At 47.9% G+C, this 288,358-nt stretch overlaps 3 protein-coding genes and 3 long non-coding RNA genes across 17 annotated transcripts; 2 read left to right on the top strand and 4 right to left on the bottom strand.

Moving 5' to 3' along the window:
* Positions 1-54,187: 54,187 nt before the first annotated feature.
* Positions 54,188-202,055, bottom strand: ARHGEF10L (Rho guanine nucleotide exchange factor 10 like). 12 transcript variants are annotated; one of them, XM_077931078.1, is made up of 30 exons: positions 201,679-202,055; positions 184,052-184,175; positions 180,361-180,633; positions 179,211-179,238; positions 169,746-169,837; positions 167,674-167,754; positions 166,784-166,950; positions 164,232-164,342; positions 160,791-160,893; positions 155,014-155,115; positions 147,632-147,738; positions 146,009-146,086; positions 143,062-143,241; positions 141,085-141,201; positions 140,578-140,670; positions 137,513-137,686; positions 135,633-135,778; positions 132,963-132,977; positions 131,707-131,891; positions 129,305-129,420; positions 126,551-126,678; positions 121,165-121,265; positions 114,395-114,516; positions 103,126-103,212; positions 102,129-102,349; positions 99,901-100,055; positions 88,520-88,665; positions 72,316-72,490; positions 58,672-58,794; positions 54,188-55,974 (listed from the first exon to the last, which is right to left on the bottom strand). In XM_077931078.1, the coding sequence occupies exons 2-30, from the start codon at positions 184,086-184,088 to the stop codon at positions 55,448-55,450; spliced, it is 3,990 nt and encodes a 1,329-aa protein (XP_077787204.1). In that variant the 5' UTR covers positions 184,089-184,175; positions 201,679-202,055; the 3' UTR covers positions 54,188-55,447. The 12 variants fall into 12 exon arrangements, with proteins under 12 accessions (XP_077787204.1, XP_028597551.2, XP_077787205.1 ...); XM_028741718.2 differs by lacking the exon at positions 201,679-202,055 and adding an exon at positions 189,613-189,912; XM_077931079.1 differs by lacking the exon at positions 201,679-202,055 and adding an exon at positions 186,437-186,457.
* LOC144328355 (uncharacterized) lies at positions 152,376-155,007 on the bottom strand. Its single transcript, XR_013393539.1, has 2 exons — positions 154,659-155,007; positions 152,376-154,289 (listed from the first exon to the last, which is right to left on the bottom strand). It is a non-coding gene; the product is annotated as an uncharacterized LOC144328355 (long non-coding RNA).
* A 14,493-nt stretch (positions 202,056-216,548) lies between the features above and the next one.
* Positions 216,549-224,361, top strand: LOC114602856 (neuropeptide Y receptor type 1-like). Its single transcript, XM_028741565.2, has 2 exons — positions 216,549-216,899; positions 219,830-224,361. The coding sequence occupies exon 2, from the start codon at positions 219,962-219,964 to the stop codon at positions 221,066-221,068; it is 1,107 nt and encodes a 368-aa protein (XP_028597398.2). The 5' UTR covers positions 216,549-216,899; positions 219,830-219,961; the 3' UTR covers positions 221,069-224,361.
* Positions 224,362-247,710: 23,349 nt separating this feature from the next.
* Positions 247,711-255,686, bottom strand: LOC144328354 (uncharacterized). The gene is made up of 2 exons (XR_013393538.1): positions 251,790-255,686; positions 247,711-250,910 (listed from the first exon to the last, which is right to left on the bottom strand). It is a non-coding gene; the product is annotated as an uncharacterized LOC144328354 (long non-coding RNA).
* Positions 255,687-256,272: 586 nt separating this feature from the next.
* PURB (purine rich element binding protein B) lies at positions 256,273-266,577 on the top strand. Its single transcript, XM_028741563.2, has one exon. The coding sequence runs from the start codon at positions 256,349-256,351 to the stop codon at positions 257,387-257,389; it is 1,041 nt and encodes a 346-aa protein (XP_028597396.2). The 5' UTR covers positions 256,273-256,348; the 3' UTR covers positions 257,390-266,577.
* A 17,458-nt stretch (positions 266,578-284,035) lies between these two features.
* LOC114602854 (uncharacterized) lies at positions 284,036-288,293 on the bottom strand. The gene is made up of 2 exons (XR_003708004.2): positions 287,714-288,293; positions 284,036-285,110 (listed from the first exon to the last, which is right to left on the bottom strand). It is a non-coding gene; the product is annotated as an uncharacterized LOC114602854 (long non-coding RNA).
* Positions 288,294-288,358: the final 65 nt, after the last annotated feature.

The following is a 288,358-nucleotide window of genomic DNA, read 5'->3' as shown; positions in this document are numbered from 1 at the left end:
CAGCCGCATCACCTCCTGGCCAGCCAATTGGCTGGCTCTGGAGGCGTGGTCTGCCTTATTTAAACCAGGACACGGCTGGGCACCTCCCTCTTTGCCGCTTGCCAGCTGTTCCTGCTTTTCCCACCCTCCCACCCCATAAGGTTTTTGTTCTTGCTATGGACCTTGGTTGGTCGCCATTGAGGGGCCTGGTAGGAATTTTTCCACTTGGCAAATTGGTACCAGCCACTTGGTTTTTGCCTACCTCATAGCAAATTGCCCCAACTTTCTTGCCATTGGCGGTTAGGCATTGGTATTGCTCTGTAGATGGAAGAGGGGAGGTAACGCCATCACCTGCCCCACATATTGCAGGGTAGTCCGATAAAGGATTCCGGGGGGTGTAGCCCTGTCCGAAGCCTGGGGAGGTGAGGGCCTAAGGCACGCCCCCAATCGGTGGCCCTGTGGGACTTCCTAGTTGATGTGCATCAGCAGGACTCCCCCTACTGGTGGTTAACCCTTCCAGGACTTCAAGCAGATGGGCTGAAGTCGGATATAGTCAGTTAGGACCAATGCCTAAGCCATCCCACCTGTAACCAATAAAGTTGTGGCCTTATTTAGCCCATTAACCTTAATAATTGTGTCATGTGTCTTTATTTCCACTGGGGGCAGGGGCGGGAACTCGCCACGCAACACACCCAAGCTTTTTCATGTCCTTTTTCTATGCATGCGGAAAGCCTTCTGCATTACAATAACAATAACAATAATATTTATTACGGCCATAGGCCCATACAAGTAAAAACAACACATAAATAACAGCTTGTGTACGTGGGAAGAAAAAAAAAAAAACAGCCGCTAAAACACCACAATAACACTAAAATACTATAAAATAGAATGGCATACTACGCCTTAGTTAGCTTGTAGTGCTCCTTGGCGTCGCTTTTGGGTAAGGACAGCGACCAGGAACCTTGCCACTTTCAGGGTCGTATGAGTATCCTTATCCTGCAAGATTTGGGCAAGGTGGAATTTTGGTGGGGTACCCTCTAGTTTCTGTATGATTGATCCCAACAAATTTGCCCGTGGCACATTGAACAGGGGGCAAGTGAACATGATGTGCTGGAGCGACTCCGGCGTCTCCTTATCGCATTCGCACGTGGCGGGAGCTTGGCCCTTTGAGAATCTATGTCTCAGGACGTTGGAGGGAAAAACGTTGAACCTCGCTTTGGTGAAGGCCAGTCTATGGGCAACAGTCGAAAGGGAGGAGAGGTATGATGGAACGCAGTAAGTTAAAGTGATACCAATGTTCTGGGGCGAACAAACACCTCCCCCCAGCATATAGTTTCGCTGTAGATCGATGTCATCCAGTCTTTGGCGGATCAGTCTTTGAGCAGTAATTTGGTCTAGTTTTAGGGAATCTGAAGGAGAGATTCCGTAACTCAGGAGTTTGGCATGAATTCTACTAGTCCAAAGGCTAGAGAATTCATCTCGCCATAAGCATTGGACAAGGTAGTGGTTTGGTAATCTATGCCACAATGATAACCAATAATTGAAGACTTGCTTCCACAGGCAAGTTTCTAAGGATGCGATCTTCAGTTCTAGTCGCATGGCTGCGTTACTTACACACAGGGGGAGCATTAGGAGCCGACGCAGGAATTGATTTTGCAGTGTCTCAAGAGGAGCAAGGTCTGTCATCACGGCCCAAAGCGGGGCAGCATAGGCCAGCACGGCAACCACTTTTGCCTTGAACACCTTTAGGGCCGAGGGAACATGCAAAGCTCCATCCGAGAAAAAGAATCGGAGGAGCGCATATGACAGAGTTTTAGCCTTGTTAAGTAGGTGTTGAATTTGAGCTTTCCACCCCAAATTGTGTTGAAAAATAACTCCTAGGTATTGAAATTTTAGGACTTGCTCAATTTTTGCTCCGCCAAGCTTCCATTCGTATAATCTCCGGCTTCTGGAGAAGCCTTCTGCATTACCATGGTTCTTGAGTAGGACCCAGGAAACCAGGGTTCGTATGGGTGAAACTGGGCGAAACATCATTCACTCTCAGCCTCACCTCCCTCGTGGGGGGTGGGGGGGGGAGATTAATGTGTGCCACCTTGCTCTCCTTGGAAGAAAGAAGGTGAGATGTTGTTGTTGTTTAGTCGTTTGTGTCCGACTCTTCGTGGCCCCATGGGCCAGAGCACGCCAGGCACTCCTGTCTTCCACTGCGTCCCGCAGTTTGGTCAAACTCATGCTGGTAGCTTCGAGACCAATGTCCCACCATCTCGTCCTCTGTCGTCCCCTTCTCCTTGTGCCCTCCATCTTTCCCAACATCAGGGTCTTTTCCAGGGAGTCTTCTCTTCTCCTGAGGTGGCCAAAGTATTGGAGCCTCAGCTTCAGGATCTGTCCTTCCAGTGAGCACTCAGGGCTGATTTCCTTCAGAATGGATCGGTTTGATCTTCTTGCAGTCCATGGTGAGGTATAAATCAAATCAAATACTTTCCTTTGAGGATTCTTTAGCTGTGATTCCTGCATTTGCAGGACCCTTTGGGTCCCTTTCAACTTTCCTTTCCTCTTACTCTTTTATTCAAGTAGCCACAGGAGGTCCAGAAATGGCAGGGGGAGCTCCTTCCCTCCAGCTCCGTCGCCCAGCACAACCCCTGCGACCGCTCTGCCGTGTAGCACACGGAGGGTTAATCGCTCCCAACCATTAATCTCGCACATACACATGCCTGGCAATTCAAATCAACCTGCACATTGTTTTGGATTACCCTTTTTGCCATTCAATCAGGTTTAAATAAGCAAGGGAAACAACAGGTGAAGGACAAAAGCTCCTTGAATCAATTAGGAGACCGAGGGGAGGGAGGGGAGGATGAACAAAGGAAGTGAGAAGGGGGAGCACCTCACAGCCAAACAGGATAGGCTTCCTAGGAGCAAGTCAGATTATCGGTCCACCTAACTCAGTACTGTCCACACCAGCCGGCAGCAGCTCTCAGGCAAAGGATATATCCAGTCCTACAAGAATTTAACCTGGGACCATTGGTCCAGTTAGCTCAGTATTGTCGGCACTGGCCGGCAACAGCTGTCCGGAGTTTCAGGCAGGGCAGATACCCAAGCTTTCCTGGAGATGATGCTCTTGGAGATTGAACCGCAAGTGGTGTTGAGATCTTCCTCCAATAGCCACTGGCAGGAAAAATGGATCTTGGTCTGATCCGTTGACTTTGTGCTAAATGAAACCATGGCAGTCCAGCCAGGGCTTGTTTCGAGCCTGTGAATTTTCCAGTAATGAAAAGCACATGCCTCTGGTTTCCAGCAACTGGTATTTCTGCCTCCGACCATGAAGGCAGAGCATAGCCACTGGGAGTAGGAGCTACCAATATCTTCCTCCTCTATGAATTTGCCAGCCCTCTTTGGAAGCCCTCCAAGTTGGTCGCCATCCCTCCTTCCAGTGGGAAGCAGTTCCACAGTTCAATTCTGCACTGTGCGAAGAAAAAGTGGGAGTAGGAGGGAAAGACCACCATTTTCCTCTTCCTAAGAGTGCCAGCACGGGACACGGGTGGCGCTGTGGGTTAAACCACAGAGCCTAGGACTTGCCGATCAGAAGGTCAGTGGTTTGAATCCCTGTGACGGGGTGAGCTCCCGTTGCTCAGTCCCTGCTCCTGCCAACCTAGCAGTTCGAAAGCACGTCAAAGTGCAAGTAGATCAATAGGTACCACTCCAGCGGGAAGGTAAACGGCGTTTCCGTGCACTGCTCTGGTTTCGCCAAAAGCGGCTTAGTCATGCTGGCCACATGACCTGGAAGCTGTACGCCGGCTCCCTCGGCCAATAAAGCGAGATGAGCACTGCAATCCCAGAGTCGGCCACGACTGGACTTAATGGTCAGGGGTCCCTTTACCTTTACCTTTAAGAGTGCCAGCAATAAATATCCTGCCGGCTGTAGTGTGTGTGTGTGTGTGTGTGTGTGTGCATGCGTGTGTGTGTGTGTGTGTGTGAGGTTTGCACAACTTAATAAGGAAGTCCATAACCTTATTTAAAAGTCACTTTCTCTGCTGACTGGAGGCATCTCCTCTCCCTCGGCCCCATCATTCCGCCTTCTGTATGGCTCATTTTATGACTAGTAATAACTCTTGTAAATTCCTCAACAGATGGAAATTTTATTCCTCTAATCAGTGGCATTTGACGTACCAGGAGGAGGCAGGGAGGGGAAACCTGGGATGGAAATGTTTTAGCAGAGGTTGGCTTTGGGGTTGGAGGGAGGAGAGTGTGGGGAGGGGGGAATCGCAGAGAGAGAAGTGGAGGCTGATGCGCAGAGCCAGCTTGAAGGTCTTCTAATTAGGCAAGACACTTAAAAATTAATAAAATAAATATTCCATCCGTTGTGTGTCTTCGTCTGCACGGATGACGCCCAAGCCAATGTGAACACCCAACCGTGGGTCTGAGAGGAAGAGAATTCGGTATATCCTGCTCTCAGGGGTCAACCAAATGACACTGACAAGGTAGAGAAGATTTGGGAGAGAGGGGAAAAGGCATTGCCAACTTGTGGAACTCACAGTGGCAGGAAGGGGCGACGACAGCTGACTGTGAGCCAGGAAAAGATTTTCTCCATCTCTCGTACTGCTGAAAGTTGTAGACATTCAATGAAGGTGAGTGTTAGATCAAGGGAAGTAATAGTGCCACTGTATTCTGCTCTGGTCAGACCTCACCTGGAGTACTGTGTCCAGTTCTGGGCACCACAGTTCAAGAAGGACACTGACAAACTGGAACGTGTCCAGAGGAGGGCAACCAAAATGGTCAAAGGCCTGGAAACGATGCCTTATGAGGAACGGCTAAGGGAGCTGGGCATGTTTAGCCTGGAGAAGAGGAGGTTAAGGGGTGATATGACAGCCATGTTCAAATATATAAAAGGATGTCACATAGAGGAGGGAGAAAGGTTGTTTTCTGCTGCTCCAGAGAAGCGGACACGGAGCAATGGATCCAAACTACAAGAAAGAAGATTCCACCTAAACATTAGGAAGAACTTCCTGACAGTAAGAGCTGTTTGACAGTGGAATTTGCTGCCAAGGAGTGTGGTGGAGTCTCCTTCTTTGGAGGTCTTTAAGCAGAGGCTTGACAACCATATGTCAGGAGTGCTCTGATGGTGTTTCCTGCTTGGCAGGGGGTTGGACTCGATGGCCCTTGTGGTCTCTTCCAACTCTATGATTCTATGATTCTATGATCCGGGGCAGATGAAAGGAAGGACATCTTCAGACGGCACAGAAATAACCTATGGAACTCACTTCCACAAGAGGCAGGGGTAGACACCAACTTGAAGGGCTTTCAAAGAGAATTAGACAAATTCATGGAGAAGGAGGAGGCTATCAATGGCTGCTAGCTATGCTGTGTCCTCGCAGTTGTCATCCCTTTGCAGCTTATGGTGCTGGAGGAGACTCTTGAGAGTCCCAAGGACTGCAAGAAGATCAAACCTCTGTTCCCAGACAGGGAGAAGGATGTACAGCTGTCAGGGCACAAGGAGAGGGTTCTCTCTAGCAAGTTTACAGGGAAACTGTGAGCCACAGCCCCTTTGTGCATCTATAAGGCAAAACATGAATTGTTGGGTGCACTGCATTTGAAATATTCCCCCAGTTTCATTCTCACCAGGGACAGACTTTGGTAATCATTTGTAACGTGGCCCCCTGCAAGAGGCCAAAATTCGGTGCCCCAAAATGGATCAGAACAATTTTGCACCCCCTCACCTTGTACAGGGGAACCCCACACACTTCCCTAAATCTGGTGCTGATCCTCACAACAACCCTGGGAGGTAGGCTATGCCGAAAATTGCTGACTGGCCCCCAAGATCACCCCGTGAGCTTTACAGCTGAGCAGTGGCGGGGGTCTTGGGGTTTCAAATTTTAGGGGCACCTTGTGCAATGCAACAAATCAGAGCCCCTCTGTTTCTCATGCTCCATTCTATAAATATAATTTTTATTATTATTTTTTCCAATTTACGTTTCAAAATATTCACTTAAGCAACCTTAAAATGTCAATGACTTCCCTTTTTCTCTTTCCATGGTTCATTTTGCATACCACACATCCCTGCATATTTTACATGAACTAAACCATTCAATATTCCATTGTTGCATCCATTAAAACTTATTTGCACTGTTGAATTTATCTTAATGCTGCCAGCATTTTTAAATGTACACAATTTTCAGTGAACATTTTTCAGTCTTATTTAAACATATATTCTTCTTGTTCTCTTATTCTGTATGTTAAATCTGCACACTGCGCATATTCCATCAACTTAAGTTGCCACTCTTCTTTGGTTGGGACCCCACTCATTTTCCATTTTGGGGCTAGCAAAACACAGGCTGCAGCAGTGGCATACATAAATAACCTTTTTTGACATCTGGGAATTTCCCTCTGAATTATCCCCAACAGAAAGGACTCTGGGTTTTTTAGAAAGGTACTTTTAAACATTTCCCCCCAATTCATTATATAACATTTCCCTATACTCTTTTACCCTTTTACAGATCCACCACATATGTTAAAGTGTACCCTCAACCTCATTACATCTCCAGCACTTATCTGATTCAGACTGATACATTTTATGTCTCACACTCCATTCTAAATCGTAGTTTCAGCCTCCCCAGCAGCACCTCTGAGGCTCTGCATCCATCGCACTCCCCCTAAATCCTCCTTTGGGCTGAGTGGGAATTCAAACCCCAATTTCCCAGCTCCTAGTGGGTTGTGAGTCCATGAGTCATGTTACCCACCATGTATTTCTGATCAGGCATCACAAATAAACTGTAACCACTCTGCGGCGCTGCCCAATGGACCAACGCTCTCATTCAGTGCAAGGCATCTTCACACCAGCTAGCGGCACTTGTGCCAAGTTCATTTCAGCTAATCGGCTTTCCGTTCACCGCTTTGCATCCCAAATGACCATGAGGGACAAAGCAGGGATTTTAGTTGTGCTGTGAGGTTTCGGGTCTGCATCTATTTGTCCTCTCACTGTTCCCTGCTCGCCGGGGACTGAGGAGTCTTAGCAGAGCCACACACATACAGAGGTGACTTCAATGCAGGTGAGAAGTTCCGTTCATGTTTCGGCAGCCACACGGCTATTTCGTGGGGCTCCCCTCCCTCTTGATCTGGAAGCTGCAGTCGGGGCAGAATGCTGCAGCATAATTGCTGACGGAAAGGAGACCTTATGCTCAGAGGTCTGCACTGGCTGCCAATCTGCTACCGGCAGTGCTGGATTTACGTATAAGCTAAACAAGCTATAGCTTAGGGCCACACTCTCTTGGGGGGCCCCAAAAAAAATTAAGGGGGAAAAACTGGAGGTACATTTCCAAAATATAATTTAAAAAACAAATAAAATAAAACCTGCATACAGCAACAGTGTTTTGTGTTGTATAGGCTCCTATGATGTAAGTAATGGGCCCCGCCTGCTAGCCTGCTCCCTAAAATATCACTGGTTTGCTTATTTCTATATACAGGGTGCCTGCATTCTGCATGGACTGGTTGCATGGCAACATGCAGCATGCAGCTGCAGACTGCAGTGCAGCACAGTTGAATGTAGGTCAAGCTGTTGTACCTGTTATCTAATATTAAAGAGTGCTTGTAGACTGATGAGCAGGCATCATAGACTAAGCTGGGTATGAGTCTTATGCCTACTGATTGATTTCATGTAATACATAATTTATTTATTTTGATCCAACCATCTCGTCCTCTTCTCCTTGTGCCCTCCATCTTTCCCAACATCAGGGTCTTTTCCAGGGAGTCTTCTCTTCTCCTGAGGTGGCCAAAGCATTGGATCCTCAGCTTCAGAATCTGTCCTTCCAGTGAGCACTCAGGGCTGATTTCCTTCAGAATGGAGAGGTTTGATCTTCTTGCAGTCCATGGGACTTCTCCAGCACCATAATTCAAAAGCATCAATTTTTCGGCGATCAGCCTTCTTTATGGTCCAGCTCTCACTTCCATACATCGCTACTGGGAAAACCATAGCTTTAACTATACAGACCTTTGTTGGCAAGGTGATGTCTCTGCTTTTTAAGATGCTGTCTAGGTTTGTCATTGCTTTTCTCCTAAGAATTCTTATAGGAACCACAGCTAGTTCATCCCTGACAGGTGGGCCTTCTAAACCTCTGCTCAAAAGCCACCAAGGAAGGAGAGCCCACAACTTCCAGAGGGAGTCCGTTCCACAGTCGAATGGCTCTTACTGGGAGAAGCAGGAGATGGAAAATGACCCCCTCCTCTTTCTCCCTAAGCTCAGCTCAGGCCATGCTTGGCCAGACACCCTCCTTAGTCACCGGATCTAGATAATAAAAGGGGTGCTTTGCGCATGGCAGGGAAATGATTAAGGAGGGGCCTTCCCCTCTTGTCAAGCAGGGATTTCTTGTAATCTGTCTTTATGGAGAAAAATGGGCCGGTTTGGTGGGTTAGCAGCATCCAACAGACTGTCCATTGTGCTGTGAAATGACGTTTTTTTGGGGAAAAAATGGTCTTGCTTCATGCGGTAAATAACTCAAGCCTGCAGCCCATTTACAAGCAAATCCATGGCCCCCACAATGTCAGGAGCTTGCGAAGGGGATAGGCTACCAGGGTTTGCAAGGAAGAAGGGGGAGGATTAAAGGACTTAAAATTTAAAGGCCTGACATACACACAGAGACACGCACACACACACACCTCTCCTTGCTAATTCATCCGTACTGGGAAGAGTTGGAGGAGAGTTGCATGTCAGGGATTAGCCTGGGAGGCAGAAACGTTCCTGGAACTGTCCCCAATTTAAACTGTCAAGCTGGAGGAAGCCAAGGAATATCTCTGGACAAGTGTTGCTTTGAACAGGGGCCACTCCCCAAAATGGCAAGGCATTGAAATGGGGACATTGGCAGAAGTGAGAAAGGGCTGGCCTATTCTCCCACTACGGAAATGCCTGATTTTTAGAAGTCTGGACATTCCCCTGATGTTTTGAAATGTCACCATCGGAAACACCACTGAACCTCCCAGTGGGGTTTCTGGGTGGTGCTGTGGGTGGACGCGGGTGGTGCTGTGGGTAAAAGCCTCAGCGCCTAGGGCTTGCCGATCAAAAGGTCGGTGGTTCGAATCCCCGCAGCGGGGTGCGCTCCCGTTGCTCGGTCCCAGCGCCTGCCAACCTAGCAGTTCGAAAGCACCCCCGGGTGCAAGTAGATAAATAGGGACCGCTTACCAGCGGGAAGGTAAACGGCGTTTCCGTGTGCGGCTCTGGCTCGCCAGATGCAGCTTTGTCACGCTGGCCACGTGACCCGGAAGTGTCTGCGGACAGCGCTGGCCCCCGGCCTCTTGAGTGATATGGGCGCACAACCCTAGAGTCGGACACGACTGGCCCGTACGGGCAGGGGTACCTTTACCTTTTAAAGGGACCCCTGACCATTAGGTCCAGTCGTGGCCGACTCTGGGGTTGCGGCACTCATCTCGCTTTATTGGCTGAGGGAGCCGGCGTACAGCTTCCGGGTCATGTGGCCAGCATGACTAAGCTGCTTCTGGCGAACCAGAGCAGCGCACAGAAACACCGTTTACCTTCCCGCCAGAGCGGTGCCTATTTATCTACTTGCACTTTGATGTGCTTTCAAACTGCTAGGTTGGCAGGAGCAGGGACTGAGCAATGGGAACTCACCCCGTCGCGGGGGTTCGAACCGCCAACCTTCTGATCAGGAAGTCCTAGGCTCTGTGGTTTAACCCACAGCGCCACCCGCGTCCCTTCTTGGCCATTAAACTGTGTTTCCGCATAGCAGTGTGTTGGGCTGGATGACCCTGGGGAAAACATCCAACTTCTGCTTAAAAATGTTATAAGAATTTTAAGGTCTCAAATATAGAATAGATATTCATAAATGCACACTTATCTAAATATATGAACCATGTGTCTGAAATAGTATGGGAGAGCAATCCTGAAGCCATTTTGACTCTCTCAGTGATCTCAAATATTCCTCTGCAGTAAGGGAGGAAAATGGGAAAAGCCTCCCCATTGTCTTTTTGCTTGCAAATCCTGTCTTAAGGGCGTATTTGTGTATGAATAGGATGAGCCTCTGACCTGGAGTCAGGAACCCAAAGTATTAACCATCACAAAAGAATGGCCAGGCTGCCCAGGTAATGCAACCAGTGACTATTATTAGGTATTAGGTATCCTGGCAGTCAGGATATCTGCTGGAGACCGCCTCCTTCTGTGATGTATGTATGATGTTTTGGGGTGGTGGTCTTGGGCTACAGGGTGGGCAGTTTCAAACGTCTACATCCTTATCCATTCTTAAGGAAATCAGCCCTGAGTGCTCACTGGAAGGACAGATCCTGAAGCTGAGGCTCCAAGACTTTGGCCACCTCATGAGAAGAGAAGACTCCCTGGAAAAGACCCTGATGTCGGGAAAGATGGAGGGCACAAGGAGAAGGGGAGGACAGAGGACGAGATGGTTGGACAGTGTTCTCAAAGCTACAAACATGAGTCTGACCAAACTGCGGGAGGCAGTGGAAGACAGGAGTGCTTGGCGTGCTCTGGTCCATGGGGTCACAAAGAGTCGGACACGACTAAACAACAACATATAAGGGCTTACACACCATTGTTCGGGGTCTCTCTTCCCTCCTGTGTGGGGTGAGTGAGGACCCTGTTGCAACAGTTTAATAAAGATCAGGCTTACTAGCCACTTTGCTTCTCAATATACTCTGGTTGGCCTCTGTTCTTTTCTCCTACCGATAGGGAACCCACTTAAGGACTCTATATGAGCTCTTGGATATGCCATAAGGGAAAGGGAGCAGTTTTTTTCTAACACAAGTCTGGTTCCATGGTAAGGGCTAAACGCAGCAATGCTTAGGTCAACTGTTATGTGCTGAGTTGAATAGGATCCAAAAGGCAGCAGTCTGATTGGTCCCAGAACAATAGGATTCAGAATGCAGCAGTCTGATTGGTCCTAGAACAATAGGATTCAGAATGCAGCAGTCTGATTGGTCCACAGGAGCCACCCAATCCAGCTCCAGGTGGAAGTGAATCTGCAGCCTGATTGGCCTACAAGAGAATCCCGGAATTAGCCAATCACGTGCGGCCCATTATGTAAATAATGTATATAAAGCAGACATTCTGGGGGAACTTCTATTCCTCCTCACCACTATGAGCTGAATAAAGAGCATGAAATCCACTCTCGACTCCGAGTATATTTCATCAACACACACGCGCTCTGTGCTGATCAGCGCCTCTCCCTCAAGGCTGCCATTTCCCCCTGAAAACAGCATCAGATGAGGCAGGGAGAAGGAGGCGGCCTCTGCCGAAATATAGGAGGAGGCTTAATGGACGAAGTCGCAAAATCCCATTGACAAATCATTTATCATTTTAATGAAGGCCTAATAAGAGACAATTTCACATGCCACAGAAGTGAGGAGGATCAATTTTGGGATTGCAAATGAGGAGGAGAAAGAGGAGGAGGGCACAACATGACAAAGGAAGACCGATGAAGGATCTGTATGTGGTCATCTTAGGGGCACAGAAGCCCTTGCAGAGAACCTCCCATAAGAGTGACATTTGAAAGTGAGGGTGCTCTGAGACAGGCATTGGTTATGGGATGGGTGCTTCTCATGTATGCAAGTTTTTCACAGCATCCACATGCAGTTTTTGTGGGAATGTTGTGGATAGCAGGAGAGGATGTATTGATTAAATATTATCCTTCCTCACTCACGCTAGTGAGCTAGTAGCAGAGCACATTTCCTTGCACATTGCTAGAAGCAAGTTGATGGATTCGTTAGAATCATATAAGTTGAAGAATCCAGTCTGGCTTGTTCACAACAGTCTTCTTTTAAAAGTACAGTGATACCTCAGGTTAAGAACTTAATTCATTCTGGAGGTCCATTCTTAACCTGAAACTGCTCTTAACCTGAAGCACCACTTTAGCTAATGGGGCCTCCCGCTGCTGCCACGTCGCTGCTGTGTGATTTCTGTTCTCATCCTGAAGCAAAGTTCTTAATCCAAGGTACTATTTCTGGGTTAGCAGAGTCTGTAACCTGAAGCGTATGTAACCCGAGGTACCACTGTAATGATAAAGTTTACTTACATTCAGTTCACAGTATTGTCCTAAAGGCGGGCTTTATCTTATAGTTACAGGTACATGTGTAGAGAAAAGAAGCTCGAGCCAGGCCTCAGACTTTCTACCGTGTGGCTTTTAGAGGTCAATTGGAATATTAGAGGTCATTGGGAGAGTCAAAATGGCTTCAGGATTGCTCTCCCATACTATTTCAGACACATGGTTCATCTATTTAGATATGTGTGCATTTATGAATATTCATTCCGTATTTGAGACCTTAAAATTCTTATAACACCTGTGTGTTAATTTCACTTCCATGGAGGATATGCAACTTTGTACACCATAGTTGAAGGAGGAGGAGGAGGAAGCAAGGCTTCTGAATTCCAGCTGGTGGAAACCACAGGAAGAGAGAGGGGTCTTGTGGGCGAATCCTGCTTTTGAGCTTTCCAGTTGGGGCATTTGCTTGGTCAATGGGAGAAGAGGATGCTGGTCTTAGGTGGGCCGCAAACCTGGTCCATCACCCCCTCCGCATGTTCTTAACAGCTTTTCAGTGTTTGGAGATGTGCGGATTTCAAAAGGACTGCCATGTTTCATTTTGTGGCTGGTTTCAGAAAGTCAGAGCCTTTTGCCTTTAAATGCCAACCAAACCTTTCCACGACATCGCCCCCTCACTTTGCAATGCAATTCTGATTACAATTACCGTCCTGGCAAAGGTGGCCCCATCTGAAAATTAATAACCTTATCTCACCTTCCTGGATGCAGCACGCCTGGGAAAGTCTGCTGCCTGAAGCAGGTCCCAGGGAGAGGCTTTATCAGAAAAGCAGGCAGAGCTCCGTTGCAGGCAGGAGGAAGAAACCGGCGACAATCATTTCTCCTCCAGCGCTCCGGCTGGCATCGGTGTTGCAAAGCAGCACAAAGACTCGGGGATCAAAAGGAGAAGTGTTTCAGGCATCGGAATAGAGGCTTAGTGCAGAGGTGGCAGGTGCAGACCAAGGTCTCAGTTCAAATTGCAGGAAGGGGGGTTGGCTGTGGGTTTCTGGAATGCCACGGTGCACTGTTGTCTTACTGTAATCAGATGCAGGGCTGGGCTAAATTTGGAAATCCCTGTCTATTGCCTTCGCTGTGCTCTTTTCAGTGTCGGCTAAAGACACCCCTGCTTTGTCCAGCCCGTCCAGACTTAGAAAGTTTGGTCTTTTGATCATTTTGTATGTTTTAAAGCATACCCTCCGACATTTTTCCGGATAAAATAGTGATGTCCAATTTATCATCATCATCATCATCATCATCATCATCATCATCATCATAATTTTATACCCTGCCCAACAGACTGGGTTGCCCCAGCAACTCTGGGCAGCTTCCAACATATAAAAAACCACAATAAAACATTAAACATTTAAAAACTAACTTATACAGGGTTGCCTTCAGATATCTTCTAAAGGTTGTATAATTACTTATCTCCTTGGCTCATGTGTTGCATAGCACCATACCCTCCAACATTTCTCTGATGAAAATAGGGGTGTCTTATTCTATTATTGAAAGATGGAGGGCACAAGGAGAAGGGGAGGACAGAGGACGAGATGGTTGGACAGTGTTCTCGAAGCTACCAGCATGAGTTTGACCAAACTGCGGGAGGCAGTGGAAGACAGGAGGGCCTGGCATGCTCTGGTCCATGGGGTCACGAAGAGTCGGACACGACTAAACGACTAAACAACAACAACATTATATTACTATTACTATTACTATTATTACTATTACTATTACTATTACTATTATTACTATTACTATTACTATTACTATTACTATTACTATTACTATTTTATACCCTGCCCATCTGACTGGGTTGCCCCAGCCACTTTGAGCAGCTTCCAACATATATCAAAACACAATATAACATTAAACGTTTAAAAACTTCCTTATACAGGGCTGCTTTCAGATGTCTTCTAAAGGCTGTATAGGTACTTATCTCCTTGGTTTGGGGGTCGTATAACTCCATACCCTCCACCATTTCTCCAATGAAAATAGGGATGTCCTAAGGCAAAGTGGGACATTCCGGGATCAAATCAGAAACCGGGACGGCTTCTGTAAACCCAGGACTGTCCATGGAAAACAGGGACACTTGGAGGATCATTTTAAAGTATTGCTGTAAGTCTTCCTTGATCTTACTGCCTTATCTTTTTGTAAATGACTTTGATAGCCTGGTCCCCTCCTTTTTTTGAAGCGGTCCAAGTTGGTGGCCAACATTGCTTCCTGCAGGAGCGAGTTCCACAGTTTAAGTCTGAACTGCATGAAGAAGGATTTCTGTCCTTCATCTTCCAACAGTTCCTAACCTGGAGCTGCCCAGAGTGACTGGATGGGTGAGGTAATACAGTCATACCTCATGTTACGTTTGCTTCATGTTACGTTCTTTCAGGTTGCGTCCCGCGGCAACCCAGAAGTACTGGAAAGCTAAACCGCGCTTCGCACATGCACAGATATGTTGCTTCAGGTTGCGGGCTTTTCATGTTGTGAATGGGCCTCCAGAACGGATCCCGTTCGCAACCAGAGGTACCACTGTAATAATGATGATGATGATGATGATGATGATGATGACGATGACGATAACGATAACAACAAAACAACAAAACAAAACAAAACAAAACAAAACAAAAACCACCAACCCACCTGAACTTCCTTTTCCCCCCAGTTCCTAATTTTGCTACAACAAAGGGTTTTATGTTTGTAAAAGTATGTTGTGGTTTGTTTGTTTGTGGGGGGGGAGGGGGGAGAGGGAGAGACAGAATGTCTATGTGTCTGCGTGTGAGACAGAGACAGAGAGTAGAGCAATCCCACCCACACAATACTCCCCCTTATGGGGGGGAAACAAAACCAAAAAACCACCCGCCTTCTCTTTTAAGGGCTGGGAATCGATCATGTCACCAGCTAAGCATATCAATCTCCCAGCACATTAAATGCTGCAAGAGGATTGATTGAGAACTGCGGCTCACCTAATGAAGCATCGCCAGGAGCAGACGCCCCCCAGCTCCCAGCCTGCCCAGCCCTGGGACTCTGGGACCCTGGAAGTGGCAGCCTCAGCAGAAAGGTTAAAGAATGGACACACACACACACACACACACACACACACACACACACACACACGGTGTTATGTACTGAGCTGAATCCTAGAACAATAGGATCCAGAATGCAGCAGTCTGATTGGTCCGCAGGAGCCACCCAATCCAGCTCCAGATGGAAGTGAATCAGAGACCTGATTGGCCTGCAGGAGCAGCCAATCAAGCTCCTAAATGAAGTGAATCAGCAACCTTATTGGCCTGCAGGAACAGCCAATCAGGCTTCTGGAGGAGGTGAATCCACAACCTGATTGGCCGACAGGAGCAGCCTGGAATTAGCCAATCACGTGGGGCCCATTGTGTAAATAATGTATATATAGCTAGACGTTTTGGGGAAAGTTTCATTCATTGCTACTATGAGCTGAATAGAGAGCATGAAATTCACACTCGAGTATATTTCACATACCTCAAAGTCTCCAGAGTCTCTGCCACCTCCCTCCCAAAAATAGATGTCGGGGAGGTGACAAGGGGAGCATGAGGACCGACTTACAAGAGGCAAGCTGAACGTTGGACGGCTCAGGACAGGTGAAAGAAGGTCCTTCTTCACACAGGGCATGTGGAACTCCCTCCCACAGGAATGACCACCTGCTTGGATGGCTTGGAAGGAGGATTGTCCATATTCATGGACAAGGAGAAGGCTATCAATGGCAACTAGCCACAATGGCTATGCTTTGCTTTCACAGTCAGAAGCAGCGATGCTTCTGAATACCATTTGCTAGAAATGACCGGAAGGGAGAGCCCTCTTGTGTTCGAATCCTGCTTGCAGCTTTCCTACACACATCTGGTTGGCCACTGTGAGAACAGGAGGCTGGACTAGATGGGCTATTGGCCTGGTCTAGCAGACCCTCCAAATGTCCCTATTTTCCAGGGACAGTCCTGCACCTACAGGAGGCGTCCCGCATTCTGATTTGATCTTGGAATGTCACACTTTTCCTTAGGATGTCCCTGTTTTCAGCAGAGAAATGTTGGAGGGTATCATCTAGTAGGGTCTTCCTACATTCTAGGGATGCAGGTGGCACTGTGGTCTAAACCACTGAGCCTCTTGGGCTTGCCGATCAGAAGGTTGGCGGTTCAAATCCCCATGACAGGGTGAGCTCCTGTTGCTCTGTCCCAGCTCCTGCCAATCTAGCAGTTCGAAAGCATGCCAATGCAGTCATACCTCATGTTACGTCCGCTTCAGGTTGTGTGTTTTCATCTTGCGTCCCGCGTCAACCAGCAAGTACCGGAATGGGTTACTTCTGGGTTTCACGGCTTGCGCATGCACAGAAGCGCTAAATCATGCTTCGTGCATGCGCAGAAGCACCAAATTGCATTGTGCGCCTGTGCAGATGCGGCGCTTCAAGTTGCGGGCTTTTCACGTTACAGACAGGCCTCCGGAATGGATCCCGTCTGTAACACAAGGTACCACTGTAAATAAATAGGTACTGCTGTGGCAGGAAGGTAAACAGTGTTTCCGTGTGCTCTGGTTTTCATCACGGTGTCCCGTTGTGCCAGAAGCGGTTTAGTCCTGCTGGCCACATGACCCGGAAAGCTGTCTGTGGACAAACACCAACTCCCTCGGCCTGAAAGCAAGATGAGCGCCACAACCCCATAGTTGCCTTTGACTGGACTTAACTGTCCTTTACTTTTTACCTACCTACATTCTGAATCTGGAGCAAGGTGGTTCTTATCTCCTCCTGGAAACCCCATACAGATTGTCTGGGCAGGGCTGCTGCAGGCCTGGGACTCCTGAGATGAACATCAGGCACTTGGGTTTATAAGGAACATAAGGCACACATCCAGCTGTCCACAGCCTGTCCTTTCCTCCTTGCTCTGTACCACTTGAGTGCCAAAGCAATCGAGGATTCAGACCACGTTCGCCAACAAGGAAAGGCCACAGAATCACTCAGTGAGGGCCTTTTCCTCCTATGCACAGATGGAAGCAGTGGAATTGGCTGCCACAAAGAGTCAGTGGTGGTGATGCCCACTCTGACAATTTTAAAAGAGGTTTGGCCCAGTTCATGGAAGTAGCAAGAGGAGGCCATCAATGGCTACTAACCCTCCACTGTCAGACGCAGCTATGCTTCTGAATACCAGCTGCCGGGAAGCGCAAGTGGGGAGAGTTGCTCTTGCCTTTGGGTTGTGCTTGTGGGCTCCCCATTGGCACATCTGGTCAGCCCCTGTGAGAAGACAGTGCTGGACTAGGTCCATCAGGCTCTTCTTCCATTATTAAGTTTCTAGTCCTTGTGATTTCAAAGGTGATTTTGAACGTATATGCTCGACTCCCTACAATTTGAGTCTGGCTGATCCAGGTCAGCCCTACCCAACCCGATGAGTGTGTGGTGACCTTCCCATGTTTGGGACTACAGATTCCATCATCCCTACCTGACAGTTATGCTAAGCAGGGCTCATGGGTGATGTAGTCCAGCCACATCTTAAAAGCACCTGCTCAGGTTTATTATTTATTTATTAGATTTCCTACCCCACCTTTTTTCCTCCAAGGACATCAAGGTGGCAAATGTCATTTTCCTCCTTGTTTTATCCCCACAACCTGTCAGGGAGCTTAGGCTGAGAGGCAATGACACTCGCAAGGTCACCCACTGAGCGCTTCACGGCAGGGTAGGGATTTGAACCCTGGTCCCCCAAGTCCTGGTCCAACACTCTAACCACTATACCACACTGCCTCTTGGGGTTGAGGAAAGCTGGGGAAACATTGGTGGTCTGTGCCTTAAGAGAATCCCTGCCTCGGCTCTTCCCACCCAAAGAGAATTTGTGGCAACTTTTGAGCTACTATTTGTCGCCCCAGCTTCTTCGGATGAGGAAAAAAACTTTAAAATGATGCAGAGTTCCAAAAAATTGACCAGAGGCAATTGTACTTCATACAGCAGAACTTTACTGCTACTGAAGGCAAATGAGCATAATGGTCACAAGTCCAATACATTCAGGATTGGCACAGTCCATAAAAAATCCATTTGCAGCAGACTTAACTGAGACTTACAGTAACTTATAATAAGACTAAACCTTAACATGATAGTATACAGAACAGAACACTAGAGCAAAGAGATAGAAAGAGAAAGTAAGTGACCCAGGTTCCTCCTGGCCTGACTATAATAGTCAGCATGACCTTGACAGAAAGGATAACAGAACCAGTTCAAAGCAGCTGTACTCAGCTTCCCGGAAGGAATAACCCAAACATCAGTAACCTTCTGCCTGCTTCTTTCACATAGAAAGAAATCTTTTAGAACCCTCTTGAATTAAGTAGAATAGGAAAGATCTCTGCACATCAGATCAATACTTTCTGTACTAAAAAAAAAAATGCAAACTGACACTATTAAAAGGCACCATGCTATTGTCTCTCTCTTTTCAAAAACACAACCTTCCTTTCTTATGCTCACAGACGCATTCACGCGCATGACGCACTTCTAGGAAACCCCAAGTTGTATCATCCAGATTGCTTATGGGGTGTTTAACTTGTCAGACAGAGGATGTTATAGAGAAGACCAAAAAAAGGGGGGGGGGGGAATGAGTAGAGCCATTCTGTGGTTGCGCAAAAAAAAAATTAAAAAAAAAATCCCAGGCAGGTGTCAGCAAGCACATTTCGAACATCCCTAAATACTAGCTGAATTACTTTCCCCCGCCTGGCAACACACGCAGGAGCGCTCATTGCTGGAACATTAAGAGAGGAAGCCATCCATCTTCGCCCAGACTGGAGGAGCTGAGCAGATCTCAGCAACAATATCCAGATTAAGCTCACGCGGATGGAAGATGCAGGATATATGGGCAGGTGCTCTTCTTTTGAAAGGAGGAGGAGAAGGAGGAATCAAGATTGCTTGGGGGTTTTCTTTTGAACACACATGTTTGAAAGGAATAATAATAATAATACCCCACCCATCTGACTGGGTTGACCCAGCCACTGTTGGTGGCTTCCAGCATATAAAAACAGAATTAAACATTAAAAACTTCCCTGTACAGGATTTATTCTAAAGGTTGTATAGTTGCTTATCTCCTTGACATCTGATGGGGGGACGTTCCACAGGGCGGGTGCCACCATTGAGAAGGCCCTCCGCCTGGTTCCCTGTAGCTTCACTTCTCACAGTGAGGGAACCACCAGAAGGCCCTCGGAGCTGGACCTCAGTGTCCAAGCTGAATGATGGGGGTGGAGACGCTCCTTCAGGTATTCTGGGCTGAGGCCATTTAGGGCTTTAAAGGTCAGCACCAACACTTTGAATTGTGCTCAGAAATGTACCTGGAGCCAATGTAGATCCTTCAGGACTGATGTTATGTGGTCCCGGCAGTCGCTCCCAGTCACCAGTCTAGCTGCCACATTCTGGATTAGTTGTAGTTTCCGGGTCACCTTCAAAGGTAGCCCCATGTAGAGAATATAAATCCAATAAATTAAAATAATAAATAAATAGGAATCAAACATCCTTTCGCCTTCCTCGTGGAAACCTAACCTCATTGGTGCTTAGGAATCCCCCCTTCAGATGTGCTGGGGACATTTATTTCCTAACTCTTTGCTCCTTAGTGCCAATGCTGGCTTTCTGAGCTGTGTGCCTTTGTAGCTGTTTCTCTCCCCATCCCACCCCCACCGCCGAGAGCTCCAGGCAAAAAGTGTTTTATTTTCTTCAGTACTTGACTCCCTTTCTTCCCTGCTCCCGATTTCCAGTCAGATAGCTGTGACTTTCTCCCCTCTTTCCCTCCCCTCCCCTTGGCCCCTCCTGGGCACCACAAAGTCAAACATAGTCAGGAACATCACACCTTTCATCTCCAGGCAACTGAGCTGTCTCCCCTCCCACCTCGGTTTTGCATTTGCATCAGATTTGGACTATCTGAAAGCAAAGGGTCCCTTTCCTTCCTCCAGGCATCCTTGATTGCAGAAAAAATCAGCTTTGAAGATGAAAGTTCCTCACCCCCTTTTTTCTTCCAGAAGGGCGGACAAAGGTGACTTAGCTTGGCGGTGGCCAGGGGACACATACGACATTTTCAAGAAAGCCCTTTATGCCGGGACATGGCCTCTTTCCTCTCTCCACACCGTCCAGAGGAGCTGAGGAGCAGGGTCACGTCTGAATCAAAGTGGAAGCTGGAAGCCTCGGGGGTAGGACAGAACTTGGATGGCTTTAAAAGAGGATTGGACCAGTTCATGGTGACAAATTCATGTTGGATATACTCCGGATCCTCTTCAGATTGTATAAACCTTTCCACAAATTCACGTTGGACAAGAAAACTAGCCAGGATGCCTATGCCCTGTGTCCTGTCTTTAGGCGAACTAGTAGTGATGTATGGAAGTGAGAGCTGGACCATAAAGAAGGCTGATCACCGAAGAATTGATGCTTTTGAATTATGGTGCTGGAGGAGACTCTTGAGAGTCCCATGGACTGCAAGAAGATCAAACCTATCCATTCTGAAGGAAATCAGCCCTGAGTGCTCACTGGAAGGACAGATCCTGAAGATGAGGCTCCAATACTTTGGCCACCTCATGAGAAGAGAAGACTCCCTGGAGAAGACCCTGATGTTGGAAAAGATGGAGGGCACAAGGAGAAGGGGACGGCAGAGGACGAGATGGTTGGACAGTGTTCTCGAAGCTACCAGCATGAGTTTGACCAAACTGCGGGAGGCAGTGGAAGACAGGAGTGCCTGGCGTGCTCTGGTCCAGGGGGTCACGAAGAGTCGGACATGACTAAATGACTAAACAACAACAACAACAAAGAAGCAAAGATCACACGTGTCGAAGCAATCATTCTTCAATATCCACTTCGCTGGACTGGTCATGTTGTGCAGATGCCTGATTATCATCTTCCAAAGAAACTGCTCTATTCCAGACTTAAAAAGGGAAACCGTAATGCTGGCGGTTTGAAGACTCTCTCAAGGCAAATCTTTAAAAAATGTACTATAAACACCGACAACTGGGAAACACTGGCCTGCGAGCGCTCCAATTGGAGAACAGCCTTTACTGAAGGTGTCATGGGCTTTGAAGACGCTCAAACTCAGGACAAAAGGGAGAAATGTGAATCATAGAGTTGGAAGAGACCACAAGGGCTAAGAGGAAGCCATGCTTGGCAAACCCTGACAGACTCAGTGTCCCTGGAAAGCATTCCTGAACCCCGCTACCCCCAAGACCAGGTGAGCATTGAGGGTATTAGAACAGAGTTCAGAGACAGAAAGCTCAGATTAACCGACGCAGGAGTGACGTCGAATAAGGGGGACATGGGGGGTGAGACTTTACTTGGAGCAACACCATTATTAGGGAAGGCTACATTCCTTTGTCATTCTCTGTGAATCATTGAATCAATTGCTTGGGAAGAACTCTTATTGTTTCTCTGATTCTGGGCTGCTCCATGGGAGGCAGCTGGTCCCCAAAGGTGCCAACTCCCTGGGGCCCTGGGTATCTGAGCACCCACAAAATCCCCCATGAAGGGGCCAGGTACCCACAGATTTCGGTGCCAGGGCCATGCACACTGCATAGCACCCACGGCCTCGGGCACCCACGGTTGTAGGGCCAAGTTGGCACTCTTGACTGGGGCAGATGGGCCACTGGCCTGATCCAGCAATGCTCTTCTTATGTTCTCAGGAGAGCTGCAGACTGGTCCAGCGCCCAAGCAGCTCCACCAAGAGTCAGGGAGAACGGGAATTGGGCGTCAAACAACTTCCGGTGGCCGATAGGACCCTGGTCACCAGCGTGGCACGGTTTGCTCAAATGAAAGTCCACTCACGCAGAAGAGCTGAGAGAGAGAATCACATGGTTGGGTGGGGGAAGGAACAAAGAAGCAGCTCCCTGATAATTCAATTGCCCGAGGCAGCCTTGAAAGAGATCCCGGCATCTCCACGAATGGGAAGATGCAATTGGAAATTAACCTGATCAAGCACCCGCCCTTTTGTGTGGCAGCCAAATGCATACAGAAGCGCTGAGTGGCTGGGAAGGGAGAGAAGCAATCAGGGCGAGGAGGGGAATCCAATTCCTCTGAAACAAGGTTAAGATGCCTTTTTCCTTTTAAGAGGGCTGGTTATTAAGTTTTCGAGAGGCAGGCGGAGCCGCCGGCGCAGACGGCCGAGAGGGCTCCTAGAGGGAAATTATTCCATCAAACACAACAAGTGAATATTTTTGAAGCGGAGATGAGCCCAGCGCTGGAAATGGCTTCTCTGGTGGGATCAGTGGCGGTTGCATAATGCGGGAGCTTGAGAAAACAGCTCCCAATTTGCTGAGCATTTCTCTTCCGTCTCTCTCCTCTGTTTGTCATTTATTTTATCCATTGCATTCCTAGGCCACATTTTTGTCCACGGAGCTCAACGTGGCATTTGCGGCCCTCCCCCCTCCTGATTTAGTCCCTGCGACGACCCTGCGAGGTAGGCTAGGCTGGGGGCAGAAGCCACTGGTCCCCAAAGGTCACACCCAGGGAGTTTCATGGCTGAGTGGGGGATTTGAACCCTGCTCTCTCACAGGTCCTAGTCTGCCTCTAACCGCTACAGCGCACTGCTTGACTGGTGGAGCATGCGGGGATATAAGCGGGGGGGGGCTAAATAAGGCACCTTGAGCTCTTTGGAAGAAATGCAATTTAATAATAATAATAATAATAATAATAATAATAATAATAATAATAATAAATAGAAATAAATTGGAAAAGATGTGAAACAGAGAAAGGGAAAGAGATAGCTTTGTCTTTACCTACCGGTAAAGTGTGATGTTTCTGAGGGTGGCTGGCTTCCTGAAAGGTGGGCTGGGAATGGAATGGAGTTTTCTGAAAGAAGGCATGGCTGGCAGGAGCACCAAATCAGAACGTCCAATCTTGCAATGTGAGGTTGCAGGTCCTTGTTGGTCAATATTAATTATTGCGCATTGCATCTTGGTGTTTGAAGGATGGATGTTGGTGGACAAATTGAGGTTGAATCCTGACAAAACAGCAGTACTGTTTCTGGGGGACAGGGGATGGGCAGGTGTGGTCCTCCAGCTGTGATTGCACTTCTGATGGGAGTTGACCAGCCCCAGCCAGGGCCACCATCAGGGATGAAGATGACAATTGTAGCCCAGCAACAATTGAAGGGGGAAATCTGCTTTCCCCGAACCCAATTTAAACTTTAGTTTTTCCTAGCAAAGCAGTCTTTTTACTGGGCTGATGGTACAAGTTGAGGATTTAATTGGCAACATCACCTTCGCTCCTTTTTTGCATGTGTGGGTGTCCTCCCCTCCAGAGACTTGGCCTCTCTTAACCTCCGATGATGTCCCCGCAGGTACAGCCCCATTTCAGCCTCTTCCCAATCTCCCAATAATGAGGGATAAGGGATGAGATCATCGCTTAAGATGAGCTCAGAGAAGATCAGAGAATTCACCAGCCTAGCAGGAGGGGGGGGAGTAGAGAGAAGACAGTTGTTGGCATCTGTCTGGCTCAGATGGAAGAGTGTGTCTTTAGGGGTGAAGTCAAAGAGTTGGAGAGGTACAGCGCTTGCCGTGGCTGTAGACACCAATGTGGGAGAGATGTGTTTTGTTGCAGCTGGGGCAGATGAAGGCGTCCAGCTGTGCTGATGCAAGCGTACCGTGTACCCCCATCTTCCAACCCGGACACTGAGGTCCAGCTCTGAGGGCCTTCTGGCGGTTCCCTCCCTTTGAGAAGTGAGGTTACAGGGAACCAGGCAGAGGGCCTTCTCGGTAGTGGCGCCCGCCCTGTGGAACACCCTCCCGTCAGATGTCAAGGAAATAAACAACTATCTGACATTTAGAAGGCATCTGAAGGCAACCCTGTTTAGGGAAGTTTTTAATGTTTGATGTTTTATCATGTTTTTAATATTCTGTTGGGAGCCACCCAGAGTGGCTGGGGAAACCCAGTCAGATGGATGGGGTGTAAATTTCATTATTATTATTATTATTATTATTATTATTATTATTATTATTATGTGTCGGGGTCAACCTGGATGATCTCCTGGGTCCAGGCCTGCTTAGAATCTACTTGAAGGAGCTACTTAACCAAACCAATCAGTTCCTTCATTGTGGGAATGGCTTTGGATGGTTGGTTAAGTACCGCCATTTACATATCCAAAGAGGTTGACAAATAGGTGAGCTTTTCCCTCACCCCATATGGCTGCATGGAGGAGAAACAATAAGAATAAGAGAGCTATTTTTGTGAGTTGGGCTGATGCTGGTAGCCACAGATAGTTTTCTCCTCCTTTATGAATTTGCCCAGTCAGATGGATGTGGTATGTATGTATGTATGTATGTATGTATGTATGTATGTATGTATAAATATTATTTCATCATCTTTCTGTGCTCTTGTGCTGGTCCCGAGGGTTAAACATGCGGCGTGGTCCGAGTCCAGTCCGAGGTTGAGGGTGCAGTATGGAGGCTGTCCGTCAAAGCTGAAGCTGGGTCCAAGGCAGGGAGTTGGGCGAGGTCAGGAACTCTGGCAGAAGAGCAGGACAGGGTTCAGGCAGGAACAGGCTACCAACAACATTGCTCCTGCAACCTGGGGGTGGGGCTGGCTGGCTTTTATCTGCCCCGAGGCATAGGGCGGCCCCGATCCTCTGGTGACTCGCCTCTCCTGGCCTGGAGGCGAGCACTCCTCCTGCGGGAATGAAGTTCCCTCTGCCTCTCCGCCCTGAGCCTCTGCAGCTCAGGAGAGGCTGGAGGGTTACCGGACCCAGAGACAACCTCACCTTCCCCTGACGGGGCTGAGAGTGGAGCACCTGCAGGCAATGGGTCCTCCATCACCTCAGGAGCCAGAGCAGACTCAGCTGGTGCCTGCACCTGAGGATCCGGCACAGGTGAGGACCCCTCAGGCTCATGCCCCAGCCCTGGCTCAGCTGGTTCTGGAGGCAGGGACTCCTGTGCAGGCTGGGATTCCTCAGGTTCAGCCTCCGAGTCCGAATCCCAGGCCATCACAGCTCTTCCCAATGGTCATTCCAAATTGCTGCCTTCCCACATATGTCCAAGCAGAGCTTCCTTTCAGTTTATGTGCTGGTTTGAGAAATACGGAACCAGGTAGATTGAAATTAAAATGGGAACATAACCAAAATTCTTCCCTAACAATTTCATTTTGAAGGGTCTGCACCCAACTGAGTTCTACTCAAAGTAGATCATTTGAAATTAATGGTCCCAAATTAGCCATGATCCTTAATTTCAACGCATTTGCTCTGCATAAGACAAGCGCTAGAGGTGACCTAGGGCAGGCATAGGCAAACTCTGGCCCTCCAGATGTTTGGGACTACACTTCCCATCATCCCTGACCACTGGTCTATGCCTGACCTAGGGTATTGATGTCACCCTGCCACTGGGATCAGCACCTTGGACAGCAGCCTGAGACGGCAGGCAGGTCAACTGTGTTAGGGAGGCAGCTTTCATTTCTATTTGAATTCTACTCCTTTCCAAATTTGTATCAGTGCTAATTCATATGCAAATTCTGTGCAAATTTGGCTCCTCTTTCATCTTCCCTTCTTGGTGCCAGAGTGCCATCTATTTCTGGAGGGGCTCAGACATGTGGATATGTAGCCTGTGCAGAGTGTATTTCCTCGACTCCATTAATGGACCACAGCCTTACCAAAATGTATCTTGAGTCAGAATTGTAGAGCTGAGATGGACTCCAAGGGTCATCTAGTCCAACCCCCTACAATGCAGGAGTCACAACTAAAGCATCCATGGCAGATGGCCCTCCATCCCCTCCAATGAAGGAGAGCCAACCTCTTTCCGAGGGAGTCTTTTCCACTCTTGAACAGCTCTTACCACCACCAAGTGCTTCCTGATGTTTGTTTGGAATCTCCTTTTTGCAACTTGAATCCATTGGTTCAGGTCCTTGCCCCTGGGGCAGCAGAAAACAAGCTTGCTCCATCTTCCCTTCAGATATTTGTGTCATTGTTTTGAAATCATTTTTATTTGATTTTACAAATATAAATTTTTTAACATTCCAAATGCATATCCATATATAGAGGTTGCTCTGTGTTTGGATATTCCGTTCCACCTTAAGGAACAGGCATGATTGTTGTGTGTCACATGTCTGTTTACCCTCCAGCACAGTATGCTGGGAACTTCCATTTGTGTATAGCTTTTGCTTTAGCTGTCTTGCTTTGGACACGAAGGAGATCAGACATGTTTCCTTTTGTCCTGATGTACGCTGAATAAACTGCTTGTAAAGATGCTCACACAGCCTCTCCTGCCACTTCTGTTTGCGCAGCCTTTACTCTACTGAGTAGCATGCCCTAGCTTCTGAAACTCAGGTTGCAGACTGGCGTTCATCTGGCACACTGGCCGGTGGGCTGGAGCCAGCTGGGGGCCTGCCAATTGCCTCCATTTCCTTGCTTGCATGGCAACATTCTGAATCTTGAGACGTCCCCCCCATCCCCTCCATGGGTCCTATTGTCAACATTTGCAGCTGCATATTCCATATTCTATATTTTAAATCAATCCATATTATTTGTCACATTACAAGTGGGTTTCAAAGCCTGCTAATGTTTCCATCTGCTTACAATGGCCTCCTAGATAAAATATAAATTTTCCCCATTCTTTTTAAAAGTTTTTGTCCTCTTGGTTGCTGAGCTTTCCCTTCAGTTTTGTCATTTTGGCATAGTCCAACAGCTTGGTTTGCCCATTCCTCTCTTGTAGGGACTTTGTCTTCTTTCCATCTCTGGGCTAGTAGCATCCGAGCGGCTGTTGTCACTTACATAAAAAGTATTTTCTGCTCCTTTGGGATGTCGGTACCTACAAAACCTAATAAGAAAACTGCTGTTTTTTTAACAATGGTTATTTTAAACTTTTCCCCCATTTCATTATATATCATCTCCCAGAAACCTTTTATTTCTTTACACGTCCACCACATGTGATAAAAGGTACCTTCTTTTTCTTTGCATTTCCAGCAGGTACAGTGGTACCTCGGGTTAAGAACTTAATTCGTTCTGGAGGTCCGTTCTTAACCTCAAACTGTTCTTAACCTGAAGCACCACTTTCTGTTCTCTAATGGGGTCTCCCGCTGCTGCCACGCCGCTGCTGAGTGATTTCTGTTCTCATCCTGAAGCAAAGTTCTTAACCCGAGGTACTATTTCTGGGTTAGCGGAGTCTGTAACCTGAAGTGTCTGTAACCTGAAGCGTATGTAACCCGAGGTACCACTGTATTTGTACTTGTTCTATACATTTTTGCTAACAGCCCTTTAGATATTTGAAGATGGCTCTCACTTCTCAGTCTCCTCTTTTTCCCAAACTGAACATCACCAACTCCCTAAACTGTCCCTCATAAGACTTGGTTCCTAACCTCTTCATCATCTTGGTCCAGATAGTGGTGGTAAACTTTAATTTGTCTAGAGATTCATCAGGCATCAAGGATGCTTGGAAATCACATTGTCTATTCTCTCCATCCCAACCATGATAGACCAATAAAAGCCCCTTGTTCAGAGGCAGTCTATCTCTCAGTATCGGTGCCTGGAGAACACAGTTGCTGCTGCGCTTATGTTCCTCTCCCACTTGGACTACTGCAACGCGCTCTATGTGGGGCTACCTTTGAAGATGACCCGGAAACTGCAATTAATCCAGAATGCGGCAGCTAGACTGGTGACTGGGAGTGGCCGCCGGGACCACATAACACCGGTTCTGAGAGATCTGCATTGGCTCCCAGTACGTTTCCGAGCACAATTCAAAGTGTTGGTGCTGACCTTTAAAGCCCTAAACGGCCTCCGTCCTCTATACCTGAAGGAGCGTCTCCACCCCCATCGTTCAGCCCGGACACTGAGATCCAGCACCGAGGGCCTTTTGGCAATTCCCTCATTGCGAGAAGTGAGGTTACAGGGAACCAGGCAGAGGGCCTTCTCGGTGGTGGCGCCCGCCCTGTGGAACACCCTCCCTTCAGATGTGAAGGAAATAAGCAGCTATTCTATCTTTAAAAGACATCAGGGAAGTTTTTAATATTTAACGCTGTACTGTTTTAACACTTGATTGGGAGCCACCCAGAGCGGCTGGGGAAACTCAGCCAGATGGGCGGGGTATAAATAATAAATTATTATTATTATTATTATTATTATTATTATTATTATTATTATTATTATTATTATTCCTCTTATTGAGTGCTCCACTGGACCCACTTACTTTGGTCCCAAAAGGTTCACCATGAGGGGAAGCATTCCTTGGGAAGAAAAAGGAATTCCTCATCCCTGCTCTACAGTTTGAATAGAAACTCCAGAGTTTGCACTAGTTTCTTTTTGTTCTTTTTCTTTTTCAATGGTTTTTATTAAGCATCTCATCATAACAAATTATCAAAAACATATCATCTTGATTTCCCCCCCCCCCCATTTTTTCCCTTCCTCCCTCCCCCAAGACTTCCCTCAGCTCCTCTCTCTGATTTTTCAGCACCTATTTTTCTATGCATATTATATACTTGTAAAGAACCTTAATTTATCTGTCTATTACATTAACAATAATAAATTTGTGTATGTTTATTCAAAACCTGCCAAGGAATCCGGTTCTTTTTGTTGTTTCTTTAAATAATTTGTGAAAAGTTCCCATTCTTCTTTAAAGCCACAGTTGTCCTTGTCTCGCAGTTTGTATGTCAATTTCACCAGTTCCGCATAATCCATCATAGAATCATAGAGTTGGAAGAGACCACAAGGGCCATCGAGTCCAACCCCCTGCCAAGCAGGAAACACCATCAGAGCACTCCTGACATATGGTTGTCAAGCCTCTGCTTAAAGACCTCCAAAGAAGGAGACTCCACCACACTCCTTGGCAGCAAATTCCACTGTCAAACAGCTCTTACTGTCAGGAAGTTCTTCCTAATGTTTAGGTGGAATCTTCTTTCTTGTAGTTTGGATCCATTGCTCCATGTCCGCTTCCCTGGAGCAGCAGAAAACAACCTTTCTCCCTCCTCTATGTGACATCCTTTTATATATTTGAACATGGCTATCATATCACCCCTTAACCTCCTCTTCTCCAGGCTAAACATGCCCAGCTCCCTTAGCCGTTCCTCATAAGGCATCGTTTCCAGGCCTTTGACCATTTTGGTTGCCCTCCTCTGGACACGTTCCAGTTTGTCAGTGTCCTTCTTAAACTGTGGTGCCCAGAACTGGACACAGTACTCCAGGTGAGGTCTGACCAGAGCAGAATACAGTGGCACTATTACTTCCCTTGATCTAGATGCTATACTCCTATTGATGCAGCCCAGAATTGCATTGGCTTTTTTAGCTGCCGCGTCACATCAATTTCCCTTGCCACTGTTCTTTTGTCAGGATTTCCTCATTCTTCCATCCTTGTGCTATTAAGACTCTTGCCACCATTGTCGCATACATAAATAAGGTGTTTATTTTCCTTGGCAGGTCTTTCCCTACAATCCCTAACAAAAATGCTTCTGGTTTTTTTTTACAAATGTTAATTTAAAGAGTTTGCACTATGTTATGTATTGAGTTAAATAGGATCCAAAATGCAGCAATCTGATTGGTCCTAGAACAATAGGATTCAGAATGCAGCAGTCTGATTGGTCCTAGAACAATGGGATTCAGAATGCAGCAGTCTGATTGGTCCTAGAACAATAGGGTCCAGAATGCAGCAGTCTGATTGGTCCACAGGAGCCACCCAATCCAGCTCCAGGTGGAAATGAATCTGCAAGCTGATTGGCCTACAGGAGAATCCTGGAATTAGCCAATCACGTGGGGCCCATTGTGTAAATAATGTATAGTATATAAAGCAGACATTCTGGGGGAGCTTCCATGCCTCCTCACCACTATGAGCTGAATAAAGAGCATGAAATCCACTCTCGACTCCGAGTATATTTCACACTAGTTTCTTAATCCAGCTCTGCAGGGTTGGGAATGAGAGCTCTCGCTCCATGGGCTGGGAATGAGAGCTCTCGCTCCATGGGAGATGCTAGATTGGCAGCTGTGAGCTCCTCCCTACACCTCTCACCCTCCTAATAAGCAAGGGATCCACCACGGGTTCCTCTCGGAGCAAGGTGTTAATTACGTGGGTGCCCCTGCGTCTTCCGCTAGTCACTCGCCAGCTGCAGAGTGAATCACGGAAGCTGAGAACAAAGGTCTCGATTGTGCTGGAAAAGTCAGGGGGCTGTGCCAGCACCCTGAGGCGTCTCCCACATGCCCCATGTGGCAGGCTGCCTCGCATCCGATCGCACGGGAAATATAATTGATATCATCTGGAGGCCGCAACACTCCTAAATACCAGTTGCAGAGAATGGCAGAGTGGAGAGCTGGCTCTTGTGCTCAGATCTCGCTGGTGGATTTCCCAGTGGGGCATCTGGTTGGCCACTGTGCAAAGAGGATGCAAGACTACATGGCTTGGTCACTTCGGAGTGCAGCAGACTCATAAAGGTAAAGGTAGAGGGACTCCTGACCATTAGGTCCAGTCGTGGCCGACTCTGGGGTTGCGGCGCTCATCTCGCTTTATTGGCCAAGGGAGCTGGCATATATATATATATTATTAGTTTTTTAACATAACATTTTCAGCAATTATTAAACATGCTTTTATGTCTTATACTTTTTTTTTTACTTCCATCAATCACATCTGAAAATTTTCCAATCTTTTCACTCAATTTACATTTCTTACTTTCACTATTAAAGGTAAAGGTAAAGGTACCCCTGCCCGTACGGGCCAGTCTTGCCAGACTCTGGGGTTGTGCGCCCATCTCACTCAAGAGGCCGGGGGCCAGCGCTGTCCGGAGACACTTCCAGGTCACGTGGCCAGCGTGACATCACTGCTCACTATTACATTTAAATATAATAACTAATATCTCTCTTCTTTCCCTTCTTTGCAATATTTCATATATTTCTCCTTACAAAACTTCTTGTAGTCCTACCAGTGTAATTTGTTGATTACAGTTGCTCTTCAAATAGTTCGTATATTTCTTCCAATCGTCTGTAAATCTCTGGTTCTGCAGGTTTCGAATCCTTCCTGTCATTTTATCCAATTCTGCGTAGTCCATTAATTTTGTCTGACATTCTTCTTTTGTGATGCAGCAGACTCTTCTTAATGTCTCGTGGCCTTGCGACCACTGTGTCCGGAAGTCGACAAGCAGAACAAGTCATTCGCAGATCAGAGAAAGACAGTGAAACACCGGCTAACTTACAGTTTGTTTCTTTATTAAGGAAGCAGAGCAGAGAGCACACTGAGACTTCTAAGGGTTGCTCCTGGGCAGTTGCCCAGAATGGCTTGTAACCCCCCTCCACTCCTTATTCCAATGTGGTTCCCCCCCCCCCAATCTACTGCAAGCCAAGGGGGACTCTCTCTGTTTCTGCCTGGCTCTCTGCTCAGTAACATGCAATAAACACTTTGTTCAAGGGGGAAGAGGGGCTTGCAGGCTGTCAGCAGAAAAGCTTTCAGGGTGGCTGTTGTGGGAATGTTCAGGGATGCAGGAGAAGGTATATTGTTTGATTATAGCCTTTCCAACTTGTGTTAACAAGTTCACAATTTAGCACGGTAACATTCCCCCTTTTAAACTAACAGCAGATGCGTTTGCTCAGGCTCGCTAAAGCCTCTATAATAACTGTTCTGGTGACTCGGAAACTGCAATTAATCCAGAATGCGGCAGCTAGACTGATGACTGGGAGTGGCCGCTGGGACCATATAACACCAGTCCTGAGAGATCTGCAGTGGCTCCTAGTACGTTTCTGAGTACAATTCAAAGTGTTGGTGCTGACCTTTAAAGCCCTAAATGCCTCGGTCCTGTATACCTGAAGGAGCGTCTCCACCCCCATCGTTCAGCCCGGACACTGAGATCCAGCTCCGAGGGCCTTCTGGCGGTTCCCTCACTGCGAGAAGTCAAGTTACAGGGAACCAGGCAGGGGCCTTCTCGGTAGTGGTGCCCGCCTTGTGGAATGCCCTCCCATCAGATGTCAAGGAAATAAGCAGCTACAGTGGTACCTCGGGTTAAGAACTTAATTCATTCTGGAGGTCTGTTCTTAACCTGAAACTGTACTTAACCTGAAGCACCACTTTAGCTAATGGGGCCTCCTGCTGCTGCTGCGCCGCCAGAGCACAATTTCTGTTCTCATCCTGAAGCAAAGTTCTTAACCCAAGGTACTATTTCTGGGTTAGCGGAGTCTGTAACCTGAAGCATATGTAACCTGAAGTGTATGTAACCCAAGGTACCACTGTATCTTATTTTTAAAAGACATCTGAAGGCAGCCCTGTTTACAGAAGTTTTTAATATTTAATGCTGAATTGTTTTTAACACTCGATTGGGAGCCGCCCAGAGTGGCTGGGGAAACTCAGCCAGATGGGCAGGGTATAAATAATAAATTATTATTATTATTATTATTATTATTATTATTATTATTATTATTATTCTCTTGTGCTCAGGTGCTGCTAGAGGGTTTCTATTCTAGCCATTATGAGGAGGCTTGATCTGGCAGGCTCTTCCTAGGTTCTTAAAGGTAAAGGTAAAGGTACCCCTGCCCGTACGGGCCAGTCTTGACAGACTCTGGGGTTGTGCGCCCATCTCACTCAAGAGGCCGGGGGCCAGCGCTGTCCGGAGACACTTCCGGGTCACGTGGCCAGCGTGACAAAGCTGCATCTGGCGAGCCAGCGCAGCATACGGAACGCCGTTTACCTTCCCGCTGGTAAGTGGTCCCTATTTATCTACTTGCACCCGGGGGTGCTTTCGAACTGCTAGGTTGGCAGGCGCTGGGACCGAACAGCGGGAGCGCACCCCGCCGTGGGGATTCGAACCGCCGATCTTTCGATCAGCAAGCCCTAGGCGCTGAGGCTTTTACCCACAGCGCCACCCGCGTCCCTCCTAGGTTCTTAATCTCCATCAATTTACATCTCTCTTTCTGGAGTATCAAATTCCAAAAACAAGCTCTCTCGGCCTCTCTCTCTCTCTCTCTCTCTCTCTCTCTCTCTCTCTCTCTCACACACACACACACACACACAGTCTGTTTTCCCAAGGTGCTTACAATCTATATTTCAGCAGAATGGAAGACAACAGAAGAAAGAGATGGGAACTGAGCTAAGGATCAGCAGGAACAAATACAGTGATCGGTACTCATTTGTGCTTAAGAACATAATTTTAATGTTGGCATTTAATTTTAACTGGGTAATTTATCTTACATCTGTGGGTGTTTCCTTTGCCGCTTTTCTTCTGCATTCTAAAAACTCAATAGAAAGCTATGCAAAATATAAATCATCCTGTGGCAGGTAGTTCCGTAAGTTAACTAAGCGCCATGAATGCGATTTGCTTCCCGGAAGAATACAGCAGCAGCAGCATGACTGGAAGCAGAGGGGGAGAGCCTGCGTCAATGAGCAGTAACTGGGTCACGGCATGTTTTGCTCGCTTTCAAGGGTCTCCAGCCCACCAAGGAAGCTCACCTTCAGAAGCATGAGGCTGATCGGATGTGAAGGCCTTGCGACGTCAGATGCCTCTTGAAACTGCCGCCCGGAGGATAGGTGCGTGGACGTCAATGCCGTCGCGAGGAGGAGCGCATCGGCCCCCATCGCTGGAGGGAAGACAATCTCAGAGTCTCTGGAGTTATCGGTCTTGGCGGGGAGCAGCGCACATCAGCTGGTCCCCACCAGGTGACTCTTTTGCAGGGAAAACTTCAGTATGCGCTCCCAGCCAGACAAAGAAGAGGAACGCTAGCAAGGAGAGAAGCCGGCAAAGGGGACCTCACTGCAGCGCAATGGGGCAATTTTGACAGCAAGAGGAACCCAGGACAGGAGCTGAGAGATCTCGAAGAAAGGATGTCGAAACAGAGCCTCCTGCAGTTCAGTCCTTGCATCTAAAATACATCAAATAGGAGTTTGTCTCTGGAAATGTGTGCAGTGCCTCATCGCACCTCACAACTGAGAAGCAGTAACTGTGATGGCCTGGGATTCGGACTCGGAGGCCGAACCTGAGGAATCCCAGCCTGCACAGGAGTCCCCGCCTCCAGAACCAGCTGAGCTGGGGCTAGGGCTTGAGCCTGAAGGGTCCTCACCTGTGCTGGATCCTCAGGTGCAGGCACCAGCTGAGTCTGCTCTGGCTCCTGAGGTGATGAAGGACCCATTGCCTGCAGGTGCTCCACTCTTAGCCCTGTCAGGGGAAGAGGAGGTTGTCTCTGGGTCCGGTAACCCTCCAGCCTCTCCTGAGCTGCAGAGGCTCAGGGCAGAGAGGTGGAGGGAACTTCGTTCCTGCAGGAGGAGTGCACATCTCCAGGCCAGGAGAGGCGAGTCACCAGAGGATCGGGGCCGCCCTATGCCTCGGGGCAGATAAAAGCCAGCCAGCCCCAGTCCCAAGTTGTGGGAACAACATTGTTGGTAGCCTGTTCCTGCCTGCACCCTGTCCTGCTCTTCTGCCAGAGTTCCTGACCTCACCCGACTCCTTGCCTTGGACCCAGCTTTAGCTTTGATGGACAGCCTCCACACTGCACCCTCGACCTTGGACTGGACTCAGACCTCGCCGCACGGTTAACCCTCGGGACCAGCACAGTAACCCTTGTGTTCCCGGGATTCCGCCCGCACACAAGAGTTTTGGACTCGCAGTGATGGCCAAACTCAGCCCTCCAAATGTTTTTTGAGACTACAGTTCCCATCATCCCTGACCACTGGTCCTGTTAGCTAGGGATGATGGGAGTTGTAGTCCAAAAACAGCTGGTGGGCCAAGTTTGGCCATTACTGCATGTATACAGTCGTATCTTGGTTCTCATACGCCTTGGTACTTGTACATTGTGGCTCCTGAACGCCGCAAACCCGGAAGTAAATGTTCTGGTTTGCAAACTTTTTTGAAAGCTGGACGTCCAATGCAGCTTCCGATTGAAGCTCCTGCAGCCAATTGGAAGCCACGCCTTGGTTTTCGAACGTTTTCAGAACTCGAACCAACTTCCGGAACAGATTACGTTCGAGAACCAAGGCACGACTGTATATAAAAATGGACCAGTTATGATAGTTCTGTGCTGGAGGTGCGGCCACGACAATGCCTCCCTGAAACGTAGGCTTGTGGAACATCTGGTCTGTGAATGCATCCTGGATAATTATTGATAAGGTTAAGCAACCTTGTCCCTGAAGTTGCTGCAAAAGGATGGTAATTTTAAATTCTGCCAACTAGGTGTTAAACGCCCACAAGTGAGTGAGAGGAAGGATAGATAAGAAATAATATGCTCTCCTACCCTCCAAACACCTCGGAGGATTCTCTTTGCTTCCTCAATTTATCTGTGATGCATCCTGGCTAGGGTACACACAATTGTTTAAAAGGACTCCAAAGGAAGATCAACAGACGCGGTTTGAGCAGCCCTAGACAGTCCATTAATTTCCAGTGCTGGATCTCATGCATAAGCTAACGACCTTCTAAATGCAACTAAGGAGGAGAGCGAAGGCAAAGCAAGACTCACTCCCTCTCTCATTCTCCTGCCCCAACAGGTGGGGTATTTAGTGGGGCAGGGAAGAGGGATAGGGGAAGGGAGTCTAGCTCAGTGGGAGAAGGGGCTCTAGCTCAGTGGGAGAGCGCCTGCTCTGCTTGCAGAAGGCTCCAGATTCAGTCCCCAGCAGCAAGTTGAGCTGTTAATATCCCCTGCTTGAAACCTTGGAGAGCTGCTGCCAGTCAGAGTAAACAACACCAAGCTCAATGGACCAAGGGTCTAGACTCTGCATAAGCATATATGTAAACATCCCCAACTCCCTCAACCATTCCTCATAAGGCTTGGTTTCCAGACTCTTCATCACCCTGGGCAGAATCTACACCCATATAGAAACACTCTGTGAAAATGCTTTTTTGAAAAAAAAAGTTTTGAAAAACACATTGAATTTTGTGTAGCTCACACTCACCATCTAGTGTCACATTTGTATATTGCACTTTACAACACATTTAAAACGTTTTATTTGCAGAGACATCACCTTGCCAACAAAGGTCCATATAGTTAAAGCTGTGGTTTTCCCAGTAGTGATGTATGGAAGGGAGAGCTGGACCATAAAGAAGGCTGATTGCCAAAGAATCGATGCTTTGGAATTATGGTGCTGGAGGAGACTCTTGAGAGTCCCATGGACTGCAAGAAGATCAAACCGATCCACTCTGAAGGAAATCAGCCCTGGAAGGACAGATCCTGAAGCTGAGGCTCCAATACTTTGGCCACCTCATGAGAAGACTCCCTGGAAAAGACCCTGATGCTGGGAAAGATGGAGGGCACAAGGAGAAGGGGACGAGAGAGGACGAGATGGTGGGACAGTGTTCTTGAAGCTACCAGCATGAGTTTGACCAAACTGCAGGAGGCAGTGGAAGACAGGAGTGCCTGGCGTGCTCTGGTCCATGGGGTCACGAAGAGTCGGACACAACTAAATGACTAAACAACAACAACAGCTGAGTCCCTGGTTGCCCTCCTCTGCACACCTTCCAGCTTGTTGATATCCTTCTTAAATTTGGGCACCCAGAACTGGACACAGAATTCCAGGTGGGGTCTGACCGAGCCAGAATAGACACTAGACTTCTGTTGGTGCAGCCTAGAATAGTGTTCACCTGTTTTGCTGCTGCATCAGACTGTTGACTCATGTTCAGCTTGTGGTCCACCAAGACCCCTAGATCCTTTCCCCATGCACATGGGAAGCTGCCTTTTACCAAGTCAGAGTCTTGGGCCCATTTAATTCAGTATTGTCCACACTGACTGGCAGCAGCGGTTTCAGGCCAGGAGTCTCTCCCCAACACCAACTGGAGATGTTTGAGTGTGGGAATTCAAACTGGGACTTCCTGCATGCACTGCAGATTTCTATGTCATGGAGCCTGAAAACTTATGCTGCAGCAGCACAGACTCACAAACACCCATATTATTTAAACACCTAGCCTGGGTTGTTTTTTTTCCAGGGGGGGGGGTGAATTGGGTCTGATGAAAGAAAGGCAAGGCTTTTAAGGCTGCGAGATGCATAATTCATCTCCCGACCTTCAGCCAAAAGCAGCAATGGAGAAATAACTCCTGCAGTCTTTTTTAATCCGCCCCTCCCTCTCCACCCAAGGGATCGCAGCGAAGCCTTGGCCCCCAGCCAGGCCCAAGCTGGGAAAGGTTATTAAAACCACTACAGGGGCGGGTTAAGGATAATTGCTCTTAGGGTAAAGCAAGCAGGCGTTCAGAGTGCACTTAATATCTTTGGAAAGAGGAGGGAAAGCGGCAGAACTTAAGGGGCCACCGACCTGCTGAGAAAAAGAGGCCATCTGCAAGGGGGCTAGATTTCGACCCTGCGCTGGAGGCTTCCCACCCTATACAGTGGTACCTTGTTTCTCAAATGCCTTGGTACTCAAACAACTTGGAACCCAAACGCTGCAAACCCGGAAGTAAGGGTTCCAGTTGGCGAACTTTTTTTGGAAGCCGAACGTGCTCCGTTTTGAGTGTTACACTTCCGATTTGAGTGCCACCGTTCAGTTTTGAGTGTTGCGCTGACGATTTGAGTGCCACACCTTTGTTTTGAGTGTTACGCTGAAGTCTGTCTCTTTTTGCTATTTATTTTGTTTTTGTGGCTCTTTTTGTTTTGTTTTCGTGACTGTGTGGAACCCAGTTCAGCTACTGATGGATTGATTGTGTGACTGCAGTCCGCTGTCTATTGCTTTCTCCTTAGATAGTAAAATTCATGTTAAATGGCTGTTTTAGGGGTTGTTTTTAAAAGTCTGGAACGGATGAATCCATTTTGCATTATATTCTATGGGAAAGCTTGCCTTGGTTTTGGAACACTTTGGTTTTGGAACTGAAATAAAAAAATTAAGGTTTTTAATGAATATATATAATGTTCATAAATGTACCAAACAAGCGCATACATAGATGTGTGGACCACATGTCTGGAGCAGAACAGGAGGTCCACCCTGAAACCATTTTGACTCCCAAACTGACCAAATGTTTTCTCTGCAAGGAGGGAGGAGGTGGGGGAGCCTCTCCATTGTCTTTTCCTTCACAAATCCTGTCTTAAGGGTATGTCTGTGTATGAATAGGGTGAGCCTGTGACCTGGCTCAGGAACTAAGTATTTGTCATTACAAAAGACTGGCCAGGCTCCCCAGGGTATCCAATCAAGTAAGCATTAACAGGTAACTTGCCAGACAGTAGATAAACAATGCACTCAGATTTCTGTTGTAGACCGCCTTTTCTGTGATGTAGGTATGATGTATCTGGGGGGTGGTCTTGAGCTACACCCCTTCTGTGATGTATGTATGATGTTTCTGGGTGTGGTCTTGGACTCCAGGGCTGGCAATTTAAAATGTCTATATAAGGGCAGGCACACCTTGGTTCTGGGTCCTCCTCCTTCTCCTGCGTGTGAGAGGAGCACCCTGTTGCAACAGTTGAATAAAGATCAGGCTTACGAGCTGCTTTGCTTCTCAATATTCTCTGGTTGGCCTCTGTTATTTTCTCCGACTGATGGAGAACCTACAAAGGACTTTATAAGGGCTCTTGTGTCCCCCATAAGGGAATAAGGGCAGATTTTTGTTTATTACAGAACGGACTTCCGGAACGGATTATATTTGAGAACCAAGGTACCACTGTACCACACAGAATTTTAAGAGAGCATCCCAGTGTGCTTTACAAATATCCTTGCAGCCATCCGCACAACGCTCTAGGAAGGTAGGCCACTGCTGTGGTGCAGAGAGCAGGTGTGAGACCACTGCAAGTCCACAACAGGCCTGAGGTTAACCACCCGCTGACCTAGCACCATGCCATCATGTCCACAATGATCTCAGGGATGGGGCAAGTCTCCTGTGAACAAAGGCTTGCGGCATTTGGGGCTTTTTAGTTCAGAGAAAAAAAGGGTGTCAAAGGTGACCTGGTAGAATTTGACAAAATGATGCATGGCTTAGAGAAAATGGATAGGGAAAAGTCTTCAACATTTCTCAACAGGCCTCCCAGTTTCAGGTTATTTCTGTTTAAATTGGACCTGAATCTGACCATTGCTGCCAACTTTTCCCTTTTCTTGCGAGGAATCCTATTCAGAATAAGAGAATGGAAAAATGGAAAAGTTGACAGCTATGAATCTGACAACCCTCCATAATAACTTCAGGGGGACCAAGCCCATCTTGTCTAGCCTCCTGTTCTCAGAAGATGCCCCTGTGGAGGGGGGGGGACTCGCAAGCAGGGCCCGGGTGTGAGAGCAACTCTCCCTTCCTGGAGTTTCCAGGACCGGGTATTCAGAAGTGTCGCTGCCTCAAGCTATGGAGGCAGAAGCTAGCCATTGTGGCTAGTAGTCCTCTCTCCCATGAATCACATAGGACGATCCTCCGTTGCCCAGAAATGGAAGCAAGAAGAAATTCCGATGAAAGAAGAATGGCAAACAAAATTAATGGACTACGCAGAATTAGACAAAATGACAGGAAGGATTTACAGAAGGAATGTACAAATTATTTGAAGAGCAACTGTAATCAACAAATTACACCAGTAGGACTACAAGAAGTTTTGTAAGGAGAAATATATGAAATATTGCAAAGTAGAGAAAGAATAGAGGTATTAGTTATGAGATTTAAAGGTAATAGTGAAAGTAAGAAATGTATATTAAGTGAATGGATTGGAAATTTTTCAGAGGTGATAGATGGAAGTCAAAAAAATTGTATATGATGTAAAAGTATGTTTAACTATTGTTGAAAATTATATGTTTTAAAAAAACTAATAAAATGAGAGAGAGAGAGAGAGAGAGAGAGAGAGAGAGAGAGAGAGAGAGAGAGAGGACTATCCTCTGTCAAACAGAACAACCCCCATCCATTTTGTGTCTACAGTGCAGAACAAGAAAAGAGAGTGAGGTTTCAGGCTAAGTGTTTGACTGAAGGAAGAAGGGAGAGTTCAATCGCTGCTTGTTAGCAGGTATGACTGATGGCCCAGGCCCTCTCCTGACACCAATTTATGCCCTTCTATTAGATTTTTCTATCAACTGGAGCTGCCCTGGATAGTTCCATAAAGTTTTTCCTGACTCCCCAAGGACTCGGGGCACTCAACTCTCCCCGCGGCCCTACCAGGCCCTGTGGAAAAACACCAAACGTCACTGTGGTGGCTTGACCCCAATTCGAGATGGAGAGCAGGGGCTGCGTCTGAGAGGGTGCCGCAGCACACGACCCTCCATTTGGGGCTTGCTTGAGTCACCTGGAGTAATTTGTGCCGGATGGATTGAGGGCTGCTGGGTCGGGGGACAATGAGCGGCTGACACGCGGAGACATCCAGACTGCCAATTGCATCTTCTCTCTCGCACACAAACACAGACGTAAGAACGTAGAGAGAGTCTGCTGGATGGGCCAACGGCCCCTCTAGAACAGCATCCTGCCCTTGATGGGCCAACCAGATGGCCGGGGGAAACCCGCAAGCGGGATTCGAACGCAGCTCTCCCCTCCTGCGGTATTCAGAAGCATTGCTGCTTCCAGCCGTGGAGGCAGAGCAAAGCCATCACCATCATTTTTTATTTGTATGCCGCCTTTCCACAGTTAAAAAACCATGCTCAAGGTGGCTTACAGCATAACAAGATTTACATAATAACAAAAGTCATAAACAATAAATAAACCACATAAAAAATGCACAACCAAATGGGAAACAATTTCCATGTAAATCAAAATCTAAAACTAAGAATACAGCATTAATGACACAGTTTTAAATGACATAGGTAAAAAAATAACAGCAATTTAAACATCCTGGCTAGCAGCCCTTTAGCCCTCTCCTCCTACATGAATTTGTCTGATCCTCTTTCAAAGCCATCCAAGCTGGTGGCTGTCCTTGCCTCCTGTGGCAGAGAGTTCCACAGTTTCACAATGCATTGCATAAAGAAGTACCGTATTTTTCTGTGTATAAGACGCCCCCTATTTTGGGGGGACTCACAAATAATAAAATGGGGGGAGATTGCCCCCGTGTATAAGACTACCCAACCCCCTTTTAACATTATTTTTTAGTAAAAAAAAAAATCACCTAGTCTTATACACCGAAAAGTACGGTATTTCCTGTTATCCTTCCTGAATCTTCTCACGTGAGCCAGACAGGGTGGGTGGGTGGGTGGGTGCATTTGGCCAATGACGGGATTGAGGCTCCCCACCCCAGGTATAGCAAGTGGGCAAGACAGGAAGGGGCAGAAAAATGAATTATTCCTCCTCTCCCCACCACCAATCACGGATCCCTACGGCGGCCAACTTCCTGCTCACCTGCCTGCCTCAACCCCCCCCCCCCCAGCTGTCCTCATTTATAAAGGAGGCACGGCGGTGATGGGGAAGCTTTGACGGTTTCAGTCTGCGGCACAACATTATCCCCCCCCCCCCCGCCTGCCTGCCCGCTCTCTCCGTGGCACTGATACCAACCTTATTAGACAGCCGGCGGAAAACGAGGCGACAAGCGAATGTCTTCATTAGGCAGCTGTGCCTGCCGAAGTGCGCTAATTTGATCAAGAGATAATCAAGGTCGCCCAAGCACTACAGGAACGTGAGGAAATATCCAGCCCTAAACAGCTGAGCAAACCCCGCTCCACGCATCCCAACCGCAGCCTGAGCAGTTGGCTTATTTATTCTTAGGATGGGGGAACGGGAATCCTGATTCAACTGTCCAATGGGGGGGGGGGGAGGGAATCACTATCTAAGGACCAGTTCTACCATTAGGCAGGATAATTTGGCAGCTTCAGGCAGCAGGTGGAGTTGGGGGGCAGCGGTGTCGGTGATACGTCAGAGGACCAAACTATGGGTGCTATGGGGGGCTGGCCTGTGCTCCCCATAAGTGTCAACTCCTAGGGTCCGAGGTCCCTTTGGGTCCCCAATAAAATATTTGAGAGGGCCAGCCCCCCTCCAGTTGATGAGTATTGCCATTCAAATACAGTGGTACCTCGAGTTACATACACTTCAGGTTACATACGCTTCAGGTTACAGACTCCGCTAACCCAGAAATATTTTGTTGCTGTTGTTGTTGTTTAGTCATTTAGTCGCGTCCGACTCTTCGTGACTCCATGGACTCCTGTCTTCCACTGCCTCCCGCAGTTTGGTCAAACTCATGCTGGGAGCTCTGAGAACACTGTCCAACCATCTCGTCCTCTCTCGTTCCCTTCTCCTTGTGCCCTCCATCTTTCCCAACAGCAGGGTCTTTTCCAGGGAGTCTTCTCTTCTCATGAGGTGGCCAAAGTATTGGAGTCTCAGCTTCAGGATCTGTCCTTCCAGTGAGCACTCAGGGCTGATTTCCTTCAGAATGGATAGGTTTGAGCTTCTTGCAGTCCATGGGACTCTCAAGAGTTTCCTCCAGCACCAGAATTCAAAAGCATCAATTCTTCGGCAATCAGCCTTCTTTATGGTCCAGCTCTCACTTCCATACATCACTACTGGGAAAACCATAGCTTTAACTACACGGACCTTTGTTGGCAAGTTGATGTCTCTGCTTTTTAAGATGCCCAGAAATATTACCTCAGGTTAAGAACTTTGCTTCAGGATGACAACAGAAATCATGCAGCGGCAGCACAGCGGCAGCAGGAGGCCCCATTAGCTAAAGTGCTGCTTCAGAACAGTTTCAGGTTAAGAACAGACCTCCAGAACAAGTTAAGTTCTTAACCTGAGGTACCACTGTAGTGTCTTCTTGTTGATTCTGCAGAGTGTGGCTTACCTGCCCCCCCCCCGCAAATATTTTTATTCAAGCTAGCACCCCACTAAAGCAGCTGAGGCTGCTATTTTTGGGTGAATAAAAGCATTATCCCACCAACCTTCATCTGTCCTTGGTCAGCCACCTTCCTCCTGGTGTTATTTCTTATGACCATCAATAATGTTACTGTTTATTTACTGCATTTTATAGAACTGTAGAGGGACGCAGGTGGCGCTGTGGGTTAAACCACAGAGCCTAGGACTTGCTGATCAGAAGGTTGGCTGTTCGAATCCCCGCAATGGGGTGAGCTCCCATTGTTCAGTCCCAGCTCCTGCCAACCTATAAGTTCGAAAGCATATCAAAGTTCAAGTAGATAAATAGGTACCGCTCCAGTGGGAAGGTAAACGGCATTTCCGTGCGCTGCTCTGGTTCACCAGAAGCGGCTTAGTCATGCTGGCCACGACCCAGAAGCTGTACGCCGGCTCCCTCGGCCAATAAAGCGAGGTGAGCGCTGCAACCCCAGAGTCGGCCATGACAGGATCTAGTGATCAGGGGTCCCTTTACCTATAGAATTGTAGAGTTGGAAGGGAGCCCAAAGGTCTTCTATCCCAACCCCCTGCCATTTATATCCCACCTTTTTCTCCCAGGAGCTCAAGATGCCACACATGGTTCTCCTCGTTTAAGCTCCACAGCCACCCTGTGAGGTTGTTTAGGCTGAGAGGCAGGGTCTGGCCCCCAAGGTCTCCAAATGAGTTTCATGGCCAGGTGGGGGATTCGAACCCTGGTCTCCCCCAAGTCCTGGTCCAACACTCTAACCACTACACCACGCTGTCTCTTGTTTTTAGTAGGCAGAGAGAATGGTGGTGGACTTGGGGGATTCTCGTCCACAGGAGATCAGCTTGGCAGTGTAGAATGCAACATCGTTATGTGCCACCAGAAAGAAAAGCAAATTATTGAAAAGATTTATATTCAAAGAAGAGCCTTAGAAAATATATTAGAGGTGTCAGAATGCAAGGACGTCTTCAGATATCTGAAGGGCTGTCACCTGGAAGATGGAGACAGCTTGTTTTTCTGCTGTTCCAAAGGACAGAACTCAAAACAATGGATTCTAAAAGGAGATTCTGACTACACATTAGGAAGAACTTTCTGACAGAAAGAGCTGTTCAAGAGGGGGAAAGACGACCTCAGAAGTCTCCTTCCTTGGAGGTGTTTAAGCAGAAGTTGGGTGGTCATCTGTCAGGGGGGCAGATGAATGCCCTGTAGGGAAAGGGGTTGGCAAACTATGGCCCAGGGGTTGGATACGGCCCACTAGGCTCGTAAATCTGGCCCGCCGACCCTGCCGCCCGTTCAGTCAGTCCCCGCACAGAGCTAAACCGGTGTTGAAAATAATAATAATAATATTTTTTTTTATTTTTATTTTTAAAAAAAGATGTTTATTAAAGTTTAACAATTACAAAAAAATAAGAAAAGCAGACAATAAAAAGTTACAATTCTTCAAAAATAAAAGAAAATACAATAAAAAAACAGTACAACAAAGCAATAAGAAAGAAAAAACAAAAACATTTAAAAACAAAAACATTTTAAAAAAAGACACATCCAGTATTTTCATATCTTTATCTTTCATTTACTTGTTTCCTCGACTTCCTCACACCTCCCTTTTTTGTATTCTAATTCAATTAGCTGTTTCAGCAAGTCCTTTCCCTCTTTCTTAGATTTTGTTCCATAATTTATCTTAACGCAGTTTAACCTTAAATTTTACACTTTGACCCATTAACAATCCATTTTTACTTAATTCTTTATAACCTTTCTGCTAAAACCATGTAAATTCATTCCAGCATCCTTCTAACATTCATTAATTTTACAATATTTCTGTAAATATACTTTAAATTTTTTCCAATCTTCTTCCACCGACTCTTCTCCCTGGTCTCGGATTCTGCCAGTCATTTCCGCCAGTTCCATGTAGTCCATCAGCTTCATCTGCCATTCTTCCCGGGTAGGTAGATCTTGTGTCTTCCAGTGCTTTGCGATGAGTATTCTTGCTGCTGTTGTAGCATACATAAAAAAAGTTCTATCCTTCTTTGGCACCAATTGGCCGACCATGCCCAGGAGAAAGGCCTCTGGTTTCTTCAGGAAGGTATATTTAAATACCTTTTTCATTTCATTATAGATCATCTCCCAGAAGTTCTTAATCCTTGAGCATATCCACCAAAGGTGAAAGAATGTACCTTCAGTCTCCTTACATTTCCAACATTTGTTATCAGGCAAATGGTAAATTTTTGCAAGCTTGACTGGTGTCATGTACCACCTATAGATCATTTTCATTATATTCTCTCTTAAGGCATTACATGCCGTAAACTTCATACCTGTGGTCCATAACTGTTCCCAGTCAGCCATCATAATGTTATGTCCAACATCTTGTGCCCATTTAATCATAGCAGATTTCACCGTTTCATCCTGAGTATTCCATTTCAACAGCAAGTTATACATTCTTGACAAATTCTTGACTTTAGGATCTAACAGTTCTGTTTCCAATTTTGATTTTTCCACCTGGAAGCCTAATTTTTTGTCCAAATTATATGCCTCCATTATTTGATAATAATGAAGCCAGTCTCGCACTCTATTTTTTAATTTTTCAAAACTCTGCAGTTTTAATCTATCTCCCTCTTGCTCCAAAATTTCCCAATACTTCGGCCATTTGGCCTCCATATTGATTTTTTTCTGAGCCTTTGCTTCCATTGGTGACAGCCATCTCGGGGTTTTATTTTCTAACAGATCTTTGTATCTTATCCAGACATTAAACAGTGCTTTCCTAACAATATGGTTTTTAAACGCTCTATGTGCTTTAACCTTGTCATACCACAGATATGCATGCCAACCAAATACATTGTTAAAACCTTCCAAATCCAACACATCAGTATTTTCAAGAAGCATCCATTCTTTCAGCCAACAAAAAGCGGCTGATTCATAATAGATTTTAAGGTCTGGCAGGGCAAATCCACCTCTTTCTTTAGCATCAGTTAATATCTTAAATTTTATACGAGGCTTCTTGCCCTGCCAGACGAATCTAGAGATATCTCTCTGCCACTTCTTGAAACAATCCATTTTGTCCAAAATTTGCAGTGTTTGAAAGAGAAACAGCATTCTTGGCAATACATTCATTTTTATCACAGCAATTCGACCTAGCAACGATAACTTCAAATTTGACCATATTTCTAAGTCCTTTTTCACTTCATTCCAACATTTTTCGTAATTATCCTTAAATAAATTCACATTCTTAGCAGTCATATTAACCCCTAGATATTTCACTTTCTTAACCAATGTTAATCCTGTCTCCTTCTGAAACCTATCTCTCTCAATCTCAGTTAGATTTTTCTCTAAAACCTTAGTTTTCATCTTATTCAGCTTAAAGCCTGCTACCTGACCAAATTCTTGAATCAGTTCTAATACTCTTTTAGTGCTTGATTCTGGCTCCTGTAAAGTCAATACCAAATCATCAGCAAATGCTTTCAGTTTGTACTGTTTGGCTCCTACTTGAATACCTTTTACCAATTGGTCCCTTCTAATCATATTTAGCAAAACCTCCAGGACCGATATAAAAAGCAATGGAGAAATTGGGCAACCTTGTCGTGTTCCTTTCTCAATCTTAAATTCTTCCGTCACTACGTTATTCACAATTAATTTAGCCTTTTGTTCTGAATAAATTGCACCTATACCATTTTCAAAACCTTGACCAACCCCCATCCCCTGTAAATTCTTCTTCATAAAACTCCAAGAAATGTTGTCAAAGGCTTTCTCCGCGTCCACAAATATCAAAACTGCTTTAGTATTAATCTTCACTTGTAATTTTTCTAAAATGTTAATTATATTCCTCGTATTGTCAGACAAGTGTCTGCCCGGGAGAAAACCCGCTTGGTCTTTATGAATTTCTTCTGTTAACACCTTTTTTAATCTTCTAGCCAAAATGTCTGCAAACATTTTGTAATCCACATTAAGCAATGATATGGGGCGGTAGTTCTTAAGCTGTGTCTTTTCAGTCTCTGTTTTCGGTATAAGTGTAATATATGCTTCTTTCCACGACTCTGGTGCCTTTCTCCCTTCCAATATTTCATTACAGACTTCTTTTAAAGGTTGTATTAACCATTCTTTCAGAGAACCATTCTTTCAGAGAAATAATAATTTATTATTTATACCCTGCCCATCTGGCTGGGCTTCCCCAGCCACTCTGGGCAGCTTCCAACAAAATATTAAAATATAGTAATGCACCAAACATTAAAAGGTTTCCTAAGCAGGGCTGCCTTCAGATGCCTCGCCGCGCGGGGACTGACTTCCGCGACACTGGCACAGCTTTGAATTTGCTGCAGGAAGCTTCTGCAGCCAATCGGAAGCCTCACTGCCTGAGCGCTGAGGTAAACCCGGCATGGCCATGGAAGGAGAGGGTGGCAGGTCTGGGCCGCGCCATGGGCATCATGATGGGCGCATCGCAGGGCTTCAGCTGGAGTTTGGCACGCCTTCTGCCCCCCTCACCTGGCACCCAGCTCAGCACTGCTGCTGGCGGCCTCACTGGAGCAGCTGGAGGGCAAGCTGCGCACCTCCTGCATGGCGCTCCACATGTGCGGCCTGCCCACTGACCTGGCCTCGGATGACGGGCCGCAGAGCGTGGTGCATGCCGCCTGGGAGCTCCGCGGGGATGGGCCGATGGAGCAGCTGCTGCACGTCAACAACGCTGGTGAGTGGGCAGTGCTGAGACACGCTCCTGAGCGCGTGCAGAGTGCGTTCCTCTTCCAGGTCCAGAGGCAGCTGTGGGACCGGCTTGCAGGGTATTTATATTTTTCAAAATATAGTCCGGCCAGTGTGGTGTAGTGGTTAAGAGCGGTAGACTCGTAATCTGGTGAACCGGGTTCGCGTCTCCGCTCCTCCACCTGCAGCTGCTGGGTGACCTTGGGCTAGTCACACTTCTCTGAAGTCTCTCAGCCCCACTCACCTCACAGAGTGTTTCTTGTGGGGAAGGAAGGGAAAGGAGAAGGTTAGCCGCTTTGAGACTCCTTCGGGTAGTGATAAAGAGGGGTACCAAATGCAAACTCTTCTTCTTCTGGCCCCCCACAAGGTCTGAGGGATAGTGATTGAAAAAGTTTGCTGACCCTTGCTTCTAACCAAAAATCTGTAAAGCATTGGTAGGAGTTTTAATTTGTTTTAGTCTATTTTCTTGCCGTTTCAGCATTCTCAAAATGGCCAACCAGTTACCCCAAAGGAAACTGGTTGGCCATTTTGCAGGACCTGAGCACAACTCTCCCCTCCTGTAGAGCCCAGCAAACAGCAGCAGCTACACCGCCAAAATTAGGGGGTTTGCAGTCAAAATAACAAAGTATTCTTGTTTAGAAACGCTAGGGTCTAGCAACCACAGAGCTGCAAATTGTTAGATAGATTGCAAAGAAAGGCAATGTAATTAGCAGACAAAGAGCTCTGTGTGACATCACTTCCCTTGAGTTCTCTGGTGGAAAATAGACAAAAGGTTTTAACCTTTTCTACTTCCTCCTGCCTCATTCTCATTCTCCTTTCCACCCTGCTTCTTAGGCAAGCAGACATCTGTCTGGTCTCCGCTCCAACAGAGACTCCATTTTGAACTCAACTATGTATTTTGTAAAAAGGACGTGGGTGGCGCTGTGGTCTAAACCACAGAGCCTAGGGCTTGCTGATCAGAAGGTCGGTGGTTCGAATCCCCACAACGGGGTGAGCTCCCGTTGCTCAGTCCCAGCTCCTGCCAACCTAGCAGTTCAAAAACATGTCAAAGTGCAAGTAGATAAATAGATACCACTCTGGTGGGAAGGTAAACGGTGTTTTCGTGCGCTGCTCTGGTTCACTGGAGCAGTTTAGTCATGCTGGCCACATGACCCAGAAGCTGTACACTGGCTCCCTCGGCCAATAAAGGGAGATGAGCGCCGCAACCCCAGAGTCGTCCACGACTTGACCTAATGGTCAGGGGTCCCTTTACCTTTATGTATTTTGTAACCTAGAAGTAGAATTTGCCAGCCTTGTAGTTGTTGCTTCTGGAATTGTGTGCAAGACTTTATATAAGTAAAAAGTTTTTAGTGCTAAATTTACAGTCTGTTGGTGAGGCTTTTATTAAGAGGGAGAAACGGAGAAGATCCAGTCTGCTATCGCAACCTGGATAAATGCAACAAGGCTCTGTAGCCTAGTCTCAAAAGTTTGCACTTCAGTGCTGAAAGAGATGGTGTTTTAAACTCTGCTAACTGCTAATACTAAACTGATTACTTTAAACATTCTGCTCACACATGTAACAGGGAGGATAAATTATAAAATAACATAACCTACCTACAAAACAAACAGAGGAGGTCTCACTCCACACTTGAGGGAGTCATGAACACTCCCCAGCTGATGAAAAGGAAAAGACATTTTATCCTATTTTATGGCTTCACTATTAAACAATTACTACTTGTTGTAAACAAAGCAAGGCAAGATTTGCAGATGGCGATAAAGGAATGAGCCTCCTCTCCATAAAAGTGACTGTTGGGTTGGTTATTAAATAAAGAACAAACTTTATCCAAGAAAGACAATGGAGCTTTTGAACACGGCGTGGATCCAGGCAGGCCTTTGCTGGGAGAAGCTTGGTTCAGTTTGCGTTTTAAGACAAACCCACCTAATTCAAACATCCCAAAACCAATGCATAAAATGGTAATTTGTTTGAAATTCACACTTCTCTGAATTTTGCATACCAGTTCTCTGACCAAATAAAACATTTTTTAAAAGGTCCTCATGACATCTGGTCATTCATTGTGGCAAACAGAATCACAGAATTGTAGTATTGGAGGAACCCCCTTCCAGTGCAGAAATCACAGCTTAAAAATACCTGGCAGCTGCCCATCCAAGCTCTGCTTAAAAAAACCCAATGAAGGAAAGTCCACCATCTTCCAAAGGGGTCCATTTCACTGTCAAACAGCTCTTACTGTCAGAAACTTCTTCCTGACATTCAGTTAGAATTTCCTTTCTTGTCGTTTGAATCCATTGGTTCGTGCCCTACTCTCTAGAGCAGGAGAAAACAAGCTCGTTCCATCTTCCACGGGACGGCCCTTCAGATATTTGAAGATGACTATCATATCTGCTCTCAGTCTCCTTTTTCCCAGGCTAAACATATCCCTCACGGTTTCCAGGCCCTTGATCATCTTGGTCACCCGGCAAAGTTCCGGCTTGTCAACATCCTTCTTAAATTGTGGCACCTAGAACTGGACACAGAACTCCTGGTGTGGTCTGGCCAAGGCAGAATACCAAGGCTTCTCATTGCGGGGAAGCAAATGGATCCCAGTGCTCACGGCTCAATCTCACCGTTCTTCCCCGCTCTTTACAGAGCAGTTTTGGGGGTGAGAAGATGATGAAGAAGAGTTTGGATTTGATCTCCCGCTTTATCACTACCCGAAGAGTCTCAAAGCAGCTAACATTCTCCTTTCCCTTCCTCCCCCACAACAAACACTCTGTGAGGTGAGTGGGGCTGAGAGACTTCAGAGAAGTGTGACTGGCCCAAGGTCACCCAGCAGCTGCAGGTGGAGGAGCGGAGACGCGAACCCGGTTCCCCAGATTACGAGTCTATCGCTCTTAACCACTACACCACATGTCAGGGAACTGCCATCGGAAGGACAGGAGGTGGAAGGGCTCCCTGAGGTTGAGACAGACTTAGCAGCTGAAGAGGGAACCAGCAGGGGGAGAGGAGGGGCTCCAGGGGAAAGTGAGTCAGAGGGATGGCTCAGAGACACTTCCAGCGAAAACAGTGGGGAGGTTTCAAGACCTCCTATAGGGACACCCACTCCTCGCCGGAAACTGTCACGCCGAGAGTCCAGAAGACGTGTTTCCGTTAAGGAGCTTTTATGCTGGAAGAGATTCCGTAAGAGACCACTTTCGGATTCTGCTAGCGACTGACGGAGCCATGCTGGAGGGGCTCCGTCATAGGCAGAGGTTTGAGGACTTGACCAAACTCTGAGGGACTTGCATTTTACGCACAAGCAGCTCATCATCCCATTACACCACACTGGCTCCCGAAGAGAGCAGCCAGATCCCCAGTGCCCAAAATACCTTTGGGGGCTTCTTACAGGGGTACACAGTGCCTTTGTGTTTCCCCTTTTCCCTTGCATAGATCAGGTCTTTCCCAGAGGACTAGACCCATGCTCCGACGCGGTGCGCAGCAAATCGGAAGTCATGAATAGAATGGTGCTATTATTTCCCTTGATCTGGACACTGAACTTTGGTTAATGCAGCCTAGAATAGCATTACCCCTTTTTCTGTTGTTGTTTTTTTTGCTGCTGAATCACATTGTTGACTCACTCAGAATAGACCAGTACGATTAAGATGATGGATGAGACGGGTCTTTGGTCTGATTCAGCTACAAGGCTCTGGGTTAAGTTCCTGTGCAGTCAAGCACTGGAGTTTCTAAACACTGGAAAATATTAATGCTAAGTGGCTGAAAGATCCAGTCATCCCTCATGCTAGACCCAATAGATGTGAAATGGTATCAATGAGCAGAATGGCTTTTCAACTATTGTACTCAAATTGCCCTCTTTTGACAGGTTTTGCAGTGGCATGTGGACAAAGGAAATATTTGGGGGGGGGAGCTTTGCGCGGATTTTTAGTTTTATTTTTGCCTTACAATGCTTCTCCTCTCTCTCTCTCTCCCCCCCTTCATTATTCAAACACCCCCAAAATTGGCGAGCCGGAGCATCAAGCCAAGATCTGAGGTGCGGCGAAAGCACGACAACTTTATCTGGAGCCGAAAACAGCTTTCTTTTTAAAAGGAAGGGAGAAAGCGGTACATGCATTTAATGTCTAATTAGGAAAAAAATAAGCTGCGGAAATCGTGTACCAGCCGTAATAGGGCCTTCGCAGGCAGCGGCGTCGGCTGAGATGGCCCCATTTCAAGGTTGAGTTGCCGGGAATATAATTGAAAGGCGAAAATGAAAATGAAATTGGAGTTATCGAGAAATCGGATTTGGGATGGATTTAACAAGCTGATTTAAACAAAAAATAAAAACCTGCCTCGCTTGCCGACACAGGAATTCTCTCCTGGCTCAGAGCCCCACCACCACCCTCTTTTCATCCCATTACTGCCTGTTTTCTCACTTACTCATCTGTACATAAACACATCGAGTTTGGGGACCCTCCTTTTCCACCCATCGCTACACCTCTTGCTGTGCTCCTTCGCTAGCCGTGTGCCAAACTCTCCTGAGCTCTGCCAGTGACCTATCTAAGTCCAGTATTCCAGCACTGCAGGGGGTTGGACTAGATGATCCGTGGCGTCCCTTCCAAGCCTACCATTCTATGATTCTATGTCCCAGAGGGCAGGACGCAAACCAATGGATTCAAAGGACAGGACAGGAATTTCCAAATAAACACAAGGAGGAACTATATGGTGGTAAGAGCTGCTCGACAGTAGAACAAACTCCCTTGGAAAGTGGTGGACTCTCCTTCGTTGGAATTTTTCAACAGAAGTTGGATGGCCATCTGTCGGGAATTCTTTAGCTGTATTTTTGAGGGTTTGACTCAATGACCTTTGGGGTCCCTTTAACTCTACAGTTCTGAGTCTGCAAGGGACGCGGGTGGCGCTGTGCTCTTGGGCTTGCCGATCGGAAGGTTGGCGGTTCGAATCCTGTTGGGGTGAGCTCCTGTTGCTCTGTCCCAGCTCCTGCCAACCGAGCAGTTTGAAAGGACGCCAGTGCAAGTAGATAAATAGGTGCAGCTCCGGCGGGAAGGTAAATGGTGTTTCCATGTGCTCTGAATTCAGTCACAGTGTTCCGTTGCACCAGAAACGGTTTAGTCCTGCTGGCCACATGACCCAGAAAGCTATCTGTGTACAAACACCAGTTTCCTCGGCCTGAAAGCAAGATGAGTGCAACAACCCCATAGTCACCTTTGACTGGACTTAACCGTCATGGGGTCCTTTACCTTTACCCTTCCACCTTCTATGAGTCTATTATTTGCATAAGCCACCTCGAGACCCCTTTTAGCCAAAGAGGTTAGGGTAGAAATACCATAAGGCAAGACGCGGGTGGCGCTGTGGTCTAAACTGAAGAGCCCAGGACTTGCCGATCAGAAGGTTGACAGTTCGAATCCCCGCAACAGGGTGAGCTCCCGTTGCTCAGTCCCTGCTCCTGCCAACCTAGCAGTTCAAAAGCACGTCAAAGTGCAAGTAGATAAATAGGTACCATTCTGGCGGGAAGGTAAACGGCATTTCAGTGCGCTGCTCTGGTTTGCCAGAAGCGGCTTAGTCATGCTGGCCACATGACCTGGAAAAACTGTCTGAGGACAAATGCCGGCTCCCTCGGCCAGTAAAGCGAGATGAGCACCACTAACCCAGAGTTGTCCGCAACTGGACTTAATGGTCAGGGGTCCCTTTACCTTTACCTAAGATAAACACAACAACAAATGGGCTACGACATCTAGTCAGTTAATTTGGGTCTTTCTTTGTTTCTTTTAAGATACCTTTCCATTACAAATTTAAAAAGCTAGCCGTGTCTGAAGGAAAGCTCCCCTCCTGTGTGCAAGAGAAGAGAGAACTACATACCTCCAAAAGGACACCTGTTTTACCTGCAGCAGAGAAAGCAAGCCCTCCTCTCTTCTTAAAGACTGGCTCATTTTCCCACCACCTGTACAAATTTATGCAGATTTTATGCATTGCGGTTGCAATTCCAAACACACCTCTGAGGGAGTCGGCTCAGCGGGGCTTACTTCTGAGTAAACATCTACAGATGCACACTGAAACTCCCACAAGAAATCCAGGGAGCTTTACACCGCAGCTCTTAAAATACGATTTCCGCGGCTGTTTTGCATACCAAGAAGCTCCAGACGCACACATATGACGTCCGTCCCAGAGGACACAAACAATGACAGTAAAGATGACTGCTGGCAGCCCTCCATATCCTCTTTGTCCTCCCTGTCTTTCGGGGGGGGGGGAGGAGGGAGATCAGGGGCAGCTGTCCTGCGGCTCCCCAGATGTTGCTAGACTAAGTTTCTGATAATTCTGGACCATAAGCTGTGCCGCTGGGGCTGCTGAGAGCCACAGCTTTCCCATCCCTGAACTGGACCATCACTTCCCTTTACTGCCCTTAACTTCCTCCACTATTTGTCTTCATTGCCCTTAATTTCCTCCACTACCTGCCTTTACTGCCCCTAACTTCCCCCATCATTTGCCTTCACTTCCCTTAACTTCCTCTATCACTTGCCTTCAATGCCCTTAACTTCCTCCACCATTTGCCATTATTGCCCTTAACTCCCTCGCCTTCCCAAAGTTGGGTAAGCAAGGCGCTGGGCATTGGAAAGTCAGTGCAATTGCTGGGGGGGGGGGTCCTCAAATGTTGGCATCACTTCCACATGCCCCACATCACAAGACAGCATGCGGCCCATGGGTTCTGTGTCGAAGTACTGTTGCGGCCCACTTGGAATGAAAAGTTGGACCACCCTGAGAGAGGGGCAAGGTTTGCCAGGTAAGCTTGGACCATCATAGGCACCCCACAAAATCGAGTTTCACTTCTTCTAGCTCATCTCTTCTCCCAAGGGGCACCCAACCACTGGGCGCCTCCAGCGTTGCTTGAGAAATGTCTCCGCATCTCATCATACGACAAAACGCTTTGCTTAGCTGGCGGGATTCTAATCTGAGCCCAGTGGGAACAGACACACCAGCTGTCAAGGAGATGTCAAAGCTTCCAGTGCAGTTGATCTCTTGTTTTTCCAAACACCTTTATTCTGGCATCCCAAGATGCCCCCACGCTATATACAGATTTTATTTATACAACATAATAATGTACATGGCTTTTAATATTACATATATATATTCACACATGGATACACAAACCCTCATGCCGCTATTGGGGGGGGGGGGAGGGAGAGAAGAGGATTCAGTGGGGGGAGTGGGGGGAATTTTGGCCCGCCTCCAAAGCCTGCAAGGAGGGCGCCAAGTCCTATGCCATCTGGAAAGTTCTTTTTTAAAACCGCAAGCTCGTTTTGTAAGTATGGGAAACGGCTGTGCATAAGAGGTCCAGAGTTGTCTCCTACTCAGAGTAGACCCGCTGAAGTGAACGTTATTCTTTTCAGTGGGTGTGCTCTGAGTCGGGATACCCTTGAACTGCAAAAAAACTAAATCTCTCTATTTTGTACAGTGTGATCGCACCTCAAACATATTTAACTTGCACAATTTCAACCACTGAAGTCCAGTTGGCTGCAATCCCACAAGAGAAATACAGGCAAGGCAGAGAATTTAAAAGCTCCCTCTGCACTGCTCAAGGCCCTCTCAGGGTGCCGTCTCCAGAAGTGAAGGAAAGCTCTCCCAAGAAGTCACACAGTCCCTGAAAGATCTCGCAAGAGCGCCCCAGAACTGGCACACCATTTCGGCCTGCTCTCCCCAAGCAAGGCAGAGACCTTGAAAGCTCTTTTTGCTCCATGTCTGCTTGGGTTCCCCAGTGCAAAAAGAGTTTTTGAGCTCTCTGCCTTCCTTTGGGAGGCAAGGCCTTCCTGGCACACCAGCTCCGGAAACCTGGGGATACTTGAGTGAGATCCCGCAGGAACTCGGACAACCCCACAAGGTCTTGAGAGAGCCAGCCCACTCGGCGCTCTGGCTAGGGAAGGACTCAGAAAGTTGGGGCAGCTTGAACATACGGTTTTTGTGTATATGCAGAAATCTCCAAACCAAACCCCCCACGTGAGATGCGATCATACCGTTTGTGTGTGTTCCAAACAAACAGGGAGGCTTGAAGCGTGTTCCAATCATGACAGAGAGAGGGGGGGGAAAGTAGAGAAGGAATCTGAAGCCTCTTTTAGGCAAGATGTTTCCCCCAAAAGATATAAGGGGGAGGGGAGAGAGTCCATTGGGATGGGGGGAATGCAGCCACCACCTCTGGCGAGCCCAACGCACCGTTGCAAGTTGTCCCAAAGCAAGGCATTGTGGGAGGGCCGGCCGGCCGGCCAATGAGAGGGGGCCAGGGTTATAGCATCAGTGGGACCTGCCATATCAACAAGGTACTGTCTGTCTCACTGCTGGCTGGCGGCTTGCCATTGGAGTTGAAGTTCCGGTAGCCTCTCCCACCAGAAACCACAGCCAGGGAGGAGATCTCCTTGCGGTGAGCATCGCGGGCGCACGGCCGGTTGTGGACCCAAATGTCTGGGTCGTCGGCCATCTCGTAGACGGAGCCATCCTCCTCGGTGTGCTCCGGGGCAGTCCCGGTGGAGGGCGCCTCTCGCATCGAGAGCAGCTGCCCAGGGAGGTGAGAGGTGGAACGGAGGCGGTACTGCAGGAGAATGCCCTTTTTCCGGAGCTCCCTCATCTGAGGGCTGTTCTGGGAAGCCAGATCCGCTGGTTTGCTGTCCAGCTTCTCGTCCTTGGCAGATACGGGATCCGCAGAGGGGTCATCCTCCTTGTCGCTCTTGAGGATGTCCGGGGCCAGGGTGCTGAGAGCGACAGCCAGGAATTCCACCGGGCCACAGTGGCCATTAAGGGACACCATACCCTTCCCTGAGCAGTGGAGAGAGACACACATGAGCCCTTTTAGGAACACAGAAACCAGCTTCATAGATAGCAGAAATTTGTTTTAAGAAGGGCAGTAGTGGTGCAGTGGTTAGAGAAGAAGAAGAAGAGTTTGGATTTGATATCCCGCTTTATCACTACCCTAAGGAGTTAAACCCCACGACGGGGTGAGCTCCCGTTGTTCGGTCCCTGCTCCTGCCAACCTAGCAGTTCGAAAGCACGTCAAAGTGCAAGTAGATAAATAGGTACCGCTCTGTCGGGAAGGTAAAAACGGCATTTCCGTGCGCTACTCCGGTTCGCCAGAAGCGGCTTAGTCATGCTGGCCACATGACCTGGAAGCTGTACTCCGGCTCCCTCGGGTCAATAAAACGAGATGAGCGCCGCAACCCCAGAGTCAGCCACGACTGGACCTAATGGTCAGGGGTCCCTTTACCTTTACCTTTAAGGAGTCTTAAAGTGGCTAACATTCTCCTTTCCCTTCCTCCCCCATAACAAACACTCTGTGAGGTGAGTGGGGCTGAGAGACTTCAAAGAAGTGTGACTGGCCCAAGGTCACCCAGCAGCTGCATGTGGACGAGCGGAGACGCAAACCTGGTTTACCAGATTATGAGTCCACCCCTCTTAACCACTACACCACACTGGCTCTCATCAGGCTAGGACAGTGCTTGCCAAACTTGGGTCTCCAGTTGTTTTTTCGGACTACAATTCCCATCATCCCTGACCACTGGTCTTGCTAGCTAGGGGTGATGGGAGTTGTAGTCCAAAAACAGCTGGATACTCAAAGTTTGGGAAACACTGGGCTAGGACCTGGGACAAACCAGGGTTCAAATCTGCCCCCCCCCCAGTCATGGAGCTCACTGGGTGACCTTGGGCCAATCCCTACATCTCTCAGCCTAGCCTACCTCACAAGGTGGTTGTGAGGATAAAAGTAGGAGGGGGAGAAGAGCTACCTTGAGCTCCTTGGGAGGAAAACGCAGGATTATATAAATGCAGCAAATGAATAAATAAGATGAGAGGGTGGGTGGAGGAGCAGAAGCAAATGCAATTGTCCCAACCCAGCTCCAAAAGCAAAAATCAAATTTCCGCTTCCCCTCCAACAACATGTGTCGTGTGACTTGGCCACATGGAGACAACCCCCCCCCCAAAAAAATCTGAGCAATAAAATGATGGGATGGTAGCCAACTTCCCTGAACAGTTATCTCCCGCTTGGACTACTGCAATGCGCTCTACGTGGGGCTACCTTGAAGGTGATCCGGAAACTACAACTAATCCAGAATGTGGCAACTAGACTGGTGACTGGGGGCGGCCGCCAAAACCATATAACACCGGTCCTGAAAGACCTACCGTATTTTTCGCACCATAGGACGCACTTTTTCCCTCCTAAAAAGCAAGGGGAAATATGTGTGCGTCCTATGGAGCGAATGCAGGGGGGAGGCAGGTGGGAAAAGCCCCCAAGAGCCACACACAAGCTTCGTGCGCTCTTGTGGGCTTTTCCACAGGAGGGAGAAGGGACTGACTGGCCGCATCAGTCCCTTCTCCCACCTCCCAGAAAAGCCAGGAGAAGCTGCGATCTCTTTAAAGGAGTTGTGCGGCTACTGCAGACTTTTGTGGGAGGTGAGGGAATCCCCCCACCTCCCAGGAAAGCCAGGAGAAGCTGCGATCTCTTTAAAGGAGTTGCGCGGCTTCTGCAGGCTTTTGCGAGAGGTGAGGGAATTCCCCCACCTCCCAGGAAAGCCAGAAGAAGCCGTGCAGCCCTTTTAAAGTGCGCACGGCTTCTGCCGGTTTTGCGGGAGGTGGGGGAATCCCCCCACCTCCCAGGAAAGCCAGGAAAGCCCTGCGCAGTGTCTCCCGGCAAGGAGAGGCTGCACGGGGCTAAAGGGGAAGCCAAAACAGCGAGCGGGATCCATCCCGCCCCCTGCCTTGGCTTGCTCCGTAGCTGCGCGCAACCCCTCCGGCAAGGAGAGGCTGCACGGGGCTATGGATTCTTTAGCCCCACGCAGCGTCTCCCAGGATTTTTTTCTTGATTTCCCCCCCTAAAAACTGGGTGCGCCCTATGGTCCGGTGCGCCCTATGGTGCAAAAAATACGGTACATTGGCTCCCAGTACATTTCCGAGCACAATTCAAAGTGTTGGTGCTGACCTTTAAAGCCCTAAACGGCCTCGGCCCAGTATACCTGAAGGAGCGTCTCCACCCCCATCATTCTGTGAGGACACTGAGTCCAGCGCCGAGGGCCTTCTGGCGGTTCCCTCACTGCGTGAAGCTAAGCTACAGGGAACCAGGCAGAGGGCCTTCTTGGTAGTGGCACCTGCCCTGTGGAATGCCCTCCTATTAGATGTCAAAGAGATAAACAACTACCTGACATTTAGAAGAAATCTGAAGGCAGCCCTGTTCAGGGAAGTTTTTAATGTGTGACATTTTAATGTATTTTTAATCTTTGTTGGAAGCCGCCCACAGTGGCTGGGGAAACCCAGCCAGATGGGCGGGGTACAATTAATAAATTACTATTACTATTACTATTACTATCACAACTCTGACTTATTCTAATGCAGGCATGGAGGACCAGTGGCTCTGGGATTGGACGCCAGCTCCCATTATCCTGGCAGGGGCAGGTGGGATGCTGAGCCCTGCCACATCTGGAAGACCACAGGTGTTCCCCATCCTCACTGCAACAGAAGGAGACTCACCTGTGATCTTGGGGATCCCCTCCAATCTGGGCACAGGCAAAAGGACCAAGATGCCTTGGTCGGTGCCAACCCAGAGGAGGCCCTGGCAAATCAGAAGGCTGGTGACACGGACATTCTTCTGGCCTGTGGGAAGAAAGGGAAGGGCAGATTAACTGGAGGAGCAGAAGCTGTTGCCCATTTTTGGCCTGTAAAGGTAGATTAGCCACAAACTACCCCAAACCATTCTTCCTGGGACTTCTATAGCCATAGGGGACACCCGCCAGCAAGCAGAATGAAGCAACAGGAGACAGGAACAAGAAAGCCAATTGTACATCAAATTCAATATTGTCACCACAGACTGGCAGAAGTCAGCCCTACCTGTAGATGATGCCGGGGACTGAGCCTAGGACCTTCTGCATGCCAAACAGGTGCTCTACCGATGAGCCCTTCCCCAAGTGGCAAGTCAACCAAAATATCCCGACATAAATTAATCTCATTACTGTGAGCTGAGACCTGTTAGAAGCCCCCTTTAAACTGTATAGAAACTTATTCACGTCTACTACTACAGCGGCAAGAATGTTACTCGCCCCAAAATGGAAAGAAGCAGAAGTCCCATCAAAGGAAGGATGGATACAAAAACTTGTGGAATATGCAGAAAGGGTGAAACTTACTGGAAGAATAAGAAATCAAGATAACAAACTTCTTATTTTAAAAAATGGAAATGGTTTATTGAGTAGTTACAGATAAACTGTAAACAGATAAGAATGTTGGCAGGATTACTGGAATAACCTGTGGTTTTATGAGTATGAAGCAGATGAATAAATGAGTAAATTAAGTTAATTTGGATATGCAGAAGATATTAAAAATAAATTTAATTTAAACCACAGAAAGAGGGGGAAGAAAGTCGAAGTTTGAAATGTTAAAATGAAAGTGAAATGTACAAATCTGAAAAGCATAAATGAAGAGGAAGAGGAAGAGGAAGAGGAAGAGGAAGAGGAAGAGGAAGAGGAAGAGGAAGAAGAAGAAGAAGAAGAAGAAGAAGAAGAAGAAGAAGAAGAAGAAGAAGAAGACGACCTCCCAGAGCTACAATTCCTAGATTAGATTAACAGTCAACACCTCTTCTTGGGGATCTCTGGGAATTATACTTCTGTAAGGGGAATATGATCACTGCAGATGGTGACAGCAGCCACAAAATTAAAAGACGCCTGCTTCTTGGGAAAAAAGCAATGGCAAACCTAGACAGCATCTTAAAAAGCAGAGACATCACCTTGCCAACAAAGGTCCGTATAGGTAAAGCTATGGGTTTCCCAGTAGTGATGTATGGAAGTGAGAGCTGGACCATAAAGAAGGCTGATTGCCGAAGAATTGATGCTTTTGAATTCTGGTGCTGGAGGAGATTCTGGAGAGTCCCATGGACTGCAAGAAGATCAAACCGATCCATTCTGAAGGAAATCAGCCCTGAGTGCTCACTGGAAGGACAGATCACGAAGCTGAGGCTCCAATACTTTGGCCACCTCATGAGAAGAGAAGACTCCCTGGAAAAGACCCTGATGTTGGGAAAGATGGAGGACACAAGGAGAAGGGGACGACAGAGGATGAGATGGTTGGACAGTGTTCTCGAAGCTACCAGCATGAGTTTGACCAAACTGCGGGAGGCAGTGGAAGAAAGGAGTGCCTGGCATGCTCTGGTCCATGGGGTCATGAAGAGTCGGACACAACTAAACGACTAAACAACAAGGGGAATATAGAGGTCTCCTTAAAACTCTCAGTGCCCTTGACAAGCTACAGTTCCCAAGATTCTTTGGGGGAAGCCCATACTGTTTAAAGTGTTATTGTAGTGCTTTAAATGGATGGTGCAAATGTGGCCTGATAGAACAAAAAATGGACCGATTTGCCCCTTCTATGGCATGGGTAGGGGACGCGGGTGGCGCTGGGGGTTAAACCACAGAGCCTAGGACTTGCTGATCAAAAGGTCGGTGGTTCGAATCCCCGCGACGGGGTGAGCTCCCGTTGCTCGGTCCCTGCTCCTGCCAACCTAGCAGTTCAAAAGCATGTCAAAGTGCAAGTAGATAAATAGGTACTGCTCCGGCAGGAAGGTAAACAGTGTTTTCGTGCGCTGCTCTGGTTCGCCAGAAGCGGCTTAGTCATGCTGGCCACATGACCCAGAAGCTGTACACCGGCTCCCTCGGCCAATAAAGCGAGATGAGCGCCGCAACCCCAAAGTTAGCCACAACTGGACCTAATGGTCAGGGGTCCCTTTACCTTACCTATGGCATGGGTGCCCCTTCCTTGCCAAAGGAGATGAGCCCTGCATTGCTTTCCACTCCAAGGGGACAATCAATTGGTTAACCCACTGCTGCAAATTAACATGTTTTGAGTGTCAAGACAGATTAGCTCTCCTGTCTCTATGGTTAGCAACAGCAGCAACGATGAACAGGAGGGAGGCCAGGCATGGATCCCACCCTGGAACAGGTGGAGCGGAGGAGAAGTGATTGAACAAGAGAGGGAGTTTGTGAGTTAAGACTTAGAGGGGGTGGTTCCTATTCAGCAACACGTCCAGCAGCCCATCTCCCCAGCAGGGATGGGAAAATCTGTCAGTATTCTAGGTTCCTCGATTTTATTTTCAAATGAAAACACGGGGCACGGTTTGAATTACGGCAGCTGAATGAAAACAGAAAGCGAAATAGAGGATCATTGTATTTGATAAAAGTATGTTATATAAAGCCACAGATACGGGGGGGGGGGGGGAGGAAAGGCTGGGAAGTCAAAATTTCAAGAAAAACATAGATTGAAAACTTGTGAAAATCAATAAAAAATTGTGTTCCAAAATTAAAAATATTCCAGCTCCTCAGTCTATTTCTGTTTCCCCTTTTTCAAAACTTTAACTCAGTTCTCCCCAGTTGCATGCCAGTTTGAGATATTATACACAAACAGAGAGAGAGAGCCCTCACAAGAATTCATGAGGTTTTAAACCAAATTTCACCTAACAGTTTGCAATTTTGCCTAAGATACACTCTCCTGATTATTACCTTTTGCAAAGCGATTTCCCCTAACAGAACTTGACTTTTTGTGTATGTCACTAACACACACAGTTTTCATGTACGCTTTGCACCCCTGTAGTGTATGCTGATCGTCGAAGAATTGATGCTTTTGAATTCTGGTGCTGGAGGAGACTCTTGAGAGTCCCATGGACTGCAAGAAGATCAAACCTCTCCATTCTGAAGGAAATCAGCCCTGAGTGCTCACTGGAAGGACAGATCCTGAAGCTGAGGCTCCAGTACTCCAATACTTTCATGAGAAGAGAAGACTCCCTGGAAAAGACCCTGATGTTGGGAAAGATGGAGGGCACAAGGAGAAGGGGACGACAGAGGATGAGATGGTTCGATAGTGTTCTCGAAGCTACCAGCATGAGTTTGACCAAACTGCAGGAGGTAGTGGAAGACAGGAGTGCCTGGCGTGCTCTGGTCCAGGGGGTCACGAAGAGTCGGACACGACTGAACGACTAAACAACAACAACAAGAAGAAGAAGAAGTGTATGCACTTCTGAACCTGTGACTTGGCAGGAGAACTTCACTGCAAAATTCGGAGGAGAGCAGATTTCGAAGGATCCCTGCATTTTGGTTCACAATCTGCAAGCTCCATGTTTGGCTCTGGGATCTGCGGGGCCCTGGTCCTGTGATGGGCTTGAGGCGGTTCAGATCTTAAATTCATAAGGCCACGTCTCTCTTAGAGCATAAGGAAAAAGTTGGCCTGAAAGTGGGAGAGAAGATGAAAGACTGGAGGAAGGATACAACGTTTGATTTCAGCAATGCTGTTTTTCCCCTGTGTTTCTCCTGTAAGGATAGTTTCTTATTAACCGGGTTGCGACAACTTCTGCCATCCATATAAAAAGCTGTTAGCTCCATCAATAAGCAGAAACGCCTATTGATTAGTTTAGAAGAGAGTCTGGTTGATTGGGGGTGGGGTCTTCTGCAATGCAATTGCTTTCTCTTAATAGACAGACCTTTACCCTAATCGTAGTGCAAAGGTTTGATTTTCCACAACGTATTGTTTCAGAAAATGATAATGGGACATGATAATATATAATAATATTTCTAATCACTTGCCCTTCACCGTAAGTTCCCAGGACAGGTTGCGACATTAAAATGCAACATTGCGGCACGGTGCCAAAATCAATTTAAAACAACTTACAATCACAGAAATAAGGTGAGTGCTATAAATATACACCTTGACTGTCGAAAGCTGGGCGGGAAGAGGTTCAGCCTTCACCAGAAACTGTATATTGAAGGCACCAGGTGGTCTTCGGTGCAAAGACAGTTTCACAACCGTGACTGCAATCGCGGAGCAGGAATTCTAACATCGGCTGGTAGGTTCACCCATAAATGCAAGCCAAATTTAATTCCTCCCCACCCGTAATGGAAGGGGAATATAGATGAGGATCAAACTGGTCCATCTCTGCCTCATCACCAAACAGCAGGTCCCCACCCAAAGAAGATTCCTGAATACTTAGGAAGGCAGAATGCAGTATTCTTCCATCAGCAAACCTTTTAAGTGGAGATTTCTAGCCTAGGTTTTCTTCGTGTTGGACTGGAAATGGTATTTATATCTGTTTTTATTGCTGCTGTTTTATGGCTAATCACTTTGGGACATTTCACGGGAAGGCATTCATAAAGCAAATAAATAAAGGCGGGCCGGAAAAATTAATTCGGCAATATTGGTCTAACGGCACAAATTCTATTCTCGGAATCGCCGAGACGGTTGTATGTTTGGGTCTTAACGGTGTTTTATTTCATTGATTCATACAATGAATTTAATTAGGAATTATCAAGAACTGCTATCTTAATGCAATTAGTGGAGCGAGGGAATGATATGATTGGGGGGGGGAGCGAAAGATCCGCAAAAGGAAAATGGGGGGAAACACAGAGGCACATGTGAATCTGCTTATTTTAGCTAAATTGTCTTGTGCCAGAAAGCAGAACCTGTTTTAATGAGAACCGGTGACCTTTCATTGTTTATTAGAAAGGTTTTATTTTTTTTTCCAGAAGCCAAAAAACCAAACACTTCTACTTGAAATTGAAGATCGTGGATGGGATTCATTATAATAGCTCAACAACGGATATATGTTGGCAAATTTTATAATAAAAGTGCACATGACACCCACCCACTGCAAAGCTCATTTGATCCAAGACCACAGAACAGGGTTGAGGATCATAGGTGGTCATTATCCCCAACCTTGAGCAGGTAGATGAAAGGTCCAGCAATGTCCACGGCTTTCCCCATCCCAGACCATCACTCACCTTCCCTGCCTCCATCAGAACTCTGCCTTTTTTGAATGCAGAGGTGTAAAACATTGTGATGGATGGTAGCTGAAGGGGAAGTAAAGGCAAGTGATGGTCCGGTTCAGGGATGAGGAACCTGCAGCCCTCCAGATGTTGCTGGATGATGGTGAAGAACAGTGGGCACTGGGGTCCAACAACATCTAGAGGGCTACAGGTTAGCTCCCCTATGGTTTAAAATATCTAGCCCAGCTTCCTGTTCTTGCAGATGCCCTAGTGGAAAGGCCAAATGCAAGACCTGGGTGGGACAACTTCTTCCTTCTGTAATTCACAGCAAGTGGCCTCCATCAGTGGAGGGAGAAAATAGCAGTGCTGGATAGTAGCCATTGACAGCCTGATCTTCCTCCATGAATTTGTCGAATATGTGCAGAGGAGGGCGACCAAGGGTCTGGAAATCAAGCCTTTGGATGAATGGGTGCGGAAGTTGGGTATGTTTAGCCTTGGCTGGAGAACATCTAGAGTGCTGTGTCCAGTTCTGGGCACCACAATTGAAGGAGGATGTTGACAAGATGGAATGTGTGCAGAGGAGGGTGACCGAGATGATCAAGGGTCTGGAAACCAAGCCATATGAGGAGCAGTTGAAGGCGCTGGGTATGTTTAGCCTGGAAAAGAGGAGACTGTGAGAAGAGATATGATTGTTGTTGTTGTTTAGTCACTTAGTCATGTCTGACTCTTCGTGACCCCATGGAGCAGAGCACGCCAGGCACTCCTGTCTTCCACTGCCTCCCACAGTTTGGTCAAACTCATGCTGGTAGCTTCGAGAACACTGTCCAACCATCTCATCTTCTGTCATCCCCTTCTCCATGTGCCCTCCATCTTTCCCAACATCAGGGTCTTTTCCAGGGAGTCTTCTCTTCTCATGGGGTGGCCAAAGTATTGGAACCTCAGCTTCACAATTTGTCCTTCCAGTGAGCATTCAGGTCTGACTTCCTTCAGAATGGATAGGTTTGATCTTCTTGCAGTCCATGGGACTCTCAGGAGTCTCCTCCGGCACCATAGTTCAAAAGCATCAATTCTTCGGCGATCAGCCTTCTTTATGGTCCAGCTCTCACTTCCATACATCACTACTGGGAAAACCATAGCTTTAACTATAGGGACCTTTGTTGGCAAGGTGATGTCTCTGCTTTTTAAGATGCTGTCTAGGTTTGTCATTGCTTTTCTCCGAAGAAGCAGGCGTCTTTTAATTTCGTGACTGCTGTCACCATCTGCAGTGATCATGGAGCCCAAGAAAGTAAAATCTCTCACTGCGATATGATCGCCATCTTCAAATATCTGAAGGGCTGTCCCATGGAGGATGGAGCGAGCTTGTTTTCTTCTGCTCTGGAGGGTAGGAACCGAAACAATGGCTCCCCAAAAGGAGATTTTGAATGAACATCAGGACAGTAAGAGCTGTTCAACAGAGGTGGCTATCAAAAGGTGATGGACTCTCCTTCCTCGGATGTTTTTAAGGAGAGTTTGGATGTCTGTCTGTCTGTCTGTAAGGGATTCTTTAGCGTTGATTCCTACATTGCTGGGCGTGACCTTCCAACTCTACAATTTCCATCCTCTTTCAATGTCCTCTAAGTGGGTGGCTGTTGCCGCCTCTTGTGAGAGCAAATTCCACTCTTTAACTACTCACTTGTGTGAAGAAAGACCCCGTCCCCAAAACCACCAACACACAGCCAGGGTGAGGCCGACCATCCCACTCAACAGATGAGGTGGTCTCTCTCACGAGGGTTGCCGTGAAAGGACACCAATGTCATATAGTGATTTCTTAAGTCGGGCCAGGCATCCAACTGAGGGAATCTGTTGTTGATTAAATGCACATCTCTGCTGATTAAACCTGCATATATTTGCATATGAAAAGAGCAAGGACTTGGGGGGAGGGACGAATGCAGGCTTTGCTTTTAGATGGCAGCCTGCTGTGACCACATCTCAGAAGAAGCCCTCACCCTAACCTGCAACATCCCCCCAAACCCTCTGAACGAATGTGGTCCCTGCCATCTCCAGCTTTCGTAAGTCACCTTGTAAAAATAAATAAATACTTGAAACCTTTCTAAAATGTGATGCCTGATCAATTAGCAGGGCCTAAAATATCCATGGACGCGGGTGGCGCTGTGGGTTAAACCACAGAGCCTAGGACTTGCCGATCAGAAGGTTGGTGGTTCGAATCCCTGCGACGGGGTGAGCTCCCATTGCTCGGTCCCTGCTCCTGCCAACCTAGCAGTTCGAAAGCATGTCAAAGTGCAAGTAGATAAATAGGTACTGCTCCGGCGGGAAGGTAAACGGCGTTTCCATGCACTGCTCTGGTTCGCCAGAAGCGGCTTAGTCCTGCTGGCCACATGACCCGGAAGCTGTACGCCGGCTCCCTCGGCCAATAAAGCGAGATGAGCACCGCAACCCCAGAGTCGGTCACGACTGGACCTAATGGTCAGGGGTCCCTTTACCTTTAAAATACGCATGGTGCCTCAGAGCATAACCCCCGCGTAAATGGGGAGTTGCCAATAAAGCGATCGGGTTTCGGTAGGAATCAATTGACCTGACCAATTCATTGATTAAAAGGAGGGTGAAGAAGTTCAGGGATTGGGGCTGAGTGGAGCCCTCAAAAACCTCTCTGCCCTGGTCCTCAGAACGCTCCCCAGGCCAGAACCTCTCACCGCCCTGATTTTGTTTCCTCCCTTAGTTTCTTCCTCCTGGGTGGGACACATCCTTGAGGTCTGATGATGCCTCTTGCATGGAAGACGGAGATAGGTTTTTGTACAAAAGCAAGCCTGCTCTACAAAGGTAAAATTGGCCTCTACTGCCTTGCCGACTTTTCCTTCTAGCCCTGCTCGCCCCTCGCATGCAGCCCTTGGAAGCTTATCTGGGAGGAAATGTGGTCCTAACGTAGAAAAAAAGTTCTCCCAGCCCTGGATTAAATGGCCGATGCCATCATTTCTAGGGCAGGTTCTGCGTAAGGCACCCTTGAGCCACAAGTCTAACTCAGTAGGTGTTTTGCAAAGGATAAAGTACAGGGAAGGTAGAGACCCATAGATTCCATATTACACTGGAAGGGCTGTAGCTCAGAGGCGAAGCATCTGCTCTGCATGCAGAAGGAGTAGGCAAGGCCTCAGCCTTAAACCCTGCAGAGCATCCTGCCAGCCAGTGAAGACAACACTGAGCTAGATAGACTAAGGGTCTGACTCCTTCAGAACTATGAGGACGAACAGCACACTTTGTTTTTAATGAAAAGACTGTAACTCAGAGGTAGAGCATGCAGAAGGCCTCCATTTTCAATCTCTAGGTAAGATCTCGGCCTGAACTCCTGGAGAGATGCCTGCCAGTCTGTGTGGACAACACTGGGCTCAATGGACAAATGGTTTGACTCAGCATAAGGCAGTAAGTTCCAAGCTTTTTGCAAGAAGAATTGAAGAATAATGAATGGGAGCTACAAGACGGGATTCACCCAGATCATAGCGATGCTGATAAGGCTTCTTGTGCCCCCTGCTCTTCGGGGAAGAGATGGCGGGTGGGACTCTTAACGGAGAATAAATATTTTATCTCAGAGGCTTAATGCCGCAACGTCAGACTCCATCCCGGCTAATAGATCTACCGCTTTTAAAAGGCCGGGGCCTCTCTGCGAGAAAGACTTTATTAACGGCCTGTCTAGTTAAAAAGGATGAGAGAGCTTAAGTTCAAATATGCATTAATACCAAAATTAAAACGCTCGCTCCGAGGGAAGGAGAAGAGAAGCAGCAATTCTTTTTTTTAAAAAGGGGGTCTTTTTAAAAAAAGCTTTTTTTAAAAAAAAAAAGGGAGAGAGCCATGAAACACTTTAAACAGCTAATGCATTTAGTCCTAATTGCACAATTACTCCATCTTGCAGATGGAAGAAAGTGGGGAGGGGAGAGAGAGAGGTCTAAGAAAGGCGCAGGGCAGGGTGGCTGCAACAGAAATAAAATTAACAAAGAATTTGTGGTTGCGGTTGTGGTGGTAGTTGGGTTGACTTGGCACAGGGAAGGAGAGATGGCGCTATCAGGTCCAAGCCCACTTCTCCAAGGGCTGTTCAACAGTGGAAGAAAGATGGGGAATATGCAGGAGAAATGACTTCAAAGAGATATGGAAGGTGTTTGTAGAATTTGTACAGTGGTACCTCGGGTTAAGAACTTAATTTGTTCTGGAGGTCCGTTCTTAACCTGTGACACCACTTTAGCTAATGGGGCCTCCCGCTGCCACCACGCCACCGCCATGTGATTTCTGTTCTCATCCTGAAGCAAAGTTCTTAAACCGAGGTACTATTTCTGGGTTAGCGCCTGTAACCCGAGGTACCACTGTACTGTTAAAATGGAAAGGGGTCAAACCATCGCAAGAGGCGTTGAAAATTTGGGAGGTTGGATAGTTAGAATGGAATGGTCTCAGTGGTGAGGTGCACATTTTATTCTTATTTATTTATTATTATTACTTTGTCGAAATAAAGTAAAAAAACAAACAACAGTGGAACATTTAACCTCAGAAGGTGGAGGTTTTTAAACAATGATGGGATAGTATTCCGGCATGCATTCTTGAGATGTGATTCATGCATTGCGGGGGGGCGGTGGACTAGAAGAGCTGTGGGGGTCCTTTCCAACTCTACAATTCAATGAATCCCAGTTCAGGAAGTCCAGAGCTGGACACCCACGCACACCAAATGGCAGCCAAGTTTCCCTGCTTGATGACAACCAGCCAGGGAAAACTGACCACCTTCTCTAAGTCCTCACTTCCACTGCCTACCTGTTCCCATGGCAGAGATGCTTCTCGTAATCATAGAATCAGAGAGTTGTATGGGACTCCGAGGGTCATCTAGTCCAACCCCCCGCAGTGCAGGAATCTCAGCTAAAGCATCCACGACAGGTGGCCATCCAACCTCTGCTGAAAAACCTCCAAGGAAGGAGAGTCCTGAAGGAACAGCTCTTACTGTTAACGTTCAGCAGCAAAGCCACCTTTCCTTTCACTTCTGCCCATTGGATCTAGCCCTGCTGTAGAATCGTAGAAGAGTAGAGTTGGAAGGGACCCTGATGGTCATCTAGCCCAACCCCCTGCAATGCAGGAATATGCAGCTGCCCCATACGAACCTGCAACCTTGGCATTATCAGCACCATGCTCTAACCAGCTGAGCTATCCATCCAAGGACCAAATGTTTGCCCTCTTCTTTGTGGGGGGCTATATCAGACACATCACCTTGCCGACAAAGGTCCGTATAGTTAAAGCTATGGTTTTCCCAGTAGTGATGTATGGAAGTGAGAGCTGGACCATAAAGAAGGCTGATGGCCAAAGAATCGATGCTTTTCAATTATGGTGCTGGAGGAGACTCTTGAGAGTCCCATGGACTGCAAGAAGATCAAACCTATCCATTCTGAAGGAAGTCAGCCCTGAGTGCTCACTGGAAGGACAGATCCTGAAGCTGAGGCTCCAAGGATTTGGCCACCTCATGAGAAGAGAAGACTCCCTGGAAAAGACCCTGATGTTGGGAAAGATGGAGGGCACAAGAAGAAGGGGACGTCAGAGGACGAGATGGTTGCAATCTGACCAAACTGTGGGAGGCAGTGGAAGACAGGAGTGCCTGGCGTGCTCTGGTCCATGGGGTCACAAAGAGTCGGACACGACTAAACGACTAAACAATAACAACAACAATCATATCTCCTGTCAGTCTCCTCTTTTCCAGCCTAAACATACCCAGCGCCTTCAACTGCTCCTCATATGGCTTGGTTTCCAGACACTTGATCATCTCGGTCACCCTCCTCTGCACACATTCCATCTTGTCAACATCCTCCTTCAATTGTGGTGCCCAGAATTGGACACAGCACTCTAGATGTTTTCCGACTAAACAACAACAAAATATCACGGAAGACAGTGCAAGCTTCTTTTCTGCTGCTCCAGGAGGTAGGACGTGAACCAACAGATTCAAATTTCAAGAAAAGAGATTCCAACTATCTTGATGACGGTAAGAGCCATTTGACAGTGGAAGGGACTCCCTTGCAAGGTAGTGGACTTTCCTTCCTTGGGGGTTTTGAACAGAGGTTGGCTGACCATTTATGATTCTCTAGCTGTGACTCTTGCATCACAGGAGGTTAGGCTAGATGACTCTGGGTGCCTTCCAACTCTACAACTCAGTGATCCTATAACAGCTGGGAGAAGGCTTCTCTGGGTTATCTCTAATGCTAGTCCTACTCAGTGTAAACTCTTCAACATCAGCTTCATTGGACTGGTCATGTTGTGCAGATGCCTGATTATCATCCTCCAAAGCAACTACTCTATTCCAAACTTAAAAATGGAAAGCGTAATGCCGGTGGTCAACAAAAGGGGTTTAAAGACCCTCTCTCAACGCAAACCTTAAAAAATGTACAGTGGTACCTCGAGTTACATACGCTTCCGGTTACATACGCTTCAGGTTACAGACTCTGCTAACCCAGAAATAGTGCTTCAGGTTAAGAACTTTGCTTCAGGATGAGAAAAGAAATCGTGCTCCAGTGGTGCGGCAGCAGCAGGAGGCCCCATTAGCTAAAGTGGTGCTTCAGGTTAAGAACAGTTTCAGGTTAAGAACAGACCTCCGGAATGAATTAACCCAAGGTACCACTGTAGTATACATGCATACATGATGCATACATGATGTATGCAGAATACATCATGCGAAAGGCTGGGCTGGATGAATCCCAAGCTGGAATTAAGATTGCCGGAAGAAATATCAACAACCTCAGATATGCAGATGACACAACCTTGATGGCAGAAAGTGAGGAGGAATTAAAGAACCTTTTAATGAGGGTGAAAGAGGAGAGCGCAAAATATGGTCTGAAGCTCAACATGAAAAAAACGAAGATCATGGCCACTGGTGCCATCACCTCCTGGCAAATAGAAGGGGAAGAAATGGAGGCAGTGAGAGATTTTACTTTCTTGGGCGCCATGATCACTGCAGATGGTGACAGCAGCCACGAAATTAAAAGACGCCTGCTTCTTGGGAGAAGGGCAATGACAGGCCTAGACAGCATCTTGAGAAGTAGAGATGTCACCTTGCCAACAAAGGTCCGTATAGTTAAAGCCATGGTCTTCCCAGTAGTGATGTATGGAAGTGAGAGCTGGACCATAAAGAAGGCTGATCGCCGAAGAATTGATGCTTTTGAATTATGGTGCTGGAGAAGACTCTTGAGAGTCCCATGGACGGCAAGAAGATCAAATGCATCCATTCTTAAGGAAATCAGACCTGAGTGCTCACTGGAAGGACAGATCGTGAAGCTGAGGCTCCAGTACTTTGGCCACCTCATGAGAAGAGAAGACTCCCTGGAGAAGACACTGATGCTGGGAAAGATGGAGGGCACAAGGAGAAGGGGGCGACAGAGGACGAGATGGTTGGATAGCGTTTTTGAGGTTACCAGCATGAGTTTGACCAAACTGCGGGAGGTAGTGGAGGACAGAGGTGCCTGGCGTGCTCTGGTCCATGGGGTCACGAAGAGTCGGACACGACTAAACGACTAAACAACAACAACAACACCACTGTAGTAGGGACGCGGGTGGCGCTGTGGGTAAAACCTCAGTGCCTAGGACTTGCCGATCGTATGGCCGGCGGTTCGAATCCCCGCGGCAAGGTGAGCTCCCGTCTTTCGGTCCCAGCTCCTGCCCACCTAGCAGTTCGAAAGCACCCCTAAGTGCAAGCAGATAAATAGGTACCGCTTTATAGCAGGAAGGTAAACGGCGTTTCCGTGTGCTGCGCTGGTACTGACTCGCCAGAGCAGCTTCGTCACGCTGGCCACGTGACCCGGAAGTGTCTCCGGACAGCGCTGGCCCCTGGCCTCTAGAGTGAGATGGGCGCACAACCCTAGAGTCGGACACGACTGGCCCGTACGGGCAGGGGTACCTTTACCTTTACCACTGTAGTATAAACACCAACAACTGGGAAACACTGGCCTGCAATTGGAGAACAGCTTTTACCGAAGGTGTCATGGGCTTTGAAGATGCTCGAACACAGGACAAAAGGGAGAAACATGCTAAGAGGAAGGCACGCTTTGCAAACCCTCACCACGATCAACTCCCACCTGTAAACCTTCGTCCCCACTGTGGAAGGACACGTGGATCCAGAATTGGCCTCAACGGTCACTTACGGACTCACTGTTAAAACCATGTTTATGGAAGACAATCATGCTCAGCTATGAGTGATCGCCGAAGGAAGGAAGGAAGGAGGGAAGGAAGAAACCCACTGAAATTCATGGGGATCCTCTGGTAATTTCAATGAGTAAAACTTAGTTGTCCCTCCCAGACATGCAGGCCTCGCAGTGGTGCCAATTTTGGCGGCCAGGCCAGGAATATCCAGAGCTATTGTCCCTGTTGGTGGTCCCATGCCTACCTGGCAGGGCAAAAGTGGTCCGCGTGGCGATGTTGATCTCCTGCAGATGCTCAAGCGTTTCAGTGTGGAAGAGCCGGACAGAGGAGCCGCAGGAGAAGGCCATCCACACGCCGCTGCCCGCCTTGATCATGTGGGTGACACTTGCTTCTTCCTCCGGATGGGCCTCAAACGTTTGCTGCAAGGAAGGGAAGAACACAAGGTCAGGAGAGCCTTGCGGCTGGATCAGGCCCATCTGGACCGGTCACCCTCTTCGCAGAGTGGCAAAGGGTTGTTGTTGTACTGTAATCATCATCATCATCATCATCATCATCATCATCATATTAATTATACTCCACTTCCCTGATAGATGGCCATCCAACCTCTGCTTAAAAGCCTTCAAGGAAAGTGAGTCCACAACCTCCCAAGAAATACCTCTATGCAGGGCAGAGTTAAACTGCGGAACTCCTTCCTGCAGGAGGCAGTGATCACCACCAACTTGAATGGCTTTAAAAGAGGATAATAAATAATGATGATGATGATGATGATGATGATGATGATGATGATGATAATTTATTTATTTATACCCCACCCATCTGCCTGGGTTTCCCCAGCCACTCTGGGTGGCTCCCAACAGAATGTTAAAAACACAATACAGCATTAAACATTAAAAACTTCCCTAAACAGGGCTGCCTTCAGATGTCTTCTAAAAGTCAGATAGTTGTTTATTTCCTCGACATCTGATGGAAGGGCGTTCCACAGGACGAGTGCCACTACCAAGAAGGCCCTCTGCCTGGTTCCCTGTAACCTCACTTCTCACAGGGAGGGAACCGCCACAAGGCCCTCGGAGCTGGACCTCGGTGTCCAAGCTGGACGATGGGGGTGGAGATGCTCCTTCAGGTATACTGGGCCGTGGCCGTTTAGGGCTTTAAAGGTCAGCACCAACACTTTGAATTGTGCCCAGAAACGTACTGGGAGCCAATGTAGGTCTTTCAAGACCGGTGTTATGTGGTCTCGGCAGCTGCTCCCAGTCACCCGTCTGGCTGCCGCATTCTGGATACGTTGCAGTTTCCGGGTCACCTTTAAAGGTAGCCCCACATAGAGCGCATTGCGGTAGTCCAAGCGGGAGATAACCAGAGTGTGCACCACTCTGGCAAGACAGTCTGCGGGCAGGTAAGGTCTCAGCCTGCGTACCAGATGGAGCTGGTAGACAGCCGCTCTGGACACAGAATTGACCCGCGCCTCCATGGACAGGGGACTCTGGTAACCGGTCTGTTTTGAGCGGCCGCCAAGCCACGGCACCAGGCAACTCTTTTCTGCTCTCCCTGCCATGGAGAGATCCAGAAGCGGAGATGCCCACAAATCCATTGCTTGTTTGCAAATCCACGGCAGCAGCAAGAAGCTGGAATCCTAGCTATCAGAATTCAATTTTTGCTTAAGAGCAGAGGGAGGGGAAGAGAAGGGGAAATTGATTTTCACTGTTGCAGATCCCAAGAAGTCCACCTGCGCACATCCTTTCTGGGGTTTTTAGGGAAAGGTGGGGGGTGTTATTCAGCAAGTGGAACGGAAGAAGGCAAACAAACCGACTGCAGCGATGGACTCACAAAGATGCAATTACCTAAGAATTTAATTCACCGGCCTGTCAGGTTCCAGTTGTTCTCTCCCCCTCTGACATGTCAGGCTTTTACGAGACCTTCTGAGGCTCAGCACAGGAACCCGACAACCCCAATAAATCCCAGGCAGAGGGCAGCTCCCTTTTTCAACCAGCCTTTTTTACATGGAACGGCAAGAACTAGAAACTTGTTTTGTTTTTCAGGAAAGGGCCACCGCTTGGTGGCAGGGCCCATGCACCTGTTATAAGAATTTTAAGGTCTTATATATATATAATAGATGTTCATAAATGTACCAAGCAAGCACATACAAATATGTATAGACCACATGTCTGAAACCCACAAAAAAGTCCTAAAAGCATTTTCTCCCTCCCAAATTGACCTCAGATATTTCTCTGCAAGGTCGAAGGAAATGGGGAGCCTCCCCATTGTCTCTTTGCTCACAAATCCTGTCTCAAGGGCACATTTAAGATATGAATAGGGTGAGCCTGTGACCTGGATTCAGGAGTTGAGTAGTTATCATAACTAAAGAGTGGCCAGGATGCCCAGGTAATCCAAGCAGGTAACCTAGCAGACAGGAGAAAAAACAACGCACTCAGATTTCTGTTGTAGTCCTCCCCATCTCTGATGTATCTGGGGGGTGGTCTTGGGCTACACCCCTTCTGTGATGTACGTATGGTGTTTCTGGGGGTGGTCTTGAGCTCCAGGGTGGGCAATTTCAAAGTCTATATAAGCGCTTGCACACCTTTGTCCTGGGTCCTCCTCTTCTCTCCTGCTTGTGGGGGGGGCACCCTGTTTCAACAGCTTTAATAAAGACCAGGCTTATAGCCGCTTTGCTTTTGTATAACCTGGTCTGGTCTCTGTTCATTTCCTGTCCGGTTTGAGCCTTAAAAAAGTACGCTCTCTCCGAAGGTCCAGTCTTCCTTAAGAAGCTGAACCCCTTGAAGCATGAGTAGGCAAACTAAGGCCAGGCGGCTGGATCCGGCCCAATCACCGTCTAAATCCAGCCTGCGGATGGTCCGGGAATCAGCGTGTTTTTACATGAGTAGAAGGTGTGCTTTTATTTAAAATGCATCTCTGGGTTATTTGTGGGGCATAGGAATTCGTTCATCCCCCCCCAAAACAATTGTCCGGCCCCCCACAAGATCTGAGGGACAGTGGACCGGCCCCCTGCTGAAAAAGTTTGCTGACCCCTGCCTTGAAGGGACCCCTCAATATTCTTATTTCACACCCCACACAAAAGGAACCAGGTTCACCCCCCCCCCCACTGCATCTTGAGGCAGGCCTTGGGGAAGAAGACCCCCACCTGAAAACCCGGAAAGCCATTGCTGCCAGCCAATGCAGACATTAATGGGGTAGATGGACTCCGTGTAAGGCAGACTCATATGTGCCTGTGTCATAAGGCAGGGCTAGTCAACATCAATATGGCTCCTATCAGTCGCTCTGCTTTTGCCTCTGGCCCCCGGATGGCTGCACAGGATAGAATGTGGCCCTCAGGCTAAAAAGGCTCCCCAAACCCCTAATCTCTTTAATACAGCAAGTGCTTTCCCCCCAATTCCATTTCCACCCAAACAGCAAAACTACCGGGGATGTTTTGTTACCGCGCAACCCTTCTCTGCCCTCCTTTCTTATCAGTAGCAGCAATCGCCTGCAGTCGTCAAACTTTCCCCTCATTCACCATGTAGGCAAGTGCGGTGGCCGTTGCAATCTAGCCCATAAAACAAAGGTGACATTTTTACACTGGGCTGTTTTTGGAATTGCAGGTGGTCGAATACTTTTTTAGAAAGAAAGAAAGAAAGAAAGAAAGAAAGAAAGAAAGAAAGAAAGAAAGAAAGGAAGGAAGGAAGGAAGGGAGAGAATGAGAGAGAAGCCATTGGCATAACCTGGTGAACTGGAAATTTAGTTTAGTTTATTTGGGGTTGGCGGTTACTTTAATTTGGGTATAACTGCAAACTGTTTATTATTGTTGTTATTGGTTTTTATTGATTTATTGGTTTGCATGTTGCTTGTATAGGATATATTGTTTTTTTTAATGTTTGATGTTTTGTGTATTATATGTTGCAAGGTGCCCAGTGGCTGGGGAAACCAAGCCAGATGGGCGGGATATAAATTAATAATAATAATAATTATTATTATTATTATTATTAGCCATCCCACAAATCACAAAGACAGAACTCAGGACCAACCCCCATTCTGAGGAATTCTTAACTGGAAACGGCTCAGAGACTCAGATCCGTTATCACGCTTGTATACTGCTCTTTCTTCCTACAAGTTGCGCCCCTCTCCTGTCTCCTCCTCACAACAGCCCTGTGAGGCAGGCCGGGAAGCAGCAAGTGGCCTAGGGCCAGCTAAACCTCTCAATCCGAGTTCAACAAGTTAAAGTTACAAGGTATAAAAAGCTGGCTGCTAGTCCACATGATTTGGCCGCTTTGGTTAGATGTCTGAACCAATCCAAGAGGTAGACCGCAGCTTTGAAGTCCTTCTGTAAGAATACAGTGGTACCTCGGGTTACAGACGCTTCAGGCTACATACACTTCAGGTTACAGACTCCGCTAACCCAGAAATAGTACCTCGGGTTAAGAACTTTGCTTCAGGATGAGAACAGAAATCATGTGGCGGCGGCGCAGCAGCAGTGGGAGGCCCCATTAGCTAAAGTGGTACCTCAGGTTAGGAACAGTTTCAGGTTAAGAACGGAACTCCGCAACAAATTAAGTACACGAGGTACCAATGTACCTTTGGTGGGCGACTGGAGCTCTCAGGGATTTCGTGCTCACAGGAGGGAGGACATAGATTGGGGAGGATAGATAGGAGGGATATAGATGGAGATCAGGATTTCCCAAACGTGGGTCTCCAGCTGTTTTCGGACTACAGGTCCCATCTTCCCTGAGTACGGGTCCCATTAGCTAGGGATGATGGGAGTTGTAGTTCAAAAACAGCTGGAGTCCCAAATTTGGGAAATACTGGTTTAGAGTGTCAGACTAAGACCTGAGAGAGACCAGAGTTCAAATCCCCCCACTAGGCCATGAAGCTTTCAATGGGTGATCTCAGGGGCCACTCATTGCCTCTCAGCCTAACCTACCTCACAGGGCTGTTGCAGGGATTAAATGAGGAGGGGGAGAAGCATGTCATCCACCTTGAATTCTTTGGAGGAGAAGGTAAAGGTAAAGGGACCCCTGACCGTTAGGTCCAGTTGCGGACGACTCTGGGGTTCGGGCGCTCATCTCGCTTTATTGGCCGACGGAGCCAGCATACAGCTTCCGAGTCATGTGGCCAGCATGACTAAGCCGCTTCTGGCGAACCAGAGCAGCGCACGGAAACGCCGTTTACCTTCCCGCTGGAGTGGTACCTATTTATCTACTTGCATTTTGACGTGCTTTCAAACTGCTAAGTTTTCAGGAGCAGGGACCGAGCAATGGGAGCTCACCCCGTCGCGGGGATTCGAACCCGCTGACCTTCTGATCGGCAAGCCCTAGGCTCTGTGGTTTAACCCACAGCACCACCCGAGTCCCATTTATAGGTAAAGGGAGAGGGACCCCTGACCATTAAGTCCAGTCACGGATGACTCTGGGGTTGTGGCGCTCATCTCGCTTTACTGGCCGAGGGAGTCGGGAAACAGCTTCCGGGTCATGTGGCCAACATGACTATGCTGCTTCTGGCGAAACAGAGCAGCGCACGGAAACACCGTTTACCTTCCCGCCGGAGCAGTACCTATTTATCTACTTGCACTTTGACGTGCTTTCGAACTGCTAGGTTGGCAGGAGCTGGGACTGAACAACGGGAGCTCACCCCGTTGCGGGGATTCAAACCGCCAACCTTCTGATTGGCAAGCCCTAGGCTCTGTGGTTTAACCCACAGCATCACCCACATCTTGGAGGAGAAGGTGGGATATTAAAAGCAGCCAGCAGCTGTCCAGGTTTTAAGCAGGTAATCTCTCCCAGCCCTACCATGTGACACCACTGGGGACTGAATCTGTAACCTTCTGCATGCCAAGCAGATGTTCTGCCACTGTCCCTGATGACAGAGAAGCCTGCCAGTTTGCAGGTGAGGTTGAGAAACAGCAAAAAACGACATGGGGAAAATTGCGGGTGGCATGTCCACCCCCTCTAAGTAACCCACTAGCTGGCTTCTCTCCGGCTCCTGTGCAATACCCTTAGTATCGGCCGTTTTATTTCTGTACCAGTTTTTTTAATACAAAAATGACTAGGGCGGTTTACAGTACAAAAACATGAAGTCGTAAAAGTATCATAAAACATACCATAAAACAACATTTTTTTAAAAGAAAATGATCCGGCTGCCTGCTTCCACCTCCGAAAGATGTTAGTGTGCAAAAAGTTACCCTTGATTTATGTGCCGAATTGATGTAACAGCACGCAAAGATCCCAGGCTGCTGGATCAGGCCAAAGGGGGAAACCTGCAAGCGGGCTTTGAGCACAATTTCACTGTCCCCTCCTATCTGTGATTACAGCGGCGGGTATTCAGAAGCAGAATATGGGGGGCAGAATATGACCATTGTGGCTAGTGGCCCTCTCCTCCGTGAATCTGTCTAATCCTTTTAAAGTCATGTAAATTGGTGGGTGGGACGCGGGTGGCGCTGTGGGTTAAACCACAGAGCCTAGGACTTGCCGATCAGAAGGTCGGCAGTTCGAATCCCCGCGACGGGGTGAGCTCCCGTTGCTCGGTCCCTGCTCCTGCCAACCTAGCAGTTCGAAAGCACCTCAAAGTGCAAGTAGATAAATAGGCACCACTCTGACGGGAAGGTGAACGGCATTTCCGTGTGCTGCTCTGGTTCGCCAGAAGCAGCTTAGTCATGCTGGCCACATGACCCGGAAGCTGTACGCTGGCTCCCTCGCCAATACAGTGGTACCTCGGGTTACATACGCTTCAGGTTACAGACTCCACTAACCCAGAAATAGTGCTTCAGGTTAAGAACAGAAATCGTGCTCCAGCGGCACAGCGGTAGCAGGAGGCCCCATTAGCTAAAGTGGTGCTTCCGGTTAAGAACAGTTTCAGGTTAAGAGCGGACCACTCTAACTAGATGTAGATGACACCGACAAATCATCCGCCCGCAAACTCTCTCCCCTCTCTCTAGAACAGAAATACAGCGTATTCCACCACCCCCTTCCCTGGGACTGAGGCTCCGCTGCGCAGCATTCCGGCTCGGTGCGACCATCTTTTATTGCCTGCATTATAAAACCCAGAATATTATATTGAAAACGCTGACACAACCCTACCCACGGCGGGAACGGCGGCATTTATGTACCTCGAAATGTCTGTATAAAAACAGCGCTCCCATAAATCCCGCCGGGCAGCAAGGGAGGCGTAAAAAGTCATATTAGTATTGACGAGGCATCAAACTTCGGCTGACGGAAGGTGCCAAGGCAGAGGAGGTGCCAACATCCTCCCCCCACCATCCCCACAATCAGGGGAAAACAGAGATTGCTGGAGCAAGCAGCTTGGTGGCGGAAGTGTGTATGTGAAGGTTTGTTCACTTGTACAGGCCTGGAAGAACACAATAACTGCCTGAATGATCAGACCAACGGTTCCTGGAGAGCTGCTGCCAGTCTGTGCAGGTAATACTCAGCTAGATGGGCCAATAACCCATGCTCTGCATGAAGCAGCCACACGCATTCCCGTGTCTTCTGCTCAATTCTAGGAATTGATGTAGGAAACTGCTTTTGACCGACTGTGGCTCTTGGGTCCATCTAACTCAGTGTCAGACAGTTCCACCTCCATCCTGAACACATACCCTCCATCATTTCTCCAATGAAAATAGGGATGTCTAATAATAACAAGGAGGCGGGTGGCACTGTGGGTTAAATCACAGAGCCTAGGACTTACCGATCAGAAGGTCAGGGGTTCGAATCCCTGCAACGGGGTGAGCTCCCGTTGCTCGGTCCCTGCTCCTGCCAACCTAGCAGTTTGAAAGCACATCAAAGTGCAAGTAGATAAATAGGTACCACTCCGGTGGGAAGGTAAATGACGTTTCCATGCGCTGCTCTGGTTCGCCAGAAGTGGCTTAGTCATGCTGGCCACATGACCCGGAAGCTGTACGCGGCTCCCTCGGCCAATAAAGTGAGATGAGCGCTGCAACTCCAGAGTCGGCCACGACTGGACCTAATGGTCAGGGGTCCCTTTACCAATAATAATAATAATAATAATAATAATAATAATACCCTGCCCATCTGACTGGGTTGCCCCAGCCACTGTGTGTGGCTTCCAACATATATAAAAATATAATAAAAGATTTAAAATATTCCCTATACAGGGCTGCCTTCAGATGTCTTCTAAAGGTTGTGCAGTTACCTTGGCTTGGGGGGGGGGTGTCACACAGCTCCATCCCCTCCAACATTTCTCTGATGAAAATGTCCTAAGGAAAAGTGGAACATTCCGGGATCAAATCAGAAACCAGGACGGCTTCTGTAAGCCTGCAGCCGTCCCTGGAAAATAGGGACACTTGGGAGGGGCTGCTGAACGCTTCTTGCAACCCTCCAAACCTGCCAGACCTGGGAAACGCGCTCTGCACCTGCTCAGAGGAACTCTCATTTTGGATAGGAACATGTGCATTTCAGGCAACTGAGGCCCAGAAGCAATATCAAGGCCTTCCCTCTCCCCGCAAAAAAATAAAATAAAATCGCAGAGAAAGGCACCCACCCACCACGCGGTCACCTTCACTTTCACAAAGCACCTTCCTTAAGGTGCCACTCTAAGTAACTATCCATAATCCCAAGCTGGTTAATTAATGGACACCTTGGTCTGAAGCCAGTCGTCTAATAGGCGAAGTGATCTTTCATCATCCGACAGCATCACTCTCCGGCCTCTTGGAAGACTGGAGACCTGCTACACACACACACACACACACACACACACACACACACACACACACACACTGTATGCTTTCATAGAAGTAAGGGTCACAGGCAGAGGAGTGCATCTGCCTTGCATGCAGACGGTCCCAATCCCCAACAGCATCTCCAGGTAAGACTGGGGAAATACTCTGATGAATGCAGCAGAGACACTGCCAGCCAGTGTAGACAGTAGAGGAAGATCGACTGAGTCAATAGAAAGCAGCTTCCCATATCTCTGCGACTTAAGGGAAAGGTGTAGCTGAGAGGCTGGACACCTGCCTTGCATGCAGAAGGACCCAGCTTGAATCCCAGGCATCACCGCATAAGAATGTGAACATCCCTAGAAAGATGCTGCCGGTCCATTTAGGCAAAACAGAGCTAGATGGGCAAAGAGCCTGACTGTGACGTTTCCTATTACAATCAGCCTCTTGTTTAGAACGATGAGGACTAGAAACCCGCTTTATTTTTAAGGAAAGGGCGGTAGCTCAGCAGTAGAGCCCGTGCAAAGCCCATGCTTTGCCTGTTAAGAGCTTTCTGACAGTGGGACAAACTCCGTGGGGAGTTTGTGGACTCGGAGGATTTTAAGCAGAGGTTGCATGGTCCAGTATACCTGAAGGAGCATCTCCACCCCCATCGTTCTGCCCGGACACTGAGGTCTAGCGCCGAGGGCCTTCTGGTGGTTCCCTCACTGTGAGAAGCCAAGTCCCTGTGGAACACCCTCCCACCAGATGTCAAAGAGAAAAACAACTACTAGACTTTTAGAAGACACCTGAAGTCAGCCCTGTTTAGGGAAGCTTTTAATGTTTAACAGACTATTGTATTTTAATACTTGTTGGAAACCGCCCAGAGTGGCTGGGGAAACCCAGCCTAATGGGCAGGGTATAAATAATAAATTATTATTATTAGCTGAGATTCCTGCATTGCAGGGGGTTGGACTAGATGACCCTTGGGGTCCATCCAAATTCTACGATACTATGAGTCCATCAGAAAGTTCTTCCTATTGTTTAGGGGGGCTCTCCTTTCTGGCCCTTTGAATCTGTTGGTTCAGGTCCTGCGCCCTGGAGCAGGAGGAAAACAAGCTTGCTCCAGCCTTCATGGGACAGCCTTTCAGGTGGTTCAGTTTGGCTGTCCTATCAGTTCTAGAGCCGTGCACAGTTAAAAAAGGAGGGTTCTAGATCAGACATGGGGAAAAATGCCAATCTTGGGGAACCTCTCCCTTCTCCACCTTCGATTTAAGCTCTACCGCCTCTCCGCATTAGTTTGAATTGTCTTTAATTTTAAAATCCCCATGAATATTCATGAGGATTTTGGCACAGATTTCTCCTAACGGACACTTTTCTCTCCCTTTTCCTGCATGCAGTTTTTGGCTGATATCCAAGGCAATTATTTACAAAGCAATTTTGCCTAATTATAGCACATTTTTGTAGGTTGGTTTTGTGAAGAGATGTGTTTTCAGGCACGCTTTGCCCGAGCAAAAAGTATATATGCATTCCTGGATTATGAGGCTCGGCTGGTGTAACAGGGTTTGCAAAATTTGGAGATGTGCGAATTCCGAAAGATCAGCCGCGTTTCAGTCGCTGCACGGTTTTGAAGCATAAAAATTAAGTGGCTGGGCCTTTAAATGCGAGCTGAATTGAATTTTGCCTCCATTGTTGTGAATGGGTAAGCCCTGGACTGTGGGCTGATGGGAACTGGAGTCCAGCAGCATCTTAGCCATACCTAGGGTAAAAAGGGTAAAAAGGGTAAAAGGTAAAAAGGTTAAAGGGTAAAGGTAAAGGGACCCCTGATCATTAGGTCCAGTTGTGGCCAACTCTGGGGTTGTGGCGCTCATCTTGCTTTATTGGCCGAGGGAGCTGGCGTACAGCTTCCGGGTCATGTGGCCAGCATGACTAAGCCGCTTCTGGCGAACCAGAGCAGCGCACGGAAACACCATTTACCTTTCCGCTGGAGTGGTACCTATATATCTACTTGCACTTTGACGTGCTTTCGAACTGCTAGGTTGGCAGGAGCTGGGACACAGCAAGGGGAGCTCATCCCATCGTGGGGATTCAAACCGGCAACCTTCTGATCGGCAAGTCCTAGGCTCTGTTGTGTAACCCACAGCGCCACCCGCATCCCCTGGCTAGGAGCCATCAATAGCCCTCTCCTCCCTGAATTTAAAGTCATCTAGGTTGGTGGTTATCATTGCCTCCTGTGAAAGTGAGTTCCACAGTTTAACTCTGTTCTGTGAAAAGGAGTTCCTTTTATCTGCCCTGAACCTTCCAAAATTCGTGCTTCCTCCCTCCCTGCCTCTTCTCAGGTGATCTGTCTCTTTAAGAAAGTCCCTGCTGAAGTTTGCTCGTGACCCTAAACGCAGCTCCCCTAATGGACGTAAAGAAAAATGGAGTCAGCAGAAAAGATTGCTGCATCGCCACTTTTTCAGGACTTGTGAAAGCAAAAAAATATATATAATAATTTATTTTTACAAAAAGAAAGTCCCGTTATTGCCATTTGGGAGAATCGCGAGCAAGAGCCATTTGCTCCTAAAAAGCCCAGTGGAGAAGCAAATAGGATCCCCCCGGCGTCCTCTCCGCGTGGGAGATTGGGCTATTATTGCCCGGTGAAATAACCAGTTTGAAGCAAGCAGAGGGAAATCTAGGTCAGGCCATCTCTGAGCACCGAGAAGGCCATTTAGCAGAGGAGCACTTGCACACACCCCCTCCTGAAAACACAACCCCACGTAGAGAGGGGAGGGGCACAACAAAAAGATCTAATGCTATTCCAGGCTGCGTCAACAGAAGTCTAGTGTCCCGATCGAGGGAAGTCACAGAACTGCTCTATTCTGTCTTGCTCAGTCTGTACCTGGAGTCCTCTGTCACGTTCTGGGCAATCCATTTTAAGAAGGGTATCGACAAACTGCAAAGGGGAATTTAACAGACTGGAGAACTGGGCCAAAACTAACAAAGTTTTACATTTGACTTTCTTCTGTAATGTTTTATTCTGAATTGTTTTAAGGTGTAGTAAACGGGTGGCGCTGTGGGTTGAAGCATAACATGAGTCAACAGTGTGATGCAGCAGCGGAAAAAAGCTAATACGATCCTAGGCTGCATCAACAGAAGTATAAATCAAGGGAATTAATATCACCGCTCTATTCTAGACCACACCTGGAATATTGTGTCCAGTTCTGGGCACCACAATTGAAGAAGGATATTGGAGAGCTGGAATGTGTGCAGAGGAGGGAGACCAAGCCACAGGAAGAATGGGCAGTGAAAAATAGGAGACTGAGAGTGACATGACAGCCATTTTCAGCCAACAGAAGGGCTCTCCCATGGAAGATGGAGAAAGCTTGTTTTCCTCTGCTTTGGAAGGTATAAATCCATTGATTTATTACAGTCACAGATCATAAATACAGACATGTACAGGGATAGAGAACATGTATATATACATAGGTTAAAGGAGTGTGGGAGGCGCTGTGGTCTGAACCACTGAGCCTCTTGGGCTTGACGATCAGAAGGTTGGCGGTTCAAATCACTGTAATGGGGTGAGCTCCTGTTGCTCGGTCCCAGCTCCTGCCAACCCAGCAGTTCGAAAGCAGGCCAGCGCAAGTAGATAAATAGGTACCGCTCCAGCGGGAAGGCAAATGGTGTTTCCATGAGCTCTGGCTTCCGTCACGGTGTTGTGTTGCGCCAGAGGCGGTTTAGTCATGCTGACCACATGACCTGGAAAGCTGTCTGTGGACAAACACCGGCTCCCTCGGCCTGAGAGCAAGATGAGCGCCGCAACCCTGTAGTCACCTTTGACTGGACTTAACCGTCCAGGGGTCCTTTACCTTTACCTTTTTTATAAGTAGGTTACAATTAAACTCTGTAAGCTAGAGTACGGCAAATAGTACAAATGTAAAACAATGAAAATATGTAGGTTAACATCTCAACTGCTAATTTAAAATATGAATGTCATGACATTGGCCATTAGATTCATTCAGACCTTGACTCCTGAGTTTTATAGCAGGTGATATATGGAAGGCAGAACCTGAACCAGTGGATTCAGACAAGGAGAAACCTGGCAGACTCTCCTTCCTTTAAACAGAGGTTGGATCGCCATCTGTCAGGGACGCTTCAGTTGTGATTTCTGCACTAGGTTAAAGGTAAAGGACCCCTGGGCGGTTAAGTCCAGTCAAAGGCGACTATGGGGTTGTGGCGCTCATCCCACTTTCAGGCCGAAGGAGCCGACATTTGTCCACAGACAGCTTTCTGGGTCATGTGGCCAGCATGACTCAACTACTTCTGGTGCAACGGGACACCGTGATGGGAACCAGAGCGCATTGAAATGCCGTTTACCTTCCCGCTGCAGCGGTACCTATTTATCTATTTGCACTGGTGTGCTTTTGAACTGCTAGGTTGGCAGAAGCTGGGACATAGCAACGGGAGCTCATCCTGTCGCGGGGATTCAAACCGCCAACCTACTGATCAGCAAGCCCAAGAGGCTCAGTAGTTTAGACCACAGCGCCAACCATGGGGGTCCAACTCTATGATTATATAAACATGCCCCCTAAGCTATGGCAGAAACATTGACCTGACCCAGCTGACTCTTATATTCCTAACCCCCACCCCAACCTAAGAGACCCCCAGGGCGGAAGAAACTTTGGAGAAACCAGAAGGCAAGTTTTGCCACAGTACTTCGAATTAGCATCTGAGCTCTGGCGCCCTGGCAGTGGCCGAGACCCAGCCCTTCGCCCGCCACCCCACCCTACCTTTGTTCCTCTTGATGCAACAACGCTGGACCCCCAGAGACACAAGCTGGCACAGTTCAGCCGGCCTTGCCGGGTGGTCAGCCGACGCAGCTCATGAATAATAGAACAAAGACTCTGGGAGGAGGAGGGGGAGGGGCGGTCAGGCGAGAAATTTGCAGAGTCGATAAAGAAGACCCCTCCAGACACAGATACACACACATACACACACACACACACACACACACACACACACACCACTGCAGCGGCTGCTGTTTCAAAAAGAGAGAGGCATCTACGGAGGAGATGGAGCGAGCTCCTGGGTGGAAGGGCACTCGCTTCGGTCTGAGCCCATAACCAGAGCCCTGCTGCGTGCTACAACAGCGCCACACGGTGGCCAACCCAGAGGACTGGCAGGGCGGAAAGGCATTTTGCGGCGAGGGACAGATCTGTCACACACACACACACCAAACCGAACCGTTTAGGGCCAGCCAAGGGGGTTGTGTGCATCTCTGCAAGAAAGGGCAGTTCTATTTCTTGAATATATTTCTGTACCGCTCACTCGCAGAAGATATCAACACGGCGTGTGATGACATGTGGAAATGCAACATGAAGCCATTTTTAAAAATGCAAAAAAAAAAAAAAACCAGACAAAGCCATCGTAAAAATAATAGAATTGTGGAGAGGGAAGGGAACCCCCCAAAGATTATCCATTCCAACCCCTGGCAATGTAGCAATCTCAACTAAAGCATCCCTGACAGATGGCCATCCAAACTCTGCTTTAAAACCTCCCAGGAAGGAGAGCCTACCAACTTCCATAGAATCATAGAATTGCAGAGTTGGACAGGACCCTGAGGATCATCGAGTTGGCACCCTGCTTTGGTCAGACATGCCGCCTTACGCCAGGAGCAGGGGGTTGGACTAGATGTCCCTCGCGGTCCATTCGAACTCTATGATCCTACGAAAACAGGCTTGCCAATTGCACTGATTGGCTGGCATTTCTGATGTCACAAAGCCACCAACCTGCGCTACCCCAGGGCTATGGAAGGGTTCACAAGGTTTTCAGATAAGGGCAGATTCCCAGCCCTACCTGGAGACCTTCTGCATGCAGAGCAGATGCTTCGCCACTGAACTCCCACCCTTCCAAAAGTATCAAGTAAGTTTCTAGTCCTCATTGCGCTGAATATATAAAGGGCTGGTGTAAATAGGAGCCTGCCTTCTACCAAGTCAGACCATTGCTCTGTCTTGCTCAGATTGTCTACACTGACGGGAAGAAGCCCTCCAAGCTTTCAGATGGGGGCGGTCCCTCCCAACCCTACCTGGGGATGCCAGGCATTGGCATGACAAGCATAGGTCTCCCTCTCTATTATGATCTGGACCTAAAAATAAATCAGGATCCTAGTCCTCATGGTTCTGAACCAAAGGCTGATTTAAATAGGAGGCTTCTGCTGGGGTCAGACTGTTGGTCCACCTGCACTGGCTGGCAGCAGCTCTCTAAGGTTTCATGGAAATGTAGAGTTGGAAGGGACCCTGAGGGTCATCTAGACCAACCCCCTGCAATGCCGGAATATACAGCTGTCCCATACAGGAATCGAACCTGCAACCTTGGCGTGATCAGCACCATGCTCTAACCAACTGAGCTATCCACTCTCAAATGGCTCTCCCTGCCAGAAAGCTATTCCAGGTCTCCTTTCTTGCCACTCAAATACCTATATCAGGCCCTGCCCTTTGGAGCAGGAGAAAACAAGTTTGCTCCATCTTCCATGGGAAAGCCCTTGAGATCTTTGATCTCATATCTCCTCTCTTCCAAGCTAAACATCCCCAACTCCCTCAAGCGTTCCTCATCAGGTTTTGTTAAAATGACTGGGCTTGGCATTTTCATGCCACCTTGAGCAACCTTGGAGAAATGGGGGGGATCTAAATGCAATAAATGAATAAACCAAAATAATCCAGAGGCGACAGGGGGAGGTTTAGGTGAAGGTTAAAGGCACATTTGTTTGCTTATAGCAGAAGATGGAGAACCCACCGGCTCGCAGGCCAGATTGCATGCAGCTGCCAGACCTGATTTCTCCTGCAGAGTCCTTTATCCCCCAAGCGAACTGCACCTGACCTAGGCCTGACAAGAGACAGTGTTAGCTTGGGAGTGGTACCCAAGGTCGGTTTGGATGATGAGGGAGACGGAGGCAGCATCCTGCAGGCAGTCAGGGATGCAGTTTCCATCGGGAAGAGCCAAAAATCATTGAAAGCATGAGATCATCGCTCAGAGGGAGAGAAGTTGGAGAAGATAAGTTCACAGGCAGGGATGTCTTGGGAATGGATGGTAAATGGAGAAATGTGGATGGGGGGGTCAGGTGGGATTGCTATGAGGAATTATGAAAATATGGAGCAAGCCATTGTGTCCGCAATGAAAGCATTGCGTTGACTGGGTTTGATTCATTGACAATAATTTCTGATCGAATCCCACAAGCCTCGGCACCTCTGCCATTTGCTTTCTCTACGCCTGACAGGCACCTATAAGCATTCTAAATACACAGGCCAGTTGCTTCACCAGGCATCCTGAGCCATAAATATAGTATGTAACTTTGATGTAGTTTGTTAATCTTTAGGTAGATCTTAAGGGCCAGGAAGAGAGTTCACAAGGAGATGGTAAATACTACCTGTTCTTCCTTTCCTGTTTACTGCTGTTTATGACCTCCGGAGTTTCCTAAAAGCATTCCTCCTTGTTTCCTATTTTATTTACTCTGAACTACGTATGCATGCTCAAATTAGCTCTCTGTAGTTTTAACTTTAACATAGGGTTTTTTGAAATGCTCAGAGGAAATCTGATTGGTTCTTACGAACACTGTATAAAAGGTTCTTTTGTGAATAAAACGACCTGGGCCAAGGGGTGGGTGGAATTATTATTGGCACCTCCTCCCAGAGTCTTGCTGGTCAAGCCTCGTGTGTATTCTATTAATCAGGGTCCAATCCTTCCTTGCTTTTGGAACACAACAAAGAAGCATGTGCAGAGTTCCAGCGCAGGCAGGAAGCCAGCAGAGGGGTTTCCAGAGGGGCATCACACGGCCTACCTGAGCCTTCAGGGTGGTGGCATCGAAGACGGTGACTTGGTTTCCGCAGCTGGCCCACACGGCATCGTCCAGGGTCAAAAGGGTCCGTACTGGTGCCAGCCCCACTGTCAGGCAGGCAGGCTCAGCCTCCAGGTCCCAGAACCCCCCTGAAGAAAGGAAGAGCAAGAGCGGCATTAGAAAAGGGGGTGGCGGCTGTCAACAGAAAGCTGGTTTCTAGGACAAGGACTGTCAAGGAGCACTGCATGGAGCAAGACTCAAATCCTAGAAAACAGGCATAGGATTGGTTTGGCCTGAGCCAGCCGCAGAACCTGGGCAAGCCTGGCAGCTCTGACGCACTTTTGTATGTGGGAAGCCCCAAATTCAATCCCCTGCGTTCCCAGCTGAAAGGATCCAGTGACAGGGAAAGGGGGTCTCTCTTTGCCCAAGACCCCGGAGAGCTGCTGCCAGTCAGAACAGGCAACACCAGGGTACTTGGGCAAATTGTCCAAGCTGGTATGTTGCAGCTTCCTAGGTTCCTTTCTAACAAGCCAGACATATGTAAACCCGGCCCTCCAGGTGTTTTGAGACTACAGTTCCCATCATCCCTGACCACTGGTCCTGTTAGCTAGGGGTGATGGGAGTTGTAGTCCCAAAACATCTGGAGGGCCCAGTTTGCCTATACATGTAATAAGCCAACTAAATTCTGCAGGATGTTGAGATACAACATTATCATTTCATAGCTCAGATCCAAAATTCATCTGCGGACAGGAAAAGCTTCTGTTTGAGACCCCAGAGAGTTGCTGACAGGCCATATTATCACCGAGTTGTATCATTGCAGAGTTGGAAGGAACACCCAAGGGCTATCTGGATCCAACCCCCTTCAATGCAGAAATCACAGCTGAAGAATCCCCGACAGATGGCCATCCAACCTCTGCTTAAAACCCTCCAAGGAAGGAGGGTCCACCATCTTCCAAAAGAGACCATTCCTCTGTCAAACAACCTTCTCCATCTCCAGATGTTTTGGACTACGATGTCCACCGTTCACAGCTGGCTGGGACTGAGGGGTGTTATCAGTCCAAAATGTCTGAAGGGCACCAGGTTGGGGGAGGCTGGTGTAGAACTGGCGAGCAAATGCTCCTGCCTTGTGTAAGGAACCTTCAGACATTCGGGTCTCATCAACCAAACACAATGTGTTCTTAGGAAATCATTGGTTAGGCAGACATTCACACAGCAAGTGGAAAAATTTACACTGAAATTTTCTAACGAGGTCCCAAACATGGAATTTTGACCCTGAAATGACAGGGGGAAACGCCAGAGAAACTTCTCTGAAACCTCGCAAAAGGCAAACGAGGAAGGGGAAAATGTCTTTACCTGTTGGATTTCTCCCCCTGCCTTCCTCCCTCCCGCCATGTTTTCCGGTGAAACAGCTGCCACAGGCCAGCAAAACATACAAAGTAAGCATTGTTTAAGGCTTCTTATTTGTTTACAGTACTACACACGGATCCAGCTGTGCAGATATTTGAATCTGCAATGGTTTGGTTACTAATCCCTCGTGTCTGGATAAGTGAATTTCCATATAAGGAGCTTTTGGATAGCGGGACCTGACTGTACATTCCTGCCATGCCGAAAACCAGAGGTTTGTCTGGATAATTCACACCAGAATGTGAACTTCCAAGTCTTGCCCACCGCACAACGCCTCTCAGAAGCTCCTCTGCTCTGCCAGGGATTAATCTTCCCTGCAGGATTGAGCTCAGGAGAAACTGGGCCCGCTAATTGGCTAGCTCCACAAACAACACTGATTGGCTGGCCCTTCTGACATCACATCCTGCGGAGCAGAGCCATTGTGGCCATTATCCACCAAAAACCTTCTCCTCTGTGATTTTGTCCAATCCTCTTTTAAAGCCAACCAAGTTGGCGGCGATCACTGCCTCCTGAAGGAAGGAGTTCCGCAGTTTAACGCTGTGCTGCAGAGGGTTGGACTAGATGACCCCTCCAACTCTAAAATTCTCTGATTCTCTGTCCTGAATCTCCCAATACCAAGCTTCAACTGATGTCCCCCACCTTCTAGTGTTATGAGAGAGGGAGGAAAAAACTTTACTCCATTTTCTCCATGTTGACTCAGCCATTCGGACCTGGCTGAGTGGGGTCTATACAGCGACACTCTATAGCTCTAATTAACTCTGATGCTGTAAATCTGAACCTGGCAAAACTTCTCCAGTTACTCAGGGCTGCCTTCGATTTAAACTGAACATCAGAGGGACAAAAACAAGGCACGGACGGCCAAACATATGGGAAATGAGCCTTTTATTTTCCTTTGGAATGGCCCAGCCAATGCCAAGCCCTGTAGAAACAGGCTGCGCGGCTCCTGAATGGGTGTGTGTGTACGTCACAAATAATAAAAAATAAAAAATGAGGAGCTGGAACAGGAAGCACCCTAACAGCGGAGGGGAGAGAGAATGCTGTCCGTTTGCCCAAAGCCCCACACCACAGCTCCCTGGGCAAACCACATGTCAGCAGGCTAGGGAGCAAGCTCTCCCCACTGATATGGCAAGCTGAAGGCCAGATCGGTAACTGGCAAAACCACAGGAAGCGCCAACACACACACACCCAGCATCTCGCCACAAATCACACACCAAATGGCACTATTACGTTCCCAGTTATCCACTTCGCATCAATATTTCTCCCCCTCTCAGCGACGCAGGCACCGTTTTTCTCTGTGAATTGTAGCTCTTACCAGCGAGACAGAAGCATCGCTATTTTGGACGGGATCTCAGTTATTTCCAGCCAAAAGGAAAACGCTCAGAGGGAAAGTGCTGGAGATGTGCGGCGGGGAGGGGGGGGGGTAAGCCTTGAAGTGAAAAAAGGTTTCCCTAGCTGAATACAGATATATAATACTGTGGTTTTGGATGTACAGAGATATCTGTTCTCCGTTTGCACCCTGCTTTGGTCAGACATGCCACATTGCCCAAGGAGTACGGGGTTGGGCTATCCATTCAAACTCTATGATCCTAATTGCTAATTGGCTAGCTTCACATATATATATAGCACCGATTGGCTGGCCTTTCTGATGTCACAAAGCCACCAACCTGCACTATCCCAGGGCTACGGAGGGGTTCCCCAGGTTTTCAGTTAAGGGGACATTCCCAGCCCTACCTGGAGACCTTCTGCATGCAGAGCAGATGCTCCACCACTAAACTCCCACCCTTCCATAAGTATCAAGTAAGTTTCTAGTCCTCATTGCACTGAATAAATAAAGGGCTGGTTTAAATAGGAGCCTGCCTTCTACCAAGTCAGACCATTGCTCCGTCTTGCTCAGATTGTCTACACTGATAGGAAGCAGCCCTCCAAGCTTTCAGGTGGGGGAGGCCGCTCCCAACCCTACCTGGGGATGCCAGGCGTTAAATAAGGGACCTATGATATGACAAGCATAGGTCTCCCTCTCGATTATGATCTGGACCAAAAAATAAAAATCAGGATCCTAGTCCTCATGGTTCTGAACCAAACAGGAAGTTTCTGCTGGGGTCAGACCTTTGATCCACCTAGCTTACAATTGTCTGCACTGGCCAGCAGCAGCTCTTTAAGGATTAATAGAAATGTAGAGTTGGAAGGGACCCTGGCAATCATCTAGACCAACCCGCTGCAATGCCGGAATATACAGGGGTCCCATACAGGAATCGAACCTGCAACCTTGGCATTATCAGCCCCACACTCTAACCAACTGAGCTATCCAGAGTTTAAGACAGGGAGTATTCCCAGTCCTGCCTGTCTATGCTCCCAGGAACTGAACCGGGAACCTTCTGCCCACAAAGGCAAGGCCTTTCCCATGAGAGCTATCGCCTTTCCGCATTTGTCCTGCCCGTTACCAACGAGAAGCCCGCATCGAGCCTGAAGACGAGCCACTCCCCATCAAAGTGAGTGTCAGAGGCAGCTTCCCCATCACTCAAAGGGCAGGGCCACCGCAGGGAACGGGTTGACCTCTCCCACCCACAGCATTGCCCTGAGCTTTGGGCGCTGATGACGAGTGACCCTGCTTTGTGCTGGCCTTGAAGGAAAGGCTGCGGGAATGTGGTCTCGAAAGCGGAAGGACGCCGACGGGAAGGGGAAGATCAAAAAACCTGAAAGCATCAGCCGCCGCTGCCAGCTCTGCTGCAAGGGCAAAGGAGGAGAGACAGGGAAAGCAGAGGGAACTGTCAAAGGCTGCCCTGCTGTACCAACACAGCAAACAGCCAGGGGATTCTTAATGGGCTTCGGCGAGGCTCCCCAGTGCCCTGATTCCGGGACGCAGCACAGCTTCAGTCTGTCATCGGCCCCATCTAATGCAATCAAACACAGAAAGCTCCTTTGTATTATTCAGCAGCTGAAGGAGGCTGTGAAGCCTAGTGGGGCTCACACCATTCGGGGTATCTCTTGCAGCCTACCCAGATCACATCTCCCCGCAAGCACGCACACATGACATGTCGTGCACATAAAAGGGAGTTTCATATTATCCATTTGTTGCCTGGATATGCCACTTTTTCCTCCAGGATTGCTCCAGGTGGCACACATGTTTCTCATCCCCCCCTGTTTAGTCCCCACAACAACCCTTTGAGGTAGGTTCCCTAGGTGGCACAATGGGTCAGTGCGTCGGGCTGTTAACCAGGAGTTTGGTGGTTCGGCTGTGGACAAGATTCCTGCATTGCAGGGAGTTGGGCTAGGGGTCCCTTCAAACTCTACCATTCCATGATACTAGGTTAGAGAGAACAACAAAAGAGGTTTAAAGACACTTTCAAAGGTAAATATTAAAAAATATAGTAGTATAAAGGTAAAGGGACCCCTGACCATTAGGTCCAGTCGTGGCCGACTCTGGGGTTGCGGCGCTCATCTCGCTTTATTGGCCAATGGAGCCAGTGGTCATGTGGCCAGCATGGCTAAGCCGCTTCTGGCGAACCAGAGCAGCGCACGGAAATGCCATTTACCTTCCCGCCGGAGCGGTACCTATTTATCTACTTGCACTTGGACGTGCTTTTGAACTGCTAGGTTGGCAGGAGCAGGGACCGAGCAACGGGAGCTCACATAAGCACTGAATATTGGGAACCGCTGGCCTGCGAGCGCTCAAATTGGAGAACAGCCTCTACCAAAGGTGTCATGGACTTTGACGACACTCGAACTCAGGACGAAAGGGAGAAAAGAGCTAAGAGGAAGGCACGTTTGGCAAATCATCTCCATGACCAACTCCCGCCTGGAAACCTATGTCCCCAACGTGGAAGGACATGCAGATCCAGAACTGGCCTCCACAGTCACTTAAGACCCTATTCGTGGAAGACAATCTTACTAAGCTATGAGTGATCACCAAAGAAAAAAGATTCTAGCTTAGGCTGAGAAAAGGCAGTAACTGCCCCCTGCCCCCAAGTCACTTGGGAAGCTGCTACATCGCCAAGTCGCGATTTGAACCCGTGTCTCTCCCAAAGCCTAGCCGGACGCTCTAACCGCTGCAGCACAACAGGCACACAAAATTCTAGTCATGCCTTTTACCTGATGGAGGCAAGAGAGCAGGTGGCAAAGTTGTGCAGACACCAGCCTACTTTGCAAAGACAAAATTTACATTTCTTGCTACACTCACTTTTGCCCCTGGCCCCACCCACCAGGGGGCATGCGGTCCCCAAAAGCTTGCCCAGAAGGGAATACGGCCATCTGGAGGCCCGCGCACCTGTCCTACAGTATAACTGTATTTTTCGCTCCATAAGACGCATCTGACCATAAGATGCGTCTAGTTTTTAGAGGAGGAAAACAAGAAAAAAAATATTCTGAACGAAACAGTGGATGTATGATTTTTGTGGTTCATGCTGTGGCCACAGACATGTGATCTGATGGTGAATTTGGGGTGACCCACTGCAAAGATCCTGAGGATCCATGTGGATCTGTGCTTTGTAACCACATTTTTGCACCACTGCAGCCCCAGGAAACAGTGGGTGTGTGGTTTTTTTGGTGCAGGCTGTAGCCATGAACATCGTATCGTATCATAAAACCTTTATTGGCATCACATACAACATCCAAAACAGATCAATACAGAATTACCACTTCCCCAGTGGTACCACTTCCCCACTTCGCTCCATAAGACACACAGACATTTCCCCTTACTTTTTAGGAAGAAAAAAGTGTGTCTTGTGGAGAGAAAAATACGGTATTTACCCAACCTCGTAAGATGGTTGGTCCCTCCAAGATTTTGTCTTCGGGGGAGAAGGGGTGGAAATGCAAAGAGCCTCTCTGCCTAATGGGGCCGGGATTAATCTCCCTTTCCCTTCCCACCCCCCGCAACCTTTTGAGTCCATATGTTTTTCAAAGCGATTTGTGTCTAACCCCCCCCCCCACCGCCCCGCCTCACCCCCCCATTCTCCACGTTCCATTAAACACTCGCGATCTGCGCCTCGTTGCCTCCGTTCCGGGGTCGTAAACGGATGTTTTCTCGCGGAGCCTCCGATCTCCACTTGGCAAACGCTTTGCGTTTATTAATTAGCGTCTCATAAGCCGGTTATGGTTTTTAATTAAAGTGTGTCTGCTTGAAAGATGGAGGGGGGAGGTAGCAGAGGAGGGGGGGAAGGTGTCCGGGGGAAGGGGGCGAACAAGAGGAAAGCTTGCCGTCGCCCAGGCAGATGTGGGTGCGTTCGATCTGCTGCTCGCATCTGCAAGGACGTCGGCACCACCTCTGTCGGGCAAAGATACCTTGACTGAGGCGCACCTGTTTTCTCGATAGCTAGGAGGCTGGCGTTTCTCCATGCATTGAAAGGAGTGAGGAAAAAGGAGCAGAAACAGTTTCTGATAGCGCCGAAAGGTGCAATGGCTACCAGCCCTGATGAGTATTGTTCTGCCTCCGTTAGCCAGAGGCAGTAAATGCCCTCAAAATGCCAAGTGATAGAAATCACAGGTGGCGAGGGTTGCTGTTGAGCTCAGGTGCTGCTTTGCGGTTTCCCATTTAGGCATCTGATTGAGGGCAGGACTCGAACCAGGGTGGATAAAAATCAATGATTTTTAAAAATAATAATCATCAAAAAAATCAATTTTTAATTTAAATCAGATTTTTTTTTTAAAATTGGATTTTTAAAATAAAATGCTTTTGGAGGAAAAATCTTTCTAAAGGTAGTTTTCTATTTAAGTTGCATTATAGTCCAAAGGGTATTCATCATGAAATAAGGATTTGTTGTAAGTTTTTCATGTGTGCTAAAACTCAGTCTATGTTTTTTAAAAAAAACAAAAAAAGTTGAACCACATCAGTTAACAAACATGGATACATACGCTGTAATGTTATTGCTTTAGTCAAATAAATTGTTTAAACTGTTATTAAGGAAAAGATTGTTTTCCTCCTTCCAATAAAAGCACAGCAGAAAAGATGTCCAAATATAAACGGTTAACTTATTAAACCTCACAAGAATTTCATAATTATCGGACTACGTATTTCTAATAGTATAACCAAATCAGTAATTTTTGATGTAACTGTAAAAACTACTCTGAAAATTTATTATTCCTAAATTGAAACCTTCATCTGCAAGAATGAATATTTCTGCTAAGAAAAAATGATTTAAATCAAGTCTTACTGACTAGTGATTTAAATCGTGATTTAAATCGATTTGATTTAAATCAAATCCACCCTGATTTGAACCTATCGCTTCAAGTTACAAGGAGATGCTAACTAAACATCGGGAATATCTTTCGGACAGTAAGAGCAGTTCGACAGTGGAGAGAGTTTGTGGACTCTCCTTCCTTGGAAGTTTTTAAGCAGAGGTTGGGTAGCCATTTGCCATGGATGCTTTAGCTGAGATTCCTGCATTGCAGGGGGCTGGGGGCCAGAAAGCCCTTGGGGTCCCAACTCTACAATTCTATGAATCTATGATTCTATGGTGGGACGCGGGTGGAGCTGTGGGTTAAACCACAGAGCCTAGGACTTGCCGATCAGAAGGTCAGCGGTTCAAATCCCCATGACGGGGTGAGCTCCCGTTGCTCGGTCCCTGCTTCTGCCAACCTAGCAGTTCGAAAGCACATCAAAGTGCAAGTAGATAAATAGGTACTGCTCCGGCGGGAAGGTAAACGGCGTTTCCGTGAGCTGCTCTGGTTCGCCAGAAGCGGCTTAGTCCTGCTGGCCACATGACCCAGAAGCTGTACACTGGCTCCCTCGGCCAATAAATCGAGATGAGCGCTGCCATCCCAGAGTCGGCCACGACTGGACCTAATGGTCAGGGGTCCCTTTACCTTTATAATAATAATAATAATGATTTATTTGTACCCTGCCCATCTGGCTGGATTTCTCCAGCCACTCTGGGTGGCTTCCAACAAAGATTAAAAATACATTAAAATGTCACACATTAAAAACTTCCCTGAACAGGGCTGCCTTCAGAGGTCTTGTAAATGTCAGGTAGTTGTTTATCTCTTTGACATCTGATGGGAGGGCGTTTCACAGGGCGGGTGCCACTACCGAGAAGGTCCTCTGCCCTGTTCCCTGTAGCTTTGCTTCTCGCAGTGAGGGAACCGCCAGAAGGCCCTCAGCGCTGGACCTGAGTGTCAGGGCAGAACGATGGGGGTGGAGACACTCCTTCAGATATACTGGGCCAAGGCCGTTTAGGGCTTTAGCACCACCACTTTGAATTGTGCTCGGAAACGTACTGGGAGCCAATGTAGGTTTTTCAAGACCGTGTTATACGGTCTCAGCGGCTTCTCCCAGTCACCAGTCTAGCTGCCACATTCTGGATTAGTTGTAGTTTCCGGGTCACCTTCAAAGGTAGCCCCATTCCAGCTGACCCATCGCTCTAAATTATCATAGATTCACAGAACTGCAGGGTTGGAAGGGACCAGGGGGTCATCTAGTCCAACCCCATGCAATGCAGGAATCTCAGCTAAATCATACGTGACAAATGGCCCTGGGGAAGCAGATTCCATTGCTCAGCTTTGCATTGTGTACAGAAGTACCGCCTTTCTGGAGATAGTTTGCTGCAGTGGTTAGAGTATCAGACTAGGACCTGGGAGATCAGGGTTCAAGTCCCCACTAGGCCATTAAGCAGCTCGCTCAATCGGTTGACTACTAGAAGCTTGATCTGTTTTTAAGGAAAGCGGCATAGCTCAGTGGCAGAGGTATATAACTAACATCCTATCAAATTCTTGTGGACATCCCCCTATCCACTCCCTAATTACACAGCCCTTTTTATACGCCCCCGACAACTAAAATCCTCAAACTTTTTAGCCTTTCCTCATCGGGGAAAGTATTCTAACTCCTTGATCTTTTGAGGGTTGGCTTTTTCTGACCGAGGCTTCCCCTGCTGTGTGTTTTCAGTCTTAAAAAATGGATAATGAAACGCTCTCCGTAAACAGAGAAGACCTCAAAAACAGCAAATCAAAGCGGCTTTGGAGCAAACAAAGGATGACCCTAACCCGGCATGCAAACACACAGAGAGACAGAGGCATGCACAGGTGACATTGCCCTGCGCCTGTGACGTCCGACGTGCCTGGTGAAATCAGAGTGAACTGACCCAAACAAGAGAGAGAGAGAGAGAGAGAGAGAGAATATTCTCTGTTCATCAAACATTTACAGGGAATGAGAATTTAAAGCAGGCAGCTGACAGGCTTCAGTGGCCGTAAAACAGCCACCCTCCCTGCCGTCAGAGAGAACTGACAGCGAATCAATAGGAAATTACAGAGCACTCAAATTGGAGGTTTTGTCTCCAGACCTAAACTTGAATCCCAGACCCTGCATTTTAAAAGCCAGTTAGCATAAAGATTTTACTTCATTTTGACGGTGGGTGGGGTTTGGAGTGAAGGTACAGAGGAAGGTTCCCCTCTCCCTGCCCCTACCCCCCCCCCCAATCTCTTTTGCCATCTGCCAGAAATAAAAAGAGATTTTAAATGAATCAAAAAGCACAAATTGCAGGGGAAACCTCCCCACGCACCCAGAAATGAACCTCAGAGAGCATCGGATGCACAAACCCATTTTATGATTGGGGCGAGTTTTGGGGGTGCGGGGAAGAGACGGCCGACAAGTTCTCAAAGGGGAAAGGTTGCAGCGGACCAACCGAGCGACTGCTTTGAATGCAGAAAGTCCCCGCTGGCAGCATCTTTAGGTAGGGCTGAGCTAGGACACACACGCACCCCTGCTGCATGCCTGAAACACTGGAGAGTCATTGCTGCCAGTCAGTGCAGACCAGTAATTCCCAAACTTGGGTTGCCAGCTGTTTTTGGACTACAACTCCCATCATCCTTAGCTAGCAGGGATGATGGGAATTGTAGTCCAAAAACAGCTGGAGACCCATGTTTGGGAAATACTGGTGTAGACACTACGGAGCTAGATGGACCCTTGGTTGGACTCAGCTTCCTACATTCCTTGTTTGAATCAACCCTTTATTCTATGTACAATGAGGACTAGAAGCTTGCTTTGCTTTTAAGGAGAGGACCAGTCAGATTCCTCCAGGAAGCCCACCAGCTAGGCATGACGGCCACAGCTCCTCTCTCACTGTTGTTCATAAGAAGGGGCCTGCTGCCCCACACCCTGCTCTCACAGGGGCTGAACGCACCTAAGAACCTAGGAACCTAGATAGACTGCCCCTGGACCTGGAGGCTCCATAAGCAGCCTGGTGGATCAAGCCAGTGGCCCGCCTAGTCCAGCATCCTGGTCTTATGGTAGCCAAGCAATGCCCCAAGGGGAAGTCCGTAAGCAGGACCCAAACACAAGAGCCCTCTCCCCTCCTGTGGTTTCCTGAGACCGCCATTCAGAAGCATCCTGCAACAATGGGGAACCCATAGCTGTCAACTTACAGATTTGAAAATAAGGGACCAGCAGCCTTGGAAATAAGGGATCAGCAGCCAAAATAAGGGATTTTCAGAGCACAGGTATGTTCAGCTTCTGAGCCCCTCTGAGCCAAAGGCAGAAAGCCCAGCCAGCAGCCAAACGAAGCCTCAAGCGGTGGTTCCCACAGCGCAGCAACCCGGCAAAGGGGATGCAGCAAGGAAAACCACCGGCACCTCTCTGCTGGGAAGCGCTGAGCAAAGGCGAGTCCCCAGGCAACGCGGCCGATTTGATGGGCACAAGGCATGCAAGCTCCACCCCCCAGTCATTCTTAGACTCCTTATTGAGTGAGCAATGCAGCCAAGCAACACATTGGGAGCCTCCCTCCTCCCTGGCCAGCAGGGAGGGAGGGAGAGGAGCTGCTTCCTTTGAAACCCGGGAAATTTAAAGGTCATCATCAATAAGGGACAGCAGCAGGACACGGCGCTGGGATAAGGGACTTTCCCACCAAATAAGGGACGGTTGACAGCTATGGGGGAACTGGGTAGCCATTGATTGCCTCCTCCTCCTTGGTGAATCTGCCTTGCCCTCTTCTAAAGCCACCCGAGGACCAAGCCAGGGTCTTTCCCAACTCGCTATTTCCACGGGCGCCAATGCTCACCGCTGGTTCTCGCATAAGCAGCCACTGTTCCATCCTGCAGGCCGGCAAAGAGGTAGTCCGGGCTGTGCTTCAAGCAGAGGACCGGCTGGAGCCCCGGGCTCTTGCCCGTCAAGAGGCACTGCGTCCCCATGTCCACGCTTCCATAAACCAGGATGCTGGAGGCAGAAAGAGCAGAGCTCCGTTTAGAGTGCGGAGAGAGGATGGAGATTAACACAGGAAAACTGGAACAGAGGGAGTGACCCCTGGTGGGTGATCAGAGAGGTGCAAGAGAAGGCCTTGTGCGTGTTTCGCACACACAATCATGTAAGGCGAGAAAACCCTGGCGTTCAAATCTCCAACAGCAAACCTGTTAAGAGTTTTAATCTGTGTTGTAATAATGTTATACTTGTAAAATCAAATACAAATTATTTCAAAGAGAGAGAGAGTTTTAATCTGCTTTTAGTCTATTTGAACCTTTTTGAAAGTCTTAGGTTATTCTTCTTACGGGTAATTTTACCGTTTGGTCCCTTTTGAAAAAACCACACCGGGAGTTGTTTTTTTCAAACAGTATAAGATTTTGACAAAATAAATTAACTTTAAAAATTCAATGAGACCAGCTAATGTTAATGATTTTATCATTTGCCTGGGGGGGGGGGGCAAGCCCTTTGCGAAAAGCCAAAAATCACCACCAGCAATGCAATTTTAAAGTTTTTCAAAACAAGTGCAATTCATAATCAACTAAAGAATTCTGCCTCCCCCCCCAAGAAAAACACACAGTCCAACCCAGCCTAAGCAAACTGCCAACAATTTGCTGTGCCACCTCTGCAGCCTGAGTCCCATCACCCTCTCAAGGTCACTGGTGGGGCAGAAGGCAGGGAGCCCAACAGTAGATGGCGCTAGAGCAAAGGAGAGGCAGAGCCAACTAATACTCATTTTGTCCCCATCCTCTTCCCTGCTGGCTTTTGCAAGGGGCATCCCTAAGGAGAAAGCTGGCAGGCAAGGTCATACCCTGGTCTGGGTGTAAGTAAGAAGGCAGGGAGGTTGGGGCTGGCTGGGGCTAACGGGTAAGGGCCCCACTTGTGCTAACAGACCAGCCAACACTGAGAAACAAAAGAGAAGTTGGTTGGCGCAAAAATGGAAGCAAGAAGAACTACCGACGAAAGAAGAATGGAGGATGAAGTTGATGGACTATGCAGAATTAGATAAATTAACAGGAAGGATTCGAAACCTGCGGAATCAGAGATTCTTAAAGGTAAAGGGACCCCTGACCATTAGGTCCAGTTGTGGCCAACTCTGGGGTTGCGGCGCTCATCTCGCTTTATTGGCCGAGGGAGCCGGCGTGCAGCTTCCGGGTCATGTGGCCAGCATGACTAAGCCGCTTCTGGCGAACCAGAGCAGCGCATGGAAACGCCGTTTACCTTCCCACCAGAGTGGTACCTATTTATCTACTTGCACTTTGACGTGCTTTCGAACTGCTAGGTGGGCAGGAGCAGGGACCGAGCAATGGGAGCTCACCCCGTCGTAGGGATTCGAACCGCCAACCTTCTGATCGGCAAGTCCTAGGCTCTGTGGTTTAACCCACAATGCCACCCATGCCCCTCAGAGATTCTTAGAAGACTGGATCAAATATATGAACTATTTGAAAAGTAATTATGATGAACAGATTATGCTAGTAGGACTGCAAGAAGTTTTGTTAGGTAGATTATTTGAAATATTGCAAGAAAGACTATGAAGAGATGTATTAGTTAAGGACAATGAAATGTAATATAGAAATTAAGAAATGCTTAATAAGTGATGAAGAACAGAAAATCATCAGAGGTGTTGATGGAAGTCTAAAAAAGTATTGTATAAGATGAGAAGTTTTGTTGTATGACTGTTGGAACTGATATGTTAAATCAATAAAAATGTATATACAGTGGTACCTCTGGCTACGTACTTAATTCGTTCCAGAGGTCTGTTTGTAACCTGAAACTGTACTTAACCTGAAGCACCACTTTAGCTAATGGGGCCTCCCACTGCTGCCGCACGATTTCTGTTCTCATCCTGAAGCAAAGTTCTTAACCTGAGGTACTATTTCTGGGTTAGCGGCATCTGTAACCTGAAGCGTATGTAACCTGAAGTGTATGTAACCCGAGGTACCACTGTATATAAAAAAAAGAGAAACAAAAGAGAAGGATTATGGGGCAGAGCCAGCCTGAATGAGGCTCCGTTGCGTCTCCCTGCCAGAAATCGCATACACGCTTCCTCACCTGCCGTCCTGCAGCCCAAGACAGATCACCGGCTGTGGCGGCAAGGCCTGGTCAGCAGACGTCTCCAAACCGTCGGCTCTCTCCTCTTCGCTCCTCTCGGGAATGTATTCTGAGCACAGGACCTGGGCGGAAACCGGAAAGGACTTCACAGTGCGGGGCGCTGCCCGGTTCAGGGAAAAGATTTCGACCTGGCCGCCAGACCCCTCCTGCCCTCCGCCGACCTAGAGGAGTCGAGAAGAAGAGGAAGGGGAAAGGAATTCTCCTAAAGAAGTATTCTTGCAATCGTGGAGGGACCTCAAGATTTATCCAGTCCATGAAGGACCTTTTGAGGTGGTCCAGCCCACCATCAAACAGCTCTTGCCACCCCCAAATTCTTGCTAATATTTATCCTTTCTTGTCATTTGATTCGAGAGCAGCAGAAAACAAGCTGGCTCCATCTTCCATGTGAAAGCCCTTCAGGAATCTGAAGATGGCTCCCATTTCCTTCAACTGGATTTGTCTGCCCTAAATCTCACTGGCTTTAGTAAAGGTAAAGGGACCCCTGACCATTAGGTCCAGTCGTGGCCGACTCTGGGGTTGCAGCACTCATCTCGCTTTATTGGCCAAGGGAGCCGGCGTACAGCTTCCAGGTCATGTGGCCAGCATGACTAAGCCGCTTCTGGTGAACCAGAGCAGCGCACGGAAATGCCGTTTACCTTCCCGCCGGAGTGGTACCTATTTATCTACTTGCACTTTGACATGCTTTCGAACTGCTAGATTGGCAGGAGCAGGGACCAAACGACGGGAGCTCACCCCGTCGCGGGGATTCGAACCGCCGACCTTCTGATCAGCAAGTCCTAGGCTCTGTGGTTTAACCCACAGCGCCACCCGCGTCCCTTATTATACCAAATTGCAGTTGCTGCTGCAAGCATCAGATGATGTCCCTACCCCAAAGAAAGCAAAGAGGAGGCTCGTCCCGCAGTCAATGGCAAGCCCCCGCTTCGCCACACGAACTCACCCAGAGATAGCCTTGTGGCAGAGAAGTGCTGACAGCAGAGAAACCCAGCAAGGAAGAATGGACCGGGCTGTGGACGGCGGCACCAAGCTGAAGAGAGGATGAAAAAAGGGGGGGAACAATTAGGAACACACAAAGTTGCCTTCTTCCGAGTCAGTTCATGGGTCCAGCTAGCTTCATACAGACTAGACTGGGCCTCCAATCCAGAGTTTCAGGCCAGAGAGCCCTGGAGATGGGACCATGCAATAATATTTTTAATAATAACAACAAGAATCAAATAAAGGCTGAATGAATGAATGAATAATACTGAACTACATGGTCCAGGGCATAAGGCATCCTATGATTATGTACGGCTCAAAGCTCACAAAGGAAATTTTAAATAATAATAATAATAATAATAATAATAATAATAATAATAATAATACAGTCGTACCTTGGTTCTCAAACGTAATCCATTCCGGAAGTCCATTCGACTTCCGAAAATGTTTGAAAACCATGGCGCGGCTTCTGATTGGCTGCAGGAGTTTCCTGCACTCAATGGGAATCCATGGAAACTGTCTCAGACGTTTGGCTTCCAAAAAACGGTTGCACACTGGAACACTCACTTCCAGGTTTGCGACGTTCGGGAGCCAAAATGTTCAAGAACGAAGCTGCTTGAAAACCAAGGTACCATTGTAATAATAATAATAATAATAATAATAATAATAATAATAATGCTATTATTTGTACCCAGCCCATCTGACTATATTGCTCCAACCATTCTGGGTAGTTTCCAAAATATATAAAAACATAGTAAGACATTCAACATTAAAAGTCCCTATACAGAGCTGCCTTCAGATGTCTTCTAAAGGTTGTCTAGTTACTGATCTTGACATCCAATGGGAGGGTGTTCCACAGGATTAATAATAATAAATGATAATTTATTCAGGATTACTTCCAACTAACAACAACAACAACATGTTATTTATACCCCACCCAACTGGCTGGGCTTCCCGAGCCACTCTGGGATTTCTCAACAGAATATTAAAAACATGTTAAACATCAAACATTAAAAACTTCCCTAAACAGGGTTGCCTTCACATGTCTTCTAAAAGTCAGATAGTTGTTTATTTTCTTGACATCTGATGGGAGGGCGTTCCACAGGACAGGGGCCACTACCGAGAAGGCCCTCTGCCTGGTTCCCTGTAACCTCACTTCTCGCAGTGAAGCTGGACCTCAGTGTCTGGGCTGAACAATGAGGGTGGAGACGCTCCTTCAGGTAAACTGGGCCAAGGCGGTTTAGGGCTTTAAAGGTCAGCACCAACACTTTGTATTGTGCTCGGAAACGTACTGGGAGCCAATGTAGGTCTTTCAGGTCCTGGCAGTCACTCCCAGTCACCAGTCTAGCTGCCACATTCTGGATTAATTGCAGTTTTCAAGTCACCTTCAAAGGCTGCCCGACACTGAGCGCATTGCAGTAGTCCAAGCAGGCGATAACTGTTCAGGGAAGTTTTTAATGTGTGACATTTTAATGTATTTTTAAACTTTGTTGGAAGCTGCCAAGAGGGGCTGGGGAAGCCCAGCCAGATGGGCGGGGTACAAATAATAAATTATTATTATTATTATAGAGGATGCACCACTCTGGCGAGACAGTCTGCAGGCAAGTAGGGTCTTAGCCTGCGTACCAGATGGAGCTGGTAGACAGCCGCTCTGGACACAGAATTAACCTGCACCTCTATGGACAGCTGTGAGTCCAAAATGACTCCCAGGCTGCGCACCTGGTCCTTCAGGGGCACAGTTACCCCATTCAGGACCAGGGAGTCCTCCACACCAGCCTGTCCCCCGTCCCCCCAAAAACAGTACTTCTCTCGTCAGGATTCAGCCTCAATCTGTTAGCCGCCATCCATCCTCCAAGTGCCTCCAGACTCGTATCATTCAATTTAGACCAGGCATAGGCAAACTCGCCCTCCAGATGTTTTGGGACTATAATTCCCATCATCCCTGACCACTGGTCCTGTTAGCTAGGTGTCAGAGTTGCTTCAAGATCCTAGCTCACAGAGGATCACGCTAGCCAACGGTCATTAAGTAAAAGTCTTTATTGAGTTACAGTTTCCATTCTCAAGCTGCTGCGTGCAACTCTACGTCTAGTAGCTAGATCGGCGAAGCTCCGTCTGAATCTCCGCCCCTTGTACACCAACTTAATATCCTAGCCCTGCTCCACCTTTTCCGCCTGACTGTTCTTCTCTGGGTCCCTCTGCCCCCCTGGGTCTCTTCCTTCCGGGATTCTTCTGACGCTGACCCCCCGGACCCTCCTGTCTCCTTGCGCCGGGCTTTAGGACCTGGCTCCCTTTCCGGGCTGCCTACTGCGCCGCCTTCCTGTGCATTTGAACTTGGCGCGCGCGCCCAACCTTCCACCTTCCGTCTAACCGTCTCTTCGCTCCCAGATGGAGGTGTGGCCACCCCTGACTCGTGCCCTCCCTCCTGTTGTGAGCTGCCAGCGCTTGCCCCCTGGCTCCCTTCCTCTTCCCTGTTCTCTGGCGGTGACGCTGGTCCCGATCTCCAACTGCTCTCCTCTGAGTCCCCTCTGGCTCTATCTTCCTGGGGTGCCCCCCTAAACTCCCCCCTTGCCTTGGCCACTGGTGCTCCTTTCTGTGAATCCTCCGATTCACTGGAAAGACTCGGAGATCTCGGGTCGTCGTCATCACTCATCTTTTCTTCTGCCTCCTCCCCTTCGCTCTCTGTTTCCTCCCTTGCCCTTGCCTCTGCTCCTGAACCCCTGACATCCATCCCCCCCTCGAAGCCCCCCACTCCCCCTTCCCCTCCTTCCGGTGCTGGAGCTGGGTGCTGCTGTGTCAAGGGGACGAATGTCGGGTACCGTTCGCTTCCCGTAGCGGGCCTCCATCCGAAGTCTTCCGGTTCTTCCTCCCTGCTCTCGTCGACGACGGTCACCTCTGCTTCCATCTCTGTGCCGCCGTGCTCGAAACCTGGGTCGTCCCCGAAAACGTCCATGTCCGTCTCTCCCTCACTTCCTCCTGGCGGCGTTGCTCGTCCTGGACCTTCTTGCCACTTCCTGCGCCACTGCTCCTCTGGTCTGTCGTCCCACCAATACGAGGGTTCTGAGGCAGATCCCGAGGGTGACCCCTCCGGGGAACGGACGTCTCGTGTCGGGTCCTCGTCCGAGTCGAACCCCCGGAACGTGCTGGCCGAAAGCGTGGGCGTGAAAAGCCAGTCGTCGAAAAAGTCTGCTGGCATCGGTCTATGTGGGAAGAGGGCATGAAACTCGTCTTTGAGCAGAGGTTCGTCCAAGGCGTAGCCCGGCACCCAGCTGTTCGCACTGGCCGGGGTGCCCTCCTTGGCGAGAAAGTATTCTACCCCTTCTTCCCCCCATCTGGAATCCAAAATTTCTGTGACTTCGTTGATGCGCTCCTTCTGTGCCACTCCTGCGTGCCCTGTTCTGTCTCTGACCGGACTCGGCGCCGTTCCGGGTTCCTGAAACCTGTGCGGTGCCTTGTAGGGAGTGAGCACCGATCTGTGGAACACCGGATGCATTCTGGAACCCTCCGGAAGCGCCAGCCTGAAGGCCACCGGGTTGACCTGCTCTTCGACTTGATAGGGCCCCAGTTGCTTGTGCCCTAGTTTCTTCTTGGCCAACGACCTGGCCGGCACTGCGTGGGCTGCTAACCAGACCCAGTCTCCCACGTGGAGCTCTTCGCCAACCCTTCTGCGTTTGTCCGCTTGTACCTTGTATGCGTGCTTGGCCAGCTCCAGGTGGCGCCTCAGCTGATCGTGGACTTCCTGCAGCTCCGACGCGAACGCATCTGCCGTCTGCGGCTCCCCCTCCCCCAGCCTTTCCAGTCCCGGGAAGGTTCTGGGGTGCCTCCCGTTGTTGGCGAAGAACGGCGTGACCCCCGTGGACACGTGCTTCGTGTTGTTGTAGGCGAACTCGGCGAGCGGCAGGTAATCCACCCACGTCGCAGGCTGTTGATTTGCATAACACCTCAAGTACTGCTGCATGATGGCATTGACCCGCTCCGCTTGCCCGTTGGTCTGCGGGTGTCTCGCCGACGCCAGGTTGATCTTGACGTTCAGGAAGCCCATCAGCCTCTGCCAGAAATTCGAGATGAACTGCCGCCCCCGGTCGGACAGAATAGACCGTGGCAGACCGTGAACCTTGAACACGTGGTCTATGAACAGTTTGGCGGTTTGCTCCGCCGTGGCCACCTTCGCACACGGAATGAAATGTGCCATCTTGGAGAACAAGTCCACCACCACCAGCACTGCCGTCTTGCCCCTCGAGCTGGGCAGATCCGTGACAAAGTCCAGGGCCACTCTCTCCCAAGGTTCGACCGGAGTTTGCAGCGGTTCCAACAGTCCGGCCGGCGGTCTAAGCACTGGCTTCGCCCTCTGGCAGGTGTCACACCTCGCCACGTAGTCCGCGACCTCCCCTCTCATTCCAGGCCACCAGAAATCCCTGGCGACTAATTCCACCGTCTTCTCCTTGCCGAAGTGCCCTGCAGTGGGCGCGTCGTGCAGCTGCTGCAGCACCTTGGCGCGAAGTTCGTCTCCCGGCACGTAGATGGCCCCTTTACGGATGAGCAATCCATCTCTTAGCTGGAAACCGTCGGCCGCTGCCTTGCCCCTTTGCACCTCTGCCATCTTTGCTTGCGCGAAGGAGTCCCCCTGCAACGCTCGTCGCACCGCCTCCAGATCCACGGTTGCCGCGGCGCACGCCCACACTGTTGGTGCGAAGATGTGCATGGCGGCCGCTGGCGTTGCGTCCTCCAGATACTGTGGCTTGCGAGAGAGAGCGTCCGCCATGATGTTGGTGTCCCCCGGGACATACTCTATTCGGAAGTCGAAGTTCGCAAAGAACTCAGCCCAACGTATCTGCCTTTGGTTCAGGAACTGTGCCGTGCGCCAGTGCTCTAGGTTCTTGTGGTCCGTGCAAACCTGCACCGTGTGCTTGGCGCCGATCAGAAAGTGCCTCCACGCCTTGAACGCTGCATGAATGGCCAGCAACTCCCTGTCCCATATGGTGTAGTTCTGCTCGGACTTGCTGAGCTTCCTGGAGTAAAACGCTCCCGGTCGCCACACCCCCTGCGGGTCTTTCTGCAGCAGGACCGCCCCCACGGCTCTGTCCGAGGTGTCTGTCTCCACCCTCATCGGCTTGCTGGGGTTGACATGAAGCAGCTGCTCTTCCGACGCGAAGAGACGCTTGAGTGCCTGAAAGGACTGTTCCGCCTGCTCTGTCCAAAGGAACTTCTTTTTCTTGGAGCTAAGCGTGTCAGTGATGGCCGCCGTCTGCATAGCGAAGCCCTTGATAAACTTGCGATAGAAGTTCGCAAAGCCGACAAACCGTTGGACCTCCTTCCGGTTGCGCGGGCTCTTCCAATCCAACACCGCTCGAACCTTTGCGCTGTCCATGGCGAGCCCCTTGTCAGACAGCTTGTAGCCCAGAAAATCCACCTCCGTCACGTCAAATTGGCACTTCTCCAGCTTGGCGTAGAGCCTATGTTGCTTTAGCCTGTTCAGCACTTCCTTGACGTGTTTGTCATGCTCCTGTTGCGACTCCGAAAAGATCAGGATGTCATCTAAGAAACAGACGCACGTCTTGTAGAGAAGTCCCGCCAACACGTGATGCATGAATGCTTGAAAAACGTGGGAGCCATTTTGCAATACAAAAGGCATAACTCTATATTCGTAGGTCCCCAGTGGCGTGAACATGGCTGTTTTCCACTCATCTCCCTCCCGCATGCGAATGAGGTTGTACGCCCCTCGCAGGTCCAACTTGGTGAACACTCTGCCCTTCCGCACCTTTGCGAGGAGGTCGTCAATTCGGGGCATGGGGAAGTCCGACGGCTTAGTCACACTGTTCAAGATCCTGTAATCCACTACGAGTCTCTTTTGGGGCGTATCCCGCTTCTTAACGAAGAACACCGGGCTGCCTCCCGCCGCCTCGGACTCTCGGATGAAACCGCGCTCCAAATTATGATCTATGAACTCTTTGAGTTCATGCAGTTCGTCCTCTGACATGGAATACAGTCTCCCCTTAGGCAGCGCCGCCCCTGGCAGCAGGTCAATCTTGCAGTCATATGGCCTGTGAGGGGGTAGCCTGTCTGCCTCCTTCTCGCAGAAAACTTCCAAAAATTCTGCGTACTTGTGGGGAATCGCTTGCAGCGTGCCTAGCAGCAGCTGTGACTCTTCTTCCTCTCCTTCCTGCCTGGGCACGATGCAGTGTTCAGCACAAAAGGAAGAGCCGAAGGTCAGCTGCCTCTGGTACCAAGCCAGCGTTGGGCTGTGCTTGTCCAGCCAACTCATGCCCAACACAATGGGCGTGTCCGACAATTGAGTGACGTTGAAGCTGATGACTTCTTTGTGATTCCCAAGTCGCATCACCATTGGTGGCGTCTGCTGCACCACTTGCCCCCCTAGCAGCTCCCTGCCATCCACCGTGACAACCTGCAGGGGCAGTGTGGCCGGCAGCAACTGTATAGCATGCTGGTTGACAAAGTCCTGCCCTATAAAGTCCGCATTGCTGCCTGAGTCAATGGTGATTGGCACGTCCATGGTGATGCCATTGGGCAGCTGGAGCGATGCGGTGAGCCTCACCACTGGTTTGGGCGGGAGGGGGTTCACGGGCTGTAAAATCTCTGGGGACTGCATCATTAATACGTCTGGCTGGGCCCCAGTGCCTCTTCCTCCAGCCAGACTGCGTCGTTTCCCTGCTGTGGTTCTCCTTGCTGCGTTGCTGCAGTCGCCATTGCTGAGGCTGCAGTGAGCTTGCGGAGCCTCTGGGGACACTCTTTCGCCATATGCCCTGGCTCCTCACAGACGTAACACTTCCTGTTCCCTCTAGGAGGCTTCGCTTTCACTGCTGCTGGTGCTAGGGCTCTGGTTGCTGACTGAGCCCTGGCACCTCCAACCTCCATCGGTTCAGCTCCTCCTCCTGGCGGAGGCGTGGATTGCGTACGTGCTGCTTCTCTGGGAAAGAAGGAGGAGCCCCTGGCTGGTTCGCGCCCTCCACGCCCTTCGTCCCTGCTCCACGGACGTCCTTCCAGCCGTACCCCCACTGCCAGCGCCCTCTGCACGACCTCCTGGGTGGTCCGGGGTCTCTCCCCCCTCGCAATCTCATCTTTCACAGAGCTGTTTAATCCCTCCCAGAACAGGTCTCTTACAGGAGTCGCATCTCTGTCCCATTCTAGGGCACTGGCCAAGGCGAAAAAGCGGGCATGGTACTGCCGTACGCTGGCCCTTCCCTGCTTCAGTCCATGAATCTGTTGCCGAGCAAGATCCACGTCAATGCTTGATAAAAAACACCCATCCATCGCTTTAATAAAGGCATTCGCATTTTGGAGCGCCGGATCGTTATCCCTCCACAAATTGCGCAGCCATGCCCTGGCATCCCCATGCAAATAGGACATGATGAATCCCACTTTCTCCTGCTCATCTCTAAAATCTTTATTCAGCAGTTGCAGTGCACACAGCACGTCTGCTCTAAAATTGGGATACTGTTGCAGGTTCCCATCGAAGTGAGAGACCAGACCGCCTGTGCGTCTCCCCAAACCAATCCCCTCTGGTTTGGGTGTCTGTTGCCCTTGCTTCGTAAGCACTTCCAACCTGACCTGGAGATCCCTGTAGGCGGCAGCTGCGTCCTCCTCTCTCTTCCTGGATGCGAGAGCCTCGGCATTCAGCTGTGACACTGCTTCTCTGAGTTCCGCTATTTGCTGTTCAGCCGTCATGTCGGCTGCCGTTCGTGAGCTCGCTAGTAGGCACCTGCTTCTCTCCTCTCCTCGAGGCTGTATATGCCCACAATTCTTTGAGACGGAGCTTACTGTCAGAGTTGCTTCAAGATCCTAGCTCACAGAGGATCACGCTAGCCAACGGTCATTAAGTAAAAGTCTTTATTGAGTTACAGTTTCCATTCTCAAGCTGCTGCGTGCAACTCTACGTCTAGTAGCTAGATCGGCGAAGCTCCGTCTGAATCTCCGCCCCTTGTACACCAACTTAATATCCTAGCCCTGCTCCACCTTTTCCGCCTGACTGTTCTTCTCTGGGTCCCTCTGCCCCCCTGGGTCTCTTCCTTCCGGGATTCTTCTGACGCTGACCCCCCGGACCCTCCTGTCTCCTTGCGCCGGGCTTTAGGACCTGGCTCCCTTTCCGGGCTGCCTACTGCGCCGCCTTCCTGTGCATTTGAACTTGGCGCGCGCGCCCAACCTTCCACCTTCCGTCTAACCGTCTCTTCGCTCCCAGATGGAGGTGTGGCCACCCCTGACTCGTGCCCTCCCTCCTGTTGTGAGCTGCCAGCGCTTGCCCCCTGGCTCCCTTCCTCTTCCCTGTTCTCTGGCGGTGACGCTGGTCCCGATCTCCAACTGCTCTCCTCTGAGTCCCCTCTGGCTCTATCTTCCTGGGGTGCCCCCCTAAACTCCCCCCTTGCCTTGGCCACTGGTGCTCCTTTCTGTGAATCCTCCGATTCACTGGAAAGACTCGGAGATCTCGGGTCGTCGTCATCACTCATCTTTTCTTCTGCCTCCTCCCCTTCGCTCTCTGTTTCCTCCCTTGCCCTTGCCTCTGCTCCTGAACCCCTGACACTAGGGATCATGGGAGTTGTAGTCCCAAAACATCTGGTGGGCCGAGTTTGCCTACGCCTGGATTAGACTATGAAATAGCTAAGCTTTGCAACAAGAGTTAAGCTCCGCCGTGGGGCGCATGAGTCGATTTCCCCTCAACCTAGAAAAAAGGGGGGGAATCCAAAACTTTCCATGTTCCCTCCCCAAAAAGAGAGCACAGCTGTCTTTCACCAGAGGTGAAATTCAGGGATCCCTTTGAAACCAAAAGACACACTTTACACTGGTTTTTTTAAAGGCCCCCTAAGCTGTCCCAGATCCTCTAGGGTACAGGAGGAAAGGACATGTTGGAGTCAAAGGAGCTTTGTGGATTAATCATAATATATGTATCCAGACGCCGTGCCTCCCCCACCCCCCCGTTCCAGCTGCTTGCCTTCATCATATTTTTTCCCCCGAGCCGGGTGGTTGCATTGAAACCATAGATCATCAAAAGAAGTAAAATCTGAAGCCAGCCTGATGGAATAAAGCTTTGGCAAAGAAAGAGAAGCTTTGCGGGTGGGGGACAACGACTCTTCGCCGTCCCCGGAGGAAATCTCCCCGGCATTTGGTCTAATTAGACAAAACGGCAGCCAGGCCTTCAGGAGAGAGAGAACACACACACACACACACACACACACACACACACACACACACACAAAACCACAAACACACACACAGAGAGAGAAGCCACCACTGACACACACACACAGCTGTTCCCTCTAGAACTGGAGGGGTGGGGTTGAGATGGATGCAACCAGTGGCCAGGAAACTTCTGCATTCGCCACTAATTGGATTTTTTTGGGGAGGGGGGTGACATTGAGAAGCCCTCTGCAGCGCTAACGATGGGAAGCAGATTTCCTCCGGTTCTTAAAAGAGGAAAGGATTGCTTTATTGGATGCAAGGAGAGAAGGTCGTTCGAGAGCAGAGCCCATGTTTTGAACAAAAACAAGGTCCCGGGTTCAAATCCCGCAGGCAGCATCCAGGGGGAGGACCCGAACCGGTGGGTTCAAATGATGGGAAATGAGTTCGATTAAACGTTAGGAATAATTTTCTGAGTGCAAGAGCTGTTTGATGGTGAGACAGGCTCCTTCGGAAGGTGGCGGCGTCTCCTTCAGCGCAGGTTTCTAAGCAGATGCTGGGTGGCCACTTGTCTGGGATTCTTCAGCACTGCAGGGGGTTGGGCTGGATGACCTTTGGGTACCACTTCAAACTCTACCATTCTGATTCTATCGCCAGGTAGGGCAGAGACAGACACACACACACACCCCGCCTGGAACTCCGGAAGGGTTCACTCTGCAAGGCACCGAAGGGAAAGGATTGCTTGACGGCATAGGAAACGGGGGAAGCTGCCTTCTACAGAGTCAGACCCTTGCTCCATCTAACTCCATATTGCCTGCACTGACTGGCAGCGATGGCTCTCCAGGGTTTCAGGCAGGGAGCTGTTTCCCAGCCCTGCCTGGAGACGCCACCAGCGGGGATGGAGCCGGGGGCCTTCTGCATGCCAGGCATGCCTCGAAAGATTCCATCAACGGCGTCTCTGGAAAATTTTACACATCACTTGGGAAGACAGGCGAACTAAAACCAGTGTACTGGAAGAAGCAAAGATCACCAGTGTGGAAGCAATGATTCTTCAACATCAACCTGGTTGGACTGGTCATGTTGTGGATGCCTGATTATTGTCTTCCAAAGCAACTGCTCTATTCCCAACTTAAGAATGGAAAGCGTAATGCTGGTGGTCAACTAAAGAGATTTAAAGACTCTCTCAAGGCAAATCTTAAAAAAAACTTCCTCCCAGTAGTACCGTAGAGACCAGCTAAGTTTGTTATTGGTATGAGCTTGAGTGTGCATGCACACTTCTTCAGATACACTGAAACAGAAGTCACCAGACCCTTATATATATATAGTGAGAGGGTGGGGAGGGGTATTACTCAGAAGGGGGGTGGGAATGGGTAATTGGCTGATAGGTCTGGTAAACCAGTTGATGACTGTTAACGACTGCAATTGGTCTTACAGGAAAAAGCAAGGGATGAGATGGCCAAAAATAGCTTTACCAGACCAGGTCTCTCCATGGTTTTAAGTCTGGTAATAAACAGTAAATTCTTATCTCATTATACATGATGAAGCTATTTTTGTTTCACTCAGCCTTTTATCTAGAACCCTGAGGACTAGAAACTCAACTTTTTATTTGGGGCCGGGCGATATCTGGTTTTCAACCAGCTAAGACTTCACGATACACTGATATATCACAATGTATGAAATAAGGATGGAGCTATGTACAGCAGAGGCATTGGCTGGCTTCATGGTTTCCCCCATATTGTGATTTTTGCATAGGACGCAAACACAAATCATGATTCGCAACATATTGCCGGGTCCAAACCAATTATGAAACCAATATTACAATATGCACTTCAGAATGGTTTGGGAGGATATATTGAGATATCTCCCAGCCCTTGAAGCTTAGTGGCTGAGTTCTTGCTCTGCATGCAAAAATCCCCTAGCAGCATCTCTAGCTAGGAGTGGGAACCTTCCTTGCCTGAAATCCTGGGCAGCCGCTGGAAACCAGTACAGACAGCACTGTGCTTGGATGAACCAGGAGACTAAACCAGTAGAGGGCAGCCATTTAGCCCATACTTCTTCTGGCCCATCTTGTCCTTTAGGCCCCATCGGGGCAGGGTGTGGGTCTGTCTTACCTGAAGGTCCAGAGCTCTGGAAGAGAAGGCGGGCATGCGGGAGACCAAAATGGGGCACCAGAAGGGGGCTTTGCACTTCTTGTCCTCTTCCGGGCACAGCCAGCCAGGCTGGTTTTCCTCGCCTGCAAGAGAAGAGAAGGAATCTGAGTCACACATCCTTCTGGGCTCAGGAGAAACAGCCACCGGTGAAGCCATCAGCGTAGGAGACAATAGAGGGGGTTGAAATGGATGAGTCTTGGTGTCGCTCCCAACTCATCAATCCTACGGTTTGGGAACAAACAGAGGGGATGGTGCAGAGATGTAGGGAGACAGGAAGCTGCCTTATTATCGAGTCAGAACAGCGCTCCATCTAGCCGAGTGCTGTCTTACACTGGCTGGCAGCAGCTCTCCAGGATTTCAGCCAGCAAGCATCTCCCATCCCCACCTGGGATTGAACCTCAGTTTTTCCTTAAAAAAAATAAACCAGGTATATCATGATGTTTAGCTGGTGATATATCACAATGTTGAAAACCAGCTATCACCCAGCCCAGTGTTCACCTCTACATGGTTCCATCCTTATTTCAGACATATATATCACGATGTTTAGCTGGTGATGTATCATGAAGTTGAAAAACAGCTCCATTCTTATTCCACAAGGATATATCTCTATGTTGAAAACCAAATATCGCCCAGCCCTAGTATTCGCCTCTACATAGTTCCATCCTTTTTTCAGACACAGCAATATTTTGGTACATTGCGATGTTTAGCTGGTGATATATCGCAATATTGAAAACCAGGTATCGCCCGGCCCTAGCTGGCAGGGACAGTGGGCTCACAAAAGGTGGGCAGATTTTATGTACACAATCACGGTTTCGAACAGGGCGCTGAAAAATAAATAGATTTTGTTTAAGGGTGTGAGAGAGCCTATAGGGCTCTGGAGCAGGGGTCAGCAAACTTTTTCAGCAGGGGGCTGGTCCACTGTCCTTCAGACCTTGTGGGGGACTGGACTATATTTTGGGGGGGAAATGAACAAATTCCTATGCCTCACAAATAACCCAGAGATGCATTTTAAATAAAAGCACACATTTTTCTGATGTAAAAACACTAGGCAGGTCCCACAAATAACCCAGAGATGCATTTGAAATACAGTGGTACCTCAGGTTAAGTACTTAATTCATTCCGGAGGTCCATTCTTAACCTGAAACTGTTCTTAACCTGAAGCACCACTTTAGCTAATGGGGCCTCCCGCTGCTGCTGTGCTGCCGGAGCACGATTTCTGTTCTCATCCTGAAGCAAAGTTCTTAACCCGAGGTAATTTTTCTAGGTTAGTGGAGTCTATAACCTGAAGCATATGCAACCTGAAGCGTATGTAACCCGAGGTACCACTGTAAAAGGACACATTCTACTCATGTAAAAACACGCTGATTCCCGGACCGTGTGCAGGCCGGATTTAGAAGGCAATTGGGCCGGATCCGGCCTACCCATGCTCTGGAGACTTGCAGGAGTTTCCCAGGACCATTCTGTAACCCACACAAGAGCATCCCAGAGGCCGGCAAGCAAGACAGAGGGCAAGCTCTACTCATTGTGCCAACGTTGGACAGCGAGGGATTGTCGCGCAGGTGGAACCAGGGGCCATTCTGAGCAGTTCTCAACCCGTGGGTCCCCAGATGTTGTTGGACTACAACTCCCATCATCCCTGAGCTCTGGCCTTGCTAGCTAGGGGTGATGGGAGTTGTAGTCCAACCACACCTGGGGACCCACAGGTGGTTTTGTCTCTCCGCAGGATCCCCCAGAATGTCCTACTTTACAACAAATCTGTACCCCAAAGCACAATGTTGGGGTTTGGGGGGGGCAGGGAGGACAGATGCCATATTAAAGGCCTGAAGTCTCCTTGTGGGGACACCTTTGTTTGCACACTGAAAAACTGCAGAGGTCCTTCCCCCTGCTACTTCCTCCCTTCAAGAGGTTTTAAAGCAGAGGTTGGAAGGCCATCTGTCATGGATGCTTTAGTGGAGATTCCTACATTGCAAGAGGTTGGGATAGATGACTCTTGAGGTCCCCTTTGAACTCTACAATTCTAGGATCCTAAGGCAAATAGAAGGGGAAGAAATGGAGGCAGTGAGAGATTTTACTTTCTTGGGCTCCATGATCACTGCAGATGGTGACAGCAGTCACAAAATTAAAAGACGCCTGCTTTGGGGGAGAAAAGCAATGACAAACCTAGACAGCATCTAATAAAGCAGAGACATCACCTTGCCAACAAAGGTCTGTATAGTAAAAGCTATGGTTTTCCCAGTAGCGATGTATGGAAGTGAGAGCTGGACCATAAAGAAGGCTGATCGCCGAAGAATTGATGCTTTTGAATTATGGAGGTGGAGGAGACTCTTGAGAGTCCCATGGACTGCAAGAAGATCAAACCTATCCATCCTTAAGGAAATCAGCCCTGAGTGCTCACTGGAAGGACAGATCCTGAAGCTGAGGCTCCAATACTTTGGCCACCTCATGAGAAGAGAAGACTCCCTGGAAAAGACCCTGATGTTGGGAAAGATGGAGGGCACAAGGAGAAGGGGACGACAGAAGACGAGATGGTTGGATAGTGTTCTCGAAGCTACCAGCATGAGTTTGTCCAAACTGCGGGAGGCAGTGGAAGACAGGAGTGCCTGGCGTGCTCTGGTCCATGCGGTCACGAAGAGTCGGACATGACTAAATGACTAAACAACAAAAGGCAGCACCTTCTGCATTACCCTCAGCAGCTATGGGGGAAAGAAAAGCAGCAGCAAGAAAATAAAGTCAACGCTCCTCCACGTTTAAAAAAGAAACACACACACACACACACACACACACACACACACACACATCTTATTTTTAAGTGGAGACTGCAGTCATTTTCCCCCAGGCACTTCAGATTAAAATAGGCCAACAAACTGCTTTTATATATATATAAAACCAAGGAAATCAAATCATCAGTGCCTGCGGGAAGACGGGAATTCAAATAAGCTTTTCAAATGAATTTCTCTCTCTTTGCCGCCCCCCCCCCCCAGCCAAACCTTTCTCTCTTCCATTTAAAAATAAGGCGAGGGGGAGAGAGACTTTCTTGCTGCAGCAGTTTTGCTTGAGTTCAATAGGGAACGGTGATAAGAGCATCCTGAGGGAGCTCGGAGGAAGCGGGAACGCAAAAAGGAGACTTTTGAGGGCGCCCGAAACTCTTCGCTGCTCTTTTCCCTCCGGTTAATGAGGAGATTAAAGGGCAGGAGGTGCTCAGAGCGGCTGCTCGGAAGAATGACCTTGCAATGTCACTCCTCTTTGGGTTGGGGCTATTTTTCCTCCTTCCTTCTGTAATGGGACCTGCTCTGTTTCAGGCACTTAAGAGATGTCACCCATCTCTGTTTAGGGAAGTTTTTAATGACTGATCTATTAATGTATTTTTAACCTTCTGTTGAGGGACGCGGGTGGCGCTGTGGGTAAAACCTCAGCGCCTAGGACTTGCCGATTGCGTGGTCGGCGGTTCGAATCCCCGCGGCGGGGTGCGCTCCCGTCGTTTGGTCCCAGCGCCTGCCAACCTAGCAGTTCGAAAGCACCTCCGGGTGCAAGTAGATAAATAGGGACCGCTTACCAGCGGGAAGGTAAACGGCGTTCCGGGTGCTGCGCTGGCTCGCCAGATGCAGCTTGTCACGCTGGCCACGTGACCCGGAAGTGTTTGCAGACAGCACTGGCTCCCGGCCTCTTGAGTGAGATGAGCGCACAACCCCAGAGTCTGTCAAGACTGGCCCGTACGGGCAGGGGTACCTTTACCTTTACCTTAACCTTCTGTTGGAAGCCGCCCAGATAGGTGGGGTAGAAATAAATTATTATTATTATTATTATTATTATTATTATTATTATTAATTATATACCGGACCGCCTCTCCTGGTATGCCCCACGGAGGACCTTAAGGTCCACAAATGACAACATTTTGGAGGTCCCAAGTCACAAGGTGGTTAGGTTGGTCTCAACTAGAGCCAGGACCTTTTCAGTATTGGCCCCGACTTGGTGGAACACCAAGAAGTCAAGTCATGCAGGGCCCTAGTCCCTTGTGACAGAGCGTTCCACCAAGTCGGGGCCAGTACTGAAAAGGCCCTGGCTCTAGTTGAGACCAATCTAACCACGACTTGGGACTTCCAAAGTGTCATTTGTGGATCTCCACAGGGCATACCAGGAGAGGTGGTCCCAAAGGTATGCAGGTCCTAGGCCACATAGGGCTTTAAAGGTCAAAACCAGCCCCTTAAACCTGATCCTGTACACCACCGGGAGCCAGTGCAGCTGGTAAAGCACTGGATGAATGTGATCCCGTGGCAAGGAGACTTGCCGCAGCATTCTGCACCCGCTGGAGTTTCTGGGTCAGCTTCAAGGGCAGCCCTGCGTAGAGCGAATCACAGTAATCAAGCCTGGAGGTGACTGTCACATGGATCACTGTGGCCACATCAGGGCGAGAAAGGTAAGGGACCAACCGCTTAATACGGCAACTGCTTAAGGGGCCAACTGCTTAAGACCAATAGATGGGAAATTTTATCAGGTTCCAGACACTCAAGTGTCTGTCTTTCCTTCCTGAAAATTTAGATTATACTCCTGACGTTCACGGGGGACAAAAACAGTATAATTTATTTTCTCCTTTGCTGGGAAACTCTGGGAGTGGCGGCTGGGATCTTTAATTACAGAAAAATCAAAATCACAATGTGAAAGGCAGCTAATTAGATGCGGGAAGGGGAACCTCATAACAAACTCCCCAAAGATTGACACACACCTGAAATTTATGAATATATGGAAACAGCCAGGTGCTGTTTCTTTTTTCGGGGGGGGGGGGGACAGGCAAAAAAAGGGTAGACAGACTAAATAACCATAGAACTGCAGAGTTGCAAGAGGCCCCAAGGGTCATCTAGCCCAACCCACTTTAACGCAGAAATCAAAGCTTTTCTTCTTACAAAGCGTGGAACAAGATTGCCTATCCCCACTGTAAGACAGTGGTTGTAGGCACAAGTCATTTTTTGGGGGGGTGAGAAGTCTATCTAGCAGAGGCCCATGGTGAACTACAGATCAAATGAGGCCTTTTTAGTGGTAGCCCCACACTTACGGAACTCACTTCCGCAGGGAATCAGGCTGCCCCCGAATACTTCTTTCCGTTTCTCTGGAGCTCAGAAGTGGCTGGTCCATTTCGGGCAAGCGGGGCATCACCCCATCAGACCGGCTTTGCTCTCAGCCAGCCTCCATCTGCCTGCCTTCTGATAACAACAGCGTGGTGTAGTGGTTAGAGTTCTGGACTAGGGCCTGGGAAAGTCTCCCCACTAAGCCACAAAGCTCGCTGGATGGCCTCGCAGCCTAACCTTCCAAACAGGGTTGTTGCAGGGGACTAAATGACAGGAGGGAGAGTTATGTACACTGCTCTGATCTCCTTGAAGGAAAGGGGATTAGGAATGCAATCAACAAGCCAACAACCAAACAGCCCCATGGAGGGGGGGGTCAGCGCTGCTTCTCATTGGCTCTGGCTCAGCCAATCACCATCTCCACCCACTTTTTGGTCTTTCTGCCTTCATCCTCACTAGTCTCCAGTGGGTACCAGCGGCCACCTCCACATCCATAAATGGCTATTAAGACATGATGCTCAGAGGCAATCTACCTTTGGATGGTGAGTCACCAAATGACAGAAGCAACAGGGCCATAGCTGTTGACTTACAGATTTGAAAATAAGGGACCAGCAGCCAAAATAAGGGATTTTAGACAACCAGCACCCAAACGAAGCCTCAAGCAGTGGTTCCCATGATGTGACCAGCATGAAGTGGGGGCTGGCCAGCTCCCCTCATTCCCCGCAAGCCTTCCTTTCGCCATGCCCTCCGCCTCTCGCTTCTTCCCCGCTCGCTCATCTCTCCCCACCACACTTCCTAGGGAGGGAGAGATGAAGGGGGTGGTCTCTCCAGCTCCCCCGTCGAGCCGAGGACAGCTTGCGCGGCTGCATTAGATGGGAGGGAGGAGAAGCGGGAGCGGGGGGCTGAGATTGCAACCCCCCCCCCCCGCACAAGGGACTCTAGGATCCTGGAAACTGGCGGGGTGATGTGTTTGGGGCGGGGGGGGCAGGGGCGGCGCTTTTGCTGCGGCCGCCGCCTCTGTTGCCGCTGGAGAAAGGAGGCGGAGACAACGAAGAGGAAGAGGAGGAAGACAAGGGGGCTCGGGCCAGGGGGAGACTGTTGCCTGGGGGGTCTGGGCTTGGGGGGGAGACAGAGCAGCGCGCGGCTGCGGGGTATAGTTGTTGCTGCCACTGCTGGCGAAGACAAGGGTTGGAGAGGCCGAGTCGGACTCAGGGAGGGAGGGAGAGGAGCTGCTTCCTTTGAAACCCGGGAAATTTACGGCACATCATCAATAAGGGACAGCAGCGGGACACGGCGCTGGGATAAGGGACTTTCCCACCAAATAAGGGACGGTTGACAGCTATGAACGGGGCTTTCACAATCTCCTTGTGAGCTTCCTAGGGGCGTTTGTGGATGCTGGCCTTGCTATAATAAAAAAAAACCTTTTATCTGACCCTAAAAGGCAGCCCACAATCCATGGGAAAAAATCAACCAACCAACAAGAAGATGTCAAATCTCTCACATTCCCTTGCTAAGCAAAGGTTTGCTCAAAACATTTGTTTTCTCACTCATTTTCTTTCTTCCCTCCTTAAAAACATCCTAAAGTAGAGTCCTGTGTAACCTGGAAGCCTGCATAGCACGTTGTCAAAATACCAGCTGATCCGGCAAATATTTTTTAAAAAGGAAGTTACTCACGCAGAGCAATTTTGGCCAAATGCAAGCGGTTGACCCAGGAGATTTTGCTGAGAGGGTTGGGGGTGATGAAGACTACCATGACATTGACAGGGCGCCCAGACCTGAGGTGGGAAAGAGTCCAGAAAGGGAAAGAAAAAAAAGATTAGAGAGCGTGTATTTTGTCTATCCATTACTTTATACCACTCAGTTACATATTTCTTATATCATTCCTTTTAACTCCCTACAAATTATATTTATACAATACAGGGATCAGTCTAATTCTGCCAATAGACAAAGTACAGTGAGATTAATTGGAAGTCAGTTTTAAATTTCTTTTCTATAAATTTTATAATTGAGTTCAATACCAGGAGTATGATGATAATTATATTAATCTTCTTATAGTGTGGTAGTTTGTTTGATTTTTCTGTTATTTGTTTGTTTGATTGTATGTTTGTTTACTTGTATGTATGTCTGCTTTTCCTAAATGTATTTATTTTAAATTAATAAAGACATACATATATATATATATATATATATATATATATATATATATATATATATGCTTTCGTAGATTTTCACGGGTACAGGAATGCAGGTTTTGGTGTCCTCGGGTGTCTTCCCGTGTAAAAGTTGGGGTGTCTAGGCGACGTTTCGACGAGGTCTCACTCGTCATCTTCAGGCTGGTGTTTTTGGCTTCTTGTTACTGGAACAGAGCAGGATCTCAGTGTTTGAGTTCCTATAAATACTGTTGAGGAGGTGTGGTGTATAGCCTCCAATGTTCTGGGCAGAGAGGAAGTTCCCAGGCTAGTGTGCCTTTTCTTCTTTTGTGTATTTTGGCTATACACCACACCTCCTCAACAGTATTTATAGGAACTCAAACACTGAGATCCTGCTCTGTTCCAGTAACAAGAAGCCAAAAACACCAGCCTGAAGATGACGAGTGAGACCTCGTCGAAACGTCGCCTAGACACCCCAACTTTTACACGGGAAGACACCCGAGGACACCAAAACCTGCATATATATATATATATATATATATATATATATTTGCTTTCGTAGATTTTCACGGGTACAGGAATGCAGGTTTTGGTGTCCTCGGGTATCTTCCCGTGTAAAAGTTGGGGTGTCTAGGCGACGTTTCGACGAGGTCTCACTCGTCATCTTCAGGCAGGTGCTTTCGGCTTCTTGTTACTGGAACAGAGCAGGATCTCAGTGTTAGAGTTCCTATAAATACTGTTGAGGAGGTGTGGCCTCCAATGTTTTGGGCAGAGAGGAAGTTCCTAGGCTAGTGTGCCTTTTCTTCTTTTGTTCCTTAATTGCTTGAGGGATATCTTGAGTGATTTCTTGAGTGATATCCTGAGTACCACTTAGGTGGGTCATTAGGTGTGGATTAGTTGCTAAAGCCTTTGTGTCTTGACCTCTTGAACTTTGTGCAGAGTTTTTCTGAGAAGATGGGTGTACTACATTTAGTTGTGCTCTGGCTTGGCTTCGTGTATAGGGGCGAGCTGTGGTTTTGTGGCCTGTGCCAGCCAGATCTGTGTAGGGATTGCAGGGGGGTGCAGCATCCGGAGGTGCCACCATGGTTTGGCTACTGGATGGTGTCTGTAATTTATCTGTGGAGAGGGTCTGGGTTTGGGTCTGGTGTGGTTGATTGGTGATGGCGTTCTGTGTGCCTCTGGATCTGGTGTCAGTTTTTGTGGGGAGGGCTAATTTCCAGATGTCTGGCAAGCGGGATGTGTCGTCACGCTTGTTCATGTTGTGAGGGTGTTTCTCTATCTCGATGGCTTCCATGATTATTCTCTTGTGGTGATGTTCCATGTTAGAGAGCAATTTGGAATCTGCAAAATTAATTTCGTGTCCTGTTTCTTTCATGTGTTGGAAGAGAGAGGAAGTTTTTTCTTCTTTTTTGACGGCATTCTTGTGTTCTGCGATACGTGCATTTATTCGTCTGTTTGTTTGTCCAATGTACGTGGCTGGGCAGACTTTGCAGGGTATTTCATAGACCCCTTGGTTTTCCAACTGGATTTTATCCTTGGGGTTTCTGAGGATATTGGCTATTTTTTGGTTGGCGCAAAAGGCTGTTTTGATATTGTGTTTATGGAGGATTTTGCTAATTTTATCTGTAGTGCCCTTGATATAAGGAAGGAGGGCCATGCCATTGTTTTCTTCTGTGTCTTGGTTTTTGGGGGGTGTTTCTTTTTGGATTAGCTTCGTAACCCTGTTTTGCTGGTATCCATTGGCAATTAACACATTTGAGAGATTCTGTAACTCAGTTGTCAAGTGGTCTTTGTCAGCCAGGCGTTTGGTTCTGGAGATGAGAGTCTTGGCTACGGAGTTTATTTGTGCAGGGTGGTGGTGTGATTGTGCATGTAAGTAGCGGTTGGTGTGTGTTTTTTTCCGGTAGATAGTGTGTCCTAGGGAGCCATCAGGTTTTTTGTAGATTAGGACGTCAAGAAAGGGAAGTTGGTTGTTGGCTTCTATTTCCATAGTGAATTGTATTTTGGGGTGTAGGCTGTTGAGATGTGTGAGGAAGCTGTCCAGTTTTTCCTTCCCGTGTGGCCAAATTACAAAGGTGTCGTCAACATATCTGAGCCAAAGTTTGGGTTTGTGTTCTGACTTGTCTAAAGCATTGGTTTCAAAGTGTTCCATGTACAGGTTTGCGATGACCGGTGAGAGGGGTGATCCCATAGGTGCTCCTTCTATCTGTTTGTATCTTTGTCCATTGTGGATGAAGTACGTGTTGGTTAGGCAGTGGTTGGTCAGGTCCAAGATGTATTCGGGGGGATTGTATTTGTTTTGAATGGCTGTCAAGGCTTCATTAATGGGCACTTGTGTGAAGAGAGATACAACATCGAAGCTCACAAGTTCCATCTCTTCACACGTTCCAAACTCCTTCCAGTTCATAGAAACAATAAAGAAGCAAAACCTACATCCCAATGACCTACTTGTGAGCTTCGATGTTGTATCTCTCTTCACACAAGTGCCCATTAATGAAGCCTTGACAGCCATTCAAAACAAATACAATCCCCCCGAATACATCTTGGACCTGACCAACCACTGCCTAACCAACACGTACTTCATCCACAATGGACAAAGATACAAACAGATAGAAGGAGCACCTATGGGATCACCCCTCTCACCGGTCATCGCAAACCTGTACATGGAACACTTTGAAACCAATGCTTTAGACAAGTCAGAACACAAACCCAAACTTTGGCTCAGATATGTTGACGACACCTTTGTAATTTGGCCACACGGGAAGGAAAAACTGGACAGCTTCCTCACACATCTCAACAGCCTACACCCCAAAATACAATTCACTATGGAAATAGAAGCCAACAACCAACTTCCCTTTCTTGACGTCCTAATCTACAAAAAACCTGATGGCTCCCTAGGACACACTATCTACCGGAAAAAAACACACACCAACCGCTACTTACATGCACAATCACACCACCACCCTGCACAAATAAACTCCGTAGCCAAGACTCTCATCTCCAGAACCAAACGCCTGGCTGACAAAGACCACTTGACAACTGAGTTACAGAATCTCTCAAATGTGTTAATTGCCAATGGATACCAGCAAAACAGGGTTACGAAGCTAATCCAAAAAGAAACACCCCCCAAAAACCAAGACACAGAAGAAAACAATGGCATGGCCCTCCTTCCTTATATCAAGGGCACTACAGATAAAATTAGCAAAATCCTCCATAAACACAATATCAAAACAGCCTTTTGCGCCAACCAAAAAATAGCCAATATCCTCAGAAACCCCAAGGATAAAATCCAGTTGGAAAACCAAGGGGTCTATGAAATACCCTGCAAAGTCTGCCCAGCCACGTACATTGGACAAACAAACAGACGAATAAATGCACGTATCGCAGAACACAAGAATGCCGTCAAAAAAGAAGAAAAAACTTCCTCTCTCTTCCAACACATGAAAGAAACAGGACACGAAATTAATTTTGCAGATTCCAAATTGCTCTCTAACATGGAACATCACCACAAGAGAATAATCATGGAAGCCATCGAGATAGAGAAACACCCTCACAACATGAACAAGCGTGACGACACATCCCGCTTGCCAGACATCTGGAAATTAGCCCTCCCCACAAAAACTGACACCAGATCCAGAGGCACACAGAACGCCATCACCAATCAACCACACCAGACCCAAACCCAGACCCTCTCCACAGATAAATTACAGACACCATCCAGTAGCCAAACCATGGTGGCACCTCCGGATGCTGCACCCCCCTGCAATCCCTACACAGATCTGGCTGGCACAGGCCACAAAACCACAGCTCGCCCCTATACACGAAGCCAAGCCAGAGCACAACTAAATGTAGTACACCCATCTTCTCAGAAAAACTCTGCACAAAGTTCAAGAGGTCAAGACACAAAGGCTTTAGCAACTAATCCACACCTAATGACCCACCTAAGTGGTACTCAGGATATCACTCAAGAAATCACTCAAGATATCCCTCAAGCAATTAAAGAACAAAAGAAGAAAAGGCACACTAGCCTAGGAACTTCCTCTCTGCCCAAAACATTGGAGGCCACACCTCCTCAACAGTATTTATAGGAACTCTAACACTGAGATCCTGCTCTGTTCCAGTAACAAGAAGCCGAAAGCACCTGCCTGAAGATGACGAGTGAGACCTCGTCGAAACGTCGCCTAGACACCCCAACTTTTACACGGGAAGATACCCGAGGACACCAAAACCTGCATATATATATATATATATATATATATAAATAGAGAGTGTGTATTTGCTGGAGACAATCGATTCTGCATCTTCCTTTGCCTGTTAAGCCTGGATGTAGAAAAGGGTGTTGTTGGGCTCCAATAATCTAGAGGGCATCCAGTTTGAGGAAGAATCCTGTGTAACTCCAAAGTTGGCACGGCACTTTGTGTTTTAAAGTGGGCTAATGGAGTAGGAAGGGACGTGGGTGGTGCTGTGGGTTAAACCACATAGCCTAGGACTTGCCGATCAGAAGGTCGGCGGTTCGAATCCCCATGACGGGGTGAGCACCTGTTGCTTGGTCCCTGCTCCTGCCAACCTAGCAGTTAGAAAGCACATCAAAGTGCAAGTACATAAATAGGTACCACTCTGGCGGGAAGGTAAATGGCGTTTCCGTGTGCTGCTCTGGTTCACCAGAAGTGGCTTAGTCCTGCTGGCCACATGACCTGGAAGCTGCACGCCGGCTCCCTCAGCCAATAAAGCGAGATGAGCGCCGCAACCCCAGAGTCATCCGCGACTGGACCTAATGGTCAGGGGTCCCTTTCCTTTAGTGGAGTTGGAGTCAAAGGCTTAGAGTGCACCATCAGCCACAACCTGGGGCAAACTCCTGGGGCATTTTTATTAAAAAAAGGAAATAAATAGCTGAAGGTCGAATAACCCACTTGTCTGGCTTCCCTGGGAGTAGGAGACGGAGGCGGCACTTGTTTGCAGAATGGATCTCTTCCTCTTTCACCCGCATCAGCCTCTGCAGGGCTAAGCACCAGTCCTGAGCGACGGTCATGTTCAGATTCTAGGAACCAGAGAGGGGGAAATTAAAGAAAAAAGGAGGGGCAGTCACACAACCACATAGAATGCTAGAGTGGAAGGGGACCCCCAAAGGTCATCCATTCCAACCCCCTGCAAAGCAGGAATTGCGACGAATTAATCCCTGACTGGTGGCCATCCAAGCTCTGCTTAAAAACTTGCCTTCTGAGGAAGTCTATCCCACTGTTGTTGTTGTTGTTTAGTCGTGTCCGACTCTTCGTGACCCCATGGACCAGAGCATGCCAGGTACTCCTGTCTTCCACTCACTGCCTCCCGCAGTTTGGTCAAACTCATGTTCGTACCTTCGAGAACTATCTCGTCCTCTGTCGCCCCCTTCTCCTTGTGCCCTCCATCTTTCCCAACATCAGGGTCTTTTCCAGGAAGTCTTCTCTTCTCATGAGGTGGCCAAAGTCTTGGAGCCTCAGCTTCATGATCTGTCCTTCCAATGAGCACTCAGGGCTGATTTCCTTAAGAATGGATAGGTTTGATCTTCTTGCAGTCCATGGGACTCTCAAGAGTCTCTTCCAGCACCATAATTCAAAAGCATCAATTCTTCGGCGATCAGCCTTCTTTATGGTCCAGCTCTCACTTCCATACATCACTACATACCTTTACTATACGGACCTTTGTTGGCAAGGTGATGTCTCTGCTTTTTAAGATGCTGTCTAGGTTTGTCGTTGCTTTTCTCCCAAGTGACTGCTGTCACCATCTGCAGTGATCATGGAGCCCAAGAAAGTAAAATCTCTCACTGCCTCCATTTCTTCCCCTTCTATTTGCCAGGAGGTGATGGGACCAGTGGCCATGATCTTATTTTTTTTGATGTTGAGCTTCAGACCATATTTTGCGCATTCATATTCCACTGTTAAACAGGTCTTAAACTCGGAATTGTTTTGCTAAGGTTCAGTTAGAATCTCCTTGCTTGTAGCTTGAAGGCACTGGGTTCAGAATCTCCCCTCTTGAGCAGCAGAAAACACGCTTGGTCCATCTTCCATGTGAAGGCCCTTCAGATAGTTAAAGGTGGCTATCACATCACCTCTCATTCTCCTCCTTCGCAGGCTAAACATACCCAACTCCCTCCCCTCAGATGTCAAGGAAATAAACAACTGTCTGACTTTCAGAAGACATCTGAAGGCAGCCCTGTACAGTCAAACCTCGGCTGTCGAACGTAATCCGTTCTGGAAGACCGTTCAACTTCTGAAACGTTTGTTAACCGAGGCGCGGCTTCCGATTGGTTGCAAGAGCTTCTAGCACTCAAGCAGAAGCTACGTCTTGATGTTCGGGTTCTGAAAAACGTTTGAAAACCAGAGCATTTACTTGCGGGTCTTCAGCGTTCAGGAGCCGAAACTGTCGAAAATCGAGCCGTTCAAGAACCTAGGTTTGACTGTACAGTGGTACCTCAGAATGCGAAGGGGTCCGTTCCAGAGCCCCGTTCGCATCCTGAAGCGAACGCAACCCGCACCTGCGCGTGCACGGGTCGTGTTTCGCCGCTTCCACGCATGCGTGTGATGTCATCTTGCTCGTTACTTCCGGGTCGCCGCGGAGCGCAACCCGAAAATACTTAACTTGAAGCACATTTATCCTGAGGTATGACTGTATAGGGTAGTTTTTAACGTTTGATGTTTCTTGTGTTTTTAATATTCTGCCGGGAGCTGCCCAGCGTGGCTGGGGCAACCCAGTCAGATGGGCGGCATATAAACAATAAAATTATTTTTTATCATCATCATCAACATTGTGCATTGTTGTCGTTCAATCCTAATGCTGTGTTTTAATTGCCGTAACCTGCCCTGGGACCTTAGGTTGAAGGGTTATTAACATATTGTAGTAATAATAATAATACTGTAATAATAATAATGGTTTTTTTCAGCTGGAGCTTACCAGAACTCAGTTGTGGCATTGCCATTGCCACACTAAGAGAACAAGGGATAATAATATTAATAATATGTAACGTTAGACTGTTTTGCCTCTTTTCATTTAACGAATGTTCTGTGACATTGAGGAGGTGGTAATTCTGTATTGATTTACAATGGATGTTTGTATGTGATGCCAATAAAAGGTTTGATGAGGATGATAAAATATTAATAATAAATATTATTCCTGATGAGGAACGGTTGAGGGAATTGGGGATGTTTAGCCTGGAACAGAGGAGACCCAGGGGAGATATGAGAGCCGTCTTCAAAGATCTCAAGGGCTGTCACATGGAAGACGGAATGAGCATGTTTTCTCCTGCTTTGGAGGGTAGGACTCAAACCCATGGATTCAAACGACCAGAAAGGAGATTCTGACTAAACATCAGGAAGAACTTTCTGGCAGTGAGAGCTATTTGACAGCGGATAGCTCAATTGGTTAGAATGTGGCGCTGATCATGCCAAGGTTGCAGGTTCGATTCCTCATACAGGACAGCTGCATATTCCTGCATTGTAGGGGGTGGGTCCCTTCCAACTCTACAATTCCATGATTTGTGACATCAGGTGACACCTGTCAAATGTGGCCCCCGATGGGTGGGGTAGATAAGGAAGGAGCCCACCGACTAGATCCGCTTGGTGATCCCTGGCCTTCAGCCTGACACCCCCGTGGAAATCTTTTGTTTCAAAACAAACCCTCAGAGGTCTCACCTGGTATGTACCATGAAGGGTGCTGATGAGCAGAGTGATCTGTTCCACCACTGCCAGGTCTTTCTGGAGATCTTGTAGCTCCTGAAACAGGCGAGGAGGACCCAGGTACACTTTATCTGGTGGTAAGAAGGGACAGGGAGAAGCCACAATGACAAGGGCAAACGACACAATGACGTCGGCAGCCCAGAGGAAGCCATGTCCACAGCTAAACACTAGCAGCCAGTCGATTAAAAAATAAAAAGGAGAACCCAAACACTGCTTGCATTTGTCTCTCTGAAAACATCCTGCCGCAACAAGCTCGTTTTATATAAATCTATAGAATTTACATTCATTCATTTATATGCCACATGGTTTGCGAAAAACCTCAAAAGAATAGAAACGGTTTATTGAATATTTACAAAAATAAAATTTAAACAGATAAGAACATTGGCAGGATTGTTGTAATCGCCTGCAGTCTTATAAGAGTATATGTTTAAAGTAGATGAATAAATGAGGAAATCAAGTTAATTTGCATGTGCAGAATCTAGCAACATTATATGTTGCAAGGAGGTATAGAATTGCCATGTGCGCCCTGGGTACTTATGAAGGACGTTGATTTCTGAGGAGACAGCTGGGATGTCACTATTTTATTTTTATTTTTTCCCCAATTGCTGTGGACCTAAAGCAGGCAGGTCCAAAGTCTGCTCTGGGGGCCTAATTCAGCTCCCCAGCTGGTTGTATTCAGCCCCTGTGGCAGTTTTATTATTATTATTATTTATACCCCACCCTCCTCAGCCAGAGCCAGGCTCAGGGCAGTTAACACCAGTAAAATTACAATAAAAACATAATAGGAAAAATACAATAGGAAAAAAACCCAATTTAAAATACAGGTTAAAATGCAACCTAATTTTAAAAGTAGCCCATTGATCTAAACCATAAGGGGAGGAAAACATAAAGGTCAGACTGAGTCCAAACCAAAGGCCAGGCGGAACAGCTCTGTCTTGCAGGCCCTGCGGAAAGATGTCAAGTCCTGCAGGGCCCTAGTCTCTTGCGACAGAGCGTTCCACCAGATCGGGGCCAATACTGAAAAGGCTCTGGCTGTGATGGCCTGGGATTCCGAGTCTGAGAGCGATCCGGAGGAATCCCAGCCGGCACGGGAGTCCCCGCCTCCAGGGCCGGCTGAACTGGGGCAAGGCCTAGATTCTGAGGAAACTCAAGAGCAGGCACCAGGTGAAACCATTCTGGCTCCAGAGGTAGTTGAGGACTCAGTGGCTACAGGTGAGCTTCCCCCGGGGCCCAGTAACCCTTCGGCCTCTCCTGATCTGCAGAGGCTTAGGGCAGAGAGGCGAAGGGAACTGGTGTCTCCCAGGAGGAGTGCTTGCCTTAAGGCCAGGAGAGGCGGGGCTTCTGGGGGCCGGGACCACACCTGGCCTCAGAGAAGATAAAGGCCAGTCAGCCCGGTCCCAGGTTGCGGGAGCAACGTCGTTGTGGAGTACCTGCTTTACCCAGTCCTAGATCTGCACTCCCAGTGTGCCTGTTCCTCGCCCGGCTTCCTGCTTCTGCCCTACCAGTGTTCCTGTTCCTCGCCTGGCGACCTGCTTCTGCCCTACCAGCGTTCCTGTTACCCCGCCCGGCTCCCTGTCTCGGACCTCGCGTCTCTTCCAGTGATCGTCTACCCTGCTAGAGACTCTGGACTGATCTTGGGCTACGGTAATAGTACCTTATCCCCCCTGGGACCAGCACACTGGCCCTAGTTGAGACCAATGTAACCACCTTGCGACTTGGGACCTCCAATGTGTTGTCTCCGCAGGGCATACCAGGAGAGGCGGTCCCGTAGATACGAGGGTCATAGACCGCATAGGGCTTTAAAGGTCAAAACCAGCACCTTAAACCTGTCCCTATACTCCACCGGGAGCCAGTGCAGCTGGTAAAGCATTGGATGAATGTGATCCCACTGCAAGGACCCCGTAAGAAGCCTCGCTGCGGCATTCTGCACCCGCTGGAGTTTCTGGGTCAGCTTCAAGGGCAGCCCCGCGTAGAGCGAGTTACAGTAATCAAGCCTGGAGGTGACCGTCGCATGAATCACTGTGGCCAGATTAGGGTGAGAAAGGTAAGGGACCAACCACTTAATACGACAACTGCTTAAGGGGCCAACTGCTTAAGACCAATAGATGGGAAATTTTATCAGGTTAGAAGGAGAAAAACGTCCCAGACACTCAGGTGCCTGTCCTTCCTTCCTGAAAATTTAGATTATACTCCTGATGTTCACGGGGGATGGAAACAGTATAATTTATTTTCTCCTTCGCTGGGAAACTCATTTCATCAAATCTGGCCCTCTTGGGGGGGAAATTGGGCACCCCTGAAGGGACAGATTTGGATTGCACTCCAAAGTGGTTCGATCGGAAGCAAAAGCGCCTACTCACTGTGTGAGGACTGGCTGCTTGGCATGTGCTTCTTCAGCCCAAGATTGGGGATGACCACGTTGTCCTTCTCGTGGGCGCTGCTCTCCTGCCCGACTTCCACCACCTGGACCTGCGGCAGAGCGGCGTTCCATTTCACGATGTACTTGGGGCCGAGCGGAACCAGGGTGCTGATTTCCAGCTGCCCCCTGCAAGGAGAAGAGGGCGGGAGAGGGGATTCCAGTTTTAAAGAAAAATAATTGCCAAGGAAGAAGGGTTTATCCAGTCCAACCGTGCAGGCGAGGGGTGCTACTCAATCCCAAACTCAGCCAAGATTAAAAATCCATTGCAACATGCACAAGAGAACCGCCACGCTTCTGGAAGCCACGGAAGGGAAAGGGGGCTGTTGTGTTTGGGTCCCACTTGCAAATTTCCCATCTGGTTGGCCACTGGGAGAACAGGAGGTTGGACTGCAGGGTCTAATCCAGCCAACCAGGCTCTCCTGATGCCCTGCCATGAGAGGCAGTAACAGCCACCAGCTTGGACGCCTTAAAAAGAGAAATTCGCGAAGGAGAGGGCATGACAACTACGCTCTGCCAACACAACCAGAGGCAGTGATGCTTCTGAACACTGGAGAGTACAGTGGTATATAATAATAATAATAATAATAATAATAATAATAATAATAATAATAATAATAATAATTTATTTATACCCCGCCCATCTGGCTGAGTCTCCCCAACCACTCTGGGCGGCTCCCAATCAAATGTTAAAAACAGTACAGCAGTAAATATTAAAAACTTCCCTAAACAGGGTTGCCTTCAGGTGTCTTTTAAAGATGAGATAGCTGCTTATTTCCTTCACATCTGATGGGAGGGCGTTCCACAGAGCGGGCGCCACTACCGAGAAGGCCCTCTGTCTGGTTCCCTGTAACCTCACTTCTCGCAGCGAGGGAACCGCCAGAAGGCCCTTGGAGCTGGATCTCAGTGTCCGGACTGAACGATGGGGTTGGAGATGCTCCTTCAGGTATACAGTTTGACTATATGCAATTTTGGCCTTAGGTGATCCACAAAATGTAACCAGCCAATTGAGTTTTGGGCTTACTATATAACGCGACACCACAAATCATGGAAAGACGTTATTAGCAGCTTAAAAGCGAGAGCCAGCTCCCAACACTACGCAGGCAGAAGCAACCAAAAGCCCACCACAATCCATCACCAGCATGCCAAAACCTGCGCCCCCGATAAAATGTGGGGCAAACCACCCAAACCTTGCCTTACCTGGAGTTAATCGGCCTGTGGAAGAAAAAGATCAAAGCAGCAGTCATTGTTGGAATCTCAGAAACCCCAGGGAAAACTCAGAGAAACCCAGAGGAGTTCAGGGATATTTTTTTAAATAAAAAACGATAAGTTGCGTGTCTTTGCTTCTCAATTTGTATCGTGTTATTTTATGCTCCGTGGGACATGCTGGTTTTTTTATTGATTAGAAATTATTTATTACAATTGTTAAGAGAGAATTTCCGTTTATTATTTGCTGATATTGTGTACAGTTGTTTTCTAATGGATTCTTGAAAGTTACTTTATTTGATATGTTGCTTGCTCTTATTATGACCTTTTTCACATTGGATCAGATTGTTATAAAGCATTCGATCTTTGTCGTTTCTTCAGCTTGCAAACCGCCTTGTGTACAGTAATTTAGAAAGGCAGTGTACAAACTAAAAGCGAAATGGAAATGAAATGAAATCTGAGCTCGTACCAACTCGCAGCCGCACAACCAAGCGAGGTGTGCCAAAGGAGAGGGGGCTACTGCATAGCTGTCAACCGTCCCTTATTTGGCGGGAAACTCTCTTATCCCAGCGCCGTGTCCCACTGCTGTCCCTAATTGATGATGTCCCTTAAATTTCCCGGGTTTCATGCTCGCCCGGGTCAGGAGAGAAGCAGCGGCTCAGGGTCCTCCGCCACGACAGAGAGCGCACGCATGAGCTGCCACGTCTCCGTCTCTCCCTTTTCCCCCTCGGGCGTGTCGTGAGGAGACGGGTGGCGGCAGGCGGGCAGGCAGCCCCTCTCTTGCGAGACTTCCGCCGCGCTGCCAGGGGAAGCCGGAGGCGTAGGATCATCTAGTCCAACCCCCTGCAAAACACAGTCAGTCGCAGCAAAAGCAGCATGGCTCCATCAGTGCCGGATTTATGTATAAGCTAAGCAAAATCCCTTATTTTGGCTGCTGAGCCCTTATTTTCGAGGCTGCTGGTCCCTTGTTTTCAAATCTTTAAGTTGACAGCCATGGGTTATTGCCCCCTGCATGTGGACTTCCCATTGGGGCCTCTGGTCTGATTCCTTCTAGGGTTGTACTGGGGGTTGAATGAGGGAGGGGGAGAGCTTAATAAAAAGCCCTCTATTCTTTGTACCCCACCCATCTGACTAGGTTGTCACAGCCACTCTAGGCTTCTTCCAACAGAATATAAAAAGGATAAAACAAAACATCAAACAATAAAAACTCCCCGAAAATAGGACTGCCTTTAGATGTCTACAAAATGTCATATCATTGTTTGACTCTCTTACATCTGACGAGAGATATATACAGGTATCAAAAGGAAACCACTCAGGGCAGCCCCCCAGGAAGCAAAATGCAGAGGCCTTTTTAAACACTTCAGCCACCTTCCTTGGAGGAAAATGTGAGCTATAAATGCAATCAATAAAATAAGTGGCAGGCGAGTCCATTAACCACTTTTCTCCTCTCGATATTCCCGGTTAAGGCTTCGGAACATCAAGCATACAGGTGAGCGAACTTCTGCAAAGGCAGATTTTTTCGTTTTCCTCACCTCCGCCTCACACAAAGGCATCCTAGCGTCACAAACAAAAAAATATCTCACACCTCGAAGCATCGAAGCCAGGTGTCACCCTAGCAGCGTCTACCACTAGTTCCTGGCAGGTGGGAAAAAGAAATAAAAAACCAAAAGACGCAATTCTAGGTGGCGAAGGGGGCTCTATCCTTTCCAAAGCTAGCAGAGAGTTGACGCGTGAAGGCGAACAGGAGGAGCTTCCGATTTCTTTTTTTAAGTTTAGCTCCTCAAGCAGGCCAGGCTACTTGATTTGTTTTCAAAAGCATACAAACAAAACAGAATATAAGTACTGGATTTGGGGCTTTGCAAAAGAAGACGAAGAAATACAGGTGAAAGTCGGAAAATTAGAATATCATGGAAAAGTTCATTTATTTCAGTAATTCAACTTAAAAGGTGAAACTAATCCATGCCACGCTGCATTGAGGCCGTAATTGATGCATAAGGGGCCCAAACCAAATACTGAGTACATATGCATGCTTCTGCTTCTCAGAAGTCCAATATCGCTCTATTTGCAATCTTTGTTTTGCTGATTTCATTTCATATTCTAATTTTCTGAGATTGTTAATTTGGGGTTTTCATCACAATTATAACAAACAAAGGCTTGACATATCTCGCTTTGCATGTCATGAGTCTATCTCATATATTAGTTTCACCTTTTAAGTTGAATTACTGAAATAAATGAACTTTTCCACAATATTCTAATTTTCCGAGTTTCACCTGTATTCTCAGAGGCGATATACTACTTCATCCTGTTTCCCCCCCCTTATTTAATGCTTTTAAAAACATGCTGTGATGTCCAACGATAATAAAGACCATTCCTATCTGATGGTTTTCCCATATGGCAAATCATCTGCGTGATTCAACTGATTGGGATTCCTCACATGCAGACTCTGGAGAAACTGGGGCTGTGTTGCAGCCGCCCTCCCAGGCACTTGCAGCGGGCCCCAATCCATAGCTGTCAACTTTTCCCTTTTCTTGCGAGGAATCCTATTCAGAATAAGAGAATTTCCCTTTAAAAAAAAGGAAAAAGTTGACAGCTATGCCCCGATCTCTCTCTTTAAGACCCTTCCACCTCTCGCAAGCACCCCCGCGAAATTGTCTGGACACGCACTTGAAGTTTATGTTGGTGCAGACCAGCATGTCGTTCAGCAGGAAGACTTTCCGCTCCTTGGACTTGATAAGCTGGCCGCGGTCGCTGTAGACTGTCTCCGTCAAGGTCTCGCAGAGCAGCAGCTGCCGCTGGCCTGAGCTTAACAGCTGGGGCGGGGAGGACATTTTCGGGAGAGACAGATAGAGAGGAAACCATCAATTGGGGGACCTTAGGACCTTTCAGCCACCCCATCAAGATTATCCCACCTGAAGGGCAGAGGAGGAGAACTTAATTGCATACTGAAGGTCCCAACACCCGTATTATTTGCAAACGGAGCTTTTTCTGCAGACCAAGCACATGGACACAGGCCCTAAACATTTAAAAGGGTAAAAGGGTACAGTGGTACCTCAGGTTAAGTACTTAGTTCGTTCCGGAGGTCTGTTCTTAACCTGAAACTGTTCTTAACCTGAAGCACCACTTTAGCTAATGGGGCCTCCTGCTGCCGCCGTGCCGCCGGAGCACAATTTCTGTTCTCAACCTGAAGCAAAGTTCTTAACCTGAAGCACTATTTCTGGGTTAGCGGAGTCTGTAACCTGAAGCGTATGTAACCTGAAGTGTATGTAACCCGAGGTACCACTGTATTGGGAAATGATCACAATGAATTGAAAAAAATGTTTAAAACTACTCCCCCCCCCCCAAACCAAACCACAGTCCTTTATGTTGGGGATAATCCAGACTGAAGTTCCCAGGTGTCAAAAAAGGTTATTTATGTATGCAACAACTGTGGCCCGTGTTTTGTTAGCCCCCAAATGGAAAACGAGTGAGGTCCCAACCAAAGAAGAATGGCAACTTAAGCTGACAGAATATGCACAACCTGTAGACTTCACATATAGAATAAGAGAACAAGAACATACGTTTAGGGAAGACTGGAAAACGTTTATTGAATATATGGGAAATAATTGTGTACGGCTGAAAATGCTGGCAGCGTTAAGATAAATTCAACAGTGGAAATAAGTTTGGATGGAGGAAATAATGGAATACCGATTGGTATAGTTTTTGTAAAATGTGCAGGGATTTATGATATGTAAAATGAATCATGGAAAGAAAAGAAGGGAAGTCATTGATATCTTACAGATATAAAATGAGTATTTTAAATTGTAAAACAGAAAATATACATACACACAAACACACACACAGAGTGCTTTTTTCTGGGAGGATGCAGGGGGTACACATACCCCTAAACATTTTGTGAATCTAAAGCCTATTTTATTATTATTATTTAAAGAAACACTATAACATGATGAATTCACAAGCATGATTTGAACTATGAACAACAGAAGGAATTAGAGATTGTTGAATTGTTGTTATGGTAAAAGATGTGGTGAAGCAAGGGGGGAAATAAAAAACAGAATGGAAAACGGAGCAGGAGGTTGACAAAACCAAAGAAAAAATTATTATGGAGTGTACAGTCGTACATTGGAAGTCAAACAGAATCCGTTCCAGAAGTCCGTTCAATTTCCGAAACATTCAAAAACCAAAGTGCGGCTTCTGATTGGCTGCTGAGGAAGCTCCTGCAGCCAATCGGAAGCCCTGTCGGAGGTTCGGCTTCCAAAAACAGTTCGCAAACTGAAACAGTCACTTCTGGGTTTGCGGCATTCGGGAGCCAAAACGTTCAGGAACTCAGCTGTTTGAAAACCAAGGTACGACTGTATAGGTGGATTTTCTGAAAATGTGATAAAATATAACTGCAAAAACAGGGATCAAGAGCCACGGGAGCGCAGCCTATGTCAGCTAAGTGTCTTGGCAGATTGTCAGAGAGTGGGTAGCTGGTCATGAGGAGAGAGCCTCTTTGGTCTTTGCATCCCTCAAGCATCCCTAGAAGGACCAGACCTTGAGCCTACCTTGTTGATGCTGCTGCGGTCGCTGACGCTCTTGGTGAGTTGCTGGATCTCGGCCACCTGGTCCGCCAGTCGCTTCTGTTCGTTGAGTTTCTCCGCCAAGGTCTCCAGCTCCGTCAGAGCCAGCTGGAGGGAGAGCCGGTCAGCGTGGCCCTTGGGAGTGTTTTTCAGCATGTCCTGGAAGAAGAAGAAGAAGAAGAAGAAGAAGAAGAAGAAGAAGAAGAAGAAGAAGAAGAAGAAGAAGAGAGCCATCAGGCAGGAAGAGGGACCTCCATCCCAAACACCTGAGCCACTAAGGAGACTCAAAGGAAAAACAGAGGTTTTGACGAATGGACTACCAAAAACGCGTGAGGCCAACGGTGGAAGTCTTTTAAAAATATTTTAATTAAGAGAGATAAGGATATGATGAAAATACATAATTGAACATAAATATAGATTGGAAATGGCTGTGTATAGAGAATACTTATCTACTTTTAAAATTCTCATTCTTGATCTTATTCTTCCTTTTCTTTATCTTCTTCTTGTTCTTTTCTTTTATATTTTACCTTTCATTTCTTTATTGTAAATATTGTTTTGTAGAGGTGTAAATAATTGTAAATATGAGAAGAGGTAAAATGTGTTAGTATCTCGGCTCACAGGCAGAGGTACCTGGCCTCCCCCGAGGCAATTGAGCGAGATACTTGCTCTAATTTTCTCTTGGTTACATGTATTTTCCTTTTTTTGTATGTTTGTATTTTTTTCTAATTTGTAAATAATAATAATAATAATAATAATAATAATAATAATAATAATAATAATAATAAAAATAAAAATAATAAAAACAAAACCTGGGCCAATGGAGGAGCAAGCTGGGAGCTGAGACATGCATTTCCACCCCACGCGCAAAGCAAACTTTCCGCCCATCCTTCTCCCAGCTTGGTCTTCCCCTCCAACGAGATGAGGAACCTAAGAACATAAGGAGAGCCTGGCTGCAGGATCAGGCCAAGGACTAATCTGGCCCATCCTCCTATTTTCACAGTGGACAACCAAATGCCCCTCCTCCCCCGTGGGAAACCTGTAGGTAGGAACCGGGAATAATAATAATAATAATAATAATAATAATAATAATACCCCACTCTGGGCAGCTTCCAGCACATATAAAAAGACAGGGGCACCAGAAATACCGTATTTTTCGCTCTATAGGATGCACTTTTTCCCCTCCAAAAATTAAGGGGAAATGTGTGTGCGTCCTATGGAGCGAGTGCAGGCTCCTTGGCTTCAGCGATAGCAACGTGAAGCCTCCGAAGCGCAGAGGGAGCGCTCCCACCGCACTCCAGAGGCTTCGCGTTGCTTTCGCTGAAGCTTGGGGATCGAGAGGGGTCGGTGCGCACCAACCCCTCTCGCTCTCCAGGCTTCAGGGATAGCCGCCTGAAGCCTTTGGAGCGCAGTGGGAACTCGTGCTGCGCTCCAAAGGCTTCGGGTTCCTTTCACTGAAGCCAGGAGAGCAAGACTCTCCTGGCTTCAGCAGAGAGGGAGAGCTGCGCAGCACCCCTTCAGCCAAGCGGGAGGAGAAATGGAAGGGGCTCCGTTTCTCCTGCCGCTTCGCTGAAGGGGCGCTGAGCAGAGAGGGGGGTAATTTTTTTTTCTTGTTCTCCCCCTCTAAAACAAGGTACGTCCTATGGTCGGGTGCGTCCTATAGAGCGAAAAATACGGTAAATGTTTCCATTTTCAAACGCACCTCAGAAGTCAAATGGCTTCTGTTGCGTGTTTTTCAATTTTCTCCATTGCATTTGCAGGCCACCCTTGGCGCCTCAGTTTTCGAACATTTCGGAAGTCGAACGGTCTTCTGGAACAGATTACGTTCGAAGGAGGTAAAAGGTAAAGGTACCCCTGCCCGTACGGGCCAGTCTTGCCAGACTCTAGGGTTGTGCGCTCATCTCACTCTATAGGCCGGGAGCCAGCGCTGTCCGGAGACACTTCCGGGTCACGTGGCCAGCGTGACATCGCTGCTCTGGCGAGCCAGAGCCGCACACGGAAACGCCGTTTACCTTCCCGCTAGTAAGCGGTCCGTATTTATCTACTTGCACCCGGGGGTGCTTTCGAACTGCTAGGTTGGCAGGCGCTGGGACCGAACAACGGGAGCGCACCCCGCCGCGGGGATTCGAACCACCGACCTTTCGATCGGCAAGCCCTAGGCGCTGAGGCTTTTTTACCCACAGTGCCACCCGCGTCCCTCGAAGGAGGTACCACTAATCAAACGTCAAACATTACAAAATTCCCAATACAGGAAAGAAAAGAGAGAAAACTCTCCTTTCCTGCAATTTCCAGCAAATGTGATTCAGAAGCACGGTTGCTTCAAACTGTGGAGTCTCTGCATAGTCATTGTGGCTACTAACTCCTGTGGCAGGGAGTTCCATAGTTTAACTATGTGCTGCATGGAGAAGTTTTTTTCTTTTATCTGTCCCGAATCTTCCAGCATTCAGCTTCATTGGATACCGACAGGCTCTAGTACAGTAGTACCTCGGGTTAAGTACTTAATTCATTCCAGAGGTCTGTTCTTAACCTGAAACTGTTCTTAACCTGAAGCACCACTTTAGCTAATGGGGCCTGCTGCTGCTGCCGTGCTGCCGGAGCACAATTTCTGTTCTCATCCTGAAGCAAAGTTCTTAAACTGAGGTACTATTTCTGGGTTAGCGGAGTCTGTAACCTGAAGCATATGTAACCCGAGGTACCACTGTATTATGAGAAACGGAGAAATTCTTTTCTGTATCCACTTTCTCCAAGCTAGGTCTAAATTTTATAAACTTCCATCAAGTCACCTAAGACTCACTTTCTCTCTAAGCTAAAAAGTCCCAAGTGCTGTAACCTTCCTCCATAGGGTTACCCTTGTCCAAACCTTTTCCAACACCACAATATCCTTTCTGAGATAAGACAACTGGAAATGTACACAGCATTGCAAATGAGTTTGTGCTTCAGGCCCTGGGGGCAGAATCTGGCCCTTCAGGCCTTTCTGTCTGGCCCCTGGGATAGAGGGGAAAGGCTCTCCCTCACCTTTGAGAATAATCAGATAAGCACTTTTAAAAGGGTACCTGGAGGAGGAGAATGAACTGGGGGAATCTTTGGATGGGTTTCACCATCAGGCCGTAAAGAGTCACTCGGTCGACGCTGCCCATCTGCCTCTTCTGCCAAGAGAAGAATCGTCCACTGTTAATGTGAGGACCTCTGCCTTCCAATTTGGTGGGTCTCCAGCCTCCCACCTTGGAGATAATGCTGGTCGGGCCCAGACAGTAAATTTCCACTCTCTGGACCCAACGCTGGCATGCAGGAGGCTTGGCAGAGCCTATCCTATTCACTGCCATAACCAACGCTTGCAACAGCATACCCATTTTACAGACTGGGAAAACCGAGGCCAGGAAAGAGCAGCTTGGCCCATGGCTCTCCTAGCCCAGAGCAGAGTCAGAACATGAACCTGGTCCTCGCTCATGTCACACCCACACCCAACATTTAGAGCACAGTGTTTCTGCCAAAGAATCCTGGGAACTCTAGTTCACCCCTCCCACAGCTACAATTCCCAGCTCTTGTAGCAAACTACTGACCTTGAGGAACTCTAGAAAGGCAGGCTTGGTGAGGCAGGCCTTCTTGATCAAGGACATGGCAGTGGTGAAATTGTTGACGTATTCGCTGTAGACATCCAGCACCATAGACTTGGAAAACTGGGGTGGAAGCGGGAAGAGAGAGAGAGAGAGTTTGCACACCTATTTCGTTCAGAGCAAAGCCATTGTGGCTAGTAGCTATCGACTGCCCTCTCCTCCATGAATAGGTCTGATTTTTTAAAGCCCTCTAAGTTGGGGGCCTTTGTCCATGGAGTTTTATTGGCAGGGATACTAGAGTGGCTTGCCAGTTCCTGCTCCAGGCAGATCACGTTTGGTCAAAACTCTCCACTATGACCTGTCCATCTTGGGTGGCCCTGCACGACATAGCTCATAGCTTCTCTGAGTTATTCAAGCCCCTTCACCATGGCAAGGCAGTGATCCATGAAGGGTTAGGAAGTGAGAGTTGGACCATAAAGAAGGCTGAAGAATTGATGCTTTCGAATTATGCTGCTGGAGGAGACTCTTGAGAGTCCCATGGACTGCAAGAAGATCAAACCTATCCATTCTGAAGGAAATCAGCCCTGAGTTCTCACTGGAAGGACAGATCCTGAAGCTGAGGCTCCAATACTTTGGCCACCTCATGAGAAGACTCCCTGATGTTGGGAAAGATTGAGGGCACAAGGAGAAGGGGACAACAGAGGATGAGATGGCTGGACAGTGTTCTCGAAGCTACCAGCATGAGTTTGACCAAACTGCGGGAGGCAGTGGAAAACAGGAGTGCCTGGCGTGCTCTGGTCCATGGGGTCACGAAGAGTTGGACATGACTAAACGACTAAACAACAACAACAAAGTTGGGGGCCATCATTGCCTCCTGGAACGTAGGCATTAAACTAAGTTAGTGCCCATTCCATTTGCCCCAACAATCGACGCTGAACTAGAAGGGTTGTTTTCTCCATTTCCATTTGCCTTGACCAAAGATGTTAACCTAGAAGGGCTGCTTTTCTCCATTTCAGATTCCATCCACATCCCTTACTGATTGTCCTTTGAAGCAGCTCAAAGCTTCTGGGGACATTCCACAAGGTGGAGGCTTGAAGGTTGAGGATGCTTGGGAAAGGTTGTGGAATGAAAGGATAAGATTTGCAGCCTGTAATGCTTGGAAAGAGAATATGATGAAAATGATGTATAGATGGTATATTACACCAGTGAAATTAGCTAAAATGTATAAGACAAATAATAAATGTTGGAAATGTAAAGAAAAAGAAGGAACATTTTATCATATGTGGTGGGAATGTAAAAAAGTAAAGAACTTCTGGGAATAATGAGATGAAAAAGATGTTGAAATACGCATTCTTAAAAAAACCAGAAGCATTTTTAATTGGTATTATAGGTCAGGAAATTAATAAGCAAGATGTTAAATTGTTTTTATATGCAACAACTGCAGCAAGAGTATTGTTAGCCCAGAAATGGAAACAAGAAGAAATTCCGACGAAAGAAGAATGGAAGACGAAATTAATGGACTATGCAGAATTGGACAAAATGACAGGAAGGATTCGAAACCTGCAGGACCAGAGATTTACAGAAGATTGGAAGAAGTATATGAATTATTTGAAGAGCAACTGAAATCAGCAAATTACGCTAGTAGGACTACAAGAAGTTTTGTAAGGAGAAATATACGCAGTGTTACAAAGTAGAAAAAGATAGAGATACTGGTTATGAGTTTGAAATGCAATAGGGAAGATAAGAAATGCATACTGAGAGATTAGATTGGAAAATTTTCAGACAGGATTGATGGAAGTCAGAAATTTGAATAAGATGTAAAAATATGTTTAATTACTGTTGAAAATGATATGTTAAAAAAACTAATAAAAAATTATATTTTAAAAAAATTAAAAAAAGAAAGGTGAGGATACTTGACCCCCCCTCCTCCTCCTTCTCCAGAAATGTGAAGCCCCTGCCCAGCTGAGTCCTGCAAACACTCACCGAGGCCACGAAGAGGTCGCCGATTTTCTCCGTGGTGTCCCACTCAGCCACGCGCGAAGACAAGGCGATCTGGAACATGGAGTGGCACTGCAGGATCTCTTTGACCCGGAAGAAAACCACCTGGCATTTCCGGAGGCTGAGAACTTTGGGCTCCATCTCCACAAGAGGGTTCCTGTAATCCTGTCAGCAGTGGAGACGGGAAGACACGGAGCCGTGAAAAGAAGGTTGCTCCCTGGCAGAGTATTTGCCTTGAATGCACAAGGTCTCTTTACAGTAACAATATGGAAGCTAAGGTAAAGGGACCCCTGACCATTAGGTCCAGTCGTGACCGACTCTGGGGTTGCAGCGCTCATCTCGCTTTATTGGCCGAGGGAGCCGGCATACAGCTTCTGGGTCATGTGGCCAGCATGACTAAGCCGCTTCTGGTGAACCAGAGCAGCGCACGGAAACGCCGTTTACCTTCCCGCCGGAGCGGTACCTATTTATCTACTTGCACTTTGACGTGCTTTCGAACTGCTAGGTTGGCAGGAGCAGGGACCGAGCAACGGGAGCTCACCCCGTTGCAGGGATTCGAACCGCCGACCTTCTGATCGGCAAGTCCTAGGCTCTGTGATTTAACCCACAGTGCCACCCACAAAGCTACTATGTCATTAAATCTCAAACGAAAGGCTTGGACAACAGCCCGGATTGGAATGATTAACAACTTGGGAGTTGATGTGTCATTAAACTTCAGACAACAGGCTTGGACAACAGCCCAGATTGGAAGATTGGAACGGAGTCAGGGAAAGCTGCGCTGGCAAATAGACAGTTGAAATATATATATACACAAATAAAGCTGTATTCAACGGACGAAAGAAAATATGATTTCTGACATGATTGAGAATCGTAGAGCCAGGGACAGAGAACTTTAAAGCATTTAAACTGGGATGTGGAAAATAGGAAAACAACGAGCAGAGGCAGGACTGAAGATTTGGAGATATGCTTCAGAGGTCCAGACTATGGGGAGCACCAAAAAATTAATAATTACAATTTGGATTATAATTTGGTCTTTTTTATTTTATTTGTTTGTTTTAATTGGATTATGATTGGATATGTTGATTGGCCATTTTTATTGGAAAATTAATAAAAATGATTTTTTAAAAAATGCACAAGTTCTCAATTTCCATCGCCCAGCAGCCTCTCCAGGAAAGGCTAGGAATATCTGCTGCCTGTTACCCCAGAGAACTGCTGTGAGTCAGTCATTCAGTTTTATTGCACATAGCCAAAGGCTGCTGCAATGTACACAGAATCATTTGACAATTAAAAGAAAATATACTGGATTGATACAAAAGACTTAAAACATTTATATTATCAAAACATTATGTACTCTAAACAGAGCTATAAAGGTACCCCAATATACAAATCAAGACATTAAACAATAAAATTCATAAGCTAAAATCATCATATGGCCACTAACATATCAAAAAACAATGTCAATTAATACAGTGTGCAATTTATACTCGGAGTTTGGTGACAAAGATATAGCCTGATGTAGATAGATAGGGTCAAATTCATCTCGTTTACAGTTGATGGCCACCTTGGCTATATAATTTGCTCTAATTTTCCTAGCAGCAGTTGCAAAGAGTGCTACCCGCCAGGTCACATACTTATCTGTGTCTGCAAGGAGATATAAAATCAGTCAGAGGGGCTCTGGCCAGGGGACCTTGTTGTTATAGGTACTAAAAATCTTTCTCTTGCATCATTATATAAGGGACAGTGCAAGATATAATGCATAAGGTCCTCTACTTCGGAACATCCCCTAATGCAAACACGTTCGTTTTTTGGTATGCCTCTGTGTCTCCCATCTCTATAAGCAGAGTTTATTGTATTTAATCGTAACTCTGTAAAAGCTTTCCGAAGTTGTGCAAAAGTCAATTCATTAAAATAAGATGTATGCTCATTGGCCTCTCTAAGTTTAAAATACAATGGGGCGCATGTAGATGCGTACATAGAATTCAGATCGTTTTTAGTTGCCCAGAAGCTTGAGGACCAGAATCTCTCTTTGCTTTTAGTGAAATGGGAAGAGCTCAGAGGACGACTTTTGCTTGTTTCGGGAAGGGAAAGCGATTTCCTGGGGTGTTTTGTTGTTTTTTAAGCTGATCTCCCAAGAAATGTGTGACTTTCCTGGTTTCCTTGACAGGGCTATAGCTAAGTGGGCAGAACAGCTGCTTGGCTTGCAGAAGGCCCTGGGTTCTATCCCCAATGGCATCTTCAGGTAGGGCTAGGAAAGACGCCTTGTCTGAAACCTTGAAGAGCTGCTGCCAGTCAGTGTAGACAATACTAAACTAGGTGGACTGACGGTCTGACTTAATATAAGGTGACATTGTTTAAATCAGCCCTCTATTCAGAATCATGAGAAATAGAAGCTTGCTTTACCTTAATCATGAAAGGGCCAAAGCTCAGTGGTAAAGCCCTTGCCTTGCACTCAGGATGTCCCTGGCCCAGTCCCTGGCAGCATCTCCCACTGGGGTCGGGGATTGTCCCCTGCCTGAAACCTTGGAGAGCTGCTGCCAGTCCATGTAGACAACACTGGGCTGGGTGGGCTTGATGGCCTGACTTAGTATATGGCAGCTTTTGCTAAGTTTGTGTTCATGTTTGGTGAGAGGATGGGGGAAGCTGCTCGCTCAGGGGTGGGTGGGTGAGAGCAGGCGGGGACAAAAGGTTGATAAAATAATAATTTTATTATTTATTTGCCACCCATCTGAGTGGCACTCTGGGCAGCTCCCAACCAAGAATTGAAAACACAGTAAAACACCAAAAATTTCCCTGAACAGGGCTGCCTTCAGATGCCTTCTAAAAGTCAAATAGATGTTTGACATCTCATGGGAGGGCATTCCACAGGGCAGGTGCCACCTCCGAGAAGGCCCTGTGCCTGGTTCCCCGCTCACGAAGCAGAAAGCTCTCTCACCTGCAAGATCCTCCGCAAGGAGTCGACGTAGCTTCTCTCGCTCTGGACGATGGAGCCCAGAATGTGGCGGCGCACAACCTGTGAAGAGGGGGTCGGATTAGGTGCGGGTGACTCAAGAGAGCATCATGGAAGAGAGAGGAAGAACTGCTGGCTGGGGCAGCATGCAGGGACCAAATAGGTCTATTGGACTGATCAGCACTAAAAAAGGTAATGCTTAAATCAAGACAAAGGTGACTACAGGCTTACAGCGCTCATCTCTCTTTCAGGTCGAGGGAGCCGGCGTTTGCCCACAGACAGCTTTCCAGGTCATGTGGCCAGCAGGACTAAACCGCTTCTGGCGGAAACCAGAGCGCATGGAAACTCCGTTTACCTTCCTACCACAGACGTACCGATTTGTCTACTGGCCTGCTACAGTTGGAGTTCCTCTAAAACCTAAGTGACTTGCCTTTCTATCCAAAACCAACACAATTACGTAATTAATTCAGGGTGCTTCGGTAGGAAAGCTGTTATCGTGGCTTCCTCCAACGACTCCTGGGAACAGAAATTTGTTCAGGGGGCTGGGCATCGCTAAGGGAGACCCCTGCTCATGGAGCTACAATTCCCAGAGTTCCACGGGAAGAGGGATTGGTTGTAAGAGAACTCTGGGCATGTGCAGAGTGCCTTATTTTTCTTCAACTCAGGACTCAAGCATGTGTTGCAGAATATGCCAGACTGGTAGGAGCACAGTTCTCTTATTATTTTCCTTTAGAACAGAAGAGTCCTGCTGGATTAGGGCCATGGCCTACCAAGGACTAATCTATAAAAGGTAAAGGACCCCCTGATGGTTAAGTCCAGTTAAAGGCAACTATGGGGTTGCGGCGCTCATCTCGCTTTCAGTCCGAGGGAGCTGGTGTTTGTCCACAGACAGCTTCCCAGGTCCTATGGCCAGCATGACTCAACTGCTTCTGGCGCAACGGGACACCGTGACGGAAGCCAGAGCGCACAGAAATGCCGTTTACCTTCCTGCCACAGAAGTACCTATTTATCTACTTGCACTGGTGTGCTTTTGAACTGCTAGGTTGGCAGGAGCTGGGACAGAGCAACGGGAGCTCACCCCGTCATGGGGATTCGAACCGCCGACCTTCCGATTGGCAAGCCCAAGAGGCTCAGTGATTTAGACCACAGTGCCACTCGCAGCAGGGGGGGCGGAGGGAGACTCAGGCCCACGGGCCAATTGCGAACCCCGGGGCTCTCTTTTCTGACCCGCGGGACCCTATCCCAGACCACGCCTCTCACCAGCCCTGTTTCCCACCTTCCTTGAATGCTTTTTCCCTGGCTGCAAAAGGTGCCCTTTAACTCTGATCATGCCTCTAGATTGTAAAAGAAGCCTTTTTTTACAAAGGCGAAATGTGCAGGCATTGCTCCACCCATTTCCCCCTCTGGCCCTGCCCACCAGCCGCATGCGGCCCTCGGGTGGCTTCCCAGAAGCAAATGTAGCCCTTGGGCAGATGCTCTAGCACTGAGCTACATTTCAGGGTCTCTGCAAAAGCCAGAGTTCCCCCCAAAGCAGCCAAGGTGGGTGCTGCTTCCCCTCCCTCGAGGTGCTCCATCGCTTAAGAATGAGCCACGTTCCCAAGCACTCACCTGCTGAGGGCTTAACCCTTCGGGCATCGGGCCCAACTCGGGAAACAGGTGCTTCAAATCATTCACCGGGACCTCCAGGAATCCCATTTCCTCCTCTTCGGAATCGCCTGGATGGGACGCATGCAGACACAAGATTCACACAAGGTCATCTCCAGGGCTACTGGCCCTTGCAGGGAGAAACACAACACAATGCGCTGGAAGAATGTTATTGTGGGCAGCCAGGAACAACAAAGCAACAGGGAATATGGAACGGGCATATTCAGACCACCAGCCAAAACGTGGAATTAGGAAGATGAATTTTGCTTCCCCTAGAGGATTCAACACACACTTTCAGGATTGCCAGTCCAGCAACACACCCTTAAAGATTCAGCTGCCGACATCAAAGCATTGCTTTTAAGGTTTCTAGTCCTCATGGAAGCCTCATGCTCTTTAAAGGGGCTCAGGAAAGAGCCTGCGAGTTGTATCCCACTAAATCCTTCCAGGGTGGCCCCACTGAAACGAAGGGACCCAGATTAGCCATGTCTGTTAATTGGGTTTAATATGACCCCCCCTGTGCCCTTTTCTTTAAAAGTTCCTATTCCTTGTTCAACTCTCCTCTCAGAGCCTGCTAGGGACCTCTTGAAAACAACCCTCTATATTTGACACAGAATTCTGCATCCTGGAGCTTTCGCAACCATGTACCCAAAGCAGCTCAAAAGTCCAGAGAAGTAATGCCCCCAAACGAATCATCTCAGCACAACCGTACAAGTTCCAAGCTTCCAAGATGCTTTGTAGACGGAGCCAAAATGATAGCGTCATCCCTTTATTTCCGACGATAGCCACTCCCATCATCGCATCATCACAGGGCGCCTCGCAGCAGGAGGCAGGCGTTTCTGTCCTCCACGATATCATCACAGCCCATTCCAGCCGCATCTTCCAGAACCCAAATCTCTACATTTTGCCTCCCTCTGTTGCATTTACCTTCCTACCAACTCAGGGGGCCAATGGAGCTTTTGCCCAGATCTCAACCCCACAAGGGAAGCTTCAGACCCTCCAAGTGTCCCTATTTTCCAGGGGCAGTCCTGGGTTTACAGAAGCCGTCCCAGTTTCTGATTTAATCCCAGAATGTCCTGCTTTTCCTTAAAGGTAAAGGTAAAGGGACCCCTGACTGGTCATGTGGCCAGCATGATTATGCCGCTTCTGGCGAACCAGAGCAGCGCACGGAAACGCCGTTTACCTTCCCGCTGGAGTGGTACCTATTTATCTACTTGCACTATGATGTGCTTTCGAACTACTAGGTTGGCAGGAGCTGGGACTGAGCAACGGGAGTTCACCCCGTCATGGGGATTCAAACCAACAACCTTCTGATCGGCAAGCCCTAGGATCAGTGGTTTAGACCACAGCGCCACCCGCATCCCTTTGCTTTTCCTTAGGTTGTCCCTATTTCCACCGGAGAAATTTTGCAGGCTATGGAATTATATGACCCCCTGAGCCAAGGAGATAAGTAACTATGCAACCTTTAGAAGACATCTGAAGGCAGCCCTGGATAGGGAAGTTTTTAAATGTTTTATTATATATGTTGGAAGCCACCCAGAGCAGCTGGGGCAACCCAGTAAAATGAGCAGGGTACAAATAATAAAATTATTGTTATTATTATGGAACAGGACGTCCCTATTCTCATTGGAGAAATGTTGGCAGGTGTGAAGGTGGCTCCAGCCTGCTCTGGGGTCAAGGGTCAGCCTGCCAGGCTGAACATGCGCAGATAGCATTTCCCTTCACTGCTTGGGAAGTCGCAACTCCCCAGTTCCCCCAACCATGGGAATGGGAAATCAGAATGCCCTCAGAAGGATACAGCAAATGGCAAGGGAGAAAAGGTTTGAGTATACAAGCAACTGGCTTTAACCACCTCCCCTTTTTAGAACCATAGAATTCTAGAGTTGGAAGGGACTCCCCAAGATTAATCTAGTCCATGAGTAGGCAACCTAAGGCCCGGGGGACCGGATCCGGCCCAATCGCCTTCTAAATCTGGCCCGCAGACGGTCCGGGAATCAGCGTGTTTTGACATGAGTAGAATGTGTCCTTTTATTTAAAATGCATCTCTGGGTTATTTGTGGGGCAAAGGAATTCCTTCATTTTTCCTCCCAAAATATAGTCCGGCCCCCCGCAAGGTCTGAGGGAGAGTGGACTGGCCCCTGCTGGAAAAGTTTGCTGACCCCTGATTCCACTCCAACCCCCTGCAATGCAGGAATCTCAGCTAAAGCATCCATGACATAAGAAGATGAGAAAACCACCTTCCCGTCCCAGACCCCGACAGCCAGCAAAACCTGCCTGCTGAGTCATCTCTGAGCGGCACATGACAAAACCCAGATTTATTTTTATTTTCTTCAGGGGTGCCAGAGAGGGGTAAACCTCAGGAGGACCTCTGAGCTTGGCTCTTTGCTGAAGGAGGAAGCCTGAGTCAAACATAAATAAATGCAAGGGGCCTTACCTGAAAGAGACGAAGAGGAGGAGGAGGAGGAAGAGGAACGGATGATGATGAAGTCCCGGTTGGACCGGTGCCGTTTACGCCACATCTCACCCTTCAGAGGTGCCGCTCACCCGACCCTCCACCCCGTCCCACCAAACCCTCTAGCCAGCCTCGACTGACTGTCCCCAAACTTCCTCTTTCTCCGAGCTCAGGGCAATCTCTAGTTCCCACTCGCGTGCGGGGAGATCTTGGCAAAGGGGTCTCCGGCAGCGGAAAGGTTGCATCGCAGCCAGCTGCAAGGAGGAGCTGGCAAATGAGAAGGGGCGGAGGGCAAAAGAAGGAAGAGCAGCGGAGGGTGTTAGCTGCCCAGGGAGGGGTGGGGATCGGAGGGCACCAGAAATAGACCAGCAAAGGGTGACCTTTTCCTTCCCTAATTTTGGAACAGCTGCTCTGCTGGGACAGCAGCCATGCGGGGAGGAAGGGTTCGGGACGGAAACAGCCAGAGGGGCAGGCAGGGAAAGTGCTGGGCTGGAGGGGGGCATGAATGGAGAACCTCGCAACCCCCACCAGCAGAGGAAAATATTTTGGAGAGGGACAAACCAGCAGACCCACCCAATGCATTGAAGGTAGCAAAAATCGCATCGGCGGCTAAATTACCTTCTGCCAAAGACATGGTAAGTTTGCAAAATTGAGGTTCCCTACGAGGACCCCAGGCGTTTGGACCAGATGACCCCTAAGGTCCCCCCCCCCTTTCCAATTGTCCAGCTCTATGCTTCAGGGGACGCGGGTGGCGCTGTCAGTTAAACCACAGAGCCTAGGACTGGCCGATCAGAAGATCGGTGGTTCAAATCCCTGCGACTGGGTGAGCTCCCGTTGCTCGGTCCCTGCTCCTGCCAACCTAGCAGTTCGAAAGCATGTCAAAGTGCAAGTAGATAAATAGGTACCACTCCAGCAGGAAGGTAAACACCGTTTCCGTGCACTGTTCTGGTTCGCCAGAAGTGGCTTAGTCCTGCTGGCCACATGACCCGGAAGCTGTATGCCGGCTCCCTCGGCCAATAAAGCGAGATGAGTGCCGCAACCCCAGAGTTAGTCACGCCTGGACCTAATGGTCAGGGGTCCCTTTACCTTTACGCTTCTGTTATTTTCTGCCCTCCAGATGCAATGGGGTATTAAATGCAACTGCCCCACCTGTCTTCTACAACTAAAAACAATAAAAATAATGGAAGGTGCATAGGTGAAGGAGGAGCCTGCAAGCTCTTAAAATTAACCCCCAGAAATCATTTCCTAATGGAGCATGTGACAGAAGTCGAAGAGAAGAAGGGGTGTAACTCAGGGTTGGAGCACTTGCTTGGCATGCAGAAGGACCCAGGTTCAATCCCTGGCGGCATCTCCAGGTAGGCCTGGGACATGGGGGGAGCCTGCCTCAAACCCTGGAGAGCTGCTGCCAGCCAGTGCTGACCACTGTTCTGACAGCTTCCTCTCTTTCTGTTGAAACGAGGCCTTTAATCCAAACCAGGCTGACCCCTGACTCCAGAGCAGGCTGGAGCAACCTTCATAAAAGGTAAAGGGACCCCTGACCATTAGGTCCAGTCGTGGCTGACTCTGGGGTTGCAGCGCTCATCTCGCTTTATTGGCTGAGAGAGCTGGCGTACAGCTTGTGGTTCATGTGGCCAGCAGGACTGAGCCGCTTCTGGCAAACCAGAGCAGCGCACGGAAACGCCGTTTACCTTCCCGCTGGAGTGGCACCTATTTATCTACTTGCACTTTGACGTGCTTTCGAACTGCTAGGTTGGTAGGAGCAGGGACCAAGCAACGGAAACTCACCCCGTCGCGGGGATTCGAACCGCCGACCTTCTGATCAGTAAGTCCTAGGCTCTGTGGTTTAACCCACAGCACCACCTGCGTCCCTTGGAGCAACCTTCATACCTGCCAACATTTCTCCGATGAGAATAGGGACATCCTATTCAATAATAATAATAATTCTATTTGTACCCCACCCATCTGACTGGGTTGCCTGAGCCACTCTGGGCAGCTTCCAACATACAGTGGTACCTTGGTTCTCAAACTTAATCCGTTCTTGGGGTCCATTTGACTCTCAAAACCATTTGAAAACCAAGGCACAGCTTCTGATTGGCTGCAGGAGCTTCCTGCGGAAGCAGAAGGTGTGTCGGACATTCAACTTCCAAAAAACGTTTGCAAACCGGAACACTTACTTCTGGGTTTGCAGCATTTGGGAGCCAATTTGTTCGGTAACTAAGCAGTTTGAGAACCAAGGTACCACTGTGTATAAAAACATAATAAAACATTAAACGTTTTTTTAAAACTTCCGTATACAGGGCTAACCCCTTCATATGTCTTCTAAAAGGTTGTATCTCCTTGGCTCAGGGGTCGGACAACTCCATACCCATTTCTATGATGAAAATAGGGATGTGCTAAGGGAAAGCGGGACATTCCAGGATCAAATCCGAAACTGGGACGGCTTCTGCAAATCTGGGACTGCCTCTGGATAATAGGAACACTTGGAGGGTCCAGAAACAGCAAAGGAAAAAAGGCAGGCAAGTCCTTGCCCCGAAGATCTGACATTCCAAAATCCGAAGGCTGTCACAGCAGTGAACTACGGAAAGCAAGGGTTGGCACATCAACGAAGACCATGAGCTCTAGCCACAGGTGTGCCTCTATGCAGCGGCTGGCACAAGCAACTACGAGGTCCCCCCCCCCCTTCAACTAGAAGGCACAACCAGATCTGTGCACAGTAAGCAAGGGTTCAAGCTCACTCGCCACTGCCTGGTACATGAGATGGAGAGGTGCTGGGGCCCTCAGTGTCGCTGGGAAGCCACGCTCCCCAACAACACAGAATTGCAGCATCGGAAGGGACCCCCAAAAGGTCCGCATCTGTAAGACCTCGATTATTCTGTGTGGCAGCATCTACACTTCGGAACTCCCTGCCTATTGAGATCAAGCAGAAGGCTTCCCTGCAGCACACTTTTAGGTGCCTGCCAAAAGCATTCTTGTTCAGTCAGGCCCGTGCATATATATGCTTAGAAAGTTGAGGTGATCATTAAATCTGCTTTGGTATTTTAAATTTTTGCAAGTTTTAAAGTTCCATGGAGAAGGCTTAGCAACACAACTACACAATTAAAGTTTTAAAGTTAAAAGCAATGACTGAAATGCAATAAATGCCTTCTGCGCCCTAAAACATTTCCATTCTGCCAGGGCTATCGCAGGTGATTAAGAATACAGCACATCCTCCCAAAATGGTTTCAAAGATCCTGGTTTTTAACTTTTTTTATATATATGCTCTCTAAAGCAGGGCTTCATGTTCTTATTTACTGTAAACCTCTTTGTTTGGGGTTTTTTTAAAATGATAATAATAATAATAATAAAATTTTATTTAAATCCCGCCCTCCCCAGCCGAAGCCAGGCTCAGAGCGGCTACCAACAGTAAAATAATACAGCATTCTAAAATCATTTCATTATAAAATCAGTTCAAATCAAATTAATGGCAACCATTGGGCTAGAGTTCTGTGAGGATTGCCAAAGGAGGGAGTCAGGCTGTGCCCTGGCCAAAGGCCTGGTGGAACAGCTCCGTCTTGCAGGCCCTGCGGAAAGATGTCAAGTCCCGCAGGGTCCTAGTCTCTTGTGACAGAGTGTTCCACCAGATCGGAGCCACAGCCGAGAAAGCCCTGGCTCTAGTTGAGGCCAGCCTAACCTCCCTGTGGCCCGGGACCTCCAAGATGTTTTTGTTTGAAGACCGTAAGTTCCTCTGTGGGACATACCAGGAGAGGCGGTCCCATAGGTACGAGGGTCCTAGGCCGTATAGGGCTTTAAAGGTTAAAACCAGCACATTAAATCTGATCCTGTACTCCACCGGGAGCCAGTGCAGCTGGTATAGTACCAGGTGAATGTGATCCCGCAGCAAGGACCCCGTAAGAAGCCTCGCTGCGGCATTCTGCACCCGCTGGAGTTTCTGGGTCAGTCTCAAGGGCAGCCCCATGTAGAGCGAGTTACAATAATCCAGTCTGGAGGTGACCGTCGCGTGGATCACAGTGGCTAGGTCAGGGCGAGAGAGATAAGGGGCCAACTGCTTAGCTTGGCGGAGATGAAAAAATGCCGCCTTTGTTATAGCTGCAATCTGTGCCTCCATGGAAAGGGAGGTGTCGAAGATAGTAGTATGGAAATATTTTTTATAAACAAAATAAATACAGAGGGTCTCTGAGGGACGCGGGTGGCACTGTGGGTAAAAGCCTCAGCGTCTAGGGCTTGCCGATCGAAAGGTCGGCGGTTCGGATCCCCGTGGCGGGGTGCGCTCCCGCTGCTCGGTCCCAGCGCCTGCCAACCTAGCTGTTCGAAAGCACCCCCGGGTGCAAGTAGATAAATAGGGACCGCTTACCAGCGGGAAGGTAAACGGCGTTCCCTGTGCTGCGCTGGCTCGCCAGATGCAGCTTGTCACGCTGGCCACGTGACCCGGAAGTGTCTCCGGACAGCGCTGGCCCCCGGCCTCTTGAGTGAGATGGGCGCACAACCCTAGAGTCTGTCAAGACTGGCCCGTACGGGCAGGGGTACCTTTACCTTTACCTTTACCTGAGGACACACAGAGTGCATTTGCTCTAGGCCACTAGTTGCAATGTGTTCTGGCTGCGGGAGGTCGAAGCGGTCCTCTGTGTTTGTGTACGTGGTGGGGAGCAGGGCTTCCAGATTCCCCCCCCCATAGCAACACCGCCCTGCTTTTGGCAGCCTCTGCAAAAACAACAGCACTCTCGAGCATGTGCAAAGCGTGCGGGTTCCGGGGGGGGGCAACCCCCAGCAAGGCCCTCTTCACTAGCAGAGGCAAGCTAAGACACAGAAGCTCACACACTACAAACTCCACTGCAAATCATGCTACCTCGTCTCGAATGGAGACAGGATCCGGGAGGGCAAGAGGCCCCCAGATCCGTACCTCTGTCCACGGACAGCTTGTGGGCTTTGGAGAGCTCCCCAGTCCAGGACAAAGAGCGCTTCCTGCCTGGCTCCATGGCGCTCCTGCCTGGCTCTCCGTCCGCTACAGCCAGGGAAACATCACAGGAAAGACAGAAAGAAAATACTGTGTTTACTCTCCTCTCCCCTTCCTTACGTGGCCAGACATGCTTGCTAACTTCAGGGAAGTTCTCTCAACAGCCACCGGGAGGGGGGGCAGCAAGCCCAAAGGGATTCTTGCCCCCCACCCCAAACCAGCAAAGGACAAAGTGGGTGCTTGTCTCGCACCAGCCGTAGCTGCGTTCCAGTTGCATATACAGTATATGCATGTATTTGCCCTGGTTAAGTCAGTGAAGCTACAAGAGGAAAGAAACATGAAAAACCAAAGCAAGTTCCGCTTGTTCCCTGTTGTTTGTTTTGCCCAAGTCAGCAGATCCTGCAAGGAGGCAGACCCCCCAGGGATGTTTCGTAACTGCCCAGAGAGGGAAGTGGGGTTTTGTGGCCTCAGAGGCCCTGCGGCTGGGAATCCTCCTTGTGAACTCAGCGTGGCACACGCAAGCGAAGAGATTGCTGTACTTTCCGTGTGTGTGTGTGTGCGCGCGCATGAGAGAGACAGACAAACAAACTAACAGACAGACAGACAGAATTGGGGCAAGCAGCTGATATGAGCCCCATCTGCACCATGCAGCAAATAAACCTGTTGTTTGTTTGTTTGTTTGTTTGTTTGTGATTGTTTGTTTTTATTAAAGATTTCCTTGTGAAACAAACAATTTTTTTTAAAAAAAAAAGCTACTTTACGTGTGATTTAGTTACACGGCTGCAGCTTTGCACAGATGCTGGGGAAATAAATGAATGAACACAGAGTCATTTGAGGGGTGAGGAACAGTCAGAAGAGACTGTCCGAGACGACATGTAAGCTTCCTGGAACCGAGTAAGGATGGCAGAGGGCTTAAAAGGCACTTTCTGCGCTGGATTTTGCTGCTGATAAAAGAGCTTTATAAGCCCTCTACTAGGCTCTGGGAAGGTTGCATGAGGCTTCTGGAAGGCTGCAAAGGATTCCAGCAAAATCTCGCAGGTAAGATAGGTAGAGTCATGGGGGAGAGGTTCTGGGGGGGTGGTGCTCTTCCTGACTTTCCGCGCTTTGGCCTTTGCCCGGACGTAACCCCCATGTAAGTTGTGGGCCTACCAAAGGTGTCGTGGGCTTTGAAGTCGAACTCGGAACAAAAGGGAGAAACAGGCGAAGAGGAAGGCACGTTTGGCAAACGCTCACCGTGATCCACTCCCACCCATAACCTATGTCCCCACTGTGGAAGGACATGTGGATCCAGAATTGGCCTCAACGGCCACTTACGGACTCACTTTTAAAACCATGTTTATGGAAGACAATCATACCCGACTACGAGGGATCAAGAAAGAAAGAAAGAAAGAAAGAAAGAAAGAAAGAAAGAAAGAAAGAAAGAAAGAAAGAAAGAAAGCCACTGAAATTCATGTGGATCCTCTGGTAATATCAATGAGTAAAACTTAGTTGACCCTCCCAGACATGCAGGCCTCGCAGTGGTGCCAGAGTGTGGGCTGCCAAGCCAGGAATCACCATGATCAACTCCTGCCCGGAAACCTAGGTCCCCACAGTGGCAGTGCTCCCTGCTTCAGCACCGGGAGCGGCGTACATCCTGGGGCGTGTGCGGCAAGTGGCGCAAGTCCCAGGGGTCCGCAGCAAGCAGCGAGTGTCTTGGGGGGTGGCGAGCACTGAGCGTCCTGGGGGGGGCAGGGGCGGCCGCGGTGGCACACGCACACAAACGGGATGGCACCCAGGGTGGGCTGCTTCCCCCGCCCCCACCTTCGTCCGCCAGTGGGTCCCCACTGTGGAAGGACGTGTGGATCCAGAATTGGCCTCCGAAGAAGAAGAAGAAGAAGAAGAAGAAGAAGAAGAAGAAGAAGAAGAAGAAGAAGAAGAAGAAGAAGGTACATTTAAAGCCCTACAGCACCACCAGTGATTTTCTTCTCAGGGGGAAAAGGTGCCGTTACTGCGTACGCTTGAGTACCGCCAGGAAAAAAAAATTGCTTTAAACAGCCACAGCTTCCCCTAAAGATGATGAGAGAAGGCAGAACGGATAAGCACCTACCTACTTTGCCTCTGTCTTAACCCAAAGGGAAAGCAATGCCCAACCTGGTGATAACATAATAAATGATGCAAGCAAAGAGCTATAGCCCAAGATAGGAAAAGAAGTAGTAAGGGAACGCCTAGCTATGAATTCAAATCTCCAGGGCCTGTTGAGCTGCACCCCAAGGGTACGAAAAGGAGCTCGCGGATGTAATCTCAGAGCCTTTGACAATTCTGGGAGAAGGTGCAAGATCCCTGCAGACTGGAGGTGGGGAAATGCCGTCCCCATCGGACAGAAGACCCAGGCAGACGGGCCAAACCCAAAGCATGCTCGCCAAGGGTGCCTCATCATCGAGGGAAGAGAAAAGCAAAACCACCTCAGCCTCTTTGGAAGAAAGGGGGATATAAAACGTAGCAAGAAGAAACATAATAAAAATGTTCCCTCGACACATTTAGCAAACGTCAAGGGCCAGAGGGATTCGTAAGACGGTGTAGGATAATGCAAGATTTTTAGTTTTTTAAAAAAGCCTTTACAGTGGTACCTTGGGTTACAGACGCTTCAGGTTACAGACGCTTCAGGTTACAGACTCCGCTAACCCAGAAATAGTACCTCGGGTTCAGAACTTTGCCTCAGGATGAGAACAGAAATTGTGCTCCGGTGGCGTGGCAGCAACAGGAGGCCCCATTAGCTAAAGTGGTGCTTCAGGTTAAGAACAATTTCAGGTTAAGAACGGACCTCCGGAACAAATTAAGTACTTAACCTGAGGTACCACTGTACAGTCATACCTCGGGTTAAATATGCTTCAGGTTGAGCATTTTCAGGTTACGCTCTGCGGCGACCCGGAAGTAACGGAATGCGTTACTTCCGGGTTTCGACACTCGCGCATGCACAGATGCTCAAAATGACGTCACGTGCATGCGCGGAAGCAGTGAAACGTGAGCCGCGCACACAGAGTCGCGTGTTACGTTCTACTCAGGATGCGAACGGGGCTCCAGAATGGATCCCGTTTGCATCCAGAGGTACCACTCTACAGCTACAACCAAGGTGCTAGACACTCATCCCCTAAGTAGGACAGTGGATTTTTATTTTATTTTTAGGTACAGGGGTGTGTGCAGCTTCATGCTCCGGCACCGGGGGACGGAGAGCTGGGGCTGGCGTGCATCCCAGGGGTGTGGCACGCCACCTGTGGGAGCATGGCGCCCAGCACGGGCGTGGGGGCAGCCACGATGGGACCCCACCAGGATCACGCTGCCGGGGGCAGTGTGCTCCCCCCACACTCCTCTTCCTCCACCAGTGGGTGGGTGTGCTGAGTTCATGACCAAAGAGCTTCTCTTTAGACACCCCATGGTTCCATGGGTGTAGCTGCCCCACCCCACCCCCGAAGTAAATAAAGAAAAATACCGTATTTTTCGCTCTATAAGACACACCAGACCACAAGACGCACCTAGTTTTGGGAGGAGGAAAACAAGAAAAAAAATCTCAGAAGCCAGAACAGCAAGAGGGATCGCTGCGCAGTGAAAGCAGCAATCCCTCTTGCTGTTGTGGCTTCTGTGATAGCTGCGCAGCCTGCATTCGCTCCATAAGACGCACACACATTTCCCCTTACTTTTTAGGAGGGAAAAAGTGAGTCTTATAGGGCAAAAAATACGGTACTTAACTAACCGATCAATCGTGTAGCAGATAACTCAGTCCTGCCCCCTTTCCAACATGAATCCTGCCCTCCCTAACATAAACCCTGACGACGCCCGTGCATGACTCTTATGCTATTTTTAAGAGCAGGATGTTTTGCTGCAGCAGAAGCCACATGACAAGAACCATTACTGTGACGTGCGCGCACACCAAAATTCATCGTCCTCTCTGCGGCGCACGGGAGTTTTTCTCAGTGACTCAATGGAAGCGGTTGTGATGGAGACAGAAGCAGGATGTGAATGTATGACTCAACCTCTGAAGTGAAACGAAAGGGAAAGTGTCTGGGAATTCCAGACGGGGAAAGAACAAACCTGAGAAACTTAAGAAGAGCTTTGCCAGGCCAGCAACTTGTTCCCACGGTGGCCAACTAGGTTTCCCCAATGAGACCTGAGGACAACAGCAACACTCCCCAGTTGCGATTCCCAGCAATGGTAGCCATTATTATTATTATTATTATTATTATTATTATTATTATTATTTATTAAATTTGTATACAGTGGTTAACCTTGGGTTAAGTACTTAATTCGTCCCTAAGGTCCTTTCTTAACCTGAAACTGTTCTTAACCTGAAGCACCACTTTAGCTAATGGGGCCTCCCGCTGCCGCCGCGCGATTTCTGTTCTCATCCTGAAGCAAAGTTCTTAACCCAAGGTATTATTTCTGGGTTAGCGGAGTCTGTAACCTGAAGCGTCTGTAACCTGAAGCATCTGTAACCCGAGGTACCACTGTACCGCCTTATACTCGCAGGTCTCAAGGTGGTTACAACATAAAATCGCAATATAAAAATACCAAATACATAATAAAAATAATAGCAAAACTATGCAATAATTCCCCCCCAAAACATTTTAAAAGGACATTGGATGTCAATCAGCCAAAGGCCTAGTTAAAAAGGAACGTTTTTGCCTGACGCCTAAAGCTGTATAATGAAGGCGCCAGGCGAACTTCCCTGGGGAGAGCATTCCACAGACGGGGGGCCGCTGCAGAAAAGGCCCCGTTCTTGTGTTGCCACCCTCTGGACCTCTAGAGGAGGAGGCACATGAAGAAGGGCCTCAGAAGATCTCAGGGCCTGGGTATGTTCATATGATGTTAATATTGTTTTATAGATATGAATGCTGTCGTACTTTGTGAATCCTATAGTACGATCTTTGGTGTAACTGTGATGTTTAGCTTATTTTTTTAGGGGGTTTTTTGCTAATAGCGTTACACAGATGGTAATTGTTTTATTTGGGATTTGGGATTGTTTTACTGATGATCTGTTATGTTTTCCATACCATTTACGCTGTATTCGTGATGTTCCATTATCTTATTTTTATCTTTTGTTTATAAGCCGCTTTGGGATTTATTTGAATAAATAAAAAGTGGGATAGAAATAGAATACAGTGGTACCTCAGATAAAGAACTTAATTCGTTCTAGAGGTCCGTTCTTAACCTGAAATTGTTCTTAACCTGAAGCACCACTTTAGCTAATGGGACCTCCCACTGCCGCCACGCCACCGCCGCACAATTTCTGTTCTCATCCTGAAGCAAAGTTCTTAACCCAAGATACTATTTCTGGTTTAGCAGAGTCTGTAACCTGAAGCGTATGTAACCTGAAGCATATGTAACCTGAGGTACCACTGTAATAGAATAGAAATGGAGAGAGGCGGTTCTTGAGGCATTGCGGTCCTGAGCCATCCGTGGAGGGAGAGCATAGCCATCGTGATTTGTGGCCTATGAGCATCCCGTCCTCCATCAGGGAGACAGAGCGTGCCAAGTTTCTTGGGAAGAAGCCATGGCTAGGCATCAAAATGGGTGGAAAGTTCATTCAGGATAGGGAAAGGAGAGCCCTTCCTGAAGGCATCCGATTGGTTAGCATGGGGGAAAGGATTCTGGACTGGAGAGGTCTTTCCTGCGATCCAGCAGGGCTCTCGGGTCCTTTGCACTAAGTCACCCAAGAAAGCACGGCTAACACTAACAGAAAGAAATGTTACCTGGAACATCCTTCCTGTTCAAGAAAGTCCTCATGACGGCAATCTTGGTCTTCTCGAGGCCATCCTTCGTGCCACTCTTGGCCGCTTTCATCAGCTGGGTCATCTGCGAGGAACCAGGTGCAGAAGGAGAGAAATCAGCACAAGAACGTAAGGAGAACCTGGGCCGGATCATGCCCAGCGCCCATCTCATCCAGCAATCAACTTCTTTTCAAAAAATTTCACAATTCAAAGTGTTGGTGCTGACCTTAGAAGCCCTAAACCAGGCTTCCACAAACTCAGCCCTCCAGATGTTTTGAGACTACAATTCCCATCATCCCTCACCACTGGTCCTGCTAGCTAGGGATCATGGGAGTTGCAGGCCAAAAACATCTGGAGGGCTGAGTTTGAGGAAGCCTGCCCTAAACGGCCTCGGTCCAGTATATCTGAAGGAGCGTCTCCACCCCATCGTTCAGCCCGGACACTGAGGTCCAGCTCCGAGGGCCTTCTGGCAGTTCCCTCCCTGCGAGAAGTGAAGTTACAGGGAACCAGGCAGAGGGCCTTCTCGGTAGTGGCACCCACCCTGTGGAATGCCCTCCCGTCAGATGTCAAGGAGATAAACAACTATCTGACTTTTAGAAGACATCCGAAGGCAGCCCTGTTTAGGGAAGTTTTTTATGTTTGATGTTTTATCGTGTTTTTAATATTCTGTTTGGAGCTGCCCAGAGTGGCTGGGGAAACCCAGCCAGATGGGCGGGGTATAAATAAATACATTATTATTATTATTATTATTATTATTATTATTATTATTATTGCAGTGGTCACCCAGACGCCACAAAGGGTATCCTGCAAGTGGGACCTCTGGTGGTCTCCAGCAACTGGGATTCAGAAGCATAGCTGCCGCCACCTGTGGATCAGGCCGTCGGCCCATCTAGCAGAGCATCCTGTTCTCACAGGTGGTTGCAGGAAGCCCAAGAGGCAGGCATGAGGGCGGCAGCCCTCTGCCACTGTTACTCATAAGAAGAGCCAGTGCAGATGGAAGAGGTCGATGGCCTGCCGGGTCCCTCTCAGCCTCTTCTCATGGTTTGTCAACCGGATGGCCCTATTGGGAAATCTGAAAGCAGGATTCGAACACAAAATCAAACTCTCTCCTCCTGCAGCTTCCAGCAGTTCAGATGCAATTCAGACTTAGTAAAGGTAAAGGGTAAAGGGACCCCTGACCATTAGGTCCAGTCGTGACCAACTCTGGGGTTGCCGCGCTCATCTCGCTTTATTGGCCGAGGGAGCCGGCATACAGCTTCCGGGTCATGTGGCCAGCATGACTAAGCTGCTTCTGGCAAACCAGAGCAGGAAAAGGAAACGCCGTTTACCTTCCCGCCAGAGTGGTACCTATTTATCTACTTGCACTTTGACGTGCTTTCGAACTGCTAGGTTGGCAGGAGCAGGGACCGAGCAACGGGAGCTCACCCCGTCAGGGGATTCAAACTGCCAACCTTCTGATCGGCAAGTCCTAGGCTCTGTGGTTTAACCCACAGCGCCACCTGCCTCCCTTATTCAGACTTAGTATTTCCTAGCAAAACTCCCGCCAAGGAAACCGATCTCCTTTGGGGGCAAAAGCACAGGTCTTTTTCTCTCTCAGTATACTCGGATAATCACTGGGAAGCAAGGGGATGAGTTGCATTCAACAGAGGAGCTGCTGGGAGACAGGATTCCCCTGAATAGGAGTGATCTCCTCCTTCCTGCAGCCTTACACTCTCAAAAAGTCATTGTCAATTTCTCATTTTTTCCAGTTGGATAACCCGCCCTTCAAATGGGCCCATCATCATTCCCAGGACAATACTTCAAGGAGGGTCTATATAGGGTTGCACCCAACACTGGTTCTACACAGAGTAGACTCGTTGAAATTAGTGGACAGGACTAACTGCAGTCTACAGTGCTACCTTGGGTTAAGAACTTAATTCGTTCTGGAGGTCCGTTCTGAACCTGAAATTGTTCTTAACCTGAGGTACCACTTTAGCTAATGGGGCCTTCCGCTGCCGCCCGATTTCTGTTCTCATCCTGAAGCAAAGTTCTTAACCCGAGGTACTATTTCTGGGTTAGCAGAGTCTGTAACCTGAAGCGTCTGTAACCTGAAGTGTCTGTAACCCAAGGTACCACTGTATTTGTTTCAGGGGGTCTACAGGAATTTGAATGCAGCCCATATAAAGGTAAAGGTAAAGGACCCGTGGACGGTTAAGTCCACTCAAAGGCGATTATGGGGTTGCGGCGCTCATCTCGCTTTCAGTCCGAGGGAGCCGGCATTTCGCCACAGACAGCTTTCCGGGTCATGTGGCCAGCAGGACTAAACCGCTTCTTGTGCAACAGAACACCGTGACGGAAACCAGATCGCATGGAAACGCCGTTTACCTTCCCACTGCAGTGGTACCTATTTATCTACTTGCTCTGGTGTGCTTTCAAACTGCTAGTAGCTGGGACAGAGCAACGGGAGCTTGGGGATTCGAACCGCCAACCTTCTGATTGGCAAGCCCAAGAGGCTCAGTGGTTTAGACCACAGCGCCACCCGCGTCTGCAGCCCACATATTGCAAAACGACACAGGGTTGTTGTTGTTTTAAAGCACCTTTCTACTAAATACAGTGGTTTAAAATACTTGCCAAGACTTTATACACTAGCTTGGATTTATAATTGGGGGGGGGGGGCATCTCCCAGGTTGCCCGCCCTGCCCCCTTTATTTCTGATGGGTGGCTCATAGGAATAAACAGGGCAACAAAGGAGCAGGGAATATAAAGCAAGTTCAGCTTTCGTAGGGAATCTGTGCTTTTGCCTTGAGCTCCGATCATGCCTCTTGCTTGCTTGGGCATCAGGGCAAGAGAGACAGTTGTGTGCGTGTGCTTCGAAACAAGCCAAGTGGTGCAGTGGTTAGAGTGCTGGACTTGGACCTGGGAGAGCAGAGTTCGAATCCCCACTGGGATAAAGCTCACTGGCGACCTTGGGGGGGGCAGTCACTGCCTCGCAACCTAACCTACCTCGCAGGATTGTTGTGGGGATTAAAGGAGGCCAAGGAGGAGTCATGTACGCCGCCTTGCGCCATGGCATATAAATGCAATAAATAGTGTTTACAGCTGCTGTATCGCAGGGGGTTGGACTAGATGACTCGGGATACCTTTGCAAAGGTACAATTATGCTCCACCCACTTTGGCCTCTGGCCCCGCCCACTGGCTGGCAGCACCCCCACCCCACCCTTTGGAGTGAAGAAATCTTCCCTTCCTGTGTAGGACAGCAAACTGCAAGGCGAAAAAGATGCGGAGTTTTAGTGTTTTTAGATTTTAATAGGTTAATTTCTGCAAAGCCGAGAGAGACAGAGAGGGGGGGGCAACGGGTTGGCGGAAAGGAAGAGTGTAATTCTTGACCCAAACGCAGATGAGAAGTGGGGGGGAATCGAGGGGGGTGCAGAGGAAAGACAGTACCTTGCCGTCGTATCTTTGCTTCAGCATATCTCTCCCCCCGACTTTCAAAGCCTGGATGTCCCTCTTAGTCTGGGAGTACCTCTCCTTCAACCTATGAAGGTCAGGAGAAAGCTGGTATCCCCCCCAAAAAAAGCCAGCATGAGGACAGAGGAAGCCACGGCAGCAAGGAGGGGGGAAGCAGAGACAGAAAAATCCAGGTAAGCAGACACACGATGCTCCAAGCCAAGACCCAGGGAAAAAAGCAAAAGACCCCAAACCACCAGCAAGCCACCCTCAAATTAGCAGCGGGGTTAGGACAGCCGACAGCCAGAAGCAGCCCTGACACAGCCTTTGACTGTCCAGAAAGGGCCCTCCATCCCTGATCCCTTATTTGAGTGGGTGTGGCATAATGGTTAGAGTGCTGGACCAGGACTGGGGTTTGAATCCCTCCACTGGGCCATGCTGCTCACTGGGTGTGACCTGAGGGGACAGTCGCTGCCTTCTCTCAGCCGAGCCTCCCTCACAGGGTTGATGTGGGGATTAAAAGAGGAGAGAGTCCTATGTATGCCACCTGGAGCTCCTTAAGAGGAAAAAGGTGGGTGATAACTGCTGTGAAATAAATAAGGAAATCAAATGTGGCTGGACTCTTTCACTTTCAGCAGCCCCAGTGGCCAGCATGGGCAACGGTCAGGTATAATGGGATTTCTAATCTGGCTGAATTCAGAGTGGTCACAAGTCCCCCATCCCTATATTAAAAGAAGACAGGGTTGTGATGGAGGCAGCTGGGGTCAGTGAAGGCAAGTGATGGAGGCAGCTAAGGTCAGTGAAGGCAAGTGATGGAGGCAGCTAAGGTCAGTGAAGGCAAGTGATGGAGGCAGCTAAGGTCAGTGAAGGCAAGTGATAGAGGCAGCTAGGGTCAGTGAAGGCAAGCAATGAAGTAGGGGCCATGAAAGTGAGTGATGGAAGGAGCTAGGGTCAGTGAAGGCAAGTGATGGAGGCAGCTAAGGTCAGTGAAGGCAAGTGATGGGAGGCAGCTAGGGTCAGTGAAGGCAAGCAATGAAGTAGGGGCCATGAAAGCGAGTGATGGAAGGAGCTAGGGTCAGTGAAGGCAAGTGATGGAGGCAGCTAAGGTCAGTGAAGGCAAGTGACGGAGGCAGCTAGGGTCAGTGAAGGCAAGCAATGAAGTAGGGGCCATGAAAGCGAGTGATGGAAGGAGCTAGGGTCAGTGAAGGCAAGTGATGGAGGCAGCTAAGGTCAGTGAAGGCAAGTGATGGAGGCAGCTAGGGTCAGTGAAGGCAAGTGATGGAGGCAGCTAGGGTCAGTGAAGGCAAGCAATGAAGTAGGGGCCATGAAAGCGAGTGATGGAAGGAGCTAGGGTCAGTGAAGGTAAGCAATGAACTAGGTGCTATGAAAGTGAGTGATGGAAGGAGCTAGGGTCAGTGAAGGCAAGTGATGGAGGCAGCTAGGGTCAGTGAAGGCAAGTGATGGAGGCAGCTAGGGTCAGTGAAGGCAAGTGATGGAGGCAGCTAGGGTCAGTGAAGGCAAGTGATGGAGGCAGCTAAGGTCAGTGAAGGCAAGTGATGGAGGCAGCTAAGGTCAGTGAAGGCAAGTGATGGAGGCAGCTAGGGTCAGTGAAGGCAAGCAATGAAGTAGGGGCCATGAAAGCGAGTGATGAAAGGAGCTAGGGTCAGTGAAGGCAAGTGATGGAGGCAGCTAAGGTCAGTGAAGGCAAGTGATGGAGGCAGCTAGGGTCAGTGAAGGCAAGCAATGAAGTAGGGGCCATGAAAGCGAGTGATGGAAGGAGCTAGGGTCAGTGAAGGCAAGTGATGGAGGCAGCTAGGGTCAGTGAAAGCAAGTGATGAAGTAGGGGTCATAAAAGAGAGTGATGTAAGGAGCTAGGGTCAGTGAAGGTAAGCAATGAACTAGGTGCTATGAAAGTGAGTGATGGAAGGAGCTAGGGTCAGTGAAGGCAAGTGATGGAAGGAGCTAGGGTCAGTGAAGGCAAGTGATGGAGGCAGCTAGGGTCAGTGAAGGTAAGCAATGGAGGGAGCTAGGGTCAATGAAGGCAAGTGGTGGAGGCAGCTAGGGTCAGTGAAGGTAAGCAATGGAGGGAGCTAGGGTCAGTGAAGGCAAGTGGTGGAGGCAGCTAGGAGAAGTTAAGTGGAGGTAGCCAAGGGTGGTGAAGGCAAGTGACAGTCTAGTTCAGAGGCAGGGAACCTTCAACCTTCCAGGTGGACTCCAACTTCCCACAGCTCCACAGCCCCAATGGGTCAGGGATGATGGGAGCTGTGGTCCAGCAACATCTGAAGAGCGCCAGCCTCCCCGCTCCACGCTCATTTGAAGCATGGGGAACAAATCAGAGCAGATATTGGTGTTTACTCAGACTGGAGTCCTAAATTCCTAGTCCTCGAGCATTAGAACCACCTGGTTGCTGGATCAGGCCAACGGCCCATCCAATGGGGATCTGGCAAGCAGGACCAGAGCTCTCCCTGCTGGTGATTCCCAGCCACTGCTATTATGGGGCATATTGCCTCTGGTGAGGGAGGTGCAAGATTCTCTCCCTCTCCTGTTACCTTTGGCTGGAAAGAGACTTTGTGCTTTGTTGGTTCCGCCCCCGGCTTGCTCTCCTCCCCAGATTCCTCGCTGTAGCTCTCGAACTCGCTGGAGCTCCAGCCTAGATCTTCAGTCTCCTGTGGTCCATCTTGATGGACATCTTCGTAGATGAGGCTCTTGTCCGAATCTGGAAGGACGAGACAGGGAGTTAGCGAAAAGGACCGCAGAGACACAACAACAGGCGCGACTGGGGAAGGATGGTGATGGGTGGATACTGGTCCTCTGAAACAGGAACCTTCCAAGGGAGAGAAGGAAAGGAAAAAGGGTGTGAATAGAATATGACGAGAGACGACAGGCAGAGCAAGGCAGCCCCTGAAAGTGGAAGGAGGAAATAACACAGAGAATGAGGAATAATGTTTCCAGTATGATGAATTAAGGCAGGAAAAGGCAGGCCACTTTGCAAAAACCTTCCAGGCTAGAGACCTTCAGTGCTGGAAATCAGAATCGTAGAACTGTAGATTTGGGAGGGATCCCCCAAAATCATCTAGCCCAACCCATGCAGTTGCTTTCCTGTAGCTTAACCGGAAGTGAAATTAAAATGGAGGATCTACAGAGCACTTTCTATAGAGGTGCACTATCTTCCTTCGCCCACACTAAGTTCATTGTGTACTTTTTTCTGCACAAGGAAAACAGTAATTTGAAAAAGCCACCCTACATCTCAAACAAACCCCGGTTTGGTGAATCGTCATTTGATAAACCTTGGAGTTCAGTGTCGATGAAGATGCTTTCAGGAAAGCAATGCAGGTGGCTGTGATTTAAAATGAATGGGGAGGAGGGAAAACGAAAGTGCTGAAGGTAACAAGACACAAAACCTAGATAGGTAAAGGAGGCATTGTGGGAGGTGCCGTACCACGCTGGATCAGGTCCGCATTTTCATAAGGAACGTCATCATAGATCACATCTTCTGGGGCTGGGGGGTTAGCCTGACCACCTGGAACGACAGCAACACAAGGTGGGAAGAGGCGGTGGCTAGATTCGAGGCCAGAAAAAATAAAAACAAAATAAACGGGGAAATTTCTACCGCCTGGAAACTCTGGTTGAACCGGCAGCACTGAACAGCGTTTTTGGAACAGTGCCTGTGCACAGGATCGCGTCGCTTGATCAGTAAGGAAGGGACAGCAAAGCTACAATGAGGACTAGGAGCTTGGGGTGCATGCTCACTGTTTGACAGAGTAGACCCACTGAAGGCAACTGGTGTGGCATAACCAGGGGAGGACTGTGGCTCAGTGGGTAGAGCACCTGCCTCACCTGCAGGAGGTCCCAGGTTCGATCCCCGACAGCAACTCCAGACAGGGCTGCCCGAAATCTTGGAGAGCTGCTACCAGTCAGTGCAGACAATACTAAGCCAGGTGGGCCAATGGTCTGACTCAGTGAAAGGCAGCTTCTTATGTTTCCTTTTATACAGAACCACGAGGACTAGAATATTGAGCCGAGGGGCCACATCAGTGGCAGGACACCTGCTTGGCAGGCAGAAGGTCCAAAGCTCAACCCACACTGGCAGCATCTGGCAGGGCTGAAATCCTGGAGAGCTGCTGCCAGTCAGTGCAGGCGACACTGAACTAGATGGATCAATGATCCAGGCTCCATATATGACACAGCATCCTATGTTCTGGGTTCATTCATTAAGCTGGGTACAACCTGTGAGTTGCTGGAACAAAACATGCATGTTTGTACAGTAAAGAGTCCAGAGTACTCCCCCAACCCCCAGATCGTAGAATTGTAGCATTGAAAGGGACCCAGAGAGTCATCTAGTCCAACCCCCTGCAAAGCAGGAATCACAGCTAAAGGATGCTTAATTATTATTATTATTATTATTATTATTATTATTATTATTATTATTTACACCCCACCAATCTGGCTGGGTTTCCCCAGCCACTCTGGGCAGCTCACAACAGAATATTAAAAACACAATACAGTGGAACCTCGGGTTAAGAACTTAATTCGTTCTGGAGGTCTGTTCTTAACCTGAAACTGTTCTTAACCTGAAGCACCACGTTAGCTAATGGGGCCTCCTGCTGCTGCCGCGCCGTCAGAGCACAATTTCTGTTCTCATCCTGAAGCAAAGCTCTTAACCTGAAGTAATATTTCTGGGTTAGCAGAGTCTGTAACCTGAAGTGTATGTAACCTGAGGTACCACTGTACAGCATTAAACATTAAAAGACTCCATCAGGCAAGGCCTCTTCCCACCCTCTAGTCTCTGCTTCTCAATTTGTATTGTATTATTTTACGTACTGTGGCTTGCCGTTGTTTTATTGATTATAGTTTAGAAATTACTTATTGTAACTGTAGAGTGGATTTCTGTTTAACTTTTATATGTTGATATTATTATTTTATACTATAACAATTGCTGAGTGTTACTTTTTGATGTAGGTTGCTTGTTTTAAAGTTCTGTTTTATTATCACATTTTTGTATGGCATTAGATTGCTAGATCTTCAGCTCGTAAACTGCCTTGAGTAGTGTAAGGCAGAAAGACGGTATACAATTAAAAAAATGATGATGATGGAAACTTCCCTAAACAGGGCTGCCTTCAGATGTCTTCCAGAAGTAAGATGGTTGCTTATTTCCTTGACATCTGAAGGGAGGGCGTTCCACAGGGCGGGCACCACCACCGAGAAGGCCCTGCGCCTGCTTCCCTGTAAACTCACATTTTGCAGGGAGGGAACTGCCAGAAGGGCCTCGGAGCTGGACCTCAGTGTCCGGGCTGAACGATGGGGATGGAGACGCTCCTTCAAGTATACAGAACAGAGGCCATCTAGGGCTTTCAAGGTCAGCACTAACACTTTAACATGAATGAATGAATGACCGAATCAAAGAATCGTAAGGTCGGGAGGGATCCAAGGTGTCATCTAATCCACTCCCTGCAACACAGGAATCAACACAAGGAATCCAGGCCCAAATGCCGCGTCCCCCAAGGCCTTTACCTCGCTGGGAGTTCCTCCGTTTCCAGCTGCGAGTCCGCACCCCAGTTTGCGCGCTCCCGGCAATCTCCCCATTGCTGACGGCGCCCAGGAACCTGAAGGCAAAAGGGGACAACCTTGAGACTGGCCAATTCCTCAAGCCATTTCCTCCACACCCCACAGCCCAAAAGACCTGTAAACTCCCAGCGACTCAGCGCACCTGCCCTTCGCTTTTAAAAAAACAGGCACCCAAACAGGGTTCCTGTTCAAACTCAGGCTCAGAAGGAGGATAGCCGCGGACGGATGGTCAAGGACATTTGCCTCCAGATCTTTGCAATGTGGTTTCTCGACAAACACAGAAAATCGGTTCTCTTTTACAGACTTTGCCAAACTGGTTTGCGGTACTTCCAAGGTTCTTGAATTCACAGGAGTGGTTTTTAAAAGGGTGTTTCGCTTTACAACCCAGAGAAAAGCTGCTCTACACACACACACACACACACACACACACACACACACACACACTCCTACGTGTTCTGGCCAAAAAGCAACATTTTTACGCTGTTGAATTGCCCTGAGATCTTATGATGAATCTAATAAATAAAACACATAATTTTGGGGATTTTTTAGCTTAGAGGAAAGGGTAGTAAAAGGTGATATGGTAGACATTTCTAGAATTATACATGGCATGGAAAAAGCACGTAAACAAGTTTCCTTCCCTCTCACTAGAACGCACGGAAGCTGAATGCTGGAAGACTCAGGAGACGCAAAAGAAAATCTGTCTTCATGCAGCACAGTTAAAACTGCCTCCTGTGGAACTCCCTCCCAGAAATTCCCACCAACGTGGAAGGCTTTAAAAGAGAAGCAGACAAATTTGTGGAGGAGAATTAGGTTCCTGGCGACTACCAGCCATGAGGGCCAAGCCATGCCTTCACAGCTGGAGGCCTCAGTGCATCTGAATACCAGTTGCAGGAAACTGCAAGAAGGGAGGATAGTCTTGTGTTCGAATCCTGCTTGTGGATTTTGGAGCATCTGGTTGGGCAACTGTGAGAACAGGATGCTGGACCTGAGGGGCGACCAGCCTGATCCAGCTGTGCAGTCCTGATGTTCTTAAGTCACAACTGACAACCCCGTGGAGTTCTTATTTGACTTCAGTGAAATTTTGTTTTATCAAAATGTTTTAAACGTTAAAGTTTAAAACCCTAAATGACTCATGCCACAAATATGCATTCTTCCCCCTTGGAGGATTTGGGGGGGGGGGGTTTAAGATCGGCAAATAGGGTCTTCTTGGTTCCTCTGCTGCTCTTAGAGGTTGGTTCAGAACAGGGCCTTTTCGGTGGCAGCCCCTGAGTTATGGAAGTTCCTCCCACAGAAGATGACTGATACTTTCTCAGCACAGCTTATAGCAAAAGCTGAGCATGCAATTCTCTTCCGGGGTCATGTGTCCATTTGCAAAAGTGGATGGAAGCAACAGATGCAAATTTCACCTCTGCACATCAGGCTAGCTATTACATGCAAACAGAGTTCAAGGAAACTTTTGCAGCCAGGCAAAAAGCACTCACGGAAGGTCGACTGGGGAGAGCGAATACATTTGGCCCCCGAACCTGAGGCTCCTCCTCCCCCCCCCCCCCGGCTTTCGAGCATCTACACCTCGCACTTGTGCCAAAAGGGCTCCCAGCACAATTCACCTGCAGCCACAGAGGCTCCCTGCCCACAGGCTTGTTATCTAAGAGCAGCAGCACAAGAGGAAAATACAGCAGGGAGGGAAGAGGTTTGCGGCTTCGAGTCTCAACACCCACCCCGCCCACTACGCAAATGGCAGCACAATGGGACAGACTATACAGTGGGATAAATTATCCCCAGATCAGCTCAGTTGACCTACCCTTAAAGGCAGCTTGTGGGCCCCGAGTCTGCAGCTCCGGCTTCCAAAGGCTGCTGCGCCATTTTATCCTCGACTCCTTTCGCTGCAGTGGAAGGCGCAATTTCTCTCCCTCTTGCCTTTATGCTGACAGTGCCCAGGCAAGGCAGCAATCAATATTTCCACCTCGCCCTCCTCGGCTGCTTTGCTCCACCCCCCACCAAGCTCAGCATCCTTCTGAAGATGCCAGGCCTCGCCTCTTGCTGGCTCTCTGCCTGCCTGCCTGCCTGCCCAAACACACACACACACACACACACACACACACACACACACACACACACCGTCCCTTAATGGCTGGGCTTTGGAAATGGATTGCTAAAAGCCTCTGGTTGACAGAGGAGGAAAGCAAAGCTGGAGAGAGTGATGCTTCTTGGTACCAGCTGCTGGAAACCACAGGAGGGGAGAGCTGCTCCTGTGTTCGAATCCTGCTTGCCAGTTTCCCAGAGGGGCATCTCTGGGCCACTGTGAGAACTGGATGCTCGACTAGGTGAGCCGCTGGCCTTTGGGTGTGTGTGGTTTTTTCAATATACAGTGGTACCTGGGGTTAAGTACTTAATTCGTTCCGAAGGTCCGTACTTAACCTGAAACTGTTCTTAACCTGAAGCACCACTTTAACTAACGGGGCCTCCTGCTGCTGCCGCGCTGCCGGAGCCAGATTTCTGTTCTCATCCTGAAGCAAAGTTCTTAACCCAAGGTACTATTTCTGGGTTAGCGGAGTCTGTAACCTGAAGCGTATGTAACCTGAGGTACCACTGTACTTTCCAAATTTATACATTTCACTGATTTTACACTCATTTTGATATTTCCAAAACTTGACTTTCTCACCACCCGGTTCCTTTAATTAATTTTAATATCTTCTGCATATCCAAATTAATTTGTTCATTTATTCATCTACTTTAAATATATACTCTTATGAAACTGCAGGTTATTACAGTAATCCTGCCCATGTGTTTATCTGTTTGCAATTTATCTGTAAACATTCCATTCAAAAGAATTTCCATTCTTTTATAAAAAGTTTGTTATCTTGGTTTCTTATTCTTCCGGTAAGCTTTGCCATTTCTGCATACTCCATAAGTTTTTGTGTCCATTCTTCCTTTGCTGGGACCAGCAGACTGTGTGTGTGTCTGTCTGTGTGTGTGTGTGTGTGTGTGTGTGTGTGTATTACATATATCAAAGGCAGTTGGTGGAGAAGCTTTAATCCCTCAAGTCATGAGGTCTAGAAACTTGCTTCTTAAAGGGGGGAATGAAAGCTAAGATTGAGAAGCAGAATTCAATTCCAATGCAGCAAGTCCCTTTCCAGCATAAGGATATGCAAAAGGAGTGCAAAGTGGGAATGCTTGTGTGCTTCCCATAATAAGCATCTGCCTGGCCACTGTGAGGACAGAATGCTGGATCTACACTGATTTGTAAAAACACTAAAAAAAACACAACCATAATACAGCTCTCAATGCAAATTTACATTGCCAAGGGATCGCTGCTCTACATCGCATTCTGGTGTCACATGTTTCTAACACGTTTTTAAAGTTTTAACTGACCAGTAAACCACCACTGACCAGTAAACCAGCAGTAAACCTCCGATCAGGCTTGCCGATCAGAAGGTCAGCGGTTCGAAACCCCGTGATGGGGTGTGCTCCCATTGCTCTGTCCCAGCTCCTGCTAACCTAGCAGTTCGAAAGCACGCCAGTGCTAGTAGATAAATAGGTACCACTGCAGCAGGAAGGTAAATGGCATTTCTGTGTGCTCTGGCTTCCGTCACACCAGAAGCGGTTTAGCCATGCCAGCCACATGACCCGGAAAGTTGTCTGTGGACAAACACCGGCTCCCTTGGCCTAAAAGCAAGATGAGTGCCACAACCCCATAGTCGCCTTTAACTGGACTTAACCATAAGGGGGTCCTTTACCTTTTATAGATTAGTCCTTGGTAGGCCATGGCCCTGATCCAGCAGGACTCTTCTGTTCTAAAGGAAAATAATAAGAGAACTGTGCTCCCACCAGACTGGCATATTCTGCAACACATCCTTGAGTCCCGAGTTGAAGAAAAATAAGGCACTCTGCACATGCCCAGAGTTCTCTTACATGAGCAGGGGTCTCCCTTAGCGATGCCCAGCCCCCCTGAACAAATTTCTGTTCCCAGGAGTCATTGGAGGAAGCCACGATAACAGCTTTCCTACCGAAGCACCCTGAAATTAATTACATAATTGTGCTGGTTTTGGATAGAAAGTCAAGTCACAGGTTTTAGAGGAACTCCAACTGTAACAGAATGGGAGTGGCATGAAGGTCCCTTCTGCAATGTGGTGCAGTGGTTAGAGCGCTGGACTAGGCTCTGGGGTTCAGCTCCCCCAACTCAGCCACATGAAGTTTACCGGGCGACTTTAGGGTAGTAACTCTCAAGCTAAACAGGGTTGATGTGGAGATGAAATGGGAAGGAAGAGAAGTATATATGCCACCTTGAGCTCTCTGGAGCAAAGAAGCTGGGATATCAATGCAGTAAATTAAAATAAATTAAAGTGTTCTCACCCCACTTTAAACGGTCAAAGAATCTAATGGCAGCTGGGAGCCAACAAAAAATTAAAAACTGAATGTGTATTACAAGTATAGGATAGACCGTGACTGTTTAAGGTGATCCAATATTCTGCAAAAGGCACCTTCTCTAGGTTCATATAATTCTGCCCTTCCCCATTCATAAATCAATAATAGTGCAATTGTAACAGCCATTCAAAAATAAATACTTTCCCCCCAGCTGCCACTAGAGGACACTATTGGACTTCCACCTTAACCACCACCATCTGGTCTGGGATATATATTAAAACCTGCCTTTCCATGACATTTTGGAAATCCCCATCTTCCTGGTTTCCCAAAACGGCTCTCTCTTTTTTTCTAAAGGCCCCCGGATTCCAAAGTTCATATGTCACCCCCCGGATCTACGTTTCGCAATACCCTGGATCCCTGTTCCTCCGGCCACAAAGCCAAAACCTCAGGAACGAAAGCTTGGGGACACCCATGGAACAAGATGTTCACCCTTGGCCACTGTGCACGTAAAAAGTTCACTAGCCACAACGTGGAGAGAGGCCCCCAGGCTTGCTCTAAGGAAAAAATGAAGTTGGGGGAATCAATCCCTGACTGATCCACAAATGGGAATAAGAGACAAACATGGAAACAGGGCACCTCTGAGCATGTGCTGAGGGTCTTTCATGAAAACGCACCATCCAAGTTGGCAGCCACCAGTCAGCATCGCCTCTCGTGGCAGGGAGTTCCATAGTTTAACTATGCCCTGGGCGGAGGAGGACTTTCTTTTATCCGTATTGAATCTACTTAATCCCGCACAACATTTGTTTTGGACCATCAACATAAGGAAACAATGTAAATATTTAGGCTGTCAACAGCAAAGCTGGCTCTCAAAACCAAACGCCAGGTAATCACCGGGAAGAAAACAGCAATTAAATTAAGTGGGCTTATGGAAATAAGCTGAATAACAGACTGATTAAGCAACCAGGTTTTTGGAAATATGTTTTGCGGTTTCCCCCCCCTCCTTAAGAATCTGCAGGCAGAAAGCAGCATGGTGGCTTTCTTGAGCTGTACTCTGCAATGTCATGGGGACCCGCATGCAGGAAAATTGCCATTTCAGGAGAAATGTTTGGCTAGCATGCTTATAATACCACTGTGGATTTTACCTTTGCAGAGTTAAAAACGTAAGAGCTCTGCCAGATCAAGCCGGTGGCCCATCTAATCTGCATCCTGTTCTCACAGTGACTGACCAGATGTCACAAAACAGAAACTCAGAAACAGCATCTGAGCACAACATCCGCCTCTCCCTCTGCAATTCCCATCACTGCCTCGGACTGTGGAGGCAGAAGAGGGCCATTGCGACCAGGAGCAATCCATAGCCCTCTTCTCCTCCGTGAATTTGTCCCATCCTCTTTTAAAGCCGTCCAAGTTGGTGACCACTGCTGCCTCTTGTGGCAGCGAGTTCCGCAGGTTAGCTCTGCGCTATGTGAAGGAGGTTTCCCAGTAGTGATGTATGGAAGTGAGAGCTGGACCATAAAGAAGGCTGATCGCCGAAGAATTGATGCTTTTGAATTATGGTGCTGGAAGAGACTCTTGAGAGTCCCATGGATTGCAAGAAGATCAAACGTATCCATTCTTAAGGAAATCAGCCCTGAGTGCTCACTGGAAGGACAGATCATGAAGCTGAGGCTCCAAGACTTTAGCCACCTCATGAGAAGAGAAGACTCCCTGGAAAAGACCCTGATGTTGGGAAAGATGGAGGGCACAAGGAGAAGGGGACGACAGAGGACGAGATGGTTGGACAGTGTTCGTGAAGCTACCAGCATGAGTCTGACCAAACTGCGGGAGGCAGTGGAAGACAGGAGTGCCTGGCGTGCTCTGGTCCAGGGGGTCACGAAGAGTCGGACACGACTAAAAGACTAAACAACAACAACAACAAATGTGAAGGAGGATTTTCCTGTATCGGACCTGAATCTGCAAACATTCAGCTGCGTTGCACGCCCACCGATTCTAGTGTCACGAGAGATGGAGGGAAACTTTCCTTCATTGTATACGCTTCTACCAGGTCTCTTCTTAGTCCTCTTTTCTCTAAACGACCCAAATGCTGCAACCTTTCTTCATACTGGTTGCTCTCTGCAACCTTCCTCTTGGAAAGTAGGAGACCTTCAGGGAAACCACTTCCAGCCAGGCAAAATCCCTCAAAAAGGGGGCAAGGCAGGGCTAGGGAGAGGCGTGGCCAGGGGAGGCTTCTAGGGGCCACATCCAGAGGTTCAGGGGTCCACATTAGCCCCTCCAGGCCTGAGGTGCAGCCCCAACACACACACCCCTTGTTAGACTCTAGCCATAACAATAACAGCCAAGCCAAGAATTGTCTGGGGGGCTGTGGAACAAGAGTTTTATCTGCGAAGCAATTTTCACACAGAGACACCCACATTTGAATATGTTCACCAGGATCCTTGCGTCAATATCAAACACGAAAAACCTGCCTTCTTAAAGTTGCCAAACCTTGTTGCTTACACCCAGTAAGGCTTTGCAAACCAACCAAGCAACAAATCTGAACGGCGCTTGACACCCAGAAGTGAATTCCTGGCTGACAAATTGGAGACCTTTTCAGTCCCAGTGGTACTGATTCAAACCGCCTGGACTTTGTACGTGCTCAGTGGAACTCTCGTTCCTCGGTTCCCCCTAAATTGATTTTTGAATTCTGAATTTATTGTAATTCACGTTTTATACTGTATTTTATGCTGTTCTTGTTGCATCAGTTGTTTCAAATTTGTTGTTAGCCGCCCTGAGCCCGGTTTTCTGAACCGGGAAGGGCGGGGTACAAATAAAGAAAAAATATTATTATTATTATCATAACATAGGTCTCCCATATTGAGCTGCTGTTTTCTACCTGGTTCCACCTGGTAGGGATTAGGATTAGGATTAAAAACACATTTTCCCTCCTCCAAGGCTGAAGCCTGCCTTGCAGGGTGGGGGGGGGACTTGGACTTCTCCTGCCCCCACCCCCTTACCTTGAGAGGAAAAGGCTGTTGAAACACCCATAGTCTAAGCTGCCAGACCAGGCCATGTAAACAAGAACTTCCCTTGAGGCTCAAGGCCTGCAGGCACTGCTGGCTCCAACCCAAAAGCTCCCTCTCTTATCACCTGGAGAGGGAGGGGCTAAGGAGTCAGTAGGGAAGAGGGAGCTACCTGCCGTTTAACCCTTCAGCTGCCAGATCCAGAAAACAACCCAAGAACTATAGGAGGAAGCAGCTACCACGATCTCCCAGCATCTCTCCTGAAATTGATACCCCCCAGAAGATGTCTCTGGGCTAGCCAGGGTGATAGCCCAAGCCTCAGGTGAGCCAGGGTGAGGCCTCACAGATGGAGCTGGACTACAACTCCCATCGGCACCAGGTCAGGGATGGTAAAAGGAAGCTAGATTCCATCTGGAGCAGTGCCTTGGCCCTCCAGCTGGTTTTAGACTACAATTCCCATCATCCCTGACCGCCGATTCCTAACTGAACTCCATTCAATATATTTGATAGCTTCTTCTTTAATCAAAGGCAGGGTTTCCCAAATCTGGGTCTCCAGCTGGTTTTTGGACTACAATTCCCATCATCCCCGACCACTGGTCCTGCTAGCTAGGGATGATGGGAGTTGTAGTCCCAAAACAGCTGACCCGAGTCGGGGAAGCCCTGATCTGCAGAGCCACGGGTTTCTCCTCCCTGCTTTAGAATAAAGCAGAGTTGTGATGGAGGCAGCCACGGGCAGCGAAGGCAAGTGAGGGTCTAGTTCAGGACTGGGCAAGCTGTTGCAGCTGGACAACAACTCCCATCATCACCCCCAGCCAGAATGGCCAATGTTCAATGGCAAGTTGCTTTCCAACAGCATCTGAAAAGCGACAGGTTCTCTGTGTTAAAAGAAGGCAGAGTTGTGATGGAAGTAGCCCAGGGCAGTGAAGGCAAGTGAGGGTCTGGTTTAGGGATGGGGAGACTGTGACCCCACAGGTGTTCCTTGACCAGCCCCAGACAGAATGGCCAGTGGTCAGGGAGGACCAGTGGCAGGGCCAGATTTAGGTTTGATGAGGCCTTAAGCTACTGAAGGTAATGGGGTCCTTTATATTACTATTATTATTATTTCTTCCTTCCTTCCTTCCTTCCCCGCCCATCTGGCTGTGTTTCCCCAGCCGCTCTGGGCGGCTTCCAACAAAGTATTAAAATACAGTGGTCTGTTAAACATTAAAAGGGCTGCCTTCAGATGTCTTCTAAAAGTCTGGTAGTTGTTCTTCTCTTTGACATCTGGTAGGAGGGCATTCTACAGGGCGGGTGCCACTACCGAGAAGGCCCTCTGCCTGGTTCCCTGTAACTTGGCTTCTCACAGGGAGGAAACCGCCAGAAGGCCCTCCGGCGCTGGACCTCAGAGTCCGGGCAGAATGATGGGGGTGGAGTTTTCTGTGTTGAATATATGACCAATGCTAATTTATGGACCTAATAGGTATCTAAAGCCATTTGCACATAACAAATAAAAGGTAAAGGGACCCCTGAGCATTAGGTCCAGTCGTGACCGACTCTGGGGTTGCAGCGCTCATCATATCGTTTATTGGCCGAGGGAGCCGGCGTACAGCTTCCGGGTCATGTGGCCAACATGACTAAGCCGCTTCTGGCGAACCAGAGCAGCGCACGGAAAGGCCATTTACCTTCCCACAGGAGTGCTACCTATTTATCTACTTGCACTTTGATGTGCTTTCAAACTGTTAGGTTGGCAGGAGCAGGGACCGAGTAACAGGAGATCACCCCGTTGCAGGGATTCGAACCCCTGACCTTCTGATCGGCAAGCCCAAGGGGCTCAGTGGTTTAACCCACAGCGCCACCCGCGTCCCATTTTAAATTAATAAAGATACATGCCAGGCATAACCTCTGGAAAGGAAAGGTTGCCCTGAGAAACACTGATGCCAAAAGGAGGAAGGGTGAGGCAGCTGGGATTTTCTTCCCCCCATCTCACAAATGCTCATTTTCCGTTCTTGCTTTTTAAAAATATTATATATCTACAGTATGCATGCACGAAATTTTTTTTAGAGCCACTTACTCTGAATGCGTCTGTGAGCCCAGGTGATCTGCCAGGAAAGAAATAGACAAAAGATGGTCAGTTGGTACCCAAGAAAGCCATCAGTTCTTGTGTCACAGAATCATAGATGCTCACCTAGCACAACCACCTGAAATACAGGAATCACAATGTACCAGATTGGTTACTATGGCTCAGAGGCATAGCTGTCAACTTTCAGATTTGAAAATAAGGGATCAGCAGCCTCACCTGCCACAGGGACAGTCTATGGGATATCTAACAATCCGGGATAGCAGCGGGAAGCAGCGGGAAATGGTGCTGGAATAAGGGAATTTCACGCAAAAAAAGGGAAGGTTGACAGCTATGCTCAGAGGGGGTTGGAGGAAGGCCAGAGAGACCTGGGTTCGAATCCCCGGCTGGCCATGAAGCTTAATGGGATGACCTTTCTTCCACCTCAGCCCTGACCTAACTCACCGGGTCGTTGTGAGGTTGAAAATGGAGGAAAGGGCAGGGCAAGCGAAGCGTCAATTCTGAACTCCCTGGTTTTAATTGAGCAAGATCGTAGGTAAGCAAACTAAGGTCCGGGGGCCGGATCCGGCCCAATCGCCTTCTAAATCCGGCCAGCGGATGGTCTGGGAATCTGCATGTTTTTACATGAGTAGAATGTGTCCTTTTATTTAAAATGCATCTCTGGGTTATTTGTGGGGCATAGGAATTCATTCATTTTTTCTTCTTTTTTTCAAAATATAGTCTGGCCCCCCACAAGGTCTGAGGGACAGTGAACCGGCCCCCTGCTGAAAAAGTTTGCTGACGCCTGAGCAAGATACATTTTTTAAAAAGAGAGACTGAAAATCTGAGAACAGGACATTATCGAACGGAAACCCGCTCTTTAATGCAGAATCTAGATGAGCCCTTAGGTTTTAACCATTACTGGGTACTGGACCCTGAGAACTGGAAGGGTCTCTGGGCATCATCCAGACTGACCCCCACCCCAAAACCCACAAGCTGCCGGTAACTGGTAAAGGGTTGAAACTGGTTCAGAAGTGTGGTGTAGACCACGCTTGTCAGGAGTGCTCTGATGGTGTTTCCTGCTTGGCAGGGGGCTGGACTCGATGGCCCTTGTGGTCTCTTCCAACTCTATGATTCTAGATTCTATGATTCTAGACACGCTTACCGAGGTTCGAGTCAGAATGGGTCATAGGGACCCGGTCCTCCAGCAAAGCCTCTTCGGCCTCCCAGTCATCCAGGGGTTCAAGGTCATCACTGATGCTGGATCTGCGCCTCTGAGGTGGGCCCTGCACAGCCCCCCTGGTGCCCAGCTCGGTCCTGGCATTGCTGACCACCAGCTGGCCGTCCTCGTCCTCGCTGTCCTCAAAGTCAAAGGCCTCGCCCCCCTCGTCATCCCCCTCCGTCGAGATCTCCAAAACGCCCTGCGTGGCCCCGTCTCCTGGAAAGCAGAAGGGAGCGGGGGGGGACACACAAATCAGCAATTTGGTGGTCTGCAGCCCTTCATTCAGAACAATGAGGGCCAGAAGCTTGCTTTATTTTTAAGGGAAAGTCCATAGCTCAAGGGTGAGAGCACGTACTTTGCACATGGCCTGAAATCCTGGAGAGCTGCTGCCGGCCAGTGTAGGCAGCACTGAGCTAGATGGACAAGTGTTCTGGTGCCTTTTAAGCAGATTCTTGTGTTCCTATGTCCCATTTGGCTGTATTATTATTATTATTATTATTATTATTATTATTATTATTTTATTACATTACATTTATACACCTCTTGGTTGTTGTTGTTGTTTTTAAAAAAGCTGTTGTTTACAAAAAGATAAAACAAGGAAATCGAGGGGGAAATGCAATACTTTAAAAGTTAAAATGGAACTCACATCATTTTTCTAAGCGTCTGGGCAGGCTGGCCCATGAATGTTTTTGGCTGGCATTGAAAAGAACACAGCTGTGACAGGAATTTTATGGTCTTAGATATATGGTAATGTTCATAAGTGTACCAACCAAGCACATACATAGATCAGCACAGGAAGGCCAACCTGGAACCATTTTGATTCCTAAACTGAGCAAATGTTTTCTCTGCAAGGTCAAACTGGAAAAGCCTCCCCATTGTCTTTTCCTTCACAAACCCTGTCTTAAGGTTCCAGTTACAGATAGGTAGCCATGTTGGTCTGCCATAGTCAAAACAAAAAAAAATTCCTTCCAGTGGCACCTTAAAGACCAACTAAGTTAGTTCTTGGTATGAGCTTTCGTGTGCATGTGTGTATCTGAAGAAGTGTGCATGCACACGAAAGCTCATACCAAGAACTAACTTAGTTGGTCTTTAAGGTGCCACTGGAAGGATTTTTTTTTTGTCCTGTCTTAAGGGTATGTCTGTGTTTGAATAGGGTGTGAGCCTGTGACCTGGCCCAGGAACTAAGTATTTATCACTACAAAAGAGTGGCCAGGCTTCCCAGGCAATCCAGTCAAGTAACCTGCCAGACAGGAGATAAACAATGACAGGAGAAAAACAGTATTCAAATTTCTGTTTTAGACCGCCTTTTCTGTGATGTAGGTGTGATGTATCTGAGGGGTGGTCTTAGGTTACACCCCTTCTGTGATGTATGCATGATGTTTCTGGGGGGTGGTCTTGATCTACAGGGTGGCAATTTCAAAAGTCTTTATAAGGCCTTGCATGCCATTTTTCTGGGTCCCTCCTCACTCCTGCGGGTGAGGAGAGCACCCTGTTGCAACAGATCAATAAAGGCCAAGCCTACAGGCTGCTGTTTTTCTCCAAGTTATCCTGGATGGTGTCTTTGTTTTTTGTCCAAGGGAGCCCTTGGATTTTTCCGTTAACACAGCACTGCTTGTTATCAATAGGTAGGGAGTTCCAAAGTGCAAGAGCTGGTTGAGTCCTTGCAAATGCAGAACGAGCATTATGCGGCAAATATAGTAGTGCCAGTTCCAACAGAAGCAGTAAAAAAGGCACATAGAGATTGTTTTGTTCTCCCCATATTCCAATTTTTAAAAAAAAATAATAATAACCCGATAATAGTTTATTTTGCCTTGCGGCAAATGGTGAGCGAGGGGGAGTGTTTGCAAACTCAAGCTGCTGTCATTAAACAGGTTTGCAGGTGGCGTCGAGGTTTTATGCCTCAGGATTAATCCCCTGCTTTCTGGCAGGAGCTCAAGGCTAGGAGGGTGTGCTAAATTGGGAGCAGGAAGGAACCGAATACTGTGCTAGAAGCTCTGCCCTCTGTTGCCAAGTTCTAAACTGACCTGGCGATGGAAGGAAAAGATCTTAGACTTCTGTCTGCTGATTTCACATAACCATAGAACTGGAAGCTGGAAGGACACCCCCCCCCCAAAAAAAAAAAAACAACATCTAGCCCAACCCCCCTGCAAAGATGTTTATAACATGATGCGTAGCCTGGAGAAAGCAGCTAGAGAAAAGTTTTCCTCCGTCTCTTGTAACGTCAGAAGCCACAGCGATCCACTGAAACCAAACACTGAAAGATTCAGAATGGATAAAATACCGTATTTTTCGCTCTATAAGACGCACCAGACCACAAGACGCACCTAGTTTTCGGAGGAGGAAAACAAGAAAAAAAATATTCTGACTCTCAGAAGCCAGAGCAGCAAGAGGGATCACTGCGCAGCGAAAGCAGCAATCCCTCTTGCTGTTCTGGCTTCTGGGATAGCTGCGCAGCCTGCATTCGCTCCATTAAGACGCACACACATTTCCCCTTACTTTTTAGGAGGGAAAAAGTGAGTCTTATAGAGCAAAAAATACGGTAACTGTGCAGAAACAACCTAACACATTTTGCAAAGCACTTTCAAGACTTATGTGTCGATCGCTGAAAAAATACACCCAGGACCTCCCCCCGCACACACTTTATAATTTGTTGTTTCTGCCTCAGCAGCACCAACGAAGACTAGAAAATTGCTTTATATCTGCAGGAAAGCTCAGTTTCCCTCTGAACTGCTGGAACATATTCTGCGTCACCTGGGTGGTGGGGCGTGTGTCAGTAACCTAGACATCTGCCCCTGCCCCCATCTTTTTATTTTAAAAATGAAATAAAAATCAGAAAGGTGTCGCTATTTGATAAGGAGTAGACCCGGAAGTTGGTGGAGTGAGATTTATAGAAGGTTGGAAAACTGACAGAAAGTACCACCTTCTTTTGGAACCCAAATATTAACACCTAAAGCCGTAACAACTCTGCAAGTAGTTTAAGGAACTGAAGAGAATATAAGAAGTGCATTTGCCATCTTGTTTACAAGCCTGCATCCACCAAATCTTGATGATAGATATAGATAGATGATGATAGATAGATGATAGATGATAGATGATAGATGATAGATTAGATAGATAGATAGATAGATGATAGATAGATAGATAGATAGATAGATAGATAGATAGATAGATAGATATAGATGATAGATAGATGATAGATAGATAGATAGATGATAGATAGATAGATGATAGATAGATAGATAGATGATAGATAGATAGATAGATAGATAGATAGATAGATAGATAGATAGATAGATGATAGATAGATAGATAGATAGATAGATAGATAGATAGATAGATGATAGATAGATAGATAGATAGATGATAGATAGAGATAGATAGATGATAGATAGATGATAGATAGATGATAGATAGATAGATAGATAGATAGATGATAGATAGATAGATCTAAATATAGTTAACTGTGTCTTGAAAGAATTTCATCTCCTGGCAGATCTTTTACTTAGCTAATTTTGTTGTCAAATAAAACCTTTTCCCTCCTTAACATCCCTAAGTCTCCAAGTACCCGAGTTTTCTTTAGAAAAAGCAGAAATAGCCAGAAGTAGTGTGAGAGGACATGCCTCAGTGACAGTACCTATCGAAGACGGTTGGGGTGGTTGAGAGGTGGCCATCTCCTTTTCTCTCTGTCTGTGTGTCTGTCTGTCTCTCAACCACTGTTTCCTGACGTTTCTCTCCCGGAGCCTTTCCCTGCTGTTTTCCTAAGCGGAAAGAGGGGAAAGAAATTTGTTCAGGTGGGACTCTGTTCTTCCAGGAAGCAAATCCCCCAATCTTATTTCCCCCTAATGCTTTCCCCCATCCAAGACAGTTGCTACGGCTCCTGCTTCCCTGCCTGGGAACCCCAGAATCTGCATCAGGCGGAAAGGTGATAGTTGCAGAATACAGTGGTACCTCAGGTTACATACGCTTCAGGTTACATACACTTCAGGATACAGACTCCGCTAACCCAGAAATAGTACCTCGGGTTAAGAACTTTGCTTCAGGATGAGAACAGAAATCGTGCTCTGGCGGCACGGCAGCAGCAGGAGGCCCCATTAGCTAAAGTGGTGCTTCAGGTTAAGAACAGTTTCAGGTTAAGTACGGACCTCCGGAACAAATTAAGTACTTAACCCGAGGTACCACTGTATGTGCATCCAATGTTCTTTTGCGATCTGGGCAATTTCCACTCAATATCCTTCCAGACACTGCTGCAAAGGTTATTCAGGAACCAACACAAGGCCTTCTGGCTCTTGCATGCTCTTTCCCCCATGAGGGCTAGAAACTTATATTTTTATAGGAAAGCGAGAAAATTAGGGGTGGGGTTTTATCCAACCCTTCTAAAGCAGTACACGCCTAAGGCTGTCATAGGAGACCCCATTGACCAAGTTTCTGTAACGCTTATCTGGATTGCAAGATGAGGATATCAGACCCCGTATGAGAACACAGGAAACTGCCCAAGTCAGACCCATGGCTCTATATAGCTCAGTACTGTCGACACTGACTGGCAGCAGGGTTCCAGGCAGGGGGTCTTCCCCCAACCCTACCAGGAGATGTTGTTGGAGATTGAACCTTGAACCTTCTGCACCCTGCAGGGTTTGGATTGCATAGATAGACGGAGAGGAAATCGCATCTCGTATCAAGGATTTGGACAACCCGGCAACCACTGGCAAATCCTACCCTTCTTGGCTGGCATTCTGCTAACCAACTGCACCTCTGAGCAAAATGAATCCCACAAAATCAGCCCAGGAGGTAGGGCCTCGTTCAACCAGCATTCTATCGCTCATCAAGGCACTTCCAGATTAGCCCAGAGGAAGCGTGGTGGGAGGGGGAGGCCCTCTAAACTACGGAACTCACTGCCACAGGAAACAGGGGTGGCTTTAAAAGAGGATTAGACAAATTCATGGAGGAGGCAAGGGCTATCCATGGCTACTAGGCTCTGCCTCCCCGGTCAGAGGCAAGGATGCTTCTGAATGCCTGTTCCTGGAAACTTTTATTATTATTCTTATTATTTAACATAATTATTACAAAATACAAGCAAAATACATACATACATATATATTTCAGATAAGCACACAAATATAAAAAAGAACAAAAAAGAAAAAAGGAAGAAAAGAAAAAGAAAAAATAAAGAGAAAAAGAGGAAGAAGAAAAATTGGAAGAATGTCTTCCAAGTTTATTCTACAAGTATCTCAATAATAAAATTTCATTGATTGACTTCCATCGCTTACACTGCACTTCCTATATACATTTTAAGCAAAATTGTATCTGTTATTCCATATTTTCCCCATACAATCTCATACAAATATTCTAATCAATAAGTTTTCTAAATCTTTCATAAATCTATTCTTAACACAACCAATACCTTACACTTGATCTTTGTCTACATAAATAATCATTTAAACATTTCCATTGTTTCTGGATTATGCTTTTTGGTTTATGTCTTATCAAATCAGTCAGCTTTGCTAATTCCAAGTATTCGCATAATTTATTCAGCCATTCTTCTTTGGTTGGAACGTAATTCCCTTTCCAATTATTGGCTAGTAACATTCTCACTGCGTACAAGAAAATATTAATTTTTAATTAATTTTTTTCAAAAAATGACAAAATGCCAGTTCCTGGAAACTTGAGCTCTTGTGCTTGGGTCCTACTTTTGGGACACCTTGGTGGCCACTGTGAGAACAGGAGGCTGTGCAAGATGGGCCACTGGCTCGATCCAGCAGGCTCTTCTTACGTTCTTATGTTACAGCGGGACACGAAACCTAGCAAAATGCTTACTGAATAAGCTCACAAACACCCCAGTGCAACCTTAAGCTCACTTAATGGCCTCTGGCACGCTTGAAGGTGCTTTCTGATAAATGGAGTTCCTGAAGAAGAAGTGGAGAAGCAAGACACAATTGTCATTGGAAATCCTGCATCGCAGGGCGCTGGACTAGATCATAGCTGCCAACTTTCACATTTGAAAATAAGGGATCAGCAGCCTCACCTGTCCCGGGGACAGTCTATGGGATATCTAACAATCCGGGATAGCAGCGGGAAACGGCGCTGGAATAAGGGAATTTCCCGCAAAAAAAGGGAAGGTTGACAGCCATGGACTAGATGACTCTGAAAATCAGTGTCCAACATGCACTCAATGTAGTATGAACACCGACAACTGGGAAACACTGGCCTGCGAGCGCTCCAGTTGGAGAACAGCCTTTACCAAAGGTGTCGTGGGCTTGGAAGACACTCGTACCCAGGACGAAAGGGAGAAACGTGCTAGGAGGAAGGCACGCTTGGCAGACCCTCACAGTGATCAGCTCCCGCCCAGAAACCTATGTCCCCACTGTGGAAGGACGTGCGGATCCAGAATTGGCCTCCACAGCCACTTACGGACTCACTTTTAAAACCATGTTTATGGAAGACAATCTTACTCGGCTACGAAGGATCGCCAAAGAAGAAGAAGAAAACATGCAAATGGATGCAGGCAGGCTAAGGTGGAATCTGGACACATATGGAAAAAAACCGCTGTGAAAATGCTTTCTTTAAAAAGCGTTTTGAAAAATATGTTGAATTTACCATAAGCTCACAATCGCCATCTAATGTCACATTTGTATAATGCACTTGAAACGTTATACAGTGGTACCTCAGGTTACAGACGCTTCAGGTTACAGACTCCGCTAACCCAGAAATAGTGCTTCAGGTTAAGAACTTTGCTTCAGGATGAGAACAGAAATTGTGCTCCGGTGGTGCGGCGGCAGCAGGAGGCCCTATTAGCTAAAGTGGTGCTTCAGGTTAAGAACAGTTTCAGGTTAAGAACAGACCTCCGGAACGAATTAAGTACTTAGCCCGAGGTATCACTGTATTTGCATCTGTGTAGCTGAGGCCTAAGATGCAATGAACCCAGTCCCAGGAACCTTAACCCTCCTTCTGCCACTAACCCTGTCACAAGACGACGCAGGGGCAAGGGGGAAAGACCCTCCAGCCTCTGCGAGTTGGCCTATGGCAGAGTCCATAAAACTGCAGACAATCTCATGTGGATCCTGTTACCCATTTGTCAGGTTCTGCAGGAGTACATTGGTACCTTCATTTACGAACTTAATCCGTTCCGGAAGTCCGTTCTTAAACCAAAGCATTCTTAAACCAAGGCGTGCTATCCCATAGCAGCAGGGGACTCAATTTACAAATGGAACACACTCAACAGGAAGCGAAACATGTTCTGCTTCCAAGGCAAAGTTGACAAACCAAAACACCTACTTCCGGGTTTGCAGTGTTCTTAATCTAAGTTGTCCATAAACTAAGCTGTTCTTAAACCAAGATACCACTGTATTGATTATTTGCCCTACAGTGAAATCTCTTTGTCTGTCTCATTTTAATTTTTGTTTTAAAAAAGACTTGCAAAATTCTAGATCAATTAACCATTTCCATCACTTATTTTTGCAAGGGGGCGAGGGAGGATGCAAGTCTGCAAATTTTCCTCCATCGCAGACTCACTCGCCGGAGCCAGATGGTGGGTGTTGGTTTTTTTAAAAGAAGCAAACCTCAGTAAGCTTTAGAGCAAATCCGTCAGGTGGTGAGCATATGGAAGCTGTCAAGAAACAAGTAGGACTCTCAGTATATCATGGAGCCATGAGATCTGCGGGTCGACAGATTCACTAAGGCTTCCTGATGCTCAGCCTCCGTTATATACAGGGGTATCTTGGTTCTCAAACGCCTTGGTACTCAAACAACTTGGAACCGAAACACTGCAAACCCGGAAGTAAGTGTTCTGGTTTGCAAACTTTTCTCAGAAGCTGAACGTGCTCCATTTTGAGTGTTACGCTTCCAATTTGAGTGCCACACTTCCATTTTGAGTGTTACACTGAGGACTGTCTGTTTTTGCTATTTATTTTGCGTTTTCGTGGCTTTTTTGTTTTGCTTTTGTGACTGTGCGGAACCCAGTTCAGCTAATGATTGATTGATTGATTGATTGATTGTGTGACTGCAGTACATTGATTGATGCTTTCATTTTATGGATCAATGGTCTCGTTAGATAGTAAAATTCATGTTAAATTGCTGTTTTGGGGGGTCGTTTTTAAACATCTGCAAGGGATTAATCCATTTTGCATTACTTTCTGCAGGAAAGCCCGCCTTGGTTTTGGAACGCTTTGGTTTTGGAACGGACTTGCGGAACGGATTAAGTTTGAGAACCAAGTTACCACTGTATATTGTTTTAAAATGGGCATTGCTTGCTCTGGATAACTGTGGGCGCCCTTTAGAGTTTCCTCTCCAGGCCAAGCCAACAAGACAAACATGTTTGTCCGCATTCTGTTGCTGGGAGTTCTCCTCCCCGGTGATGAGAACACCCAGGAACATCACAGGGAGGCCTAGACAATGGCTAGGAAAGGCGTGTTGCAGGAATGCAACAATAAAATCTGCATTGTTTTGACAGTGGGAATGCAAATACTGTATATGATAGGTCATGTCACATCTGACTGCAAATTCCCACATAGACAGGCCTTTCTTCTAGTTCCAATGCAAGAGTATTTTGTTTGTGTGGTTGTATATGTTTGTACACGTGTGTGTGTGTGTGTGTGTGTGTGTGTGTACACACCCCTGCCCATGCACCCAGACTATACATTTTGCTTAACATTCACCCTTTATTTGGCTTTATTCATTTGTTCATCAAAAAAGCATTCATAAAGCACGTTTTTTTAAAAAAATCTCTCAGCAGTGTACAACATTTAATAAAACGGAGCAATGCTGTTAAAATCCAAAATGTAAAGTATGAAAGACAAGTATAAAAGCGCATAAAATAAATAAGGCCAGGAATCCAGGGGAAACAAACCACAATTATTTTCATGGGTCAGAGTCTTTCCAAGACACCTGAAGCAATGGATGGATCCTACTTCACTTATTAAACAACCATTATTATTGCTGTTAATTAACAGCAATAATAATAATTGTTTAATTACTCAGTGGCTCAGCACAGGCAAAGTGTCTCGGGTTCAGAAGTGGGCGTGGTCAGGAGTAAAAGTGGGTGGGGCAATAGGCAGAAGGTTGGTGGTTCAAGTCCACCCCAGGATTCCTGCATTGCAAGAGGTTGGGCTAGATGACACTTAGGGTTCCCTCCAACTCTACCATTTTATGATTCTAAGATTTCAGCCAAGCAAAAGCCAGAGATTTCTACACACACACACTCACCCGTTTTTCCCCCTCTCTCTCTCCTCTGTTCAGAAGCCTGATAACACTTCAGGGATGCATCTCAGCCAAGCAAAATGTGCTGGTCCCAGGGGGAAGGTTACTGTAACCGTAGTCAAAGTTCAGTCCTGAGTCACTAGCCTGGTAATAGTCCACAAGGTGCGAGGCGAGGTCCAAAGCAGGAAGCCGGGCGGGGACAGGAACACTCGAAGATCGGAAGCAGGAGGCCGGGCAGGGAACAGGAACACTGGAAGATCAGGTCTGGGTCCTGGTAAGAACAGGTACTCCACAACGACGTTGCTCTCGCAACCTGGGACCAGGCTGACTGGCCTTTATCTCCTCTGAGGCCAGGGGCGGCCCCGGCCCCCAGGAGCCCCGCCTCTCCTGGCCTTAAGGCAAGCACTCCTCCTGGGAGAAACCAGTTCCCTTCGCCTCTCTGCCCTAAGCCTCTGCAGATCAGGAGAGGCCGAAGGGTTACTGGGCCCAGGGGGAGGCTCACCTGTAGGCACTGAGTCCTCAACTACCTCTGGAGCCAGAATGGATTCACCTGGTGCCTGCTCCTGAGGATCCAGCACAGGTGCAGGAGCCTCAGAATCAAGGCCCTGCCCCAGTTCAGCCGGCCCTGGAGGCGGGGACTCCTGTGCAGGCTGGGATTCCTCCAGTTCACTCTCTGAATCGGAATCCCAGGCCAACACCCCAAAGTATCTGAAGAGGGTTCAGATCTGGGCCACTGAGGGGGTGTGGATTTGGAACATGGGGAGTGGCTTGGAGAGAGTCCTGTGGGCCAGATTGAGAGGGCCAGGGGGCCACATTCAGCCTGTGGGCTGGAGATTCTTCTTCACTGGTTCAACGCCTCCCGTTCAATCCCACCTTTGGGCCGGCGATTAAACCTTTAACCTCTCTCCCTGTGCCGCCTCCAGAAAAGAAATCCTCTCATTTGGTTTCAGATCATTTGGCGGTCAGGAGGGGCAGGCAGCAAAGAGAGAACTCCCGACAACACACAAATCTTTAACTGGAGAAACCAAACATCTCCAGGAGCCAAGAATGTCCACATGACCAGCGATTGCTCCCAGCAATGAGACATTTCTTTCGCCGGGAGAGAACAGCCCAAGCTTGCTCAGTCTCCAGCGTTGTGTCAACATTGCCCAAACCAGGCAGACAGAGAAACAGAGACCGGCGGAAAAGCCAGGCTGCTGGATCGAGCCAAAGGTCCCATCCTGTTCTCCACATTTTTCACCAAAAACAATACGGCGAAGAGATACCTGTCCCAATGTCAATCAGCAGGGAGTTCCGAAGATTCCCAATGAAAGAGTGATTTCTCGCAAGGGCAGAACGAATGTTATATAGTGGTACCTCGGGTTAAGTACTTAATTCATTCCGGAGGTCCGTTCTTAACCTGAAATTGTTCTTAACCTGAAGCACCACTTTAGCTAATGGGGCCTCCCGCTGCCGCTGCGCCACTGGGGCACGATTTCTGTTCTCATCCTGAAGCAAAGTTCTTAACCTGAAGCACTATTTCTGGGTTAGCAGAGTCTGTAACCTGAAGTGTATGTAACCTGAAGAGTTTGGATTTGATATCCCACTTTATCACTGCCCTAAGAAGTCTCAAAGCGGCTCACATTCTCCTTTCCCTTCCTCCCCCACAACAAACACTCTGTGAGGTGAGTGGGGCTGAGAGACTTCAGAGAAGTGTGACTAGCCCAAGGTCACCCAGCAGCTGCAGGTGGAGGAGCGGAGATGCGAACCCGGTTCCCCAGATTACGGATCTACCGCTCTTAACCACTATACCACACTGGCTTGTATGCAACCAGAGGTACCGCTATATGTGACCCTAGTTTTAAAATGCGAGGGGTATGCCTATTGAACCGGCCGCCTGGGCATAATTGGGGCACAGCGATCGTTCAGATAGAGAGGTGATATAAAAGCGGGATATCAAATCCAAACTCTTCAGGTTACATACGCTTCAGGTTACAGACTCTGCTAACCCAGAAATAGTGCTTCAAGTTAAGAACTTTGCTTCAGGATGAGAACAGAAATCATGCTCCAGCGGCACAGCAGCAGCAGGAGGCCCCATTAGCTAAAGTGGTGCTTCAGGTTAAGAACAGTTTCAGGTTAAGAACGGACCTCCAGAACGAATTAAGTTCTTAACCCGAGGTACCACTGGATCATAAAAGATGCAGGAGGAAATGATTAACAATAGGACCCACAAAGGGGAAGAGGGAAGTCCAAGAGATTATATGGAATCTTGTTTGTATGTTGCATGTTCGATATGTGACTGTAAAAATTTAATCTGAAAAACCAAACAAACAAACAAACAAACACCCTTGGGGTACCTTTCAAGTCTACAATTCTAGGATTCTATGGTCTAATAATAATACCTTGAATTTGGGCTTGTAGCTGGACGCCAGCTTACCAGAAGATTCATCTGTTTTGACCGCTGTGAGAACAGGATGCTGTGCTCAGCAGAGAGTTTGGCCTGATTCAGCGTTGAGGCCGCTGGGCTAGTCATGCGAAAAGGCTCCCTTCAACTCCCATCCCTGAGGCTTTTCTGAGCCACCTTGGAACAATCGGCTGAATAATATACATTTTTTCCTTCACCGCCTCCTCCTCCCCTCACAGCTAAAGAAAAAAGAGCCCCACCCTCTCCGGCACTCAGGCTTCCAGTCACGCTGCCTGAACCATCACAGAGAAGGCAGAGAGCCTAGGAAACCATTACGACACCCGTCCCAGATTGGGAGGGTAACAAGGAGGACTCGCCAAGAGGCCATGGAGCAACAAATGGCAGATCAGATCGGATTTCGCTTCAGAAAACAGGAAGGAGCTTCTCTTCAGTTCTGCCGCAAAGGCAGCACCGAGCCTGCATTAAATGTCACCGCGCACCCCAGCATGTGCAGCACACAGCTGGGAAAGCCAAGAGTGCCCCTGAGCATGTACAGATCTCAGCTTGCCGCACTGCGTGCAAACCACGGTCTGCTCCCCAACAGCCTTCTCTAGCCTGCCTGACCTCCAAATATTTCGGGCAGAGCCGCACTGTACACTTGAATTTTGCCCGATGCACATCTGAGTCACCCAACCTCCCCCCCCCCTCACAAATACTCCTGGAAACCATAGTTTTCCTCCCCACAGAACTCCTGTTTCCAGCACCCTTCACAAACTATGATTCACACGCTCTGCATTTAATTGTATTCGATGTACAGTGGTACCTCTGGTTACATATGCTTCAGGTTACATACGCTTCAGGTTACAGACTCCGCTAACCCAGAAATAGTACCTCGGGTTAAGAACTTTGCTTCAGGATGAGAACAGAAATCGGGCAGCGGCAGCAGCGGGAGGCCTCATTAGCTAAAGTGGTGCTTCAGGTTAAGAACAGTTTCAGGTTAAGAACGGACCTCTGGAACGAATTAAGTACGTAACCAGAGGTACCACTGTACGTTTTAAGCACATCACTTCTTGGGAACTGCAGTTTGCGGAACGGGAACTCCAGGAGAGGAAAATGACAGTTCCCAAGATTCATTGGTGGGGAAGCCATGTGTTTAAAAAACCCTGCATTGAATATGCTTCAAATGCAGAGTGTGGGTCTGCCCTACGACTCCCATCATCACCCCGAGTCTTGACTACGCTGCCTGGGGCCGATGGGAGTTGTAGTCCAACAACACCCAGAGGGCACCAGGTTGCAGAAGGCTGAGCTACAAGTTTGAACTTAATTTATAGACCAACAAGTGGGTGTGTGGTGTTGCGGAGGGCCAGGGGGTTACCTAGGCAGGAGCTAGATCCCTGCCCCACTATCTAGAACTGCAAAGTTTAAGCAGAGAGAGCCCTATGGCTCTTTGGCACTGTCTCCTGGGGCTGACAGATCTGTGTCCTTTGCAGATGGCTGCCCTCAGAAGATCCATATTCCTCTTCCTCTACACGGTTCCCACTGCTGCTATTTATATGTATGCATGTAAATATATCCCCTTCATGGATCACTGCCTTGCCGTGGCGAAGGGGCTTGAAGAACTCAGAGAAGCTATGAACTACGCCGAGCAGGGCACACAAGATGAACAGGTCATAGTGGAGAGTTTTGACCAAATGTGATCCACCTGGAGGAGGAACCGGCAAGCCACTCCAGTATCCCTGCCAAGAAAACTCCATGGACAAAGACAACAGGCATATAAAAGTTATGACGCTGGAAGATGAGCCCCTCGGGTTGGAAGGCGTCCAACATGCTACTGAGGAAGAGCAGAGGACAAGTACAAGTAGATTCAGAGCTGATGAAGCGGCTGGGCCAAAGCCGAAAGGACGCTCAGTTGCGGATATGCCTGGAAGCGAAAGGAAAGTCCAATGCTGTAAAGAAAAATATTGCATAGGAACCTGGAATGTAAGAACCATGAACCTGGGTAAGTTGGAGGTGGTCAAAAATGAGATGGCAAGAATAAATATTGACATCCTGGGCATCAGTGAACTAAAATGGACGGGAATGCGCAAATTCAGTTCGGATGACCATCACATCTACTACTGTGGGCAAGAAACCCATAAAAGAAATGGAGTGGCCCTCATAGTCAACAAAAGAGTGGCGAAAGCTGTACTGGGATGCAACCTCAAAAATGATAGAATGATCTCAATACGAATCCAAGGCAGACCTTTTAACATCACAGTAATCCAAGTTTATGCACCAACTACTGGTGCTGAAGAAACTGAAATTGACCAATTCTATGAAGACTTACAACACCTTATAGAAGTGACACCAAAGAAGGATGTTCTTCTCATTATAGGGGATTGGAATGCTAAAGTAGGGAGTCAATAGATAAAAGGAACAACTGGCAAGTTTGGTCTTGGAGATCAAAACGAAGCAGGACAAAGGCTAATAGAGTTCTGTCAAGAGAACAAGCTGGTCATCACAAACACGCTTTTCCAACAACACAAGAGACGACTCTACACATGGACATCACCAGATGGGCAGCATCGAAATCAGATTGATTATATTCTCTGCAGCCAAAGATGGATAAGCTCTATACAGTCAGCAAAAACAAGACCTGGAGCTGACTGTGGCTCAGATCATCAGCTTCTTATAGCAAAATTCAAGCTTAAACTGAAGAAAGTAGGAAAAACCACTGGGCCGGTAAGATACAATCTAAGTCAAATCCCTTATGAATACACAGTGGAAGTGAGGAACAGGTTTAAGGATTTAGATTTGGTGGAAAGAGTGCCTGAAGAACTATGGACGGAGGCTCGTAACATTATACAGGAGGCAGCAACAAAAACCATCCCAATGAAAAGGAAATGCAAGAAAGCAAAGTGGCTGTTCAACGAGGCCTTACAAATAGCGGAGGAGAGAAGGCAAGCAAAATGCGAGGGAGATACAGGAAATTGAATGCAGATTTCCAAAGAATAGCAAGGAGAGACAAGAAGGCCTTCTTAAACGAGCAATGCAAACAAATAGAGGAAAACAACAGAATGGGAAGAACCAGAGATCTGTTCAAGAAAATTGGAGATATGAAAGGAACATTTCGTACAAAGATTACCATAATAAAGGACAAAAGTGGTAAGGACCTAACAGAAGCAAAAGACATCAAGAAGAGGTGGCAAGAATACACAGAGGAATTATACCAGAAAGATATGGATGTCTCGTACACCCCAGGTAGTGTGGTTGCTGACCTTGAGCCAGACATCCTGGAAAGTGAAGTCAAATGGGCCTTAGAAAGCACTGCAAATAACAAGGCCAGTGGAAGTGATGGTATTCCAGCTGAACTATTTAAAATTTTAAAAGATGATGCTGTTAAGGTGCTACACTCAATATGCCAGCAAATTTGGAAAACTCAGCAGTGGCCAGAAGATTGGAGAAGATCAGTCTACATCCCAATCCCAAAGAAGGGCAATGCCAAAGAATGCTCCAACTACCGCACAATTGCACTCATTTCACACGCTAGCAAGGTTATGCTTAAAATTCTACAAGGAAGGCTCAAGCAGTATGTGGATCGAGAACTCCCAGAAGTGCAAGCTGGATTTAGAAGAGGCAGAGGAACCAGAGACCAAATTGCAAACATGCGCTGGATTATGGAGAAAGCTAGAGAGGTCCAGAAAGACATCTACTTCTGCTTCATTGACTATGCAAAAGCCTTTGACTGTGTCGACCACAGCAAACTATGGCAAGTTCTTAAAGAAAATGGAGTGCCTGATCACCTCATCTGTCTCCTGAGAAATCTCTGTGTGGGACAAGAAGCTACAGTTAGAACTGGATATGGAACAACTGATTGGTTCAAAATTGGGAAAGGAGTACAACAAGGCTGTATATTGTCTCCCTGCTTATTTAATTTATATGCAGAATACATCATGCGAAAGGCTGGGCTGGATGAATCCCAAGCCGGAATTAAGATTGCCGGAAGAAATATAAACAACCTCAGATATGCAGATGACACAACCTTGATGGCAGAAAGTGAGGAGGAATTAAAGAACCTTTTAATGAGGGTGAAAGAGGAGAGCGCAAAATATGGTCTGAAGCTCAACATCAAAAAAACTAAGATCATGGCCACTGGTCCCATCACCTCCTGGCAAATAGAAGGGGAAGAAATGGAGGCAGTGAGAGATTTTACTTTCTTGGGCTCCATGATCACTGCAGATGGTGACAGCAGCCACGAAATTAAAAGACGCCTGCTTCTTGGGAGAAAAGCAATGGCAAAGCTAGACAGCATCTTGAGAAGTAGAGATGTCACCTTGCTAACAAAGGTCCGTATAGTTAAAGCCATGGTTTTCCCAGTAGTGATGTATGGAAGTGAAAGCTGGACCATAAAGAAGGCTGATCGCCGAAGAATTGATGCTTTTGAATTATGGTGCTGGAGGAGACTCTTGAGAGCCCCATGGACTGCAAGAAGATCAAACGCATCCATTCTTAAGGAAATCAGCCCTGAGTGCTCACTGGAAGGACAGATCGTGAAGCTGAGGCTCCAGTACTTTGGCCACCTCATGAGAAGAGAAGACTCCCTGGAGAAGACCCTGATGTTGGGAAAGATGGAGGGCACAAGGAGAAGGGGGCGACAGAGGACGAGATGGTTGGATAGTGTTTTCGAGGTTACCAGCATGAGTTTGACCAAACTGTGGGAGGTAGTGGAGGACAGAGGTGCCTGGCGTGCTCTGGTCCACGGGGTCACGAAGAGTCGGACACGACTAAACGACTAAACAACAACAATTTAAATATATATACGAGACACGGGTGGCGCTGTGGATTAAACCACAGAGCCTAGGACTTGCCGATCAGAAGGTCAGTGGTTTGAATCCCCATGACGGGGTGAGCTCCCGTTGCTCGGTCCTGCCAGTTCGAAAGCACGTCAAAGTGCAAGTAGATAAATAGGTACCGCTCCAGCGGGAAGGTAAACGACCTTTCTGTGCACTGCTCTGGTTCGCCAGAAGCGGCTTAGTCATGCTGGCCACATGACCCGGAAGCTGTACGCCGGCTCCTTCGGCCAATAAAACGATATGAGCGCCGCAACCTCAGAGTCGGTCACGACTGGACCTAATGGTCAGGGGTCCCTTTACCTTAAATATATATACACACATACACACACACATTTCAAAGGCGGTACCTCCATAAAATGGGTTTTTGCCACCCATTGGGTATATTCTGAGCATAAGAAAAGCCTGATGGGTCGAGCCAGTGGCCCATCAAGTCCAACACCCTCTTTTCACAGTAGCCAAGCAGATGCCCCAAGCAGAGACCCACAAATGGGACACGGGTGCAAGAACCCTCTGCCCCTCCTGAGTTTCCAGCAGCTGGTATTCAGAAGCATTGCTGCCTCCAGCCATCCTTGGGCTTGTAGCTATCAATAGTCCTTTCCTCTCTGAATTTGCCCAGTCCTCTTTCAAAGCAATCCTGCGTCCTGTGGCAGAGAGTTCCAGAGTTTAACTCTATGCAAAGAAGGACTTTCTCTCATCCACCCTGAGTCTTCTGACTTTGAAACAGGGATCCATACCCTCCAGCATTTCTCTGACAAAAATAGGGACGTCCTGTTCCATAATGATAATCATGGTAATTTCATGATTTATACCCCGCCCATTTTACTGGTTGCCCCAGCCACTGGCTCCCAACACATATAAAAACACAATGAAACAGTAAACGTCCCTGCCTTCAGGTGTCTTCTAAAGGTTGTGCTTATCTCCTTGGCTAGGGGTTCGCATAACTCCATAGCCTCCAACTTTTTCCAACGGAAACAGGGATGTCTTAAGGAAAAGCAGGACATTTCGGGGTCAAATCAGAAACCGGGACTGTCCCTCGAAAACAAGGACACTTGGTGGGTCTGCCAAGATAACACCCAGCAAACGACAGCATGGCTGAGGGGGAGATTTGAACCCTGGTCTCTCCCAGGCCCTTGTCTCACACTTTGTTTCACCTGCAGATCAAGCAGCTGGAAAATAAGGACACTTATGTCCCTGGAAAATAGGGACACTTAGAGGGTCTGGGGACCTTCCACACACAAAAAACAGGGGCCTTACCCATGAGGTGCGGCCACCCCCTGTGGAATCTTAGAACCGTGGGTTTGCAAGGTGCCCTAGTGGTCATCTACTCTTCTTCAGGATCTCTAATACAGCGTCTTGAAAAAATGTCTGTTCAGTCCATTAAAAGTTTTTTTAAAAAGTAAAGGGCCCCTGGAGGGACGTGGGTGGTGCTGTGGGTTAAATCACAGAGCCTAGGACTTGCCGATCAGAAGGTCGGCAGTTCGAATCCCCTGACGGGGTGAGCTCCCGTTGCTTGGTCCCTGCCCCTGCCAACCTAGCAGTTTGAAAGCACGTCAAAGTGCAAGTAGATAAATAGGTACCACTCTGGCGGGAAGGTAAACGGCGTTTCCATGCGCTGCTCTGGTTCGCCAGAAGTGGCTTAGTCATGCTGGCCATATGACCCAGAAGCTCCCTCGGCTGATAAAGTGAGATGAGTGCCACAACCCCAGAGTCGGTCACGACTGGACCTAATGGTCAGGGGTCCCTTTACCTTTACCTTTAAAGGGCCCCTGGATGGTTAAGAAGTAGTAGAAGAAGAGTTTGGACTTGATATCCAACTTTTCACTCCCCTTAAGGAGTCTCAGAGCGGCTAACAATCTCCTTTCCCTTCCTCCCGCACAACAAACACTCTGTGAGGTAAGTGAGGCTGAGAGACTTCAGAGAAGTGTGACTAGCCCCAGTCAAAGGCAACTATGGGGTTGTGGCGCTCCTCTTGCTTTCAGGCCAAGGAAGCCAGTGTTTGTCCACAGACAGCTTTCCGGGTCATGTGGCCAGCAGGACTCAACCGCTTCTGGCACAACGGAACGCTGTGACGGAAACCAGAACTCATGGAAATGCCATTTACCTTCCCGCCGCAACGGCACCTATTTATCTACTTGCACTGGTGTGCCTTCGAACTGCTATGTTGGCAGGAGCTGGGGCAGAGCAATGGGAGCTCACTCTGTCGCGGGGATTTGAACCGCTGACCTTCCAATCGGAAGCCCAAGAGGCTCAGTGGTTTAGACCACAGCGCCACCCGCGTCCCTGGGTGGTCCATGAAGGTGAATAGGGCACTGTGCCCTGCACGCCCAACCTCAGCCAACCCCTGCCTGCCTGCCTCCTTACTTACATCCAGTCCTGGGGCGATGGCCCTTTCTGTCATTTTCCTCCTCTTCAGTCTCAGGCTTGCCCTTGAAGAACTAATCAGGAGGATGGCGGACTAAACCAGGATGCCAGTCACTGCCTCTGAATCTGCCTACTGCTGCTTTACACCCCACCATCTGCCACTGGTCCAGCACCTGCTATTAAGAAATGTATCTCCAAAGTCAAGGAGAGCTCCTCATCTTCCAAGCGAGTGTCTTCCACTGCCAAACGACTCTTAAGAAAAGTTTCTCTTAATGCTTAACCAAAAGCCACTTCCCCTGAAATTTGCACCTGCTGGCTCAAGTTCCTGCTTCGTTGGAGCAACGGAGACCAAAAGTCTGCTGCAACTTCTGCCCTTCAGAGATCAGGAGGCCAAGGTTGTGTTTCCCCGAAATCTTCTCCTCTCCAGTCTAAAGCACAATCACAGGACCCCATTTCCCAAGACCCTTTAATGCTAGATCTATGTGGAAATCAATGCAATCCTTTTAAACCCAGAGGGGGGAAGAGTTGGGAAAGGAGAAACTAAAGATCAGAACGGCTGGAATGAGGCGTGGGAGACTGGCGATTTCAGATTCTCAGAGGGTTTTTTTAATATACGATCTCACCAGATCAGGCCAGTGGCCCACCTTGTCCAGTACCCTGTTCTTACAGTGGTCAAACCAGGTGCCCCGATGGGAAACACGCAAGCAGGATTTGAACGCAGGAGCCGTCTCCCCACACCCCGCAGTTTCCAGCTACTGGTATTCAGAACCGTGGAAGGAGAGCTTAGCCATCCCGGCTAGTAATCATCGACAGTCCTCTCCTCTTTGAATTTGTCCAATCCTCTTTGAAAGCCATCCAATTTGGGGGCCATCCTTGCATCCTGTGGGAGGGAGTTCCACAGTCTAACTCTGGGCTGCATGAAGAAGGACTTTCTTTTACTCATCCTGAACTAATACAAAAGCTTGGTTCTGTTTGCTTCAGCCGGAAACGGAGACCAAGGATCCCTGCCCCCACAACAGGTGTCAATTTACTCAGCGGTGCCAAGCTGCCTCCTGTTGAGTCATCAAGCTCAGTACTGTATACACTGACTGGCAGCAATGAACCTCTGAGTTTCCAGGCAGGGGACACTCCCAGCCCTATGCAGAGATGCCACTGAACCAGGGCCTTCTGCACTCCAAGCAGATGCTCTGCCATTGAGGTTCCAACCTTTTCCCAGACACTTAATCTGCGCACATTTGAGCTCTACTTGAATGGTCCCGTTCGCATTCCTTTGCCATTTTACCCTATTGTTTACCCTTTATTTCATTTATTCATTTGCCCTCTGCACCCACAGATATATGCAGATCTGTCAAATAAGGGTAATGCATTACTCATCTGACGGTGTGACTTAAGTCCCCATAAGGTTTAATTAATCTGTTAGGCACATCAACACAATAATTTCAAGCACATTTTGTAAGCGGAGGTACCATGGACCGCTCTCATGTTGGCACCGGGGATTGTAGCTTCGTGTGATTAAACTACAGGTCCTTTAGTTTCTTAAGGGTTCTGGGAATTTCAACTCTGTAAGGGGTAAACTACAGTTCCTGGAATTATTTTGGGAGGCAGAGCCATATGCTTTAAACATCCCTTAAACTTCTGGTGTGAATTCAAATTTCCACAATCTATGCCATCGTTTCTTGTTGCCCCAGAACAACCCAATGCCCTGCCTGTTCCTTCCTCACTTATTCATTGTCCCTTAAAAGGTCTATCTCTCGCTCTGGGGCTTCATCGCCACTTTTCCTGGGTAGGGACACTGCGCCCAAGTATCCCCCCCCCCTCCATGGGGGGTTCAGGCATGCTGCCTGGCCGTGGCTCCCTCCATCACCTGAATTCCCCCGTCCCCTGAAACTCGACCGCAGAACTCCCCTCTGTCCCCAAAGCACACCCCTGTGCCCCTCGCAAAAAAAATACAGAGATGAAAAAAAAAACCCACGCTCATCTCTGCACACACTCCCCTTCCTCGCTTCCTCTCTCCCCCCCCATCCCAAGACAGATTGATTTACATGCACCCCAGCAGGGTTATATATAAACCGCGTCTCCGTCAAGCGCCCGTCAATTCTGCTGACCTCACAAAGGTCACCAACGTCCCATTGGCCTTGCAGGGGGTGCATTATATGGTGGCGTGGGGCTTAACCTTTCCGCAAGTGGCAGGAGGCGAGGGTAATTTTCCGAAACGGCTTTTTTAAAAAAAATCCTAGCCTTGCTTTTATGCACCAAGTGCGAGGGCATTTTGGGGGGCCCGTTCTGCCACGTGCAGACACCCTCTTTTATGGTCCCATCTTAAAAATCTTGGAATGGGGAGGAGAGAGAGAAGGCAATTTGGGGAGGTATGTTTCGGGGGAGAGAGAGAGAAAGGAACCACATGGTCTCGGTCCATATTACCGGCCGGATCTAACCTCTGAGTGGCGTTCCCAGAAAGGAGTCTGGAAAGATCACGAGGGGGGTCAGTCCACTTACCCCCCACAGCTTTCGCTGCTCTTTGTTGCGATGTTACAAAGAAGCGGTCTGTGGCAGCAGCCCCACAGTGCGGCTTGGGAGCCTGGAGCCTTCCGCTCTCCGCCACCAATCCATGCTCAGGGGGCACATGGATGAGTCCGGCTAAGCCTCCTCGCCGCTGCCTGGCCTTCCGTCCATTGCTGGAAAAGAGATCTTAGGCCTTGTCCGAATTGTGGTACTCGGTCCAGACTGCACACAGAGAAAGAGGCAGGGAGGGAGCTGCCTCCAGCCGCCCCCTCTCTCGGTCACTAGGAGCAGCCGAGAGCTACCAGCTGATCCCAGAGCTCTGAGGCTCCCCCCTATAGCAGCTGTGGGCCTCTCCGCCTCTCTCCAGGCTCTGTAGAGGTTCTCCGGCCATGAATATTCAGGAGGAGAGGGAGGCTGGGCCACAGATGCCTCACGTCAGAGGACAGAGGTGGAAGGTCTCTGCACAAGCCACTGCTCTCTTCCCCACTTTCTCTCGCTCTCTCTTTCCTCAAAGAAGGCCCGGCGACCACAAAAGGCTGCGAAACAACAGTTTGGCACTTGGTTGGGAGGGGACCCTGAATTTTGCAGTCCACAGACCCTCCAAGTGTCCTGAATTTTCCAGGGACAGTCCCAGATTTACAGGAGCTGTCCCGGCTTCTTATTTGATCCCAGAATATCCCGCTTTTCCTTAGGACGTCCCTATTTTCACTGGAGAAATACTGGAGTTATGCGGGGGCCCCGAGACAAGGAGATCAATAACTAGACAAGCTTTAGAAGAAATCTGAAGGCAGCCATGGGTAGGGAAGGGGTTTTTTTGTTTGTGTTTGTTGTATTGTATTTGTTTTCTTCTTCTTTGTTTTGACAAAGTAACGTAATCATAAATAAATAAGAATGAAAAGAAAAATGGCGAAGTTTTTTAATGTTTAATGTTTCGTTCTGTTTTTATATATGTTGGAAGCAGCCCAGAGTGGCTGGGGAAACCCAGTCCGATGGGAAGTGTATTATTATTATTATTATTATTATTATTATTATTATTATTATTATTATACAAGACATCCCTATTTTCATCAGAGAAATGTTAAAGTTAAGTACGAACCCCATGTTTGATGTATCAATTACTGGTTTTGTGGGGTGCTGGAAAAACATGGGGTTTTCACTGCAAACACTGTAAAAAAACCACACCCTGCAAAATCTTTCAATGCACCCTTGAAAACCCACAAGCCTCTGAATTTTGCAATGCGGTACTCTGGCCTACAAATGCGTCTAAAGCACTGGGGTGAAAAGTGTGCAAAAATACATGGATTAGGGAAAATAGCACGAAAAAGGTTTGGAATAAGTGCTTTGCACACACACAAAAAGTGCATGTGTTGCATACCAAAATGTGGATATGAGGTGAAGTTGTGTTTGAAAATGCATATATTAGGAAAAACACAAGAATATTATTATTGCTACTGTACCCTAAGGTACCTGAGTGGGCTACAACCATTTTCAAATAGTTTGAAACAACTGACAATCACATATGTTTCAAATACTACTTTTTATTGTTGTTATTTTTTATTATTTTAAATAATTTTTAAAGTATTTTTATTGAATTTTATCCATACAACCCAACTAACAGAATACCAGTTCATGAGGCTAACACACAAAAACCCAGCCAAACCAAAGCTGGCGTGGGATGTCATATTCACAAGGAGAAATGATAAAGCTGATTTTCCAGATATTTGTGATAAGATAAAAATACAGTGGTACCTTGGTTCTCAAACTTAATCCGTTCCGGAAGTCTGTTCCAAAACCAAGGCACGCTTTCCCGTAGAAAGTAATGCAAAACGGATTTGTCCGTTCCAGACTTTTACGGTAAAAACAACCCCTAAAACAGCAATTTAACATGAATTTTGCTATCTAACGAGACCATTGATCCATAAAATGAAAGCAATAAACAATGTACTGCAGGCACGCAATCAATCAATCAATCAATCAATCAGTAGCTGAACTGGGTTCCACACAGTCACAAAAACAAAAAAAAGAGCCACAAAAATACAAAATAAATAGCAAAAACAGACAGACCTCAGTGTAACACTCAAAACGGAGCACGTTCGGCTTCCAAAAAAAGTTCGCAAACCGGAACACTTACTTCCAGGTTTGCAGTACTGTATATGGATTCCAAGTTGTTTGAGTACCAAGGTACCACTGTAGTTAAGCAGAGTGTACCCCCATAAGAAATGAGGGGTGTGTAACACACCAAACTTGCAAGATATACAGAAATATAAACCTACGACTGAAGCAAGGAGACCAAGAGCCAAAAGCTTTATATTATGTCAAGAAAAATTCTCAACCACTTCAACGTTACTTATCCCAAATTCCCTGAGAGGCTTGTGGAAGAGACAAGTGTAAATTTTCTATGTATTCAATAAAATCCCACCAAATTGAGAAAAAGGAAGTTGCCTTCATTTTCCCTTCACTGTTTTCATTGATAACTTTATCGTTCCATTCTCTTTGTAAACCGCTTTGAGGTTTCCTGTTACAATTAAGCGGGGAATAAATCTTATGGCATAAATCAATGCAAAATTGATTGGTATGATTGTGCAATGGCTTTCCTCTTTTGCAATATGCAAAAACTCAAGAAATGTACTGTTGGTGTACGTCTGTCTCGAGAAACATTGGCGTGCGCCTCCAGGGCTATAGTCAAAGAGCACACAAGCAACCTCCCCGAGGGGCAAGCCTGGGTAGTGTGCAAGGAGGTCCTTGGGTGCCCAGATGACAAGACCCTGTTCTTGGCCTTTTTGATGGGGTCCAAACAAAGGCGTAGCTGGGGGGAGGGACGCGGGTGGTGCTGTGGTCTAAACCACTGAGCTTCTTGGACTTGCCGATCAGAAGGTCGGCGGTTCACATCCCCTCGCCAGAGTGAGCTCCCGTTGCTCAGTCCCTGCTCCTGCCAACCGAGCAGTTCGAAAGCATGACAGTGCAAGTAGATAAATAGGTACCGCTCCAGCGGGAAGGTAAACGGTGTTTCCATGTGCTTTGGCTTCCGTCACGGTGTCCCATTGCGCCAGAAGTGGTTTAGTCCTGCTGGCCGCATGACCCGGAAAGCTGTCTGTGGCCAAACACCGGCTCCCTCGGCCTGAAAGCGAAATGAGCGCCGCAAGCCCATAGTCTGGACTTAACTGTCCAGGGGTCCTTTACCTTTACCTCTTTTTTTACCTTAGCTGGGGGGCACTGGGTGCCACACTGCAGGGGGTGGCACTTACCGTGGGGCCTGGCCTGCAGCGTGCCCGAGCCACATGTCTCTCATGTGAGTGACGCAATGGCTCAGGCGCCTGCAGGCTCCGTGCTGCCCAAAACTGGAGTGTTGGGCTTGCGTCTGCCCGCCACCTCCCCCTCAGCCACCCTACAGCTGAAGGGGAGGCGGCGGGTGCCGTCCTGGGCACCAGAGCTGCTACTGTAGCTACGCCACTAGGTCCAAAGGAAAGCAGAGCAATGCGTTTGGCAGCAGCTTGGCGGCAGGAGTTGCTGGAAGGAGGCGTACAAAGCTCCATCAAACCATCTTAGGGACTCCGTTCCAGATTTGTGGAGATTTTGCTCCTTGGCCTTTTCTTCTCCCGAAGAGATCCTGCAAGGCAGCAGAGAAACTGGATCAAATATATCTATGCTAGGCAACTTGGACTCTGCCCCATTTTAGGTGGAAGTGAGGTTACAGGGAACCAGACAGAGGGCCTTCTCAGTAGTGGCGCCTGCCCTGTGGAATGCCCTCCCTTCAGATGTGAAGGAAATAATAATAATAAATGTTTTAGATAAATAGCATTTTAATAACTATCTCCTGGGGGCGACAGGAAGTAATTAAGGGGCAATCCAAGTGGGGACAGGAAGGAACTCAGTAAAGGGCAGGAGTTATTTGAAAAGAAAGGAGCAAGAGGAACGATATTGTTATGAGCTGGAGTTGTTATGTATGCCAAGACCCTTCTAACCAGCAAATGTTAAAATATAAGGCAGGCTGTCTTCCTGATGAGGTGATGGCCTGTGTGATGGCCCATTAAGGGGAACAAAGGAAAGGGGTTCTGTGGGAGATGACAAATTGGTGGGGGTGGGGCCCCTCCCTCAACTCACAGATAGTTAGAAGGAAAAAGGTAGAGTTGAAAAGAAGCGAGCTGGAGATCCCCTCCATTGCAGGCTCAGGTTGTATATCTGCGTAAATAAACGCATGATAAATATATCATGAAGACGCCACAGTCTCTGCTGTGCCCCTTTCCAATAGGAAACATGAACCCTGGGGAAGTGCCTGGAACCCCTGAACTCTGGCACCACTCAGCGATTGGGGTGGCAGGCAACAATATTAAGGAAGGGACAATAGCTTCCAAAAGCTTCTACAATGTTTTGCCAGTCCATGCGGGACAGGGTGCCACTGCAGCCACATTTTAAGATCAATAAAATAAATAAATAATCACAAATTATATTTTTAAAAAGACAGAGGAACAACATGGAAAACACCGAATGCAATGGGATGTCAGTGAGGTTGCCAGGATTATCTGTAAAAACTGAATGAACAAAGGATAGAAGCTCCAGAGAAAAAGGAGCAGGGATGGAAGCAAACAGACAGAAGACAAACCGTGCCAGGACCACTGTCCGTCTCTCCCTTGTTGCTCCAGCCAGCCCTCCAGGCAGGCAATTGTGCAGTGCCAAGGACCCGAGTTCCCTGCAAATCTGGGATCCCAGATGCCCTCCTACAGGAATGTTCTAAAAAAGCATGGGCAATCTGCAAAAAAGCAGGGGGCCAGATGGCTTCTATCTGCAGCCTGTTTTTTTCCAGGGCAAGCTCAAAATAAATAAATCTCTACACCTAAGATATAGCTGATGCTAATGAATTCTGGGGGTGGGGCTGTGTTGGTCTGTAGTAGCGAAATAACAAAAGTGTGTCCTGACCCCTTAAAAACTAGCAGATCCATTCTGGCAGAGGGTTTCATGGACCAACGCCCACTCCCCCCCCCCCCATGAACTCTCGGTTGGCATGAGGAGCACCAGGCTGTGCAATATTCCTGTTCAAAACCGGCACTGGCCAAGGAGGGTTACAGACTCTCTGGCCGCTTGCATTTCAGGGCCTTCCTGTTCAGCCTCCTATCCACTGACTCACTTTGCAAATCTAACATTTATGAAAGGTGTCAATTTTTCATCAGCTTCAGCAACGTGTTTGATTTGTGAAGTGCATTAAATTAGTCACCAGCCTTGCAAATCGGTCCATGTAAGTTATTCGCCCACCATACCAGGGTAAGCTGTTTGTGGCACATCAAGCAGGCTTTATTAAAAAAAGGGGGAGGGGGAGAAATCACATTCTCATCCAGTTCACAAAAACTTCCCTACCTTTCCCCCCAGAAGCAATTCTTACTTTCTGCCGGCAAAGAGGGAAGTGGCTACAGCGTTTCCAACTTGCTTGGAGTTGAGTAACTAGAGTGGTGCTGGACTCGCCTAAGCTGCTGCATCCTTCTCAGGGAACCTCCAGCTGGAGACCAGCTGAGAAGGATGCAACAGCTCACGGCCCCCTGTGAGTCCAGCCCTGTTTTTGTGAGTCTTGCAAAGCAATGCTGGACTCGCAGGGCACCAAGTGCGCCCTCAGAGCCGGCTGGCCAGTGGGGGGAGCCCTCCCCACGTCTGTAATGTCATCTCCCTCCCTCTCAAGATCTAGTTTAAAGCTCTCTGGATCAGGTCTGGGAGGCTCTTAGCATTCTTGCCAGCCGCTGTGAGGTGCAGCCCATCGCTTGCCAGAAGTCCTTCTTCAAGGAAGCAGAAAACATGACTGAAGAAACCAAACCCTTATTATTATTCATAATAATAATAATAATAATAATAATAATTTTATTGTTTATATGCTGGCCATTTGACTAGGTTGCCCCATCCACTCTGGGCAGCTCCCAACAAAATATTAAAAACACAATAAAACAACCATTAAAAACTTCCCTTTACAGGAAGTCAGTGCAGAAAATACAGGGCTAGATAATAAGAGCATAAGGTAGATTCCTGTGTTGTGCGCTCTCTCTCTCTCTCTCTCTCTCTGTGTGTGTGTGTGTGTGAGAGAGAGAGAGAGAGAGAGAGAGAGAGAGAGAGAGAGAGAAATTTCTATCAGCTTAAAGAAATGTTCCTGCAAGTCCAGGTTTCCATGTAAACTGTAAAACTGTAACAGCAACCATAAATGACTTGGCAATTGCTAGGTGTCTGATGGAGCACATTGAACAAAGCTTGGGGTACCAGACATGTGCTTTGGAGGTGACTGAGCAGGGCCAGAGCAAGAGATTTGGCCACCTGTGGGGAAAGACAAGATCGCGCTCCCACCATGGCAAGTACAAGAACTGACCAGACTAGCAGTGGTGCCTGCCCTGTGAAACACCCCCCAATCAAATGTCAAGGAGATACTGCACAACTTTTAAAAGACATCTGAAGGCAGCCCTACATAGGGAAAGTTATTTTTTTTAATGTTTTATTATATTTTTATGTGTGTTGGAAGCTGCCCAGAGTGGCTGGAGCAACTCCGTCAGATGGGCCGGGTATAAATTTTAAAATGATGGTGGTGGTGATGAGGATGGTGGTGACAGAGGGATAGGACATCCCTATTTTCATCGTTGAAATGTTGGAGGATGTGGTATATAGCACATCTTCCTATTAAACCAGAGCCAAAATGGAGAAGGAGGCAAGGCTGTGGAGATCATCGATCCAATCTGGCTAGGGTGCTTTGAAAACTACATGAATAATTTTAATGAGACAAATAAAGGAATGAAGAGGAAATAAATCCAGAGTGACTCATTCCATCAAAGGGAGAAAACACACCAATTTCCCTCAATTAAGAGTATGAAAAACTCTTACATGCTAAATCAGCCAATTTATGACGTCTCCAGCTAATGAATCTGACTCGTATTTGGTTGTTTTGCTCATGGTTGGGGATGAAATTAAGTTATACTCTATTGTTTCATGTTGCAGATGCATTAACATTTTTTATTCCAGCACAGCAGCACTTTCCTCTCTGGCACACAACCCTGTTATATAGCCCGTATTTATCATAAATGAGCAACATGCCATCCAGCTCACAGGGCTACTGTGTATGCTCTGAACATACAGGGATGTGCAGCAGCTCTTGGTCCCCACACTGCAACATAGGACTTTCAGCCCTATTGTATTTGGTTTGGGGTTGGAAGCCATAGGCTGATTTTGGTTTTAGATGAGGCTCTTCTGCACAGGAGGGTCAAAAGTTCACAGGAAGGTAGAAAATACACAGGAGGGTAAAAGGTTCAACTGAAGAATTTGGAGCAAATGATTCAGCAGAGGAAACACAGCCCAGAATAACTAAGGAGATAGTACAAGAATACTTGGCTAGTTTAGATGTATTCAAGTCTCCAGGGCCAGATGAACTGCATCCAAGAGTATTAAAAGAACTGGCAGATGTGATCTCAGAACCACTGGCAGTCATCTTTGAGAATTCCTGGAGAACAGGCGAAGTCCCGGCAGACTGGAGGAGGGCAAATGTTGTCCCTATTTTCAAAAAGGGGAAAAGAGAGGACCCAATAATTATCGCCCAGTCAGTCTGACATCAATACCAGGGAAGATTCTGGAGAAGATCATTAAGCAAACAGTCTGTGAGCACCTAGAAAGGAATGCTGTGATCACCAATAGTCAGCATGGATTTCTGAAAAATAAGTCATGTCAGACTAACCTGATCTCGTTTTTTGACAGAATTACAAGCCTGGTAGATGAAGGGAACGCAGTGGATGTAGCCTACCTTGATTTCAGCAAGGCATTCGACAAGGTGCCCCATGATATTCTTGTAAAGAAGCTGGTAAAATGCGGTGTTGACTATGCTACCACTCAGTGGATTTGTAACTGGCTGACTGACCGAACCCAAAGGGTGCTCATCAATGGTTCCTCTTCATCCTGGAGAAGAGTGACTAGTGGGGTGCCACAGGGTTCTGTCTTGGGCCCGGTTTTATTCAACATCTTTATCAACAACTTGGATGATGGACTCAAGGGCATCCTGATCAAATTTGCAGATGACACCAAACTGGGAGGGGTGGCTAACACCCCAGAGGACAGGATCACACTTCAAAACGACTTTGACAGATTAGAGAACTAGGCCAAAACAAACAAGATGAACTTTAACAGGGAGAAATGTAAAGTATTGCACTTGGGCAAAAAAAAATGAGAGGCACAAATACAAGATGGGGGACACCTGGCTTGAGAGCAGTACATGTGAAAAGGATCTAGGAGTCTTGGTTGACCACAAACTTGACATGAGCCAACAGTGTGACGCAGCAGCTAAAAAAGCCAATGCAATTCTGGGTTGCATCAATAGGAGTATAGCATCTAGATCAAGGGAAGTAATAGTGCCACTGTATTCTGCTCTGGTCAGACCTCACCTGGAGTACTGTGTCCAGTTCTGGGCACCACAGTTCAAGAAGGACACTGACAAACTGGAACGTGTCCAGAGGAGGGCAACCAAAATGGTCAAAGGCCTGGAAACGATGCCTTATGAGGAACGGCTAAGGGAGCTGGGCATGTTTAGCCTGGAGAAGAGGAGGTTAAGGGGTGATAGGATAGCCATGTTCAAATATATAAAAGGATGTCATATAGAGGAGGGAGAAAGGTTGTTTTCTGCTGCTCCAGAGAAGCGGACACGGAGCAATGGATCCAAACTACAAGAAAGAAGATTCCACCTAAACATTAGGAAGAACTTCCTGACAGTAAGAGCTGTTCGACAGTGGAATTTGCTGCCAAGGAGTGTGGTGGAGTCTCCTTCTTTGGAGGTCTTTAAGCAGAGGCTTGACAACCATATGTCAGGAGTGCTCTGATGGTGTTTCCTGCTTGGCAGGGGGTTGGACTCGATGGCCCTTGTGGTCTATTCCAACTCTATGATTCTATGATTCTCTATGATTCTCTATGATTCTATGATTCTATTCTAATAAAAGAGAAACATAACCAGGGCTCAGCTGGCTGAAACACTGGGAGGAGGAGTGAAAAGGCTGTATAAAAGTCAAGCTGGGCAATAGGGTAATTAGAGAAGTTGAAGAGCTGCAAGGAAGAGAAAGGGCTGGAACACTTTAAGAGAGCTGGAACACGGGAAAGTGTTGAAGAGCACAGTTGGGAAACTGTGGCAGAAAGGAGTGAGGAGAAGGCTGCAGAGGGACCCAGAATAAGTTGAATTGAGAGGTGCAAAGCGTTTTAACTCTTAGCTTAGTTAGGGAAACAGTCTGGACTAGGTCTGGCTGAATAATTTCTCTACAAAAACTGAAGGCTGAAAGAGCAATGTGGGGCTGTTTGCAAAAGGGCTTTCAAACAGTCCCACGCTGCACTTTGAAGCAGCACCCAGCAGGACCGAAGTCTCCACTTATCATTTGGTGAGTGGAAAGTTCACTCCTGCTCTCTGCAAGGGACTAAGCAGGATTTAAAACACACCTTGGCCACTCATCAAACGTGTGCTGCAAAATCCTTCTGCTTTGGCTGTGGGGAACTGGCATGAGCAGCCGGCAGAGACTTGAACTTCTCAACCTGGTCCATCACCTGATGTCACCCATGAGAGTGTGGTTTGGGAAAGATTGCCTAGTGGCCAAGACGACCACAAGCTGGAGATTCCCCTCTGCTCATGGAGACCCTTTCTCCTGTGACAGAGCCTTCTGTGAGCTCATTGGGCTCCAGTCACCTTCACTCCTTGGCCCAGAGGGGGGAAGGGAGAGAATTTGGGATCAAGACAGGGCAAAGGCATTCCTGAGGTGGGGCTCTCTTGGCACCCATAGAGGTTCTTCCAGGTCTTCAGTTCCAGTGAAGTTCTCTGAAGCCTCTTGCTCCAAAGAGGTCTCTCCAAGGTCTGGGTTGGATCGCCTCCTGACCGCACTGGACCTGTTGCCACCCACTGGGTGGCAGCTCACCCACTTGATCTGGGATGGAGAACCTGGGTCCTGCCATATCCTCTTGGACTCCTGCTCTCATTAGCCCCAGCCAATACGGCCAGTGGTCAGGGGGGATGGGCAGGGCCAGCTCAGGATGTTTTGCCGCTTGAGGCTAAACAGAAAAGCCACCTCCCCCCCCCTCCTCCTCCTCTGCGGCCTCCCCTCCACTGCTGCCATTGCCTCCTTTATACCCCCCCAGCCCCCACTGTGCCCAGGTTGGTGGGGGAGTAAAAGGAGGCCGGAGAGAAGCAGGCACCACGCCCCTCAGAGGCCTCTCTTGCCACTCCCAGTCCAGTTTATTAAAATTTGCCTTCCCTCAAAGTTGGTCACATTTTATTGATAAGCCAAAGCTTTATTTGCTGCATCTATTAATTAAGCCTAGCAGCCTTTATGCTATAGATGTTAATGAGGAATTTCTTAGAGTAGCATCAAATTCTCGCTTGTGCTTCAACCCTCTGCTTTCCCTTCCCAAACTAGCAGAGGCAACTTCCTCCTTTTTTAACAAAATAAATAAATGACAACTTCTTTTGGCTTCCTATCAACATTCTGCTTGCTCTTTCTCCCACATTCCAGGGGGTCCCTTGAATGCCACCAACCCCCACCACCACCACCACTGCAGAAATCCCTGAGGTCTATAGCAGGGAAGGCATCTCCTGGACAAGCTGCATCCTTCACCTGCCGGGCTTCCCCTAGTTCACAGAATGGCAGGAAGTTCCATTGACATCACTGGCTCCATGCCAGTCAGGTGCCTGGAGCTTCCATCCCCATTTATCCCCCCCCCCCCACACACACACACACTCCCTGGCCCCTGAGAGCTTCAGTGCTTAGGCAAAGCCAGTTTTCTCAGTCTGAGGCTCACATGGCCGTCTTTCAACTGCACTGGCTGCCTGCCTGCTGCTGGGCCAAGTCCAGTGTTCTTGCACTTGTGTACAAATCCCTGAATAACTTAGGCCCAGAATACCTTATGGACTGCCCTACCCTCTAGACTCAAAGTCGATCACTGGAACCCTGGGCGTGGGGAGTGACGATTAGTGGTTCCCTGTGGATGGAGGCCTTACTCATGTCAACCACGAGCCATGCTTTCAGTGTGGTGAGCTCATCTCCATGGATGAGACCTGGACACAGTGGCCAGGGAAGAGCCTGGTTGACCAGGTGTCTCATGGTGAAGGATGAGGGATGGAGAAAATGGCAAAACCTCTTAAGCCAAGCAGAAAATAGCCTTCCGCCTCCAAGACGCAGGGTCCCTTCTCTTGGACTTTACTTCTCCTGGAAGCTAAAACCCTGGCATTCCAGGTCAAGCCCCAAGACCTGGCAACTCCTTTGCTTCCACTTTCTTGAGCAGAGATATCAACCTCATGCTTCTGAGGCTTTGACTTTCCAGCAAGCGGTTCCTGGAGTTTTCTGGCCATGCTGGCCTACACTGTCCAGAGCCCTGATTGGCTTCAGGTGGCTCCGCAGTTTAGCACAGACACCAGCAGAACCCAAAGCCTGGCAGTGAATGTTGGAAAGAGCCTTTCCCATCCTAGTGTCTTTCTGATGTTTGGGCCAGCCAGCATGGGAGATGTAGGTCAAAACAATTAGAGGGCACCAGGGATAGGAAAACTGGTTTTTTAAACAACAACAACAAACAACAACAAATCATAACAAAGAGGGACCAATTGTTCAATGTGCCATGAAGTCCCAATCCTCCTCTACCTGAACCAAAACCCCCGCCCCTCATCCCAGATGGCTAGGGACAAGAACTTCGCACAGTCCCAGATGCATCTGCCTCTTTATCATTATGCTCTGCGTTTCAGGGCTAAGGTACGTTGGAGTTCCGGGGGATACTGTGGGTCCCTTTCAACGGAGGATCCTGTATCTGTGAGGGTGGACTCTATAGCAGGAGACCTGTCTGATCAGTTTCTCTGTCAAGTTCATGACCTTAGCCACTCAACTAGGTACCCACCACCTGCATCTTGTTGCCATAGAGACAAATGAGTGGCCTTTTCCTACATTACCTGGCTGGAGGCCACAACATCCTGGGATGGAGAACATGAGGCCAAGGCAAGCTGCAGATGCGTAAGTTATGTGCTTAAGTTTGGCTGACACTGGAGCAAGAGCCAGTGTGGTGTAGTGGTTAAGAGCGGTAGTCTCCTAATCTGGGGAACCGGGTTCGCGTCTCCGCTCCTCCACCTGCAGCTGCTGGGTGACCTTGGGCCAGTCACACTTCTCTGAAGTCTCTCAGCCCCACTCACCTCACAGAGTGTTTGTTGTGGGGGAGGAAGGGAAAGGAGAATGTTAGCCGCTTGGAGACTCCTTCGGGTAGTGATAAAGCAGGATATCAAATCCGCGCCCCCCCAAAAGACATGCCGCTGTGCCTCCAGCTTCCAGGCTGGAGGCCACATCATCCTAGGAACCCAGGCTGTGGCCACTGAGGCCTTCCCTGGAACCCTAATGGGAAGCTCAGGTTGTAGACCTGCAGAAATAAAACCATAGATCTGAAAGACACCATAGTCTCCACTAACCTTTATTCCATGAAAACTAAATCCTGAGAAAGTGCAGGCACCCCTGGAAGTCTCATAGATTGGTGTTCAAAACTATGATGAGTGTTGATTTAAATTAATTTTGCAAGTTTGCAAGGTGTAAATTGTTCCTAACTGGACTTTGCTGATTCATACATGCACTCAACTGACTACTGCAAGCAGGCAGGAAGGAAGATGGGTTGGTGCAAGGATAAGAGTAGAAAGCCCTGAAAAACGTGTTCCTGGAACACAAGGCTGCTTTTCTCTCTCCTAGCAAAAGCACTTACTGCTTCAGAAAATTAAATCAACACCAGGCCCTGTCTTTTGCTGAGGTGAATATCAATATAGATTGACCCTCCAGATAAGCAGCAGCATTTGTGCTGATGAATCCCAGCGGCAACATTGGCATCACTGGCGCCAAAGTATCTCATTAGCTTCCCAGGAAACTGGCTGTTGTTGTGCCATCAGGAAGTGAAGGTGGAAGGTGAGGCCACCCAGAGGCCTCCTGTGGAACTGCAGCTACACACACCATGGTTTTACATATTCAACTACAGTACTGTACATTCTTCAGAAATGTGCAGTAGAAGTGTGAACACAACAAACAGGTGCTTGGAAACGCAATCGTCATCCAAGCATACCCATCAAAGAGACTGGAACAGTCAAAGTGCCATAGCAATGGGCAAGCTAACAGTTTTTTGCATTGTGATGTCTCAAGCTGCACTAAGAGCAACCTTAATGGTGATGAATCAGAAAGTTCCCGGTTTCTGCCACAAAGTGTCTTTAGACAGAAAGGAGAACGCAGCTCCTAAGAGAGAGGAAGGGGCTGGAGAGCCTGTGCAGATGTGCTTCTATTGCTGCCGTTTGGTACAAGAGGTTCTGCAGGTTTTTGAAACCGTTCAACCCACCCCTGCAAAACCTGTTTACCAGAGGCAGTAGTGGGATGGGACGCAGGCATCATAGTTCCACTCCCTCTTTCAAAGCTCTCTGAAGCAAATTCTTGTCTGTCTCAGCCTCCTCTAGATATTTTGGGCTACAACTTGCAATCCAACACATGTACAGCATTCAGGGATTGGGGAGGTTCTCCTAGGAAGTCAAACCTCTTTCAAACTCCCTTTCAATTCTTTTACAGCATTTAGAACTCTTTAGTTTAGAGAATAGGCAAGTAAGAGGGAACATACCAGAGGTTTATGCATGGCATAGAAAGAGTGGATAGAAAAAAGTTTTTCTCCCTCTCTCATAACACTACGACTTGCAGACATTTAATGAAGCTGAATGATTCAGGTCAGTGAAAGAAAGGACTTCCTCATGCACTTGCTCCCACAGGAGGCAGCAATGCCCATCAGCTTGGATGGCTTTAGGATTGGACAAATTCATGGAAGACGCAGGGCTGTCAGTGGCTCTGCTCTGCCTCCACAGTGATGCTTCTGAATCCCAGTTGCCGGAAGCCACAGGAGGGCAAAGTGCTCTTGTGCTCAAATCCTGCTTGCAGGCTTCCTAGAGGCATCTGGTTGGCCATTATGAGAGAAGGAAACTGGGCCACTGGCTCTTCTTATGTTCTTATGCTGTGTCTCCATCTTGAGATGAGCCACATCAGGATTTGTACTCAGGTCCCTAATACCTGTTCCATATTCTATGCAGTGCTGGGATAAAAGAACAGGGAGGGTCTTTTACCTTCATGCCTTCTTTGTGGTCATGTGAGTTATTATTTAATAGATTTTAATCCCAAGTCCCTTGAGCCCCAGCCAGTATGATCAGCCCTGGAATCCTACAGCTATTCTGGCTGGGGTTGATGGGAGTTGTAGCCAAACATCTGGAGGGCACCAGGTTGGAGAAGACTGTCCTTCACCATAGACAGTGCAGGTGCCTGCTCGTTTGCCTTGCCCAGCCATCCCTTGATGGGTGATTTAAAGCCAAGCCCCTTCCTTCCTCCTAACCAGTTGGCATGGCTGTCCACTACCTGGCTGTCAGGAGAGGGAAGACCTCTGGCTTGCAGGATCGACTCACTGCCTTCCTACTAAAAACCACCCACCGAAACCTGGCGCAGAAGGGGTTTGTTTGGAATCCCAGAGATGAGCAGAGCTCGCAGTCTTTCTGCACAAAAATCCACCCTTGCTCACCCCACCTTAGCTTTCTTTATTTTAGCGGTGTTGTCGCCAGTTGCAAAACCGTTTTGGGAGCCAGGAATCCTCGCCCATCTACTTCCCAGCGCCCAGAGATCTCCCAGGAGCGCCTGACCTCCCTACCTTCCGCCCATCAATGCTCGCCTGAGTAAAACCCCCGCTCGCTCGCTCGCCTGCCTGCCAGCCTGCCAGGGAGCTGGACCTTTGCCAGAGCTGGATCTGGGGCACCTCCGCCCCCGCATGCAGCAGCAACAGCAGCCTCCCCCCCCCCCCCCGCCCTTCACGTGCTCTCACATTGAGAGACTGGAGCGCGCGGCTGGGCGGGGGAGAGGAGTGGTACCCACGTGGAAGGAGCATCCCCTCTCCGCCTGGAAGCCAGAGTCCCGGGTGGGGCTAAGCCTCGCTCCTCCCAGGGGTGGAGTTTTTTATATGGGTCGGGGGGGGGGCAGGGGGGCTTCCCTTGTTCTTCTTAAGGCAGCCTTTTCGCTGGGTGTCTCCTTGCTTCCCCCTCCCAAAAAACCCTGGAGCCCATCATTTGGGGGAGGGAAAAGAAGAAGAGGAGGACCCCTGAGCTGGGAGACGCATTCACGTGTGCCGGGAGGGTGTTGCAGCATATTTCAGAGCAGATCTGCCCGGGTTTAAGAAGAGGCTGAGCTGACACGAGAACTAGTTCGCATCAGGTGAGTGAGGGGCGTGTGTGTGTGTGTACGCGCGCTTGCTTGTGTATTCTTCATAGACCTGGGGGCTGCACTTTGGGCTGGGTGCCCCGGGAGTACCGTCCTCACTCCCCTGACCCTGTAGCAGCAACAGCACTAGAACTTGTGTAATAGTCCCCAGCTGCCTTTTCTGCTGGGCTTGCCAGCCTCTACCAGCCTCAGAGCGAATTCTCCAAAGCTGGGGCAGACTGGAGGGATGACAACCACAGCGTCTCCCGTCAAAAGCTGCAGCAACCTACCGCTCGGCCGCGTGCGCATCTGTCTGGGCAGTGGTCGGCGGCTGGCCTGCTGGGCTGGGGGCGGGTGGGAGGCATGGGGGGGGGCACCTGCTCCCCAGCTAGCGCTGGCATTCCAAGGCTAGCCTGCAGACCAAGTTCCAAGAGGGGAAGGGTACTCTGCCTTCATTCCTCTATCCCTTCCTACCATTAAATGCTGGTCTTGGAATCGAAAGGAAAGGATGAGGGGGCTGGGGGGGGGGTCAGCCCTGTGCAGCTTTTTCTGAAAGAGGGCAGGTTGTGCATTGCAGCGCTGAAGGGGAGGACCTAAGCACACAAGCTCCAGTTGACAAACATTTTACAAATAAAGCAAAACTGTCCATGAAATGGGATGTTGATGTGGACACCAGCGGAAGCAGGCTTGCTTGCATTTCCTCCCATTTTACCGTTTAAGAGACTACCAGGGTGTCCTGCATTGGAAACAGTATTGTAGGCAAGATCTCTACATTGAAAGAAGTAGGAAATAATTTTTTTTTTTAACATTTCAGAGGATGTTGCAGATATAAATGGTGGAAGTTGCCTTCCTGCTCTGACACTGGCCAACAGGTGCTTGTGATAGTTGCCTGGCTATATCCTACTCAGCAGTTACTCCTTGCCTGTTTTAAGTCTTATGTGTTCAGTTTATCCATATGTTTTATCTTATGCTGGTCTGTGACTGAAATAAACTTTGATACCGATACTCAGCAGTTACTATGTAGGCTTGAAAATAGCTGCTTGCCTGTGGCAAGTAAAAATTGCCTCTGGCAAGAATGCTTTTCTAGGTTGGAAGAGTCTGTCTTCTCCCTCTCAATTTCATTTTCCTTTTTGCAGGCCTTAGACACGCTAAAAATAACTATCACTAGACAGGGACTTGTGAACAATTTTTTTGCAGGCTTGTAACTTCTGTGGACTTCATTTGCAAGGCTGCATTATCATAGCTGATGGGCTAGATGGGAACAGAGGGCAGGAAAAGACAATAAGTGATGGCCGTGACTTTCCTGAACAACAGGGCGGGGATTGTCTGGAAAAATGTAGAGAGTACCAGGCCATGCAGATAAAGGGCGGAGGGGGGTGTTCTCATTTCCTCTGCCTCCATTGCAATGAATAGGAACTCTGCTTTACAGCAGGTGGATAACTCACTCTTAAGATCTCATGTCTGTCTTCACAGTAAATGGCAACCACAGGAGAGGGCTGTCTCAAGACAAAGAACACATTTTTAATACTTTCAGTGAGCGTGTTCTTACCCAATAGAAGCTTCTAGGATAAGGTGGGGTCACTGCAGAGTGTGGCCCATCCATACCTCAGCTTAGTGTGTCTTGTGATCCCCCCATGCTTCCTGTGGCTCCTTAGCCTACTTGGTGTTCTCCTCCATCTACTGCAGCCTCACATTTTCTTCTCCCTAGATCTGGAGATTCCTTAAAGGTAAAGGTAAAGGGACCCCTGACCATTAGGTCCAGTTGTGACCGACTCTCATCTCACTTTATTGGCCGAGGGAGCCAGCATACAGCTTCTGGGTCATGTGGCCAGCATGACTAAGCCACTTCTGGAGAACCAGAGCAGTGCACGGAAATGCTGTTTACCTCCCCCCTGGAGTGGTACCTATTTATCTACTGGCACTTTGACGTGCTTTTGAACTGCTAGGTGGGCAGGAGCTGGGGCCGAGCAATGGGAGCTCACCCTGTCGTGGGGATTTGAACCGCCAACCTTCTGATCGGCAAGTCCTAGGCTTGCACAGCAACATCCATTGCATAGGGAATATCTGATTTAGGGAGGAGAAAATTTGGGGTGGTAATTGGAGGAGAATGTCACCAGGATGAGGGGGAATTAAAGGGGGCACAAGGGGTTCCCAATGGGCATTAATCCAAGGTATGGATGGGCCGTAAGGCTAAACTATGTGGGGCAGAAGATGAGTAGTCCTGGGGCAGCTGATCCAGACTAGCACCCTCCAGATGTTTTGGACTACAACTCCCATCAGTTGGCTGGGATTAATGGGAACATATGGAAGGTGCCAGATTGGGGGAGGCTGCAGTAGGGCATGCTCTGAAGACTCCTGATACAGCCAACCACTTGGTGAAGCTAACAAGACTTGGGTCTGGGAGTGACTGCCCAGACCATATGCTGAAAAACTGGTCCTAAAGGATCTTCTGGCTCCCAGTATGTTTCCAAGTACAATTCAAAGTGTTGGTGCTGATCTTTAAAGCCCTAAACAGCCTTGGCCCTGTATACCTGAAGGAGTGTCCCCACTCCCATCACTCAGCCCGGACAGTCGGACACTTAGGTCCTCCTCCAAGGGTCTTCTGCTGGTTTCCTCACTGCGAGAAGTGAAGGGAACCAGGCAGAGGGCCTTCTCAGTAGTGGCACCCACCCTCCCTTCAGATGTCAAGGAAATAAACCACTATCTGACTTTTAGAAGACATCTGAAGGCAGTTCTGTTTAGGGAAGTTTTTAAGGATGTTTTTAGATATGTTGTAAGCCACCCAGAGTGGCTGGGGAAAGCAGCAGAGAATGCCTGAAGCAATCCTAGGAGCCCCCTGGGCACCTCTGTGTGCCACCTTGAGCTCCATGGAAGAAAGGCACTATATAAATGTAGTCAATAAGTAAGTGCCTCCTAATGTCTGGTTGTCTTCTTCCTTGGCACAGGGCAAGCGAGCGCAACATCTCATGAGGAGGGACAGCTGCTGCTGCTGCTGCTGCCGCTGCCGCAGCCTTTTTTGCCACCTGCACTAGAGAGCTCTCCATCCTTCCATCTCTAAGGTAGAGTTGGGACGTGCCATGGACCAGCTGATGAATCTCCTCTACCTCAACTTCTCAGAGCAGCTGAGCCTGCTAGAGGAAAACGACATGTCCTGCAGCGACTCTGTGGGGAACGGCACTTTCCTGATCGTAGCTTACAGCGCAGTCATTGCAGTGGGGTTGATTGGCAACCTCTGCTTGGTGTGTGTCATCATCCAGCAGAAGGAGATGAGAAACGTCACCAACATCTTCATCGCCAACCTCTCCTGCTCTGACATCCTCATGTCACTTGTTTGCATGCCTGTCACGGTCATTTACACCTTGATGGACCGCTGGATCTTAGGAGAAGTGCTCTGCAAGGCCAGCCCCTTTGTCCAGTGCATCTCCGTCACTGTCTCCATCCTCTCCCTCGTATGGATTGCCCTGGAAAGGCATCAGCTCATCATCAATCCGACTGGGCGGAAGCCAGGAGCTAACCATGCATACCTGGCTGTGGCCATTACCTGGGTGGTGGCCTGCTTCATTTCCCTGCCCTTCCTCTCCTTCACCATCCTGACCAATGAGCCCTTTCAAAACTTAAGCCTTCCCTTTGACCCGTTTGCCAACCACGTGGCCTGCATTGAGCACTGGCCATCGGATCAGCATCGCCTAGCTTACACCACCTTCCTCTTGCTTTTCCAGTACTGCCTGCCCCTGCTCCTCATCATGGCCTGCTATTTCCGCATCTTCCTGCGCCTTCAGCGTCGCAAGGACATGGTGGAGCGCTCCAAGGATGGCTCCCGGGCCACTAGCCACAGGAAGGTCAACATTATGTTGGCTTGCATCGTCGTTGCTTTTGCCGCCTGTTGGTTTCCACTCACTGTCTTCAATGCCCTCTATGACTGGGACCATGAGAAGATCTCAGTGTGCTACCACAACTTCATCTTCTCCCTCTGCCACCTTATGGCCATGGCTTCCACTTGCATCAACCCCATCATGTATGGTTTCCTCAACAGCAATTTCCAAAAGGAAGTCAAGGCATTGCTGTATCGCTGCAGCTGCAGCAGTGAGAAGGACAAGTATGAAAGCTTCCCCCTTTCCACAGTCAGCACGGAGATCTCCAAGGCCTCGCTCCATAGCGGGGCTGGCACCAGTACCCACGCGTGACTGCCAACATCCCATGCAGTGCCTTCCAACAGCAACCAGTCCCTTTCTCAGCTGAGCCAAGCTGGAAGTATCTCCGCTGTCTGCATATTTCCAATTCTCTGGTTACTCCACCCCCCAACCCATCTCATACCAAACTTGTATCAGGGATCATCTGCAATTATCTGGGGTACAAAGAATATGTACTGAGGTGGGGAGGGAATGACCCAGAGGATTGGGGAACAGTGTGTCTTGAGTACAAATCCAAGCTTGCCCATCAGTTATTCTCTTTGATCCTTAACCCATCTTAACATTTGGAGCTTTGAAAACTTCCTTGAGAATATGGTTGTACTCCACTAAAACGGATGGAAACTGTGAGTCCCGGGACAATAACTAAGCAACATACTGTCTGCTTAGCCTCTCAAGAAGATCCAAGGGCCCCTAAATAAATCATCCAACTCTGTTAAGAGTTGCATTCATCAGCATTGGGCAACTTAGAAGCAGATCTTCACAAATGGTCCTTCAAAGAGAAGATTGATCATGGCAAAGAAACATTTCCCGAAAGAAAGCTTCCCCAGCACCCTAGCATTTTTTTGTGCTAGACTGAACTTCAGGAGAACATTGGGTGTGTCCTAGGTTGTATTCTCCATTCAGATGGACCAACTTGGGCTTGACAGGCCTGGCCATTGTCCTCCATGAACTAAATGTGTTCCCTGGTACAAGGACCGAAGCTCGGTGGTAGAGCATCTGCTTTGCATGCAGAAGGTCCCAGGTTCAATCTCCAGGCTGGACTGGAAGGAGACTCCTGTCTCACATCATGGAGACCCACCACTGCCAGTCAATACAGGCAGCACAGAGCTGGATGAACCAATGGGCTGATGTCCTGTGTTCCAGAAACGTATGCAGTGCTCTGGGAATCCACGGTAGATGTGTCCCTTGAAAAGCATTTTTTGAAGGTAGGAACCTGGAAAAACGATGCCCTAAGTGAGTCTCCATCTCCATGCAAATGGAATTATCCTGATTGAAGAAGAGCTTTAAAAAATAGAACTGGTAAGATCTAAACTGGTTCAGCTGAAATCCTTAGTATGAAATGTCTGAGTAATGCATCAAGATTTTGAGAGAGCCTCCCAGTCATCCCAACGGCCAAGGCAGAAAACTTTAACGGCCTTCCTCTACCCCACCCTGGAAGGTTTAGTCTGCATTTCCCCACCTGAAGAAATGTTTTGCCCCACTCAAAAACTTGCTGTCATGTCCTGTCAATATAATTGCATCAATTGAAACATTGTTTGATCTTCTCTCTTTCTTTTGAATAATAATAAAGCAAGTGTTTCCATAATAGAAACTGAGAAAGATGATATATTGTTCTGATTGGTTCTGCCCTTTTATTTCCATGAAAATTAGTCCATTTAATATAAAGGACTTACGAGTTTGGAATGTGTATTCTTGGAGCTTGCAGGGTTTTGGCTTTGGGAGCTCTGCCTTCATTTGCCTATTGGAACTACTGTATATGATCAGCAATTCTCATTTATTGCACATTTACTGGGGAGAAGGGGGTGAGAAATACTTCATTCCTAAAACTCTCTGGATGCAAAATGCACTGCATTAAAAGGATGAGTCAATGAGTGCTGGCACTGCATAATCCAGCTGAGGACAGTGATGTGTAGCTTAGTGTCCCCCTTTTTTCTAACACAGGGAGACTCTTCAGAACAGTATTATCATTTTAGCCTTAATATTTAAATCAGGGATGGACAGGAGCTGGCCTTCAGAGGGCACCTTTTCATCAGATGGCCTGAGCAAATGTCAGTCACATGAGGATGTAATCAGTTTCCCTCATCAGGATAAAGAAAAAGTTGCCATCTTGTAAGAAACAGAGAGTCCCATAATTCCCAGGCAGCATGACCAATAGTCAGGATAGTGGCAGTCTCAGCCCCAAACATTTGGAGGCACAACGCTTTTGGCAAGCAGGTCTAAAGCTTTAACTCATTCATCACCTGGGCCAAAACCAAATGGCAGAAGTGTGTGTGTGTGTGTGTGTGTGTGTGTGTGTGTGTGTGTGTGTGTTTAAAAATGCCATTAGGTTTGAGTGCATGATTGTAACAATGAATTAAAAAGAAAATAGTAAAGATGGCATTTCCTTGTATTACTGAGGAGTCACTTTTTAATCATCTTCTACACTGGCTCACATTTCTTTCAAAATCACCCAGAATTCCTGACCAGTGTGAGTGCTCTTATGAGTTGTTCTGTTTCATAAATTAGTTGTAATTGATCTTTCTGCCATGCTTTCCTTAACATTATGTTTTCAATCAGTAAAAACCGTGAAGTGTCTTGTGGCACCTCAAAAGCTAAAAAATATTATTATTATGGCATAAAGTTTCATGGACTACTACAGTCTAGAACATTTTTCCATTTTGGTTTGTTACTTTAATGAAGACTGATTTGACGTGGGACATTTCTGGGTTTTCACTCTGATCAGAAAATCCATAATGCAAAAGAAAGTGTTATTGCTAGCAAATATGTTACTGTTGTAAAAATAAAAATAAAAATCTGGACCTCAGACTAAACCTTCAGAAGGTGACTAAGACATTTCACAAACTTTTTCACAGGTAAAATTCCACTAGACTTCCTAGGGCTAACTTTTATGGAGATAGCTTTGAGCTATCTCACTCCCTACCCTGGTCCATTTCTAGACCATTAACTGAGTCTCATGCCCTGGCAAAAATGCTGCGATGTTTAGGATGCACAGATCAAGCCAGAGGATTTTTTCATAACATTCATAGGAAAGACATACAAGGTCGTATCTGATGCTAGCCATAGGGTCAATTTTTTGAGATTCACAGTCATGGCTAACTTAGGTAGATTGATTTCAATGGGTCCACTCTGAGCAAAAGTTAGTTGGACACACTCTGATATTTACAAGCATAGAGCAAACATTCTAGAATATTTGTCTAAGCTACCTGTGTTCTTCCAACCTTTCAACATCAGCTGAATGTATCCTAATTCCTGATCTCTTAATATGGTGATGTCTGCTGACTCCGAGATCTAGGAACTTGCGGGCAAACAGTGCTTCTGTTTTCAACCAGTTTTGAAACATGTACTTTATTTAACTGCATAGGCATGGATCTACTTTGTGAGAAGAAGAAAGTCTGTTTTCCTGCCACTTCCTTTACCTAATACATGAGCAATGTCCTTTAAATAAACTTGAGGCAGCACATGAAAAGCAAGGTGTGTGTCCATGTTCCTGGGTTAGCTGTGAGCAAGCTTGCTTACTGAGGACAGGAAAAAACTTTGCCCATGTTCAGATATGCTTTTCTCCAGTGAACCAGAACATGTGGAGAGAAAAAACCTGATGTAGGCTGGCCCTCCACAACCTGGTGCAGACGTCTTGGACTTCAACTCCCATCTGCCCCTTTGCCAACACAGCAGGTGGAAGTTGCAGTTTGAAACATCTGGAGGGCACCAGCCTGGGGAAGGAGGAGATCCGTGGTCTCCCTCTAAGCCTGGCGGGAACTGACAGGAACAGGGACTCACTAAAGCCGTGTAAAAGTTAAGGTTCTTTATTGAAACTCCTCCAGGTTTGATGCCAAGTTCAAAATCACTGGGGTGAGATAGAAACTGTCCCTAACTGGCAGTGGAGGCCAGCCTTTTTCTGACCCAGAATTCCTCAGAAATATAGTGGCTACACTACAATTTTGTATAATTTCTAAACCATTTAACTGTCTTGGCTTCATCCTGAAGAATCTTGGAAACTATAGTTGCTGAAGATGTTTAGGTGAGAGTTTGGCTCTCTGGCCACAAGACGGTTGTTTTAGGGCAAGCAGGCAGGACAACAAGGGACATTTTTCTTTGCAACAGAAGGGCTAGAAAAGCATTGCTACCCTCTTTTTTATACAAGTGTTTTTCTCCTTGAAACTAACTTGGAGACTATATTTATGTCACAGTCAGTTAAAAAGATATCCCCATGCAAACTGTCAGACCACACAGCAAATCTGATAGTTCTATATCAGTTTAATCATCAAGATCCTCCCTCCGCCCTCAAAGAATCCTGGGATCTGTAGTTTTGTGAGAGTGCTGGTAGCTACAGTTCCCAGCCTCCCATGAAGCAAAGTTCTGACTTCTGAAGCAGTTTGGCTCTGCAGTGTAGATGTGCCCTTTAACTGTGCAGAGGCTCATTTGGTCTGTGAAATAGACTTCTTCTTCTGTTTTGCTTGAACTATAATAACAGCAATCCAATTATATTCCAGGGAGGGGGTATGTGCCATAAAACTGGTTGTATTATATGGCTTCCCCCCCCCCCAAAAAAAAAAAAACCTGCTAGGAAAGAATAAAACATGCTGCAGTTACAAAATCCCGACTGTCTTTTCTTTGGCTTTGTTGTGTCTCTCCTTTGGTGTGTGGGCTTGGGCAGGGTGTGCCAAGGAGCACTCAGACTTATGGGACAGGTCGGAGGGTGGGGATTGAGGGGCACAGGCACACTCTCATGACACCAACCCCCCTTTGTCCTCGCATTTGACCTGCTCCCTCCCTCACCACCCCAGCCTCAAGTCACGTAGATGGGCCGGGGCCAGCAGTCAACATGGGACAGCTCCCACAGAGGGCTTGAGCCACCGCTGTAGCCTCTCTCCCAAGCTGGTGTCAGAAGAGACTCCAGCACCAAAGAGGAGGGAAGGTCAGGTCAGGGTGGCGGAGGAGTCCAAGTGGTGGCAGACCCACACGATGCTGGACTGGCGGCAGCAGTGGTGGTAGCTGAAGAGATGCACCAATGGGGGGTGAGGAAGGAGAGGGCGAGGGAGGCCAAGGAGGTTGCTCCTTCCCCCTTCTTTCTATTGTCGCTTGTCAGCCGCACCTACAGTAATGCAGCCGCCATTTTGGGCCAGCTGCCACCCTCTCATGCCCACTGGTGTCAAGGAGGAAAGGGCTTCTCTTGGGGTTGGGGAGGATAATACAGCAGTTGCAAGGACAGTGACAGAGAGTGAGGAGAAGAGAGGTGGTGGGCAACATCAACTGTAATAGGAATTCTAAGGTCTTATATATATAAAATAAACGTTCATAAAAATGTACGTGGCAAACACATACATAAGTATATAAGCCATGTGTCTGAAATAGTACAGGAGAACAATCCTGAAGCCATTTTGACTCTTCCAGTAACCTCAAATGTTCTCCCCATTGCTCACAAATCCTGTCTTAAGGGTGAGCCTATGACCTGGCTTGGACAGTGTTCTCGAAGCTACCAGCATGAGTTTGACTAAACTGCGGGAGGCAGTGGAAGACAGAAGTGCCTGGCGTGCTCTGGTCCAGGGGGTCATGAAGAGGCGGACACGACTAAACGACTAAACAACAACAAAGAATGACCAGGCTGCCCAGATATAGCAATGATTGACCATTGACAGGTTTTCTGCTGCAGACCGCCCCCTGTGATTTATTTCTGCTGGGGACCCCCTCTTTCTGTGACGTATATATTATGTTTTGGGCGGTGGTCCTGAGCTACAGGGGAGGCAATTTCAAAAGTCTATATAAGAGCTTGCACACCAGTGTTCTGGGTTCTTCTCCTCCCTCCCTGTGTGGGGGGAGTGGGGGGATTCTGTTGCAACAGTTCAATAAAGATCAGACTTATTAGCTGCTTTGCTTCTCAATATTCTCTGGTTGGCCTCTGTTATTTTCTCCTACTAATAGAGAACTTGCATAAGGACTCTATATGGGCTCTTGGATACCCCATAAGGGATATAGGAACAGTTTTTTCTTATAACACCAACCAATGAACTCTGCCCTGCCTGCACAAAGTCTCGCTCTCCCCCAGCCACCCTCTGCCCATGCAGTTTTGAGGAGGAGGAGTTTAAATACCGGGGGGGGGGGGGGCGGGCAGGCATCCCATTTGAAATCCAAATGGGATTGGGGACTCTTTTATTAATAATATTTTTATTGGCTTTACACGATTGTATACATTTTAACTTTAACCATTTCAAACATTAAAATAAAAGGTTCTTTTGAACCTTCGGACCTCCTTCCCTCCCTTCATGGATTCCATATTTAAGATTAAATTTTCTGCATCTTTTACCATTATCCATCTATTATATATCCCTAGTTACCGCAGTCAGTCCAACATTATTATTATTATTATTATTTACTTCATTTCTATACCGCTTTATATTACAAGTGTCATTACATCCCTGCCAATGATTTTAACTGTATACAGTGGTCTTTTAAACAAATTAAGAATTTACTCCAGTCTTTTAAAAATACTTGGTCTTCCTGGTTTCAGATCTTCCCCGTCTGTTTCGCCATCTCTGCCTACTCCATCAGTTTTGTCTGCCATTCTTCTTTTGTTGGTACTTCTCCTTCTTTCCATCTCTGGGCTGGTAGCATTCTCCCTGCCGTCGTTGCATACATAAAAAGTCTTTTGTCCTCTCTTGGTATCTCTTCACCTATTATACCTACAAAAATTCTTCTGGTTTATTAACAAATGTATTTTTAAATATTTTCTTTAATTCATTATATATCATTTCCCAGAAAGCCTTTACCAGTGTACATGTCCACCACATATGATAAAAAGTATCTCCCTTCCCTTTGCATTTCCATCACAGATTTGAACTCGTTTTGTACATTATTGCAATTTTACTCGGTGTTAGATACCAACGATACATCATTTTCATATAGTTTTCTTTCAACAAACAGCATGCAGTAAATTTTATTTCCTCTTTCCATAACTTTTCCCAAGATGAAAGTTGGATATTATACCCAAAATCTCTAGCCCAATGTATCATCACTGCCTTAACTTCATCATCTTTTGTATACCGTTCCAGAAGTAATTTGTACATTTTTTATAACACTATTATTTTCAAACAGATCTATTTCAAACCCTGATCTCACTGTATCAAAACCATTTTTTTGTCTACCTTAAAAACATCATTTAATTGGTGATACTTTAACCACTCCGTTAATAACGCTCTTACATCTTCAAATTTCCTCAATTTTAGTTGGTCTTCTGCCTCTATTAACAAATCTGGTCCAATTCCCTCTCATATTTAATTTTTTAACTGAAATTGCTTCCAATGGAGAGAGCCACCATGGTATTCTGTGTTCTAGTAAGTTTTTATATCTATCTCATACCTCGTAGATTGAGTTTCTTACCAAGTGGTTCAGGAATCCTTTATGTGCTTTCGTTTTATCATACCATAAATATGTGTGCCACCCAAACCTGTTACCGTGACCTTCCAAATCTAGTAAATCTTTATAATATAACTTCAAATCAAGCAAGGAGAAGCCTCCTCTTTCTTTAGGATCAATTAGTAACTTTTATTTTATTCTTGGTTTCTTTGGGACAGAGGACTCTTTTGTCCAAAAAAGGGACGATCCCGTTTTTCTAGGGACAAGTGGCAACCCTACTCAAACTGGACATTTGAGGAGATGGGACCTAAGTTACTGAGCAACTGTGGACTGTCCATGCTCAGTCCTCTTTCCTGGTACTGAAGGGCAAAAAGATTCCTGCATTGCAGAACAGTGCAGGGGATGGCAGAGTGGGATTGTTCCATCTGGCAAGCCAAAATGCTTGCCCTGGTGAAACAATTGCCTCAGGGCAATGCTGCATTCCTCCCACTGAAATTAATAGAACTGGCGAACTGAGATCATCTCTGAACTGAGATCGTGAAGCTGCGGCTCCAATACTTTGGCCACCTCATGAGAAGAGAAGACTCCCTGGAAAAGACCCTGATGTTGGGAAAGATGGAGGGCCCAAGGAGAAGGGGACGACAGAGGACAAGATGGTTGGACAGTGTTCTCGAAGCTACCAGCATGAGTTTGACCAAACTGCGGGAGGGAGTGGAAGACAGGAGTGCCTGGCGTGCTCTGGTCCATGGGGTCAGGAAGAGTCGGACACGACTGAACGACTAAACAACAAACAACAAACTGAGGTCAATTAATTTCAATGGGTCTAGAAGTAGAGGTCAGTTGGCTACAACTGCATATCCTCCGAGTGCCTCTGTTTTCCAGGGACAGTCCTGGGATTACAAAAACCACCCCAGCTTCTGATTTGATCCAGGAATGTCCCTCTTTCCCCCACCAGTGCTGCCACCCCTGCGCTCGGGGAGGAGGAGGAGCCGGTGCTTGTCCTGAGCGATGGCAGTGGTGGCGGCTGCTGCTGCTGTTGCTGCTACAAGGGCCTCGAAATGCGGCTGCTGGCCTTCCTCCCTCGCAGGGCAGTTCGTAGTGGCTGCTGGAGAGCAGACAAGACGGAGGAGACATCTACTACTGCTCCCTCAAAGGCCCTTTCTCCCCTCCTGCCCCTCCATTATTTATTTAATTGTTTAATTTCATATATTTATATACCACTTAATACTGAAGACACTCCAGGTGGTTCACAAAACATGTACATATACAAACAATTAAATGGAAAGGCTATAATACAATATTACAGTCTTCAAACAACTTACGGTCTTCAAACAAAAACATCTTGGAGGTCCGGGGCCACAGAGAGGTCAGGCTGGCCTCAACCAGAGCCAGGGCTTTCTCAGCTGTGGCCCCGATCTGGTGGAACGCTCTGTCACAAGAGACTAGGGCCCTGCGGGACTTGACATCTTTCCGCAGGGCCTGCAAGACAGAGCTGCTCCACCAGGCCTTTGGCCAGGGCACAGCCTGACTCCCTCCTTTGGCAATCCTCACAGAACCCTAGCCCAATTGGTTGCCATTAATCTGATTTGAATTCATTTTATAATGAAATGATTTTAGAATGTGTATCATTTTATTGTTGTTAGCTGCTCGGAGCCCAGCTTCGGCTGGGGAGGGCAGGATATAAATAACATTTTATTATTTTATTATTATTTATTATTAAGCAAGAGTGCAATACAATGCAGAAAAACAATAAAAAGCCTACACAGAAACACAGCAGCCAATTCTGAAACCTTTTAGCAAGCAACTTCAAGCCCTTGTCCCCTCCTCTTTATCTTTAAACTGCGCTTGGAACAGACACCCCTTCAAAGAGAGGGCTTGGAAGAGCACAGGACCGTCTGTTGAGATCAGCCCTGATCTCCAGCGACAGAAGCAGAGACCAGGAGGAGGTGAGTTGCCTCTCTGCCCAAGACTGGATTACTTCTGAATTATTCCAAGCCAATCTGAAGCAGTGGGTTCCAACGGTTGCCAGACCTTTGATGCTATCAGCCCATCAAGCAAGATTCCAGTTGGCCGGCACGTTCCCTATTATTATTGTCAGCTTCAAGGAGGGTGCCAGAAATTAAACTTGTGATTAAAGGCCTATTAGTTCAGTAAGTATCATCACAAAATTGGATGCTAGCCAAGTTCAGTATTGGGGCAGTGCTAATAAGGTCGTTTCCAAGGATCAAGTGAGTTTTAGAGCAGGTTATTCTGTATAGCCTATGGAACAGCCTTCCTATTGCTATACTTCAGGGGAATTCCATGGCTGGGAGCCAGGCCTCTTCTCCCTCAGCCATTGGGGGCAGCAGCCATTCTGTCCAAAAGACCAGCAACATCTGGCACCTCCTCCCCCTGAACAATACAAGCCAGTCCTTACAAAGAACAACTGCTTAAGAATTGGTCCCCGAGTTTGATTTTCCCTCTTCTCCCCCTATACCTTTTCGCTTGTGTTTCTCTTTTTTTTATTTACTGTAAGACCATCTTGTTTTAACTGATTGTGTGTAAGACACTCTGGGAGCCCTTTTGGCTGAGGAGCAAGGTACAAACACTCTAAATAATAACTAAATCTGCATTTTCTGGAAAGAGTTGAAGACATTTTTTGTTCCCACAGGGTTTCCCAGGTGGATAAATGGGTCATGGCTTCAGTGTGGTTTTAAATTGATTTGTTTTTGTTTTTTACTGTTTTCAATTCTCTGATGTGCAAATTGCCTTCAAGTGGTGGTTTAGAAGGTGATTAATAAATCATTTGCAATAATAAAAGTGATAATAAAGGTAAAGGTACCCCTGCCAGTACGGGCCAGTCGTGACCGACTCTGGGGTTGCGCGTCCATCTCGCTTAAGAGGCCGGGGGCCAACGCTGTCCGGAGACACTTCCGGGTCACGTGGCCAGCGTGACGAAGCTGCTCTGGCGAGCCAGCACCAGCGCAGCGCACGGAAACGCCGTTTACCTTCCCGCCAGAGTGGTACCTATTTATCTACTTGCTTTCGAACTGTAAGAGTGCTTTCGAACTGCTAGGTGGGCAGGAGCTGGGACCGAGTAACGGGAGCTCACCCCGCTGCGGGGATTCGAACCGCTGACCATACGATCGGCAAGTCCTAGGCGCTGAGGTTTTACCCACAGCGCCACCCGCGTCCCCTAAAAGCAATAATAGTAGCAGTAAAAATAATAATAAGGCACCTGTTTTTTCCATCTAACATAGCATGGTCTACTCTGACCGAAGGCTGGCCAGAGGGTTTATGGTGCATGTGCAGAGTTGGCCTGCAGAATCCCCACAGACCATCTGCAAGAAATCGAAATCTCAGCTCTTCCTTGCCCTGGAAACAAGAGGGCTTTATCATTAGAAAGGCAGATTGGCAGAGCTCGCCTCAGAGGCAAGCTAACACTCAGCACACGAACTGTTTATTAAACTCATGCCGCAAAGTTAAGAAATGAAGAATGGAACACTCTTGCCACTGGGCAGTGTGGCAGAAAAGAAATATGGCACACTTGCAAGTTTGGGTTGGTGGGACCTCAGACACGATTGGATCTCTCTTGAAGATGCCCCCCGGGACTGGATCCTTAGGTAACATTTCCTGAAGCCCCATATCAGATCCAGACCCCAGATCAGTAGCTTCATTTTCGCCCCTCCCTCATCTGATGCCATATCCACATCAGCTCGCACCTCCAAGGCACCACACGGCGTGTCAAATTCTCCAGCTGCAGTGCTGGCTTGCTTTGTGACATGTTCACAATCGGAGTATTCGGGGCTTTTTTCCACTGGAACTCAGTTCTGACACCTGTCGGGGCGGCACCATTGTCATTATGTGAGAACAAGGGAGACCTTCATGGTGAGTTACAGCCCCTCCTTTCTAGAAAAATAGCCCTGAGAGTATTCCTCCTCATCCCCTGCCTGGCTCCATAGCCTGTTCCACATCCAGCTTCTTCTTTCCAAATCACGGCCACCATGCTTCTTTGTCTCTGAACCTCAGAGGCAGACAATGCCTTAGGAAGAATCATGCTCGGAGCATAAGTGTTTGGCTTCTGTGGATGAGTCACCCATGACTTTGGCCTAGTAAGTCCTTCCTCCCAGCCAGCTGCCCTGGCCTTGAAGCTGACAGGATGCGGGTTGCAGGTGGCTTAGGAGAAGGAAGGGGCCTTTGTTTTTGCCGCCACTGCCACAAATCCTGGAGCTGATGAGGTAAAGAGCCTGCTGCTGGCGCTGGAGGTGGTCTCCTGTTGTGCTCAGCTGTGACACACTCACGCGCACCCCACACCCCCAGCTCCTTTCCTTTGTTACCGGAAAAATCCGAGGGCTCCCTTGGACAAAAAGTAAAGACACCAACCAGAGTAAATTGGAGCAAATCAGCAGCCTGTAGGCTTGGCCTTTATTGAACTGTTGCAACAGGGTGTTCCCCTCACTTGCAAGAGAGAGGAAAGAAAAAGAAAAATGGTGTGCAAGGTCTTATAAAGACTTTTGAAATTCCCCTCCTGTAGCTCAAGCCCACCCCCAGAAACATCATGCATACATCACAGAAAGGAGGGGCTGAGGGAGGAGTTGTGGTGGTAACCTGAGTGTCCTGTCACCTGGCTGGTTCCTCCTTTCCCCCTCCCCATGAGTCATTTTCTGACCACAAAAGGTAGTCGCAGTTTCCAGATGCGGATGATGGTGTACTGCAACATTTTGTTGCATATCTCATGTTATTTTATATATATATATATATATATATATATATATATATATATATATGCTTTCGTAGATTTTCACGGGTATAGGAATGCAGGTTTTGGTGTCCTCGGGTGTCTTCCCGTGTAAAAGTTGGGGTGTCTAGGCGACGTTTCGACGAGGTCTCACTCGTCATCTTCAGGCTGGTGCTTTCGGCTTCTTGTTACTGGAACAGAGCAGGATCTCAGTGTTTGAGTTCCTATAAATACTGTTGAGGGGTGTGGTGTATAGCCTCCAATGTTCTGGGCAGAGAGGAAGTTCCCAGGCTAGTGTGCCTTTTCTTCTTTTGTTCCTTAATTGCTTGAGGGATATCTTGAGTGATTTCTTGAGTGATATCCTGAGTACCACTTAGGTGGGTCATTAGGTATGGATTAGTTGCTAAAGCCTTTGTGTCTTGACCTCTTGAACTTTGTGAAGAGTTTTTCTGAGAAGATGGCTGTACTGCATTTAGTTGTGCTCTGGCTTGGCTTCGTGTATAGGGGCGAGCTGTGGTTTTGTGGCCTGTGCCAGCCAGATCTGTGTAAGGATTGCAGGGGGGTGCAGCATCCGGAGGTGCCACCATGGTTTGGCTACTGGATGGTGTCTGTAATTTATCTGTGGAGAGGGTCTGGGTTTGGGTCTGGTGTGGTTGATTGGTGATGGCGTTCTGTGTGCCTCTGGATCTGGTGTCAGTTTTTGTGGGGAGGGCTAATTTCCAGATGTCTGGCAAGCGGGATGTGTCGTCACGCTTGTTCATGTTGTGAGGGTGTTTCTCTATCTCGATGGCTTCCATGATTATTCTCTTGTGGTGATGTTCCATGTTAGAGAGCAATTTGGAATCTGCAAAATTAATTTCGTGTCCTGTTTCTTTCATGTGTTGGAAAAGAGAGGAAGTTTTTTCTTCTTTTTTGACGGCATTCTTGTGTTCTGCGATACGTGCATTTATTCGTCTGTTTGTTTGTCCAATGTACGTGGCTGGGCAGACTTTGCAGGGTATTTCATAGACCCCTTGGTTTTCCAACTGGATTTTATCCTTGGGGTTTCTGAGGATATTGGCTATTTTTTGGTTGGCGCAAAAGGTTGTTTTGATATTGTGTTTATGGAGGATTTTGCTAATTTTATCTGTAGTGCCCTTGATATAAGGAAGGAGGGCCATGCCATTGTTTTCTTCTGTGTCTTGGTTTTTGGGGGGTGTTTCTTTTTGGATTAGCTTCGTAACCCTGTTTTGCTGGTATCCATTGGCAATTAACACATTTGAGAGATTCTGTAACTCAGTTGTCAAGTGGTCTTTGTCAGCCAGGCGTTTGGTTCTGGAGATGAGAGTCTTGGCTACGGAGTTTATTTGTGCAGGGTGGTGGTGTGATTGTGCATGTAAGTAGCGGTTGGTGTGTGTTTTTTTCCGGTAGATAGTGTGTCCTAGGGAGCCATCAGGTTTTTTGTAGATTAGGACGTCAAGGAAGGGAAGTTGGTTGTTGGCTTCTATTTCCATAGTGAATTGTATTTTGGGGTGTAGGCTGTTGAGATGTGTGAGGAAGCTGTCCAGTTTTTCCTTCCCGTGTGGCCAAATTACAAAGGTGTCGTCAACACCACATCACCACAAGAGAATAATCATGGAAGCCATCGAGATAGAGAAACACCCTCACAACATGAACAAGCGTGACGACACATCCCGCTTGCCAGACATCTGGAAATTAGCCCTCCCCACAAAAACTGACACCAGATCCAGAGGCACACAGAACGCCATCACCAATCAACCACACCAGACCCAAACCCAGACCCTCTCCACAGATAAATTACAGACACCATCCAGTAGCCAAACCATGGTGGCACCTCCGGATGCTGCACCCCCCTGCAATCCCTACACAGATCTGGCTGGCACAGGCCACAAAACCACAGCTCGCCCCTATACACGAAGCCAAGCCAGAGCACAACTAAATGCAGTACAGCCATCTTCTCAGAAAAACTCTTCACAAAGTTCAAGAGGTCAAGACACAAAGGCTTTAGCAACTAATCCATACCTAATGACCCACCTAAGTGGTACTCAGGATATCACTCAAGAAATCACTCAAGATATCCCTCAAGCAATTAAGGAACAAAAGAAGAAAAGGCACACTAGCCTGGGAACTTCCTCTCTGCCCAGAACATTGGAGGCTATACACCACACCCCTCAACAGTATTTATAGGAACTCAAACACTGAGATCCTGCTCTGTTCCAGTAACAAGAAGCCGAAAGCACCAGCCTGAAGATGACGAGTGAGACCTCGTCGAAACGTCGCCTAGACACCCCAACTTTTACACGGGAAGACACCCGAGGACACCAAAACCTGCATTCCTATACCCGTGAAAATCTACGAAAGCAAATATCTCACCTCTACGGGGAGGAAACCTTCCAGCTGACAAGAACCTACGAGAAACTAGAAATCCGAAGAGCCACCATCTTATGTGATCTCTTGTTCCTACGCAACTGCCGAGACAACAACTTAATTCCCACATGCTTCCAACTTAAATTCCACTCTAAAACCCCAGCTACCGAAAGGATCCTGAAACGAACTGAACTATCCCTAATCAGAAACGAACTACACAAGAAAAGATACCTACTAAACCAAACCAACAAAGATCTGCTCACTCTTCACCTCAAACTCTGCAACAAAATCCACCCTGCACTCTGGGACAAATGCAAACAACTAGCCGTCTGGAGAGCTGAAACGGAGACCTCACATAAGACAGACACACACACCAACAAACTCCACAAACTAGAGAAACGCCAGAAGCCCAGCCACCCTCCACAACAACCCATGAAACAAACAGTACATAACATATCAGACAGGATCCTCACCTCAACTGAAACCAAAGTACTCTCCAAAGGTTTCAACTTTGCAGTCGCCCCGAGACGCATCCCCACGGAAAACATCATATGCGGAGTCGAAGCTAGCCTAACCAAAATCAACCCAGATGAAGCCAATAAAATCAGACTTGAAGTCACCAACATCCTCTGCTCCAGCAAACCACCCAGAAGCAATTTACACAAAGAAGAACAGAAAGCACTCACCAACCTGAGGAAAGACAACAACATAATCATTCTCCCAGCAGACAAAGGTAATGCCACTGTTGTGATGAACACATCGGACTACCAAGCAAAACTATCAAATCTACTCCAAGACCCTACCTACCAACCTATAAAAACAGATCCCACCACCTATCTGGAAAAAACCACCAAATCCAAAATAAAAGCCTCTCCTATCAGTGAAGAAATCCAGCTAAGAATCATCCCCAGAGAAAAATCATCCAGATGCCCCAAACTCTACGGCCTCCCCAAGATACACAAAGAAGGAACACCACTCAGACCAATAGTCAGCTCCATTGGCTCACCTCTACAAAATCTCGCTAAATTTCTCGCCAAGCAACTTCAGCCCTATGCAGAATCCATCTCTTCACACGTTCCAAACTCCTTCCAGTTCATAGAAACAATAAAGAAGCAAAACCTACATCCCAATGACCTACTTGTGAGCTTCGATGTTGTATCTCTCTTCACACAAGTGCCCATTAATGAAGCCTTGACAGCCATTCAAAACAAATACAATCCCCCCGAATACATCTTGGACCTGACCAACCACTGCCTAACCAACACGTACTTCATCCACAATGGACAAAGATACAAACAGATAGAAGGGGCACCTATGGGATCACCCCTCTCACCGGTCATCGCAAACCTGTACATGGAACACTTTGAAACCAATGCTTTAGACAAGTCAGAACACAAACCCAAACTTTGGCTCAGATATGTTGACGACACCTTTGTAATTTGGCCACACGGGAAGGAAAAACTGGACAGCTTCCTCACACATCTCAACAGCCTACACCCCAAAATACAATTCACTATGGAAATAGAAGCCAACAACCAACTTCCCTTCCTTGACGTCCTAATCTACAAAAAACCTGATGGCTCCCTAGGACACACTATCTACCGGAAAAAAACACACACCAACCGCTACTTACATGCACAATCACACCACCACCCTGCACAAATAAACTCCGTAGCCAAGACTCTCATCTCCAGAACCAAACGCCTGGCTGACAAAGACCACTTGACAACTGAGTTACAGAATCTCTCAAATGTGTTAATTGCCAATGGATACCAGCAAAACAGGGTTACGAAGCTAATCCAAAAAGAAACACCCCCCAAAAACCAAGACACAGAAGAAAACAATGGCATGGCCCTCCTTCCTTATATCAAGGGCACTACAGATAAAATTAGCAAAATCCTCCATAAACACGATATCAAAACAACCTTTTGCGCCAACCAAAAAATAGCCAATATCCTCAGAAACCCCAAGGATAAAATCCAGTTGGAAAACCAAGGGGTCTATGAAATACCCTGCAAAGTCTGCCCAGCCACGTACATTGGACAAACAAACAGACGAATAAATGCACGTATCGCAGAACACAAGAATGCCGTCAAAAAAGAAGAAAAAACTTCCTCTCTTTTCCAACACATGAAAGAAACAGGACACGAAATTAATTTTGCAGATTCCAAATTGCTCTCTAACATGGAACATCACCACAAGAGAATAATCATGGAAGCCATCGAGATAGAGAAACACCCTCACAACATGAACAAGCGTGACGACACATCCCGCTTGCCAGACATCTGGAAATTAGCCCTCCCCACAAAAACTGACACCAGATCCAGAGGCACACAGAACGCCATCACCAATCAACCACACCAGACCCAAACCCAGACCCTCTCCACAGATAAATTACAGACACCATCCAGTAGCCAAACCATGGTGGCACCTCCGGATGCTGCACCCCCCTGCAATCCTTACACAGATCTGGCTGGCACAGGCCACAAAACCACAGCTCGCCCCTATACACGAAGCCAAGCCAGAGCACAACTAAATGCAGTACAGCCATCTTCTCAGAAAAACTCTTCACAAAGTTCAAGAGGTCAAGACACAAAGGCTTTAGCAACTAATCCATACCTAATGACCCACCTAAGTGGTACTCAGGATATCACTCAAGAAATCACTCAAGATATCCCTCAAGCAATTAAGGAACAAAAGAAGAAAAGGCACACTAGCCTGGGAACTTCCTCTCTGCCCAGAACATTGGAGGCTATACACCACACCCCTCAACAGTATTTATAGGAACTCAAACACTGAGATCCTGCTCTGTTCCAGTAACAAGAAGCCGAAAGCACCAGCCTGAAGATGACGAGTGAGACCTCGTCGAAACGTCGCCTAGACACCCCAACTTTTACACGGGAAGACACCCGAGGACACCAAAACCTGCATATATATATATATATATATATATAATAATGAAAAATATATTTGAAAAATGAATTTGTAAATTCAACACCCTGCCCTATGTGCCTTTATAGTCTCAAGAAAGTTGGTCATCCTCCTTTAGGCCGCCATTTTAAAATGATGTATAAAATATCTGCAGATTGTGCTGCTTTTGTTGTTGCTGCCAGAATGATCGGAAGAGACTCCTCTCACAGGTTTGCTCCTCTTCCTTACAAATCCAGGGAACCAAATACAAACCTTTGACATGGAAATGAGTTACGCAAAAGGGAGCCATTGCCCATCCTCCTTGCCTATTATTGCATGACCCCATTTTTAAAACACTTTGTCAAGGAAGTAGCAGTTTGTCTGCTAGTTTAATAACTACCCAGGAACAAAGCCAAGAGCATCAACTAAATTGTAGCAATGTTTACAGTAATGAGGCCTCTACTCCACACCACAATTACAGACCCCGTATGGCTTGATAGCTGGAGGCCCATAAACTAGTAGCTCATAAGCAGGATTATTGCAACTGCTCTATGATATGCCCTGGGGTTTGGGGGGAAATTCGTAATATGGGGCTCGGTGGAAGGAAGGCAGCAGGCATGAGCTGCAAACCACAGCCATTACCTTAAGTGAGCACACACCTGTCATCAGGACTATAGCCTTCCTCGGACTGTAGGGCTCCATGAAAGGATGCTAATTCACCTGCTGGTCCTAAAGAGGTTCTTTGGAAATACAGTGGTACCTCGGGTTAAGTACTTAATTCGTTCCGGAGGGCCATTCTTAACCTGAAACTGTTCTTAATCTGAAGCACCACTTTAGCTAATGGGGCCTCCCGCTGCTGCTGCGCCGCCGGAGAACGATTTCTGTTCTCATCCTGAAGCAAAGTTCTTAACCCGAGGTACTATTTCTGGGTTAGCGGAGTCTGTAACCTGAAGCGTATGTAACCTGAAGCGTTTGTAACCTGAGGTACCACTGTAAATGTAACTTCCCTGTCCTCTCTGAGGGAGCAAACCTCTCTCTGAGCCCCCTTCAAGTTGCCGGTGTGAATGACACTAGCATCATGGCTTCACCCAAAGAATCCTGGGAATTGTAGTTAAAGGTGCTGAGGGTTGTTAGGAGTCCCCAATTCCCCTCCGAGAGCTACAATGCCAGAGCGGTTTAACAATAAGTTCTTCTTCCCAGGGAACTCTGAGAATTGTAGCTCTGGAAGGCAAATAGGGGCGTTTCTAACAACTCACAGCGCCCTTAACAAGCTTCATCTCCCAGAATTCTATACCTGACATTCCTCAGATGAAAAGAGGGACATTTCTCACTCCCCCAAACTGACCCTTCTCAACCCCCCATTTTTTGTGTCCCCTCCCCCCAAGCATATCCACCACCACAACACCAATGGGACACACCACAAACACCCTCCACCATTCTGATAAAACCCCTTGATCCCTATTTTATTTTATTTTATTCTTTGGTAGATTTACAAAAAGATAAACACACATCAGTAAAAACAAAAAAAATTCCTTCCAGTAGCACCTTAAAGACCAACTAAGTTAGTTCTTGGTATGAGCTTTCGTGTGCATGTGTGTATCTGAAGAAGTGTGCATGCACACGAAAGCTCATACCAAGAACTAACTTAGTTGGTCTTTAAGGTGCTACTGGAAGGAATTTTTTTTGTTTTGACTATGGCAGACCAACACGGCTACCTATCTGTAACACATCAGTAAAGGAATTTTAGAAAGGGGAAATATAAGAAAGCGCCTCTTTCTTCTCAGCCAGGCTGGCCCTGCCTTCTGCCTGGACCCCAGAGCTGCCACTGCCATCATCACTGTTGCTCAGGTCAAGCACCGGTTGTTCCTCCTCCTCCCTGAGCACTGGTGGGGGAAATAGGGACATCTGGGATCAACTCAGAAGCTGGGATGGCTTTCATAATTCCAGGACCATCCCTGGAAAATTGGGGTCCCTGGAGGGTATAGAATTCTTTGGGGGAAGCCATGACTGACGTGGCATCATGGGGCTTGAAAGGTATGGATGTGGCCTCTGTCAGAGGCTGCTTACTGAATCCAAGACCTGACAGGTGCTCTGGTATTTATAGGGGCCCAACCAGAGGTTTAACATGGCCTGCCAACCTCAGGGGCTGATGCTGCTTTCCATGCCAGTCTTCAGCACTTATAAAATGAGGTCAGTTTAATTATTCTTTATAGAAGATAGGATCCAACCAAGATCCACCGGATGGGATCCACCAAACTGTCTCCACACAAAGGATCTTGGGTTTGGATTGCAGAGTCAGAATCATACCAAAAAGTGGGGGGGGGGCAACCACAAATCAGCCTCAGTCAGAGCAGAAATGTGGAGGAATTTGCTGATCTCACCAACTCTTCTTAGACACTGTGATTAGCAGTCAGCTCTATTGTTCTACATGAGAGTAGCGATAGATGTTGCCATGGTTTGCGGAAGGGGTATCCATGGCAATGCTTCTATGCAGCCCACCAGACGTGGGTGTTACCTGTGCTATGGATGAGTGTATAAATATCAGTTTACCTGAAGGTGGTGACCCATGGTTGCCATGGAACCCACAAGAGCATCTTCTCTGGAGAGGGGGTTGTCATAGAAACAGTGCTGTCTCTATGGCAACAGTGCATCATTATTTCCACTCTTTCAACTGAAATATGTTTAAAGAACCTGTTGAGGAAAGTATGTGCATTTATTGGAAGTAAGAGCCAATATCCAGGCCTGGTATGAAATATTAGGGAGGCTGATGTGCAAACCCGCTGAAGAGATGCATTTGTTTCTTCTTTGCATTTCAGAGATGCTGTAGATCAGGGGTTCCCAGCCGGCTGCCCATGGGCCACCAGGGGTCTGCCTGCAGCATGTCTGTGAAGAACCAGGGCTGTGGTTGTGAATGGTGGCAGTGGCAACAGCAACTACAGCTGCTCCAGGATGGACCGGAAGTGATGGGCAGGAGGAAGTGGCCTGAAAAGGGTCAAAAACACATTGCACCTCATGTATTACAATCTGAATTCTTGGGACTCAAATTGTATTACAAAAATCATATAGCATATAACACCGTGCATTACCATTGCTACAGTAGGCTGATGAATCATTAAGTCGTCCACCACGACCCTCAGCAATTTTTGAGTGGTCCATGGGAGAAAGGGTTTGGGCATCACTGCTGAAGGTGGAACCAGATATGAGAAAATTGGCTCCAGTTGTCCTTTACTCACCTCCCTTGCCAGCCCTTCGGTGTAGGACCTCAGAAGCCTCCTGTTCTCACTTCATGCTGCTCCCCAATCAAAGAATGTGTTGTGTAGATAAGGCCTTATCCAAGCGGAGGGATACTGGCACTGTGACCTAACCCAGGCCTTGCTTCCCCTTTCTGGGCTGTGACTGTGCAAGATTTAAACTGTGTTTCCCTTTAAATCCATCTGTAATGCTGATGTAATCCTGACCTTGGCTGCAAAGTACAGTACTTATCTGCGACAGGTGGTATTCAGCTAAGTGTGAATCAGAGAATGCATACTTCCAGGGATTATGCCTCTTTGCCCCTCTGCCACCCTTAAAAAATTCAAAATTCTCTGTCCTTCATGTCAGCAAACTTTGTGGTGTTTCCATCTTGCATCTTAATACAATACTCTGTGGGAACCAGATAAAGGTAAAGGTAAAGGTACCCCTGCCCATACGGGCCAGTCTTGACAGACTCTAGGGTTGTGCGCCCAGATACTGTTGCACAAACACCCTGCTCTTCACAGCTCCATGTCACATTCTGTGGGAGCAACAGAGATTTGAATTCTCCTGCCCACCTCAGGACTGGGCCAGAGAGTATGAATCCTCTTTTCCACTGTGGGCCATCAAACATTTTAAAAAGAAAAGTTTAGTTGGTTAATGAAGACAATCTTTCATAATTTCTCTTTTAAATTCCATATTATAGCAATACAAGTGGGGCTGCAAGAAAATGTTGCTATGTCTAGCCCTCCTGCTCAGAGTTCCAGTCAGCCAGCAGACCATGCAGTCTTACATGGGGGCCACATGCAGCACTCTCTATCTGGCCCTTGGAACCCTCCCTGGGCTCCTCCCCCCACTGACCGTGAGAAAGGCATACACACTCCCCACAGCCATCACTGAGAAATTACTGCTCTCAACTGCCTTCTAATAAGGGTCACTTTACAAACATCAGCAGGAACAACCCACCTCCCTACTTTTTCCTTGTGTGTCGTCATGCAATACTGTTCTGATGTTTTAATCTGTGTTTTAGCTTTTATATATCATATGTTTTAGTCTTATGGTAAACGGGGGGCATAAATCAAATAAACAACAAATGAATTTTTAAAAAATGTCACTTTAGACTGTAAGCCCGGCTGCAGGGAGTGTTTTAACACAGATTTTTGTCAGCCACTCTGAGAGCCACAAACCAAGAGAGGAACCAGGTGCCTCCAAGGTGCCATGTTTGGTTGTGCAAACTGTGGGTCTCCAAGGATTTCTTACTGAAGTCAGTGGGGTGGGGGAATTCCCCAGGAGCTACTCTTTGTCCCTGCAGGTTTGACATTTGCAAAAGCCTTGATTTAAGGTAGCTTCATAGCTGCTCTTTCCAGCTAAGGCTCCCTTCAAGTGTGATTTTACTTAGGAAAGTATTTGAGGTGTGTGGAGGAGAAGGTGGGAAGACTGTGTGTCTGTCCTTTTTTGCCACTCAACTGTAGATTCACAATATGAGGCAATCTTAACACATAACAATCTACACACATTTCCCTCCCACCCCCAGTGTAAAATTATAGTGACTCTTGAAACAGGCAGCCTGTTTCACATCATGCAGAAAAATCACGTATAAGTAAAATAAATCACATGTACTGCAAATCCAGACACATCTCAGGTAAGCTTCTCTAAGCAGAAGAGCACGCATGTCCACAGCATGAAAGCAAGTGTACTGTCTCAAAGGCCATGGGCTTCAGACTTCCTCATGAGACCAGGGCCCTGCAGGATCTGATTTCTTCCCGCATGGCCTGTAAGACAGAGTTGTTCCGCCTGGCCTTTGGCTTGGAGCCAATTTGATTCCCTCCCCCTCTTTCTTTTTTCTTTTCCTTCTCCTCCTGCGATGAGGCTACATTTTAATATTTTAATGTTTCAATATTTTAATGCTGTATTTTAATTTTTGTAATTAAGTTATAATCATTCAACTTGTTTTTATTATTGCTTGTAAGCCGCTCTGAGCCCGGCCTTGGCTGGGGAGGGCGGGGTATAAATAAAAATTATTATTATTATTACAGAATACTCCATTCCGCTGCACTCCCCCAGTTTCCAGGTTTCTCCTAAACAGACACATGACAGGCTTTTAGCAGGAAGTTATGAAACATGCACTAGTGGGAAGCAAAGCAGTATGACCACCCCAAATATTCTGCAGGCACAAATGGCATTGAAAGCATGATGATGTGTAACAGCCCGAAAAACATCATGAGCCCAAATCATGATGAATGTGCAATAAAAACGACATCTCGAAGGACCCTCTGACCAGAGAAATATTAGATGCTATGAGAAAAATACAAGCCTAATTTGGGGGTAATAAACTAATGAGTGTAAATCTGAAGACTGGTGCTCTCCTGCAACGTATGTTTAAATTGCAGTGGGTTAAAAAACAAATAAATCCCAGAGCATTGCTTAGCAACAGATCCCCTGATAACAGCAAATCACTCTGGAAGAAAACTCAGCTGGATCGGCGCTTCCATTAGGCAGCATGTGGTGGCTGCCACAGGCATCAGATGGAGGCGAGGAGCAGTGGTGGTGCTGGAGGACAGAGCTCTGTGTGCCACATGGCCAACCCTAAGCAAGCCTGCTGGGACCTCAGGTGGAATCCCACTGGCAGTCTTTCCATTTTGCTTGTATTGTTTATTTCCAAATGCAAGAGAGGGGGGACACCAAGCAAACTGGCAGGTGACATTATCAATAAAAATGTTCCATCAATTCCAGTATAAAAGTATAGATTAATCCAGGCAGTCCTTATGTCCAAAGAGGTATCTAAATGAGACCAGTGATTATAAGCAGCAGCAGCTGATGAGTGTTTGCCCTTCCAGGTTAGTTTCTTTTTTTATATATAAACCTTATTTTAAAAGTTTTTACATACATTATTATTTGCATTAGTCCACAAACCATCTCAGTATCTTTATGGGGGTTCTTCTAACTTCCCCCCACCCTCCTCCCCAGTTTCCAAAAATTATCTCTTCTCTTTTCTGCATCTAAATACCTTAATCCAAACTATTAAATTTCCTTTTTAATATCCTTTGTCAAATTATATTACAAGTGCTAGTCCAATCCTGCTAACTTTTTTAGAGGTTTGCAGTGCTCCTTCATATATTCTATAAAGTTAATCCACTCTTTTTCAAATTTATCGTCTTTTTGGTGTCTAATCTTCCCAGTCAATTTCACCATTTCGGCACAATCCATCAGTTTCAATATCCATTCTTCTTTTGATGGGGTTCGTTCTTCCTTCCATCCGTGGGCATAAAACATTCTTGCTGCTGTCGTCGCATAAATAAATAGAGCTTTTTTCTCCTTCGGTAATGCTTCTCCTATTATACCTAATAGCTAAGTCTCTGGGTTTTTTTTAACAAAAGTTATTTTAAATATTTTTGTAACTCATTATAAATCATTTCACACAAGGCTTTTGCTAATTTACAGGTCCACCACATATGATAAAATGTACCTTCATTATCCTTACATTTCCAACACATATTAGACATTTTCTTATATATTTTTGCAAGTCTTGTAGGAGTTAAGTACCATTGGTACATCATTTTCATATAATTCTCTTTTAATGAACAGCAAGCAGTAAATCTTAAATCCACATACCACAACTTTTCCCATGAATCAAGTTGTATATTATGACCCACATCTTTTGCCCAATGTATCATTACAGATTTTACTTCATCTTTTGTCTCCCATTCCAGCAACATTTTATATATTTTTGACAGAACCTTTTTGTTATTTTCCAACAAGTCTTTTTGTAATCTTGCGAGTTCTTTCCTAAATCCCACTCCTTTATCCATTTTTAAAATAGAATAGAATAGAATAGAATAGAATAGATTCTTTATTGTCATTACACAAGTGCAACATTGCACAAGTGCAACGAAATTGGATGCCATCCCTTAAAAACAACAAAAGCAAAACAACAACAACAACCAAACAAACCACATTCCAGCCACACCCACACCAACACCCATCAAACTCCCAGGTCACACTATCGAGTTACAGCATTCAAAAAGGCCACAGCTCTTGGATAGAAACTGTTTTTCAGTCTATTTGTCCTTGACTTGATGTTTCTATATCTCCTGCCAGAAGGCAGTAGTGCAAACAGACTGTGTCCCGGGTGAGATGAATCCTGCAGGATGTTGTTTGCTTTCCTAAGACAACGGGAACCGTACAGTTCTTCCAAAGATGGGAGAGGATGACCAATAATCCTTTGGGCTGTGGTTATGACCTTCTGGAGCACCTTCCTCTCCCTAGCTGTACAACTGGAGAACCAAGCACAAATACAGTATGTAAGAATGCTCTCTATGGAGCCTCGGTAGAAGGACACCAGCAGTCTCTCACTCAGATTGTTCTTCTTTAAAAGTCTGAGGAAATAAATTCTCTGCTGGGCCTTCTTCACCAGAGCAGTGGTATTTGCGCTCCAAGTCATGCCCTGATCGATAGTTACTCCCAAAAACCTGAATTCCGCCACCCTCTCCACCCGTTCCCCGTTGATATACAAGGGCTGAATGTCCGCCTTTTTTTTCCTGTAATCCACCACCAATTCCTTGGTCTTAGCCGTATTAAGAGCCAGATTGTTCTCTCCACACCAAACACAGAGCCGCTCCACCTCGTCCCGATAGGCGGACTCATCCCCTCCTGAAATGAGCCCTACCACCGTAGTGTCATCAGCAAACTTGATGATTTTGTTGCTGGAATAGATGGCTGTACAGTCATACGTATAGAGAGCATAGAGCAGGGGACTCAACACACAACCCTGTGGTGAGCCGGTGTTAAGGCTAAGGGCTGTGGACATATGTGACCCTACTCTAACCCTCTGAGAACGTTCTGACAAAAAATCCAAAACCCAGAGACAGGTGGAGTTGGAGAGTCCAATCGCCTCTAGCTTGGACACCAGTCTATGGGGGAGGATAGTGTTAAAAGCAGAGCTAAAATCCACAAACAGCAGCCTCACATAACTCCCCGGCTGCTCCAGATGGGACAGAGCAGCATGGAGAGTGGTGGTGATAGCGTCTTCTGTGGATCTATTTGCCCTGTATGCAAACTGGTAGTTGTCAAAAGTTGATGGAAGACAGGAAATAATGTGACGGCGCACCAGTTTCTCAAAACACTTCATGATGATTGGAGTCAGTGCAACTGGTCTGTAGTCATTCAAACTACTGATTGTGGATTTTTTAGGCAGAGGGACAATAGTTGACGACTTCAGGCAGGGTGGGACAATAGACTGGTGTAAGGACTTATTGAAGATCTTAGTAAAGACCCTCGCCAGCTGATCCGCACAGCCCTTCAACACCTTTCCAGTGATGCCATCAGGTCCAGCCGCCTTCCTCGGATTCGCCATCCTCAATACCTGTCTCACCTCATGTTCCTCTACCGTGAATGAGGGGCCCCTATGGGCTGGTGGCTGTAATACCGGCGTCTCAGGTGGCTCCTTCTCGAAGCGAGCAAAGAAGAGGTTAAGCTCCTCCGCCAGCAAAGGGTCACCGTCGACAGCACCAAGGTTAGGTTTGTAGTTGGTAATATGCTGAATCCCCTGCCACATCTGTCTTGTGTTGTTGCTCCTTAAATTATCCTCAATCCTCAGCCTATAATCCAATTTTGCCCGTCGAATACCCCTCTTCAAGTTTGCTCTTGCCACACTGTAAAGCTGCACCTCGCCTGACCTGAAAGCCCTGTTCCTTTCCCGCAACAGGCACTGGACCTCTCTATTCATCCAGGGTTTCTGATTGGGGTAAAACCGGATGGATTTATTTACTGTGACAGTGTCTGTGCAGTGATTGATATAGCACAGAACTGCCGCCGTGTGCTCCTCCAGGTCTGAACGATCGAAAATATCCCAATTGGTTCTCTCAAAACAGTCCTGCAGCTGGTGAATAGCACCTTCAGGCCAGATTTTAACAGATTTTAATATTTAAAATGTCATTTAGCTGATGATATTGGAGCCAATCAGGTAACAAATGCCTTATATTCTCATAGTTCTTCAGTTTCAACTGATTTCCCTCCTCTACCAGCAACTCTCTATATGTTGCTCATTCTTTTTCCATATTTAATTTTTTAACTGAGAATGCTTCTAGTGGTGATATCCACCACATGGTCTTATTTTCCAATAGATTCTTATACTTTTCCCATATAGAGTATATTGATTTTCTAACAATATGATTCAAAAATCTTCCCGCTTTGTTTCTTAGCCACCAATAGGGATAGACGCTTTTGTCGTCCATCCATTTTGTTGCCAGTGCTTTGTTGTCAGTGTTGAAGTAAGAGTCAACTGGCAGTCTAGTTGGTTTCAGCTGGTGGTGGGAGCCTTGTTCTTTTTTGTCTGAGGCAGCAAAAGGCAGGCCCTAAATCTGACGGCTGCCTCTTTCTCAAAACCTCCTGCAAAGCTGAAAGTAAAATAGAGACAGAAACAGTAGCAAAACGCACTTGAATTGGCTCTAACAGTACCCCCAAGGCCAACGTCAGAGGGAGAAAACAGTCTGAAAATTTGTTTGAAACTGAGTTTTAAGTGCTGTGGCTCCTACAAAGGACCATGAGGATTGTGGTTTTGTGCAGAGGGACAATATTCTGTATCTGAGACGGAGGCCTAATCCTTGAGCACCTGTCACAGTCCTTTTATACATAACTAGCGTGCTAAGAGGAAGGCATGCTTGGCAAATCCACACCGTGATCAACTCCCGCCCGGAAACCTATGTCCCCACTGTGGAAGGACATGAATTGGCCTCCACAGTCACTTACAGACTCACTGCTAAAACCGTGTTTATGGAAGACAATCTTACTTGGCTGCAAGTAACTGCCAAAGAAGAAGAAAGAAGAAGAAGAAGATACATAACTAGCAGGAAGTGCCCAGCACTATCCAGAAATGCGAAGACACCAAAAAATATTGTGATTTTAAAATGGATAGTGCAATTTGTGTGTGTGCATGTGAGCACACTCTCTCTTTCTCCAAGCCAAGACCCCAATCAATCTGGAGGTGGGAGCTAATGTTTATATACGCTTGATTTGGTCTGCCATCTTGATTCAACATGGTCTTTGACGTTCACCTCGGGAGTCCTTGTGCCAAGTTGGGTGACAATATCTTCTGAGGCATCCAAATCAATTTGTTTGAAACTGAGTTTGCACTCATTGCACCAAAAAAATGGGCAAAGTGAACACCAGATGTTGACAAAGGCCACCACTCCCACCTGGGCGTTTGGCAATGGTATCTTGAGAGGCGTCTGACTCTACAGAGGACACGCAGGCAGGCAGGCAAACTGCTTTCCAAGCTGCACCATCCTTTGGGATGATATTATCACAATGGCCAAAACTGATTCCATGGGGACCCCTGGTGACGGAAATGTGTCTCTGCCATCAAAATATCTTACACTCCAATGTTCCCAGCAAGTACAGTGGTACCTCTGGTTACGTACTTAATTCGTTCTGGAGGTCCGTTCTTAACCTGAAACTGTTTTTAACCTGAAGCACCACTTTAGCTAATGGGGCCTCCCGCTGCCACTGCGTGATTTCTGTTCTCATCCTGAAGCAAAGTTCTTAACCAGAGGTAATATTTCTGGGTTAGCGGAGTCTGTAACCTGAAGCGTATGTAACCTGAATTGTATGTAACCCGAGGTACCACTGTAAATTCATATCGGAAGTGAACAAAAAGTTCAGGAAGCTGCATTCACCCCAAAGGGGGCATGCGGGGGAGCCAAACAACAAATGAAGGAATACATTTCTAAGGACCAGCTACTGTATATGTCACAGAGTCCTGAGAAGTTTCAATGATAGGGCACAGCTGTTAGTTGAATACCATCCATACAGATCTGAACAATAAATCCACAATATTTTGTGTTGGATAATCTGTAAATGGGGAAAGAGGGAAGAGTGTATCTGAAAAATTCGAATAAACTCCAGATTCTGCCAGGCTGCACCCAGGACCTGCCTTCAATTGAGTGCCAGTGTGTCTAAACATCAGGAAAAACTTTCTGACAGCAATAGCTGTTGGGCAGTGGAAGGGTCTGCCTCAGGAGGTTGTGGACTCCCCTTCCTTGGAGGTTTTAAACCAGAGGTTGCATGATTCTATGACTGTAGAGTTGGAGGGACCCTATGAGTCTTCTAGTCCTAAAATGACTTTGCCTCGTCTAAGTCCATCTTCTGTGAGGAGAGAGGTGCTATAGAAAAAGGAGTGTGTGCTTCGATCCTTGGTATTGATCCAAATAGGCATGCACATGCAATGGTCCTTTGGTGAGAAAGTGATCTATAAATAGCTGAAATAATATTTTAAAAAGCAATTGAAGATGAGAAACTTCAGACTAACTCTTTGAATCTGGTTGCCTTAGAAGCAGTGTGTCATGTGGAATTTTTAACAGATGCCCTGAATGCAAACAGATGGAAGTAAAATATGGAGAACAATTATTCTTGGGCCAGTCAATTCTCAGGACTGAATTACACATTGCAATAAACACACTTTAAACTTCTCCTCAGAGTAGACCCACTGAAATTAATAAACATGACTGTTAGATGCACTAATTTCAATGGGTCTCCTCTTAGTAAAACTAAGACTCTGGATGGTTGGAAAAGGTAAGTTTTGTAGAGAGAGAACTCAGCCCCTGAATCCAGTTACCAAATCTGCATCATGCTCCTACGTACGCATTTTGAAAAGTCACGATCCCATAATTTTTCATGAACCAGGATGAACTGGTAGGATCCTGCTACTGATGGGTTAAATCTCCAGGCAGGCAGGAAGCCAGCTCCCCACACCACACTTCTTGACCAGAAGAAGTTATCTTTAGAACTGTAGGCACGTGGCTCCCCGCCCCCCTGCTTTGCACAGCCCCCCCCCCCCCCAGGATCAGTTAGCTACTGAAGAGTTCATGCCACAAGGATCCACTTACAGACCAGCATAGGCAGACAGCAGCAGCTGGAGGTTGAGTTATGTGCCTGCAGTGGAGACTGGGTGAAAGGGTTTGACAGGGAGCAAGTAGGAAATATAATATTAAAAAATAAACCTAAATAAAGGAGGAGAGGCAAACAAGCCTCTTAAAATGAGGAAAACCCATCTATGATCACAGCAATAGAATAACCAAATGAATGCAATGCAATCCACACTCTCGCTGGAGCAGATTCCTGGAGCAACCACAGTCTGCTGCCACTTGAAGATTTGAGTGAAAGGTGCAGTCCACAATGTGGGATACTTTTTCTGTTGGCAGGATTTCCTTTTTTTAAAAGTTTCATTTGCAGGTGCTTCATAATTCCATTATAGCCCTGGTCTGAAACATGCAGAGCACAGAGGATATTAGGATTGCCTTCCTGGATCCAAGATCCATCTTGTCTGGTTCTGTTTCCAATGGTGGTCGGCTGAGCACCTCTAAGGTCTTATTGCCAAGGAATGATTCTGATGGCCACCCTTTGTTTGTTCTTGGATTTGGCACAAGGAGATAGAATGCCTCTAAACAGGGATGTTCCAGTTCAGTATCAGGGTTAATAGCCATGGACAGCAGGCCCCATCTGCATCCTCTGCTTGTGAGACTCCTAGAGGCTCCTGGATGGATGCTGTTGGAAGAAACAGAATTCGGGGTTATCATGATTTAAGATTTATCCAGCAGAGCAGTTATTAGGGCTGCAGTCCTATATGCATTTTCCCCAGATAATCCTCATTCATTTCAATGGAATTTAATACATTTCAACAGAGTGTATTTCAAAGTAAATACATAAAAGTGGGATGTAAGACTACAGCTAGGATAAGCAGATGCAAAAGGGGGAAGAAGTCCTGTACCTTTAATATTGAGTCAGGAAACCTTTTTCAGCCATGTCTCCTCAATGATAACTTTCTGGACTGCCAAGAGCCAACGATGGTCATTGGTCAGCATTAGGGGCAAAAGTGGGCAAAACAACAGATGCAACTCTTAATTTTGATCAGTACTCTATACTCAAGCCATGCAAATGTCCAAGGTTTCTACTCCACTTCCACAAACCCTTTCACCATCCAGGCAAGCAAGGAGCCTGGTCATAGTTCAAGGAAACATTGCAGCCAGGCTAGGGCAGTCTGGAAGAGCAGAGAACAGGGTAAGGGAGGGGGGCTTCCTATGTTCCAAGAGCCCCATTCAGCCCACAGGGCAGAGGTTCCCACATCTGCTTTGTCATTGTTTAAAACCATGCCCTTCCCCCTCTGTGTTTCTTCATGCCTGCTTAATTCAAACTTCTGCCACTGTTTTAATCCACCACTTTCTCTCCCTTCTCACTCCCAAGTTGCTGCCACTGCTGTTGTGCAACGTGTGTTCACCTTTGCTCCCCATCCCACCATAACTTCATTGCAAATCTAAGGCTATGATGCAGGACTACAAATCCTCCAAAGGGGCCTATGTGATGACATTCTTACAGTATTACAGCCTTTGGCTGCTGTCAAATATTTGCTTTGCTGTTGATACATACCAGGGGTAGCCAACATGGTGCCCTCCAAATTCTGTTACACTATTAGTCATGCTGGCTGCGAATGATGGGAGCTGCAGTTCAACACCTAGAGGACACAATAGTGGCTGCTACCTCTGCTCTATTTCTTTATAGCCTGTCTTGGATTTACCTGTGTCAGAGAATGGCTAGATATAATGGAATGAATGCACAGTAGGAAGTTGGCAACCCAATTAGGGGTGGTAGTCCAAAAGCCAATGCTGGGAAATTGCATATTATCATAGCTTAATGCTACTATTGGCCAGTCCCGTCCCCCCAGTAGCCATGAGCCAAGATGAGAGAATGAGCCATACATCAAGTTCAGCCCTTCTGCCTTAACAGTAGTATTATCAATTATCAATTGTTCACAAATTGTCTAGCTTCTGGGAACCATTTTTCTCATCAATTTGTCTGCTAGGGACTCTGCAGCTTTCAGCAAGGACTCCTTCCACTTTTACCGAAGATTCTCAGACATCATTTAAGGTACAAGCTCAGTTCATGTGCACTGTGGCACATAACCAAACACTCCCACAGCCGTGCAGTAGAAAGGGAGCTTATGCAGAGGTGGGCAAGCTTTCCTTCAAGAAATATTGTCCCCCATTATTGATCTTCTCATTGAGAAGCCCTCTCATAAACCACTAGGGTGTTTTTGACACAATAATAGTGACACAACAATTAGTGCTGTCTGGAAACACTATAGAGCAACAACTATAAGGAACTACAGTATAGAGAACAAACGTTTGTGGTATTAAAAAGTTGTGGGATTCCCTCAGGAAGATACAGGATATACACTGATTGTAAAGGAAGCAGTGTGACCAACCCCAAAACCTTTGAAGGCACAAACAAGTAGAGTCACGTGTGACTACCCCAATAGCATCATGAGCAGAAATAATAATGAACGTGCAATAAAATGACCATCCAGAGGTTCTGAAAACCAAAACTTGCCATTTCATTATTTTACCAGCAGAGGTCTCCCAAGACCATTGAATCCTATAACATGGACATTATTAATATATCAGTTCCTGTTAAGCACCTCAGCTAACAAAGCTATGCAACCTGTTAGCATTCCCAGACAAGGAGATTGGCAGCCACTCTGGGTCATGTCTCTTTTTTCAGTACTAGTCACAATCCTGTCGACCCTTGAAAGCTGGGAATAGGATGCGGCACAAAGGAAGAGCCCTCGATGACCCGCTTTGCCCTCTGCCAGCAGGGCAGCTGGGGAAAGTGATCTTACTGTGTGTTGGGAACACAAATTACATTATCCAGCGAGCACTTAAATCCTCTCTCTGAGCTGAGCACAACTGAAACAAATTCCTTGCCAGCAAGTCTTCATTTTCACAAAGAAAAAATATTATTCAGTAATTGATTCTGCAGATCTAAAAATCGAGATCTTGGAAAAGGGAATATCAGAAGTTGACTTGGCTTCTTAAGCTTCAATATAGGGGAAGGATGCAGATGCAGCCATCATGAAAACCTGCCTGCACACACACACACACAAGACCTGGCTGGTTCCAAGGCCTCCATGCTGGTTTCTCTGAGGTCCAGTTCCGAGGGCCTTTTGGCGGTTCCCTCGCTGTGAGAGGCCAAGTTACAGGGAACCAGGCAGAGGGCCTTCTCGGTAGTGGCGCCTGCCCTGTGGAACGCCCTCCCAGCAGATGTCAAAGCGATAAACAACTACCTGACATTCAGAAGACATCTGAAGGCAGCCCTGTTCAGGGAAGTTTTTAATATGTGACATTTTTGTGTATTTTTCATCTTTGTTGGAAGCCGCCCAGAGTGGCTGGGGAAACCCAGCCAGATGGGTGGGGTACAAATAATAAATAATAATAATAATAATAATAATAATAATAATAATAATAATAATAATAATTATGCCCTACAGATGGAAGAATAGCCCAGGGTTCATTTTAACCTTGCCTCCTTATTTGGCTTGTTAGATTCTACTAACTGGTTTGAATTTCTTCCTTTCTGCGTTTGCTGCCTCCTTGGCTTTTCCAGGTCCGGAGAGACCTTGTAAGAGCTGCAGAGGGAAAATGTCATCCTGTGTGGGTTCCCTCCAACTATTACAGCAGTGCCCAGACAGAAGAATCTGCACCTGGCTGCTTTCCCTTCTCTGCATCTCTTAGCATAAGGAAGGATGCGCCCCTCTAGAGTTGCTGGAATACAGCTCCCATCATCCTGACTACTGGCCAGGCTGACCAAGGCTAATGGGAGCTGGGGGCTGCATCTGGCCATTTGGGGAGCGGACATGTCTATGAACCCTTGCCTTTCTGGCCAACATACCTCCAGCCTCCAAAGTTCCTTTCTTCCCCTTTTATGCCAATAACTAACAGATCCTGCTGTTCCTAAGTGGCACATGAAGCCTGTCTTCTGCCCTTTTCTTGGCTGCTCCTTTCTACAGCTCCATGGCTTCACTACTGTCCCTGCTGTTTTCCCTCTTCCTTCCTCTTCCTCTGGCTTCCAGCCAATGTTTGCTACCCAGGATAGCTAGCATTTTTAAAAGGTATTGGGGGTAGGGGTAGGAATAAACCACCCTTCAGGTGGCAACCTTGGGCACATTTGGTCAGACCACACCTGGAGTCCTGTGTCCAGTCCTTGGTGCCACAGTTTAAGAAGGATAGTATTGACAAGCTGGAAGGTGGGCAGAGGAGGGCGACCAAGAGGATCCAGGGTCTGGAAACCAAGCCTTATGAGGAACGGTTGAAGGAGGTGGGTATGTTTAGCCTGGGAAAGAGGAGACTGAGAGGAGCTATGATTGATATCTTCAAATAGCTCAAGATAGCCCATGGAAGATGGAGCACACTTGTTTTCTCCTGCTCTGGAGAATAGGACCTGAACCAACGGATTCAAGTTAGAAGAAAGGAGATTCCAATTAAACGTCAGGATTGGATTCCCTTGGGGAGGGACTCTCTTTCTTGATTGTTTTTAAGCAGAGATTTGATGGCCATCAGTAATGGATGATCTAGCTGAGATTTCTGCAGAGGTTGGACTAGATGACCCTAGGGGGTCCTAATATAAGAATTAGAGACCCAGGGTGTAGATTTGTTTGATTTCCAGTATTAATTGCATTCAGCCTTTGGCTAGTGTGCATCCATGAATGATTCCTGCATGTTGTGACTCTCTCTTGCCTCCCTCCCACGCTGCATTCCATCTCTCCTGTCTGACCCTGAAAGTGGTACAAATGGCAGTATCGTTTCCTCTGTCTGTTGTGCGTTAGCACGGACATCTCCTTGAAAGATTCCAGATATGGGAAAGGACTGTCAACAGCCCCACTGAAGGTCTGGTTGCCTTGACAACCGTCCGATGCGTTGTAAGCCAAGACCACATGTTTTGGAACACCCCAAGGAAGTTGATCCCAGTGTGGAGCCCTGTCTCTTCCTATCTCATCTCCATGTATGTAGAATGTTTGACGTTTAACGACTCTTTTTGCACTGTGCCTATAGAACCTTTGTTCTGATGCTCCTCTAAGCGGTGGTTCAGCTGAAATAAATGCCAGGTCCCTCCTGAATGCTGGACTTGCATGAATTTCCTTGGCTCTGTGTTTTATTTAAAAGGTGGTCCCTTCCAACTCTGCCATTCTCTGATTTAGCTGAGAGCGCAGGAGCCAGCTGCTAGGGGCCGAGGTCCCTTTGCCCCCCATAAAATATTTGAAGCGTAAAGGACCCCTGGATGGTTAAGTCCAGTCCAAGGCGACTCTGGGGTTCTGGCACTCATCTCGCTTTCAGGCTGAGGGAGCCGGCGGTTGTCCGCAGACAGCTTTCCGGGTCATCTGGCCAGCAGGATTAAACCGCTTCTGGCGCAACGGGACACCGGGATCGAGTGCCAGAGCGCAGGATCATCGGTGCCCCCCCCCCCCCTTGAGGGCCTTTGCCGCTCCACTGGTGCGCCACATCTTGTTGTTGCTCAACTGCCCCCCCCCCCATGTTTTATGAGAGCCGGACTCCAGAGTGCAGGGAACTCTGCACATGCTTACGTTACGTGCACATGCTTACGTGCAAGTCCCGCCTTTTCTGTCCCCCCCCCTCCACAAAAAAGGGGTCTTGCGCTTCTTGGGAGAGAAGCCTTTTGGCCTGCGGGGGGGGGCGGGCGAGGGGGCTCCTCACGGGCCTCCCGCTGGGCCTGGCCCTGGTCGCGGGGGGGGGGGGGGGCAGGCGAGAGGGAGTGCGCAGGCGCCAGAGGCGGCGGAAAAAGCTTCGCGCTCCTTCTCTCCCTCCCGCTGGTTTCTTCGGGGGAGGCGGGGCTTAGCGTGGAACGCCGCTGACTTCCGGTTGTGGATCCTCCCTGGCCTCCGTCCGTCCGCGCGTCCCCGGAAGTGGGCATTGGCGCTGCAGGCGGGGCGGGAGGCGGCGGCGGAAGGGGAGGCGGCCTGAGGGAGCGAAGTGCGTGTGAGGGAGAGAGAGAGGGAGAGAGAGGCAGAGAGCGGGCGAGGAAGGCGCGCGAGTGTGTCTGTGTGTGCGCGCGCGTGTGCGGAGGAGGAGGAGAGCCGGGCGGGCGGAAGGCAGGCTGGGCCTGACGGCGGCAGAAGGAACCCGAGGAAGGAGAAGATGGCGGATGGCGACAGCGGGAGCGAGCGAGGGGGCAGCGGGAGCGGCAGTGGCGGCGGCGGCGGCGGAGGAGGCGGCGGCGGCGGGGGCGGCTTCCAGGGACACCGCGGCGGCGGCGGGGGCGGCGGGGCCCCGGAGCAGGAGACGCAGGAGCTGGCCTCGAAGCGGCTGGACATCCAGAACAAGCGCTTCTACCTGGACGTGAAGCAGAACGCCAAGGGCCGCTTCCTGAAGATCGCGGAGGTGGGCGCGGGGGGCTCCAAGAGCCGCCTCACGCTCTCCATGGCGGTGGCCGCCGAGTTCCGGGACTACCTGGGCGACTTCATCGAGCACTACGCGCAGCTGGGGCCCAGCAGCCCCGAGCAGCTGGCCCAGGCCTCGCCCGGCGGGGAGGAGGGCGGCGCGGGGCCCCGGCGGGCCCTCAAGAGCGAGTTCCTGGTGCGCGAGAACCGCAAGTACTACCTGGACCTGAAGGAGAACCAGCGCGGCCGCTTCCTGCGCATCCGCCAGACCATCAACCGCGGGCCGGGCGGCGGCGGCGGCGGCGGCGGAGGGCCGGGCTTCCCGGGGGGCCCGCCGGGCCTGCAGAGCGGCCAGACCATCGCGCTGCCGGCGCAGGGCCTGATCGAGTTCCGCGACGCGCTGGCCAAGCTGATCGACGACTACGGCGCCGACGAGGACGAGCTGGGCGGCGGCGGGGGGGGCCCGGGCGGCGGCGGGGGCGGCCTGTACGGCGAGCTCCCCGAAGGCACCTCCATCACGGTGGACTCGAAGCGCTTCTTCTTCGACGTGGGCTGCAACAAGTACGGCGTCTTCCTGCGCGTCAGCGAGGTGAAGCCTTCCTACCGCAACGCCATCACGGTGCCCTACAAGGCCTGGGCCAAGTTCGGCGGCGCCTTCTGCCGCTACGCCGACGAGATGCGAGACATCCAGGAGCGCCAGCGGGACAAGCTGTACGACCGACGGGCCGGGCCGGCCGGGCCGGGGAGCGGCAGCGGAGCCGGCGACGATTCCGACGGAGACGATGTAGACGACGACTGAGCCTCTCTCTCCCCCCCCCCCCCGCCCTCCTCCCCGTTGCCCCCTTGCTTCTGACAACCCCCTTCTCCTCGCCATGGAGTAGGGGACTGGGTGGAGCAGGGAAGGAAACCCGGCCCCAAGCTTCCTCCCCACCTCGCACGCATCCTTCTGTCATGGGAGAGAGGGAGCTTCCAGATGACCTGCATACACCCCTGACCTGCACCACTTCTGGAGCACCCTCCTGATCTCTATCTCTGTGACCCTTTTATTTTTCCCAGGGATACAGCATCTGTTGGGCTTCGCCGACATCATTGCCTCCCCTGCAGAGAGGAATCTTTGTGGCCTCAGTTAACCTCAACCTTAGCCCATGGCGGAGAGAAGGGGATCTCTGCCATCTAAATCTGTCCTGCCTTCCAAGGCTCCTCCTCTACCGAATGGCTGAGATGTTTTATTTGGGAGGAAGGGAGGGAGAATTGTTACTTGGGTCTTGACTCTCTCTTTCACTTCCACCCAGACCCTTCACTCTTGCATTTCTGAGGTGGTGCCCCTCTACTCTTGAAACCAGCATTCTGGAGAATAAAAGGCCACTGAGCATTGTTTGAAGGAAGGGGAGAAGATACCACCGCTGTCCAAATCAGTGGGGGCATGGGGCTTATTTTGAGGGGGGTGCAGATCCCGATGGGGAAAGTCATAGAGATCAATCATGGACTTAGACCAGCAGAAAATGGGGATTTAAATGGGTCGGGGAAGGGGACATAGCAGGTGGGCAGGGGAAAGAAGCAACCAACTCAAAATACCTTTTCAGAAAGGTAATTGGGTGGGGGGAGCCTGTATCTGGACCAATGTCCATTGTTGTCTTCCCCCCCCCCCTTTGCAGAATTGTTTGTTTTATTTTGGGGGTGCAAATTGCTAAGCTCCAGGTGCCTGAACTGGAATTGATAAGTGAATTACTTTAAAGCTGGCAGGTTCTAAAGATCTTAAATTGTATTTCATTTTTCTTTTTTTAATGGGGGTTGCAAACAGGTAGATTAAAGAAAAACAGGCATAAAGCACAAGGCATGCAGAGTGGACTGGTCGCTGCTCGCTAAAGTTCTTCCCCTTCTCTCCAAATAAGGTGAAAGCAAATGGCTTTAATAGGAGGCGGAAACTGGAGCTGTCTTTCTGCTGACTTCAAAAGATGATCTGGTCAAAGAAGTGAAATCTGTTGCTGGGTTTTTAAAAAGCAAAATCTTGAAATTGTAATTTGGCAAAGGAACTGTGTGGCTACAGGTCTGTGAAAACAACCATGTAGGAAAACGGAAGGCTTCTTTCATCGTGCAAACTAATGGACATGAACACAGACACCAAGAACCTCAGGTCCAGAAGTCCAGCATCAGTTATTCTTTTAACAAGATTTTTTTTTTAACAAAAAGAGAACTATCCATTTTCTCAGTACCTCACATTATGTTAACAGCAGAGTTGGCAAGAGTGAATTGATGGGATGGATTGTTCAGAGCAATGCATGTCCAGTTGGAGCTTGATATCCATCACTAAAAAGGAGCAGAAACAACCCCACAAAAGATCTGTGACTGAACGTTCCCTAGCAGCGTTTTACCATCTTCACATTTTATTATAGACTGGCTACTGCCAATTTATCCAGCTGTCCTTTCCAAACAAAGTTGGGTGTCTCCACCCAAATAATTGCCTCATCTATATTTTGAATGGATTCTTAATCTAAAATGATATTTTTTTAAAACAAATGAAGTCAGACCTATTCCCTCCAAAAGTGTTTTTAGATACATTCTATACTGGCAACTTTGAATTGAATGGAAGTGTACTGTTCACTACAAAGTTTCAGGTATTATTTGTGCAACATCTTAAGAGAGGCAGGTAAACCTTCCTCTACAATCTTTTTTAAGTGTGCATGCCTGTCCTTTATTTGAGCTGCCTTTTTAATTTATTGCATACCCTTATTACCTTATTTTGGTATTACTCTTATCTATACTATCTTTGTTTTGTATTTATTAGAAAGCAAGGAGACATAAAAGGCATTTCTTCACACAGTTGTCACTGTAGTGGGGAAATTTGCAGGAATTTTCTTTAAAAATTTAATTGGTTTTACTATAGCTATTATAAAGATCTGCAAATGATGTCAGAATAGTTTACCACAAGATGTTCAGCCACACATATAATTGTTTATTTTCAAAGATATTTCTTTATTCCCAGTGTCCACAGTAGATATTTTTATTGTATTTTTGAAGAAATCTTTCTTTCCATTTTTCTCCGTCGCAAAGAACTTGTTTCCTGAATTGTAATGGGAGCAATAGTATTTCTTGATGTTTTAATTACATCTGTATACTCGTACTGTATTTTGTACTCTCCAAGGCAGCTGTTTTCAATAATGTCCTGCTGTATCTACCTATGTATTTTTGTTCAAATGTATGTAGTTCTTTGCTCCGGAGAACAACTTTCACCAACAAAAGTTTCAGCAGGTTAACTGGGATACCACAGCCCTCTAGGATTGCAGAAAACTCTACTTAACTAATTAGAGCTCTAGGCAGCAATGAAAATTGAGGCTGCAGATGCTTGGTGTATATTGCTGTAACTCTTCACTCATTTTAAACCAATGTACAATACTTGTATAGACCAACAATGTTTTGTTGCTTCAGTGGTAATTGGGTTTTTTTTCCCTTTTGTTGCTCAGCTGCTGTGAGCCAATTAAAATGCAGTACCTCTCCTTTTCAGGAGAATTTTTTTTTTTTTTTTTGGCTGAATTGCAGTAACTAGTCTTACCTTTGTATTACGTGGTAGTGACAGGGTTTGACTGTCCCTGGCCAGTGGCTACATATGCTATAATTAGCTGTCTAGGAAGTATGTGGAAGTAGACAGAAGCATATATCAGTTGTATGCCAAGAATGCTGCCATATATGGTGTTGTTTTGGCAACCAGAAAAAAATCTTCTGTAGTCATTAGACCACTTAAAGCATTGTATATCGGGTACACAGATTGACACATGACCCTCCAAGGTATATAGGTGGTGACAATGCAGTGTGTCAGTAGGAGAGTCTCAGTGAAAATACTGGGCATGCTTGTGTCCAGCTTAAGTATAAGTGGTAAGATTTTAAATGTTTTGAGTAATACTGAGGTTATCTCACCATAGCAGGTTAACGGCCAAGCCTCATGCTATAGGAAAATTAGTCTGGTGGCACAAGCCCTTGTTAGGTGCAGGGGTTTACGGAGGAAAATCCATAGAACTCTGAGAGTGGGGGAAGGGGGCTTGCCTGGCATCTGTAGAGCTTTGAACCTCTCCTCCCTGTTGTAAAATTTGGGACTTCTGTGATTAAAATAGTGGAGATTGCAAATACTGTATTGTTTAAGGGTCACTTGGAAGCATTGATTGGCCTCTAGTGAAAGATGAATCCTATTTGGTGTAGGGATAACTGTTAGAAATCTCACCACCCCCCTTGCACACATGTGTGCACTTTGTACAAACTGCGCCTTTAAAAGAAAAATCACACTGCTCTCTAAGCCTAGTAGTTTTGTCTCAACAATTGGTCTCTGCAAATTCTAAGTAGGCAGACTTGTCCCTGTTCAGAGTCGCTTCTGTTCATGTGATAGGGATATTCAGCCATGTTGGAAAAAATGTACTGCCTGGATTACATCTCAGATGAATGATCTTGTTATTCCTGTTTATATTCTTGTGCTTAAATGTCAATTTGGGTAAAGGCTTCCCCATTCTTGGTGCTGCAGTTAAATTGTATCTTTGAATTTTTCTGCAGCAACATTGACAGTACCTCAGTGCAGTTTACAAGCTGCCGTCTGGCATATCTGTGCTTAAAATAGCTGAATTCCATAAACTTACTGGAGTTTAGCTGTCACACGTTCAGGTATGTTGAGTTATGTGGCTTGTGGATCACACTGTTGTCTTAAAAATGTCGGTTCTGTGTGAGGGGGAAATGGGCAAACCTCCCTGTGGAGTTCTGCATATCCAACATTTCTAGACTTCTACTGTCCTTGGAGTGATGCATCTGCTGTACAAAACAAAATGTAAATCTTGTATAGCACCAAAAATTGTAAATATTTGAGGCATACAGGTATAAACACCCGTATCTTTAGCTCACATCTAGTTACGGGTTCTTGTTCTTCTTTCCATAGCTGTCTGCTGCAGAGCGGTTGCAGACCTAACAGTGAATGCTTTTTCTTTTTTCCTCAAATAAAAAGCAGTCACTGTTGCTTACCCTGGAATCCGCTCTGCAACCACAGATCTTTTTAAAAATAAATTAAGATTCAAGCTTCTGCTTCAGTTTCTCTCCCCCAAAACACACATTCTTATCATGCCCTGGCTTACAATTTTCAGGATAATGGGCACAAGATACAGGTTACAATAAGCCCTCATATTGAGTGGTCCCATCATTGACTGCACGCTTCAGGTATTGGAATAGCTGAGGATGATTTGTGATCTGTTCCTATCATTAAAGGGGACATTGGAAAAGTGACTAACTCAGGCTACTTTTCACTTGTGAGGGCAGCAGTTTTGTGATTTTGGTGGAAAACTGTTCAGTGCATAAACATGCATGGACATCTCAAATGTTTTAACAGAAAGATTATGGTACTTTATCTGATGCACAATTTAATCTCTCAGCAGATATTCAGTTATTATTTAAAAATAAATAAACTTGTGGCCTTGACTTTTAACTTAGTGGAAGGGAGGAAAACTTAGTTTTTCCCTTTAAAAGTGGCACTTTTTGGCTTCAAAATTATTCTAATACTACGTAGTTCTCGGTAAACATGTTGTTGATATGCTTCCTTTGGTAAAATGGTAAATGTATTGAAGTATGTTTGCTATGAAACAAATTTAGTTTTTTAAAGGGATAGTGTAATTGGGATTACCAATCTACTTGAGGCTAAATATTTAAAACTTAATGGACCCTGATACTTTTAATATGCATTATTCAAAATTATTTCTGGAAACATTGTGTAGGCAATTTAATATTACCCAGCAGAACCCTTAGCTTAGAGCTTACCTATGCTACAAATCTGAATCATTTTATACCAGAAGAATATAAAGACTTTCCTCAAAGAAACATTAGTTTGATGAGAGTGCTGGGAGATTTGTAGACTCTCACTGAGAGGGAATGATGATTAAACCAGTTTAGACCTATATGCTTTGAGCTATTGCACTCAGACCAGTCTTCTGCAGCTCAAAACCTTAAAATGCTTTCTGAATGCCAAACTGGTAGTGGCAGGTCTCTTATTATGTATTTCTTGATTATTTGTTCACTCATGAATTTGCGATGTAAATACATACTCTTCATGGTAGCTTCCTTCCCCCATGTTCTTGATAGTCTGATTCCAGGTGTGCTAGAGGTATTTAGAAAGCTTGCCTCTTGTCCAGCAATGGTGCTTATGGCAATTCAGTGTCAGCAAAATTACTGTAGCAATTTGTTGTGCTTGAGCATTAGCCAGATCATCTTAATTGTCAGGTGGCATTTACTTCTTAAAATTGCATACTTGGGTTTGATTTATTAGGTTGATGGAGTTTGGCTAAGATAAGGAAAGACTGGTTGTAGTAAAAAAGATTTCTTCCTCCCTCTTGCAGGTTCTCAGGAACCTCATCTTTTGCACTTTGTAGTTTTTAGCCAACAGAGGAAGAGTTTAAAAGAATTAAGACTGACAGATTGCTTTATTGAGGTATTGTGAGAGGAAAGCATGTGGCTGAAGCATAACAGCTGTTTCGTGTAAGGTTCCAGAGAAGTTTAATATTGGAAGCAGACATTCAAACCTGTGAATGTGGCCATGAGCTGCGACCTCTCCTACCTGTAGAATGACAGTTAATCTGCAGTGGTGTTAGACTAACTCCATCTTAATATAATGAGGTTGGTGTAGTATATGGTGGAGTAAAATTTTCCTTTTTAATAAAATAAAATCCCAACATTATGGTCTAGTCACACAAAGAACAGGTATTTTGCATAGTTGTAGGGAGTAAGCAATAACACAGTCGCTGGGCTCTAAAGAACTGATTTGCTAGCTGGGTGTGCTTGAGGTGGGCTTGGTCTTGTGGTTCTTAAGGAGGAGCTTCAAAAGCAGTTAGTAGCATGGGGGATCTCTTCAGATGCGAACAGCCCAAAATTTCACTGGCTGTGTATTATTCCATTGGGCACAGTGAAAGTGTTTCTTTGGGTCCCAGCCTCTCATATTCAACTTGCAGCAGTATAATTAAGGCCAGTTGTGTAAATTTGCTCGTATCTGATTTGACAGAGGAGAACTAAGTTGTAGACTTCAGAGCAGCACAACTAAAGTCTATGGGACTGTTCCCAGAGTCTTTAGAGAATAACTGTTCTACCATCGCCCAATTTTTTGAGCATGAGAATCATTAACTTGCCAAAAATGCTCACCTAAGGAAAGAAGAATGTTCCAGGATGTTTACCAATTGATTTCTAATCAATAATTACCAGGAATTTTTGTTGCTAGCCTTCTCACTCCAGCTCCTCTTTTTTTTAATCTGACAAGGGGAAGAGTGGGGGAGAGCTCAAGGTTTCAATGTCTACTAGAAATATAGAAATACCAACACAATTTTGTCTCTTAAAGTCCGTGAAGGGAAGGTTAAGTGTGCTTTGTCAAAGCCATTTTGTAATAAGCTGCTATGTAGCCTTAATCTCATAATGTACTGTGTGTGTGTGTGTGTGTGTGTGTATAGGTACATATACACATACATACAAAGTAAGCGGCCCACAGCAAAGAAGTACAAGTTTGTCAAAGCTATTGTAAATGTACAGGAAAGCTTACTGCTGCTTCCCCCACTCCTGGCCTATCACTGCTTTGTGTAGCCAAGGTAAACTGTCTTTAAGACTTGCAGAGGACATGATTTAAAACAGCAGTCACTGTGCACCATATTAACCCAGGCAAGTTTCCAAGACAATATGTTTAATTTCCTGCCCTGCTTTTTCTGTGTTGAAAGGCCCATCTGGTTAGAAAATCCCATATTTGAATGCATGTGGGATTTACAAGAATATAGCTTAATCTTGTTGTTTCTTCACACTGCCCCTCCCTCTTCAGAATTGGAGCTGTTGACTCAGGCATGCTCAAATGTAAAGAACCATGATAAGCGAGTTAGCCAGTTATCTCCAAGCTTACATGTGCTGTGAATATTTTAACCTTACCAACATTTGTAGAGAGGGGCCCATTAGGAGAAGGCAGGTCATTGGCCCAATAATAACATTGGGTAATAATCTGAGCAGCTCTCCATGTTACCTTTCCCTCCAGCACTTTCACATCATCCTTGCTGGCCTATTATTAATAGGAAATGTGTTAGTCTAGATTGCTGAAGCTGCATTCAGTGATTTTCATGCTACTAAGAATGCTGTGGTTCCACAGAAGCCTATCAAGTTCCTCAGTGAGAAGACTGTCCGCTGTCTCAATGTCCAGCTGCACAGGAAGGTTGGGGCATTTTGGAACATAACCTTTCTTGGTGAGAGGTCTGATCAGTGCCCGTATTTGAACATACCGTAGAATCTTCTGCAGTGCACAGGTTGCAGCAGATGCTCAAGGCAGGCAAAACCCTATGTGAAGCAGGTTCTCTGAGGAGGTGATATGTTTGTCAGTGAGCCAGTGTGGTGTAGTGGTTAAGAGCGGTAGTCTCGTAATCTGGTGAATTGGGTTCAATTCCCCGCTCCTCCACATGCAGCTGCTGGGTGACCTTGGGCCAGTCACACTTCTCTGAAGTCTCTCAGCCCCACTCACCTCACAGAGTGTTTGTTGTGGGGGAGGAAGGGAAAGGAGAATGTTAGCCGCTTTGAGACTCCTTCGGGTAGTGATAAAGTGGGATATCAAATCCAAACTCTTCTTCTTCTTCTTTGAAAGTCAAGCAAATGTTGAGCAATTGTAGCCCATACTGTAGGTAGCTTATTTTCCCCCATGTTATGTTACCAGTTGGTGCTGGTAGTCTTCCATGTTTTGCCAAGACTGGTGGAACAAACACTCATAATCTGGTTTCCAAGTCTCTTGCTCTTTCTCCTTGCCTCATTGAATTAACCTTTGCACTGCAGGTGGATTTTGCAAGCACAGGTCTTCCATTGAAATGAATGGATAGTGCCCCCGCTGCTGTGCTTGCTGGCATAGCTGCCAAAGTCCTTTTCCAGCAGAGGGTGCAGCAGTCAGCTGCCTCTTCCAGTTAGAGGTATTGCTTACTACAGATACTACAGTATCTGTTGCTCATTTTGATGCTAACAGATTTGTCAAAAGTGATATGCAAGATTAGAAAGAAAGGGCAGGGTTGTGCAAAATCATTGTCCTTGGGAAGTGGAGGTTTTGCTGGGCTGAATGTACAATTTCAGTAGTGAGCAAATATTTTAATTTGGTATAAAGTTGAGAAAACCTTGTGTAAGTGATAAATGATCATATATGGATGTAATCAGCCCATATGTAAATATACACGTTTGTACATTGTATACATAGAAAGAAATGTCTGTGTACATGTGTATGTATTTATAAAAACATGTTTCTCTGCTAGATAGTAAATGCAAAAGTAGCTCTAATTTTATATCTATCTCTCTCTATATATATCTATATATTTAAAAAAAAACTCCCCCTCTATAAATATATTATATAAATGCTAGAAGTTAATTTGTAGTAAAATAGATCTGATTTCAGGAATATCTGCTGAGAGACCAAAAAGTTCACTTTTAAGTACCTTAATTAAAGAATAAAGTTTATTCCTCTTGTTTATTTTTTTATATAAAAAAAATTAAATGCACTTTAACTGGCAAAACAAACACAAACAGCTGCGTGGTGCAGTTTCAAGCATACAGAGATGTTTTAAAAGTGCAGCACCCATTCAGAAATATTCCTTTCTCACCCATTAAGCAGAGCGCTGGAAAGTATTTACAGTCCCAGGGCAAAGAGCTGCCTCTTGGTCTTGCTGCCTGTTGGCTGAAGCTGAGATTCTGATTTCCCTTTTGGGGGGGAGGGGGGCTGGCAGGACTGCTTTTAAAGAGCAATGCAGATGCAGCCAGACACTACAGGCTGCTGTCAAACCAAGGCAGGTCCTGGATTTACCACTAGCTGACTAGCAAAACAACAACAAACCTGTCCAAACAACATTAAGAACTCCTCATGCTAGTTGAGCACTCCTTACCATAACAGGTTTTTGCAAATGGAGTTTTACAGTCTATATTTAAAAAAATGTATGTTTGTAACAAATAAAAGTATGCGGAAAAGTGAATGAACATGTACCTCTGTCTCTGGGTTTTTTATGTAGTGGGAAATCATGTATTTTTGTGATGCAATTGAAAATTAATCATTTATTACCCTGGAGCTATGTTAGATCTGTCATGAGTTGATGGGCCTGTGGCAAAGCGTTGCCTGTTTGAATGAGTGGAAAATATCCAAGTAGGGAAGTATACCAAACAAGAAGCAAGATTCTATAAATCCTGATGGATCTCAGGGACTGAAGATGAATTCCTGGAGTGGGGCAGGGAGGGCAAGGAGCAGGGAGAAGCTTGAACTCCTATATGGTTACCATCTTTTGCCAACTGCTGTCTGTGAATGCTAGGCTATTTTATTTGTATATCACTACACACATCCAGAGGCACCCTGGAGCAATTTTCAAGAACAAAATACAACATATACATATGTTCACTAAAATGATACAAATATTAAAATATTCATCCAAAGAAAGAAGGTGTTACTTTTTATTATCGTGATCTGGCCACCCCAAGAGAGAGTAGTGTGTTGTGTGTGTGATGACAGTTTCACAGCACTTTAGAGCCATAGAACTGAGGCTTGTGATTCTCTCCCTGAGCTTGGATTTAAACCCAAAAATCCACCCTTCTGGAGTACGTAGCCTCTTAACTGTTAGTTGGCTCCTACTGGAAGAAAGCCTACAACTGGGAGATCTGCACAAGCTTCTCACAATGTGCAAAAGTGGAGTTTCCAACTTGTTGGCTGAAACTAATTTTGTAAACCATCTATGATTATAGGCCAAAATGACTAGAAAAACCTTTTAAAACTCTTAAAATAACCATGGAGCTAGGAGGTGCATTGTTCAAAATATGCCATGTGGAATGCTGCTTCTGAAAGAATCTGGCACCCATCTCCAGGAGAAATGTTATAAACTAGCTCAATCACAATTTGAAAGTTTGTTTGTACCCTGCCCATCTGACTGGATTGCCCCAGCCACTCTGGGCAGCTTCCAGCAAATTAAAACATCAGACACAATAAAACATTAGACATAAAAAACTTCCCAATACAGGGTTGCCTTCAGATGTCTTCTAAAAGTCAGATAGTTTGTTTCCTTGACATCTGATGGGAGGGCGTTCCACAGGACAGGCTCCACTACCGAGGAGGCCCTCTGCCTGGTTCCCTGTAACCTCGCTTCTCGCAGTGAGGGAACCGCCAGAAGGCCCTCGGAGCTGGACCTCAGGCTAAATGATGGTGGTGGAGACGCTCCTCCAGGTATACAGGGCCAAAGCCATTTTGGGCTTTAAAAGTCAGCACCAACACTGAATTGTGCTTAGAAACGTACTGGGAGCCAATTTAGATCTTTTAGGACCAGTGTAAAAGACCCTGATGTTGGGAAAGATGGAGGGCACAAGGAGAAGGGGACGACAGAGGACAAGATGGTTGGACAGTGTTCTCGAAGCTACAAACATGAGTCTGACCAAACTGCGGGAGGCGGTGGAAGACAGGAGTGCCTGGCGTGCTCTGGTCCATGGGGTCACGAAGAGTCGGACACAACTAAACGACTAAACAACAACAGTATGGTCCCTATGGCAGCTCCCAGTCACCAGTCTAGCTACCGCATTCTGGTTTAGTTGTAGTTTCTGAGTCACCTTCAAAGGTAACCCCATGTAGCGTGCATTGCAGTAGTCTTAAGTGGGAGATAGCCAGGCATGTACCACTCTGGTGAGACATGGCACAAGCAGGTAGGGTTTCAGCTGGCGTACCAGATGGACATAGAATTGACCTGCACCTCCATGGATAGCTGTGAGTCCAAAATAATTCCCAGTCTGCGCACCTGGTCCTTCAGGAGCACAGTTACCCCTTTCAGGACCAGGAAATGCCCCACACCTCCCTGTCCCCTGTCACCCAGAAACAGTACTGTCTTGTCGAGGTTCAGTCTCAATCTGTTGACTGCCATCCATCTCCCAATCGCCTCCAGATACCCACACAGGACGTTCACTGCCTTCACTGGTTTCGATTTAAATGAGGTAGAGCTGGGTATCATCTGCATACTGGTGAATGCTTAGCCCGGACCCCCTAATGATCTCTCCCAGCAGTTTCATATAAATGTTAAAAAGTATGGGGAAGAGGACAGAACCCTGAGACACCCCACAAGTGAGAGCCCAGGAGGAAGGAGCAGAACCACTGTATAACAGTGCTCCCAGCTCCTCTAGACAGTCCAGAAGGAGGTCACGGTCGATGGTATCAAAGGCCGCTGAGAGATCCAGCAGAACTAGGAAACAGCTTTCACCTTTGTCCCTAGCCTGCCGGAGATCATCAACCGGTGTGGCCGTGGCGGTTTCAATCCTATGATGGGAGCTGAAAACTGACTGGAAGGGGTTCAAGTAGTCAGCACCCTTCAGGTGTGCCTGGAGCTGTTCCGCAACCACCCACTCAATCACCTTGCCCAGGAATGGAAGATTTGAGACTGGGCGATAACTGGCCTTAGTGTCCGGGTCCAAAGATGGTTTTTTAAAAAGTGATTTAATAACTGTTTCTTTAAGTGGGTCTGGGAAGACTCCCTCACGTTCACCACCCCACGGAGCCCATTGCCCAGCCTTGCCTGGCTTGCTTTTATGAGCCAGGATGGGCAAGAATCAAGGAGACAGGTGGTTGGTTTCACTTGCCCAAGCAGCCTGTCCACATCCTTGGAAGTAACAGGTTGAAACTGATCCCATGCAACTGGACAGAGTGCTGGCACTCTCCCACCCTGACCCTGCTAACACAGCAGGAGATCTTGGTGTCCTTACTGAACCCGGATCGTGAACGTGGTTCTGTTAAACTATGAACCACCTGAAAAAGTCTCCTGGAACTGTTTTTTGCAAGTGCAATGGAGGTGGTGAAGAACATCTTCACTGTTGCCATCACCACTTAGTAGGCTCGATGTTGAGCTCCAACCCATGTTCAGTCCGATTTGAACTAAGTTTTCCACCACTCTAGCCGTCTCAGCAATTGTTTCATCGCCCTCTGTCCTGGGGAATACCAGGGAACCATCTGAGCTCCTTGTAATCGGAGAGGGTGCTTTGGAGCCAAACAGTGGATAATCCTGGTTAACTCTGCATTCCAGTGGGCCACCAGGGCGTCAGCTGAAAGGCCATCAGCATGGGATAAGACATCCCCTACCACCCTCTGGAAACCATCTGGATCCATTAAGTGGGGGGGGGGGCGGACCATCCAAATCGGTCCCACCTCCCTGCGGAGGGGAAGGGTTGCAGAGAAGTCTAGATGCACCAGGAAATGATCTGCCAATGGTACTTTTTTTGTTATGCTGGGACTTAGTGTCAGATCACTCACATCTACAGTGGTGAACACCAGATCTAAGGCATATCCATGGCTTATTCAGGGATAGCCCCATGGAGGCCATGTTTTCCATGAAGTCCCAAGTGGCATGGATGTTAAAATCCCTTCAGGACAACCAAACTAGGTGTCTCCAGGAGAACATCCTCCATGACTTGAAGTAGTTCAGGCAGGGAATCCTTGGTGCAGCGGGGAGGTCGGTACACCAAAAGGAATCCGTTATTGCCCCTATGGCCCAGCTTCCACAAAAAGCACTCAGAAAACAGTGTCTTTCTAAACATCACTGCAACCCCCCTCCCCGCCCACATGACCTGGGTTGCTGTGTGTAAGAGAAGGCTGGCAGACAAGCAGTGGCAAGAACAGGCTCATCCGCCTCATCCAACCAAGTCTTCGTTACACATGCCAGGTCAAGTCCTCCATCCACGATCAAGTCATGGATCTTGTGGACCATTGACTTGGCACAGTGCCACCCTTGTTAATACTGATATTGCTAACGCCATAGAATATTTCAGCAGTGCAGATGCTTTTTATTAAGTATTTTGATATTTTGTATTAAGTATTTTGGACGCGGGTGGCGCTGTGGGTAAAAGCCTCAGCGCCTAGGGCTTGCCGATCGAAAGGTCGGCGGTTCGAATCCCCGTGGCGGGGTGCGCTCCCGCTGCTCGGTCCCAGTGCCTGCCAACCTAGCAGTTCGAAAGCACCCCCGGGTGCAAGTAGATAAATAGGGACCGCTTACTGGCGGGAAGGTAAACGGCGTTTCCGTGTGCTGCGCTGGCTTGCCAGATGCAGCTTTGTCACGCTGGCCACGTGACCCGGAAGTGTCTTCGGACAGCGCTGGCCCCCGGCCTCTTGAGTGAGATGGGCGCACAACCCTAGAGTCTGTCAAGACTGGCCTGTACGGGCAGGGGTACCTTTACCTTTACTATTAAGTATTTTGTTATCTCTTGATAGAATATGTGATGTGCTGCTCACAGATCTGCCATGGTCGTGCAGTCCTATCTCCTTATACTTACCTATCTCCCATTGCAAGTGTATTCTGCAGGAAGGAACACAAAAATGCAAAGTGAAATTAGGCTTCTGGTGTATCTTGCTTTCTGCTATTTTTAAGAGCAGGCTTCTAGCTTGTATGGTGTCAAGTAGGTTATTTAAGTGGGGGGACAAGGCTTGGTGCAACCACAGGTTCAAAGGGGTGGCTTTCAGCTGGCCTTCAACGGTCACTGGGCTTCCCAGTACAGCAGTGCCAGAATAATTCATTAAAAATAGTATACTTGCAGAACAAAACATGCAAGATATTAAATGCAATACAGGTCATACCTTGTGTTACGTTTGCTTCATGATACGTTTTTTCAGGTTGCATCCCGCGGCGATTACTTCCGGGTTTTGCTACTCGCACATGCGCAGACGCGCCAAATGACGTCACACACATGCACAGAAGCAGCGAATAGTGACCTGCGTGTGCGCAGGCGCACCGCTGCGGTCTGCGGTCTGCGGTCTGCTCATGTTGCAAACGGGCCTCCAGAACGGATCCCGTTTGCAACTAGAGGTACCACTGTACTGCTCAACTCTGGCAGTTTGGGTCTTGGTGCAGAATCACCTTATAATATTTTTGTTCCATGTGGAAGACAGACAACTTGATTACCCATTCCTGACATTGCACTACTTTCCAATAAAGATTCCAAGTCTTGCAAGAATACCAAGTTGAGTGTGGAGCCTCTCTACTTGTACATGTTTGTGCATTTCAACCCATGATAGTACAGTTCATTGATTTGCACAATCTTGACTGGAATTTGAAATGGGGTTTGATATTTTTGGGTTTGTTTTCAGAGTCTAGGATGCGGGTGGCGCTGTGGGTTAAAGCCTCAGCGCCTAGGACTTGCTGATCGAAAGGTCGGCGGTTCGAATCCCCGTGGCAGGGTGCGCTCCCGTCGTTCGGTCCCAGCGCCTGCCAACCTAGCAGTTCGAAAGCACCTTCGGGTGCAAGTAGATAAATAGGGACCGCTTACTGGCGGGAAGGTAAACGGTGTTCCGTGTGCTGCGCTGGCTCGCCAGATGCAGCTTGTCACGCTGGCCACGTGACCCGGAAGTGTCTTCGGACAGCGCTGGCCCCCGGCCTCTTAAGTGAGATGGGCGCACAACCCCAGAGTCTGTCAAGACTGGCCCGTACGGGCAGGGGTACCTTTACCTTTACCTTTCAGAGTCTGCAGTGACAATAGTAGCTGCAAGAGGCCAGTTTGCAGTGGTGCTGTCAGGACTGGACTTTGGAGCAGAAGCTCAGGGCCAGTGGCGTAGCGTGGGTTGTCAGCACCCGGGGCAAGGCAAGTAATTTGCGCCCCCTAACCCGTAGATTTGCGCCCCCTAACCCATGGATTTGCCCTAACCCCAGATGTTGCGCCCGGTGCGGCCGGGCCCCCCCTGCACCCCCCACGCTACGCCACTGCTCAGGGCTGCACTTAGAATGAGCAGGGTGGCCCACAAACAGCTGGGGCACCTTAGCCACATTTTGAAATAAGGGAAGTAAGATGCTTTGCAGTCTAAATAAGAGCTTCCCTTTAAGAACACGATATTGAGAGTGTAAAATTGCTTTGCTCCACTGCTCCACTGCAGTTTGTTCTGACCAGTGTAGCATTACTGCTCTTGATATCCGCCTGCTCAGGTAGGGGGGAGTCTGGTTTGCCCAGGTGCCAAGAGGTGTATTGCAGAGGCAAAGGTTTTTCAGACAGTTTTGGTTCCCTGCTGCAAGAGGATCTTATTGATTTCTTTACAAAACAGGAGTGGGGTGGACTGTATCGCTTCAGTACTTGTAGAAAGGCTATTAGGGATGGTTTGAACAGGGTGTGCTGCACGTAGCTCCAGTAAGGGCTCCCCCGTGGAGTTTTGCCAACACTGCCTCCTCATCTGCCTGCAGCATCCGCTTATTGCAGCCTTGCTCTTCTCCCTGCTTCTCTCTCTGCCCCATCTCATCCCCAGCTATCCCTAGCTTGCTTCCCCTAGTCAAAAGCTTTAGCTGCATTCCCAACATTCTACTTGGGCTCTTTCTGATGACTTATCAGTCCAAGGGAGGCCTAAAACCCAAATATTTGCTTTATTTCAAATCAGTTTGTGGATTTTAGTACTACTTCATCTCTGCAGATCCACATTTATCAGTACCTCTCTTCCTTCCCTATGCCCTCACCATTCCCCTAGACTTTCTTTTTAAAATTATCTTTTTATGGTCACTTGCCTTCTATAAGAGGGGTGGGGGACATCTGTCTTGGGGGCTGAGTGCAACCTTCCAAGCCCCTTGCCAGACTCGATGTGCTTTCGCCTGCCTGAAATGGGCCTTTGAACTATGACCACACCTTTTGCTTGCCGGATGGAGGATGGATGTGTTTGCATAGAAACTAGCCTGCTGTACAAAGGTAAAATTCACATGTGTAGCTCCTCCCACTTTTGCCTCTAGTCCTGCCCACCACTGGCATGTGGCCCCCAAAAGGTTTCTCCGAAGTGATTGTGGCCCTTGGACTGAAAAATGCCTCTGCACCTGCTCCTCTAGCTCCTCCCCACCACTGGATAGCTCAGTCGATTAGAGCTTGGTGCTGATGGTACCAGGGTTGCAGGTTCAATCCTCATATGGGGCAGCTGAATTGCAGGGGGTTGGACGAGATAATCCTCAGGGTCACTTCCAACTCTCCCATTCTATGACTCTATCTCCCTCTTTCCCAGCTGCCCTCCCTCTCCCACAGGAGCAATGTCTGCCATAGCTTCTAAGCTTCACCAATTGCAGCAAAAAAGCATTGCCACACTATCCCTTAGTTTCTACCTGCCTGTACCTTCCTTTTCTTCTTGCCTTGGCTCTTAGCAACTGGGGGGGGGGGCAGAAAATCCATATTGCCCTTTTCACAAAAAAGTGACATTTCACAGAGCAAAGAGCTCCAGGTTAGGTATAGAAGCTACACAGTTCCTGCCACCTGCAGCCTAATCTGGTGCCTGTTTGTTCAGAAGTTAATGGTCAGGAGAAAAGGGGTGAGTGAAGATCTATATCAAGAACAAAGGAGGCAGGTAAAGATCTACATGGGGATCTGCCACCCCTGTGGATCCTGCCACCCGAAGCAGTTGCCTCACCTTGCCGGCCCTGCAAATGGCCACTGGATTTGATGAAATTTACTAGTGCATACCTGTCCATAGGGCTGTAGCTGTAGTTAACACCTGCCACCTGCCCCAAATCATGAGCGACTCCGCTGCTCCTGCCCCTACAGCATCCCGCAAAGCTCACCAGACACTCAGTTGGGCAGTAAGGACCAAAACCGCTTCTTCTCGACTGATGGGCCTTGCAGTCCAGAAGCGCTGCAGGGCACCGGGTTAGGGAAGCTTGGCCAGGGCTCTGAACAGGGGCAGACCCTGGGGGCCTAGATTTCAACACTGCCCCATTCACCTTCTCCCTGCTTCTCTCACTCCATCCTAAATAAGAGTCGTCCCCCCCCCAGCTCTCCCCTCAACCTGCCTCTGCTCTGAAGGAGCCACTTGCTGGAAGAGGGCGAAGCGAAGAGCGGCAACATCTCATTCCCCCCCCCCCCCCAGCGCCGAAGGTGGGGCACTTTCCGCTGAACCTCTGCAACGGGGAGGGGCCTCAGCGAGCGATGGCATCCTGTGCAGAAGCTGGGCGCCCTAAATCCGCTGACCCCATAGAAGTGTGGGGTGAGAAGGGACTCCGAGGGCAATCCAGTCCAGCCCCTGCAATCCTGCCCCCAGCCGCCCCGGGGTGGAAGAGCGGCCGGGCTCGACGGGCTGGGGCTGGGGGGCCCCGAGGAGCCAGCGCCTAACAGGATGGGAATGGCGGGCGGGACGACCAGGGACGACCCTCCAGCCAAGGGAAGGGGAGCCCCGCGGGCCCGGAAAGGGAGAGGGAAGCCGCGGGCTCGCGCGCGCAGGTTATATATAGAAGGGAGCCGGCGGCGCGCCTGCTGCACCAGCGCGGCTACGTCAGCCAAGGGAAGCTGCTCCAAGAAGCTTCCCCTGGCGGTGTCCCGGTTTATCCGGGCGATTGTTCTGCTCCCGGGCCAAATCTGATGCGAGATCGAGGACCCTTTGTTTTAAATGCTGGTGGGTTGTTGTGGGGTGGGGGTGGGGGAGCCCTACTCGCCCTCAGACATAATCCTCAGGTCCCCTGCTTTCATTTTATTAAGGCCACATCCGCATCATGCATTTAAGGCACCACTTTAAACCCAAAGAAATCCTGGGAACGTCAGTCTGTGCCGAGAGTTGTCCCTTCCCAGGCAGGGCTACAATTCCCAGCATGCAATAGACAACCCCCCCCCCGCCTCCCTAGGGGACTCTGCCAACTGCGGCTGGCTGGGCTCGCCTGCCCCACCATCACAGCCTTTTCCATATAACCTCAAAGAGTCTGATGACAACTGAAGGCTTCAGCACATTTATGATACAGCATAAGCCGACGACGATGCTCACTTCTATGCATGGCCAGGAAGTGCCCAGGCGGGAGGTCAGAGGGAAGTGAAATGCAAGAAGGACAGTGGCGATCAACGTAAACTGACACATGCACACATCCTGGAATTGGTAAGCTAGGTAACATACGTAGCGTTGTAAAAATACGTCATCTAAAGTCAAGTACAGGTGAAAAACTGAATTTCCTGATAAATTGTGATTCAGAGGTTTCCCTTGAAGGTCCTTTATTTGGCCGCAGGGGCAAGAAGCCTTTCCCAGCCTGAGGGCAACATTCCCTTCTGGGCAGCCTTCTAGACATAGCTGTCAACTTTTCCCTTTTCTTGCGAGGAATCCTATTTGGAATAAGGGAATTTCCCTTTAAAAAAGGGAAAACGTTGACTAGAGGTGAGGGCGGGGCAAGAGGCAAAAGTGGGCGGAGCAACTAACAGTTTCTACCTGTAGGTACCATAGGCTAGCTTCTAAGCCGACTCTTCATGCGGACAGGCGTGGGGAGCAGATCAGGGCCAGTGATGGGTGTGGCAGAGGGAGAGTTCTCAGAGCCAGAGAAAAAGGGCTGCAGGGCTGCCTTGGGGCCCATCGACTTGAAGTTCAGTTCCCTGAGTTACAGTATACTCTGATATTCTGAAATGCTCCACTGTTTTCTAGATGCTGCATCACAATTTCTAATTCAGATTCCTGCCCAGACAGCTTTAAAATATCATTCCTTCTAACAGCAAATTTAGCTGGTAAGTGCTGTTCGGATGGTAGCCAAAATAGGGCATCAGAGAAACCACAGGGGGGTAGCATCATGCTCTGGAAAACCAAAGATTACAAAAGTACAAAAAATACAAAAAGAGGCAGGGAGGAGGGATATAGGGTAAAAACCTAAGAAGGCATCCCCCTTCCAATGGCCCACTGAGGACTGAGCATATTCAGAGATCACAGAATGCTAAGTTTCATAGAATCATAGAATTGTAGAGTTGGAGGGGACTTATGGAATATGTAGAAATGGAGGAACTTCCTGGAAGAATAAGAAAACAACATAATAAACTTTTTATAAAAGAACAGAAATGGTTTATTGAATGTTGTTTAGTCATTTAGTCGCGTCCGACTCTTCGTGACCCCATGGACCAGAGCACGCCAGGCCCTCCTGCCTTCCACTGCCTCCCGCAGTTTGGTCAAACTCATGCTGGTAGCTTCGAGAACACTGTCCAACCATCTCGTCCTCTGTCGTCCCCTTCTCCTTGTGCCCTCCATCTTTCCCAACATCAGGGTCTTTTCCAGGAAGTCTTCTCTTCTCAGATTTATTGAATATTTACAGATAAATTGTAAACAGATAAAAACACTGGCAGGATTATTGTAATAACCTGCAGGTGTATAAGTGTATCTATTTAAAGAAGATAAATAAATGAATAAGTTAATCTGGATATGCAGAAGATATTAAAAATAAATTTAAGGAACTGCAGAAATAGAGGGAAGAAAGTCAAGTTTTAAAATGTTAAAATTATTGCACAATCAGTGAAATGTATACGTATATCTGAAAAGTATAAATAAAATTTAAAAGAAGAAGGAAAAGGCCATCATATCTCCTCTCAGTCTTCTATTCCCCAGGCCTCTTCAACCACTCCTCTTCAGGCTTGGTTTCCAGACCTTTGATCATCTTGGTCCTCCTCCTCTGCACATCTTCAAGCTTGTCAACATCCTTCTTAAATTGTGAGGGAGGATGAAAATGGGGGAAATGGGAACCGAATGGGATAGAAGAGGTCATGGCTGCAAAGCTGTAGCCCTGAACTGGTGATGATATACTGCAACACTTTGTTGCAGCTCCCATGCAGAGCCAGGCTGTGCACACACCATACATTTAAAACACATTGCTTTCACCCAAAGAATTCTGGTAACTGTGGCATGTTAGGCATGCTGGGGATTGTAGCTCTGTGAGGGGTAAACAACCGTTACCAGGATTCTTTGGCTCAGAGCAGCCCCATTGGAATGAATGGCCCTAAGTCGTGTCCATTAATTCCAATGTGTCAGAGTATGACTAGGATTGGCCACATCCCACTGTGTTTATGCAGCCATCATGAAGAGAACGCACAACGGGCAGAGAGAGGACCCTTTGCAAGGTGTGGGAAAGGTGCGCTGGCCTGGCTCCTGGATCAGGGGGAGGATCCCAGCACACGCCCACAATTTATAGGCAGTTGTCATACATGTGGCAAAATGAGCAAGACACTGGAAAACACCCCACACCCTGGCCGGCTTTTATTGGTTTATTTAATGTGGAAGCTTGGGGTTTGTTCGGTCAATGGGCAGAGGGGCAGAAGAGTCAGCCCCAGCTTTGCCTGCTGCTGAACTTGCCTGTTAGCTTGAGACTTAGTAAGCCAAAGCACCTTCACTTGGTTGCTCTAAATTTATATGCCTGGCTAGCTTTTCCCAGCTGTGACTGCAGCCAATCATACCAGGGTGTGCGGCTCAAATGCCAGAAAGCAGGAGTTTGAAAGGGTCAGGAAAGTTTAGCCTCTTGGGCTAAAGTTTTTTCAAAACTTTAAAAAACACATTAACAAGCTTTTACCTTGTTTTATATAGTACTCAACGCAAAGCATAAACTTTTAGCTGAGCACCTGTCTAGAGTGTTTGGGATTAGAGGACAACGCTATAGTGGGCATAACAGAAACATGGAGGAATGGAGAGAATTGGTGGTATATGGGGACAAACTTTACAGGAAGGACAGGGAAGGGCAAACGGGAGGTGGTGTCGCGCTCTCTCTACCTCAGTGAGGACATAAGAGTCTTGTTGTTTCAGGAGGAAATGAAGGAATGTGCCTTTGTGGGAAGGTTGCAGCTCCTGCTGGGGCTGTAGAGACCGACGTGGGAGAGACGTTTTGTTGCAGCCGGGGCAGATGAAGGAGCCCAGTTTTGTGCTGCAAATGCACCTTGGCGTACCCTAAATAATTGTGCCCTAGGACAGCGGTCACAGAACTGACCAGGGGGCCAGTTCAGGACAGGCCACCAGAAAGTTCTTCTTCACCCTGTGCATAGTTAAAGTCTGAAATTTGCTCCCACGGAGAGTAGTGATCACCACCAACTTGGATGGCTTTACTGTAGAAGAGAATTAGGCAAATCGATGGTGAATAACGCTCTCGGTGGCTACAGAGATACCTCTGGATTCCCTTGGCTGGGAATCGCGAGGGAAGGGAGCTCTCTTGCACTCTCGGGTCCCGCTTGCCAGCTTCGCACGTGGGGCATCTGGTTGGCCTCAGGGAGAACAAGGCGCTGAACGAGATGTTCCTTCGGCCTCTCCTTATCTCCTTCTGTTACAAGCAGAGCTGCTTGGCTCTCTTTTCCTCTGTGAAATGCTGGAAGGTTGATGCATTGTCACAGGAGAAGAAGGAGGGAGGTGAGTGAGCAAGGCAGTGCCTGGGAGGGGGCGACGGGGGGGGCACTGTTACTAGGCGAGGCTGGGCAGCGCAGGCAGGAAGGAAGCTCCCCCAGCCTCCCACCCCACAGGCGGGGCGCATCCATCCACCATCCGGGGGTTACGCACTGCGGTCCTCTCCCCTCCCCGCTCTTGTCTCCCTGCCAAGAAGTACACACACGCACCCAGCACGGTCACATTCATCAGCCAGCCTGCGAGAGATTTGCTCGCCTCGCAGGCTCCTCCTTTGCAACAGGACCGCCCCTCGCCTTACCTTAGATGAACTTGCTTTGCTGCCGCCGCCTCTGCTGGCTGTTCTCTGCAACGTAGCGGATCAATGGGAAACGGGCGTGCGGTGGGAAGGTTTCACAAGCGAGGCCGCTGCCGGCCAGAGACATTTGGGTACCTAGGGCGGAGCATCCGAATGGGAACCGAAGGTCACATCCTCCACGCCGTACATACATAGCACTCTTGCAGCGCTATAGGAGTCATGACTTCTCCAGAAGAATATTAGGGGACCCAAACTACAGACTCAGACCCCAGGATTTTGGGGTGGGGTGGGGTGGGGAGTAAGCCATCGCTCTTAAAGTGGTATAAATGTTCATTCTATGTACGGTGTGGATGTGACCTAAGGCTAAACCCTTCTGGGTCAGACAGAAGGGGCCCACCTCGGGGTGGACTTTCAAATATCATTCAGATCAGACCCCAGCCTCACAAAGCGGCTCGGCTCGGCGCTGGCAGGGCAGTAGGAGATGGATGCAGCGGCCCCTCGATCCCAGCGCCTGGCCAATCAGGCACCCCAAGCAAAGCAGGGGGGGTGGTCGCCCCCCTCCGCTCTGCTTTTGGCCCCCAGGATCTATTTTGTACTCAAGAACTACTTTGCCTCTGGGGGCGGAGTCCCCTCTATAGCCATGGCATGACTAATGGCAACCCCACCCTCTGCCAATTCGCAAGGACCACCACCCACGAGGAAACTCCCTTGCCAGGCCTGCACTGGGGGGGGGACGTGCAAGAGTGTGGGTGGCCGTGCTGACTGCTGGCACTCAACCGTCGGGACGAAGGCAGTCCTCAGTCTGTGCAATAAAGTGTTGGCCGCCCGGATCTAGCCCAATATTGTCAGTTCTGCCTGGAAGCAGCTGTCCAGGGTCTCAGACGGAGGATGATTTCCCCCCTATAACTTAAGAACGTAAGAAGAGCCTGGCTGGATCAGGCCAATGGTCCATCGAGTGCAGCATTCTGTTCCCAACAACCAGCTGCCTGTGAGAATCCTGCCAGCGGGACCCGAGGCCAAGAGTCCTCTCTCTTTCTGCGGTTTCCTCCTCTGGCCGCGGAGGCAGAAGCGAGCGCTGGGGGCCAGCAGCCACCCAGGATTCCACGGCCTTTTCCTCCAGGGATTTCTGCAACCCTCTTTTTAAGCCATCCAAGCTGGTGACAACCCCTGAGTCTCTTGTGGAAGCCAATTCCCTAGTGAGACGATGCAGAAGGACTTCTCTCATCACTCCCGAATCTTCCCTGGTTGTCCCTTGCCCAGATTATCCGGAGCTTTGGGCTGGGCTGTCACCAATATGCTGATGACACTCAGCTCTATCTGCTGATGGATGGCCACAGGCCCCGAACACACTGACCAGATGCTTGGAAGCTGTGGCTGGATGGTTTCGTGGGAGCCGATTGAAACTAAATCCTTCGAAGACAGAGGTCCTCTGGCTAGGTCGGGATGGCATGGGGATGAGGGACCAACTCCCTTCTCTTGCGGGGGCCCAATTAGTGCCATTGCCTTCCGTTAAGAGTTTGAGTGTAATCCTTGACGCCTCCCTTTCCATGGAGGCGCAAGTTACAGCAACAGCCAAGGCGACATTTTTCCACCTTCGCCGCATCAAGCAGTTGGTCCCTTACCTTTCCCACCCTGACCTGGCCACAGTGATCCATGCGACGGTCATCTCCAGGCTTGACTACTGTAATTTGCTCTACGCGGGGCTGTCCTTGAAGCTGCCCCAGAAACTCCAGCGGGTGCAGAATGCTGCAGCGAGGCTCCTCACGGGGTCTCTGCCATGGGAGCATATTCACCCAGCGCTTTTCCAGCTGCACTGGCTCCCGGTGGAGTACAGGATCAGATTTAAGGTGCTGCTTTTGACCTTTCAAGCCCTTCACGGCCTAGGACCCTCGTACCTACGGGACCGCCTCTCCCGATATGCCCCCGGAGGACCTTAGCATCCATATATAGCAACACCCTAGAGGTCCCGGGCCCTAAGGAAGTTAGATTAGCCTCAACCAGAGCCAGGGCCTTTTCAACACTGGCTCCGGCCTGGTGGAACGCTCTGTCTCATGAGACCAGGGCCCTGCAGGATCTGATTTCTTTCCGCAGGGCCTGTAAGACAGAGTTGTTCTGCCTGGCCTTTGGCTTGGAGCCAATTTGATTCCCTCCCCCTCTTTCTTTTTCCTTTCTCCTCCTGTGATGAGGCTACATTTTAATATTTTAATGTTTCAATATTCTAATGTTGTATTTTAATTTTGTTTTTAAGTTGTAATCATTCAACTTGTTTTTATTATTGCCGCCCTGAGCCCGGCCTTGGCAGGGGAGGGCGGGGTATAAATAAAAATTATTATTATTATTATTATTATTATTATTATTATTATTATTATTATTATTATCCACAAGTTCCAGGGTTAGGAGGGGGGAGAGAACTTTCTCTCTCCACTTTCACCTTGTCATAAATTTCTATCCTGCCGCCTCTACTCGCCTTTTCTCTAAGCTGAAAAGCCCCCGATGCTGCCGCCTTTCTACATGGGGAGTCGCTCCCTCGCCTCGCCTGCCCTTTTCCAACTCTGCAATATACTTTTGGGGCGAGGCAGCCGGGACTGCGCACTGCATCCCATATGCCGGTCACCTGGTCTTCCTTTGGTTGGCGATGACAGGGAGTGACTCTTACACTGCGCCTCCCTTTCAAGGGGCTCAAGGAAGCATGTCTTGTACCCTCAAAACAGCCCTGTCAGGTAGACGAGGCAGACTGTCTGCCCACGGTCGAAGTTTTTTAAAAGCTATCCGCGTCCAGTCCCCGCCGGCATCTCCAGGTGGGGCTTGGGAGACCCCTCCAGATACCCGGAGAGCTGCTGCCGGTCCGTGTGGGCAGCGCGGAGCCGGGGGCAACGTGCGCACTCGCCCGGCTTCCTTGGCTCCGGCTTGCGGACGTGCCTTCCGCCTTGGTGCTGCGCTCAGCTCCTCCTCCTCCTGCTGCTGCTGCTGCTGCTGCCGCTCTTCCCCGCCCCGCAGGGACGCAGCGAACCAGGCAGCCGCGCCAGGACACTCGGCGCGCACGTAAGACCCACCGCCAGCCTGAGCGCAGCGGCCCTTGCGGCGGGACAGGCTTTGCGCAGCGCGGAGCGCACAGGCCGGGAGGCGTCTCCGGGCCTCCTTCCCGGGCATCGGCCGTAGCGCCAGCCCGCTCCCCGTCTCCCCCTCTGGCTTTAGAGAGAGAAAGGGCACCTACCTCCCCCATCCACGCACGCCCCCCCAAAAAAATAGCGTTGAAAAGAGGAAGCCGGGATGGAAGCCCCTAATCCGGCCCTCCGGCCCTCTCTTTCTGGCCCCTGGGACACTTCCCAAGGCACAACCTTCACCTGCTAGCATAGCACGCGCACGCGCACACCTTGCATGTTTTTGCCTGGCTGGGATGAGTCTCTTGCGCTCTCTGAACACGGCTTTCTGCTTGCCTGGACGGGGGCTCGAGAGAAGGAGGTGTCCGGGCTCTAGTTCACATTCCTTGCTCTACCCCGCCCCGCCCACCTATGGCCCCCACACGGCCCTCCGCTGAAAAGGGTCCCTCCACTGCCTCTGTCTGGAAAGATGGACAGATCCGTAGAGGGTGCAGCTGCGAGCGGCCACAGTGAGCCAGGACGTAACAAGGAGCAAGTTGCAAAGGGAGCGGTGGCAGTTCGGATCATCAACTCACCCCCCCCAACTCTCTCTCATTCTCTCAGGAGGCTCTTAAGAGTTTGAGGGGTTCTTTGGCTCTGCTCAGCACCCGCTCTGAAGCGGGCATGTGGCCCTCAGGAATAGTTCTGATGGAATGTGGCCCTCAGCAGGAGAAGCTTGCTAACTCCTGGACTGTGCTGCTGAGTGATAGAGGCTGGGGGGGGGGGGGTCAGCCGGGAGTCTTTCTGGACCATCTCTGTCTTTAGTGAGGACAGGAACAAGCACGTGCTCCCTGGCTTTGCAAGGAACCAGGAAGGCACCTTCTACTTCAGCCGGGCCATTGGGCCTCCTGGCTCAGTGCTGTCTGCGGAGACTGGCAGCATTTCTTAGGGTCCTGGGCAGAGGCGGCCGTCCCACATCCTAGCTGGAAAGATCAGTGGTTGAACCCAGGGTGTTCTGTGTTCAAAGAAGATGCTCTACCACTGAGAATCACCCTTTCCCTCCTGACTGTAGGGAACAGAATGCTGGACTGCAGTAAATTTTGAGTCAGGGTCCCTCAAGATTTGTGGGGGGGGGGGGGGGTTTCTGGGTGTGTTCTGCAGCAGTGCAACATGTGAAGGAAGCACTAATCGTGCATTAGTGGTGGATATATACTGGATCATTCACACATCACTCCACTTTATTAGCTGCTCTGCAATGCTTCCCCAATGGGACCGCATTATTGGCTTTTGAAGGAGCTTTTTTGCACCCCCCGCCCTGCTGCTAGAACATTTGCAGTGTAAACGGTAAATGGTTTCAGGATGTCAGCAGGAAGTTACAGGACATGCACCAATTTTCAAATGAAGCGCCAAAACTTTGGCAGGAGCCAACAGTGTTCTGGTTCTAAAATCATACACTGTATGTATTCTCGTGCCTTGCAGAAAAGTCATTGGCAGTGGAATTCTGCTTCCATTTCATTTCAAAAGAGCAAGGGAAAGAAGCCTCCAAAATATCCTTGGGTGCCCATTGCTCCGTTTGTGCTCCAGGAAAATCTCCAGCCTTGGAAGAGATCTTGGGGTCACACCTCCAGTTCCACCCCTGCTTCACTGGCACCCCCTTTAAAACATGTTGGGTTGTTTGTTCTCCTGGGCTGGCTTTGCTTTATGGTTTCAGCATGTTGTGCCACGGCGGAGCAATCACAGTCCTGCTTTGCTCTAAGCAGAGTTTGAATGAAGAATGAAGAACCGTGTCTTCATCGCCTCCAGTTTAGGCATGTGAATTGCCCCATAACAATTGGTGATGGTGAGGAATACTGGAGAGTGTCAGGGTGTGGGTGCAAATGTTAAGGGCGGGGTTTACTTTATATTGTTCTTTTGTTGATTTCATAAAATTTATATACCACTTGGTTGTAAAAACCACTCTCAAAGCAGTTTACAAAAAGAATAAAACTATAAAGCTATCAGTAATAACAGTTTAAAGCAACTATTTAAAACATTCAAAAACAATTTAAATACATGATAAATTAAAACACGTTAACATTATTCACGTCTTCACGTCTGTGTAGTCTTGCCTAAACAAAAATGTTTTCAGAGGGGCCACAAAGAATGGCAGGAGGGTGCCTTCCTGCTGTCCACAGGCAGGGAGATCCAGTGTGGGTGTTGCTGCCAACTAAATGACTGATATCTTACCAAGGTGGAACAATTATTGTGTGGCACACGTAACGCTGCCAGTTCTGCAGGGCGACACAATCAAGTGGGCAAATATGGGGTAAAGCAATCTCACAGGTAAACTGGTCCCAAGTTATTAAGGACTTTGTATACTTGGCCCAGTGGCAAATTGGCTCCCAGTGCAGGTCTCTGAGCCCAGGTGCAATTCTCTGGGTTGTCATGCAAGTTGCTCTTGAGACCAAGGAGCTTCCTGTGAATCTTACAAATCCTCTCTCTCAGCTGTTGAAATTTTTGCTACACGTCTCAGGAGGATAAATCCTGGTGAGTTGCTGGAAACATTGAGCCAACTCTGTGGAGCTCACATGTATTATTGATGTTGTATTATTAATAAACTGGCATCTATACTTCTGTTAAACTCTGTGGTGCTCTTAAAAACGGGGGGGGGGGGGGTGTCAAAGAATCATAGAACTGTAGAGTTGTAAGGAACCCCGAGGGTCAACTAGTCCAACTCTTTGCAATGCAGGAATCTCGGCTAAAGCATCCATGACCGATGGCCATCCGACCTAAATGGGAACGGAGGAGAGGCTGAGCACCTCCATCAAGAACAGGGTGAGGTCCCGGGGTGGGCTTGAGAGAGACGGAGGGTCAGCTGCATGCCACGTTAAAGGGGCAACATGAAGCTTATTCTCCATGGGTTCCAGGGGCAAATAGAGGTTTGTGCGGTGCTGCTGCGCCCAGCCCTGCTTGTGGGGCACCTGGTCGGAGGCTGTGAGGATGGGATGCTGTGCTAGGAGGGCCTTTGGTCTGATCCAGCAACCTGGCTCTTCTTATCTTCCTACCTTCTGAAAGAACCTGCCAAGCAATGCTACAGAAGAAAGTCATAATGGAACTCAATTAGGGCCAAGAATGCTTGCTGGGTCTTGCTTGCTTGCTTGCTTATTTATTTATACCATATTTTTCCATGTATAAGACGATATTTCCCCCCAATTTTTTAAAGTTTAAAATTGGGGGTCATCTTATACACGGAACGTTGCAATTAAGTATAAAAATAAATACATGCCACCACCCATATTCTTTTCCCGCAGCCTCCCCTCACTACTGGCCTCACGACAAACCCTGGTCTGGTACTCCCCCCCCCAGCAGCCCCCACTCCGGACATTGTCCCTTCCACCCGGTTCCCTCAGCCGCCCCCTGGCCGTTCCCCAAGCGCACTCACTCAGGCAGCTCCGGCAGGCGCAGCTCCTCCCAGCGGCAGAGGAATGCGCTCGGGCGCCTGGGGCGGAGTGAGCCGCTCGTGGGGACGGGGCGCACCGTGGGGCCTCCGGAGCCTGCCTGCCTCTCCCACTCAGACGCCTACAGCTGGAGGGGAGGCCCAAGGGGCAGAGTGCAGTTGGCTCCTCTGGATGTTTGAGAGTGGAGCAGAAAAATGCAATTTGACTTCTGCAGCATACAAATTCCCTCTGAAAGGGTTCTTTAGCTATGATTCTTGCGTTGCCGCGCTGACCAGTTCCCGGCCATCGGGGACGTGCTCTTATTCCAGCTCAGCTGCCGCTGCTCCAGTTTTTATACGGCACGTTATAATAATGCTGACTAGCCCCCCAAAATAAAAAAAAATACCTGAAACTGTTCTTAACTAGAGGTGGGCTTTTGCTAATGGGGCCTCTTGCTGCCGCTGCGCCACCAGCGCACAATTTCCGTTCTCATCCTGTGGCAAAGTTCTCAACTCGAGGTAACTCTTCCAGGTTAGCGGAGTTTGTAACCTGAAGCGTTTGTAACCTGAGGCGTTTGTAACTCGAGGTACCATTGTATCGGTTTCCTTGCAAGGCAGTTCAATGGAGACTGTGGTGTCTTTAGGATATCTGGTTTCATTTAGACATATATACAGCCTGAGCAAAGGCTCACAGTGTTAACATGCCAACAGATCTTGCTCCTCATTAGGGTTCCAGGGAAAGCCCTAGCAGTCACAGCTTGGATCCAGCCCAGAGCAAGGCAGGCCTCTGTGTCTCCAGAGTCCAGCATCAGTCAAAACTCAGGGCTTCTCCGCACCTTTGCTCTGCATTTCTAGGCACAAGTGTGCACTTTAAAGCTTCCTGTCCAAGCACTCCCCCCCCCCACCTCTGGCACTTTCCCCAAGAAAACCTGCTCTTTATTGCTGAATCCGAACAAACAGCAATCCACGAAAAACCCAAGTTGCCATTTGCTCCGATTCAACATTAAAGAGTGGGCTTTCCTGAGGAAACTGGTGGGGTAAAAGAAAGAAAAAGTGCTCAGACACAGACCAGAAAAGCGCAGGGCAAATGGTAAGTGTGGAATGTGGATTCCCACCCCCACCAGTGCTTTTCTGGGCCTTATGCTTCTCCATTCTTTGGATGAAGTGGCATCCAGCTAGGTAAGGTGTGGGGGAGGCTGCACCTTTTGTCTCTAAGCAACAGAGCAGCCTCTCTGGAGATTGTAGCTAACGGTACTCATTGGGTTTGGCTGGGTCAGCAGTCTCTTCTTCTAGGCTTGGAAGGGGCCCAGGGCATCATCCAGACTGACCTGCTGGTCTCTCTCTTCTCCCCACTTCTCTATTTCTCTTAAACAGCTGCAAGCTCCAGTTCACATGACAACTTAAAGATGCATGCCTTTGCACTTTCCTGAGTGTGCAAAGAGGTGCCTCTTGGAAGAGCATTGCTCTCCCATGGGCTCAGGCAGTGAGAGTATTGCCACCAACAGCTGTTCAAGGTCACAGAGAGTTGGTATTGCTGGTCCTGGTAGCTGCTGTGGATCAGGATTGCAAGTCAGAATTGGGTCTTTGTCTAGCGGTTTTTTGTTGCACTCCAGGACAGAATAAGTGTTTGTCATCTGTGCCGGCTCAAGAGATGTAGGGTGTGAAGTCAAACTAACTTTTACTCAGAGTAGCCCCACTGAAATTATTGGGCCTAAGTTAGCCATGTCCTTTAATTTCAATGGGTCTACTCTGAGTAGGACTGATGTTGGATACAATCCAGCTGATGTTTCTTCACCTTCCTCTCAATAAGTTAGGGCACAATTAGGGATGGACAAATTCGTCACATTTGATTTGTTTCCTCCACTTTTTCTAATTTTAACTGTGGTTTGCCACATTTCTGTATCAGATTGTGAATCGCTGCCTGCAAAGAGGCCTCCCCAAAATTTACCATCGTTTTGGTCTGCATTCCTCCTAATATGAGCATTTGCTGCAGGAAGTTTTCCCCAGTAGAGTGCATTTGGGTAATTTATCTTCACTCATACATTTATAAGGCACACGTTCCCTTAATATATGCACTTTTGCACACTAGTTTTGTTTTGGGAACGGCAGCATTAAATTTGGGGAGGTGCAAACATCCAAGGATAGCTGCCCTATTGCACAAGAGCATCAGGAGAGCCCGCTGGATCAGGCCAGGGGCCCACCGAGCCCAGCACCCTGCTCTCACCCTGGCCAGCTGGAGCACAAGGCCACTCACTCACCCTTCCTGCAGCTGTGAATTGAACCAAATTCCTCTCCCATCCTCAGGCACAATCCTCGGGGAGTTCTCCTGCGCAACCCCCATTGAAAGGAAGGGGAGCTGTGCAAGAGACAATCCTCTGGGGAGTTCTCCTGCATGCGTCTCCTTGACATGCAGGGAGCTGAGCTGTGCCCCGTGTGGCTGGTGCATTCGCAGAACCCGAGATGGCGCCTTGTCTGAACAACGCGCAGACCCGCTGCTCCCTGAAATGGCTGCTGCTGGGCTTGCCATCTTGCTGGAAGCCAGCGGGGACAGAAGAGCTCCCCGTTGCCCCGCTGTGTCCTTCAGCCGACGCCGCATCGAGCATGCTCAGCACACGCGCAGCACTCGTCCTCCGTGCGCTGCGCAGAGGCAGCCTGCTCCTTGCCAGCCCCTTCCCAGCCTGTGTCCTCAGATGCCCTCGGCTGCACTTCCATCTGTTCCAAGCCTTCCCCATGAATGAATGCGCCAAAAGGAGCGCGGGGGTGGGGGTGGGGAGAGAGAAGATTAATGGACCTGATCAATACAGGTCTGAATGCCCGGGTCGTCACGGGGTTTCAGATACTCACCTGCCGCCGCCAGGAATTCTAGCAAGCGAAATCGGCTCTGCATTTGAGAGGCTGTCCGA

Source organism: Podarcis muralis, chromosome 7, assembly GCF_964188315.1.
Source record: "Podarcis muralis chromosome 7, rPodMur119.hap1.1, whole genome shotgun sequence".
Classification (NCBI taxonomy): domain Eukaryota; kingdom Metazoa; phylum Chordata; class Lepidosauria; order Squamata; family Lacertidae; genus Podarcis; species Podarcis muralis.
The sequence above is the reverse complement of the archived record's forward strand: the minus strand, read 5'-3'. Positions and strand labels throughout refer to the sequence as shown.

Excerpts from the sequence above, each read along its gene's own strand:
- ARHGEF10L (XM_077931078.1), bottom strand. The coding sequence starts at position 184,088 with ATGGCCACCTCTCAACCACCCCAACCGTCTTCGATAG. Across the intron at positions 143,242-146,008 it reads CCTTGCGGAGGATCTTGCAG|GATTACAGGAACCCTCTTGT; the intron begins GTGAGAGAGCTT and ends CACTGCTGACAG. Across the intron at positions 100,056-102,128 it reads CTTGGGCTGCAGGACGGCAG|CATCCTGGTTTATGGAAGCG; the intron begins GTGAGGAAGCGT and ends TTCTGCCTCCAG.
- LOC114602856 (XM_028741565.2), top strand. The coding sequence starts at position 219,962 with ATGGACCAGCTGATGAATCTCCTCTACCTCAACTTCTCAGAGCAGCTG.
- PURB (XM_028741563.2), top strand. The coding sequence starts at position 256,349 with ATGGCGGATGGCGACAGCGGGAGCGAGCGAGGGGGCAGCGGGAGCGGC.